Source organism: Emydura macquarii, unplaced genomic scaffold (assembly GCF_026122565.2).
Source record: "Emydura macquarii macquarii isolate MOO-44397 ecotype Brisbane River unplaced genomic scaffold, CSIRO-AGI_Emac_v2 contig_3470, whole genome shotgun sequence".
NCBI classification, from domain to species: Eukaryota; Metazoa; Chordata; order Testudines; family Chelidae; genus Emydura; species Emydura macquarii.
Genome location: NW_027133607.1, coordinates 3,101,261 through 3,352,404, shown reverse-complemented (window position 1 = coordinate 3,352,404; position 251,144 = coordinate 3,101,261). Strand labels below are relative to the sequence as shown.

The 251,144-nt window shown below is 40.6% G+C and overlaps 4 protein-coding genes across 8 annotated transcripts; 3 read left to right on the top strand and 1 right to left on the bottom strand.

Annotated features, from left to right (window-relative positions):
• The first annotated feature begins 9,252 nt into the window (after nucleotides 1-9,252).
• Nucleotides 9,253-44,131, top strand: ITIH2 (inter-alpha-trypsin inhibitor heavy chain 2). Its single transcript, XM_067535028.1, has 21 exons — nucleotides 9,253-9,417; nucleotides 10,910-10,984; nucleotides 15,649-15,684; nucleotides 16,730-16,902; nucleotides 17,163-17,267; nucleotides 18,731-18,893; nucleotides 19,709-19,816; nucleotides 21,806-21,934; nucleotides 22,835-22,951; nucleotides 23,707-23,875; nucleotides 27,688-27,813; nucleotides 28,639-28,820; nucleotides 29,556-29,741; nucleotides 30,736-30,875; nucleotides 31,527-31,699; nucleotides 34,390-34,518; nucleotides 37,242-37,355; nucleotides 38,455-38,653; nucleotides 40,189-40,361; nucleotides 41,878-41,989; nucleotides 43,693-44,131. Exons 1-21 carry the CDS (start codon nucleotides 9,334-9,336, stop codon nucleotides 43,838-43,840), a joined length of 2,841 nt encoding a protein of 946 aa, XP_067391129.1. The 5' UTR covers nucleotides 9,253-9,333; the 3' UTR covers nucleotides 43,841-44,131.
• A 3,073-nt stretch (nucleotides 44,132-47,204) lies between these two features.
• Nucleotides 47,205-72,409, bottom strand: KIN (Kin17 DNA and RNA binding protein). 3 transcript variants are annotated; one of them, XM_067534949.1, is made up of 14 exons: nucleotides 72,263-72,401; nucleotides 71,029-71,115; nucleotides 70,282-70,376; nucleotides 67,814-67,857; nucleotides 67,582-67,704; nucleotides 66,411-66,592; nucleotides 59,674-59,725; nucleotides 59,304-59,361; nucleotides 57,332-57,461; nucleotides 53,783-53,833; nucleotides 52,955-53,023; nucleotides 51,846-51,945; nucleotides 50,532-50,632; nucleotides 47,205-48,006 (listed from the first exon to the last, which is right to left on the bottom strand). In XM_067534949.1, exons 2-14 carry the CDS (start codon nucleotides 71,053-71,055, stop codon nucleotides 47,944-47,946), a joined length of 1,095 nt encoding a protein of 364 aa, XP_067391050.1. In that variant the 5' UTR covers nucleotides 71,056-71,115; nucleotides 72,263-72,401; the 3' UTR covers nucleotides 47,205-47,943. The 3 variants fall into 3 exon arrangements, with proteins under 3 accessions (XP_067391050.1, XP_067391048.1, XP_067391049.1); XM_067534947.1 differs by lacking the exon at nucleotides 71,029-71,115 and having other exon boundaries at nucleotides 72,263-72,409; XM_067534948.1 differs by lacking the exon at nucleotides 71,029-71,115 and having other exon boundaries at nucleotides 59,674-59,722; nucleotides 72,263-72,409.
• A 107-nt stretch (nucleotides 72,410-72,516) lies between these two features.
• On the top strand, nucleotides 72,517-83,389 carry ATP5F1C (ATP synthase F1 subunit gamma). Of its 3 annotated transcripts, XM_067534951.1 has the most exons (10): nucleotides 72,517-72,642; nucleotides 73,789-73,823; nucleotides 77,063-77,194; nucleotides 77,811-78,015; nucleotides 78,455-78,598; nucleotides 79,118-79,182; nucleotides 79,616-79,771; nucleotides 81,405-81,501; nucleotides 82,460-82,497; nucleotides 83,237-83,389. In XM_067534951.1, the coding sequence occupies exons 1-9, from the start codon at nucleotides 72,599-72,601 to the stop codon at nucleotides 82,464-82,466; spliced, it is 885 nt and encodes a 294-aa protein (XP_067391052.1). In that variant the 5' UTR covers nucleotides 72,517-72,598; the 3' UTR covers nucleotides 82,467-82,497; nucleotides 83,237-83,389. The 3 variants fall into 3 exon arrangements, with proteins under 3 accessions (XP_067391052.1, XP_067391053.1, XP_067391054.1); XM_067534952.1 differs by lacking the exon at nucleotides 82,460-82,497; XM_067534953.1 differs by lacking the exons at nucleotides 82,460-82,497; nucleotides 83,237-83,389 and having other exon boundaries at nucleotides 81,405-81,505.
• Nucleotides 83,390-88,684: 5,295 nt separating this feature from the next.
• TAF3 (TATA-box binding protein associated factor 3) lies at nucleotides 88,685-227,698 on the top strand. The gene is made up of 7 exons (XM_067534915.1): nucleotides 88,685-88,879; nucleotides 104,885-105,127; nucleotides 195,793-197,600; nucleotides 203,779-203,861; nucleotides 220,480-220,735; nucleotides 224,887-224,993; nucleotides 225,739-227,698. The coding sequence occupies exons 2-7, from the start codon at nucleotides 104,935-104,937 to the stop codon at nucleotides 225,854-225,856; spliced, it is 2,565 nt and encodes an 854-aa protein (XP_067391016.1). The 5' UTR covers nucleotides 88,685-88,879; nucleotides 104,885-104,934; the 3' UTR covers nucleotides 225,857-227,698.
• Nucleotides 227,699-251,144: the final 23,446 nt, after the last annotated feature.

The window sequence follows — 251,144 nt, the reverse complement described above, 5'->3', positions numbered from 1 at the left end:
GGTCTGGGCACCGGCCAGAATCTACACTTGTCTGTCCGCCTCAGGACAGGCCCTGAGCCCCTGGAGCTGCCGCATTCCCTGTCAGCGCCTGCACTGAGCCGTTCAACGCTTATCTCCCCCAGCCCTTGGCCACGACAACAGCCCGGCTCTTGCCTTCCAGCTAGGCTGAATCGTCCCCCGGGGGATAAGATCCCTGCTCCCCCTCCCATCTTCCAACCCACAGCTCGTCTTCTGAACCAGTGGCAAAGATAGGGTGAGCAGACGTCCCGATATTAGGGGCTTTGTCTTATATACACAACTATATCCTCCTCCCTCTCCTCCCCCCCGGAAAAAAAGTATCCCGATTTTTTCCCATTTGTTATCTGGTCACCCCAGACAAAGAGCCCTTTCCCGTCCCACCCAGCCCCATCTTTCCCCAAATCGTATCATGTCACTTTAAAAACCTAGCTGATCTCAGCCACCGCAGAGCCAGAGCCCTGCGGGAGCGAGTGCTGTGAGCTGACACACCTCACAGCTGTTTGAAACACACCCTGCAAACTCGATTATGCCAGCTGGCTGGGACGGGGCATTACTCCCTTAAACCACATTTTAAACCCTTCAGCCATAGCACTGATTTAGCCCAAGATAGGAGTGATTACCTCGGGGGAAGATTTATTTACATTCCAGTAGCACTTACAGATCCCCGCTGAGCTCTGGGTCCCATTGTGTTACATGCACGCACACATACATATATAGTCAGAGACAGTTCATGCCCCAGAGACCTTACAATCTAAATAGACAAGCGGTGGGAGAAAGGAAGCGTTATTGTCCCCATTTTACAGATGGGGAATTGAGGCACAGAGCGATTAAGTGACTTGCCCACGGTCACACAGGAAGCTTGTGGCAGAGGTGGGAATTAAACCCAGCTATTCAGAGGCCCACTCCTGCGCTTTAATGACAAGGCCATCCTTCCTGTTAAAGGACGGCCCTCCAGCGTTTCTAGTCATCGCATAACTGCAGCTTAATAGCACCCCGTTGCAGCCACAAGGGGAGAGAGATTGATTTACTTACGTTACGTATCAGAGGAAGTGGCCTGGTTTTCTGGGCATGTGGCACAACTGCCATGGACTTCTGTGGGAACTGCAGTCCCTCAACACCTCCAGCAAATCAGGTCCCAACTACTCAAGTGACCTAAAAAAACTCTTCAGGGTGCAGAGCAGGGCTGTGCAGCCATTGGTACGGAAGCCTGTGGAATTGCTATTGCATCTTCAGGAAAAACCTACAAGAAGTCTGCATTTGCACCTCCGTTTCCAGCTACGGACATAGACAGCCCTTGTCACTATAGGACCTGAGCATCTCAGCCATTATAGATTTTATCCTCACCCCTCCCCTGTGACATAGGGCAGCGTTATCCTCATTTTAGAGAGGGGGAATGGAGGCGCAGGGTAAACTACAGGCCATCACTAAATAACCCACAGCTCCGGAGTCCCAGCCCGACGGCCTAGCTACTAGACCTCCCTTCTGACGGGTGCATTGTTCATCTAAAATTGGGGTTGTGCTGTCCATCTCCCTCCATCCCTGCACGTGGATCTGCAGTACCGGCCTAAGCTCAGCCCTAACTGAGTCTACACTGCTGTAGCTGACACACTGGGGAGGCCAAAAGAAGGTGGAAGTTGCTTCTGACAGGGTGGAGTCTATACTCGCTTACATTAGTGTAAATGAGGAGTCATTCCTCAGACGTCCAGTGAGTTCCACTGGTGTAAGACCTGTGTGTGTGAGATTCAAATCAGGCCCTGTTACACCCCCCCCCCCCGCCCCCAACCCCACATATAGTGCCCAGTTATACTGGTTTCACTCATCTGTGTCTTTATTGAGTTCATTGTTATTATTTATGGGTCCCGGACCAGGACCCATTGTGCTAGGCGCTGTACAACACGAAACACAAAGAGCTTGCAATTTAAGTCGAAGACAGGAGACAGCCAGTGGGGGAGTACGAGGAAACAATGGGACACTAGTGGTCGGCATGGCAGGCCGCTGCGGAACCACGGTCGAGTCATTTGTGGGCATCACAGCAAAGGAGAGTTTGAAGGTGGACAACTTCGAGGACGCTTGTGGCGAGCTCCTCGCAAGCATGAGGGGCAGCCTGGGAGAAAGCCCGATGGTGCGTCACTGGAATTATTCTTGATTTACAGCGGGGGTAAAGAAGCAGAGCACCAGGCCCAGATGGTGGATGGCTGTGGGGATAACCGACAGGCTGAAGGCAATAAGCCAGAAAGAATATCTCTAATTCTAATGTAATTAGGCCTCTATTCACATCCTTAGCGAAGGCACTCCAGGCCATCACTAAATAACACCAATACCCGCTCCTCAAGTTCAAAGTGGGCCTGATATTTGAATGTGAGGCATGGTGCATGTCCCTCCCGCACCTCTCTCCTTTAACATGCTGTAATCTCTCACTAGGGGCCCAACGTGCCTGGCATTCATCTCGGGATGTCATTACGGGTGGAGATAAGCAATTATTCAGGCGCGCTTACTCACATTAGACACGTTGGGTGCTGTCTGAAGCTGTGGACCCGTGGCAAAATCAGCAGGTGTTCTCTGGGTGGGGGCTTGCATGGCTGTTTGTGGGCAGGAGGAACAGAAATGTTCTGTAAAGGCATGACCTGGCAATTAAGTCTCGGCTCACTCTGACCCAGGACTGATCACGTTGTTTCGGTGAAACTGTCTCTGTTTACATACAGACACGTATCCTCGGCGATCCTCTGCCTTCTGTTACACGTGCATGCAAACCCACAGGCAGAACTGGGGCCCCCAGTTTTCACTCTGCTGGTTAAATAAATGCGTGTGCAAAGGGGGTGGTCTAGGTTACGTAATGTCTTGGGTTTATACAGCACCTTTCATCCGCAAGAACCACAAAGTGCATTGCAGCCTGTGAATCACAGACAGTCTCTGATGCTGTTAATGGAAGCTGTGTATGCAGATGAAGGACAGCGTGTTACTCCTCTGGCAGATGCACACATACAGAGAGAGAGGAAGAATGGTAGTGGTTAAGTGCTCACCTGGAACTCCGGCAATCTGGGTTCAACCCCTGGTTTGCTACCCACTTCCTCTGTGAGTAAGGGTATGCCTACACTGCAGGTGCAAAGCGTGATTGCAGCTCATGTAGACATGCCACCACCGGCTTTAATCCAGCTAGTTCAGGTACTGGAACAGTGAAGCAACTGCAGCACCAGGGTCGCCCAGGGCTAGCTGCAGGGGTAATTTTCCCAGGTGGGCTTGTATGGCCTGTGCTGCTGCAGGGTCACTGCTCCAGTACCCAAACTGACTAGATCAAAGCTAGCTCAGGTGTATTGACATTGACCTACGTCAATGTGATGGGCAATCACACTCCATGATTGCAGGGCAGACATGCCTGTCGGATGAGTCACTTCATCAACATTTTGCCACAGTTCTCTACTTGTAAACTGGGGACAGTAAAAATATATAACACGTGGGGGTTATAAGTTTAAATTCATTCATGACTATGAAGTGCTCAGATGCTGCAGTGCAGGGGAGCATATTAAGTACCTAGCTGTACAGACAGTGGTCAGAATTAATAGGGGAAATCCGATTAGAGCTGGCTGAAAAATGGAAATCCCTTCATGTGAAAAATGTCACATTTTAGGGAAAAAAATCATTCCAAATTGGGACAAAAGTCAAAACCATCCATTTTTTCATGGGAAGGAATTTCCAGAATTCAAATGCAAAATGGAGAAAAGGAAATATTTTTTTCCACACAACGCATAATTAGACTGTGGAACTCATTGGCACATGAAGTCCTTGAGGCCTGGAAAATAGCAAGGTTCATAGAGGGACTCGACAGTTGTGTGTGTGTATATATATATATAGAACATCCAGAGTTATCATGATTAAATCAGATAAAAAAAATTGGAAGGGCTATTAAACCTCCTGCGTCTGGAATTAAGCCAATCTTCTATGAACCGTTGGGTACGGCCATGGTTGGACACAAGATATTGGAATGTATGGACCTCACATCTGATGCATTCTGGCAATGCTCATGTTCCTAAAACTGATCCTATGAAATGTAACTTGTTGTTTGTTACTATTATTGTAGCTGGGAGGAGAAAGGTAATTCTGTTTTCCGGAGGATTTCAATATTTCAAAATTTGCCTTCATTCCGATTCAGAATGAAAAGGGAAATGGACCCCCTGGCATCATGACAGACTCCCTGGAGGGCTGTCATGGATCTGGGAAGCCCTGGGCTTCCCTGCTCTGAGGTAGTCTGGCAGGTGGGCTGCTAAGGAACCAGGTGGGTTTGTTGGCTGTAAGCCAGTTAGCTTCTGAAACCTGCATGGGAAGCCAGGTCTGTTGGATCTACTTTGAAATTGAGCAGTCTCCACGAAACCCCTCAATTTCAACCAATCAGGAAATTCCAATGAAAAACATTTTATCTGAATTCTTCTGACCAGCTCCTATTATTATTATTATTATTTATAATTAATAATTTCTGATGGAGCTTGATGCCCTGAATTTCTTGCTTTTTGTGCCTTAAAACCCAAAATTGTGGGCCACTTTGCCTACTGTAAACATTCAGTTCTTTGTTTTATTTGGGTTGCAGCCTACACCCTCCTTCATAGAATCATAGAATCATAGAGTTGGAAGGGACCTCAGGAGGTCATCTAGTCCAACCCCCTGCTCAAAGCAGGACCAACCCATACTAGGTCCCAGTGCTGTAAATCAAGCCATGGCAGGCTGAAAACACATCCCATGCTATTCACCCAGCCTCTGCACATCCGATTGCATTTCACTTAATGGTGGCTGTGCAAAAGATGAGAATTTTGAAGCAACTGCAATGCTTGGTATATTTGTTTGCACATCAGGATGCTCTGAAGTTGATCACCATTTTGCAACAGCGGTAATGTCCGTGCTCTAGAAAGCTAATGTGACTGGGTTGTGTGGGCATATGGATGCATTCCATTCTTTCCTGTCTCCTTTCAAATCCTCATGAGATAAATACTCATTACAATGGGAAATCCAAACATTTCATGTCCTGCCTTACCTTGGTAGTGAGCAAAAGAATTCCTAATAATAATTCCTGGTAATAATAATTACCACATGCACCCATTTAAGAAAAGAGATTTTGAACATCTCAAGCCAGCTACAAGCCAAGATAACACAATTGTAGCCAGTTGTGTAATGGAGTGTGTCTTGCAATTTTACCATGGAGCATGAGCATGGTTAATATTTAGCAGTGACACGTACAATCTAATTAACACCACGTATATTGTAAGATTTTTCTCACCCGAGGAAAGTTTCCCTAGCTCTGTTCCCTAGCACCCTGGGCTATCTTTGCTGGAGCATCCATAGTAGTGTCCCTATTCTATTTGTCTGAGCTTCCTTTGAAAGATTTTCATTTTCTAGACTCTTTTGGGAGCTATCTTTGAGCCATTCCTGCCATCTAGTGGTCACACTCATTGCACAGATTCAGTATTGCCGAGTAACAATTCAACCCCGATGGTTTGGGGAGAGAGCCTCAAACGGGCCAAAAAGTAAAACACAGAAAAGTAGGAAGTTAATTTTTAAAGGGAAATCTTTTAGGCCCCAATCCTGCACACTGTCAAATCGTGAGCTATGCAGACTTCCTGAGTTTGCAACGAATCCCACTGAACCAGGACTTTGTCTGCACATAAGTGTTGTATCACTTTAACCACCCCAGTATAGTTCAAGTAGTACAGTGCCCAAGGGGTGGATGCAGTTTTACCAGTGACTATGCTGGTATCGTTTATTTTCATATAGGAAGGGAAATAAGCTACACTTTTGCACCAGTATGACTGTGTCAATTCTAGAGGTTGTGGAGGTATAACTATACTGACAAGAAATCACACCCCTAGCTGAAATAGTTATATTGATACAAATGCTGTGCATAGCCCAGGTGTTAGTTTATAGTTGATTATATTAATCTTTGGGGAAAAAATAAGGGAAAGAGTGTTTTCTAGTTAGTGTTATGTTCATGGCATACAAACAGAGAAAGTAGATAAAAACATCAAATACTCTTGCTGGTAGGTTATAATGTAACACCACTTTATTTCTTAGAATTCAGAATAATACATAAGAATCATAAAACAGAGAGAGACAAAGCAGACTGCTCCCTAAAGCTCTCTTCACTTTGTTCTAGGCTGTCTGGCTGCAGACTGACTGCTGCTGCTGCTGCTTGGCCCAGATCTCATGATAACCTACAGAGCCGCCTAGACAGCAAGCAGGATTGGGAAATCCTTTACAAATTAAAGTGACCATACAATTCCAAACCAATTTTCAAATACGCCGCAGTTAGGGGTTAGAGTTCTGATCTGGCATCTCTAACTGCCTCTCTGTGCAATCTGAAACTGGTCACTTAGGTTCATCATTGACCTGATTTTCTTAGATTCTGAGCGTCTATAACTCCAGTCCAAACTGTGGGTGACATGGTAGTCAAAATGCAGGAAGCCAACAGAGCCTTGTCTACACTAGAGCTGCCTGAATAACAGCTTGTTCTGTTCACTGGCAATTTTGACAAGTGAAAGAAAAAAAACTGTTCCAGGTTGAATGAAACATTTTGACAAAATCAAAATCATTTTAATTTTGACCATTTTTATGCATTTTTTGCCTTTTAAAAAAATAAAATTAAAGAACTATTTGAATCAAAACTTTGTTTCAAACTGAAAAAAAAACCCAGTTTGTTCTGCAACTGTTGAAATGAAACATTTTGATTTTTTCTGCTTTTTTTTTTTCCTAAATGAACAATTAGGTGAAAGTGACATGAATTCACATGAAATTTGTGTTGCCAGATCTGCATTTTTCTCTGGAAGAACATTTAGACCAGAAATTTTCCCCCAACTCTTGCCTACACTACGGCTCCTATTCCCCACTATACAAGAAGCCTGCAACCATGCAGATCCACATCAATTCACCTTACTGTTTTTCACTTCTCTTTGTCTTGCAGGGCCAACTCAACAAAGGCCCTGTTTACAGTAGAGAATTAGGACTACTGCAGCATGGAGAGGTATGATTGCAACTGTGCCTAGTGTGTGTGTAACACACACACACACATAACTGCAGCTTCTGATTTTATTTTATTTTTTTTCAAGTCCAAAGGAAAGGGGAGGAGCACTGGGATGGAGACATGGATTTTAGTCAAATCCTCTGTGTCTCTGCACAATGCAGACAGCAAGGCAGGGCAACTTAGTTAGGAGACCCCTGACATCTAGAGGAGGTATATGGGAGTTATTGGACATGTTCAGAACCGTAGCTGTCTCTGAAGCTGTACAGAAAGTTTCCATTAAGGGCAAAGAGTCTTGTGAGTTTCACACATTCACCATCTGAGACCTGAGCCAATCAGAACTCAGGGAGGAAAGGTTCCAAATATGGGAGCTGAAGTGGCTGTGTACTTAGTGGCTGAACGAAGCAGAAGCAGTAGATGTGTCTTGTGTCCCAATACTTCTACCACTTTGGATACAGGGCCACAAATTCCTAATTTTGCTAGACACCCAGAAGACAGTCGTTTCTTAGCCCAGGGATTGGAAATGCTGCTGTCTGCAGCGATCTTTGGACTGTTGTTTGTGGAAGTGTTTGGAGGGAAGTTGAGAGGCTGCTATGCTCCACAGGCTCTGGAGGATCCAGAGGACACACGTGCTTATTTTGGGGCCACACTACAGAGACTGAGGAATCATCTTCGAGAAGAGCAGAGTGGAATGCGTCTGTATGTGCGTCCTAAAGTATAAAAGTGTTGAAACGCTGCATTCAAATATATGTAACAGCAACAAAGTGGGGAAGTCGGTAAAAAGAACACCAATCGGTTTAATGTCCAAGAGTTTTCTTTAAGGAGTTATATTAAGGAGAAATATTCCGAATGCTGGCTGTAAATGTTTGTGTATGTAGTAAATGTTTGTTCAGTAAGAAACCCAGATGGGATTCTCTTTCTCCAGCTGGCAGATGCTTTTAATACCTTCATTCAGGGATTTGCAGCCCATAGTTCTGAGGTTTAACTGTGCAATAAATACTTTTTTGGGGGGAAAAAGGGTCTGAAAAGGAAAGAACATCTGGCTTGTGCTTCAGCAGAGAGTTGAGCAGAGGTGCAGGTGTGATGGCTATTATTTCTCAAAGCCCAGGGGCTGAACTGGGGAATCTCTAGAGCAGAAAGCATGGGTTGTTAACGCTTGAGCTAAACAGTCAAGTAAAGTTATAATGGCTCATCTCCACTGTGGATTGGCATGAGGGGGGGATCTGCAACAGACCCTCACCATGGGTTGCACAAGGAAAAGGGCTGTGTAGTCGTTATACATAATGTCACCACAACCCCGCCTTTGCTCATTACATCTGCATGGAGCAGTCGCACAGTACGCTATGGCAGCACGGCAGGCTCTGTGGGAGGGCCACACTGATATCCCACAATGCCTAGCACAGGTCCCAATGCCTAGCACAGCATGCGGTGTCCGTAACACATGATGCCCGTGGGCCCTGTTCACAGGTTGGGTTTGTTCCACCTCTGACCCCAGCTGGATGTGTCCTGCACAAGGAGCAGTGGTTGCATTTTGAAGGGCGGGGGCTATCCACCCTGCTACTTCTTCACATTCGTTTCAGAGGCCCTGCTCCTAGGCCAAGTCTGGCCCTGGAAGAAAGGACCTCAGGGACTGATTTTTAAAGGCATTTAGATGCAGATAGAAACCTAAGGAATTTTTTTTTAAAGCACCTAGGTGCCTAACTCCCATCGATTTTAGGTGCTTTTGAAAATCCCACGAGCTGTCTAGCTGCATCTGTAGGTGCCTAAATACCCTTAACAATGTGGCCGTAACCTGGCCCCTTTCCATTGCCATCGTGGAGGAAAGGGGCATTAGTGTAATGCAGAATTGATCCCGGTGATACCTGCCCATTGCCGTAAAGTGGTTTTGGAGAAGCGCTGAGTGTTAAATCTTTGAGAACTGGTTTTTGCCTTGTTTATCGTAAATAAATTTATTCCGAGCGAGCTTTCACTTTAATCGTCCCCATTTTTAATTCTTTAAAGCCTGCACCTAACAGCAAATTAGTTAAACCCTCTGGGATTTACAAAGGCAAGAATGGAGCCTATCTCTTGCTGAGCCGTTATCAGGGCCATGGCAGAGTGATGATACCATATTTGCACAACCCTCGCCCATGCCCCTGCAGCTCTGGCTTGCATGACAGGGCAAATATTTACCTGCGGCCTGAACAAAGTTAGCATTTCAAAATGTTGTTCAAAAGACTGCATAACTTCCAGTCTTTTCCTTGAACTTGGCTCAGAGAGGAAGAGACCCGCCGCCCAGCACCTATGCTGACTGCTCCTGGGAGGCAAGCAAGGAGACAATGAAGCAGCTGATTGGCTTCCTGCTTTTATTCTTTGTTTCTGAAATACGAAGCTTTGATCTCATCATCGATGAAATCACAGATGTAAGTAATTCCACAGAGGGCCTGATCCTGTTATACTCACTAAAGTCAATATCAAGACTCCAACTGATGAGCGCAGGATTGGGTCCATTGCTTCTCTTAATAGTTTTGCCTCTACCTCTAATTTCTTTTTCCTTCTGCTATCATCATATATTAAATTAGGGGTGGCTATTGGCCTGACCCAGCATGCCTTACTCAGGCAGATTTCCCATGCTGTCTGAGCCTTGCCTATCTTGTAGGCCCTGATCCTTGCAATTGACTCTGTGCAGGTGATCCCATGTAGCTGTGTAGATCCCCTCCAAGTTAGGAGACTTTGCATCGGCTAAGTTCTTTGCCTGCACTGGTCTGACTGCAGAGCTGGGGCCTTGGAAGGCATGCTCCTGGGGAGAGGGACTGTGTGTTTTATATACAGCCGCGCACAGAGTCAGTGCGTAATAATTGACATATTAGCGACTTCAGAATCAGGCCTGTTTTCGATCCGCCTCCTTCTAACAGACTCCCATTGATGTTAATGGATCTGCAGCTCCTTAATAAGTTTCTAAATCAAGGCATAATTCTAGACCTAAGCTGAACTAAATCTCTGGACCCAAACGCGCTCAGATTCTGGGGGCGTTCGGATCCAGGTCTGATTGCTGACCCGAACTCTATTATTGATTGGGCATGTTTGAAATATTACAGTGCAGCAGGCAGGGGTGAGCTGAAGCTCTCTGACGTTTAATGTCCTTCTCCAGTGTTAATAATAATGATTAGTTAGACGGAGATATTTTCTCCTTCATGGTACAAAGTCTGTAATAGCACAATGAGATTGTTATCTTGATTGTTCTCTAACTGGTACAATATACTGGGTCTGTTTCTCTCCCACTTGTGCAAATCTGGAGTGACTCCTTCTAATGTCAATGAGCCAAATTCTGCTCTCAGTGACCCTAGTGTAAAACCAGAGTAACTCCACTGAATTCAATGGCGTTACTCTGGACTCTGGTATAAGTGAGAACAGAATCTGTCTCAGTCCACCCTGGAGATCAGGATTGGGCCCAGTGTGTTGTAAATCTGCCTATTGTTCTTTATGGCTATTTCAGGCCCCCAGAGATTTGTCCTTGCTTTAGAAGTAATGGACAAATGCAGAGGCCAGCAGTGATCATATTAAATAGGGGGATAGATGGAGCCTGGCGGTTCGGTCCTGTGCAAGGGGAGTAACTGTGGATCAGCTGCCCTGGGAAGGAATTGTGACTCTTAGAAGCATAATTCCTCTCCAGCTCCCCGTTTTCACTTGGGGGAAGTAAATTCACACTAGCACAAAACTGGAGTGAATCAAGCCTAAATATTACAAACTAAAATCTATCCCCAATGGAGGCTGAAGCTCTGGGCAAATGATACGGCTTTGTTTACTGCATCTGTTCTGCTATCTTCAGCGTGTGGCCACTTCTGAAACAGAAAGCTCTGACAGTGAAATCTGCCATGAGGTGAGCACTTTCCTGTTTCCCCGTGTCTCCTTTAGGATCTGGAAAACTTGTTTGACCTGGAGGTCGATGGATTTCTTTCAAGCCCTATGACTAGAAATGGCAGGTACCAGGTACAGTAACCCTAAAATCTGGAAAGGGGGAGGAGAAAAGGTGAAAAGAGAGAGAGAGAAATGAGGGGGGGGGGAATTGTTTTGCAGCAAATGACTTGTTTTATTCCATTACAAAGGCCATCGTTCTGCAAACAGATGTGCTTAGGTGGATCCATGCATGCATGAGCCCGTTGGGTGCTGTTTGGGGCAAGGACGATTTGTCTAGCACAATGAGGCCATGATCTGTTTGGAGTCCCCAGGGGCTACTGCAGTACAAATAATGAATAAGAAAACTGCAGGCATTTAATTTCATGCATATGAAGAGTCCCATTGACTTCAAAGGGGCTCCAAGCAAAGGAGGGGTCTGCCCATGTGAATCTGATTGCAGGATCAGGGCCAAAATGCCCAGGAGAAGGTAGGGCTCAGGAGACTGGTAATGTGCTATGGTCTCTTCCAGCCTCACTGATTGGCTAATGGTTCCTGGTTAGGTCAATGGGAAACGAATGACAGGTGATCGCTGCTCAGTGCTGTATGTGAAAGGCAGTTGGTAGGTCAGCAGAGCTGATCCAAAAAAAAATTTCTTTTCTCTTCTTTTTTTGTTGGTCAATATATTGCCCATCATTTCATTCTGTCAGTTCAGAATGATAGTGTTGATAGACTGATGTGTTGACATTTTTCTGTGGAATTATTTTTAAATCAAAAGCTTGTTTTGTTTCCAAAAATAGTAATAAAAAGACTTTTTCATATTTAAAAACTTAAAGTTTTCAAAAATTATTTTATTGGGGGAGTGGGAATGGGAAATCTACCCTGGCCCCAGTCCTCCAAACACTTATGAACGTGCTTAACTTCACCACTGTGGGCAATCCCATGCACTTCAGTAAGATTGCTTCTAGGCATAGAATTAAGTCTGTGGATAAGTTTGCAGGATTGGGGCCATGTTTAATGTTACGCACGTGAAAAGTCCCATTGAGATAAACGGGCGTCCTCATGGAGTATAAAGCTGAAGTGCATCTGGATCTGATTCGCATTGACACTAAAGTCTCGTCTCTACGGTGCCGTAGTGCGGACTACAGGGGTGTGATCTGGAGAGCACAGCACCGTGGTGCTCTAACGGCTCCATGCAGACCCTGCTGGTGTGAACTACAAGGTACTTCATGTGCGCTGACAGTCCCGGTTCAATCAGGACTATGTGAGGGTGTACTGGGGAGGGTACTTTTAGTTTGTGCCAGCAGGGTCTACATGGGGCAGTTAGAGCGCTCTGCAATTCACACCTCTGTAGTCCACACATGTAGGCCAGCCCTAGGGCTATTTTACACTGCTCCGGCAGGGTAAAAGGGTCTTGAATTGAGTGTAAACTCCCATCTTAAGACCCCTTTACACTGCCAGAGTGATATAGAGGGGTCAATGAGAATCAGGCCTATGCATCCGTTCAGGATCAGGACCTAAGTGACTTGGGGATGGGTCTGGTCTACACGCAGGTTTTTACTGGTATAACTATGTCAATCAGGTGTGATTTTTTTAACTGATACAGCTATACCTGTACAACCCCGAATATGGATGTTGTTATAACAGTATAAAGGAGTCTGATACCAGTATAGCTTATTCCCCTTCCCATAAAGAGACAAGCTATACCAATCTGAACACCTTTATACTAGCATAACAGCGTCCACACTGTCCACAACCATACCGGTATAGTTAAAGCGGGACATCGCCGACGTGTAGACTAGAGCTAAGATGAGAAGTGGAAATTTGCATTGGAAATAAACCCCTCAAAAGCACAAATAAAATGCTCCTCAAAAAAACACAAGTTGCATTAAAAAAAATTGAGACATGGAAAAATCAAAATGGTTTGTGTGGAAATTTCCATTTGATTAAAAAAAAAAGTCATATTTTGTTTTAAAAAAACCCAACCTTGAATGAAAAATTTCAGCCCATTCTAGGGGCTGGTCCGTTTCCTCATGGATGAATTTCCACCTTCCGCTGCTTGCCCTTGTCACGACAGGCCCCTGACTGGCCGTCTCAGCAGGGAAGGCAAAGACTATGTGAGTCATAGAGTCCCTTTTCTCCATCGGAGATGGCTACCCCAGGTCAGGGCTTGTAACACTGCAGAGAGGCAGGATGAGGAAGTCCATGCTGCACCTCTTCTGTGTTCCAGCTTTTTGGTTCCCCAGCTGCATCTTTCACCAGCAGAAAATTCACTTCAGTAATCAAATTCAATTCCCTTAGACATCACGGTCTGATTTATTTTGAGGAAACAGAATTGTGGACGTCAGACCAAAGATCTCTAGGTCCAAAATAGATGGTCTAATAAAGTATCTGTTTCCTGAGGTCAGCTGGAAGAGGCTTTCATATATTCATATATTCCCATATTCTATTTATTTTAGGTACTTCTCTGGCCCCCATTACAGGGGTATCTGAGCACATCCCTATCTGTAATGTTTTTATCTTCACAAAACCCCTGTGAGATACGGCAGTGCTGTTAACCTTAGTTTTCAGATGGGGACCTGAGACACAAAAGGCAAGGTGGCTTGTATAGGCTCAGACAGGAAGTCTGTGGTACGGGGGGTGGGGAGATGTGAACCCAGGTCTTTAGCTAGTGGCCTACCCATTAATACCCCACTTGAGACATTATAAAGTTGCCTCCTTTTCAGAGAGTAGGAGCTCAGAACTGACTGAAAAATCTAGGTTCTTTACCATGTCTCAAAGGGGGGAACCAAAAATTCCTGCCCTCCCAATCTCTAGTCACTTTGGCAAATCTTGGCTATGAGCTTTTTGCCTGAGCTGGGACTAGGGAGCCTTCTTGCTGGCCAGATCCTTCTAACTACAGAGGGGCTGAGTGCAATGGATTTTGTTTGAGCAAGACTCTGTTAGCCAGATTTTGCTTTGCACAACCAAAACCAGGGGTGGTTTAGATCTAGGGTCCATTTGCTCCCATCTACCAATGCTTGGAGGCTTAGATACAAAGTTCTGGTGTCGACCCATTGCTACGAGAAACTTGAACAAACCAAAAGCTGGATGCAGTGAGCAGCTGAATGCCACGTGGCTCCAGATGCTATGAAACCTTGGAGGTGTTCCAGACACAACCCAGCTCTAAATTTTGCACATGGTCCCTTTCTTTAAATGGGATAAATCTAATACTCCAAATCTCACCAAACTTTGGGAGATTTGAAATCTGGATCTGAATGGTTCAGCGTGGGCCCATCTGGACCTACTCCTAGAATAACAGAAATGTAGGGCTGAAAGATACCCTCAAAAATCATCTAGTTCAGCCTCCCCGCACCGAGGCAAGATTAAGTGTACCTAAACCATCTTCATAGCATTTTCAAATACAAACTTGGGCCATCTTTGTTCACCCAATCTATAACTCTTCACCTGATCTCTTCATGAGATCCAGATTTACCTACATCACACATAATCCTGCACTTACCCATGCATAAATTAACTCACTTCAAATTTACTTACCTAAATTGATACCAAACTTTAGGAGAAGGACCATCCATCATTATAGCCTTCTTCTATGGTTTTTGCTGTCTACCTCAGCTTGGGTCTTTGTCACATTTAAGGAGCCTGTGTCACTCCTATGGATTTAATTTTTTAGAAGGTCAAGAACTATGACCAAACTGGCCAAAAGATGTCGCCACCGCTTGACATAAATTCCAAAGAGGAATGTTCATATGGCGGTAAAAAAGTAGCTCATTAATTACTATTTTTAAACCCTTGTAAGGCTTAAGTAATAGTGCTGGTCAGAACTATTTTTATGCAGAATTCTTTTGATGAAAACAAATCCATGAAAATAGCAACGACATAATTTTGATTTAAATTTTCCAAGGAAAATGTCAGCTTTTCATAGAAAAAAGAAACTGAAAAATATTGGAGGAAAACCTTAAGTTTTCTTCTTTTTTTTTTTTTTTTCCTGGAAAAGTTTTGGTTTGGGGCAAAAGATTTGGTTTTTGGATGGAAAGTTTTGTACAAAAACGCAACATTTTCCACAGAAGGCAGACCCTTTTCACAAAATGAAAAAAAAACAACAAACAAACAAAAACCCCGTTTTGTCAAAAGCCCAAATTTCTGTCAAAAAACAGTTTCAACTGGAATTTTTTCAACCAGTCCTACTTTTGTTTTCAAATGTATCTAGGTTTCAGAGCCAGATTTTCAGTGATGGCAAATGGGACTTATGTTCCTAAATCACTTAAGCCCACAATTCCCAAATGCACCATTGGGAGTTAGGCACCTAATTGCCGTTGATGATCTGAGCCTCAGGGACTTTTGAAAATCCTCCCCTTAAATGCAAGAAATAAAGCAAAGGGAAGGACACAACCCAGTGACTCAAACTGATTCTGATCATCTTGTGAAACAGTACATAACCAGGGATGGCCAACGGTGGCTTGTGAGGTACATGGGGCTAAAATTAAAGTGTAGCTCGCAGAGCCTGCTATGCCCCCCCCCCCCCCTTCTCCACCTACCAGACTGGGGTGGGGAGCATGAAGCTTCTGCCCTGTGGCAGTGTGGTTGGGACTAGAGGATTCTGTCCAGCAGGGAGAAGGGTCTCAGAGGGGGTCAGTAAGTTTGGCCACCCCTCCTATAGACAATGTGCTGATTGATCCCTTAAATAGCTCATTCATGACCGACAGTCTCCGAATTTGCAGGCTTGCTGAAGTCTCCCTCTCTGTTTCTTTCCTTCCCAGAGAAGCACATTAAACGATGAGGACTCTGGAGAGTCGGTGAGTTTTCTTCTGGAAAAAACAATGATGACAAAGTGATTTTCCAGTTAACCGTTATCTGGAAATCAATCCCGCTGTTTGCTCGGTATCTTGTTTGTATCACTGACCGGGTATTAACCTGTTTTCTTCAAACAGCTGACGGCTTGCACAATGCTGTTCGGGGGGATTTGTACAAGATCTCATGGTGGTGTAAACGTACTGATGTAGGAATAAGCACAAAAATGAACAGAAAACATGCTCCCCCTTCCATCCAAAGGCAATCTTTTTTATAAACCTTATGACAAATCATGCTGTTCTCCCGTCTTTCAGCGAACTGCCACGGTGAATCTTACATCTGACCTGGTCTGCCGTGCCTCCTCTCTCTCATATTTAAGTCTTTCTCTGAAACACACTTCTTCCACCAGGCCTATAAATCTTAACCATCCCTACATACAGTAGCGGTGAAATACATACAGGGCTTGTCCTCACACCCAGCTGAATTGTTTTACATTAACCGAGTGATTCTAAATCACTTCAGTTAAATCAGAGCAAAAGGCTGCATGCACACTCTTATTCCTGTTTAAATCAGGCTTATTTTGGTTTGATTAGGAACAGGCTAAAACTAAGGTGAACTGAAGTACGAATCTCCATGCAGGATTTGCACCAATTTAACTAACCAGTGTTGTAGACAAAGCCATGGACGCAACAATCACTAGCTGGGATTGAACGGGGGGCCTTCTGCACCAGAAATTCAGCTGTCTCCCTCTTAAGACAAGAACCTTAGATACTAGACAGTAGCAAACTGTAGGTTACATAGAAACAACCACTGTCATGCAATATGAGCATATGTACTAGGCCAGTGTATTACAGGACTCTTGTTAGATGAGCTTGTCTCAAATGTCTGAGATCTACAAGAGTTGAAGTTCCATCAAGGGTGCCGTTTTGTAATGAACTGCAGCGAAATACACACACTGTGACTATCAGCAGGGTTTGAACCATCCCGCCATGCAAAACGTACTCTGTGTGTCTATATCCCAAATGTTCAAAGTTCTCTTCCTAAATGCAGGTCGAGGGTGCTGACAAGATAAGTATTCAGAACTACAAAGTTCAGTCCACCATAACGTCCCGTTTGGTCAACACCATGATCCAAAGCAAAGTGGTCAATAAAGCTAAGCATGCCCAAAATTTGGTGTTTGATGTGCAGATTCCCAAAGGAGCCTTCATTCACAACTTTACAATGTAAGTAATGGGCAGCCATAGCCACTGTCCTGTGACAATTTCAATAATCAAATAAGAAGGTGGTGGGAGGATAAGCGGGAAAGTGTCCATAGTTTTTATTTTATGTAATATAGTTTTCCAAGATTTAATTTGGCTATCTTTTTTTAATGCAAAAGATTCCACTGGATTAGGAACAGGTTTGATTCAACTTGATTTTTTATTCAAACAAAGAAGCCCCACAATAGTCTCTGTGATGACCTGCCCGTGTTTCTCTCTTTTAGGAACGTAAATGGCATAACGTTTACTAGTTCAATTAGAGAAAAATCTGCAGCCAGACAACAATATGCTCAAGCAAGGGCGAGAGGCAAAGCCGCTGGCATAGTAAGGTACAAAGATTTCTCCTCTTTATTACGCTATTATACTTCTTTTGCCCTTTGTTAGAATCTTTAGCTCCCAGATTTGTGGGACTGTTCTGTGTCCTGACACCAAACTAGGAAATCTGGTGGAAATCCCATGGGCATGAGCACAGTGTCTTTATTTAGCCCCTGATCCAGCAAAACACTTAACTTTAAGCCCAGGAATAGTCTCACTGAAGTCAGAACTTAAGTGCTTTGCCAGATCAGGGCCTACATATCAAATCATTATTTTATGAAGTGCTTGCCACAAGCAGCTAAGACACTGAAAATATAGGGCCAGCATGGTACCTGTGCACCACGTAAATCCCACTTATGCTCTATTTTGAGGAGTTACATGGGACTTAATTGGAACACAGAACTTGTACTGGCTGTCTGCACCAGGGTGAACTTCACCATCATGTGACAAACCCAAGCTGAGTAGCAGAATTAGAAATGGGACCCAGGAATCCTGAGGCAGACTTCTACTCCAACCACTAGACCATGCTACTTTTATTTATTTATTAATCTGCAAATATTAGAGATGGACTCAAAGTGCAAAATTCAAACCTTGCTCCTGGTCCGGATTCAGAACTTCTCAGAATTCCAGATGGGAGTTCAGATCAGGGTTTTGATTTTGACTGTGGTATAGAGAGAAGCCATTTGCAAACTTGGGGTGCAGATATAGGCCCTGGATTCCAAACTTTCCAAAGGGGAGCTCGATGAAAACTTTCGGATGTTTTTCCATCCCCAAAAAAATGCCATTTTGTCAAAATCGATACTTTCTGCGGGAGTGCGTCAAACTTCCGACAGATTTTGTTTTGAAAAAAAAATTGAAACAAAGCTTTCCGATAAAGTCGAAATGCTCCCTCTTGAAATGGAACAATTTGATTTTTTGTTTTGAAACGACTTTTTCATTTTGAAATGTATATTATAATTTACGGTAATATGAAATCAAAAAGTTGAAATCAGAATGAAATATTGTAATTGACTTGAAATTAAATTATTTGGGAAGTTTGGAATTTGCTGCAGAACAGAAATTCTGATTGTTGATCCAGCTCTGTTCCATTGCTTTGGATCTCCAGTTTGATTTATCATAGAAATGTAGGGCTGGAAAGGATTTGGAGTGATCATCTAGTAGTCCATGCTCCCATGGTTAGGCAGGATCATATATACCTAGACCATCCCTGACAGGTGTTTATGTTAATTAATAGCAAGAACAATTGTCCAGGGCTCTACCCTGAAATGGACAAAGCCTCAATGAGTTGATATGTACGTGTGGTTATCTTTTATAGGCGAAATTTAAGTCCAGTGCAGCTATTAGGTTCCCTGTATTTTACTTAGTTGAGCTGTTAATGAAAAGCAGGTATTATTCTTGAAGTGGGTACTGAGCGAGTTTTCATATTCAGGTGCTTGTAGCACAGAGATACATCTTTGTGCTTCGATAATACCTTCAGGAGCAGTGCCCTTGACATGCAAAACTTCAAAGCTGAACTGAACGTGCCCGGCGGAACGAAGGTCCAGTTTGAAATCCATTACCAAGAAGTGATTCAGAGGAAACTGGGAGCTTATGAGCATGTTATCTCTCTGCAGCCTGGAAGAATAGCAAAGCACCTAGAGGTAAAGGAGAGTCAGTGACAAAAGCATTCTGTGTTGCTTCTCACCCAGATCATTGCAAGTAGCAAGTCGTTGCTTGCATTCTCTCAGAAAATACTAGCGTGTGCAGCAGTTTGTGCAACGCGCTGTACTGTACACTTGTATACAACATCAGGGCTAAACCCCGCTCTTCTTACACACCATAGGGGTGACTCCTGTGAGTAAACTAGGCAGTGTTTGCCCCTAATTTGTATAGCACCTTTCAAAATATCCCCATCCCGAATTCCAGAGCGAAGTATTGGGATTTTTGCATAAGAAATCTTTCTGTTGACTTCCCTGGGCTTTGGCTCAGATCCTAAATGATTGGCCAGCCTTTTGTTCTGCTCAGAGGTGTGGGCGGGGTGTGGGGGAGAGGTACAGAAAATATCTACTGCTCTGGCCAGCAAGACAACTGGGGACCAAAGAGTGAAGCTACTCACCCTCCAATCTCCCCTACTGGCAGCTTGGATCCAGAGATTAAAGTGAGGAGTGAATGGGAGCTGCCCCCTCTCTCCTCTGCTAACAGCAAGCAAAGAGCTCCCACTCCATTCCTGGGCAGGGGGGAACAATATTTCCTCCCAGTTCCCCCTGATCCTTTGTGGTGTCAGAGCTCCCTCTGCTGTTTTGATCTCCTCTAACCATTGCTTGGCTCACTGGCAATAGTAAAACTGGCTCCGTTCCTGTGGCCGCACTCTGAGACCTGGTGTTTGCATGCTATGGGGAGCGCAGAAGTGCTCATGAGATACCGGGTCGTCTCTGATGAAGGCTCCATGCTCACTGTCCTCCCCTCTTGCCTGCAGGTGGACGTTCGCATTATTGAGCCTCAGGGACTTCGTTTTGTGCGTGTTCCTAACTCGCTGGGAGATCACTTTGCAGGAATCACCACCATCTCGCAGGGAGAGAAAAAGGTAACGGTGAAAGCAGTAGCTGATACCAAGAAACTGTAGTTGTACAACATTTTCTCTCACTGGGTAGAAGATTCTCCCAGTGCCTGCAGGGATCAAGCAAAGTAATACATGCTCACCATAAGGAAAGCACGAGGAAAGAGGAGATCTGTCATTCAGAATGCAGACAACTGATCACAGCACCCTACACCCAGCCTGAAAAGAGAAAAATGCCAGTTACTCCATGAAGCTCACTCGTAACTTGGCTGTTGCTATTGATTTTATATGAAAGGTGCTCAGATATTATGGTGACGGCAGCCATATAAAACAGATAGTTTATGAACTACATATAACCCCGATCTGATCAGGACATCCCATTAGGAACTCAGAAATAATAATATGCTACATTAGGGCTTGATTATGCATGCTGTTTTTCTGCAATGACTATTCGTGAGTAACTCCATATTCCAGATAAGAGGGCCCTTTTCCAAATTAGTGAATTAAACTAAATCCAGAAAAAGGCACTCTTATTCTGGAATAAGAGTTATTCCAGAGCAGCTGTTTTGCTTTAAATTCACACCATACTTTATTCCAGAATAACCTTCATGTATAGATAAGCCACATTCTTCAGGGCTAGTTGGGACAGTGATTTGATGCCCTTACACTTTCACCTCTTGAGAATCAGTAGACATCTTTGGACATATTTTATGTTCTCATCACCAAACACCAGACAATTTGGTATGAATGGCTTTATCTTCTGAAGGGGGCTCAAATTCTGTGGTGTTCTTGCAGGTCTGTGCCTTGGGTAGGGGGAACCTGATGAGCGGTTCCTCTCACTATGTTTGCAGACCTTCTGCTGATATCTGGTTGGCCTTTAGATACCAAGGTGCTGGGTACCTTCTAAATAACTAAAACAGACAGTACTATTACAGTCCCTCACATTCATGAGGGCCAAATACTCACACAAATACAGTCCATAATTGAGGTTATACCAGGTTAATTGCAGGGCAGCCCCCTGATATCAATGCACAGCTTCAGATCTTGTTTATCCACAAACCCATTTAGTCAAAGGTTTTGGCTGGGGCATACAGGGTTGTAGTTGGAGCAAACTGAATCGCATGAAAATGTATTTGCAAACATGTTGGCGAAATCTAGTCCACAATTCGATATAGCCATGTTCATGCCCTCATCTGTTCTTGTCAACGATTGCTTTCTGTGGATATTTTGAGGTGTTACTTGTGCTATTAATAATAATAATAGATAACACATGGTAATCTCAAGGGGTCCCAGCCATGGACCAGGGCACAGAACAAAGAGATGGTCCCTGCCCCGAAGAGCTTACCATCTAAATATAGTCATGGGCAAACATGGATATTTATGAGTAAACAAGATGTTTACTATTGACTATATGCTGTTCCTTATTTTCCACTTTAAAAAAATTGAATTAATCCAGTCAGGAAAGAGAAACAATACCATGTGACCTAGGCAACAAATCACAGGTAACTAATTACTAATAATCATAGCCCTCAATTTACAGGGAATTTATAGGTTGTCATTTGTTCAGATAAACAATTACAATTAGCAAAGTCATGGAAATCATTATCATAGCCATGGTGAAAATCGTGGATGACATGCAAATATATTTTTCCTTGCAAACAGGAAAAAAGAGCTAAATTCATTCAACGAATTGCTCATTACAAACAGCTAACCCAGCTCTGTTTGTAATACATGGATATGATGCTGTGTGCTTGCACGCAGAGCTGCTATCTATGAAGAAACTCAGCCAAAAAAACCCAAAAGGCAATGTTTGCTTTGAAGCGACAAAAAATCCTCTCCATTTTACTCTGGAAATTACAAAAGTGTTCAATGAAATTTTGTGTCTCCTGGATACCAAAGTCTAGTCCATTGCTTCTTGCAGGACTCATTCCTAATCTCTCTAAATGACGTCACTGTTGACACAGGATGTGTGTTTTACTTTGTAATCGAGTCCCCTTGTTCACGTCTCATGTCTAGGCCCATGTGTCCTTCAAACCAACAGTGGCTCAGCAACGAAAATGCCCCACCTGTTCTGCCACGGCAGTAGATGGGAATTTTGTGGTGACGTACGATGTGCGCAGAGAAGCCAAAGCCGGGGAACTGGAAGTAAGTTTATCTTGTTACCATGTGTTGCTGTTTTACACCGTGCTGGAAGTCTGAGGGGAAAGTAGGTGGGCCCTGTTTGTCAAGTGCTTTAATTTAAACAGGAGTGAGAAGTAAGGGGGCCATAAGACAGAAGTGGGGTAGCCCCTAAAAGCAGGAAGGGGGCCCAGCTCCACCCACAAGCCTCCCTGTAATTCAAGTATTGGTCTTACCTGAAATGGAACATAAGAACACAAGAGTTGCCAGAGCAGAGCACACCACCTCGGGTGCTCTTTTTGCATTCCATTAGGGTGGAACAAAGCACAGCACGTCTGAATAACAGAAGTGATCAAGAATGCTGCATCCAGTTTCAGTAGCAGGGGGATCTGAGGTAGGCAGAATACAGTTACCTAAATAACCAGTGGACAGGACCAGTTCCTCATCTTGTCCAAAAGCCAGCATCTCTCTCACCGCAGCGCTCCCCGAGACCGTAGTGGGGCACTGATTTAAAATTGACTCACAAGGAAGAGGGTCAGATGTGGTATCGACACACCAGAAGAAGGCAAGTGGACACTTCATTAACATCATGTTGGCATGAAGTAGGGTTGCAGGATTGAGTCACGATAGATGAAATAGCTCTTTTAAACCATCCCATCCACCTCCATGCCACTGCAGGGGTGTTCCCAAAACAGCTGAGTCCTTAGAGCCCATTTCTGCTCTCTCTTACAGAGATTAAAGCCCGTAGAACTCAGATACTGCATTGTGAGTGCAATGTCAATGCAGAGTTACCAACTGATGTAGCCTTGTATCCCAGAAGGCAGAACGTGGCCCGTAAAGAGGGATAAAACCTTTCACTCCATTTATTTTTGTGTGCCATATGGACTCTTTACAGGAACTCAGGTTACTGCCATTTGTATTTTGCAGATTTTTAATGGCTATTTTATTCATTACTTTGCTCCTGACAATCTGGATCCGTTGCCCAAAAATATTTTGTTCGTTATTGATGTCAGTGGCTCAATGTGGGGATTGAAAATGAAGCAAGTAAGTTTCTGATCTGTGCAGACATAAGCTGCTGCTCTCATGTTCTCCCATATGTGTAGCTTTTGCTTGTTTGATTGCCTTAATCTTGCCAGGACTGAAAATCACTAGGTCACATCTTTCGGTCCTTAGTCAAATGTACCACTGAAGTTACTGGGTATTTGCCTGAGTAGAAGACTTCAGGATTTGATCCACCATATTTACTGTCCTTAAAACGTTTTAAGAAAGAAACATCATCATTTGAATCATACTAAGTTCTTAAATAGCACTTTCCAACCATAGATCTCAAAGCACTTTGCAAAGAACAGTGAGTATCATCATCCCCATTTTTATAGATATGTAGAGAGGGGATGTGACTTACCCCAGGTCACACAGCAGGTCACGACACAGCTGGAAGTCAGACTCTGCGCTCCTGAGTGTTGTGCAGACCAACACAACACAACTTCCAGAGCAAGGTCCTCTCCGCTCATTGCCCCTCCCTCTCACGATTAGAATTCAGTGAGGATGAGTTTAGGAGGACAAGTCTGAGTTTTGTAAACTCCTTATCTGGATTCTTTAGAGCCAGGTTCCATTTTATTTGGATTTCCAAAGTGCAAAGGACGCAGGCTGAGAGACCGGCTCATAAAAGCTTCCAATTTGGGCCCTTTATTCACATCGTTTTTCATTTAGTTTCTTACTCATTAGCTAGAGTTCGTAGGAGGCTTTGAATGATGGAAATAACTAAACATGCCTATTCTTATGACCCCTTCATTTCACAGACCGTTGAGGCGATGAAGACCATACTGGGTGACCTCCGTCCTGAAGACCTCTTTTCTATTATTGACTTCAACCACAACGTTCGTAGCTGGCGTGATGATTTAGTTACAGCCACTCCATCGCAGACTGAGGATGCTAAGAAGTACATCCAGGGGATCCAGCCCAATGGAGGTATGTGGGTTTGATATCAAGGTAGTCTCAGCACTTAGATACCATGGGGATAAATGCCTCAAACAATAAGACAGGGTAGTGTTCACAAAAGACCAGATTTCCCACTTGCATGGCAAGACTCATGAGGAGAAGGGTCTTAGCGTGGAGAGGCAAAATGAGGATATCCTTGCAGAGTCCCCTGGTCATTCTGTTGGGAACAGCAGGCACCACAGATCCAGGTATCAGTAAGAGACTAGGGCAATGGTGCCACCACATATCTCTCTATGACCCCAGCACCTCTGGATCTGGGCCCAGATCCTTAAATGCACCTATCTCCGATTACCTCTGAGGATCTGGTCCCTGGCGTGGCTCCAGGGCCTCCACTGGCTATAGCTACCTTGGAGGCTATCATACCATTACACAGAGATCATACTTCCTGACCTTTGTGCCTGACTCTCTCTGCATTGACAATGATGTAAATCAAGAGTAACACCACTTAACAGAGTTACACTGGTGTAGACAGCGTCTGAGCGGTGCTTAATATCATATCTTCAGAGCACTGTGTACAGGCTTACTGAGCATAGGATGGATGCTTTTGTGGCTGAAGTTCAAGGGCGGGGATGTGATTTTGCCTATGTAGGTGGCATTGTTGAGACGGAGACTGGAATGCTGCATCCAGTTCTGGTGTCTACATTTTTTAAAGGAGGTTAAAAATTGGAGAGAGTGCAGAAAAGAACCACTAAAATGATCTGAGGGCTGGAGAAAATGCCTTACAATGAGAGACTTAAAGAGCTCAGGCTGTTTGGCTTATCAAAAATAAGTTAGAGAGGTGACTCTATTACAATGTATAAGTACCTTCACAGGGAGAAAATGCCAGACACTACAGGGGTCTCTAATCTAATCCCAAAGAAAGACCTAACAAGAACCAATGGCTGGTAGCTGAAGCCAGACAAATTCAAATGAGAAATAAGGCACAAATTTTTATCAGAGAGAGGGATTGAAACATTGAAACAAACTACCAAGGAAAGTGGTGGATTCTCCATCTCTTGATGTCTTCAGATCAAGACTGGCTGCCTTTCTAGAACATACACTAGAGCCAAACACCAGTTATTGGGCAGAGTACCGGGGTAACTGGGTGAAATTCCATCATTTGTGTTATACACGGGGTCAAACTAGATGATCTCATTGTCTCTTTCTGGCCTCAAAACCAATGACAGAGAGTCAAGAGGACGGGGGTCTCTTCTCAGATTTTGTGACCCTAAGCAAATCATTTTACCTCTCTGTGCCTTCATCCCCCACCTCTTAAATGGGGGATAATAGTACTTCCCAAGCTCACAGGGATGTTGTGGGGTTTCATTCATTCATATTTGAGCTTCTTATAGAGACAGAGCTATAGGAGTGCAAAGCAAACTTTATTTTAACCAGTTCTCACAAGTACCCTGGGAAGTGGGGTTTTTAAAATATATTGGTGTGACAGCCATGTCTCCAGGTCCCAACCCGTTGTGCTAGGTGGTCTGCAAACACAGAATAAGAGACAGTTCTTGCCCTGAGAGCTACTAAATACTCAAGGATACAGGGGCACAGAGAGATAAAATTATGTGGTCAAGGCCACACAGCAGGTCACTGGAAAAGCCAGGAACAGAACATTGGTCTCTAAATTTAGAAACCTGGTCCCAGACCACCAGATCACATTATATCTAGCTAGCCAATTGCACATTATTAGGTAGTGCACCGGTCTACCTAGCCAGTGAGTGACAAAGCCAAGATTAGAACTCAGAACTTAGAATCACAGAAGATTAGGGTTGGAAGGAAGCTCAGGAGGTCATCTAGTCCAACCCCCTGCTCAAAGCAGGGCCAACCTCCACTAAATTATCCCAGCCAGGGCTTTGTCAAGCCGCAGCTTCATAGCTTATGGCCCCAAACCGAAGCCACCAATAGATTCAAAGATTCCAGGGACATTGTGATCATCTAGTGTGACCTCCTGTCTAACAGTCCAGAGAACTGCCCCAAAATACTTCCTAGAGCAGATCCGTTAGAAAAACATCCAAACTTGATTTAACAATCGTCAGCAATAGAGAATCCACCATGACCTTGGGTAAATTGTTCCAAAGGTTAATTACTCTCACCATTAAAAAATTACCTTTTATTTCCAGTCGTAATTTGTCTAGCTTCAACTTCCAGCCATTGGATTGTGTTCTACCTTTCTCTGATAGGCTGAAGAGCCCATTATTAATTATTTATTCCCCATGCAGGTGCTTATAGACTATAATCAAGTCACCCCTTATCCTTCTCTTTGTTAAGCTAAATACCTAGCCCTTAACAGAGGCGGTCAGTATCATTATCCCCATTTTACAGATGGGGAAACTGAGGCACAAGGTGACGGGGGGGAGGGGCTTGCCCAAAGTCACCGGTAGAACCCAGGTCTCCTAAGCCCCAGTCTAGCAGTTGCTCTATTAAGCTACCTGCTTTGCATACAGTTGCTGTTTTCTTTCTCATTATTTCTGAGATTTGTTTCCAAACAAGATCTCTCATCTCCCTATCCAGCTTCCTTTGCCCCTCACCCAATTCCTTCCATGCTATCACAGTCCAGTGCTTGAGATGTGACAATTCACCATTAGTAGCAGTGTAATTGCAAGGTGTCTGGAGGAATCAGGAGGCAGGAACCTTGGTCTGGTTAGAAAGGAGAGCTGCTTTGTAGCCTCCATGACACTCTGCAATTATGGGAAGGCATGGTACCTTTCCTCATACTGAATAGCACCCTGCTCCCTATGGAGTTACAGTGGAATTAATGGGACTGCTTGCATAGTAAGGTGCCATTCAATGTGAGTAAAAGTATCCGAATCTGGCCCTTTAATGGGAATTTGTGCAAAAGTTTGGGGTTTTTTGGTTAAATTCTCCTGAGTATGGTGGGGATTTTTAAATCCTAGGCAAACCCCAGCTTAAAAGCAAAGTAGTACAGTAGTGAATCAGGTCCAATGAATGAACCAGTCTTCTTTCACATACGCTGGTGTAAATCTGGGACAACTCCATTGATTTCAGTGAGTAACTCCACTATAAACAAGCCAAAATCTGATCTAATATACTTAAAGCAATGAACGCCTGCAGGATTTAATTAAAAGGACATGCAAAACACTCCTCAGCATCTATTTTTGGGGCGGCCTTTAGCTTTCCCAGAGGCCTTTATCCATGAGGGATAATACAAGTGCAATCCTGAAAGGTATCAGGTGATGTATTTCCACCAGAGCTATGGATGTATAAATGTGTACAATTCTGGTCACCTGTGTTCGAGAAAGGTTCGTTCAAACTGGAACAGGTGCACAGAAGAGCTACTAGGATCAGGGGAATGGAGGACCTGTCTGACGGTAAGAGATTCACAGAGCTTGGATTGGTTAGCCTAGAAAAATGAAGGAGCGGAGGGGATCAGACTGCTTTAAATAGATGAGGATGATAAACACCAGGGGGGAATCAGAGCTATTTAAGCTAAAAGACAATGTTGACACAAGAACAAATGGGGATAAACTGGCAATGAATAAATTCAGGCTGGACATTAGAAGAGGGTTTCTAATATCAGAGGAGTGAAGTTCAGGAACAACCTCCCAATAGGAGCAGTGGAGGCAAGCGACCCAACTAGTTTGAAGATGGAGCTTGAGAACTTAATTAATGGGATTCTATTGCCATAGGGTTGCTGGCATTAGCACAGGATTAGACTCAGTTATTCAGCAGGTCCCTTCCAGTCCTAGGTTCCTATGTATTATTTTCTCAGCATTGAGCTTTTTTATTTCAAGAAGGAACACTGCGTAGCAAACATGCTCATTTTACCACTTCTTTACCAGGCACGAACATCAACGAAGCTCTTCTTCGAGCAATATTCATTCTGAAGGAAGCCAGCAACTTAGGAATGTTGGACCCTAACTCCATTTCCATGATCATATTGGTGTCAGATGGCGACCCTACGGTAGGTAAGGATCTCGCATTAGGTGAGATGAAAGGGCCAGTTGAATTGGCCTAAGAAACACAATCAGCATATGGACACTCTACAAGTAAGTGAAGCAAATACCATTGTCACTTCTTCCAGTGTGTCCTGCTTCAGATGTAACATTGCCCTTCTCTGCCAAGTGGTAGCAGAATTCTGGGGCTTTTCAGGCTGGCTAACTAGTGGATGAGAAATCAGTGGCATGGAGTCTGGGCATATTCTAAGTGAAATGTGCTTTCTTTACATACAGACACCAGTCCTGGAACACGGGTAGTCACAGTCGTCACACAGGTTGACTACAATCCACTCTTTTAGAGCTCTCAGCCCACACAGTGATGGCTGGTCCTCAGGAAGCTACTCAGCCCCAAATATGGAGAATAGAGCAGAAAGCAAATTAAATTCAGTGGGGTTTGGGCCAGGCCCCAACTGTGAAAATTGCCTCGAAAGCCACTCCTTACTGCTGAATGCTGTTCTACAACTGAGGCTTTCATTTAAAAAAAAATGTACGTTCCTACCCCTTCTGGTTGCAAAGAGCATCTTAAAATCATGAACTGAAGTAGAAATCATTAGTGTTGTCTTCCAGAGTCTGCAGAGAGCCTGAAACAATAGTTCTGTGAGATGAGAACAGCCCCATTCATTTCCATATGTTACAATACCAACCAACATTCCCACTACAGACAATGAGAGTTTGGGATATTCAAGGAATATGGGATTAGATCCTAGTTGAGGATTCTTATGAATAATTTTTAATTGGATTGAAGGGTGTGTTCTCCATCTCGGAGGTAACTGAACATTGCTCTGTCCCCTGAAGGTGAGCTGAAGTTGACTACAATCCAGAGGAATGTGAAGCAGAACATACCGGATGATGTCTCTTTGTTCTCTCTCGGGATTGGATTTGATGTAGACTATGATTTCCTGGAGAGGCTTGCTCATGAAAACCATGGAATGGCACAGAGGATTTTTGGAAATCAAGAGACTTCTTCCCAAATGAAGGTGCTTTTCCTTCCCTCCCGCCTCTTAAACTGCGAGGGTCAGAATCTGCTCCCAGCTGTGAATCTGGAATAACTCAGTCGAAGACAGTGGAGTTACTCCTGCTTCATGTTGGTCCCACTGGGAGCAGAGACAAGCCCTGAGGGTTCAACAAGTAATGATCATTCTGTGAACCCAAGACCTTCTGTAACATAGAGATAAATCCTGAACTGCAAAGTAGGGTTTCTGGAGCTGAGTTCAGGACTGTCCAAGATCCAGAATTTTACATCAGCCCACTGTATAGAGAAAGGGTCTAGTCATGAAGGCTAAATTCTGATCCAAACTTCGTAGAGTTAGAAAGGGATTGAAGCTGCAGGTCTAGGCTCACATCTATAAGCAATTAATAATAATAGGCCAAATCCTCAAATCCTTATTCATTGACTTCAACACCTGTGTTACGATTTGGGCTCATATGTACCAGTGTTCAGGCTTCCTTCTGCCTCTGGGTCCTGGAAGAAACTAGATGTTTGCCGTCATACGCTGTGGGCCTGAATCTTTCCATTGACTTTTCTGGGACCTGTCCCAGAGACATTTCGAGGCCTAATCAAAAGGGGAATTGCATTTCCTGGAAAATAAAACCTGCAGTCTTGCCCCGTGGGGTTCCAGATTCTGGTGCCCATCCATTGTGCAGTTGCGGCAGCCTGTCTGTGAGAGTTGCATCAAATGATAGACTTATCCCTATGCCCTTTCCAACTGCAGCAATTCTACAACAAGGTCTCCACTCCACTCCTCAAGAACGTGGAGTTCAACTATCCTCGGGAATCGGTTTCAGGCGTCACCCAGGGCAGCTTCCACAGCTACTTCGGAGGCGGCGAGATTGTGGTGGCAGGGAAGGTGGACACCGACAACGTGCAGCACCTGCAGAGTGTTATCACAGCCACGGCCGTGAGTCACGCTCTCGGGAGAGCTGCCCGTTCTTGCGGCTCGGACCGGTTCCTTCACTTGCAGGGGTGTGGTCTTTTCCCCACGAGGGGCGGGGGAATGGGTCGTACTATCTGCAGGGTGTTCTGCCTGCTCAGACACCGTGCGGATTCGGGAGCCCCGGGCGCTGCATGGGTTTATGCCACGAGCTGTGGGGATTCACTCTATCTGTATTCCTCCCAGTAGTGGGATCTCCCGATAGTAACACATTGTACCAGGACAATACTTCACTGTCGGCCCCATCCTTGCTTTCAGCCCTTTCACTGTGCCATCCTCCTCTGCACTGTGGAGACTCAGTGGATTCGTTCCATGGCAGCAGCTGCTCCCCCTCTGTCGGAGGCAATGGCTGGCGGATGCATTAGCCCTGCTTTGCAAACGCGCAAAAAGAACCTCCCCGAGGTTCCCACCAGAGATGGGATCCGCCATGGGCAGGGGATGGTCTCACACTTCCCAGGCACCCCAAATCCTGGCCTGCTCGCACAGCAGAACTCCCCTGGCTCCGGTGCAGGCAGGACCTTTGGAGAGCCGGAGGAGAGATCAGGAGAGGTTTACTGCTCAGCATGGGTACAGGAGTGTGGGGGAGCAGAGCACAGCTCCCTCTCCTCTGCTGAGAGCATAGGGAGAGCTCCCTAGCCTCTTCCTAGCCTAGCAGAATAGGACTGCCCCACAGCTCTCCTTCCTCTTCGAGAGCTCCCCCCTGCTTTTTCAATCTGCTTTGGCACTGCCGCTGAGGGTCTGTGCACAAAAGACCCCTTCCCCCAGCCCTACTCACGCTGGCCAACATGGCCATGTCAGCAGAATCAGTTTCTAAATGTGGGGGTGGGGATCAACTTCCTAACGTGGTGGCCCTGGTTTTTAAAAGTCTGTCTGGGTCCTGAGCGGGGGGTGGTGGGCAGACATGACTGCTTCATTTCACTGGCGCACACTGTGAGATTCGTGTCTTCCGTTCGTCGCGTAGGCCAACGCCGACCTAGTCCTGGAAACCCTGGCAGATGTTGAGGGACTGGATGATTTCCTGAAGAAAGAGGAACACGCCGACCCCAAATTCACTGAGAGGCTGTGGGCCTATCTGACCATCAACCAGCTCCTAGCTGAGAGGTGGGGAGAAAAGCCAGTAGATGGGGACTCTTCCTAGGGTCCTCGCTGACCGGGAAAGGACCAATGGAGGTCATTGGGAAATGAGGGTTATCTACACCTCCCAGGATCAGGCCTTTTATTATACAAATGAGGAATACAAATCTAAACAAAAGTACGTGCAACCTTTGCACTCTTGGCCCATTCCCTCCCCCCTCCTTTGTAATTGCAGGCATTGAGACGTAGGGTTGTGGGTCAGCCTGTTCTAGCGACAGGATCGCCTGTGTCTATGGGGTCTGAATGTGGGTTGGGGTTGAATGAATGAAGTTAATGAACAAAGACGGAGTAAAAGGGTTATGGCCCATTGTTCTTACAGGTCTCGATCCATCTCCCATTGCAGTCAACAGGAAAAGCCCCATTAAAATCAGTGGGAATTGGATCAGGCTCTTTGAGTCCAATCCAATGTCTGCTGAAGTCAATAGGAGTCTCGCTGTTGACTTCACTGGGCTTTGGATCAGGACTTCTGTCTTTGCCATTCGCATTCCCTAGGTCCTGGCTGGTTCCTTCCTTTCTGATTCCACTGTTTAGGAACAACAGAGGATGACAGCTTGGATTTAAGCAGCAGCTTGCCCCGCACAGCTGGTAACAAGGGGTTCTATTTATTTTTCAACACAGAAACCTGGCCCCCACTGCTGCTCTGAAAAGGAATATCTCAAAATCGATCTTACAGATGTCGCTCGACCACCACATCGTGACTCCTTTCACAGCCATGTTGATAGAGAATCCTGATGGGGATGAGAGAATGCTGGCAGATTCTCCTAAAGACCCCAAAAGAGGCTGCTGCCCAGGTCGGGATCTCCACTTGTCAAACTCTTTTTGGCATTTAGAAAACCAGCGTGCGATAGAAACAGTCGGCTCGTTGTCCCTTATTCAGATGAACCAGGTGCACTTTTGTGCTCCCGCAGTGATCTGTGTTTTAAAGGAAAGGCCCTGAGCTACAAAACCATCAGCGTTAAACCATGAGAGTTAAATTTTGCACAAGCACTTCTCGTGGGTGTTACCCTGGGTGGGGACCGACGGCACCACCTATGCCATTGTGCGCATTTCCGTAAACCAACAATGACACAGCTTTACGTCTTGTAGGAACAGCTACATCTATTTCCTGGGCTCTCGTGGTACAGAGGAGTTGATTGAGTCATGGCTTGGCCAGGGCTGGATTTACACCTTACACGCCCTTAGGCACAGCATTTTCAGTGCCCCACCTCATGTTTTCTGCGTGGGCAGGGTGGCTACAGGGGGGAGAGGGGATGGCTGGGCCAGCTCCACGTAGGGGTGGTAAGGGGGAGAAGGGCTGAATGGGCCAGCTTCAGGCGGGGGGCATATGCTCACCCCTGGGCGCCAGCTTCCAGCCTGGCCAGGGGGCAGGGCTTCAGGGGGAAGAGGAGGAGCAGGGCAGCGGGGCTGCAAGAAAGAGGAGGAGGATAAGGGGGACGGGGCCAGAGTTCCGGGGCCTGTGAGCCCCTCGTTGGCCCGTGTGGTTATCCACCACTGTTGAGGTGTCCCTAGAACGCCAGAGCCCCTAGGCCTGGTCTTGCCTGTTTGTGATCTCTGAAGGCCCTCTGAGAGGGCTATGGATAAGTCACAAGACCATGTGGAACTAGAGTTCTCTTAAAGCTAGAGTGTCCTCATTCATCAGTCCTCCAGAGTCCTCCCTTTCCCCCGTCATGCTAATGCCCCCCGCCCCCTCCCCATTTTACAGCAGCCTTCCATTGGGCCAAAGCGGGGGGGCTTGTTTGTCCTGAGACACCAAGACAAATTCGAGCCTGACCTAATGCCCACTGATGTCAGTGGGTGCCTTTCCACTGACTTCAGTGGGCGCCGGTCAGGCTCCTAATTAGTCAAAGTCATCACTGCAAAGCTAAATGGTGACAAATCCAGTACTGTCCATAATAGCAACTATCAGCATAAGGCACTGGACTGGGATTCAGGAGTTTAATTCAGGAGTTTAATTCCTGTCTTTGCCAAGGGTTGTTGAGTAACCTTAGGCAAGTCACTTCCTCTCCCTGGGCCTCAGTTTCCCCATCTGTAAAATGGGTATAATGACACTGCCCTCCCCCATTTGTAAAGCACCATGAGATATAAAGAGGAAAAGAGCTAGATATTTTTATTATTATGTTGGGCTCTTGCTGTTCCATGGTTTGTAACAGCAGTATGTTTTTGTTGGAGGAAAATGTCTGAAAACAAAAATTATTCCGGCGGGTTATAGTGAATGGTGATTTATCATTTGTTAATAAACAGGAGCTATTCTGCTAGATTGAGATGAACATTAATACAGGGCAAAATTCTGAAGTCATTGTAGAGTTTTTAACTTATTCTGAATCTCAAGCAAAACTCCCATCAGGCTGTACTAGTTGGAGTTTTGCCTGAATAAACTGATTGGGGTTTCATGGGAGAGTCTGTACAGAAAAACATCAGCACTTATTTCTTGCATGCCTGAAAGCTAAGGAAAACACTTAACCACAGCAAGCGCTGAAGTGCTTTGCTGAACCAGGGCCTATTCATGTGAGTAAGGGTTAAAGGATCAGGCCCTAAATTTCAAAAATAGACTCACAATAGGAACATTAAGGGTTTGTCTTCATGAACATTTAATCCACGGCAAAGCGGGGTGTGAATCTACCCCTCACCAGCCTGCACTTAGGCTACATCTATGCTAGGAACAAGGGGTGTGATTCCCCGGCTCACGTACACATCATTGTGTTCGCACTCATTGAGCTAACACAAGTATAAACAGCAGTGCAGCCGCGGTACCAAGGGTGACCAGCTGTCCTGATTTATTAGGGACAGTCCCGATATTCGGGGCTTTGGCTTATATCGGCGCCTATTACCCCCCCAAACCCTGTCCCGATTTTTCACACTTGCTATCTGGTCACTCTCGCAGTACCAAGGGTAGCGGCAGCGTGGCACGACTATGCCAGGTACGTACGCAGCGGTTCCAGGTGGATTTGTACTTGACACAGCTAAGCCATGCCTCTGCAGCTGCACACTACCATGCCTGTACTGCAATTCATGCTTACGCTAGCTAGCTCGAGGAGCGCTAGAGCATGCGTACACGAGCAGGGGAAATTGCACCCTAGCTCACAGTGTAGATGTACCCTAAGTGTCTTTGCAGACCCCCTAACAGTTCCTTGGAGCACTTTGATCTACCCCGCTTTGAAATGGGACTGCTCGATCAAAGCACATTAAGGAACTATTAATGCGCGTCAGCAGGGTTCACACGGACACCCCATGCGGTAGCCTAATGTGGGATAGATTCACACCCCTGCTTGCCATGGATTAAATGTTCACGTAGCCAAGCCCTTAACTGTAAGTGGGCCAGATTCTGATTTCAGTTACATCAGTGTAAATCTGGGATAATTCTACTGCAGGAAATTGGATCCGAATCCAGACCACTGTATGTTACAGTGAAATTTACTATGGGCTTTTATTAGTGCAGACATTTTTACTAATTACCAACTTCATGTAACCTCTTCACAAACAGGTACTTTAGGGGTAGCCCCCAATAGCCTTGATAATTCCACCCCACCCTGGGTGAAACCCACAGCCAAGACACTGTTCTCAAGTGCTCTGAAGGCTCCAACTTTATCTACTATTCCTTCCTTTACCTCAGGTAAAAGTCTGTTTTACTACCTCTTTCTTTGCTTAGTACAGCTCTTGTATACAAAGGTGTGTGTGTATGGAGAGGGGAAACAGAGCAATGTAAGGAGAATCCAAATGGATGGAGCTAACACTGCTCTCCATTCAAGTAGGGACAGTTGCTGCATTGCATTGGTTTTGAGGGCCTTTTGCCATGCCATTTCCTCTACCCACTTTCAGATGTCACTGGTCTCCATTGCGAGAAGCACGTCACAATTTGAGAGCAGTGCAAAATCTCTCCATATGCTACATTTAAAGTCAAGATGGCTCCTTTCGTGGTCAAGTTTGGGTACAGACTTGGCCTTGAATCTGAACTTGTCCAAAGTAAAGAGCAGTAAAGTTCTATGGTCTGTGTTCTGCAGCTCAGTTTAGATGTTCACAGTGGTCCCTTCCGGCCTTGGAATCTATTAATTTAAAGCTGATGCATGAAGGTGTTTTGCCCTAACTCCATGCATATGCTGGCAGAGAGCTCTCTCAACCGCCCTGAGGTTTTTTGGTTTTTTTTGAATGTGGAGTATTGTGTACATTTTGCACTGGTAAAAGAAATGTCACACGCTCATCTAGTGGCTACTCCACTGGAGAATAATAGTCAGCTATGGCTACCAGCTAATGGAGCTATTCCTGTAGCCAAAGTGGTAGGGGTTAGTGCTCTCAGATTCAAACCCTATTCAAAACTCATCTAGGGGCCATTACACCCCCCCCCCCCCCAAAGTTACCCCTAAAATATCCATGCCAATATTGTATTGCACCCAGGTAAGTATAGTTCTTTAGAAGCATTGTGTGTCACTTAAATGATTTAAAACTTGAATGGACAAAAGCCCTAGAAAGTATACTCTAGGAGACAATGATCTATTAGGTTTGCTTTGCCATCTCCTACTGTGCGTCACAGTCTGTCCAACCGGCTCTCTTTTTTGCTCATCTGTAGTAGCAAAGCTAATGCAACATTATTTCCAGAGTTAATTCCCATTGCACACGACAGCATGAATGTTGTGTGTGGAAGATAAGAATCTCTGGATTCTCTGAAGGCTGCTTGGTCTCGTTAACACTTGAGCCTCTGCCATGATTTAATGTCGAACTTACACACACTATCTGGGCGAGCCATCATCTGTAACAGCTTAATAACAATGCATACCTGTGCAACAATAACCATCAACCTCCCTTTGAAGGCGTGTTTAGCAGCGAGGCCCAGGGTTAACCTTCAACTCTGAAATAGTTAAACCTCTTGCGCTGGAAAGGAAAAAATGAGCAAGAGAGTTCAACCCCCAGCCCAGGGGAATTCTCTGCATTGGCAATTCTTTGCATTAGGCTGTAGTTAGGGGCTTGATCCTGCCCCTGTTGAAGTCATTGGCAAACCTCAAATTGGCTTCAACGGTGGGGTGAGAGGGATCAAGTCATTAGCCAGAATAAGGCCATAGGATTTAGAGATGAGTCCCAGCTCTGAAGTTTTATAGAGCTAGTCCCCGTAGTCAGGGCTTTTTCTTATATAGGTGCCTATTACCCCCTCCACTCCCAACCCAGTTTTTCACACTTGCTATCTGGTCACCCTAGTTCAGCTCTGGGCTTCTGGGTCAGGCCCATCTCTACTATTACCTGCTGGATTTCCACGCTACAAGCTTATTAAAAGAACGTAGCTCAGACTCGCACATTCAAGACGTCACACGAGGTGCTTTCCCCACAGGCACCCTGTGACTCAGTGCCGTCAGTTACATACTGAGGCCAGGAAGGCAGCATCCGTCCCTTAAAAGGATGAGACCTTGTCACAGCTCTTGGGCTTCTGGCAGGCCCCTCCGACTGCACAGACCCTGAAAAATCCCTAAGTAGGATCTCGATGACACCCACTGAGTTAAGCTGTCCACTTGTGTTTGAAGGGGATGGGGCCTTCGGCTCCTTCTCCCGTAGTCCCTTTGGCATGGTCAGAACAGTGGTTCCCAACCTGCGGCCTGGGGACCAAAAGTGGCCCGTGGGGTCTTTCAAAGTGGCCCGCCGCTCCTCTCCCGCTGGCTGCAGAAGGGAGACGCCGCCTAAGCACCCAGGCGGAGCGCGGTGCCACAAGACCGGCGCAGGCTGCTTGCTACAGCCAAGGGGACGGGAGATCAGCACTCCCCTCCCCCTGGCTGTTGCAGGGAGCACAACAAAGCGCTCTGCCTGGGTCCATAGGTGCTGGGGTCCCTGCTGGAGCCAGAGGGAGGGAAGCACTGATTTCCCATCTAGCTGCAGAAGGGAGCCACTGCCTAGGGACTCAGGTGGAGCGCACAGGGCTACAGGACGCATGCAGCTTCCCTGCTGCAGCCCAGGGGGATGAGAGACCAGCAAGGAGGTAGCCCCCAGCTGCTCTTTAACCCCTTCATCACCAGTGCAGAGTTTATACACCCCATCTCAGAACTATGGGGATTTTTGTTTCATTTAAAGAAAAAAAATCTAATTGGCCTGTGTAAGCATTGCTTGGGAATTTCCCCAGCTACCAAAAGGGGATAATACCACTTACTCCTGTCCCAGGGGTGCTGAGGGATAATTGGTTAACACTGTAAAGGTGGAAGCGCTTCGAAATCGGCAAACAGACGCGGCTGTGCCTATCTAGGTGCATAGGTAGTGAACTAAATCTCTGGAGCAGTCAGGAAACACTTTTCATATCTCATACAAATAATCATACCACTCCTTTAGTTTTATTTTTTATTTCCCACTTATTTGTGTATCTAGTTGACAATGACCCCCATTTCATCATCCATCTGCTAAAGCGGCAGGAGAACATCTGCTTCAATATTGACTCAGAGCCAGGAAAGATCCTGAACTTGGTTTCAGATCCGGATTCAGGTAAGAGAACATGAACATCTTACATTTACATAGCACTGTTCATCCCAAAGGGTCTGGAAGGCCTGGCTTTGGGGAAAGGAACATGCACTGGGTTCATTGTGATGGTTCTTGCTTTACTGACTGCTGTCAGTTCTAATCAAGCCAATTTTCCTTTGACCTGAGATAGACTTCCATGCCGCTACCCCTGATTTACACTGACGTAAATGAGATCAGCATTAGAGCACACACAAGTTGCAGAACACGCTTGCTGGGCTTAATCTCAACAAGGAGAACGCTGAGTGAGAGTGTGAGATATCTGTTCCCTGGAAACTGGCATGATGCTTGTAATGTTCTCCACATAACATCGACATTAAGCCATCTACAGAGAATCTTAATTTTTTCATATGTACCTGGCTTCCCAGTATTGTTCTTTCCCTGTCAAAGCTGGTAGTCCTGGCTGCTATCTATGTGGATTGAGATGCTTGTGGTTTTGAACAGGTAACCTCTTAGTAACTTTCCATCAGCAACTCAGGACAGCCCCGAGACTGTCAGCTGGTGTTGGTCTGAGCTGTGTGAGAGTCTGGGCAGTTGGATGAAATGTGCTTAGATGCAAAACAGAAAAAGCGCACACCTTTTTGCAACCCAGGCTGCTCCCTTCTTAGGAGATTCAAAGGAACATCATAACATACCTACAAGCTCATAATCAGCATGTACATTGCCGCAATTACACAAGCACACACTTTGGATCACTGGCAGACAAAATGAATGGTATCAAATGCGTTCCATTAACAGTGATCTGTAGGATACATGATAGACTTCTGCAGATTCACAGAGAGTATCTTATCCATTCCACGTGAACCTACAGCTGTGGAGCTTCAGTTTTTTCATTTGCACTTTCAGTGGAGCACAAAGAAGAACGCAGCAGGAAAGGGAGAAAGAAAAGAAAAGTCTTTATGGGCAAGCAGGAAATTAAATTATTAATTAAGTTAAAAAACTCTGCATTGGAAAGTGGCCTCCTCAAAGCACTTTAGGTCTTATGATTTGTCTGTCTTCTATGACTTGAGCAAGCCTCTTAATTACGTCTAACTCACGTAAACACCACATACTCTACTTTTCATAGGGGTCGTGATCAACGGGCAGCTCACTGGGGCCAAGACACATGTGAATAAAAAAATGAGTACCTATTTTGGCAAAATTGGATTCTATTTCAAAAACAAAGGCTTGAAAGTAGAGATCAGCACAGAGACGATCACCCTGAAGGATGGATCTTATAGCACCATGCTGTCCTGGTCCGACACAGGAAGCATCATTCGGAAAAGGTAAGAGAAGGTGCATTTCCAGTGTACTTTGTGGAAACGATTTGGAATGTGTCGATCCATGTGGATCTGAGGGCAAGAATTACCCCAGGCATCCCCGAGCAAAGGAGCCTTGGGTTGGCTTTCTAATCCTTCCTTAAAATGAAGGGAGCGATGGCCTTCTGGCAAACAAAACTTCACCCATTCAGCAGCCGCGTGTATCTGAGGAGGCATTTCCAACTCAGTCACCAGGGATCCTAGTTTTCAAAGATAAAAAGAAAATCTCTGCTAAATAAAGAATAAAAGTGTGTGTTTTTCCACAATTGAAATGCAATGTTGAACTTTAGTTTCAGTAGCCACAATATACAAAAGTATCAGCTGAACACAATGTTTTATTGATATACAGTGGAACCCCATTTATTCAATCCAGTTGGGACCGGGCCAGATCAGATAATCAAAAATTCAGATAATCAGGAGGGGCTCAGGCTGTCAGCCCCGCCGCCTGGGGCTGAAGAACCAATTTCCCATATTCCGGTGTGCACTGGTCATTCGGTTAATCTGGAGAGCCAGATAATGGAGGCTCGGCTAGATGGGGTTCTACTCTATATGTTTGTATTTTTTCACAAAATGTAAAAACTAGATTCTCTGCAAAAAACACAAATTCTGTGAAAAGTTCCAGAGGGGTAGCCGTGTTAGTCTGTATACAGCAAAAACAACAAGAGTCCTAGAGCACTTTAAAGACTAACAAATGTAATTTCTGCAGGCATAAGCTTTCGTGGGCTGTAACCCACTTCATCAGATGAAAGCTTATGCCTGCAGAAATTACATTTGTTAGTCTTTAAAGTGCTACAGGACTCTCGTTGTTCTCACAAATTCTGTGTTATTCCACATTTTTCCGCGGCAAACAGATTTCTAGGATCCCTGGTCATCACTGTGGATATAGATGCTCATATTTCTTATTTGTTTTGTAGCAGAATTCAGGGATCCAATCAGGGATCAAGCCCCCATTGTGCTAGGTGCTGTACAACCATAAAACAAACAAAAAAACCAGCCCCTCCTCCAAACAACTTACAGTCTGAGTATAACATAGGAGACAGCAGCTGGATACAACAAACTAATGGGGACAGCGCCAAAAAAAATAGCAATCAGCATGATCAGCAGTGGTCTCAGCAATGACACCATTATGAACAGTTTATGATTACGAATAATAAAGGCACCTTGATCTTTTTTGTATTGTTCCTATATTACCATAGTGAATGAGCCTGGCGTTAGGCATTGGGAACTTGTGAGTTCTTCTCTTAACTCTGCCACTGACTTTGCTATGTAGGGCACGTTAGTTAACTTCTCTGCCTCGGTTTACCAATGTTAAAATGGAGATGACTATCATTGCTCACCCTTGCATGGATTTGTTGTCTGGTAACAAAAGCTCTGTAAATTCCCATTAAAGAAATCAGGACTGATTGGGTTGTGCATTCTTCACACGTCATTGTGCACAACAAGTGAAGCGTCTCCGCAAAACCAGGGACACTGCTCTCATTTCTGTTTTATGCTTCTGCTAGGCTGCTTGTGTCTGTGAAGAAAAATAGCAAAGTCACTATCACGGTGGACGCGGAAATGTCCTTCCTGGTTTTGCTTCACCGCGTGTGGAAGAATCACCCAGTCAACGTTGATTTCTTGGGGATCTACATTCCCCCGACAAACCAGTTCTCATCCAGCGCTCATGGGCTGATAGGTAAGGCCCTGCGCTTGAATGACAGGAGGAGGGATATGAGTCTATTGGTTTTGGCTAGAACTCTGTGTAAGTGTGCACGTGTGTGTGCTGGGGAAAAAGGAAATCATCAACATGAGGAGAAAAAAAAAATCCCATTTCGAGAATAGTGTTGTTTAACTTTCCATCGAAATAATGAATTGGCTTTCCTATGGGAAACCTTCCGTTAGGACCTGAATGGCTCTTAAACTAACTACATTCAGACTCTGGGCCAAATCCACCACTGGTGTAAGTCAATGGAGATATGCTTTGATTTACAGAAGCAGAGGATTGGCCCCCTGTATTTTAAGGCCAAAATTTGCCCTCATTTGCCTAGACCGCTAGTGTATTCAGGAAGTGGCCTTTCATATCTACTTCACTTCCAGAGCTTGAAGCCCAGTTTTATTATAGTGCACCAATAGCAGAGTGACCAAATAGCAAGTGTTAAAAATCAGGACGGGGATGGGTAATAGGCACCTATATAGGATAAAGCCCCAAATATCAGGACTGTCCTTATAAAATCAGAACATCTGGTCACCCTAACCACTAGACCCAGAGCATTATAATAAAATAAGGGCCCTTCCCCAAAGGCGTTATGATCTGTAGAGAGAGAGGACAGACAAAAGGAAAGTAATAGAGCATGTATGTATGTTAGTTCCAAGGTGATTTAATTATTTACTTGCTGCCACTGATCTGAGAGATAGAAGGGGTGACCAAGTTGGTGGACAGACTTAGCCATCAAGACAGACCTTTCTTTGTACATCAGTAGAAGGTCACAACCCCAGCTCGGTGCTTCTGTGGTACTATGCAACCCAGCATGAAGCCTGTGAAAACCAGAGGGAAATCATTGCCGGTGCCAGGGATTCAGCTGTGGAATGAATGTCCAGAATAGATCAGGCTGATCTGGAGTCTGACCGCTTGCAAAGGGCATCTGCTCTGTGACCAAGCTTCTCCGCCACACTCAATTTGTTAGGAGAGAGGAGTGGAAGAATTAAACTCCCCCCCCCCCCACACACTCACCTATGTTTTCCCCAGCAGTCCCCTCTCTCTCAGCAAAGGGGGAAGAACGTCTTGCCCTGCAAATCTAATTTACCTGACAACCACTTCCATACCCCAGTAATGGGGGAGACCCCAAGATGGATGGTGCAGGTCACCTTAAAAAAACAAAAACAAAAGCACCCTCCCCCTTTTTAAAATTCAGGAATCCCTAAGAAAGTTCCACAGCAGAACAGAACGAGTCAGCCCGAGCTTGCCTTACTCACTGATCTCCTTAGCCCCCCTCTACTTAAACAGAATCAGTTAGCTGCTCTGAAGAAGAGCGCCTGCTTCCACAACGGGCAAAGTCCCAAAGCATTACTGAGACATGGAGCCCTTTGATCCACGCAAGGTCAATTTGCATGCTTGGGATTGTTGATTTTTAAAACCTGCCACAGGACAGCTTAAAATGTGACGGCTAAAGAGGCCGTGACATGCAAGCCGTTTGAACCTTCTCTTTGACCAGGTCAATTCATGCTTGAACCAGAAGTGCGTATCTACAATGAAAGACCCGGTCAAGATCCAGAGAAACCTGAAGCAACCATGGAAGTGAAAGGACACAAACTTACTGTCACCAGGTAGGAATTCTGAGCAAACTCAACCACGAAATATATCAGGTCCTTAAATGGTTGGTAACCTCCCTTCTGACTCTAGTCAATGGAAATATATGTAATTACCTGGTCATTCTCTAACAATGACTCCAGACTTCTTATCTCTGTGATTCCTCTCCCCCAGATTTCCTCTGTTTACAAGTAAAGCATGTTTTTTTCTAAATGTCAGCACAGCAGACCCAACACAGCACTGAAAGTCAAGCTGGCTTCTTTCCTGTTTGTGGATCGCCGCTAGTAACAAAAAACCCACAGGCTAAATTCTGCCCTTCGTTACAACTATGGAATCCCCATTGACTACATCTCCCAAAGCGTTGGATGGGCAGTCAGCTACAGGGAGTACCCTCTGCATGGAAACCCCTCTGCAATGCTGCAAATATCTGGCTTGGCTGGGTGGCAGCCAAGGAGTAGCTAGTCTATGCAGTGGATTTCACCCCTAAAATTAGTTCAGAAAGTGATGCTGATGTCTGGAGGAGGTTAGCGCAATTGGGGAGCTAAAGGCAGCATGACTCCACAGTGGATTGTGTTGCAAGTTGGGAGGCCAGGGACTTAACATTAAAAATAGAGCAGGATTTCCTTATGAAGCACTGGCCTGCATGCAGAACTAAGGGCCAGATCCTAGGAAACCCAATACCACATGGAAATCCACTGGCGACACCCATACCATTACCATGCTAGGCAGTGGGATGCAGAGATCTCCACTTCATCCAGGCGACAGCAGAATCCCCCTGTGCAGATGACACACAACTCTTGGTCCTAACATTCATTTAGGGCCCAGGGGTGCCAAGCTTATTTGTTGTAATCAGTGGGATGGGGGGGGGGGAGCAATAATGTGCACAAAGGTGGCACAACTGGGCCCTTACTCCAGTGCCAAAGATAAGAACTTCTCCCAGTGGCAGAATACACCTGGCCAGATGGTTTCTTACATTCTGCTCTCTTCCCTCTACAGTTCTGAAGCTTTCTTGTTAGCCGTACCCACATTACACTGGGGTTCAAAGCTTATTTTTCAGAGAGAATGAAGCATAAAAAGACAGCAAGGATTCTCTCCATGTAGTATGTAACAGAGGGGAGACAAACATGTAAATATGGAAATCTTGCTCTGTATGATCCTTCAGGTTGAGCATCCTCCATCAAGCCTAGACAGAAGCTCCTCCGCACAGGTGGTTATTTCATCAGGGCCTGATTCTGACACTTATGTGTAGTTAGTATCATACTCTGTAAATAGCCCCACTGGAGTCAGTGGAGCTACTCATGGAGAGAGGTAGTGGGTGTAACGGTGTCAGACTGGCTCTCTGGGAACAGCATGGCTTACTGCAGCTTCACTTCCAAAAGCCAGTTAATTTGATTCTTCTCACTATTCTTTCAAGGGTGAGGTTGCACGAAACATCTGCTGCCTCCACACTCAGCCCCAGTTGGCATGTGGGATGCATCCCCCAAGGAGGCAGATACAGTCCCCCAGCTTTGATTATTACATCTCACTGTTTAGTTTCTGTTAGCCTTTTATAAAGGTAGGAAACTTTTATCACTCAACTGGAGAGGCCAGATGATCAACCCAAGTGCACACAGGCAACTCCTGCTAAAGTCAGACTATGGATGTTCAGGCCTCATGGTTGCATTACCTTTTCTTCTTCTAACTTCATTGCTCATCATCGATGTTGCTCTCTTTGTTGCAGTGGGTTGCAGAAGGACTACAGGACAGACCAAGTGTTCGGAACCAAAGTGCACTGCTGGTTTGTACACAACAGTGGGAAAGGCTTCATAGATGGCCACTATAAAGATTATTTTGTTCCCAACTTGTACAGCTTTCTGAAAAATCCCTGAAAGGTTTAATGCTAAACCAATTTGTAAAGAAAAAAACATCTTTTTTCCCGTCTACACCCAGACAAATATTTGGACTCCTAGGTATTCTCAGTGTAACAAAGCAAGCCAATGTAATGCAAGGTGGCCAGTAGGTATCTAACTAACGTGATTATTGCTCAATGAAACATCAGCGTATCAAAGTGAAGAAAGAAAGGGTGGTAAAATGAAGCAGGTAGCTTTCCTTTATATAATAAATGTAACATGTTTAAAAGCTATAATAAAGCTACTTATTGGAATATAGTATTGTCTCCTCCTGCAATGCCTGATTCGGATTGATATCACTCAACTGAATATTTCACCTAAAAGATTTTTCAGAAGACTCGTAAAAGCGTCAGATGTATTATCTTTCTCGTACTTTACTGCAAATCAAATACAGAACAATATTTAGCGCTTCCATACCACTTCACGTCATCTTAGCATTGTGCAAACTAACTAATCTAGCCACCATTAAGAATTAAATGTCAACATCAATTTTCATATCACTCACACCAGAATATAAATCAGGTAACTGGGAGGAAGAAGGTTGTGGTCCAAGGATAGAAAATCACCAGGACAGAAAGCTGCACTTCTATCAATGGGACTTCTATCCTTTCCATCTAGCTGAAGCCCAGCAATTTCTAAACATGCTTCCTGACTAAAGAAATAAGCGGTTCGTGGGCAATGGCATTGGGTCACGGGCACATGAAGTGCACTGGCTGTGCTGTGCTTTCCTTTTAACATGGAAACAGATGCATTGTACCAGTCAGCATAGGCAATACTTCCTACTTCGAGCAAGGGATCTGCTTTGAGCAAAGGGGTTGGACTAGATGACCTCCTGAGGTCCCTTCCAACCCTAATTTTCTATGATTCTATACCAATTTTATTTAGTGCATACAAAAATATAAAGACTACAAAAACAAACCTAAAGTCACTCATACTCTGCAACATTAACCAATTAAAATGCATAGTGAAGATAACTGTCAATCACGCTGCACAGAAATATAAACTGGACTTTCTTCTAGAAGGTATCAAGGGGGAATGCCCACCACAAAGGAAAAATGGCACAATTCAGTAAATGAAAATACTGTAACAACATCAAGTATTTCAAAAGCCAGCTTTGAAAATCCTCTTAAACATATATATATATTTTATTACTCAGTAAATGTGCAAGTTCAATATCAAAATGGATGAATGAACCATTTGGGCTCGAGGAATGAGGGTAGGAAACCCAAGATTTTTAAATTGAGTACCTAAAGTTCGGTTCCTGAATCTGTATTTAAGCACCTGAATAGATGACCTGATCTGCAAAAGTGCGGAGTCTCCAACAGCTTCCATTGAGATTAATGGGAAAGCTCAGTGTTTTGAAATCAATTCACATAATTATGTGCCTGAAGCCTAATTTTGGGTACTCTTCTCTTCCTCCTCGTCCCCTCCCCCGCCCAATCTAGGCCAGGGTATCTTGAAATTATGCCTTGCTTTCCTCCATTCTAGCATGTGGTCTTGAGCAAGTCATTCTTCTTTCTCTACTTTAGCTTTCTCCCTCTATAAAACAGAGATACTACCACCTGCCTGGCTCTCAGCCATGCTGTGAGGAATAGAGTTTTGAACAAGTGTGAAGTATCATTTTACATAAAACTTTCTTAAAACAAACTCAGCTGCAACAGGTCTTTTTTAAAGCCACTCTGTTACTGCTCTGCAGGGCATTACATCTATACCACAAAAGGAGCCATTTTATCTTAAATGAAATGCTATTTCAGAAATAATGTATCACAGTGGACATATGAAAAATCCTGCAATCTACGATTTCACCTGCAGGGGTTCCCTTGAGACCACAAATTCACAGTTGCTGTAGGGAAGAGCACCAGAGGCAAGACAAAGAGCCGGCAAGACAGTGAGAGCGCCTCTCTTGCTAACATCATGACATGAACCCTCAGGTCAAGGCATAGCTAATGCACATATCCACCATAGCATCCTGCACTATCCAGCAAGCAGACTACAAAGGAAGGATTTCTGTTAATCACGAACACCAAAGTCACGTCTTTTTAAAGGAATTTGCTTAGCCGAAAACTATGGAGGCAAGAAAGTGCAGAAGATTAAAGATTTTTTTTCTATCAAGACTGGGCATTCCAGCCACCCAATCCCTTCCCCTCACCCCAAACACTGTCCTCTGTGTTCTCCACTAAAAACCAAGACTTTCCCAGAGGGGAACCCTTGCAGCCTCTGACCCTCCTAGAGTATGCTACCAGCAACAGCTCCCGCACAAGCCAAAAAGCATTCAGTACAACAGCCCCGTCCCTCTCCAAACCAGTGAGATATGCTCTGGGGCACCATCCCCCTTCATTTTCCTGTCTGTAACATCATTAGGAAACATATTGCTGCTCTACTTCCATTAACCCCCCACTGCATCCCCATCTTTCGGCCCAGCCACTCTCACACCTGTACCTCTTTCTCCGCCTCCACCCTCTCACCCAATTACACAGCCTCTTACCACCACCCCAAAACTCCCCTCCAGCCAGAGCCAAACTCATGTAAATGCCTCCCTCCCTCCCATCATCAGCCTGCTACCACTTCTCACACCTCTCCCTCCGGTATTCAGAGTCACTTCAGTGATTCACTCCATCGAGTTATGACAACACACAGCCATGTAACTACTACCAGTTATTATCAACCACCCTTCCCATTCACCCATTCATTGCTTGTCTCCCTCCCTTCTTGTCTTCAGTCAATTTCAAGCTCTTCCAGTTAGGGGCTGTGTCTTCCTCTGTCTTTATACAGTGCCTGACACAATGGAGCCTCCGTCTTGATAAGGTGCTACAAAGAAACTACTACTAAGAGAAGACCAGCACTGACCCAAGCGTATCTAAAAACCCAATTGTATCCAATAGCGGGCTTTGTGCTTCATGGTTATTTTAGTTGGATCAAGATAATTCTATATCATGTTCCATAAACACGTGAAATTTAGTCAGAGGCATATCAGCCCATAATGTAATGTTGCATCCTCTACCCATGGTAGGTTATGCAGTTTAGTTATTTGAACAAATAAGGCAAGACATGCAGCTGGACTCTTGGCTTGTTTCCACTATAGCTCACCAGTTAACAGTAATCCTGATTATCCGGAGGCTTTTAAGGGATACATTATGCTGAGAAAGATGCATTTTTATTCCATAAATTGCTTTAAAAGTGTTGTACAAAATGTTACACATTTTAAAAACTATTCAAAGTAAGGTGACTGATTCAGGATCCACAAAAGAGCAGGAAAGCATTGTTAAGGTGAACAAAGGATTAAGCCCTGGGGAATCTATGCCAGCAACCACCAGTTCATCTCTATTAATTGAGCAGACATGCAGACAACTAGGTGTGCCATTTATTTAATGTTTGGATTCACAGACGTGCACTGCTCCATCAGTCATGCCAATTAAGGGTTAAGTCTTGGAGTTGCTACAGAGGCAAGTCAAGCTGTGATCATTAATGGGAACACAGAGGCTGCCAGGATCACGTCCTGACTGGGTGTGTGGTTTAGCAGAGTACTGATTAAGCAGATTCTGATGTAATTTATTGCACTCGCTTTAAAACTTATAAACCGAAACATTCTTATGTACATCATCAAAACCCAGAAAAATAATCCCCTACAGCACTGCTGCCTTCCTGCTTTTCTTTTCATCTCTTTGCTTGTTCTCAACGCCAGAATTCTGTTTTGGCAGCAGATCCAGAAGCGTGTTATGCAATCTATAGACCACATTACATACAGTACCTGTCTCAAGTGGCCCTTTCTAGCTGGTGATATTTTATAAAACGTTTTTCATAGTTCACTAAGTAAAATATTTCAACCTACAGGCATCTGGTAAATCTTACAAAAAGGAAAACAAATTAAAATATTACAACATAATACAACTTTGATACAGAATCAGTTTAGACAAGATTTCCACAAATGTTAACAGATTTATAGTGGTCTTTACATAAATCTAGGTTGCTTTTTCTATATACACAGATTGAAAACCCTGACATAGTAGAGTCTTGTTGTGTCTGCAATGAGGACGCCAATTCGATGTTTCCAGGAGTCAGCTTTGACCCATTGCCTCAAGTCCTCAAAGGAGTTTGGAAATGTCTTCGTACTGAATACTTTCAACTCTCCGTCCTTTTAAAGGCCCCTGAAGATGAATAAATTGCAAGAAACATAGAAAAAAAAAAAACCCAACCCTACTTGTTGAATCTCACAATAAATAGTTAAAAATTACAATATAACTAAACTGAACCAAATCAAACTGGTTCATATTTAGTCCTGTTTAAGAAAATGACAGCTAGTAAGTGAATAGCAAACAGGAAATGAAATAACTGCATGTCAACCAACTTTGGCATTTTTTCATATTGTTGTGTTCATTTGCTAATTGATTTTTAACTAATATACAATTTTACTCCTTCAGAGACTGTGGACAGGTCAGATTCTGAGAAGACTGCACATTATTATAATTATGGAATTATTTACTAATTAGCAAGATTTAAAGAGAGATTGGACATTTATATGGACAGAAATATTTGAGTTTTAGAAGTCAATGGTACATTTTGGAAGGGATATAAAATTTCATGCTTCACCCTCTAACTATTAGGAATTAGAATGAGATCTTCTTGTGGAGAGAAGATTATCCCACATCTGGCTATTGCAAGCATCTTGAACCTTCCTCTGATGCATATGGCGCTGGCCACTGCCGGAGACAGGATAATGGACTAGATGGGTCTGATCTAGTGTGGCCATTCCTGTGTTACAAGTCAAAGTAACCAAATGCATGGGCAATTACTCTGGTTGTCTGTTTAAGAGCAGTAACTGCACACACAAGTTATGTGTGAGTAGATGTCTCAAAAATATGATTCGCAGTGTACTCTTGGAAGTTTGGAAATAGTGTTCTAAGGGGAAAACATGGGCATAAAAATCCTTAAAAATCACCACCACCACTAAAGGTTTGTTCCCAACTGTGTTTTCTCTATTGCTTCTTACCGTTTGTAAGTTTTCTGTGCTATTCGGTTTATTCTATTTCATGACAACTTTAAGCAGTTCTTTTTAATTGTCTGTGGAACAATCACTAGAAACTGTTGAATTCACCACTTGAAATGAGAAGCAATGTAACACCACTAAAACAAAGGCATTTAGAGAAACCACCATCCTCAAACATCAAAACAGAGTCACTGAGGGCTGGTCTACACTACTGTTATAAACGGCCTTATGTTGACCTAATTATGTCCATGTCTACACTACAGCCTTCAATCCCGCCGATGTAAGTGCCCTACTACACCTACATAATAATAACTCCACGTCCACAAAAGGCACAAGGCTTATGTCAGTGTAGTTAGGGCAACACAACATCTGTGTAGACACTGCATCCCTTATATCGGCTGTTGGCTGCCACTCCCCTGGGGAGCTGGGTGGCCGGACCCCGCTCTGGGCTGGGATCCGGGATGAGAAGCCTGAGTAGCTTAGGAAACCCCCTCACAACCCACGCCAGCTGGGAACCGGAACAAGAAGCCTCGGGGGCTTCGGACACCCCCCCAATACCCCTCCAGCTGGGAGTCGGGACTAGAAGCCTGGGCAGCTTCGGAAACCCCGCCACATCCCCCAGCTAGGAACTGGGATGGCTTTAGATCCCACCTCCCCAGCGAGGAGCCGGGACGAGAAGCCCAGTTGGCTTCAGATCCTGCTCCCAGAGAAACCCTGGCACCACTCCCCGCCTGCCTGCTCCCTACTGGGAGGGGAAGCCTGGTCAATTTCACAGCTCAGTGAGCCGTGAAATTGAGAGGGCAGATAGACCCTGCTCCCCCGGGGTGATAAGCTCCAGGCGGCTTCCTCAGCTCCCAGCGGGGAACGGGAAGTGGAGGCAGAGGGCAGCCCACCAAGAGCCTGTGGGGCAGCTCCCAACACTGCCCCGTTAGGTCAGTGGAAGCGCTCCTGGAGAGGACATGCACCATTGACCCAAAGAGGGTAGTGTGGACATGGACCACCACAATAATTGCTGAGGTAGCTGTAAGTCAACCTAATACAGGTCAACTTACATTTCCAGTGTAGACATACCCTGAGAGAAATTCTGGCCCCAATGAAATCAACAGCAACTCTCACTGACTTCAATGGGGTCGGAATTTCACCCTAACACTAAAGATTTATAGGAATCGTATAAAAGAAAAAAGGCCTTTTACACTAAAGCTCAGCCCAAAGAATATTTTCCATTGAGAAACGTGGTTTGTAACAGAAATGCAAATAATCTTAACTATAAACAGCATGAACAAGGATTCAACATCTATTAAGCAGCAAACTACACACCCAGCTTGGTAAAATACAGTAAGAGAATTCTCTTATCTCATACATTTTAAGCGTACTACTTTCCCAGCTGAAAAGTTATTGTATCATTAACAGAGCACCTTTAAATGAAACCTACTAAATATTTTACAAATCTATTTCCCAAATTCAGTTTGTATATGTCTTTTAATGGATGGAGCGGCTGATTGGAACTTGAAAGACTTGTGTTCTATTCCTATTGGCTAGCTGGGTGCCCTGAGCACCAATCTGTGCCCCAGATTCCCCATCTGCAAATGGGCAATAATGATATTCACCCTTTGTAAAGAGCTTTGAGATCCACTGATGAAAAGTACTATGCATGAAAGAGATTAAATATATTTTAAATGTACTTACAGATTCAATTATAATTGTTGCTGAGAAGTTCTTCTCATTTATAGATTCCAAGATGCCTTCGTTTCCTCTGTAACCTCCATTTAAAACCAGAACTTTCTTTCCTGAAACAGTAAACAGGGAGAACTTTATCCAAAGGAATGTTCAGTGTCTTTTGATCAAGCCCCTCTCTACTGAAAACGTAGGACAGAGTCACTTTGGGAAGTCTCTCTCCTACAGCTCTTGGAGATATAGTGTTCCCTTGAAGGCAATGCTCAGCTTTTCTTCAGGACCTGCTTGATCCTAAAATGGATGAGTGTTATAGTCGAAGGTTGTTTTGTTTTTAGGAAGCTGCTGATGCCTGTTTAACTAGGCTGAAGAGCAGAGAAGAGACAGGGGAGGTGTGCAGCAATGGGAGTTCTTATATCCTCTGATACAGCATTCACCCTCCTTCTCCAGCTAAGCCTGCTGCAGGGGCAGGAATCACCTTCCTTCTAGAATCACTCCCCTTTGGGGGCACCTCGCTGTCGGTGACACTTTCCTGGTCCTTGAATATCAGGAGCCCAGGACCAACTGGGGCCAACTGTTTGCACCGGTACACAAGAGGAGGAGAGAGTTTCCTTGTATCAACTCTGCCCTGAAGAGCCTGTGAAGGAATCACCACAATCCAGCACTTTATGTCTATTAGGGACCTACAGGGGCCCGGTCATGAGTCAGTGACCTTAAGATACTCCATTTTCCATCTTTTTTTTTTCAAAATCCTTGTAATTTCTCCCTCATCGAGCACAAAAATATTCCTAAATAAATAAATAAATAAAACCAATGCTAAAAACCCAATATCTAGAGGTAATCTTAGAGTAAAACTCCAGACAATGGAGGAATCTTTAAGGTGAAAAATACCTCAACGATGCTCTTACATTGTATTATATGTATTATATAGAGGGGAAATGCATGTTAATAATGACTAAGGACAATCAGTAAAGCTCTTTGACAAGCTCATACTGATACTTCCTGGCATCTGAAGACAGATGCTTTCATCCAGTCAACTCAAATGATTTCATCCAAAAAAAATGCTTATCCTTCTAAGAAGAAGGATAATTCCTATTGGAAAGAGCTGTGAAATCACCAAAAAGAATAAATGCAATATTTGTACCAATAGCAACCAGAGGATACCTGGTACATTACAGGAATATCTTACTCCATTGTGGAGAAAATCAAAAGTAGCAAAATGACACTGGTCACCATAACCTTCAGGTGACCATTGACGAATTACAGCTCAGAAGAAAGAAAGTCAGCCATCAGATGCAGCTTTGATAGCTGGTTTGCAAATGAATGTACCTGGTGCTGGTATTACTGTCTCTAGATGCGTCTGGTCAAGTTTCAGTTTGTCTCCAGAATCAATCATCTTTACGACTGCTGTGTATTTATCAATTACCTCCTGTCATGGAAAATTAAATATATTTTAAAAAGGGAAAGACACCTATAACTTGATTATTCTCTTATTAAACTATACAGATAAGAGGATTAAAAGCAAATGGCCATGTAAAATTAATTATACAAATACACTGGCATAATTACAAGACACAATCATTCTTTAACTTTCTGCTAATTTGTAAAATAGTCTTAATAGCAAAGAGATTCAGGAACATAGAAAAAATTTCAAAAGTGGCAAGTATTTTCAGGTGCCCAACTTGAGAAGTCTGAAAGGGACCTGGACCTTTAGAAAGTGCGGCGCAATCACCATCTGAAAATAAGATCACTTTTAAATGTCTCAGGTTGGGCATCCAAAATGACTAGTCACTTTTGAAAATTCAGGCCATTGGTTTTTGTCATGCTAGATCACAGATCAATGGTTTATCTAGTGTAGTATCCTGTTTGCAACAGTGTCCAGTACTAGCTATTACAGAAGATCATCTGATGTTTCAGACCATTAGGTCAGGCCCACCAGACTGAAGAACTTGTGAATGCATGGGACCCTTCTTTGGAGATAATCTGGGATTTTTACACATCAGTGCCTGACAGATTACTGATCCAGTCTCAGGAATTGAAATACCATGCACTGCTTTTGGTCACACCCCAGCAACCCAGCTTTAAGATGTATGTATGGTCTAAGAAGACTCATTGACAAAATCAGAGTCTGAAGAAAACAGTAACAAGAATAAATTTAATACAGAAAAATGGTAATCAAGAATGAAGCAGTTAGTGGATGCCCCCAAGCCACTATTCTGATTGGCAATAAATCCTAAATCACTCACTGCCCAGAAGAAACTGAGAATCTGTTAACATAAACCCTAAGAAAGTTAAGGGGAAGCCCTGATAGTTGGGGTTTAGCCACTACCACCATAAGCAACCAAATAAACAGATGTTTTCTAGTCGCTGTAGAAACAGAACTGCGTCAAATCACTTTTATTCACAAACTTTTGCCAGATAAAATTCTGTAGGTTCACCTTAACAACTGCTTTCTTCTTATGATACTTCTCACCAAGCTTTTTTGTTACAATTTTTACAACAATTTCCTGGAGGAGGGAAAAAAGGAAAGAGAAAAATCTAAATAAACAAATAAAAACAACTTACTCTCAACTCAGCGTTTACACCACAAGTAGCTTTTAAAACCAGTTGTCCCCACAAGCAGACACTGATGCTGTGCTCTGTAGTGTCAGTAGACAATGACACTTCTAAGACATGACATTATAGAACTTGCCTTTATGGTGCGGTTCCTGCAACTATGAAATCTCCTGCCCCCACTGACTCAAAACATACTTACATTTGAATTCAGTGTGTTATATGATAGCCCTAAATGGGTCACTCATAGCAGGGACTGACCCAGGAACTTTGGATTTAACAGCATGAGCCTCAACTCCCTAAGCTGGAAGACACAGCTATGTTTGTTCAAAGGCTGCAGCTTACTCTAAATCTCTATATGGTCTGACCACTAGAGTGGGAAAAAGACACCCCGTTAAAAGGGCATGTAGATAAACTCTACAAGCACCTGTCCTTTAACTACAAAGTAAGCCATCACTATACAAAAGAGCTCAAATATTTGAAGTATAATGCTTCAGAACAGTAAATATTGTATAGCAGCCAGGAACACAGAGATATTTGCAAAATCTGTGAGCTATTCACTTACAATAATTAGTCTGTTTGGAAAATAAAAAATGTACTTTCATTCATATTCTGCTTTCGGATCTATACGTGTTGCAAACCAGCAAGAGCTATCTGTGCCTTCCCAAGGGCAAAATTTGGCCTGATAACTATGTAGTTATTTAGATACTTACAGGCTGCAACCAGTAGTCTGTTCGGGCTGTTTTTTTCTTTTCTTCTTCAAACTATAGAAGGAAAAAAAAAGGCAAATTTTTTGTCCTTTCATATCAATGCAAGGTTCCCACCTCTCAAAAAACTTGAACAAGTTCTATGCACTTAGGCATCAAACCAAACAAACCAAAACAGAAGAATGCAGGTGTTTGCTACATTGAAGTCAATGTGAAGAAATCTAGAAATACACATAAGAACGGCCATATTGGCTCAGACCAATGGTCCATCTAGCCCAGTACCCTGTCTTCAGACAGTGGCCAATTCCACGTGCTTCATAGGGAATGAACAGAACAGGCAACCAATGAGTGATCGATTCCTGCTGTCCACTCCCAGCTTCTGACAAACAGAGGCTATGGACACTCAGAGCAGGTAGGTGCATCCCTGACCATCCTGGCCCATACCCTTCGATGGACCTATCCTCCAAGAAGTTATCTAATTCTTTTTTTAATCCTGTTATACTTTGGCCTTCACAACATCCCCTGGTAACAAGTTCCATAGGTTGACTGTGTGTTTTGGGAAGAAATACTTCCTTTTGTTTGTTTTCAATCTGCTACCTTTAATTTCATTGAGTAACGCCTAGTTCTTGTTATGAGGAGTAAATAATACTTACTTATTCACTTTCTCCACACCAGTCAAGATTTTATACGCCTCTAACATATCCCCTTTTAGACATCTCTTTTCCAAGCTGAAAAGTCCCAGTTTTTTTAAGCTCTCTTCATATAGGAACTGTTCCATGCCCCTAATAATTTTTATTGCCCTTCTCTGTACCTTTTTCAATTCCGATATATCTTTTGTGAGATGGGGCAACCAGATCTGCACGCAGTATTCAAGATGTGGGCGTACCATGGTTTATATGCAGGCATTATGATATTTTCTATCTTATTATCTATCCCTTTCCTAACAGCTCCTAACAGTGTTAGCTTTTTTGACTGCCACTTCATACTGAGCAGATGTTTTCAAAGAACTATCCACAATGACTCCAAGATCTCTTTCTTAAGTGGTAACAGCTAATTTAGACCCCATCATTTTGAATGTACAGCTGGGATTCTGTTTCCCAATGTGCATTTGTCAACATTGAATTTCATCTGCCATTTTGTTGCCCAGTCACCCAGTTTTGTGAGACCTCTTTGTAATTCTTCGCAGTCTGATTTGGACTTAACTATCTTGAGTAGTTTTGTGTCATCTGCAAATTTTGCCACCTGACTGTTTACCCTTTTTTCCGTATCATTTCTGAATATGTTGGACAGCTCTGGTTCCTGTACAAACCCATCGGGGACACCACTATATACCTTTCTCCTGTTTGAAAGCTGACCATTTATTCCTATCCTTTGTTTTCTGTCTTTTAACCACTTACGAATCCATGAGAGGACCTTCCCTCTTATCCCGACTGCTTACTTTGTTTAAGAGCGTTTGGGGAGGAACATTGTCAAAAAGACTTTCTGAAAGTCTAAATACACTATATTCACTGGATCAGATCACCCTTGTCCACGTTTGTTGACCGTCCCTCAAGAATTCTAATAGATTGGTGAGGCATGATTTCCCTTTACAAAAGCCATATTGACTCTTCCCCAACAAATCATGTATTTGATAATTCTGTTCTTTACTATAGTTTCAATCAATTTGCCTGGTACTTAAGTTAGGTTTATCTGTCTGTAATTGCCAGGATCGTCTTTGGAGTCTTTTTAAAAAATAGGCGTCACATTAGCTATCCTCCAGTCATCTGATACAGAAGTTGATTTAAGTGATAGGTTACATAATGCAGTAACTAGTTCTGCAATTTCATATTTTAATTCCTTCAGAACTCTTGGGTAAATACTATCTGGTCTTGGTGACTTATTACTGTTTAATTTATCAGTTTGTCCCAAAACATCCTCTAATGACTCCTCAATCTGGGAGAGTTCCTCAGAAAAAAAGAAAGGCTCAAGTGTGGAAATCTTCCACATATCCTTCCTCTGTAGTGACATTGATGCAAATAATTCATTTAGTTTCATCGCAATGGCCTGATCTTCCTTGAGTGCTCCTTTAGCACCTTGAGCATCCAGTGGCCACATTGATTGTTTCGCAGGCTTCCTGCTTCTGATATACTTAATTTGTTTTCTATAAGCTTTGGGTCTTTGGCTAGTTGCTCTTCAAATTCTTTTTTGGCCTGCCTAATTATACCTTTACACTTGACTTGCCAGAGTTTATGGTCCTTTCTATTTTGCTCAGTAAGACTTAACTTGATGTCTTATTGCCTTTAACTACTTCTTTTACTTTGTTGTTTAACCATGGCGGCACTCTTTTGATCCTCTTACTATGTTTTTTAATTTGGGGTATACATTTAATTTGAGTCTATATTATGGTGTAATTTTAAAAGTTACTATGCAACTTGCAGGCATTTCACTTTTGGGCCTGTACTTTTTAATTTCCATTTAACCAGATTCCTCATTTTTGTGTAGTTTCCCTTTCTGAAGTTAAATGCTACTGTGGTGGGCTTCTTTGGCATTTTCCCACCCACAGGGATGTTAAATGTAATTGTATTATGGTCGTTATCACCAAGTGGTTCAGCTACATTCACCTCATGGACCAATCCCTATGCTCCATTTAGGATTAAATCAAGAATTGCCTCTCCTCTTGTGGGCTGCAGGACTAGCTGCTCCAAGCAGCAGTCATTAATGGTGTCTAGAAATTTTATCTCCGTATCCCATCCTGCTAATATAGGGGTAGTTGAAATCCCCCATTATTAACAAGTTTTCTATTTTTATACCCTCTCTAATCTCCCTGAGCATTTCACTGTCACCATCACCATCCTGGTCAGGTGGTCAGTAGTATACCCCTACGGTTATATTCTTATTATTCAAGCATGGCATTTCTATCCATAGGGATTCTATGGTACAGTTTGGTTCATTTAAGATTTGTACTATATTTGACTCTATTCTTCCTTTCATATATAGTACCACGCCCCTACCTAGCACAATCTATGCTGTCATTCCTAAATATTTTGTACCCTTGTATTAACCATGTCCCATTGATCATCCTCATTCCACTAAGTTTCTGAGATCCTTTTATATCAATATTTTCATTTAATTCCAGGCACTCAAGTTCACCCATCTTAGTTTTTAGACTTCTAGCATTTGCAGATAAACACTTATAAAATGTGTTACTTTTTAGGTTTCATTATGTGATGTAATTGAATGGGACTTTTTCATTAAGAAGAAAAGCAGTTCTCTTTAAACTTTTATAAACTTTTGACTAGAATAAAAATACTTTTCTTGTAAAATGTGTAATAAGCAAGGGCACTTGAAAAATCCACACCCCTTGACTTGTATCAAGTCAAACAGGGCATGTGTAGAATATGAAGCACTGGTATTACATGGGGCAAGCCACTATGGTCTTATAACTGATGAGCTGTTGAATTCCACTGAAACATGGAGCTTCAAGTCCTTTTCAAAGGTAGCCCCAAGTAGGATGCCGTAGTGATTTAGCCTTAGGGTTACAAAAGCATGGATCTCTGGGTAACATTCTCACTGTACCTCCATGATCTCATCCAGTGCAGATTTCTTCTTTTTCTCTTTTGATTGACCTGAGCTGTGCGCAGGTTCTTTCCGTTTAACTGATCCTGCTCCTCCCACCATCTTCAGCGCACTTGGTCCAAGGACATTGCTGGAAGAGGGTTCAGATTAATAATACAATATGTTTTCATTCTCAGTCCTAAACTGACACCTTTACAAAGATGCCCCTGGTGAACAGGCTGTGCAGAGGTGCTGCTGATCTTTTACACCTCAATCCTGCCACATAATCCTACATGGATCCTGCACCAAATTTCAATGAGCATCTGTATGGACACAGGAGCAGATCAGTTTGCAGAATCGATGCATGGGATTATAAACTCTTTGGGACAGGAATTGAACCTTCTTTTGTGTTTGGATTGCAGGCACTCCACGAAGCAAATGACAATCTGATGGTCAAACAAACTTACTGGTCCAAGACTTAGATGGATGCTTCAACTATTTTAGTACAAAAATGTTACTTCCAGCACACATTACAGGGAGATTTATCTGTAGATATACAAAAGGTGAACAAAAGCCTGTACATGAACAAAACCTCTCAGATTGAATAGGGCCATATGTTCTTGCTTCTCTGTAGGAAGCTGCTGCTTTTATAGTCAGTGAGCAGAGTGATCAAGATCCTATAACTGGATATGGATTCGCTGGCATTTATTCTGAACCTGGAATTTTTCAATTTATTTCACTGTTTTTAGAAAAGATGATTTCTGATTTTGCAAGAAGTCAGTCCTTTTGTCTGCTTTGGTAACAATGATTACTGTCTCATATTCAAACAATGCTTCATAGATGTAAAGTGCTATATAAGTGCTAAGGATAATTAAAAATAAAATAGTGTAGGTTATCTTGATCTAGATAGTCTCTCTATGAGAGTGTTTTACTTCTGCATTAATGTTACAGAAGTCTTGTGCTTGGGGGCACCTCTGACTCTGCATAAGAAATTTAGGTCACTTGGCCGTTCCACAGAGGTCTAGCCAGACTAATTCCAGTGAATAGATGGCGAATGCTCAGAACAGTACTTCTTACTTTTATGAGTTCTGTTCAGGGAAGTTTATATTTTAAATTCTGTAATCACCATGCACACTACCGAGAGTGGAATGCTTAGATGTAATTTATAATTATGCTCAAAGCTTAAAATCCCTGTCTGTTATTATACCGAACCAGTTTATTGTCTCATTTTCTGCCTAGCACATCTCCCATCAGATATCTTATCTAAAAGCTTCCTCTGTGATGAGAGGAAAGCTTTCATTTTACCTGTAATATGTTTAATTACAATATCGTCCTATGAGAAAGGATTGTTTATTGCTAGCCAAGTGCTTTCACAGACTGCTGTAACTTCTTATCATTGCTTGCATTACTGATCCCTTTGTCTTGCACAGTTTACGGTTACACAATTATGATGAAACTCAATGAAGTTTACAAAGATTTATTTGGATTTACCCACCCGAATGCTGATCAGGAAAATATACTGCAGGATTTGGTCGCAGTAGTCAAACATGGGTTTACAAAATTAAGTTAGCCAACGAGCAGTGGATAAGAAAGGCAGCTGGGATAGCGGATGCTCATTTAAATATTTGTAATTGTATATTTTATCCCTTTGTCCAACTTTTCTTATGTTGCTTGTCTTCTTAGGAACCAATCCAGCAACTGGCTCCCAGTGAATGGATGCATGGACCCCCACTGATTTCTGTGGGGCTCCACACAGGAGTCCACCCAGCAGGCCCATAGATTCAGAGTTTAAAGCCAGAAAGGATCATTAGATAATCTAGTCTAACCTCCTGTATAACACAGCAGGACCACGCAATAGACCACATGTGTTTTAGAGGCAAGAAATGTCCTTCTGTACATGTGGACAACACTTAGCACATTGTGGGTGCTGCCATTATACAAATAATAAGATAGGACACAAATAGAATGGGATGCCTTGGTATCTTTTCCTCACCTTGTTTTAGAAGATGCAGCTACTGAAGTACTTGCTCCTTTGTTTAAATTAAACGCAACTAAAAAAAATAAAGAGATGTTACTCTATTTCTATCCTTTAAATATAATTGCATTTAAGGGTGTTAAAGTGAAGAACTGCAAATTAGATGTATCACAAATGTGGAAAGATTTACTATTCAAATGTTTTGTCTCATCCTTTAAAATACACTGCTTTATGCAGTATAAGAAATTTTGCTTTTCTATAGTGCTTTTCATCCATGATCTCAAAGCACTTTATCTACACTAAGCCGCAGTGCTCAGTCCCCTGCTTTAACACTAGACCATAAATATCCTCAATAAATTCTAAACATACATAATAAAATTCCAGTTACCTTTCTCTTCATCGTTTTCTCTATTTAGTTCTGTATAGACAGGGCTTTCCTGCTAAAGAAAAATAAAATAAATGTCAAGGGTTGTATAAACAACTGACATGTGATATCACTGCTGGGGATCTTTAATTAGCTCAATGTTTACAACTATTGTAAGTTTACCAAACAGGCCTGCTATACCACTCTGGCCTGATCAGTTACGAGGATTAGGGCTATAAGACATCTTGTTATAGACCCCTTTGCAGAATTCTTCAATTAACATTCTTTATATAGATATCAAACAGATGGGCTATTAATAAAAGGCAACTTTTCTTTCCTATTGGAGCCATATTTCTTCCTGAGCCAACACAGCTATACAGATTTAGTGACAGAGTGACAGCCATTCCAAATGATGCAGAAATAATGAGACTCTTCCCTATTTTCAGGCACTGCAGGTTCATAGATTAATAGCAATGTAGGGACGGAAGGGACCTCCAGAAGTCATCTAATCCATCCCCCTGCGCTGAGGCAGAAACATGGAAACCTAGATCATCCCTGACCATGTTCTTTAAAACCTCCAGCGATGGACATTCCACAACCTCCTTTGATTACCTACTTCAGTAGATAACTATTCTTATTAGAAAGATGTTTCTAATATCTAACCTAAATCTACCCAAAACTGGACACAATATTCCAGCCAAGGCCTCACCAGTGCCAAATCAAGTGGAAGATTACTTTCAGTGTCTTACATATAACACTCCTGGTAATACACCCCAGAATTATATTTACCTTTTTCACAAGTGCATCATGTTGTTGGCTCCTATTCAATTTGTGATCCATTATCACCACCAGATCTCTTTTTGCAATACTACCATTTAGCCAGTTTATTCCCCATTTTGTAGTTGTACACTTGATTTTTCCTGCCTATGTGCAGTTCTTTGCACTTGTCTTCATTGCATTTCATCTTGCTGATTTCAGACCAATTCTCTGATTTTTCATGGTCATTTTGAATTCTAATCCTGTCCTACAAAGTGCTTGCAACCCCTCTCATCTTGGTGTCAACTGTACATTTTATAAGAACACTCTACACTCCATTCTCCAAGTCATTAGTGAAAATATTGACTAGTACCAGACTCAAGACTGACCCCTATGGGAGCCCACTAGATACGATTCCCCAGTTTCACAGCAAACTATGCTTTACTATGCTTAACTATGCTTTGAATAGAGTCTTTCAATCAACTGTGCACCCACCTTATAGTAATTTCATCTGGACCATATTTCCCTAGTTTTCTTATGAGAATGTCACATGGGACTGCATCAAAAGCCTCACTAAAAATCACGATATATCATGTCTACTGCTACCTCCTTAACCCCTCCACAGTAGGCTAGTATATTTGAATATTAAACTAGGAAAAATACTTATTTTAATGCTGTTTAAACCATGGATACCTGGAATTAAAACAGCAAGTTTCAATCTCATGCATCAATAGGTTAATGAGTCCTGGAACCACACCAAAGCAAAAGCACTCTAGAATGCAGCACCAGTACTAAATAAAATTACTTTTCACCCCTGGAACTTGGTTTCCCAACCTTCTGATGATCTAAAACATTTGTTATTTTTGGGATTAGAAAGTCATGTAAATATCAGACCCTAAAAGTCATGTCACTTTGATTACTATCTTGCTTTTCCCTCCCATTTAAATTCAAAGAAGATTTTAGTAGCTAATATCTTGAGAATGAGACATTTTTACATAGTTTTCCTTCAGTTAGCAACTTCCCTCCAGTACTCATGGGCTAATGTTTCCCACCAGTGGAATTCAGAGGTTGTTGCTGGAGGCTCCTTCAACTTAGGCTGCCAGAAGTGTTCTTCCACAGCTGTAGGAAAAACTGCAGCAATCAATTATGAGCATTAAAACAACTTGATATAATGTATTTGATTGATCTTAATACAATATATGTCTAAGTGTTCCTTTAGAGAAAATATTCAATTTATAATCTTGTTATTTACAAGACTATCAGGGTGGGTTGAATTCAGGAAGAAGGTGATAACAGAAAAAAAAAAAAGGAGCAGGTCAGAAATTTCTCATTCTGTTGAACAGCTTCTCTTCTCATTCATTATTCATGGGAAGTAGTGAGCACTGAATTCCAGAAGTAGGTAGGGAAAAAGGATACACAGAGTTTAATTATTACAGTAGAAAAAGAGGCAGGAATGGAAAAATCCCTCCAAAAGAAATCAAGCAATTTATAAACTAAGGAGTTACATGGGAACCAACCCAGTGACACCTTCCAATCAAAGGAAGGAATGGAAACTTACTGTGCCAGTCTTCCTCAGATGAGACTTAGACATTCCCCCCCCCCTCCCCCAATGCCTTTAGGGACTTCTATGAATAGTTTCCCTTAAGCCCAGCAGGCTAACTGGTGCAGGATTTTTACATCTTGTCTACAGCAACCTTGAAACCCTAAGGCCTTGGCATTTTGGATAGAAAGAGATGAACAGAGTACAATTGCATATGTTTGAGATGTCTCTTTAGAGCTCTAGTAATGACCATTTATGCCACAACCTTCCAAGGTTAGAACTAAATGAAGGGAAAAAAGATTTTCCAGGAATTGTGGAAAGAGGAACTTACCTTGAATAGAAAGGTTTCTGGAGCTATAAGAATAACCTTTTCCGCATTACAAAGGCAGAGTGTTCCTCATATGGACATGGGAACTAATTCCAAAACTTGCCTTTCAAAGGTAATGGAGACTAGAAAGGCCAGTCATACACTTATTTAATTTGCCAGTGTGATTGAACAAAGCACCTGATACTTAAAATGGAGGATCCAATGTGGCAGGCTACAAAATGCTGTTATGCCTGGTACACACATTTCTACAGTGCTTCGTTGTAGGACTCCAACCGAAACTTCTGAAGAAACTCTAGTGTAGCTGAGATTGTCAGAATTTTGGGATTATTATAATATTTGTATCAGAGCAGCATCTAGAGGTCAGGGGCCCACTATACTGGGCACTGCACAAACAAAGTGGCATTCCCTGCTCCCAAGAGCTCTGTTTCCTTTGGCACCAGAAATGTAAATTTGACCAATGAATAAAATATCCTGGTTGAGTTCTGTCTGGATACCACACTATATCAGAAAACAACAGTAAATCCATGCTGAACTAGACTTCTCTTCTGATGCCCAGGCCGTTAACTGTAGGTGTTCCCAGTCTATATGAATGAGTCCCTGCTCCAAGAGGTTTAGTAGGTATGACGTGGGGTCCTTTGCTATCTAGCAATTCCAAAGTGTCGTCTGGGCTGGTGGAGGCCTAGGGAAAGGATTTCACCTTTTCCTCTTTTCTCTGAGCTATCTTGAAAAGCAGCAGATTCTTCTCTACCCAAGACATTATTTTCATTGCTATGTAGAAGCTTTGACCTCTGGTTAATTCCCTGGTTTCAGAAGTTCTCATGCCTTAATCATAAACCAGCCACTGTCAGGAAGTAGCAGACTTCCTCTGCAAGTACCATAATTGCCCACTACACGGTTTCCTGCACCTCCTACCGATGCACCTCTTGATATTGAAGAATGGGTAACTATAAGCCAGGGCTTGACAAACCCTGGGCTCCAGGTTGCCATGGCGCCTAGGAATTTAATACTGGCGTCTAGTATTTCTCCCAGTGAACGACTGGGTCCTGGGGGGAGCAGCTGCCATGCTCCAGCCAGGGCGCCACAGTGTCCATGTGGCAGGGCCAGGAGGGGGAGGAGCGCTGCAGCTTCTGCACTCCAGCCAGGGCGCCCCGCCACTGGGCCCACATTGTAGGAGACGGGCAGGGGGAAGGGGCGGGGCCGGGAGGGGAGAACAGTGGCCACCGCACTCCAGCCAGGGCGCCACTGCGTCCATGTGACGGGGCCAGGAGGGAAGAGCGGCTGCTGCACTCCGGCCAGGGTGCCAAGCCACTGGGCCCACATTGTCTGGCTCCTTAATTTCTGGGCTGGCTCCTAGCTACAAAGCAAATTTGTTGAGCCCTGCTATAAGCCTTTTCCAATAATCCTGTAATCCCATAATGGTACAGCTTCACAGGGAGTGGACTCCTCATGTGCATCTGTTCTGGTCACAGACTACCTGAAGTACCCCTAAGGCTTTAATGTGGAACCAGCCTGTGGCAAGAGACTCTTTCCTGCCTTTCGGAGTCAGATCCCCTTCCCTGGCAGAACAAGGGTTTAGGATCACAAGGCACAATTCCCATTCCACTGCTTCCTAAAACCTGAGCCCTCTTGTCCAGCAGAGAAAGCCAGATAGGCTCAGCATATTGGAAATTGAGCCAAAGGCAGGACTTGACAGGAGGCACATGCTTTACTGCACGCCCAAACTTGCTGGGGAGGGGGAAGGAACAGTAAACATGATACATAGCACTGCGAGAAAGACTCTGGAGGAGAAGAGCCCAACAAACACTCCCTCACTGAGAGAAGGCAAAGGAGGAGGGGTTTAACCCGATTTTTACCCCACTTGTGCATTAACAATATTAATTGCTGCTTTGCAAAGGATGCACTTGCTTTTGCCTTTTTGGAGTCTCTTGGATTTGCAGGACTAAGCGAGTAACATATGAATTCCTCAATTCAGAGTGGGAGGAAGGGGACCTATGTAGGAGTCCTGATTCTTTCCACAGGGAGCTGAGGACCCACTTCAGTATCTGGGAGGGTGGGGGTGGAATGCTGGATCCTTCCAGGGTTGTTCTCCCCCTCCAGGTGGGATTTATACCCTAAGCTGTCCACATAGTAAGGAAGAGAAGGAAGGTCTTTCCTCAGAAGCTCCTGATCATGATTTTATGTGCTGGAGTCATGGCTCATCAGGGCAGGGAAGGGACTTGACATACCGATCTAACGCTGAGTGCAGGCCCTAGCAGTTCATGGGTTGGCTGGATGGCAACAGGCAGAGCATAATTCTCCTCCTGCACACCCCCTTGTAAGTGCTACCTCATGTAGGAAACACCACTTAGATTTACACCAGGTGTTTGCAGGACAGCTCTGCCATGCCTGAGTGGGGGGTCGAGGAGTCTGGGAGGAAGGTGGCTGCAGTGGCAGATCCAAGTAGTTAAAACCACCACACTAGTATTTATCCAATCCAGGGGAGAAGAAGGAAGATTATAAATCACAATTGCACATCAAAAAGTAAAAGTTTTTTAAAAAAATGCTCAGGAGAAACTGAACCACCACGTTCCACCACCAGACAGAGGCAGAAAATCTGGTAACTGATGGGTGGAGCTTAGCCCTGGAGTTACCAGCAATAGCATGGGATCGCCTCCAAATTGCACAGGCAGGTGGCATTAGCCCACGAGTGATGAATTTGGAGAGTAGCTGTGCAATAGAAACACTAGTTATTTATCTAGCGAAAGACTGATCTAGTGCCAGAGGCATGCATAGCACTTTCCAGGTACAAAGTAATATAAGGTTTCTGTCCTGAAAAGTTATAAACAACACAGTGGCTCGAGGGCCACAAATATCATTTTTACAACCCTGAAAGGCCACCAGTCTATCAACTCAAAAAATATACCATTAAGGACAACAAATCACTACCTAAACATCTTGATGCTACTGTGCTCATTTTTACATTCACTATTTTACACCTACAAATTATTCACAGTATGTCACACACTCACAGTCAAAGCACTAGTGTAGACGAGTGACTGTCACTACACACTGAAGCACATTGCCAGGCAGCTAAGTTCACAAACCGGAAGGCCCTGATTTTTAGAGTCCTGCTCCTCCTCAAGCATGACGAAAGGAGCTCAGTGAGGAGGCTGCCTCCTTGCTGATCCCCCATCCCCCTGGCTGCAGCAGGGAAACCGCATGCCCTGTGCACTCCATTTGGGTCCCTAGGCAGTGGCTCCCTTCTGCAGCCAGGGGCACGGGAGATCAGTGCTCCCCTCCCTCTGGCTCCAGCAGAGACCTCAGCACCTAGGGATCCAGGCAGAGTGCTTTGCTCTCTGCTGGAGCCAAGGGAGAAGAATGCTGACTCTGCCCGGGTCCTTAGGCAGCGGCTCCCTTCTGCAGCCAGCAGGACGGGAGCAGCAGTCCACTCAGAAAGACCTCACGGGCCACTTTTTGCCCCTGGGCCACAGGTTGGGAACCACTGATCGAACATATACATTTAACAGAATATCAACATAAGCAGATTAGTGTTATGACTAAACAAAGGAAAAAGAGGAGCATGGTATAAATCAACTTTCCCTAACTGATCAGGCCAGGTTGGCATAGCATGCACATTTGGTAAAATTTCATTAAGTTTTACCATTTAGATCATCTGAAAGCCACTTGGAATCACAGTTTTCCAACTGTCTGAGGTTGTTCCAGGAAATTTAATGAAGAAAACTGAATTTAGCAGGCAAACAATTTAGTGAATGTTACAATTAAATATAAGTTAGAAATAGCTGGCAGGATTGCCATATCAGAAAAGACCAGTGCTCCAGCTGGTCTGGTATAATGCCTCTGGTAGTAGCCCTAATCCTCATGGTTCAGAGGTGACAAAAAAATATGAAAGCAAAGCAATCCACGATGCATGTTACCAATCCAGCAACAGTTACCTGAGGAAAATTCCGCCCTAACCTCAGCCAGAGACCAACTTGTAACCTGGAGCGTGAAGACTAATCATTTGCACCCTTGCTAAGTAACTGCAAATGGGATTCCATTGGAAAATTCTGACAGAGTAGTCCCTTAGTATTAAATGAAATATTTACTTAATAAGAACACCTTTGAGCCTGAAGATTGGTAAATATAATATCTTCTCACCTGTTCTTTCCCCTCCAAGCCTCTCCTAACTTGCTCTTCAATGAATTTAGCAGTTTTTTCTTCATCATCAAGGTCCTGTTTCTTCTTCTTCTCTTGTTCTTGCTGTCTACGGATAGTTTCCGGGTCCCGATCAATATACTGGATATACCAGCCTTTAGGAGTCTCATCCACCTTGCAGAAGCCTTAAAAAACACCCATCCACCATGTTTCAACGGTTACTCTCAAAACAAAACTAAAGAAAGATAATACTTACATTTAAGAAATTATGTTTATGGAATAAGTAAATGCCAAGACATTTATCATAGATTGCTATTAGTGTGTCAATGTATCAATTAACTGTAGCACAGAATTTCTTCATGCACTGTTCTTGAATAGCTGCTTTTAAACTATCTTAAAGCATAAGCTTTTCCATCAGCTAATCAGATTTATTTTGAAATAGGTCAGTGTAGCTAACAGTGGAATAAGTATATTAGCTTCCTTTGTTTAATGAAGAAAGCACTTCTATTCCCTTATTTTAACAAGGGCAAAAGTAAATACATACATATATAACTACACATACAGAATGGTGTGCTACAACATAAATTTTACTAGAATGAGTTCTAATTACTCTCACTTGTAATTTTATTAGAGTAAGTTTGCCATTGGCCACATCATTCATGAGTGACTCATGCACGTCATTACAATGAGTGCCACTAAAACCTTCATAGCAGACCATCTATTCTCTATGATATGCATTTATCTATTATTGCAGATATAAAGCCTTAAACTTTTCACTAGTTCAGGAATCCATATTGACTACCCAGGGCCTCAAGCCATCTTCATTTGTGGAGCAATTCTATATTTGGAGGCAATATTTCTCTAATGGTTTTTGTTGTTTTAAGTGGCAGTTGTTGAAAATTGATCAGAGTTTAGCAGTAGTTCCAGTGGACATAGATCAGTGGATAGAATGCAGATGAAGCAGGAAAAGGCTCTCAAGTTAGCATAAGGTGTGAAATTTATCATATGCATATCAGCATTTATGTGACACTGATGTGAGTACAGCAAATGTATATGCATACTATTTTTATGGATTTTCACTAATTTATGGATTTGGACTAATCAGCAAATTTTATTGATTAGCTATTGGCAATAGAGTCACTCAATAACCATTTCTTAAAAGAAATAAAAATACCTTCTCTCCCTAACCATTTAGTAAAGTCAGTTAGGGTTTCCCACTGCGTGGCGTTCATGTGGATGTGTTCTCGATGACTGATGTATTCATTGTATACAATATTATTGTGGACTCTTTTCGTTCCTAAAACAAAAATATATTACTGTTAAATACAGTTCCATCACTGGGGAGATGATGATGTGCATGTTACTGAATTATAAAGGGTCATCAAAAAAATACTCAAAATATTTACCAAATCGTCTCCTGAGCAGTTCTAAGAAATCATTTCGGAATTCCCTGATGGCATAAAAAAGGAACTATTTAAATAATGTTTTTATAGTCACGTAGCATTTCCATTTATAAATGACAGTGGAAAAATATTTACAAAATAAACAGTGTTCAGTTCAAAGAAATATCACCAGATTCAGGTAGTCCATTCCCTTTTTCAATGGAACATTTTAAAATACTGTATCATATGCAGAACACTATATACACCTACACGAATCTACATGCACAGTGTATGTGCCTATATTTATACAATTGTGCAAGCACATCAACGTACCCTCACACACACACTTTGGCTATGTCTACTCTGTACACCACTAGTGGTGGTGTGCAAGGTATATGGAGCTACACACTGCAGTGAAAAGAAAGTGCATCCACACTCTGGTGGGTAGCTACATGTGTCAGTGGAAGGCTCCGGCAGAGCAAAAAGGCACCAGCACTGTGGACCTGCCAGATCCTTTCCCAGCTGCCTCCCCCTGCCAGTGACTTTCCCCACTGCTGCAGCCTTTCCCCATGGGACGGAAAGACTCCAGCAGTAGGACACTGCACTACTAAAAATAGCAGTGTAAATGGGAGATGTGCTACTTGGGGGTGTAGAGAGCCATGTAGGGTACATACCCAGAGAGTTCAGGCATGTCTTTACTCACCTAATCAGTGCCTCATTGTCTACTATGCTATTTATATCTGTGCTGGGGGAAGAAGGGGGAGAGGTGGGATGTGCAATGTGTGTATTCTACACGCCTCCAAAAAGCGTGTGCAGTGTAGACATACCCTTTATTGTCCTTGACCTGTCAGCTGCCTTTGACACCATCAACTATGCTCTTCTTTTTGAAATCTTGTCCTTCCTTGGTTTCCGTGACTGTCCTTGCATGGTTCTCCTCCAACCTTACTTATTGCTCCTTCAGAGGATCCTTCTCATCCTTCCTCCAACTTTCTGTGTGGGTTCCACAGTGCTGTGTCGCTGGTCCCCTTCTCTATCTTATGTCGGGGCAATCACATCAGCAAACACAAATTCAGCTACCATCTTTATGCTGACAACTCACAGATCTACTTCTCTGCTTCAGATCTGCCTCCTTCTATCTCAACTAAAATCTCAGCTTCTCTCTCTGACAATTCCTTTGTCTGTCTAGCTGTCAGCTCAATCACAACATGGCTAAAACAGAGTCATTTCTTGATCACTGTGGACAACACCACCATCTTGCCAGTGACTCAGGCCTGGGACCTGAGTGTCATCCTGGATTTGGCACTCACTGTGGGTACTCACATCCAGCCTATGTGCTTATCTGGCTGATTCTTTCGACATACCATCTCTAAGATATGGCTTTTCCTATCCATCCACACAACCAAAATTCATTCAAACTGTCATCATCTCACATCTCATTACTGCTCCATCCTTTTCACCAGTCTTGACAAAGGCACTGTTCCCCCCATTTATATACATTTAGAGTATTGTTGCTAAGATCGTTTTCCTAACCCGTCACTTTGTTCATGACACCCCTCTGTTTGCAACCACCACTAGCTCCCCCTTCTCTATTGCATCAAACATAAGCGACTTGTTTTCACTTTCAAGGCCCTTCAAAGTCAATCCCCATCTTACCTATCGTTTCTCATTCCCTGTCGAGCTGTTGACACTCACCTCCAATCATCCTATGATGCCAGCCTCCATCACACACGTAAGTTTTCAAATAAGTACCTTTGTGCTTTCTCCCATGCTGCTCCTGACATTTGGGAGGCACTCCCCACAAACATCTGCAAAGCTGCCTTATTATCCATCTCCAAATCACTCCTCAAAACTGTCTTTTGCTATGATGTCTAAAAAAACTTGATGACGATTACAAAGCTGGTGTTCTGAGACCACTGCCTATCATGCTAACAAATACTGTCCCCTTGTTTCCTTGCACTTCCCTGTCTGTCTTCACCTGTTGTCTCTTATCTTAGATTATAAGCTCTTCAGGACAGGGACTGTCTTTTTGTTTTGTGTTTCCACAGAACCTAGCACAATGGGGTTCTGATGTATGACTAGGGCTCCCAGGCACTACGATAATACAAATAAACAATAATAGTAACTTCTACCAGTTGACATTTTCTTACTGCACAACTTCAGAGGGATACTAATAATAACAAAGTTCTGCATTCTGACTGGCTAATAAATTAAAATAAGATATTCAGAAACTGGATACATTTTTCAAAAATGATTAAGCCCCATTGAGTTGCAATGAGATTTAGTTCTCTAGTCATTTAGGTGCTTTTGAAACTTTTACCCCTTAATTTTTCATACAGCTGTTTTAAAATATCTATCAAGTAACACTACAGTAAAATTTTAAAATTCATCAAAATTCAGCTTCTTCAATGGGGACTCAAAGAGGGCACATGGACGCAACCACTCAGATTCAACTGCAGGATTAAGGCCTATGTGGGGAAGTTTGAGAAACTAACTCTGAAAAATAATCCATGAATTGCTGAGGATCTTCAGAAGCAAGTAGCAGCTGTCTCTGGTGGGATTCGGACATACAATGACATTTGAAGCCATTCTGTAAAATAAAAGATAAACATTATCTTGACTTACAGTAGTCACGAAACTGAAATTTTAAACATCAACAAAACCTAAATGAGAGTTGAACTGGTAATACCATCACTGCATAGTGCTGTTAATGTGGGAGAACAGAGATTAGGCAGTAGTTGCATGACTCCTGCTTTTGGATTGCTGAAATGTTTGTTATAAACCCTATTACTGTTACAAGGAAAAGAGATTCCCTTCACTTCACCAAAACAGCTCCACACCCCAGCCACTCCCTTTGTACCCTTCACTCACACGTCTTTTCCCTTTTTCCAAATGATCCTTTATGCCCAGAATGCCCTCTCCACCCCAGCATAGCAAGCATCTATGCTCTTCTTTCAAATCCCTCAAAACACACTTCTTCTGTGAAGACCACTTAGCTTTAGCTCTCCTCTTGCATAAGAAATTTTATTTTTAATAATGCTGCACTGCTATATAATTATTTTATTTCTCAGACAGATGGTGCTCAATATCCCAATGTGTTTTTAATAGTCTGGCCCTGAGCGGTATTGAGTGCCTGCATTTCCCCTTGATTTCAATGTAAGTTATGGGCATTCAGCACTTTAGAATCAAGTCTTTAGGTCCCAATCCTACAGACACAATAGCAAAGTAGTTATCTTACTCACCTGATTAATCCTTCTGAGTACATGCATAAGGGTTTGTCATATTGGGACCCAAGGGCTTGATTGTAAGTACCGAGTGTCCATAGCAGCCTGAAAGGACATATGGGCAGAGGATATCATCCTCTGTTCTGTACAGTGCTAAACATATGGTCTATGTTCAATAAATAAAGTGATATGGGACTTGTATTTTCTGGGGCAGAAGAACATGTATCAAGCAGAATATCAGTGTCATGAGTGAAGACAGAACTCATTACAAGTTCTTCATTTTTGCTAGAGATCAGTGCTACACCTGTGAGAGTGGAAAGGCTAATGCTCCAATTTGTCCAAGTATTTGTGATAGTGATGCCCTTCCACCAACGGGGACAGAAAATCTAGTCTATTAGTATATTGTTCATTGTGACAGTCAAAATTATTACTGGAAGAAGTTAATAAAAGCATCTCATCAGAGGACAGAGGTACTTGCAAAAGCTGTAGCGGAACTCAACCTTTCACTCTGTTTATTAATACGCTTACAGTTGTTTTTCAAACAAATGTCAAGCAAAAAAATTAAATCTTATCCAGTATATTTTATTAATGTGTTTTGGATGGATTATTATAATGCAGAGTATCGACTTCAAGCAGGTCATGTTTAATTCACTGAATTGTAACTGAATTTGTAGCCTCCGCTGATATGCATTAGCACTGATTTATGCAAAATTAAAAGATTAGTTATGTAAAAGGCTCCTCCTCTGCTGTTGACACATGTAAGACTTTATCACTAGGCTTCCAACAGGCTTGTGTTTCAACTAGGTTTATGCTGTTGCTGTGAGTGAGGCGCCACTTGCCCTGCTCGATGGCCCTGAGCTCCCCTTAGCGCTTCGCTGAGGACAGTGAAGAGCCGAGTCCTGCCCACCTGGGAGAGCCGAGATACAGGCCGCTCTCGCTTACCAGGTGGGGAAGAGACTCAGAGATAAGGTCCTTGTCCTACTCCAGGCTCCCACCCAAACGGACCTCGTAGCCCCCCTAATGCCGACACAGACCCTACCCCAGCTGGGAGCCGCCCTCCTAGTTAGGGCCCAGGCCTAGCCCCTGTTCTATCCTCCCGACCTCCCCCCGTCCCCAGGCCCCCGTCATGCCCTCGCCCAGTCCTGCTCCAGCTCAGCCCCGTCCTGTCCCCGCAGTCCCGGGCCGGGCCCAGACCAGCCTAGCGCCTGTCCTGTCCTGTCCTGTCCCCCCGCCCCGGCCCGCCTCACCTCACCTCGTCGCGGCACTGCTTCTGGCACATCTGGCAGTACCAGCGCAGCTTCTGCAGCCCCTTGGACTTGATGCGGTTGGCGATGGCCTTGGGGCTCAGGAAATCCGACTTCCCCATGGCGATGGTGGCAGCGGCGTCTTCCTCCCCTCTCAACCGCCGCACCTCAGCGCTCACCGGAAGCGGAAGGACACACACGGCCCCGGCACGTCAACGTCACGACGTCTTCCGCCGGCCGTCCACGAGAACGCCATTCGCCCCGCCTCTTGCGGGCGCGGCGCATGCGCTGTAGGGAAGTTCTGACCTTCAGCCGGGCGGCGGCAGCGGGGAGACGGTGGCGCCATGTTCTCCCGAGGAGCCGCGGTCCTGATCTACCAGCCGCAATGGTAACGTGCGGGAAGGGGGCGCGAGCCGGGTCTACGGGTGCCGAGAGGGGGCCGGGTCTGGGGGGAGGCGCGGCGGCGGCCTAGGAATCCTGGGGCCTGGGGACGAGGCGCAGAGGGCGAGCGGCGGGGGGAGGGGAGAGGCCCGGGTGCGGTGGGGTTATGGGTGTGGGAGCTGGGCTGGGAGCTCGGTGCCGGGGGACCCGAACACCCCAGGACCTGGCTCCTGCTGGGTCAGTGGACAGGGCCGGGGGGCTGCCCTGCGGTTGGCCCGGCCCCTGGCAGCTCCCCCGAGCACCCGGACATCCCGCGGAGCAGCTGGAATACGTGTCAAGGCCATGCACTGAGCCTCTGTCAGGCTCCAGACCCTGATCAATGGTCAGACCCCACGGAGGGGGACAGGAGCTATGTGCAGAGTTAGGGGGGTAGGGGCATCACAGGGCTGTGGAGTAAAGTTTGGGGAGGGGGGCTGCTCAGATCAGGAGGATTTTGCTGTAATGTGGTGGCTTGAATGAAAGAGACCTCCTGGGTAGGTGAAATACAGATTAAGGAAGGCAGGGAGATGGGATGCAAAATCAAATCCAATGTGTCTGATGTTTTTATTTTAAAGTTTTTTTTTTTTTAAGCTGTAATGTCAAATTATCTGAATTAAATTACAGGTCTATCAGGTGAAGCATGTGAGCAGGTGGACAGTTAGTGGTGGGAGGCCAGCTGAAATAAGTGAGTTTATAGGACAGGGGATTGATTATGAGTTTTAAGTTAGATGAGCAATGCAGGGCAACAAAGAAAAGCTAACCTGCCTGGATGGTGACAGAATAGCACCTCAATAACAGTTTCTTCAGGACAGTGAGTCCTGGACATGCTGTATGATAAATGTAATCAACATTACATAGCAATAATGTATAAAACAAATAGAGATGTGCTCTGCATGGGAGGAAAGAAAAAAGAGAAGACATGAATAATATGCAGAATAAGAATCGACATATAATGAAGAGTGTTTTCTGTAGTAGCTTCCTTAAGAAGCAGCAACTCATATTTTCATTGGCAAGTATAATTCTCTAATCTCTGGAAAATAGGAGACTTTGATGACTTGTTGGAGTAGCACTTAACACACATGAGGTGTCTTTAAATGTTTCTGTTAATTTTCAGGAACCAAGTCAGGAATATGGCCACTTTAAAGGACAGTAAGTACTTCTGATTTGTTTAAACTATGGTAGCAGGTGGGAGGAATGGGATGTGTTGCAGAGGAGCAATCTTAATGCAATATCAACTCAAACTATAAATGTCTTGGTTCACTAAATTGATTATGAAAGAACATGTCTGTCTATATTTTAAATTTTAAAATGTGGACTTGAAGTTTTTCAGGAGACCATCTCTGCCAGTTTGGCAAGTTGCTGATAAACTATCTAAAATAACAGTCGTAAAAGGGTCTTCACAGCCCTGTGTTTGCAGAAGTTATTTAAACAGAAAAGGTCTATTAATGGTATCCAGCTGGTGGTGTGGGTAGACCTGAATAAGTCTATGTAACTGAAATTAAAAAAAAGGCAACTGCATGAGTAGTTTTAAACTACAGTAGAACCTCAGAGTTATGAACACCTCAGGAATGGAGGTTGTTTGTAAGTCTGAACAAAACATCATGGCTTTCTTTCAAAGTTTACCACTGAACATTGACTTAAGACAGATTTGAAACGTTACTATGCAGAAGAAAAATGCTGCTTATAACCATCTGAATTTAAATGAAAAGTTCAGAAACAGTTTCTTTACCTTGTCAAAAACAAATTAATTAAACTTCCCCTTTATTTTTAGTAGGTTACGTTTAGCATAGTACAGTACAGTACAGTATTTGCCCCTTTTTTTTTTTTTGGTCTCTGCTGCTGCCTGATTGTGTACTTAAGGTTCCAAATTAGGTGTGTGGTTGACCTGTCAGTTCATAACTCTGGTGTTCGTAACACTGAGGTTCTACTGTAAATATAAGAAACAAGTTATTTTTTATATATATATTTACAAAAGCCACGGACTTTGAGTGGAGGTTGCTGTGACTACCTTAACTTTACTCTATTTTCCAACCTAAATATTATAGTCAGACATTTACTTGCTAAACTTCTTTTTGAAAATGGCAAAAATAGTATCATAATATTGGATCTAAGTGGTACAATGATTAATCAGTTCATACTCCAACCCTCCAAATACATAGGGTTTAAATCTAGACTTGATTAACAAGGGTAAAATGACTTTGGTTTCAGCCACAACCAGATTCTGGAGAATCAGCAGTCCTAATTTGTAATCACAAAATCACTTGCTGGCTGATCTGTGTTTAGGAGAATAACCTGGCAGTTGTAGATTAAATTGTAAAGAGAAGCTGCTTACCCAGTTCTAGTCAATGCTGTGAGCTTTTTATTTTCATGAGCATGAATTTACCCATAGTTAGTCAGTCTTCCTTCAAAAAAGGCATAATTCAATATGTGTTAATACAAAAGGTAAATGTTTTTTAAGGAAACTGATTTGTTTTAAAGACACTGTTTAGTTAAAAGCATAACTTTAAAAATTCTTGCTGACATCTTTGGTTATTAAAACAAATTTAAATATCTAACTTTTCACTGTTTATTTTTGTAGATTTTGTCCAAAGTGAGAGAAATATGCAATAAAAACAAACCTGTCAGTTTTACTTGTGTCTAGTAGGTCAAATCACTCTTTTGGGTTTTCATGCATTAGTATAGAGCTCCAATATCTGTTGCAAATACTGCAGGGGAATTTAGTTAGTCTTTGTATTTTTAAAATCATTTTCCATTTCTTTCCGTTTGTTTTTCAATTCATAGTATCTTTTCTAAAAGTCCTAGCTTGTTTAAAAGCTTGCTTGCTTTGCCAAAATCTAAACTTGAGACCAAACTTGAACTGTGTGTGTTTTTAAAATACTGAGCTGCATTTACTTCAGGGAATAGGCATGGTGACTTGACAGGTGTATTAATGAAAAAGATAGAGAAATAAGGGGAAAAGTAAGGGCTACACGAATATGGAGCTTCAGCTTAAGCCCCAACTGCGTCAGTCTGTTTTTGGGCATATGAAAAATTTCTCATCTGTAGAAAGAGTCTGTAAATGTACTGCAGGGTTAGTGCCTTACACCTGTATTCAGGAACACAAGAATGGCCATACTGGGTCAGATCTATGGTCCATTTAGCTCAGTATCCTGTCTTCCAATGGTCACCAATGCCAGATGCTTCAAAGGGAATGAAAGAAAAGGGTGATCATCAGGTGATCCACACACTGTCATTGAGTCCCAGCTTCTGGCAGTCAGAGGCTTAGGGACACCCGGTGCATGAGATTGCATCCTTTACCATCTTGGCTAATAGCCATTATGGACCTATTCTCCATGAGCTTGTGTAATTCATTTTTGAATCCTGTTATAGTTTTGGCCTTCACAACTTCCTTTGACAATGAATTCCACAGGTTGACTCTGCATTTGTGTGAAGAAGTACTACTTTTTGTTTGTTTTAAATCTGCTGCCTATTAATTTCATTGAGTGACCCCTGGTTCTTGTGTTATGTGATGGGATATATAACACTGCCCTCTTCGTTTTCTCCGCACCATGGATGATTTTATAGACCTTAGAAGCCTCTTTTCCAAGCTTTGTAGTCCCAATCTTTTTAATCTCTTCTCATATAGAAACTGTTCCATACACTTAAACATTTTTGTCGCATTTCTCTGTACCTTTTCCATTTCTAGTGTATCTTTTTTTGAGATGGGGCGATTAGATCTGCACACACCATGGATTTATATAGTGTTATGATATTTTTTGTTTTATAACCTATCTCTTTCTTAATAGTTCCTTACATTCTGTTAGCTTTTTTGACTGCCACTGCACATTGAGTGGATGTTTTCAGAGAACTGTCCACAATGACTCCAAGATCTTTTGAGTGGTAACAGCTAATTTAGACCCCATCGTTTGGTATGTGTAGTTGGGATTACATTTTCCAGTATGCATTTCTTTGCATTTATGAACATTGAATTTCATCTGCTATTTGTTGCCTGGCCACCTATTTTTGAGAAGAGATCTTTTTAACTTTTCATATTCTTCTTAGGACTTAACTATCTTGAGTAATCTTAAATCATCTACAAACTCTGCCATCTCATTGTTTACCCCTTTTTTTTCATTCATTTTTCAGTAGAACAACACTGGACCTAGTACAGATCCCTGAGGGACACCACAATTTAGCTCCCTCCATTCTGAAAACTGACCATGTATTCCATTTATAGTAAAAAGTGGAGCTCACGTTCTGTTTAAATTACTCTTCTTATTATTTTGCTAGTTTAAATGTAATCTGTAATCTCAATTTTTTTTGTATATTGTCATCACTCTCTTATAGAAACTGATTAATTTGTGACTGCTAGAAACTGTAGCCCAATTTTAATCCTGTAATGCTTATAGTTACCAGGCGTTTAAAGTCGATCAAGAACATCCAGAAAATTACTAAGTCCATGAAGATGGTTGCTGCAGCGAAGTATGCCAGAGCCGAAAGGGAGCTGAAGCCTGCTAGAGTGTATGGAATAGGATCCCTGGGTAAGATAAATTAAGTGTCTGTGGTATCTGACATCAGAATTGTGAAGGGGGGTGAGCAGTGAATTTCAATTAGACTTGTTCTCCTAAATTCTCTATGTGCATATTAAACTTTCTGGGGGAGACTTTCAAAAGGAGAATTCCTATCTTAGAGACAATGTGAACTTTTATTTTTTTTAACTGACTAATTTAAAAAAAATCATTTTGTTAATAATTAAGGGAAAATCATATCCTAACTTTTAAAATCTTCTTAGAAAACATAGGAGGGGAGCAGAAATTCCCTTATGTTTATAATAGTCTTTTGGATTAGCTCAGAAACAACACCACCTAATAATTTGGGGTCCATCTCTTCTCTTCTTGTCCTCTTTCTCCCTTCGTGTATGTTTGGTACATCTTCAGTTTGAACTCTGCTGCTGTAACTGGTAAACACGCTATTGCAAAGCTTGGGGAAGAGCTTGCACACAAAAAAACAGACACAACTGTGAATGGGATCCCTTTAGAAATGGTTCTAGTCAGAGACATTTTGACATTAACTAAACAATATCAGCACCAATTCTAAGAGATTGTGAGGTATGAATGCACTTGAATGCAACTTTTCCTGCTCTTTTTTTCCCCCCAGCTCTCTATGAGAAAGCAGAAATTAAGGTCCCCGAAGACAAGAAGAAACACCTCATTATTGGTGTGTCCTCTGATCGTGGTCTCTGTGGTGCTATCCACACCTCTGTTGCTAAAGCCATGAAAACTGAAATTAGCACCCTCTCAGATGCAGGGAAAGATGTCATGATGGTTGGAGTGGGTGAAAAGTTAAGAGGCCTGCTTCAAAGGTAATCTTTGAATAGTAATGCTTTAAATTTTCTATAGTAGAAGCTTCGGTGATATCCTTCAATAAACAGCAAGTTTCTGTAAACTAAATTCATGCAGATTTGCTAAAATTGTTTTTGCTAATTTCAGTGTTCTATATTAATTGTTTCACTGTATTGAAATATGTTGGAATGAGAGTGTGATTGCTGACTTGACTCGCACTATTATAAAAGTGAGAGGTACATCTCATGATGTTCTTCCAGCAAGCAAAATTTTAAATAACTAAAATTCCTTTCACCTAGGTCCCAATCCAGGAAAGCACTCAAGCATGTGCTTAAAGTCAGTGGGTCTACTTATGTGCTTAAAGTTAAGCATTGGCTTATGTGTTTAGATCAAGGCCTACAGTTGGGTTCTACAGTAGCACATTGGCTGAGTTTTTACACCAGCTTGGTTTTATTTTAGGACACACGGTAAGCATTTTCTCGTGACATTCAAAGAAGTGGGAAGAAAACCCCCCAGCTTTGGAGATGCTTCAATAATTGCCTCAGAGCTCCTAAATTCTGGATATGAATTTGATGAAGGATCTGTCATCTACAATCGATTCAGGCAAGATAAACTGAAATGGGTCTTAAAATATGTTGAATTTGTTTTAAAAGTGCACAGAAAGGAGTGGGATAGAAGGTTTTATGTAGACTCATAGAGAATATGGAAGTGGTATTATGTTTGTCCAGTGAAATCATCTGAAAACTGATGGTGATCTGACATGCTTTTTGTTTATTTGTTTTTTGGTTTGTTAGTTTGAAATCTTGACCTTTTTAAACAATCACAATACATTTGTAAGGTTAGATGTGCTTTAACAATTACTGTAAAGCACATACCTGCCAAGAGCTATGATCAGGATTCTGTTCTTTATTCCTGTTATAGTTGAGGGTGTCACTCACACCAAAAGAAGTATAAGAAGTGCACTGGTAGGTGTTTGAAATATCAGCTGTTCACAATGATACCATGGAACTCTGATCTTGGATTTTGGAAGGCAGAAGTGTTTTCCATGAATTTTTAAATTAGAATTACAGTAGAGACTTTTTTTCAGTAGTAAATATCTTTACAAATATTTGTCTCATGTAGGTCTGTCATCTCCTACAAGACAGATGAAAAACCTTTCTATTCTCTTGATACTGTTGCTGGTGCTGGTAAGTTGTAAAATCAACTATGCAGTCCAATTCATTGACACAAACTCTTTTAAAAGACCATATATTTCATGGTCTGTCAGTTTGTTGTCATAACAAAACCAGGCACATGCTAAGCAAAACTGGGTTAAGCACTTAAATGTCTGACAATCCAAGGATGTCATTTGTGAGGGTTGGATAGCGTTCAGGATATGATTTTTAAGTTAAGTTTTTTACTATCACATTAACATTAATTTAGGATTTGGCCTCTGTTGAGGGGGACTTGATTTTGCTTGTTTTATGTCAAACAAGAAGTTATTAAAAGTAAAATAAAATTTGATTTCAGTGTGAACACTGTTATGCTAGGAAGCAAAAGCATGTTAATAACTTAATCCTACAGTATGTTGAGTAGGATGTGACTATTTTTTGTTTGTTTGTTTTATCTCCACTCTTACAGAAAGCATTAGTATTTATGATGATATTGATGCTGATGTGCTGCGAAACTACCAGGAGTTTACATTAGCAAACATCATCTTCTATTCTCTGAAGGAATCCACCACCAGCGAGCAGAGTGCCAGAATGACTGCTATGGACAACGCTAGCAAAAATGCTTGTAAGGATACTCTGTAGAGTTTACAGGATTTAAGCAGTCTAGCATGATTAAGAAAAAGTTCACCATCTCCCTTGTATGTTTCCAAAGTGTTTGCTAACAAAGAAAGATGGTCCAATTTCCACCCCATCTCCATATTCTTCAAGTCCCACAATTGTAGTTGCTCTCTCTTCAACCAATATAGCTAGAACTCCTGGACACATCAGCCTTCCTCAATCCCTAGGAAGAGGGGCTGCTGTTCAATCATGCTATATTCCTGATAACCAATTCTCATGGTATGGAAAGCAAGAGGTGCTTGCTAGAAGTGGAATGCAGGATTCCTGTGTAACTGTGTAAAGCACTGGGCTGACCCTGTAACTTCCACGAGTACTTTACACTTCTTCACTGTCAATCTGATATTTCAGAAAGCTCCATGAACTTTTAATTAAGCCTCTCAAACCCATTGTAATTGCTATTGCATCAGTTTTATAGATGAGTAAACTGAAGCAAATTTTTAAATACCTTACCCAAGATCACGCAGCTGGTTGGTGGACAAGCAAAAAACTTGGTTATTCTTAATCAGTTTTTTCCTATTCTGGCCACAACAACAAAGTTTTTGAGTTAAGGTACTGCAGTATGACAAAGTGGGGGGCGGGGAGGTGATTTACTGCCAGTGGTACTTTTTGAACAACTTAGGTAAATGTTATTTGATCAGATCTAATTTAGATCCAAAATGTAAGGGTTTTTGTGTGTGAGGGAAAACAAAATGGATTTACACAGTCTAAGATCAAGAACTTCTCTGCTTTTTTTTTTTTTTTTTTTTATAATTACTGTTTGGATTTAAACATCTCCCTTTCAGTGTTTGCAGCCCAAACACTTGATCATTATGCTGGTGCATCAATCAGAAATGAGACACGTGTATCTATTTTTATTGTCTAGCCTGAGTGCAAAGCAAAAATTGAGCAATTGCCACTAATGATGGAAAGCAAATTGCTTTCAGTTTTAGTACTTGGAGGCAAGGATGCTTTTAAATATGCAGTCACATTGTGTAGAGAAGAGCACAGCAAACTCTGAAAGCCTCTATTATGTGAATGAGAGGGGAATGGAAGGAGTTGGGGTACATTTCCTTGCTGGCCTCCTTCCCATAACAGGTGAGGGAGGTCCCTCTTCAGCTCCAAGAAGAAATTAATGGGGGACCAGGCAGATTCCCAATTAGACATTTCTGCTGGTCAGAACAATGGTAACTTGCTTATACAACTGCAGCTTTCCTTCTGAGAGGATGTTTTAGTATAGATACTCATGGGAGAGCACATTGTAGCAGGAGATCTATTAGCAGATACTGATTATAAATACTTGATTGCTTTAGCAAATTACACTACATTACATTCACTAGTTTGAGGTATTATAATTAAAGGTGACCTTCAGCTGACAAAATAAATGACCAAAATGCATCTTGGGATGCAGTAACCTTTATTTTTCCCTTCCTTGGTAGTTTATAGTATTTAGTAAATTGCTGTGGGTCGCCCAGTTGTTGGTGTGAATTAACAAGGTTGTACTGTGTTCTGCTCAAATAGATCAGAGAGAAATGTACCTAATTTTTTCCACTTCCAGATTCTGCCATCTATAATTCAACTTTTTTAAACCTTTTTATTTGTAGCTGAAATTATTGACAAACTGACTTTGACATTCAATCGTACCCGTCAAGCTGTCATCACCAAGGAGCTTATTGAGATCATTTCTGGTGCTGCTGCTCTGTAAGTATCTGTGAAAAATGTGCAACAAGGAGTTTTATTCAGATCATTTTAATGTTCAAAGGTCCTGCTGTTTACGTTGTATTAACAGAGAGGGTAGAGGAACAACTGTTCTAAAACTAAAGGGAAAAATGATACATTGATACTTGAAGAGTTCTTTATTATGCTGTAATAAATTCCAGTGATTGGTGTGATGCTTAAATCCTGAATTCAGTTCAGATTTTTCCTCAACTGTTGGCTGATGGAGAAGCTTCTGTAGCCATGAAGCTGCATCTTGTTCTTGGGGAGTGGCTCTTTTCCAAGCCCCTCCCCACCTTTCATTGGACACCCAAGTCTTCTCCATTCTATGGGTGTAATTACCCGGGCTTTTTTTCATCCACCCTTGGCTCAAACAACCCAGATCTCTCTGGTGAAGTGTGGATTCTTGTTTTTGGAGGCCTATGTAGCAGATTGGCCTTTCTTCTGACTAGATCAGCCTGCTGAGTTGAGGGATAACTCCTTTGGCTGGAACTTCAGCTGCTTGAATGTAAATGTGCATTTTAATGAAATATAACCAGTTCAGCTCTTGTGTGTTTCGCTGACAAATAACAAACTTTGCCACTCTGCTACAAACTGCAGAACACTGTGCTATGGGCTATAAGAGATGGCTGTGCTCAAACCCATATAATTGGTTTACTTGCATAGAATTAATTTATATGGCAACTAATCAGCAGATTAGACTTAGCTGTGTTCTAATTAAAAATATAGATCAGTGCTGTCATAACGAATGTGTGTACAGAAAGGGCCGCAAAACATAGTGTCACAACTGCATGTGTGTGCATTGTTAATGAGCTTTTTATTTTGTATTTAATTTGACTGCTCAGTGACACATCCTTGGTTAAATCACAAGAATAACTTTGCCTTAGTTTGCATGAGATGCTTCTTAACCTGCTTGTTTTGTTTCTTTCCATAATATTACCAGGGGATAATCGGAAAGCAAATTTCAGCCAAAGTCAAGAGGTAAAGTGAAACATAAACAGATTCTTCCAAAAAGTGATTAAGCAGTGATGATCCTGAAGCAGTTAAATCAGAAATGTATCTGAATTGCAACATTGAAATCTGGATTTTTAAGCTCCCTCTTCTAAACTTTTGGAGCAATAATTTGGGGAGTGACTGGCATAGGCCCATCTGGAATAGAGTGTAGCTAGCAACTCATCAATAGTAGTACCGTAAAAAGTTGTTTTTCAACATCAGTATTACTTTACACTGCCACATAGGTAACAGGCTTATAATAATTGTGTCTTATGGTGTTAGAGAGCTTTAATGCACATGTGGGGGGGGGGGGGAGGAATTGAAACTGATCCATACTTCGCACAATGTATACAAGTCCACAAATACTCAGACCCTATTTATGGTTTCATTCAATGCCCTTGAGTCACTGAACTTTTAAATAATCATTAGTTGTAAACATTATAGCACCATATGCATACACAACATTTTACAAACACACAGACAAGACATTCTCACACTCCCTGAAGAAATTACAGTAATTACAGGAAAGCAGAGAGATTGATATTAAAAGGATTATGACAGAAGTGGATTTAAAGAGGCATTAGGAGGACAGGGAGGGCATTTGAAGTGAGAAAACTGTTCAAAGCCTATGGGACAGCATGAAATGACAGTGGAGATAATTTAATATAAACACATAAAGATACTTTTGATATTTGTATAAACTTTAAATTTTTTTGTATTTTTATAGGTAAAGAAGAGAGGAGCTATTCTAGAGAGTTGGTTTAACCCGCTTCTATCCATATTGACAAAACTGTTGGTCCACCATTCTGTGAAGAATTTGTGGGGAAAACCCCAAAATGTTTGTAAATTATCTTACAATAAACCACCTACATGAAACAAATGTTTTTGGTGTGTGAATATGTGGATCAAAGAGAATCAGTAAGGTTTTGAAACCAGCTGTTTACTGCTTTTAATCTGTTTATGATGTACATAGTGTTAGGTGGAGAGTAGAAGTTAGGTGGAACTGTAGAAGAGTTCAGGAAATGTTATTCAGCGAACAAATTGTCTATATAATCTGGTATCCTCAGAAAATATCCAATACCTCATGTTTCAAAATAAAGTGTAAAACCTGTGTAATGCATCTGTTCAATAGCCTAGTGCCATAAAGAAACATGCAAAAATTCACTTTGTAGGATAATATAATGCAAAGTTTTGGGTTTTGTTCTTTTTCCAATGTGGTGCAAAAACGATACCATTCCTAGGAATTTATATTCTAAAACAAAAACAGTTACAAGTAGCAGATGAATTCTCAGTGGTGTTTTTTAAAATTACTTTAAAATACTATCAAGATTTGTGTATTTGTACATTTTATTAGTAGTCACTCTAAAAGAAGAATCTTGTAAGGAGGCATTTGAAAGGATTGTAGCTTGATGCACTGAGGAAAAGGAAGTCTGTATGTGGGGTGGCATGGAAGAAGGCACAAAGAAAAGAAAGAGAAGGAAAGAGCATTGATGCAGTGCAAGAAGAGCAGAAAGAAATTACAGCAGAACTGTTGACAGGAGCAGAGGCAGGAGAGGAAGCCAAAGAGACTTGAAGAGAGAGATGCTACTATCAGAAGAAAATCTTAACTGGATAGACAGGAGGGGGACAATGTGGGAAATGGGAAAGCCAGAGATGAACAGGTTTCAGTGATTAATGCAGTTGATTAATTTGGAGCAGATTTCATGTGTGTGATTTTTAAATGACCACTGTAACTTGTTAAAACTGCTTAAGCTGGTAGCCATGTTTAATGTGCTACCAGCAGCAATTTTGACTAATGATGCTAATAATTGACAACTTTTACAAGTATCAGTATGCTGTGTGTGTTTATATAGCAGGCAAAATATGCTAGGGAAGAGGAGTCCCTGACCTGAAGGATTTACAGTTTAAGGCCTTGATCCATTTACACTATGTGTAACTTTACTCATGAGTGGTTATTTTTTACCTCCCCAAAGCCTTTGGCTAATTGCCTGTTCCTGTCCCCAATCATTAGTTAGCTGATGCATAACTGCATTCAAACTGCAATCCTAAAAGTAGAAAGTGTCTAGAAATCATCACATGCTACAATTGCTTTAGTTACCTTGGGAGGAAAAATGTGCAGCTGCTTATATGGTTGGCAAATACATTTCAGGAGTATTTGGATAGTTGGTGCTCTAATTTTATCTTTAACTTCTGTCTCCTGCATTTCCAAATAGTAGGTAAATACAGCGGGACGTAGAGTTGGGTTGGTAGGAAAAGATTTAGGCACCAAAAATCCCAATATGAAAATTCTTCCAGCACACGGTTTGCTGGAGGAACTTGGAAGGAATGAGTTTTTTAAAAACTAAAACATTTCACTTGTTTTTAATGTTTCTGTTGCATTATGTTTATTATAAAAAGATACAAGAATTAAGGTACTGCATATTCAGAATCTTAATTATTCTGCAAGATTGTGGCATTATCAGATAGCTTGTGCTGTTCTGAAGATTTCTTACTCAGAAACCTCGTGGTCAATAATTTCCACTCACTTTTCTCTAGAAAGTGCCTAAAAAATGAAGCTTTAGTGAGATTAAAAGTGGAAGTAGTTGCTGTTCTGGTACTTGCACAGCTAGGACCAACCTCTGACAGCTAATGCCTTCACTTGGATTCCTTTTGGACTATGAAATTGCCCACTAGATTTCCCCTAACCACGCATCCTGCTACATCAAAAGTTTGGTAAGCAAATAGGCCTGGTAGCATGACCGAAAAGTTAATAAACGCAGTCTCTGGTGAACAAATGAGGGAAATGAAGGAGTCCTTGATTAACTATAGATGCTCTGCCTCCACCACCACTACGCATCTAAACTTGATGATTGTACATTTCTGTGCAGGTAGCAGATGAGGTGAGCACAGAAGGATAAAAAGCAGCCCTGTACCCAACCACTGCAGCAGTTCTGTGAAGAACATTATGCACTTAACCAAGAGGAACAGGAATGTCAGGCTTCTAACCAGCCAGAGTCTAACCATTTCAGGCACCTTTTAAGTTGCGTAAGAGTGGGGGGGTTTGTCCCTCACGTCTCCTACTGTGTAAGTTAGATCTGTTGTCATATAGGACATGGTGTGTTGCTTACAGGAACAGTGAACATTTAACGGTAACTTTTCCTATTATAGTGTCACAGCACCCTGAACACACTACTAACTGAACAGTGCAAAGATACTAAAGAGCACTGTAATAAGCATATATCGCACTAGGTTGGTGTATATCTTCCACTCATTCTGAATTTTTCTGTAATTCCCCATGCTGCCTTCTTAGCTGCAGTTATATCTTCACCTGATCTTAAATCACACAAGTGAAAGTCAGTGCTCAAAATAGAAGACTTCCAAGGAAAAACCGAGCATGGTCCAAGAATTGGTGTTACAGAATGGCAGCGGTACTACAGCAATAACAAAGAGCTGGTTAAGGTTGCTGTGTTAGGCTTGGTCTACAGAGTTAGGTTGATATAAAGCAGCTGTGTAAGCATCTACACTAAAATGTGGCTCCCACGGATGTAATTCACTCACTACACTGACTTATCTCCACCTCTGTGAGAGGCACAGCACTTAAGTTAATGTAGTTAGGCCTTGTGTATACTAGAAAAGTTTGTCGATGGTAGTTATATCAATGATCAAAAAGCACTATAATTACAGCGTTCGCACCCATGCACACAGCAGTCGTGCTGCTAAAGCACGTCCACACTTGACGCGCTAGTATTGACTAGTGCACTGTGGGCAGCTATCCCACTGTGCAACTCACCACCACCTGCTGCTAGGAATTGTGGGAAGGGAGAGAGGAGCGCAGAGCAGCATGGGTACTGGCTCAACATCCCATGATGCACTGATTTCCTTCCTGTCATTCATTGTGTTCCCGGCTGTGTTTTTGCCATTTTTCAACAGCCCCCGTTTCCTGCATGTCTGCCGTCTCTGTCTGAAAGGATGGATCCTGCACTGCTATTCACTGTTGCTGTCAGCGTTCTGAACACATCACGGCTGGTTGTGCAGTACATCGTGAGCTCTGAATTGGAACAGGAATCCAAGGCGCCTGACCTGCGGTGTGCCATGCAAATGAACAGCACTGCCTTACTGTTTTCATTCATGGAGCATCTGCACATGGTGAACTGCCACTTTTGGGCATGTGAGACAAGCACTGAGTGGTGAGATCATATCGTTATGCAGGTCTGGGATGACAAGCAGTGGCTGCAGAATTTTCGAATGTACAAAGCCACTTTCATGGAACTCTAAGGAGTTCAGCCCTGCCCTGCAGAATATCTTCTCAATGGAGTAGCATGTGGTGATCGCCGTGTGGAAACTGGCAACTCCAGACTGCTTCCAGTCAGTAGCTGATCAGTTTGGAGTCAGCAAGTCCACCGTTGGAACTGTATTATCACATGTGTGCAGGGCCATTAATTGCATTCTGCTGTGAAGACTGACACTATCAGCAATATGTGTGTCTTCGCAGCAGTGAGATTCCCTAATGTGGCAGGGCAATAGATGGCATGCATATCCCAATTTTGGCCCCTGACCATCTTGTGAAGGAGTACATCAATAGAAAGGGGTACTTCTCTATGGTACTGCAGGTGCTTGTGGATCACCATGGGCATTTCACTGACAACGCAGGTTGGTCAAGAAAGGTACATGATGCTCGTATCTTCAGGAACACTGGCCTATACAGAAAGCTACAAGCAGGGACTTTCTTTCCAAACCAAAAGATTCCAATGGGGGATGCTGAGATGCCCACAGTGATGCTGGGAGACCCAACCTACCCACTAATGCCATGGCTCATGCAGCCTTACATGGGTAACATGATAGCAGCAAGGAGCACTTCAATAACAGGTTGAGCAGGTGTCGAATGACTGTTGAATGTTCGTTTGGCAGATTAAAAGCATGCTGGAGGTGCCTTTAAGGCTGGCTGGACCTAAATGAGGACAATATTCCTGTGGTTATAGCTGCCTGCTATGTGCTCCATAAATTGTGACGCTAAGGGCATAAAGTTTGCCCATGGGTGGACCACAGAAGCGGATTGCCTTGCATCTGCATATGAGCAGCTAGATGCTTGGGGTATTAGAGGGGCACAGTGGGAGGCCATACGGATCAGGGAGGCATGAATGGTGAATAATGGAGAATAACCCCTTCCGAAATTAAATAAACCCTGAAAAAAACAGAAGCCTTAATTATGTTTGTTACTCTTGTCTGAACTCTCTCCAGTTTGTCAATACAATCATGGCGATGTGATGCCTGGAACTGAATGTACTATCTCAGTTGCATCAAAACTGGCAGTCCTTCAGCATCGGCACCTTTCATGATTATCACAAGTCCAGTGATACTTGGGGTTTTTCTTAACCCACCGGCTCCTGATGTCAACTGATTACCTGCGAAGCTGCTTTCATTTCAGAAAAATAAAATTTTCTAGCTCTCACAGTTGCAGAAAAAAGCTGGAAAACCTGAACCAAGTGCATCCTCCAGGCCTCTGATCCGTGAGGCAAATATGAACAAATCCCAAATGCCTTCTTCTTCAAAAGGTCACGATTTGGGGGACCTGGCTGATAATTATTTTTTAACACTTGGGGTTGGTGCCACAGCTCCTCGCACCATGGTCACGTTGCACGGACGTCCTCCAGTTGCACTAGCCCTTTCTGCAGCCTTCCCTCATTGCAAACTCATGCAAAATTTGCTAGCCAATGCTTCCACTAAGGCTTCCACCATGACTGCAGCTCCCCATGTTTCTAGCCCTGCCACCCCACTGTTTGATCATTCCCAAATAAAGGGCATTTGCCCAGTTTAATCTCAGGCTGTTGATTCCCCTTCCCCCATGTTCCTAACCCGTTCACTCGACCCCACTGCTGACCTCCCTAGTCTCCCTCTCTAAAGCTCTGTCTCTTCCCAGTGACCACCTCTAGCCTCCCCTACTCTGCTCCCCCTGAGACTAAGAGCCAGGCCCATTCATCCCCGCGGAGCCCAGAGCAATCGATAGGCCGCCCGCCGCCGCCGCCATCGATGCGCTCGGCGGTGGAGCGGCGCGCTCTGTGCCTGGTCCCGGCCGGCGGCGCGACCCCAAGATGGCGGCGTTGGCGGCTGCGGCGGCGGGCCCTAGGGCCTGTGCGTGAGCCTAGCCTCCCCCTCCCCCACCCCTCCCCCATCCCCCGGGCCATGGCGGGCTCCGGGCCCGGGCCGCGCTGAGCCGAGCCGGCCGGGCTGTGCGAGAGCTATTCGCGGTGTCTGCTGCGGGTGTCGGTGGCTCAGGTCTGCCAGGCGCTGGGCTGGGACTCGGTGCAGATCTCGGCCTGCGACCTCCTCACCGACGTGCTGCAGCGCTACCTGCAGGGGCTGGGCCGGGGCTGCCACCGCTACTGCGAGCTCTGTGAGTGCGGGGGGCCGGGTCGGGGGTCTGGGGGGGGGACGGCCACTGCCCGCTGTGTGAGTGGGGGGAGCCATGGGGGAGGGGATCCACTGCCTGCTGTGAGTGTGGGGGGAGGGGAGGGGAGCCCTGGGGAGCCCTGGGGATGGGGGGGGGGGCCTGGCCGCCACTGCCTGCTGTGAGTGTGGGGGGAGGGGAGTCCTGGGGATGGGGGGCCTGGCCGCCACTGCCTGCTGTGAGTGTGGGGGGAGGGGAGATGTGGGAAGGAGGGGGAGGCTGCTACTGCCTGTTCTGTGAGGACAGGGGAAGAAGGGGTGCTGTGGGGCAGCTACTGCCCACTCTGTGGGGGGAGGGGCGCCCTGGGGTTGCCACTGCCCGCTATGTGCTGGGAGAACTGTGAGGTTGAGGTTTGAGGAGGAGTCATCCCCTGGCGAGTTTGTGAGTCTGGGGCCAGTGGGAGGCTAGGGCCGCCTCTGTCTGCTCTGTGAGTCCAGGAGGCTGGGGAGTCATCAGCTGGGGGAGGGGGGCGGCAGAGGAGAGGTAGGGTTGCCCTTGCTACTGCAAGCCCTGTAAATGCAGGGAGGTTGGGAGCCATGGGAAGTGTGCGGCTGAGGTGTCACCACAGTGTATGCTCAGCGGATATGGGGGGAGTTAGGGCCAGATGCCACTCAGAGCTCTGAGAGCCTGGGAGGCACAGCTGTTGGGGAGTCTGGAGAGGCTGGGTGAAGATCCATGGATACTTGGGGGCTGACATTGATAATGCAAATGGGAGTTCAGGGGAGGGGATACCACTGTTTCTTTGAGTCCAGGATTCACTGGGATCAGGGGGCTGAGGGGCCCGGGATACAAACCTCACTATAAGCTGTAAGTCCAGGAGGATGTTGGGAGTGTGGCTATTGTCACTGCTCTGAGTTTTTTGAATCTGAGGACTTTGGTGGCAGGGGAGCCTGAGATCCATGTGTTTTTTGGCTACTTACTATACTCATGAAAGGAAGTGAGAGTCTAGATTTTTTTGGGGGGGTGGAGAGTGTACTAGTGTAGCCCATATGTACCACCAATGCAGGGACTTTCCCAGTGCAGCTGTCATACCTGTAAGTTCCACATCTAAATGCTAAGATGAATGGTGCTCTATAGATATCTGTGATAGGGTAGAATTTAGGAGATTAGGGAGCACCAGATTGTGGAATAAAAGAGAGGGTTGGGTTATCTGTCCACAGAAATTGGGTCAGAACTGTCATCATTAGTATGATCCATGTAAATTTGGAGTGGGGAGATGTATTATGGGGGGAAATGATATCTTCTCAGCTGGGCCAGACATGCCACTGATTGTACAGCTCTGAGAGTTTGGAAACAGAATTAGCTTCCAGAGTTTAGCCTGTATTTCCACAGCTACTGTGAGATTTGTGAGGCCAAAGGGAGGAATACATATGTATGTGGTTAGGAGTTGAGGGGGATGGTAATATCCTTTCTTATTTAGGATGCTTGAGGAGTGTGAAGCATTTACTGCGATTTGGGAAAGAGGCATATTTTCTTGGTGAATGGGTGGAGGGTAAGGGAGCATAGTCTCTTTGTTATGGAGGTGTATGCTGTTGTTGCATGAGAGGTGATACAAATATATAGGTAGCATAATGTATCTTATATTTTCTACCTCACTGTATTTTCTGTTTCTCAAAAGTGTCTGTAAAAAGCACATCCTATTACTCAACAGATCTCTTCTCTAAGCGTATTTAGACTTGGGTTTGCTTTTTACTGCCTAAAAACTTTTACTGTAGAAAACCAATGCCAGTTTGGAAGAATGAGCTAGATTCTAATGTGGTTCTTGCATAATCAACACAACTGTTAACTAAGTTCCAATTGTAGAGTCTCTATTGTTGATGTTTTAGCCAGAAACTAACCAGTCTGACCCTCGGATCAGTTTGACTTAGCAGGGTGGTAGCCGAGGGGTGTATTTGGTGATGTGTGTGCGCGGGGGAATCTTTTTGCACTTGTAAACTGAACAGATTTGATCTGGAGTAACGGAGACACGATGAACTGTATGCTGTAGTTCTACTCTGAAAAATGGTTGTAAAAACTGCATCATAGGATCCACATGTTTTCTTAGTTAATGGTCAAAATGATGGCTTTTCTAACTTTTCTAGATTGTCGTCCTTGCTTCCATTTGCTATATCACATTAAAAGACATCTATAAATACACTAAATGCTTTCCTAATGTTACTTTTCTGAGTATGCAAAAGCTGTAGTTGTCAGAAATACTATGATTACAAATGGAAGGAGAGATGTATCATGAACCGGGGCATGGGTGGTCATGTCTAGTGGTCAGAGCAGTAGTCAGGGGCTCGGAATAAGACCAAGAGTCAGAGCCAGACTTAGGAACGAGGTAAGGAAGGAGCAGGGCTGGAGCGGACTGGTGCAGGACAGGAACAAGGTGTGATTGCAGCTGTAGGTGTAAGCACTGAGCAGCCACTGGCCTAGTGCTGCTGCTGAGCTTAAGTGAAAACCTTGTGATGCTTCTCAGCAAATCAGGAGTCTGATTGATCAGGATGTTCGGCCACAGGTCAGCTAGCAGGTCCCAGCTCAGCTGCAGGCTTTGCTTTCTGACAAGATGATTCACAAGGCAATCTCTGTGGCAATTTTATTATGATTATGATTGTGTCTTATTGTAGTGCCTAGGCGATCTTGTCATGAATCAGGACCTCATTGTGCTAGGTCCTGTACAAACACAGAACCAAGAGGTGGTCCCTGCCCCAAGGAGCTTACAATCTAAGTATAAGACAAGAGACAACAGATGGATGTAGACAGATGGTGGAATACATGGAAACATTGAGACAATAGTAGTGATAGGCAGTGGTCACAGCACACCAGTAGCCTGTTATCAGGTCTTTTGTAGGTATCACAGCTAAGGAGAGTTTTGAGGAGGGATTTGAAGGTAGCTTTGCAGTTGTTCATGGGGAGTGCCGCGCAAGCATGAGGGACAACATGAGAGAAAGCATGAAGGTACTTGTTTGAAAATTTAGTATATGGATGATGGAGACTGGCATCATGCGCCAATTGGAGGCAAGCTTCAACAGCTTGATAGTGAATCGCATGATAGAGTCGGGATTGACTATGAAAGGTTTTGAAAGCAAAGACAAGCTGCTTATGTTTGATGTGATAATAGAGAGATGATAGAAAAGGGGGAGCCAGTGGAGAGCTGCAAAGAGAGGGGTGATATGGACAGAGCAATGAGTTAGGAAACTGATCTTTGCAGAAGCATTCTGAATGGATACAAATGGGGGAAAGATTGTATTTGTCAAGGCTAGAGAGTGGTGTTGCAATAATTGAGACACAAGATGAGACTTTGTAAGTGTAGGCAAGCCCTTACTAAATAAATACCTTTGTAAGTCCTTATACCTTCCAGATTTTGTCACTTTCAGGGCATCTAATTTCTTTCTGGCTGCCAGCAAGAGAGACCATTCTTTTTTCTATTTGATGCTTATCAGTCACCATGAAATGGAGCAGGCTACTAGTAGCAATGATAATGTAGAGGAGATTGTATGTATGCAAAGCCCCAGTCTGTAGTATTGTGATTGTTTTTTCATTGGTGTAGCTACACTGATATAACCCCCCAGTGTAGATATACTGAATGGGTTTGACTTTCCCCAGTAAATTACTAGTATGAATTGCAGCAGCAAAAGCCCCATTTGCACTGTTGCACTGTCTGCTGTATCAATGTAGTTATACTGTGCAAATTTCTTCACTCTAGACAAGACCTTTGATATTTCTAATACACCTATTTCTGTAGTATGTAGGTGTCAGTGCAGAAGATGTAGTACATGTGAGAATGGAGAAGTAAATTTCCAAGTTCTTTCACCAGTAGGAACAATAATGACCTGTGAGGAAACTGATGCACAGCAACATTAAGTGACTTGCCCAGACACACTCGGTATGGTAGAACGAGGAAAAGAAAAAGCTCTGATTCCTAATTCATGTTTTAACTACAGCACTAGAAAAGTTTACCTCCACGATTGGAATATTTATCATAACAGATCTGTGTAGAAGTAGAAAAGGATAGCAACCTGGGCAGCAGTGACCATGGCCTGGTCTACACTGGCAATGTAGGTTGACGTAATGTGGCTTATGTTGACCACATAAAGTATGCGTCTCCACTGGCATGTCAGTTCTGCCAACCTAAATCACGGTAAAATTCGACTTAATAAAACCACCTCCGCAAGTGGCATAGCACTGAAGTTGAATTCTATGGGTTGAATGAACGTCAGTGTAGGCAGAGCGCAATGTAAATCGACGTCATTGGCCTCCGGGAGTATCCCACAATACTCTGTTGTGACCGCTCTGGACATTCGCACTCTGCTGCACCACGGCCAAGTGCACAGGAAACAGCCCCTCCCCTGAAGCCCTGGGAAATTTTGAATTCCCACTTCCTGTTTGGTCAGCGCAGAGAGAGCTTTGTAGCTGAACTGCTCATGGCGACTGCACGCCCCAAATGCGCTTCAGCATGGAGTCGAACTGAGGTCTTGATTCTCATCAGCTTGTGGGGTGAAGAGTCTGTTCTGGATTTGCTCTGAGCCAGCAAAAGAAATTTAGATATCTACAAGAAGATAATGCGTGGTATGGTGGAGAAGGGCCACAACAGGGATGTACAGCAGTGCCACATTAAAATCAAAGAGCTGAGGCAGGCATATCAGAAAACTAGGGAGGCGAACAGTCATTCTGGCATGTCACCGAAGACATGCTGCTTTTATGAGGAGCTGCCTGTGATTCTTGGTCGTGACCCACCACTGTGCCACCATGCGGTATTAATACCTCTGTAGAATCTCAGTCCAGGATGAATGAGGAGGACTCTGTAGATGAGGAGGAGGAGGATAAGGAGAACAGGGGGCAGGAGAGCGAGGTATCCATTCTCCCTGAGAGCTGGGACCTGTTCGTTACCCCAGTGCAACCCAGCCAGACACAGGACAGCGTTACTGACTGAGATGCCGGGGAAGGCACATCTGGTGAGTGTGTATAGCAAATTGCATTTCTGTGGGTATATCCCCAGTCCAATTTCTTATTTGTGGGGAAAAAAGGGGTTTGTGTTTTTGTGGGGATGGGCTTCCTGGGTGTGGGTACACTTCAGCAGAGGGTTACCCCTGGAACAGACTATGTGCACAGGGATGCTCCGAGAATCCTCCGTGTATATCTCCAGGAAACTTTCATGTAGGTACTCTGCAATCCTTTGCAGAAGGTTTCTGGGTAGGGCAGCCTTATTTCTTCTGCCATGGTAGGACACTTTTCCCTGCCAGTCTGCTATTAAATGATCAGGCATCATTGCGGAACACAGCATAGCAGGATAAGGACCAGGCCTGTACCCCGATGCTTGCAGCAAATCCTCCCTTTCTGCCTGCATTACCTTCAGTAGACTGATATCATACAGGGATAGATGGCACAAGTTTACAGTACCCGACCAATATAGTCACTGCTTGTTATTCCCCTGCCATGGACGGTGTCCTGGGTCCCAACACAGACAATCCTTAGCCATAATATTGTTGGCATGGATATTAGGGGTCTGGGAACGGTGCCCCTATGTTTTCTCCAGCAGCACTTCACCACACCCTCCTCCAATCCCTTTTGACCACTCCTTCCAAACTGGTCTTTGGGATGGTAAAGTGGAGTCCAATGATCCTTTTCCTTGGTTTAAATGTGGATTGGGGAATTTAGTGCTACAGAGATTCCCTATAGTGGATGGAAGGGCCCCTTATTTACCATGGCTGGAACGCCACTCCGACCTGTGCAATAGGTACTGATTGGAATGCGGGTCTGGCTTTGGCTTGTGAATATGAAAGGGAGTTCTTTTTACATTGTAACATTTCTTTTTGTCCCCGGGGCCAGTTAACAATGGCAACTTTGTGCTTTGCTTTACAGTGGACATCTTGGTCTTCATCCCAGCTTCTACTCCTGCAAAGAGCATTTCCCAGATTAGAAAACAGAAAAAAAAACCTTGGGATGACATGTTCAACGAACAAATGAACACTTCCATGGCTGCTGACACAGAGCTCGGGGCCTGGAGGATGTCATTGTCAGAGAAACTAAACACGGACATGAAAAACCGAAAATCAGCACAGCAATGGCCCCTCTAAGAACTGGGAATGTGTGTGCTTTGCGGTTTGCACAGTCACACTTTGCTCTGGATGGCCAAGCAGCCTTATGAGAATGTTAAATTATCTTCCTTTCCCCCCCACTGTAATGACTCACCAATAAAACTGTAATGCTTCAAAAAACATTACTCTTTATTCATTGAGAGTTCAGGGATTGTTGGTGGGGAAAGAAGGGGAGGGCGCTGATGTGCGAGGGTGTGGGATTGGAAGGGAAGGCACAGCACTGACAGAGATGTACATAACTACTGTTCATTGTAAAAACGGTTTTTCAATGCTTCCCTGAGGCGCAGCACTCCATGGTTGGCTCTCAGCGTAGCACTGGTATCTGGCTGCTCAAAATTAGCGGCCAGCCTATCAGTCTCCATGACCCAACCCTGCAGGAACTTTTCCCCCTTTGTTTCACACACATTATGGAGCACCCAGCAGGCAGAGTTAACAGTGATGATGTTGCATTCACTGAGGTCTAACCTAGTGAGCAAACTGTGCCATCTTGCCTTTAAGCGGCCAAATGCACATTCCACCACCATTCTGCACTTGCTGAGTCTATTATTGAAACACTCCTTCTTGCTGTCCAGATGCCTAGTGTAGGGCTTCATTAACCAGGGGAACAAGGAGTAGGCAGGATCCCCCAGGATCACTATTGGCATTTCAACATTGCCAATATTTATTTTTTGGTCAGGGAAGAAAGTGCCCGCCTGCATCTTATTGAACAAACCCGAGTTCCTAAAGATGCACATGTCATGCACCTTTCCAGACCATCCCAGACTGATGTTGGTGAAACGTCTTTTGTGATCCACAAGAGCCTGCAACACCATTGAGAAGGATCCCTTTTGTTTTATGTACTCTGTGGCACGTGGTCAGGTGCTAGGCTAGGGATATGCGTGCCATCTATCGCCCCTCCACAGTTTGGGAACCCCATTGTGGCAAACGTGTCCAAATCTCCAGCCCATTTCCCAAAGTCACTACCCTTCTTAGCAGAAGTCTATTAATGGCTCAGCACACTTGCATCACAGCAGCTCCCACGGTGGATTTACCATCTCCGAATTGATTCCCAACTGACCGGTAGCAGTCTGGGGTTGCTAGTTTTCACGGAGTAATGGCCACTCGCTTCTCCACTGTCAGAGCAGGTCTTAGGTGAGTATTCACGTGCTTCAGGGCTGAGGACAGCTCTGCGCAAAGTTCAGTGAAAGTGGCCTTTCACATACGAAAGTTCTGTAGCCACTGATCATCATCCTACACCTTCATAATGATGCTATCCTACCAGTCTGTGCTTGTTTCCTGGGACCAGAACTGGTGCTCCACCGACTGAAGATGCTACATGACAGCCTGCAGCAAATGGGAATTGTTTCACTCTGTGGCTTATAGCAGGGCGGCTTCAGTAATCTCATAATTTTCTGTGCTGTGGCTCCTGTCTTGGCCATGAAAATGCAGGATAAGTCGTGAGGTATTTGCGATGCTCACAATTATAGTCCACAGCTGAGCAGGATCCATGCCTCTCCGGCAATGGCATGTGCGCGGCGGAGACGGGTTTGGAAAAATGGTGCAAAAAATGGTGTTAGTCTGTTTGTTCTGGACAAGGGGGGGGGAGGAAGGGAGCACATTGCATCATGGGAGGATGACAACCTTCTCAAAAGGCACTGTGGGCAGTTGCACTGTGAGATAGAGACCCACGGTGCACTGCTTTGATTATCAGTGCAAGCACGGCTGGTAGGGACGCAAACCACTAAAGCAGTCTGTGTGTTGTGATCACGTTCCTCCGATTTCTGCAGCTCAGTGGATGAAGGTCTATTTAAAATAAATCAACTTCACTCTGCAGTGTAGACATACGCCATGAGATGGTCGAGTTCAGGATCCTGTCAAAAGGAAGAACAGAGAGCAGCAGAATACAGACCTTGGGCTTCAGAAAAGCAGACTTTTACTCCCAAAGGGAACTGATGGGCAGGATTGCCTGAGAGGCTAATATGACAGGGGAAAGGAGTCCAGGAGTGTTGGCTGTATTTAAAGAAAACTTACTGAGGGCGCAGGAACAAACCATCCCGACGTGCAGAAAGAATAGCAAATATAGCAGGCGATCAGCTTGGCTTAACAGAGAAATCTTCAGTGATCTTAAACACAAAAAGGAAGCTTACAAGAAGTGGAAGCTTGGACAGATAACTAGGGAGGAGTATGAAAATATTGTTCAAGCATGCAGGAGAGAAATCAGGAAGGCCAAAGCACAACTGGAATTGCAGCTAGCAAGGAACATGAAGGGTAACAAGAAGGGTTTCTTCAGGTATGTTAGCAACAAGAAGAAGGTCAGGGAAAATGTGGGCCTGTTACTGAATGGGGGAGGCAACCTAATGACAGATGAAGTGGAAAAAGCTGAAGTACTCAGTGGTTTTTTTTTTGCTTATGTCTCCATGGACAAGTCTTCAGCTCCTAGACTACTGCACTGGGCAGCACAGTATGTGAAACAGGTGAGCAGCCCTCAGTGGTGAAAGAATAGGTTCAGGACTATTTAGAAAAACTGGACATGCACAAGTCCATGGAGCCGGATGCAATGCATCTGAGGGTGCTGAAGGAGTTGGCCTATGTGATTGCAGAGCAGTTGGCCATTATCTTTGAAAACTCGTGGCAATCAAGGGAGGTCCTGGACGATTGGAAAAAGGCAAATATGGGGCCCCTCTTTGAAAAGGGAAGGAGGAGGATCTGGGGAACTACAGACCAGTCAGTCTCACCTCAGTCCCTGGAAAAATGATTGAGCAGGTCCTTAAGGAATCCATTCTGAATCACTTGGAGGAGAGAAAGATGATCAGGAACAGTCAACATGGATTCAGCAAGTGCCAGTCATGCCTGACCAGCCTGATTGCCTTCTATGATGAGATGACCGGATTTGGGGAAAGCGGTGGGCATACCTTTACTTTAGCAAAGCTTTTGATACGGTCTCCCAGAGTATTCTTGCCAGCAAGTTAAAGAGGCATGGGTTGGATGAATGGACTATAACAGCGGTTCTCAACTTTTTTTTCCCGAGTACCACTCAGGTCAGGTACAGTCAGGTCAAGTATCACTTGACCTGACTGTACCTGACCCGAGTACCACTCGGGGAAAAAAAGGGAGGGGGACTTGCAGCGGGGTTTTGCGGTGGGGGGGGACTTTCAGCGGCGGCGGGTTACATGGGGGGAACAATGCCCTCCACCGAAACCCTTCCACTGTTTGCCCGTTTTCGGCGGCAAGGAATGGGTACCTAGGGAGGTGGTGAAATCTCCATTCTTCGAGGTTTTTAGGCCTAGTTTGACAAATCCCTGGCTGGGATGTTTTAGTTGGGGTTGGTCCTGCTTTGAGCAGGGGGTTGGACTAGATGACCTCCTGAGGTCCATTCCAACCCTAATTTTCTATTATTCTATGCATACTGTACATCAACAGGATAGCGCATCACCAGAAAGCTGCAGTCTACCTTGCAGAATTTATGTAGGCATATTACACGAAGTAGCTCCAGCTGGATGGAGAGCTGTAAGCGAATCATGTATATTGTGTGTTATTGATATATGGTATGTATCATGTATTATTTATTGTGATTTGCCCAGTAGCATATGTAGCCACTCATTAATTTTCCTGTATGTCTTTTTTGCTACAAATTATTGAATAGGTACTGCTGATTGCAATAAATCTTGATTAAATCTAAAAACTTTCTCCCACTAACAGTTATTTAAAACTTTGCTAAACTTTAACTGTTTCAGGTTAACATTTTCTATACTTGATCACTGCCCCGACTGAATTTTTGGGGATGTTTCAGCAGAAACAGTACACAATACTGAGAATGAGGTTAGGGAAATACAGGTCATTTTTCCAGTGTTGCAATTTTTTCCTATCTGTTTTTTGGAGATCTCTAAAACTTCCAAGGTTTCAAGCAAGAACTTAAAATTTGGCAGAGAATTTGGTCCTGGCATCAGAGAAATTCTTTTTGCTGGTCCCAAAGAAATCAGCTGAGTTTTATAAGCCTCTGAAAATTGCCTTTCTTCTTCTCAGGCAAAGAACCTGTTGGTTGCTTTGAAGGGAGGATAGCATCTATTACTTCACGTCTCTTCCCCTCCCTCTCCAAACTCTGTTTGGATTCTCCTTCCTTGTGAATTTAGGGCTTGTCTGCATTGGGGAAATTGACCATCAGAACTACAGTTTGATAATTAGACCACTATAGGTAGGCCGGTATAATTCTCTGTGGGGACACACTGTTCTGGAATAAAAGTGACTTTTTTCTGGTATAGTTACTCCACTTCCATATAATTATGCCACTATAGTTCTCCTGGTCAATTTCCCCACATAGACAAGCCCTTAAATGCTTTCCACCTCTACTTCCCAAACACCAACAGACTGAAACGGATATAATTCTTGTAGTTTTGCTGTTCCTCCACAGGTCAGCCAAGGTACTTAAGCATATGCCTAAGTTTAAGCATGTGATAGTCTCATTGACTACAAAGGTACCTTACTAAATCAGGGGTAGAGTGCTGGGAAGAAGCACCCTCTCTGACCTATGTGAGAGCTGTCTTTTTACATTTTTGATATAACTGATGCTGGTCGAGAATGACAACAAGAAGCATAGTTTGTACTAATGGGTCTTTGTGTGACTCTCTAGACCAATTTGGGAAGAACATTTCCCACAGTGGCCACAGAGCCATTTGTGTGCTTGTTTTGATTGCATGTTGTTTCCATGCTTGGTGCTGTGCTTTCAGCTGCTCCACACGATGCTTCTCAAAGTTGTGGTCACCCAGCCATAGATGCAATATGGTCAATCGTCAGTTGCTTAAAGATTCAGTCAGAAATGTTCATTTTGCTCAGATTTTCTTTCAGAGTGTCTTTGAAGCGTTTAATCTGCCCTCCACACTTACAATTGCTGAAGCTTAATTCAGAACATAAACCTTGTTTTGATAGACGCATCTCAGGCATTCAAATTACATGGCCTGCCCATCTCAGTTGGGTGCAGATCAAATGAACATCGATGCTGACTGAACCAGCTTTCATCAGGACTTCAGGGTTGGAAACCCAGTCCTGCTGTTTGATGCCCAGCAATTTATGTAGGTGGTGCAAATGGAAGCTGTGAAGTTTTGTAATGTATCTTTGAGAACAGGTCCATGTTTTGCAGTTGTTAAGCAATGCTGTGAGGAAAACATCATTATAGATTTTGATTTTTGTCTCTTGACAGGTTCCCTGTTGCTTCCAGAATTGGTGATAGAGGTGACCATATGTGGTGCTTGCTTTCTTAGTTTGCCCATCCATTTTCTAGGTGATTTTTGCTTTATTGTTCAACATGCTGCTGAGATAAGTAAACTATTTGACAGCTTGGAGTGTGATACCTCCCAGGCTTATTGACGGGTCTTAGTAAGGTTGTTGAGGAGCTGGCTGGTCTTGCCATCAGCCAATTGAAAACTGATGGTATAAACCAAAGTTAGGAGCTGCTGCAGCAAAGTGATTTGTAAGATCTCGTAGTGCTGTTTCAGTGTGTGTCATCAAGGCACAATCATCAGCATATAGCAGTTCCTGAATCAATGCTTCTACAATCTTGATGTTGTAAACGGGAAAGAAAGAAGAGCTTACCACTGCAGAAGTGTATAACAATACCATTTGAAGCACCATGAAGAGCTTCCTCTAGCACCACAGCAAAGAATAGACTAAATAGTCTAGGAGTAAGGACACATGTCTGCTTCATCCCATTTGTGGTTGGAAATGGATCTGTTAGATCACTATCAGCGCTAACTTTTCCAGCCATGCCTTCATGGAATTGCCGAATGATGCTAATAAATTTGTTGGGAGCTCCAAATTTAGTGAGCAATTTCTAGAGGGCAGTGTGGTTGAATGTATTGAATACCTTAGTTAGACCAAGAAACGATGTATAAAGTAGGGATGTAAAACTACTAAAAGGTTAAACGGTAAATTGATAAGTATTAGTCTTACTGTTCAGACTAATATTTATTGGTTAACTGGTGGCTTGGGGGTTAACCGGTGGTGCGGGCTCTTTGTCTCCATAGTGACTGTGTGACGGGCCATGGTGGAGGTGGCTGCCCTGCTGCTGTTGCCCAGAAAGGCTCAGGCCTTGGTGCAGGCACTTCGGAATGCACTGCTGCGGAACACTGGGGACCACAGGTCCTAGAAAGGGGATCTCCTGCGGAGCTGGGCTGGGAGCGCTACCTGGGGACTGAGGGAAGGAGCTGGGTATGGGGGGGACAACACAAAATTATACTGGTTAAACGGTTAACCGATATAATTTTAATAGTTTAAATGGTTACCTTTTGTAACCAATATTTACATCCCTAGTACAAAAGTTGATGCTGTGTGCGACATTTTTCCTGTAATTGTTTAATGATGAAGATTACGTCAACAATGCTCCGCTGAGCACAAAAACTGCACTGTGACTCAGATAGAACATTCGCAATGATTTGGGCCAGGAGTTGGTTCAAGAGGTTCCATGCACAAATCCTGCCGGCCGCAGATAGCAAAGAGATACCGCTGTAGTTACTACAGTCGTACTTTGAGACTTTACGCTTATAAATGGTGACTTTGTTGGCATCTTTCAGTTGTTGTGGTATAATTTCTTGGAGCCACACATGTAAAAATTATTCGAAGAGCTTGTCAATGAGAAGATTTCCTCCTTGTTTGAAAGCGTCAGCTGGAATGGCATCAGGACCAGGGGATTAATTTTTTTTCATTACATGAATGGTCTTCAACACCTCAGCAGTGTTGATATTATCTAGCAATTCATCAGGAACAGCAGGTGAATTATTAAGTTGTTCACATATTTTGCACTTGGTGGAGTTTTATGTTGGTGTGTACTGCAACCTACCCTATATCTGACCTTTTTTTGACCCAGAGAGTGGATCAGCTAACAGTGTGGCATGTGTTTATTGATTCACATTGAGGAGAGTCAATATTTCAGGATCATTATTGTCACACTAGTCTGCATGACAGCATTTTATATACCCAGCACCCATTTGGCAGAGAAGTCATCACTGATTGTTGGAAAAGTTTCTAAAACAGTATATAGTTGTGTTGATCATTCACCTGGGCAATATTAACTGGTGGGTATTTACTCATTTTCAGCCAAATGGAGAGGCAAAGCTTTGCTCGAACAAGATGGTGGTCAGTCCAACAATCAGCTCCGGTAATATCTGAGTTATGTGCACATCTCGTAGGTCCCACTGTCAGACCAACACATAATCAATTAGATGCCAGTGACATGAGTGAAGGTGGTATCTAGGTCATTTTATATTTGTTGGGAAGTGTAAGTGTTTGTAATAACTAGATGGTGCATGGCACATGCCATCAGCAGAAGTAGACCATTGCTGTTCATCTTGTCGATGCCATGTTTGCCAAGTATGCCACACCACATAGAATCATCATGGCCAATATGAGCATTAAAGTAATCTAAAATAATTAACTTGTCTTCATGGGCAGTCTGTCAGATCAGGTCATTTAATTCAGAATAAAATTCCTCCTTATCCTCATCAGAGTTAGTCATTGTCCGTGCATAAGCAATGATTGGTGAAGCGTAACATCCACCTCTCAGGGATAGTTGGAGCTTCATCAATCTGTCATTTATATCAAGGGGTAGGCTGTCCAAATGAGAAATGAGATTCTGATAGCAAAGCCGACTCCTGTGTCATGGGCTTGTTTTGTGGGTGTCCTTTCCAGAAGAAGGTGTACTCAACACTCTGCTCAGTCAGTTGACCCTCTTCAGTAAGTTGCATCCCGCTCAGTGCCATAATGTCAATAAGATATCTTTCAAGCTCTTGAGCTACCAGAACCATCCACCTGATGGGACAATCAATTTGGTTTGGATGGTCAAAGAGTATATGGACATTCCATGTTGCAACATGGAGACAAAAAACATCTTTTTTGAGATTTGTTTGAATTTTGATCCCATGATGTGATACCCTCCAGCTGTGGTAACTGGTCAGGGCTGTTTGGGATAAGTAATTTTTAGGGCACCTTGTCTAGCCCCCTTCTTGGGTTGAGTTTGGCTGGTGCTGTTCCTGAATAGAGCAGCGGAGTCTATCAAGATGTTGCTCGACTACGGTGTCACTCTAGGTCAATGCAGAATGCCCAGAGTTCTGACCCGCCCACGAGCAGGTTCATGACTGAGTCTCAGCAATGTCCATCATCTGTCACTTTAGCCGTGACAACCTTTCTTCCACTTTATCCATTAGATTTTGACACTTTGAGCTCAGTAAAACATTTGGTAAAGTTACATCTATCTTTCCCTACTTGACATTAACATGTTTCTTGTCTGAAGAGTGAATAAAAAATGGCATTGCAAGATTTCATGTTTATTATTCAATAATTTGCTAGGTCAGATTTGCTCAGGAAACAAGTAAAAAGGTGTTTTTTCTTACTATCAGGCTCAGTAAACTGTGCCTGGGAACTTAAGCTGAGCAAATGGAGGGTGTAGTTGATGTCTACTTGTATTATAGTGGCACTTAAAGGCTCCAGCAGAGATTAGCATCCTATTGTGCTAGACATTGTGCAAACACATAATAAGGGACAGCCCTTGTCCTAAAGAGCTTTCATTCTGAATAAACAAGACAAAAGATGAGAGGAAAAAACCCTGGTACATCCCTTTTCGAGATGGGGAGAGTTGGAATACCGAGATTGTTGTTTGAAACAGGAGTAAAAAGTTATTAAAAAACAACAAAAAAGAACAAACAAACCAAAAAAACCCATACCAATATTTACATTACTACCAGTAGCCGCTATGATTCTGAATATACCTGATAAACATATTTCTTCAGTGGTAGAGTGCCAATTTTATGTAATAACGCTGAAGAGAATTGCACTTTAAGATCGTTTATGAACATTTATGTAGATAGCATTATTATAATTATGGATATGCTTGTTAACAAAGTTTTTGAAAGGGTTATTAAACCTCATGCTTTAATGTTTGACAGTTAACTGTTAGAGATTAGCATGAGACCTAAAGAGAGAGACAGACTATCCCACATCTGCCTACTGTGAAGTTCTTACTCATTTTTTTTGAAGCATCTGGTGCTGGCCACTGTTGGATACCAGATACTGGATGAGATGGACCTTGGGTCTGATCCAGTATAGCAATTCCTATGTTCCTATCAGTATGTGGAGCAGTCAGTGTTACTGAGATGTTAATGAAAGAGATTAGTGTATGTTCCTGCATTTTGAAGGATACTGTCCTTTGTGTTTTAATCACATGAGTGAAGTGGGGGCACTCCAGGCTAATACTTGTGGGAGAACTGTAGAGGAAAAACACAATAGATGGTGGAAGTGGTGTTGGGGAGTCAATAGGTAGTAGGTCCTGGCATAGTGATAGGAAACACTGTGTTGCTTGTCTTTGGATGTGGTATTATTAAACCAAGGTCCTGACCACGTGGCCAGTAAAACTCTCAGAATGCTTTTCACAAGAAAGAAGTTTTAGCCATGGTGTCCTACAGAAATTGCAACTTAGGGAATTACATTCTCCTAACCGAAATTCCACCCCGCAGTCTGAGTGGGATACAGTATCCTTCTTTTCTGACCTAAACTGTTGTGTAGCATTGTATGCTTTGAGCTGTGTTTTCCCCCCCAAAGGTGCTTTAGCCTAGTGAATGAAGTGAATACTATAGATCTAATTTATAAAACATTATAGGTTCCATTTGAAGAAAAGGCACCACATAAAAGTAAGATCTTTACTGTGAATAAGTAATATATTTGGTTTTAGCCAAATACGTTGCATTTAGCCATTTTTTAGCTGCTGTTAGGTTAATAAAAGTTTAAATGATCAATTTTTTACTTCTGACAAAGGGAAATTTCCTGTGTACTGAACATAGTTATATTGTTCATTACAAAACGAAGTCAAAGTACTTTAGAATAGATTTTTACTAAAATTCCTTTTTGTTTACAGATGGCCGCACAGATCCAATTTTGGATGATGTAGGTGAAGCCTTCAAACTTATGGGGGTTAACCTGCATGAGCTGGAAGATTACATACACAATATTGAACCTGTCACTTTCCCACATCAAATCCCTTCATTTCCTGTCAGCAAGAACAATGTCCTACAATTTCCCCAGCCTGGAAGCAAAGATGCCGAAGAGAGGAAGGAGTACATTCCTGATTACATGCCACCTATTGTCTCATCTCAAGAAGGTGCGAAATTAACAATTTTTTTCCTTTTTGGTCTTTATTTGTTTTTCAGTATTTACATATTTGTTTACGTTTCCTTTAAGCTGCCCAAATTGCACCACCAATAACAGTGGTTTTATAAAGCACCCATTCGGGAACTGCACAAATAGTGAAGTACAATCAGGATGATATTAAATCATCATGCAAAAATAAAAAGAGCAGTAATGTGGTTAAAGTTATATTTCTATTTTCCACTTTTACTGCACTTTGCATCAGAGGAAATCAGTGTTAAAATACTTTGCATTTCTGTAATACTCTTTATCTAAGGATCTCAGGTCATTATATAAGTTAATGAATTAAACCTCACAACACCTCTCTCAGGTGACAGAACCATTCTTTCTCTCTTCAACCTACTGTTTAAAAATCTGTTGCCAACATGAAATGAAGTTAATTTAAGAAACTGAAGTAAAAGTTGTTTCAGGTACTACACTTGCCTCTGAGTCCCTCTGCCAGTTTTTATGGTTTTACAGTCACACTTTTCTATTTTCAAATCATCTCCTCTCTCCTGTTGTATGAAAGAGACATACAAATGGGGAAAGAAAGTGAAAATCCCTATACAGAAAATGCTGAGAAATAGAGAAACATTTTTTCTCTGTCAGCTGCAGTAATCTTGTGTTAATTATAACAGTAATTGAAAGGGGAAAAAGGGAAGGAAATGTTTTTGTAATCTTCTGTACAAGAATCTTGGGTCTTAACCAACAATAGAAGGTAAAAAAAAAATCATAGGTGTCACATAAATTGACTGTTCTTTAATGACAATTACAAATAATAATATTTTCTAAGTGTGTATAAACTGTGGGTTAGGAAGAAATATACCAAATAGAACAAAATGCTTGCTGTGAATACAGTTAGACAGAATTCTAATGAGACATTTACTCCTTCTGAAGTAAATAATGTGGAATAGAATGTGTATCATACATAAGGCCTCACTGAAGAACTTAGTCCATAAGCCCTGAGACACTAAATGTTGAAATGTAGGCAGAAAACCCCAGTAACATAAGAAAATTATTTCCCTTTATTGACAACGTGACGTAAATCCTGTTGTTGTTCTGCCACAAAAGATGTGCACCGTTGTTGTTGTTCTGTTTCTGATATTTATACTGCCTAGCACAACAGAGTCCTGGTCCATATACTGGGGCTCCTAAGTGCTACAAAAATACAAATAATAAATACAATAATTTTATTATTTGGGTAGAAGGTTAGGAACAGTTTTCTGAAATCAGAAGAATGCCCTAATAAATATTTTTCAGGTCTGCAGCCTTCAGATTTACTTTCATTGCCTAAAAGGCAAAGGTTTTTAGCAATTATTGACACGAGAAATATTTTGATATTTATTGACTTAACATAACCAAAAGTAAAATTTTAGTGGTGAAAATATTGCTCAAAGCTGAAAGGGATTAAATTCTCTTCATTGGGAGGCTTGATAAAAGGTTTGCTTTTTAAAACTTTTTTTTTAAATGAACTCTTCAAAGAAAGCAGAAAAATATAAAGCAAGATGTAACCATAGCATAGCTGAAAAATAATTGTAAGGAAACCCTATAGAATTATGTCAAGATCTTCAACAGCAAGTAGTGATTTTGTGTATCTCAATTTGTGATTTAACTTGAGACACCTTAAAGAGGCCTGATTTTTCAGATGGTTCTGCAGATCTACCCTGTTAAAATTAGGCTACTTTAAAGTGACTTAAATCAGGCATCCAGAATCCTAGCCACTTTTATAAATGTTGGCTTTGAAGTGTAGTAGAGAGATCAAGTCCAAGAAGGACTCAATGTAGCTGTAGCAGAATATCAATATATAGGAGAGACATAATGAATATTACAAACTCAATATGGCATTACAGCTGAATACAAAATGAGACCAAATATGATGGCAAATTGTGCTTTTCTTTGTAAGTAATTTCTACATTTTTTCTCTTGCAAGTTAGATCCAGGAGTTAGATTAGAGCAGTCCTTATAAATATTGTAGGAATCCTTTTAACACCTGAAGCAAGAAGATATTATTTCCCAAGTTGGACGGGAACCAGGAAAACTTCTAATGCCCAAGGCTAGTGTACCAGAGGGACTACGAGCACAGTTTTTTAAATGAATAAAGGACTTGATATACATTTAAACAAGTTTTACATTGAACATAACTGTTATAGTTGCTGTACCATACTTAAGTATGGTTTAGGGCATTTTCCTAATATGGAACATTTGGAATTTAGTGGAATTATATGTTTTTTTAAAAAGAGTTCATAACTATTTTCAGCCCATTATTTTTGGGGTATGTGAAATGGATCAGGAGGAGAGGTCCTCTACATCCGGCACTACTTTATTAGCAAATAAAGTTTGGACGTAATTTCTTTTCTGAAATGATATGGAACTATCCCTCGAAAACACTGTCTTAAGAATCACATGATGCAGAAATCGACTGCATTGTCAGCTGATTTTATAGAAGTAGAAAACTTCTGTATGTGTCTACAGTTAAATTTAATAGTTTAATGTGTTGAATGACTTCATGTGGGCGACAGAGATATAGCTACACAGAATGATGAAGTGAGGCGAGGTGAATATTGTGGGTCATATGAAACTTGAATTTTACTCATTTTAAGGCAGTATTTGAAAACTGTAAGGTTACATTCAATTTGATATTAAGGACTAGGGCTGAGCTCATTCAGGTTTTGATTAAATTATTTTTTATGGATATTCAGATATCAGTACCAATAAGTATTATGTAATTGTAATTAGTCACTTCTGTAATAATACAAAAGTTTAGATTTTTCACATTCATTTTTTAGAGAATATTTGCATCAAAAACTGTTTAATATGTAGCATGACCAGTAGGTGTTGCTAGCCCACTTCTTAAAACTGAAGTTGTTTCCTGTGCCTGCAAATAACATATTGCCACTTCAGAATCAGTGGTGTAGCATATAAGGTATACAGTCTGTTCAGTTACTTTGCCTGCTTACTTAATTATTTTGTCAATCTTATTACCAAAAGTCATTAAAACAAAATTTTATTCTGCTCTGTTCACGTATGCTCACCCGTTAGAAATGCTGGAATTGGAACACTCACTCTTATAGCTGTACTTGATAGTAATGTGCTATGCAGTGAAAAGGCAGCTAGATTTTCATGACCTGTCTCTGCCATTTAGCATTAGATGTGAGGTTAGTACTTCGGGCCAAATTCTCCTCTAAGTATTGTAACTGAAAGCAGAATGTGGCTCCTTGTATTAAACCTAGAGTACCATATTTCATTAGCTTTAGCTAGAAGACTTGGCATATATGTCAAGTGTATAAATTATATGGATGTGTGTGTAAATACACATTTCTATAATACAATCTTATTCATCATTACCATGTTTGATGTTGGGGTTTTAGTAGTGTTTTTACAACTAAAACTTCGGGTAAAATTTTATGCCAGTGTATCATGATCTTCACTGTCTGCCTATTTTTAGTTATTCCCTCTTTTGTTTTTACTGAGATGTTTTAGTGCTGTTGTCACTGTAATGTTCATGGTGAACTTGTAAAATAGATTAATTTTTTTTGAGAAAAAATAAATTGGTTGCAAAACATGATGGTCATGCTTTATTTATCATGCTTTAATGCAGAAGAACATAAACTTTTCCAATAATATCAACCAATTTCTATGACGCTGGTGTTTCAGTTGAAGTAATAGAGTATGAAGAAAAATTAGGCCACTTAAAAATGTCTAGATACTCATCTCCAGAGAATAATAATAATAAATTAGTATTTGTATTGTTGTAGCACCTACAGGCCAGACCCCCACTGTACTAGATACTGTACAGCATAGTTCCTCCAAATTTAAAAAAAAATTCACCTGTCTCAAAGTCTGATTCTACATATGCCGTAGTAACCCTGACTCATAGACTTTAAGGGCAGAAAGGACCATCTTGATCATCTTGTCTGACCTCTTGCACATTGCAGGCCACAGAACCTGTCTCTTAGCAATGTAGAACCCAATTCTAAATTGATATGATTGTATTTTTTTTTAAACTATGACTGTACAATGTGTTGTGTCCCCACAGCCCTCTCCTCATTTTGGTTTGTTTTTTGGGTTTTTTTTTAAAGGTACATTTTGTCTAGTTCTTGCACTGGGATGAGGGGGAGGAAAATATGTATCTAATATACTCTTGAGTGTGCAGCATTTTTTAATGTTTTTCTGTATTTGCATCAGTCCAAGTTTTTCAGGGCATCTCGTTAGTTCTTTAATGACCACTTAGCCTTAATGGTGCCTAGTGCATTTGTTGCTTTCTGGAGCTGATTGTGCATGGTTGCTCCAGAGGGGCATGAAGGGAAAATGCAAGAAGTTCTGCCTACTGAGTACAATTGTAGTCTCTGTTCTTCTTCCTAGTTCCCCGGGAGCAAAAGACAGCTTTAGCTCTTGTTTTGGAATGTTTCTGAATCCTCTGCCTCTTGTTCCTTAGCCCCTGCCATTGGAGGTTATTTTAAAACAAATGTAATTTGTAGTGGGGGTTAAGTTTTGGGGCCTTTAATCCTTGATAGTACATATTCAAGAGCTAGCTTCATGTTTCAAATAACTGATTCGGGACCAGTTCTGGGCATAATTTACTTATCCTGATTTATTTGTAATTTTGTCTGGCATGTCTTCCCAAGGCAGGCCAGAGCTTAAAAATGTCACTCTGATTATAGTCTAGCTTGTCTCCTGCTTTAGTGCTGATGTGATATTAGACCCTAATAACCACCAGAAACTAGTGCTCATTGCACCTGAAAGCATGGAAACCCAGCTGTCAAATTATATAACTTATTAAACTATCTTTAGTTGTTTGTAAGATATTAGCTGCTAAAAATCACATTGGAATTGAAGAGAGGTATGGAAAAGCAAGATGGTAATCAAAATAACATGATTTTCAGGTCTGATGATATCATGGGCCTACTAGTGCTAGAAATGTAATTGTATAAAGCATTAAGCCTCACAGTGGTATAAAGCATTAGTGTGTAGCTCCAGTGGTTTGATATATCAGATTTTGAAACTGTCACTGGCCTCTCAGTCTAGCAGTGCTTTTTTTGGCTCTGGTCCAGAACTGGATATAGCAAGTCTTGGATCTCAAACCAATGTAATTTCAATCCCTGGTTTCCTCAAGGGTTAAACAAAGCCAGTAACTTTTTAAACAGCATGTGGTGAAATTTCTAGATGCCTAAAAAGGAATATCTGGGTATTGACTTTGCCATTTGATAAACTAGGTTTCTCTGTCATTGTTCTTTCTTTGTTTGCAGCTTTCTACTCTCTTCCTTTCCCTCCCATTTAATCCTGTGGCATATAACTTCATTAAACTGCAGTGATGGTTTAAAAGCAGCAATGCTATTTTCAGCAGAGCTATTCCAGTATACTAGGTTATGCAAAACACCACCACATATCAACAGACAGGTACTGACTGTGTAGTCAACCAATTTGAAGTGTGCACCCCTGGTAGAGGATCAACTTGGAACACTTTGCTCCTGGCTGTTAGCCATGCCTGGTTGCTGAGTATTGCAAGCTCTGTGTCAAGTTCCTTTAGCAGTCCATGCACTCTGCTAAGTGTCAGACACTGATTGCTTTTGTGCGAATGAGTCTCCATGTGTGCATGAATCTAGCAAGGAAGGAGCAACAGGAGAAACAGACAAAATGAGAAAGGCAGCCAAGCTTGAGAAGCAGACAGAGGAAAGCCATTGGGAAAGAGCCAATAGGAGAGGCAGGTTTCAAAGAAAAGGAGAATATGAGATGGCAACAAAAAAAGTACAGAAAATGTGTGGTTTAATTCTTACCATTAGACAACCATAAAAATAACTCCTCTCATGAATAATAAAGTTGTTTTCATAATTACAACTATATATCTTTATTTTTCCTCAAGAAACAGTGTCATAATCCAAAACATGGTTCCAGTAGAAATACTGCAGGGAAAAACAGGAAGATTTAAAAGAACAGAAATGTAAAGTAAGAGGCCAAATAGATTTTCATCTAAGGATCTTCATTTTGTATGCATCATACACAAAAATTCAGCTCAGTGGGCACTGTATAAAGTTTTTACCCATAGCACAAACCCAACCACATAGTTGGGCTGTGTAGACTTGGGAATTGGGGGATTTTCAAAGGCACAACTAGAATTTAGGTAAGCAATACCCACTGAAAGTCAATGGGAGTGAGGTGCCTAACTGCATTTTGTGCCTTTGAAAATCTCCCTCTGCCTCTGAAGGGAGGTTTGTAATGAGGATTATGGGAGTCAAACTTGAAGTACATTTGGAAGGGCCAGTAGCTCTTTGGGTGGCATAGATAGATTCCAAAAAGTCTTCATCTGTACCTGTGATTTTTCAGAAATTTTGCTCATGTTCTTTTCCTCAACAAAAAAATCTAGATAAAACTGAAGTACAATATCAGAAAATACTTAGGATGATAGACACACCAACTTCAAATCAGTTTTAAAAACTGAATTAAAACTAATTTCAGGTTCTTTACTGCCTCTGACTTTTTCTATCGACTTGTGTGTTATAAAAATGGGTTTAATAATTTAAAAAATATTTTGTCTCTGTTGTGAAAGACCCATGCAAACAGAAGTGAACACTAGTTCTACAGAATAAATCATGAAACAGTATATAAAAATTGCTGTCGTATCCAAAGTGAAATGAAAAATAGAAAAAATACTTTTAATTTTTTAATTTTTAGTAGTCTTACGTGTTACTTGTAATAATAGTAAGTAAACAGTTCTCAGACAAATGTTTTTTAAGTTGACTATGCCCCTTTAAAGCTTCCGTGTGTAGATGAAAATTTTTTCCAGACCTATTTAAATAACTTAAAACTTGTTAACGTTTCTTGAGGATTCAAAATTAAAATTATGTACTGTAAAAGTAATGATTCACATGTCATGCCACATTCTTACAGTGAATTAATTGACATTGAATTGGAATGGAAGTCTAAATTGTTTCAATACATTGTAATGTGCAAATCGCAATTTTGGCTATAATGAAATTATTCTTTGGGGAGAAAACAAGGCTTTACGATGAAAGGCTTCCATTGTCTTGGATACTTTAAACATAGAACACTGTCATTTTAATTTCCTAGTGGTTCTTTTTCAGTAAAACTTTTGTCACTTTCCTTGACTTGTCATGTTGTATCAGTTTTTCTTTTTGCTGACAATGTATGACTTTTTTAGAGCCCCCATTGCGTTCTACACCGTGTACTGCTGCTATACTTGAGGATTTTATTTCATCTGGAGCATCCGACACCTTTGTGGCTTAGAAAGCATGTTTCAAATTAGGTTATTGTCTGGTATTTGTATGTTCCTATTCTCAAGCTTCTCTGGCTTTTTTTCCCCTACTGCACTGAATATTTTTGGTGACCCGGAGGGGGAATGGAAAATCTAGCCGCAGTTTAAAACAGGATAAATGAAAGGTGCAGTTGACCTATTTTAAGGGCTGACCTTGTAACTTCATTATATTTGAGTTGTTGCAGCATGTTGGACCTTTTCCTTTTTCTTTTCACTCCTAATGCTCTCAATTTTCTCTCCCCTTTTCTCCCTGGGGACCTCCCAAAATATTTAATTCTCTGAAAATATAGTTGGTGCTTCAGCCAGTGGGTAAAAGGTCAGGAATTGCTGCTAAACTACAGATTTATATCCACTGTGAGAAAAATATCCCTGCTTTATTAAATAATTACTCCATGCACCTATGTGGAGCCTGGTTGTTTCTGAACAGAAAACGGCAGATTTTACTCTTTTTCAGAACTTGTGTGCTAATGTAATGCTAACAGACTTCAGCATTATCATGGAGATCTTTTAAAAAACTGCCTACATGAACACAATTCTGGATCTACCAATGAGAGAATTGTTTTCCATACTTTCGCCTATCCACAAATGTAATCTCTTTTACATGCTGAAGGATTACCCTCTTTTTGTGGGGTGGAGATTGGTACCACATAAATGTACCTACTTTTGAGAAGTGGGGCTAGGATTCCCTTTTTACATGAAGCATCCTCATGTTGCCACAGCAATGGCTGTGCTATTTGCATGGGAACACTAAGAAATAGCTAGAGTGTGGACAGACTTCTGGTAGGCTTGATCTATATTTAAACCACAGCTTCCACTGTTACTAGTATCAGTGGTGAATTATAGGCCCAATTTTTTTCCAGTGTAGACAAGGCTAAAACTGTTAAATGACTTGTCACGTGCCTCTACAAGCAAATCAGTGGCAGAGTTAGGAATACAGCCCAGTAATCCTGACTCCCAATATTTTAAGTTTGACCTAAAGATGACATTTGAGCTATTTGCCTATTACCACACACAGATAAAATGTGTATAATAGCGTTTTAATTTGCTAATTTGGCTATAACTTCAGTGTCCTCTGCATGTCTTCACTTTGAGTAACCTCAACCTTCCAGTTTTCATCTTTGTGCAAATAAAGAGAATCTTAGTGTTTTGGATATATCAAAATGGATTAAACTACATTTAATGCATAGACAGTTCCTCCTTAATTATCTCAATGCAGTATAAGGAAGGTGTTGTCAAATAAATTTGGTTAATAGGGAATTTTCAGATTAATAGGCAGTGGGAGACATGACCCTGATTCAGATAACAGGAGGTTTTGGATAACTGAAGTTCATGTCAAAGTTTATAATTCAGTATTCTTTCTGAATGGTTCATTTTTGCAGTTTCTGCTATTAGGCATGCTTATATGTTTCTGTTATCTGAGACTATAATATCTGGATTGCTTGATTTCTTCTGAATGAGATTAGATGTTTTATAACTGAGACTGTTGAATGATTTAAAAGGTGTACACATTTATATCTATTTTGATTAAAGGCTCAGATAATTTGAACTTTCCATAACTATAGCATATCTGCAGACATACCACTTTGCGGTGTGATATCAGACCTGAATGGGTTGAGCATGATTGGGACTTAGAGCAAGACTGAGAAACACAGGACCTACAGTTGGTGAGGCAGTAAGTTACATACCTTTCTCTTAGAATCAAACTAGTATCTTACGTGGTTTTAGGTGAAGACACCATGAACATTTTGTATGAGAAGGTAAGCCAAGGTTTGACCACTTTGTTTTTAATGGTCCTATGGCAGCTAATGGGAGAGTCATTGTAGCTCCACTGTCCTGGACAAATTTCAACTTGCTACATACCTCCATTTTCCTTGGCAAACTTTTTTGCTCTTTCCTTCTTAAATACACTGGTAGTAAATGGCTGCTGCTTTTCCATTCCAGAGGGGACTGCATTTCAATAGTGGATGGAGCAATATCTATATATTCATAACACCGGGATGAAAGGTGCTGTTCTTCATATATTATAAAAGTATTTGTACTGGGATGGCACTGCTTTTTTGGTGACTGAGAAGTGTTATTTAATGGAAGTGCCACATAATCCATTTATACTGTTCAGAATAATGAATAATTGTAGTTCCTCTTATCAGCTTTTATGGGTTTTGTGGACATTCACAGTGGCAAATGAACCCTTTTGCAATTTTAAATATATAAAGCATTGCACATCAGTATAGTAGCTATTTTATCCTAAAATGTGTACCCTTTTTCCAACTTTTTTTTACATATTAATATGCTCCTGGCATATTTAAACATTAACACTTTACTTATGTGTGTGCAACACTGATTATGTCTGACAGACACAATTGGGAATAGCATAGAGGAAATAATAGTTCTTGACCAATCAGCAAAACTCAGGAAGTCCCGGTGCCGTAGGAAGGGAGAGAAACTTACTTTTCATTTCCTCTTGAGTCCAGTGTGTTCAGATTAACTTTAAAGGAGAGTGAGATGCTGCTCTGAGGATTTGGTCTCCAGTAGAATGTTACCTATGTATGGAGCCCATCTCAGCAGGCGTCTAGTCACTAGCCAAAAAAGCTCTCATAGCTAAGTTGCTGGAGTATCCTATTGCAAATTAAATATGAAACAAGGATACACTTGGTTTTGCATGAGAAACTTTAAAGCATTCATTAAAGAGGCTTTATTTCTGTTTCAAATATTTTAAAGCCACAGACCTATTGAAGGTGATTTTGACTAGAGCAATCTAGTTTTGATTTGTTTCTTGTATTTTGAGAGAATTTACAGATTTGAGAACCAGTAAAAATCCATGGGCAGTAATTTTAATACTACTACTTAGTGCTTAACATGTTCAAAGCAGTATAGTACACAATCACAATGCTTTTTAAAATTGCTTTGCTTGCCTTTTTCTCTCTTGTGTGTGTGTGTGTGTGTGTATATATGTATTTATAGTAGTATATAACAGGTTAAAAGTGCACATAGTTTTATAAGAAGATTTAAATATGAATCTATATGGGAGCACCTGCTATCATTTTGTTTAATACACTTGTACTGAGAATTTCAAAGGAACCTAAGGGAGTAAGTAAGGCACCTAACTCCCACTGAAATTCAGTAGGATTAGGGCATCTGACTCCTGCAGGCTTCTTTGAAAATTGCAGCCTTAATATTTTTAAGAGCCTTCCACAGTTCTGTTAAATTTCATTGAGGCTATGGCTAGCTGACAGGTGAAGGCATTTCAAATTTAAAGTAGAAATTCTGTTGCTGTCTTGCTACCGTGTAATTCTTAACTTGCTTAGCTGTACCTAGAAATTGCTGCCTGTGTGTAGATATAGTAGATAACATGGCTCATGCTGACCCTAAACATAGGCAGTACCTAAGCACAATGGATTGAGCCTCTTGCCCATTGATTGAAACGTAGATGATTCTGGGAAAAACTAAACTACAAGTGAGTGTGAACTAAAGATTTGAAGAGACACGCTTAATGTTTTACCTTGCAGTTCAGAACCTTCTCCTTAGTAGGAGCGAAGAAATCTTATCAAATTACATTATTTTATTGATTAACATCTGCAAAATATTTAAGACTTACTATGATTCAGGATGAATCCTTGTATTTCTCTAAAAACTCAGAGGACTCCTACTTTTTCTCCTATTTAAAGAGAGAACCCTCCACACACATCCAAATCAAACCCCCCTAAAAAGCATTAGATGAGCCCTAAGCAAGTAACTTCTCTGAAAGGGACATTAAAATCACAGATAGATGAACTAATGCCCTCCCTGGCTATGTGCATTAATCACTATTTTTATTTATTGTCGGGATGGGGAGAGGGAAGGAAATGACCAAGAATTCCTGACATAGAACAGTCTTTACTTAATAAAACTTGAGTTTGTCTGAGGAAGAGCTAAGGGATTTGACTATATGGTAACTGAGCAAGGAATACTTTGCTATCTAACAAATCTGTCACCTAAAAACTGGCACCACTCTGTTAAGAAAACAAAACAAAACAATTAAAATACCTCCTGGATTGTGTAGTGTAAAAAGAATGTAAATAAAAATTTGGCATAAACTTTCCTACTCTACTAAATTTAAACTGAACTTCTGATCAGTGCAAATAAACTTTAACTTTGCAGTGTTTTATCAATTTAGCCTTTATTTTGCAGGCCTTATCTATCTGCTGCTATGCTCTGTAGCTGTGTCATGCTGGGCCAAGATCTTGTCAGGTCATGAGCTAAGCAGGATCAGACAGGGCATGCAAGGAAGACATGCAAGGAAGAATTCCAGTGCTGCAGGAAGTAGTGTTGATTAGTGGTTAGTACTCTTCTCTGTGAGAAGCAAGGTATGCTCTTGACTGACATCTTTTGAATGAAATTAGAACCCAGAGTTCTTACCTATTGTGGTAACTAAAGGCTCCATGGTGCATTTTTCAGGAGTATTGTGTTAACCTTCCTGGCTAAATTTCAGTTTAGGTAAAGAAGTTCTACCTGCCAAAATATCCTTATCAGTTTCAAATTCATAAATGTATTTTTTTTTAAACTATCCAGTATTATTGTGTGCTGTTAAAGAGCTGCTGCAACCTCCCAGTGAGGAGGTTGCATTTCAGTAGTGACTGAAGTAATTATTAGGAAGGCCATGTTCTGCCCGTCGAATGTGTGCAACAGGCCCTTTTGACTTCAAAGCAAATAGTACATGTGCCTCTCAGGATAACATTTGCCCCATATTTATAAAGCATTTGGGATAAAAAGTGCTATATAAATGTAAGATTCTATTGTATATTCTCCTGAGTGGGGAAACAGGTCAGGCAGAGGAATCCAACCTAGAAGCAAGTCACATATTTGAGAACAAGAGAACTCTACCTGATATACAGATGCTGCTAATGCACTGAAAAGAGAGCTGCAAATAAATAACATAAATGTTGATTATTACCTAAACACTCCTTTCACTAATATACATCCAAAAGTGGTTTTCTGGCATTGTGCAGATACCAGTTCCCATACAGTATTTTTATCAATGTATTCATATAAGGTGCTCAAATATCCCAATGATAAGTGCTGTACAAATTCCAAGGTAGATGCATACATATTTATAAAGTCGTCTAGCATGTGAGAAGGAGGCGTGGTGTGGGAAGACCTGGAAGGTGATGCCAGGAGAGGATTATGTGTGATCAAAGGGATACACATTGAGGTTGAATAATTTACAGTATCAACTTGTAAAATTGAATAATTTACATCTATAGTCCCCAGTAAAATGGTTAGCATTTGAACTACTTTTGCAATGCAATGATACCCATGTGCTTTTATACTGAAAAGTCATAGTATGTGGTAGCTACTGGGCTTATCTAAATGGAAAACCCCTTCCAGCTTGATGACAATTTAGCAACTTTATTATATCAAAAAAAGCACATTATACATGACACGTGTACAAAAACTCAAAGTACTATGTATGCTGCCTAAAACTTTTGGAGTTTCCCAGCATGTACACTAATCTCCTGAGTGTTCATTGCTCCAAGCTTTCATTCTAAACAAAGGAAGTCAAGACTGGAAGACTTCTGTATTCTGCCATCCCACCTGAAATAACTGGTTTCTTTTTCCTGCTTTTAAAGCAATCTGCCTAAAAGAACTTGTGCATCATTCTAATCTATGCATTTTATTTGGCCTCCCAGAATCTCTGGTTTCCTGACTACATGGAAAATAAATAGATGCTTTTTCATTTCTCATTGTTAAAGAACTGAACAGGTTTCTGCTGTAAGCTAATTTATTATCAGACTTGTTTCTGAATGTGATGCATCTTTGCACCAAGCTACCTTTAAGCTTGTTTAAAGAAGTAAAATACATTGGACACATTAAAATGATGAGGACACGTTAACCATCAGAAATACTTATAGTATAGTAATGCTGTGATGCCCTAAATGACTTTCTCCTTCCTCTTCTATGTTTGACATTCCGGTATCTAGCAAAGGAAATTTGGATTAGTTTTGATCACCAAACATTGTGGCTCACATAACAGTGACATTTATACAGTTTGCTGCTCATACCTTTCAGACATTAGATCCCAAATGTAATATATTTACATCCTAATGGATGGAAAGTTATAAATGCACTATTATTCATAGAGATTTAATCTAGATTTTTTTTCAGTGTTCTCCTATTCCAGAGCATGTTAGGATAATTTCATGGTTATCCTTTACTTGTCAAGGATTTAAATTTCTTTAATCTTCCAGATCTACTTTGACTCAAACTGCTATACAGCCCAGTACCTTTGCTGTGTTTATACCTCATCAAGGTTGACATTTTAATTCCATAAAACTTAAGAAATTTTAGGGTTGTTTCTCATAAATTTTTACTCTGTTTCTTGTGGGTGTGCATTATTTATAGTAGGGTCTCTTTTCTTGTGTTGTAAGATTATACAACTAAGTAATGTGATACTATTTGGTAAACAGTATATTAGAAAAGAACTGCACTTTCTCTGTAATCTTAGATGCGTGTAGCATTTTGCATTGCTTCATGTCAGGTGACTATGAAATGCATATGCAAGAATGGGAAGAATTAAGATTAAAGTGAGAATCTTACCTAAATGTTTTAATTTTTTGCTACTCAGTCTCAATGCTGCATTCATATGGTGGTTTACTTTTTAAAATAAAAATGTGTTTATTAAAATGTACTTATTTATTTCAATGTTTGTGTTATATAGCTGAACAGGTTTTCTTCATTCCACAAAACTTCACCTTTGGTTTGAAGACAACCATATTGTTTTGTCAAAGGTAATGTCTTATTATTTCTCTTGGAGGTATTAGTAGTTGACAAAGGCTGGCAGCAATTTCTGATAAGAAGTAGGAAACTTCTGTTTTCCTTTTATGAGGAATGAGAACAGAGTTTGAAGATGTGTGTGAAACTGCTGTCACAAATACGACCATGGACACCAGCCATTTTTCTCACTGTGGTCCATGTCATGAGACATTAAAGAAAGGATGCTCTGTTACTAGTTGCTGTTTCTATTTAGGGGAGTAAAAAAACCCAATCAAGGCAAATATTATCCTTGTTAGTGATGAATCTATTCTGTAATTAAATTGAAATAGAACATCTCTTGCCAAAAGCAGCAGGACTGCCTGTGTTAAAGGCAGTTTCTGTTAGTATTGAGGCCTGTGAACGACAATTTTTCCCACAGAAAATAGGTGTTCCACAGGTTCCTTTTTTGTGTCCTATAGATGCTCCAACTAAGTAGGCATCTGGCTCTGCCAAACTTAGCTTTTGAGATCAGATGAGATTGAGTATATTCATACTAACACAGCCATGGTCTTCAAGCATTGAGATATTTCTTCAGTTGCAACTTTTTGAGAATCAAATAACAATCATTTCAAGTTGCACATTTACACCTCCTATATCACTGGTTTTGCACTGTTGATTTTTTACCTAGTTTACAAACCACTGCAATAAAGGACAAGATGAAAAACAGGATGGTCATTGCTGAGCAGTGAGAGAGAGAGATTCAAGCTCTTGAAAGTGTGTAAAGTGTTCTATATATTAGCTTAGAAAAAAAAAAAAAAACCCAGTCTGAAAGATTCAGGTCCAAACCATTTCGCTTTCCTCAAATACCGCATATGTAAAGATTCACAGCATCACACTTCAATGCAAGCCTTAAGTTAAGCAAAGTTATGCTTATGAATGTTGAGCATGCAGTTTCAAGCAGCTACAACTTTCTTTGTTTTTAAAAAGGATTCTTTCAAACACCACAAAGGCACCAGTTCACATTCACAACTATATGCAAAACAGTTCTGATGTTTTAAACAGCTTTGGTTTAGCAAAATGCAATTAAAAGCATCAGAGAAATGTGGGAGAAAATATTATGCCCATTTAATTTGAATGACTGGATTTTTATACCAGTTCTTTCATGCACAAATTGCACATCTGGACAGAGGCAAATCAGAAGAAATTTTAGCTCCAAAAGGTAAGCCTTATTTTTTTTCCCTGAGAAAGTTATAAACATCTAAATATGGAGGTCTAAAATAGAAATAGCATCTCAGCCTTAACTGTAGTGTCAGTACCATATTGCTAACAGTTTGGAGAGACAAAGCAGATTAAATAGTAGGTGATCAAATGGTATCGTCTCCATCTTTTCTTAAAACATTGCTTCACTTTTAATGCAAAAGCAAATATATATATATGTTTACCTTCCTAATAGAGAAACACTGAACCAAGTTAATCTTGACAGTTTCTATGATGGAAAATTCCATTTACCTTTAAATTATAAAATCTCAGAGATTGGATACAATAGAACAATTGGGTCATCTAGTCTTTTGCCCTGTCTGTGTAGAATTGTTTCTTACAGTATATTTGTGATAGCTGTGCCAATCTAGTTTTAAATAGCCTACGCAATGGGGTTTCTACTGCTACCCTTGGGGAAACTTTTTAACAATCTAGTACAGCTTTGTTGGGAAGCTCTTTGTAAAAACCCAGATTTTTCATCCCGTTATCCCTAGTTACATTCCTTTGAACCACACTAAATAATTTAAATCTCTGCTTGGTGTTTACACTGTTCAGATTTTGTAAATTTATAGGAAATTTTTCAAAAATGTGTAAGTGATATAGTAATTTAAGCGCCACTTTCAAAAGTGACTTGTAGGCCTTGTCTGTACTAGAAATGTTTTCCTGTCATAGCTATACTGGCAAACCCTCATAATGTAAACACAGCTTATACCAGCATAAAAGTTCTTCTGCCGGTATAGCTTACATCAGTTCCTCAAGAGACTAAGTTATAGTGACAAGAGCACTTCTATGCAGGTATAAGTGTGTCTACACTACTGCTTATACCAGCATAGCTATGTCAGTAAAACAAAAAACCCCCTTCATCCCTAACCAATACAGCTGTGCTGGTATATGTCTTAAGTGTAGACCAGGCTTTAGGAACCTAAATCCAGTTGTCTTTCAGGAAGATGGTCTACACTACAAAGTTTTGCCATCATAGCTACATTGGCCAGGAATGTGAAAAAACACCCCCTAGTCAACGTAGCCATGCCGGCAAAGTCCTGGTCTAGGTGCAACATTGCCAGTGGAAGAGTGCTTCTGTCATCTTGGCTAATGTTGCTTGGGGACATGGTGTAGTTAATTCACTGGGGATTAGTTTGCATTTTTCTAAATTTAATCTTTTTTTTTTTTTTCTTAACCATATTTATAATATCTGTAGGTCCTCTGTTCTCACTAGAATTTACACCATCACTCAGGTTGATGTCCTCACCAGGTTTTTTTTAATGTGATCAACTTTCCTTCCAGGACATTAATCATGTTAAGAACAGGCCTAACACCAACCCCTGTGGCGCCTTACTAGACACCTTCTCTCCCCTTGTTCACTGATGTTTCTTGTTACCTTTTTCACCATGTTATTCTTCACCAAGTTCATTATCTTTTATCCAAAGAAATTTGAATTACATTTGCAAATAAGATTTTGTGAAACTATCAAATGCTGATCTATCTGTTGATGTTTTTTCCCTATTCCTATTTGGGAATCTATGAGGATTACAGGAATACCCTTAGAGCTTGTCTACACTTAAAATGCTGCGTCACTGTAGCGTGTCAGTGAAGACTCTACCTATGCCGAAGAAAGGGCTTCTCTTGTCGACATAGGTAATCCAGCTCCCAGAGAGGTGGTAGCTAGGTTAATGTGAGAATTTTCTGGTAATGGTAAACTATGATTTTCTTTTGTAGCAGTTAAAGATCCCTCAAGGAATGGGAGCTAGTGATTGTCCCCTATTGGACAATGAGATCAGTGCTTACACATCTCTGACCAGAGTTTTCACAGTGGTCATAGTCAATTTCCCACAAAAGAGCAGAGCAGGAGTGAGAGCTTGGGTGTGCCTGGAACAGGAGTGATAGAGGAGAATGTCTTAAAAATATTTAAGATCACATTTATTTAACAACAAAACAAACAAAAACTTGATATTTTTTCAGTAAGTGTTGAAGAAAGGAGATTGAGTCACAATCATTTAAGGAATCAAATAGACTGGGTTTTTTATATCAACTGACTTGGTTTACCCTTCTCAGGACACACTTTAGTCCAGATATCTAAAAGATAACCTAATGGTAAAAGCAGTTTTACAGTGGAACTGTCTGCTGCAGAGAGATCATCGAGGCACCATCAACAGAAATGTTCAAAAAGGAGATTAGATAACCCTGGGGAAATGGTGCGGGAGATTGTATATGACCTTCTGAGGTCTCTTTTATTTCTAATGTGTATGCTTCTATGAACATCCTGCAGAAACTTCCCAGGCTTAGAGAAACTTCTTATCGTTCCTGTTTATGCACTTTTCTGGAGTAGCAGCATTATGAATAGATCTGTGTAATGGGTAAATTTGTGTTCACATGTTTAGCTTGTCTTTGTGGAAATAATTCAGATCTTTTGTATTGTCTGCAATTGTATGGATAATCTTCACTACGTACCATGCTAACACTCCAGAAACATAAATCCACCTCCTTAGTTGTATACATAAAGTTAGGTATATCTACGAAACAAAGCTAACAAACTGGAACAACTTTTTCCTCCCAGTCTGAAATAGCCTTGTTGACCTTCAAGGCATTCTATAAATCACATTTATTTATCTGACGTGGAGGGGAATTTTGTGTTCTGTTGCTGTTTAATTTTATTTCTGTTTTTTAATTCATAGCAGGAATCTGTATAGTATTGGATAGGCAGCCCTTTTTATTTTTGTATACAAATCTGAAGGAAGGAAAGAATGAATAAATAAATAAAAGGATAAACAAGAGAAATCAAAAAGCAGGATTATTCACCATGGAGAAACCTGTCTGTAATCAAGTCTGGTGTGAACACATCCTATTTTTCCCCTTAAAATACTTTGATCACCACGTTTCTGATTCTATCTTGTTTTCTCTGCTCGCAAAAATCAAGCTGAAAAGGGACTGTGCCCTTGATATAGTCATGCCAACTTGAGTGTGGTGCCCTAACAACCTATGCTGAGGAAGTTGAGTTCTGAAATGGGAACTTTTCTGGGGTGTAGGAGAGTCCAATTCACTTGGGAGGAGTGGAAGTGTACAGTCTCTCCTAGTTTAAGGAATACTCAGGTGGCATATTAAGATGCAAAAATCTAAGTTCCTCTTATAGCTGAAGAGTTTGTTCCTTTTCATTGTTCATCTCTTGGGTTTTGTGATCTGTGAGGTTCAATATAATCCAATAAGTTTAAATGTCTCAATTAATGCATCTTTGTGGACTAATATGTATCTTTAAAGAATGGATTGTTGTTCTCTCTCCCCTCAGTTGAAATGCATTCCTTCCATTAACTTTTATAGGAGTGACCCAGGCTAAATAAATGTTAAGTTTTCCTTAATTAGTGCTCTGTTGACAATGCCTTTAAAATAATATCGATATTTTGAAAATACTTTTACAGTCAGCAAACAAATCTATCAGATCTAGCATCCTATATACTGATTTTTCATTGATATGTATGTATACACAGCTAAACAACAGACAAATGAACTGTACAAAAATATCTGTGTTAATTACTTTAGTTTAAATTCACTGCTGAAATGAACACAAAAATCTTTTAAACAAAATTCTGCATCTGGGGCATTGCCAGCCCCAGTCATTCATAAACTGAGGTGGGCCCCCCAAAATCATGATATTTAAAAAAATAATTTGGGGTTTTTCTTTGCTCTCTCTTTTTTGAACCTTTAAGTTACTCTCAGGTCATGTGTTCCAGCTTTTATCCACAGTGAGTGCTAGAAACTTTACATAAAAAGATAAGTTGAAATTCTCATGACTCAGGAGGTGGGGGCTTTAAGAAATATTGCAAGACTTGCAGTGAAATCATGAGTTGGCAACACTGAATAGTACTGCTGTGCATGAAGAAGACTGTCACAGACTTGTCCTGTACATCTTTGTTGTTTGAGCAATATTGGTAAAGTTATTATGTATTTGATCCTTTGTTACCCTTCAAATAAATTGGGGTGGACTGCTTGAGAGTGAATTAGTGCCTTCAGCTAAGTTTTTCCTTTGCTTCTTATGTAATCTTGAAAATTTAGGTCCAGACTTTTTTTAAATAGCGTCAAATAACATCCACAACTTTTTGTAAATATGCCAATCTAAATTTCTGCCCTATATGATGATAAATTTTCCCAGTTTGCACAGGTGGTGTGTGGTAGCAGTTGCTTGTGAAAAATGGCAGGTTACTTCCTCCATTTCACTACCGTGTTTCTTTAGTTTTCTCTTTTCTCCTGGTTCTCTAGTTCCACTCCTCCTTCCTCCTGGCTATTTTGAGTGGCAGAAGGACCCGGGACTGGGAGAGGAGAGCAGCAGTGGTGTGTAAAGGGAGACCACTCATCTGCAGAAGTGGAGGAAACACTGCAGTCTCTGGGTTCAATACAGAGCTTCCTCCTTTCCCAAAAACAGTGCTGATGCAATTATGATTGTCACGACCAGGACCTGGGTGGTCAGACTTAGTGGTCAGAGTTGGCACAGGTTGGGTACCAGAAGGCCAGAGTTCAAGACATGCCAGAGAGAGAACCAAGAATCAGGAGAGGGGAAGAGTTGGAAGTCAGAGTCTGGAGTCTCTTACACATGGAGCCTGAATCAGAGGCAGGCAGGCAGTCTGCGTTGTTGCTCAGACAGCTCTCCCTATTGGGGCTTCTTGGCATACGTATTGGTGCCAGCCAATCAGTGGGCTGTGAGGAGCTGCCACTCAGGTCCTGCTGGGTGGCACTTCTTGCTGAGCTCAGCCTCACCGGGTACTCCTGCAGGAGCCCAATCTAAGCCTCCTATGGTGATGTGGAGGCAGCAGCAGCCCAGAACCCCTATGGTCGCAGATTCAGACAGTGGTACAGTCAGCAGGACCAAAGCTAAGTGGTAAATAGTCTGGTGGCTGATATGCCTTTCATAGGAGATACGACTTTCTAGGTCAGTTGAACGGAGAAGCAGCCAGCATCACCATCTTGCCCTGGTTGGAGTATCCTCCATAAACACTTCAAAATGTGTGGATAAAACTCTTCTGGGATTGGTGAGACAGTAAATTTCCACAACGGTAGATAAGCGATAGGCCTGTAGTAAGTTAAGAACATATGTAACATTCTCTATATTCTTTATTCAAGATTGCTGTGTGCATTTTAACACCTACTTTCTTTCAGTTTTTGGTGGAGAAAAAATAATTTGGCTGAAACTTAATTAATATCTCTCTGAAGTCTGAGTGAAATTGATTCAGCAGTTTTTGAGTGGGGAGGAAAATGTTTTTCAGACGTGGGGGGGGGGGGGGGAAGCTTAAAAGCATCTGACCTTCAGAACTTCCCAGTCTTCCCTGGTGGCTAGTCCTCAATGAAGGATAGTCCCTGTGGCCCCTACTCAGGAAACCAGGAAGCATAGGCTTAAGTTCCATTCAAGTCAAGTTAAACACATGCTAAAGTGCTCTTCTGAATCAGGGATGGAATAAATTATGAAGTTATAAATGGCTTTAAACAGTTGCTTTCAGAAGTAAAGTTGCCTACCTAAGCAGTACAATAACCTGTGGTATTACAGAGTTGTGCAAAACACAGTTGGGCAACTGCAGCTAGGGTAATATATGTGTGGATAGTGGTGTCACTTATAAAAATAGAGTTGCACAACACCATAGTATAGAGATAATGTGTCTCTTCTCTCTCTCTCTTTCTCTCTCTCTCAAAGAGCCAAAAAGGTAATATATATCTCCCTACATTAGGTTAAGTCTTCAGATTTAAACAGTCAGGAAATAGAAAACGTATGAGTCAATAGCAACATTAACTTGTCCACTGTTCATGTGGACTATTTTCAATTGCCAATTTGTTAAATGTATGCCATATGTGCAAGCTAATGTTACACATCCTTGACATTTATTGGTGGTGAGGTTTTTGCTATGCCACCATGGCTGCTTAAATGAAGTTTAACACCTGGACACAACAATGATTGGGTGCTTTTTTTAAATACCTGGTTAGGTGAAAGTTACACAGCAACTCATTTGGACAGCCTCACTGTATGAGAGAAATTACATTGCAGTTAAAAAAAAAAAAAAAAAAAATTGTTGGAATCCCTAACGTACAACCTACAACATGGGATATCTGTCAAAATAGATAGGGCTGGCCTTTGTCAGACCTGCTAAATATTATGCCCCTTCAAAAGATTTACTTTTGTCCACCATAATCCCACCCCTCCTTTTGATAACATCTTTGTTTTCAGGGCACATAAGGCTGAAGTTTTATCCTAAGGATATAGATAAGGAAAGTGTGGCACAACGAAGTTAAGGCTAAAATTTTGAAACATGAGTGCATAGTCAGGTGCTGATAACCATATTTAGACACCTAAATAAGATGGCCTCATGTTTAGCATAGTCATTTAGACCAGTGTCTCTGAAAAGGGGTGGCTCACCACACCCTGGGGAGTCGCGAGACCATGACTATTTACTTACAATCTAAGGCAAAGAAAATGTTGCTCCCCCACTCTCTGCACATCCTTACCCTTCAGTGTCAAGGGACATTTTCTGTCATCCTCTCAAAAGACCACAAAAGTAAATTATTTTACTCCTTTATAGAAAACATAAGAAGGGATCATGAAAACGCTTGACTTTGAATAAGTGGTCTCTAATCTGAAAAGGCTGAGAAACTCTCAGTAGTAGCTTTCACGTTGCTGCTGCCTACAGCTGTGTAAGAATCTGAGGTATTCTCAAAATCTGGGGGACTATGGCTATAGATTTTCTGGATCCTAAAGCCCAGCCTTAGGACTGTTGAATAACTTGTGACTTTTAGGAGCAATCCGTGCTAAGCATTTAATCCCAGTGGCCAGTTTGCATCAGTTTGTTTTCAAGCCTCTTCTCAAAGTAAAAAATATGAAAGCTGAGATTCCTCTTTACTTCTCTTGGTCCCCCAAATTAAAGGGGCAGAGTTGGCACATACTTTGTCCACAAAGATCAGCTCTAAAAAGAGGATCAGCTTTTTCCTACAAAATAATGTTCCCTATAAGAGAACTCTTTTCAGTATTAGTTCTATAATTTGTAAACATGAACTTTACATATACTATCTTGGGCAAGGTTTACTTGAATTTGATCTTGGGGGCGGGGGGGCAGAGGGAAATAAACTCGTAATATAAACTCTCAAAAAACTGGTAAAAATGTATAGGGAAGTTGTCAAAGAAGTTTTAAAAATTTCTATACCTAATTTTTCTTAAAGTTTTTGATGTTGAATAATTTGTCAAAAATTTAGAAAATTTCAACCAGCAGTATTCTGATTATTAAAAGTGCATCTTGTAGGCAATTTTACTATTTGGAATAATTTACTAGATGGCAATTTGTATTTGGATGCATACAGCATGAATTAGGGATTACATTTGTTTAGTTCATTTAATAGCCTGTAGATTCTGAAAGCTTTATTTTTGACACGATCGCATCTAGTTGTTTCTATAATAATGCAGTTAGTCTTAGTTAGATCTTAACTAAAGCATTGATTTATATAAGTACAGAAGAACAGCCATACTGGTTCAGACCAATGGTCCATCTAGCCCAGTATCCTGTCTTCTGACAGTGACCAATGTCAGGTGCTTCAGAGGGAATGAACAGAACAGGTAATCATCAAGTGATCCATCCCTTGTCGTCCATTCCCAGCTTCTGGCAAACAGAGGCTAGGGACACTTCAGAGCATGGTTTTGCATGCCTGCCCTTCCTGGCTAATAGCCAGTGATGGACCTATCCTTCATGAACATGTCTAGTTCTTTTTTTTTAACCATCTTACAGTCTTGGTCTTCACAACATCCTCTGTCAGAGTTTCACAGGTTGACTGTACTTTGTCTGAAGAAATATATCCTTGGTTCATTTTAAACCTGCTGCCTATTAACTTCATTTGGTGACCCCTAGTTTGTGCGTTATGAGAAAGTGTAAATAACACTTCCTTATTTACTTTCTCCACACCAGTCATGATTTTATAGCCCTCTCTCATATCCCCCTTTAGTTGTCTCTTTTCCAAACTGAAAAGTCCCAGTCTTACTTATTTCTCCTCGTATGGAAACTGTTCCATACCCCTAATCATTTTAGTTGCCCTTTTCCGTACCTTTTCCAATTCCAATATATCTTTTTTGAGATGGGGCGACCAGATCTGCACGCAGTATTCAAGGTGTAGGGCAGAAGAGGCAATATGGTATTTTCTGTCTGTCTATCCCTTTCCTAATGATTCCCAACATTCTGTTAGGTTTTTTGACTGCCGCTGCACACTGAGTGGATGTTTTCAGAGAACTATCCACAATGACTCCAAGATCTCTTTCTTGAGTGATAACAGCTAATTTAGACTCCACCATTTTATATGTATAGTTGGGATTATGTTTTCCAGTGTGCATTGCTTTGCATTTATAAACAAGTATCCTAAAAGATTGTTTTTTAGGAGTATCCTAACTGATGGATTCTGTGGGAGCAAACTAAAAATAAATGTCTGAAGTTCTGAGTTGTTTACATTTCTTTGAACTGCAAAAATATTTTCAAAACTTTTAACTAATTTCTTGCAAAAATACGTGCATTTAATAATAGAGTGCTTGCCTGTTCATCCTTGGGAAAGTCATCTTAATTAGGGATTGTGAAGGTGCCCAATTTTAAGCAGCAAGGATCCCAAAATATAGACGGTTGGTTTTATGTCCCATTTGCTTTTTCTGTAGAAGCTCGGCATGTTTTAGTGCATCAGTAGAGGGCACTGTTGTAGCACTAAAGATGCTTGAAGGCCTTTTCTCCAGTTTTCTTCATCTTTATTTTGGAAAGTGTTTAATGTTCTCCATGTAATTGAATTCAGTTCCCTGCATAATTAGCAATGGAGCCTTATTCTTTGTGCCATTTCTGTGGATAGTATTATTTTTGTCTCTATTTGCCTTCAGTCAATCCAAAATATTGTTGCCTGTCAAAATGTAGAACGTTTTATTGCTATCTATCAAAGGTAAACAATATTTAAAGGTGTAGTGGGTTTCATTCTGAGCAAATAGGAAACCTTTAAAATTCCTGCTCGTAGTTCAAGAAATAGCAGTGTTAATGCGCCATAGTAATTTTATCTTTGTATTCTAATGCATGGGATAATATTGGTGGATGATCAGTACTTGCAGGTAGTTAAAAATACACATGTAAACCCATAATATTTAATTGTGTGAGAAACCTATTGATTTTACTTGGCTGATTTTTTTTCTCTAATTTGTTTCTGCTGCATTTTTGAGAGAGAAGTTATACAACGTTGGTGCTGTTTAGCATATTGAAATATTAATTACACAACAATCAAGCATAAATATAAAGTAATTATGACCTAGAAATAGTTCATATGTAACATCCAAGAACCTGTAAACTTTTCTGATATATTAGGGCCACACACAAAACACCATCAGTGTAAGAAAATGTTTTCCCAAGGTAACAGTGGTCTCAAATTTTAAAAATACTTTTATTACCTTCATGAGGTTCTTACTGGTTGCAAAGTAAAGATCTTTGGAAGTCTGAGATCTGTTAATTGTGTTTCTGCTACAGCTAACTTTAACTGGTAACTGCATATAGGATTAATCATGAGAGTGGACTTTAATTTTGCTTCAAGTATCTCTTAGTTTTTTGCCTATAAAATAGTTGAATTCTATGAATGCCCAGAGAAGTTCACATTAGCAATTGATCCTACACAGCCTTCAGCTAGCAGGGTTATCCTTCATACAAATACCAAGATTTTAAAAAACAAAGGCTTGGAAGAAGCTGTCGAATGGTCTCAGCGTGTAGTTAGAAAAAGGTGGTTTCAATATTTTTAATAGTTAAAAATGTTAAATTTGTTGTCATGGACTAAATGGAATGGGGGGAGAGGGGGCAGGCTTTCAAGGAAAGGAATGACATAGGGGGGTTGAAAACAAAAGCGTGTAGTGTGGCTGTCACCTTTCAGAGCTTCTAGGGAAAATCCTGAAATAGGGCCTGATCCTGCAAGTTCCTGAGTGCCCTCAACTATAGGCACTGTGGGAGTTGAGGACACTCAGAAGTTTTGCAGGATCTGCCCATAGATTGCCTGTCTGCGTACAGCAGCATCAGTGTCCTTAATACCAATACGATCTGTTAGAAGTTTTCATCAGCGCTGCAGATGAAAACTAAAAAATTTAAATAGAGAAAAAAGTTGAAGAGAAGCTTCGTTTTTGAGTTATCTTGTACCAGTACAGTTCAATGTAATTTGGTTTTCCCTGTATGGAAAGGGAAAACTGCCTCCAAAATAAACTTACACACTCAGCATAACTGTGCAGCAGGTTACAAAGATCTGGTCTTGTAGGTTTTCTATAGGGGACTAAGTAAATTCTCATTTCATCGGAGACATTAGTACTGATGTACTGTTCCTGTATCATCTCTGTAGCTATTATCTCTGTGCATTTTTCCCCAGTAGAGGCTATCACAGGTTTTTAGTCCAGACTGTTTGTATTTGACAAGGTCGAGATAAGTTTTATCTCTATAGATAATAAAGTGCATTAGGATTGATACAGTTACAGTAAAATATATTGACTATTTATTACAAGAACCTAATGAATTTTTAAAGCTTGTGAGATTCTGTCATATTAAAGTGCATGTGTACTCTAAATATTTGTTTATAATGGTACCTCTGGTGTTATAATTACAGACCTATCATTTTTATTTTTAAACATTATATACATTTATTTTTTAAATTGGATTAGATCCTTCTTATATTAAACAAAACATAAAATCCCAACAAATTCCTAAGACAGACTTTCAGATATAAGCATTATTTTTTGATAGTTTATGTAGTTTTCATAGGTACTCATAGTATGATTGTCCCATACGTCTGCAAAAGTACTTAGTTTTTTTTACATGCTGACAATTTTTAGAATTTTAACTTTATTTTCCTTGACAGGTTTGCTTTTGCTTTTGTAGAGTTGTTAATGCCAGTTTCATTTTTGTTATGAATTCCCCTAGATACATATTTATGCAATCAAATCAATAAGTGTTTCATAATCCATCTAATACTTATGAAATTTACTAGTTCCATGTGTTAGGACGTTTCTATTTAAATATGTTTGTTACATATGGGCATTTTAAAATGCAATTTATAGGGGTTATTTTCCTGCAGGCTTTGTATTCTTTTATTGTGACAGATAAAGAGCAATGAAATTAACCCATACAAAACTATTAAAGCAATTTTGAATATCTGTTTTATATCAAGTAAAGATAATTTATAGATAAGACTGCAGAGCCCTATGTAACTCATCCTGCTTTCTCTCTTTTAAAAAGTTGATTTTTCAAACCATATAGCATGTGCCAAAGTGCTCTGTTTAGAGACTAAATTAAGGACAAAGTTTCAGCCTTTACACAGAGCTTGCTTGCTTGTGCATCTGTAAGTCAGACCCTATGGTTTTTATCTATAGATGTGTCTTCTCCCCTGTGATTTTTATTAATGCACAAAGATGTATGTTTTTTTAATTATTAGAAACTCAAAATCAGGATTGTTAATACTATGTTAGGAGGCTTCTGTTCATCCACTGAGGTTTGATACCTGACATTTTTAATTTAATTTAATTAGGGACAGAACCCCATCTTGGTGGTTCATTAAGGGGATTATTCATCAAAGTTATTGCTTCCTTGATGGAGAATAACAATATCACTCGCAATAACGGATGTTGCTCTCATAATTATATTACTTTCTACTATTTTTCTCTCCAGGGCTTTGTACTTAGTCTCTTTAGTTAAAATTTTAAATTGATGGAAACTTAAACTTCTAATACAGCAGATTCGTGATGACCATGTTCATTTTAGTCTAGTAGCTTTCTACCATGTAAATGTTTCATTTAAAAAAATCGCCTATTTTAATAGGTTCTCTATTTTTAAGTATTTGTATTTATTTCCAGTTTAGTTGCACCTCAACTTGGGGCCCTCCCTGGGTTGCTGGCTGCCTATTTGCTGATGTAGCTGAACTCTGCTGTGACAAAACCCTGCAGAGATTGCTACAGTAAGGAAGCCTCTGTAGGGCAAGGAGTCATGATGGGGCTTGCTAATGTGAAATTAAAAAGGAAAAAAACCCACACCAGACTGTATGCAAAAGTTATCTTTCGTAAGGCAGCCATAATCCAATATTTAGAAAACGAGACCATTAAAAATAGTCGTCCTTTTAAAATGTTACTAGTTTGGTTAATTTACCCCAAAGTATCTGGTGTCTGTGACTCAGAAAAACCCTTATCTACTAAGGGAAAAAAAGAGCATTGCAGAAAAGGTGACAAGTTTTCACCTCTTTCCTTGGAGAACATTTTAATTCCGCTTTAATCAGCCTGCCAATAAAAGAGTACTTGGCTTTCAAGGGGAAACAAATCAAAATATGCATTTATCAGTCATAAGACAGAATTCAATCGCTCACAACTGATGAACTCCAAAAGGAATGAAACTAGTACTATCATACTGCCTTGGTTGTTTGCTTTGTACTATCAAAGAACCTGTACTATCTTTTTCTGCCACATCCACTGTTTGTCTATCATCCCTAATTATGGCCTTTCAAAGGAGATGACTCATAATAGCTACTAATAGTTAAAATTAATTTTTTTTTTTGCATCTAGATAACTAGCCTAATGTTCTGGTGTTTGTAGATTTCTGTGTTCTACTGCTGCCTGAATGACTGTGGACAAATACTAGCCAAGATGAGGCAGAGAAAGGAAGAAGGGGTTGCTAAGTAACACTGTCATTGTTAAGTACTGATCTCCTAAAAGGGCATGTCATGGGCCTATCTTATTAAAATAAACTTTATTTTCCACCAGAAAGAGAGACTTTAGGTTCATGTTGCACTGTGCAGGTGGGGCTGTCATTTCAGACGTCTCTCTGCTGCCTTTGGCTCAGAAAGAGAGTCTCAGGCGGACAAAAGTTTTGGGTTTTTTTTGTTTGTTTGTTTGTTTTTGATTCAAGTTGGATACTACTTTTTAATACATGGCTGTTTCTAAATTATAGGAAGGTGTGGGACCGTGTTTTATGCATATTTGGCAGGAGCCAAATACATTGCCCACTTGATTTTTATGCAGTGTTGTCCTGATGTTTATAGTAGTTAAACTGCATTATTGTACACAAAGCTAAATATATTTGCTGATGGCAACTACATTCTTTGGGTTTATCTTGCTCACTGCATTTGCATTTACATGCATAACTGCCAGTGCATCAATATGAGATTACTCCTTTCTGCAGTTTGCATCTTAATGAGGATACAAATTTACTTAGACTGTTCAGACTTCATTCTTTGTATGCCAGAACCTGGTCAAAATTCACCCTGTCCTTATTTGTTCAGTACTCCCTTCCTATGTCTGCTCTTGCAATGATGACTTTGGGGGTTCAGAATGAAATGGTCAGGCTGTTCTTCTGTTTCACCTTCCCATCCTCTGTCACCTTCACTGGCTTCTTTTCATATCATAATCTAATTTAAAATTGCCATCTTTCTCTTCCACTCTACCTGTCTAACCTTATAGCCACTTACTCTCTGATCCTGCAGCTGTTAGTTGCACGCGCACACAAACCCCACTGACTTCAGTGTAAGTTTCATGTGCAGAAGGACTCGAGGATCGGACCTCTAGCCTCCTGTCTTTCCCCTTCCTGTGATTCCACAATATGCCACTTATGCTGCCTCAGCTAGCTGGAACCCTCTCTCCATCCCACTGAGCTTCATCCTCTCTCTGAATCTCACCTTTCAACCTCCTTTTCCCCTTGAGCTTATGATTATACAGTGGAAGCATTTTCTGATGCTCTGCATGAAAGAGTATATAAAAAAATAAATTGCATTGTATTCTTTTCCTTTATGGTTGATTTTATCTTGTGATGCTAAAGTGTGCTAGTGTTCTTACAGGTTTCAGTAAAAGAGATATAAAATGGGTTTATTAAAGTGCCTGTATCCTGACTGGTCAGAAGTTGTTCCAAGTAATATAATGAATGAGTTGCTGCCACTCAAATGGCTAGAACAACTCATGATAATTTAACCTTGTAAAATTTAAAACAACAACTCCAAAATCCATAAACCAGCCATGAGGAAAATTTCCTGTACTCTTACATTTGAAAGACCTTTTCACATTCATACAGGAGTTCATATGTTAAACCTGACAATTCCAAGACAACTTTTGTCCAAGTGACATCAGAGTAGATGTGTTTTGACTTAAAAAGTGCACAGTATGGCAAAATACAGTGGCCCACCAACCTGAACTGTTTCAACTCTTAATGGATTTTAAAATACTCTGGTTGTTCCAGAAAATTGATTTAAAATTGCTGTTTCTTAAATAATCAATTGCCTGAACAAATAAAAGGTATTGCTAAATCAAGACGTTTACAAATGCATATTAGTTAAAAGTATTTTCTCCCAAAAGAAGGATCATTCAAGCTTAATGAAACCGTCCCATGAAACTTATGTATATTTAATATGTGTATGTATGTTAATGCTCTTCTGTCAGGCAGATCCTCTTGAACATCTACTTCCGATGCATGTTGCTTGAAGCCTTACTATCTCTCTGTCACCCAATTTCCAATGAAAATATTTCTCAAGTACAGAATGAGGCCACTGTCACCTCTAAAAATGACTTTATTGCTTTGAGATTTTGCTCTAAAAGTAATCTCTGGGGAAAATATGAACCATCCACCTTTTAAATAATTTTAGAATGCTGTGAGAATATGGTTGTTTATCCTGTATGTAGTACTCTGTACAAACACAGATGGTCCCTGGCCCAAAGAGCTTACAATTTAGACAAGTACAATACATAGAAATGCAAGAGAAGTAGGCATGGTAAATCAATTTTGGAGGGCTGCAAAAAGGTTTTAAGAATGGATTTGAGGGGAGAAGGATGTTGCTTCACAAATGGTGGATCATAAGATCACAGATAGCTCTTTAGAATTCATTCTCTTACAATCATATTTACAGCAAAAGTGAGTTACAAAGTTGGCAGGATGCCAGATTAAAAAGATATCTAACTTCTTTTAAGAACACAGGAATACAGACATTGACATACCAGCTCAGTATCCTGTTAAAGGCTCTAGTACAGTATCCTGTGTCGGACAATAGTCAGTTCCAGGTGCTTTGAAGGAAGGTGAAAGAGTTCCCTCCACGAACAACTATGGAGTAGTCTGCCCACACGGAAAGTTTCTTCCTAGTCCCACCTGTTAGGTTTATGCCCTGAAGCATGAAGATTTATGTCCCTCTCTAAAAAAAAAAAAAAAAAAAAAAAAAAAAAAAAAAAAATCATAACTAATATAATTAAGGATGGTCTCATTAGCCATGAAAATATCAAATTCTTTTTTGAATTCTACTAAGCACTTTACCTTAATGATATCTTGTGGCAGTGAGTTTCACAGATGAATTATGCATTGTGGAAGAACGTTTCTTTATCAATTTTAAAATGGGTACAGTAGAATTTCATTGACTACCCCTTTGTATTCGGGAACTCCTGTTTACTCTCTCCTATGTATCCTTTCTGTACCATTCATTATCCGGGTACCTCCATCAAATCCCTACTTATTTCTCTCCTCTCAAAATTAAACATTAATATGGCCAGATATTGTGACAGCTTCCAGTGAGTTGTGCTCTGGCAGCTAAATATCTACTGTTTTAGGTTGTTCAGTGTGTAACTGTGATGTTTTCTCAAATGCAAAAGTTAATTTTCTAGAGTGTTTTAAATAGAAAACCATAGGGATTACTGGACAGCCTTTGTTGGGCTTTTTCATTGGATACTTATTTTGGTTGGGTTTCTCCACTGTTCTTAAATAATTCCTGAGGGTTTTCTAATGGTCAAATCTCGGACGCATTTAGATTAGTGGCAAAACTACCATTGATTTCTTTGGGACCAGAATTTGCCTTTCAGTGCACTAACTACTTCAAAGCCCATATTAAATAGTCCGTCACTGCCACAAAAATGATATGTACTTTAATACAAGGTCAGAAAAAAGTTTCATTAGTTAACATCAAGAAATGTGTCTTTTGTTGAGTATAAGAATCAATTTTAAAATTACTGCTTTAGTTAAAAAATTATAAGGGATAATTCATGGAGCTATTTAAAAATATAATATGTTCCCTTTGGGAATGAATAGTAAAACTAAAAAGGTATTTCTTTTTGAAGTCCTGGCTCTTCATTGCATGGAGTCTAAAGGAGAAATTAATTCAAGCCATTGTCTTGGTAGTATTTGGTCTATTGCAGTTATTGTATATCCACAGCCCTATAAATAAATGAAGCTGGAACTAGAGGTATCCTGTTTTATCTTTGATTCATTGGGTTTAAAAAAAAAAAAACACCACAGCAGCAGCCTGCAGTGTGGTAGTAACCTAAGGGTCAAATGAATGTGAACTATAGCGTTAGGTCTGTCACTATGTCTATCAAGATTTTCCTGTGAACTGGATCTGTCTGTGCTACTGACTGTGGCTTGCACACTGCTTGTTTTAAGTGAAACTTTACGTTCCAACTGGGCCGCCATGCTTTCATAACAGCTGCTTCCTAGTATATTCCATTTGAAATAGTTATTCTTGTACATAGACTTGAGTTTTCAAGTCCTACCGTCAGAAGGGGCTGTACTTGTTTCACTATAATGTTAAGAGCCTTGCCTGAACTATTGTAATGAGAAGTAATGTGATTTAAAAGAAAATGTATTTTAGGCATGACATGTTTGCCTTATGATGCCAGTTAAATATATTTGTATATTTACTTTTATGGTAGCTGTATTACTGTTAATTAATGAAACTTACAAGCTTTCAGTGTTTGCTTGTTTAACTGATCAAGATGACATTGAAATATTTTGCTTGTCTTGACACTTGCATTTATGGTGATAGCCATTGTTTCAAAGAAATAAAGGCTAAGGTCTATATTTCCAAAATTGACTAGTCACTTTGGGTGCCCACCTTGTGATAACTTAAAGGAACCTGATTTTTTAGATAGCAGTGCTCAGTGCTTTTTGAAAACAAGGTCCCAAGAAGTTGTCTGATATTGGGCATCCAGAATAGTTGTTCACTCTTGGTAAATTTAGGCAGAACTATACATGTATAGAACTTAGATATAGATCTGTCTATAACAATACACACACACATATATGAAGCGACACAGCTTATTTTTAAGAAACTGCCACCCTCATGTCAATGTTTGAGTCACAATACAAAATCTTGTATCATTGCATTATTATCTTAGTAGATATAGATTGCCGGTCATTAAGGACCAAATAAAGAGCATCCTTTTTGTCTGTAAGGGAGGTCACCGTATTTTTAAAGTGTAGTGTTTTGAAAGGGAGTCCTCTAATTTAATGTAAAAGAAGCTGAAATAAGACATTGTTCTTTTTTTTTGTAAGACTCTGTGCCACTGACATTGCTTTTAGGTGTGCTCAAAAGGTAGTGTAAATACATATACAATACTTATTTAATCAAAGACAAGTCCATGGCCCTTATTGACAAGAAAGTTAATGGCTTTTGAATTCTAAGGCTTGGGAAACTCCCAGCAATTCCATGCTGATAGTGTGGCCCCAGTAGAGAATATCTGTTATCTGAAGCCTGGTCTACACGGCCTGGGATTTCGGCGGCATTCCACAGGAGATACGCAAGCTACGTACAGTAACTTGTGTATCTCCTGTTGACTTCCTAACGTCTACTACTGCGGTGTCTCCACTGCGCTGCTACGACGGGAAATGCCCTCCCGTCGACACAGCACTACCCTTCTTGCCAGAGTGGATTTACAGAGTCAACTTCCAGGTTCAATTGAGCGAATCTTCACTGCCGCACAGTCGAACCCACAAAATCTATCCTGCACTGCCGGCGGTGCCGCCAGAAGTGTAGACATAGCCTGAGAGTGGGAATTAGGGATACCTTTTAGTTAGTGAGGAAAAGTTAATGAGTATTGTATTTGAACTGAGAAGGAAGAGGGCACAATAACCTATCTAAAAACCAGCCAAACAAATAAGTTTTCCTCTTCCTCTTCCCCCCCCCAAAAAGCTGTAGATTGCATATTTAAACTTGCTTGGTACTTCATAGATTACAAAAGTGAATGAAACAAATGGGCAGGAATAAAAGCATCACAAAAACAGAGGAACTTTAATTCTTGCACAATATTCGTTCTCTACCAGTCAGCTATTTAAAATGGATTTTATGGCTACTGTGTACAAAATTTTAAGCTAGACTGAACCCTAAAATGATTTAATATTCATAGATACATAGTGTTTAAGACCAAAAGGGACCAAGAGATCATCTAATCTGACCTCTCGTAAAACACAGGCCAGAGAATTTCATCCAGTTATTCCTGTATTGAACCTAGCAACTGGAGCCCAATTTATTTGTAATTTTAAAGGCCTTTGTGACACTTTTTGTGCAGTTCCTCATTGTATGTAGCAGTTACAAGCTTGCTTTGACTTCTGTTGTGGAGATCTGCAGGGGCCAACAGACTGAAAGAACATCCACTGGCTAGTTAAAATGATAGTCAACTTAAAAAGAAACAAAAATACAAAAGAGGACTTTTTTTTCTGCTTTTCAGTTTTCCTATTTTGCCTTTGATACAGTTCTTCAGTTTGTATACAGCACAGCTGCCAAGGGATGCTTGGTTGCATGTGTGACATTTGTCACAAATGAGATTGCCAACCCTGAGCGTTCAAAAATCATGTCAGGTCTGCAAAAATCATGATTGGATTAAATCATGAAATTTAAAAAATAATAATGCCCCCCACCACCATACACACTTTTTTTTTTTTTGCCTTTTGAGCCATTTGTACACACTCACATAGTCAAACTATTTTCCACAACCACAAGGGCTAGAAACTTTTAAAAATTAAAGTGGAGATTCTCATGCAGTCTCTTGAACCAGCAACTGTGCTTTAGGAAAACGACCAAATACCACGAGACAAGTAATAAAATTGCAAGAGTTGGCAGCACTGTGACGCAGTTTCTGATTCCTCCTCAGCTTCTTGACCAATGGGAGTAAGTTTGGTATTTTGTGTCCCCTTCTATAATACTCCCCAGAAGCAGATGGAGAGCCCCTCCACACAAATGTCAAGGGATCTCTAGGGAGGGATGGGAGAGGTAGCTGGTGCTTAGCCTGGGGCAGCTGGATGAGCAGTTGGGTTGGGTAGAGTGTCTGGAATTATTGGAGAATGTGTTTTCCCCACGTTGTCTAGCTCCTGTGGGCTCCTCACTCTTGCTGGCTGTTCATCTGGCTGAAATTCAGCAGAGGGTTGCCACCTGGCAGTCTGCAAGGCAGGTACCACAACTCCCTATGGCAGAGTTTGGTGGAAGTGATTTTGTATAAGAATCCTATCTAAGATGCAAAAATAGTATTTGAAGTTACATTTTTCTACACTTAAAAAAAAAAGTTGCTAGATTTTAAATTGACAGTGTCCCCTTAAATCTTTATCAGATAAAGAGCTTAATGAAATGCAAGATGTTTATGTTTGTAGGCGTGTATATATTCTCTGTATTGTTTGTTGGGTGTTTCTCTACCTAATAGTATGTTAGCTGCCATAGAGTGTTGAAAGAAGTATGAAAAGCATTCTGTCTAAAAATATCAAGAAGCTTCCCCATCCCCCCTGTATTGTTTGTTGGAAACTTTTTTCCCCCTCTTCAGATATTTGCTTATGGTGTAATGCAGCTAATTTAAGCATCTGTTTATCACTGCCTGGCTAGACTGAATGTGAAATTTCAATTGAATTACCTCCCAAGAGAGCTTTGAGTTCTGAGGGTAAAACAAATCATTTTCTCTCCATTCCCCTGGGATTGTCAATAAAAAGAATTCATCTAAATAGTTTATATGCATTTTGAAAATGTTGCATCTACTGGACTTGACTTTGTTGTTAGTGGAAAATTGCCTGTATAAATGGAGTATTAGCTTTAATTCGACTACAGCAGTGTTACATGGTAGTACAGTATATGTATAGAATACAGCTACGAAAACCTCTTGTGGCTACATAAATTCATATTTGATCAATAAATGTGTGTTTTATTTTAGAAAAGAAGGTAACATTCAGTGTTGAACTGAAGGCAACATCAGGACATTAGCTTTTGCCTGGTCAGTTGCTCCTCCTTCTCACCCAGTTGACAGGCACTAGAGCATGTCATGATGGAGCACTTCGGTACAATATCCTTAGCCCCTATCACAGATACTCTCCACTACTTGCTCTCTTTCCCCCTCCCCTCCCCCCCAAACATGCACACTATCTTTCTGCCTGTACAAGAGACAGTTGCAGTTTCCTCTTTATTGTTCTTAATCTTACTGTCAATAAAGACAAATTCAGGAAAGGGCAAAGGACGAGGGTTCCTATTGCTGGGCTGGGCTGCATGCATTGTGAAGAAGAAACAAGATTCTCAGGCAAGAGTCAGGATTGCCATCGTGGGCTAGCTTGCTGCCTCCTGCTTCTTCCCCTCCCTACAACTCTTGTTGAGGGTGAGGACTGCAGAGTTAACCCGGCCTCTGACTCAAGCATTACCCCTAGCCACTTTCCAGTTCCCCCTGCTCCTCCCCAATCCTCTAACCTGAGTTTAGTGGTACTTGTAGTCCAGGTTGGCTGGTTTGTCAAGGACTGTAGGCTAAAGCATGAGCAAGGCTTTTATTTGGTCTTGTAACCCATTCACTTTGCAGTGAGGATGCAGGCTAAACCACTATAGTTCTGACAGTCCTCATTGGGCCATCCCACAATTCCTCCTCAGTGCTCAGAAGGACAGATAAGTTCTCTCACAATTAATTGGGAAAGAATCATACTGGCTCAACTTACTGCTGCACAAAGAACCGGGGGATGTGCTCCCAGAAATCTTAGCGACAAACACGGTGAATGCAGCACCCAGTGAGAACAGTAATTCTGGTAGGGCTTTGCAATTTGGCTGCTCACACTTGAGCTAAGCTAACCTGAATGGTCAGACCCAAGTGCCTGTCACCCAAGTGAACTCTGCAGTGAAAACATACTCCTAGGCAGAAAGCATCCAGTCAGAGATGGATGACAGCATACATTTTTCTAGCAGCTCACCTCACCATTACCACCACTCAGACGTAGACCCAGATGGTGAATTAGAAGAGGGGTCTGATAGTGGTTCCTGAGATGAGCCAAACCTAAGAGGTAAAAAAATAAATTTGTGGCCACCAAAGATTTCCCTCTTGACACTGTGCTGCACACTATGGCCATTGGCAACCATACAGTAAAAATATTAAATGAATTAAACTGTACTATAGAATCACTATGAACAGAAATTACATGCTTGAATAATAAGAGCATAGCAGTAAGAATAGACAACCAGCCACCTGACTAGAGATTGTGAAATGCTCAGAAATTAGAGACACTACAAAAAACAGAAAACCCAATACTGGGAATTTCAGCTATCCCCATATTGACTGGGTACATATCACCTCAGGACAGGATGCAGGGATAAAGTTTCTAGACACCATTAGTGACTGCTTTTTGGATCAGCTAGTGCTGGAACCCACAAGAGGAGGGACAATTTTTGATTTAGTCGTAAGTGGAGCACAGGATGTGGTCCAAAAGTTGAATATAGCTGAACCAGTAATAGCAACCATAATGTAATTAAAAGTAACATCCTTGTAGGAAGGAAAATACCAAAGAAACCCACCACAGTAGCATTTAACTTCAAAAAGTGGAACTACACAAAATGAGGAAGCTAGTTAAACTGGAGTTAAAAGGAATGGTCACAAGAGTGAAATGCCTGCAAGCTGCATGGAAACTACTTAGCAACATGATAATAGAGGCTCAAACTAAATGCATACCCCAAATTTTAAAAAACCCAACAAAACAGTAAGAGGACCAAAACAGTGTCACCATGGCTAACAGCAGAGTAAAAGAGGTGGTTAGAGGCAAAAAGGCATCCTTAAAAAATTGGAAGTCAGTTCCTGTTAAGGAAAATAGAAAGGAGCATAAACTCTGGCAAGTCAAGGGTAAAAGTATAATTAGGCAAACCAAAAAAAGAGTTTGAAGAGCAACTAGCAAAATGCACAAAAATTAACAGCAACAATTATTTTTAGTACATCAGAAGCAGGAAGGCTGCCAAAAAACAGTGGGGCCACTGAATGATCCAGCTGCTTTCAAGGAAGAAAAGACTGTTAAAGAGAAGCTAAATGAATTATTTGCATCAGTCTTCACTGCACAGGATGTGAGGGAGATTCCCACACCTGAGCCATTCTTTTTAGGTGACAAATCTGAGGAACTGTCCCAGATTGAGGTGTTGGTAGAGGAGCTTTTGGAACTAATTGATAAATTAAACATCAGTAAGTCACCAGGACCAGATTGTATTCATCCAAGAGTTCTGAAGGAACTCAGATATGAAATTGCAGAACTACTAACCGGGGTATGTGACCTATCATTTAAATAAAACTCTGTACCAGATGGTTGGAAGATAGTTAATGTAATGCTGATTTTTAAAAAAAGGCTCCAGAGGCAATCCTGGCAATTATAGGCCCGTAAACCTAAATTCAGTACCAGGCACATTGGTTGAAAGTACAGGAAAGAACAGAATTATCAGACACACAGAAGAACGCATTATGTTGGGGAAGAGTAAACATGACTTTTGTAAAAGGAAACCATGCCTCACCCCTCTATTAGAGATCTTTGAGTGAGCCAACAAGCATGCAGACATGGATGATCCAGTCATCATAATATACTTGGATTTTCGGGAAGCCTTTGATAAGGTCCCATACCAAAGGTTGTTAAGCAAAGTAAGGAGTCATGGGAAAAGAGAGACGGTCCTCTCATGGATCAGAAACTTGTTAAAAGAAAGGAAACAAGGGATAGGAATAAATGGTCAGTTTTCACAATGGAGAGAGGTAAATACCTGGATCCCCCAAAGTGCTGTACTGGGACCAATGCTGTTGAACATATACATGAATTATTTGGAAAAAGGGGTAAACAGTGAAGTGGCAAAGTTTGCAAATGATAGAAAATTATTCAAGATAATTAAATCCAAAGAGACTGCGAAGAGTTACAAAGGGATTTCACAAAACTGGGCGAGTGGGCAACAAAATGGCAGATTAAATTCAGGGTTAATAAATGGGAAGTAATGCAATTTGGAAAACATAATCTCAGCTATACATACAAAATGATGGGGTCTAAATTAGCTGTTACTACTCAAGAAAGAGATCTTAGAGTCATTGCAGATAGTTCTCTGAAAACATCTGCTCAATGTGATGGCAGTCAAAAAACCAACCGATTGTTAGGAACTGTTAGGAAAAGGATAGATAAGAAGACTGAAAATACCGTGATGCCTCTATATAAATCCATGGTATGCCCACACCTTGAATACTGTGTACAGTTCTGGTTGCCTCATCTCAAAAAAGATATGTTAGAATTGGGAAAGGTGCAGAGAACGGCAACAAAAATGATTAGGGGTATGGAACAGCTTCTATATGAGAAGAAATTAAAAAGACTGGAACTGTTCATCTTAGGAAAGAGACAAGGGCGGATATGGTAGAGGTCTATAAAATCATGAATGGTATGGAGAAAGTGAATACAGAAGTGTTAATTACCCCTTCACATAACACAAGAACCAGGGATCACCCAATTAAATTAATGGGCAACAGGTTTAAAACAAACATAAAAAAATACTTCTTCACACAATGCACAGTCAACCTGTGGAACTCATTGCCATGGGATGTTGTGAAGGCCAAAAATATAGGTCCCACCACTTGAACTAAGCAGAATATCCTGTCAGCTATTAGTATATGGGGTCAGTGGAGCAAGCAATTCTAATGCTATTCAGTAGAGGGTCATGGTGCACATCTATGTTAATGTGTTCATTACAGTATTTTAAAGAAATGTTTACATTAAATATTTTGTTGTATTGTGGTTGAGGTTTGTTTACACAGTATGTAAGTGCTTTATATAGCAAGACATATTTTTTCACTGAGAGCTGGTTTCAAAATCAAGGAGTTAGTACCAATCTAAAGATTAGTGTGATGGCAGTTGCCATATCTTTGGACATATAACCAGGAATATGGTTTGCGTACTTCGTTTGACTGTCCCAGGCAATAGCACATTTTCCCCCTCAGTACTGAATGCTTGACTTTATAATGGTCAGATTAAGGTACTGTAGATGGCTTTTGCTCTTCCTTTCAACCTCTTTAAACATTATATAACTTTGTTGTTGTAGCTGTTCACAGATATTTAGACTGCCTTTGTGTTTCATTGTGTCCAGATGTGTGATGCATCTTGAATAATTTTGCATATTGTGATTTGATTAGTATTTTGTATGTTGTGATTTTAAAAGTAGTCCACCGCTGTAGGTATACAGGCAGTTAAGAAATGCTTCTTTAAAAATGTTCATGCATCCGACGAAGTGGGTGTCTGCCCACAAAAGCTTATGCCCAGATAAATGTGTTAGTCTTTAAAGTGCCACAGAACTCCTGCTCTTTTGCTAAAAACAGACTAACACAGCTACCCCTCTGGAACTCATTCTTTAAAAATGTTCTAGTCATAGTGCAGTGGCCACAAGAACTTCCTTTGGGCCTGCTCATGCACTAGTGGCGCTGTGTTAGGTTTGCAGGAACCAGTGTTAAAGGAGGCTATGGGTAAAACAAGATTTGTGCTCTTGCCTTAACCCTTGTATTCCCCAGATTTGGCATTTACTAGTTCTTATTGGTAAAGTAAGCTTTCTTTTTAAGGTTTCAAGACCCTTTACGTATGCTGATTAGAGTCATTTTATATTCTCAGTTTGTACAGCAGATTTGATAGTTCTAATTTTAAAAATGTTTAAATCTTAATCTGTTTTACTTAAGAGCTCAGGTGTAAGGATTCAGCATTCCATTGGTGGATGCTAGTGTTGTTTAATGGCTAAGATTATGGAGTCTATAACTGATATATTTTTGTCTGTTTTAAAAAGAAAAGTTCTCTTTATTGTTTATAACATTATCTAAGGGAGTGTTTGAAGAAAGTGATTTTTTTTTTGTACCAGAAAGGCTCAGTGTTGATGATTTACTATAAATGTTTTCTCTTGCGTGTTAGACATTTATTGCAGTTTAATAAAATATCTTTTGAAACAATAAAAATTGTTCAAAGACCTTACTGATCTGCAGATATTTACATATTAATAAGTTAATTTTTTTAATTACTACTGAGTTTAGTATTCTGTTTAGTACAATTAGCAACAAAAACATAATGATAGTACATATTTCAAGATTTTTGTTTTGAAATAGTAGAATTGCAAGCCATAAAACAGAAGTGTACACATACTTTAGTTCCTTGGCAGCTGTTCTGAGATGCTAATAGTTCATATCTCTTTTCAGATTCAGAGCATGGAGTTGGTGTTTTTGACAGTTTAAGTATATTTCAAACTGTTAATCTTGACAGGGGTTGATAGCAACCTGAGAAAATGTAAAAAGAAAAAAAGGTAGTGCAGTTTATCTTAATGAGTGGCTGATGTTGTCAACAGCAAGCTGCATTATTATAGGTAATTGGATTTGAAGACTATCACAATGGGGAAGGACAGGTCTTGAGATTTAAGTACTGAACTGGAAGTGAGGAGACAGGACTACTTGGTCTGACACAGACTTCCTGTGTGACCCTGTCCAAGTCACTTAATCTCATTGTGCAAAACAGAGGTATTTACCTGTACGACAGGTGTGGAGGTGGAATTCATTCTTAAACATGTTGTGATCCTTAGGCTGAAAGATCTATTTATTCCTACATAAGTGCAAAGGATTATTATTAAGGTATTAGTGATATAAGTTGAAGCGAGGTAAAATAGATATAGCAATAAATAAAATGCTGAAAACATGTACCTGTGTGAATATATTCTTGGAGTATTTCCAAATAGGAGCAAGGCCTGTGTCACAAGAAGTCAGGAGTCTCCCTTGAATGAAGCTAATTACCCTCAGGGTGCATGTTGGTCACTCTTTAAAATTCTTATAAAAACAAAGAAATTAATTATCCAGTATAAAAATGGATCGTACGTCTCCTGGCAAACATTCAATTAACTTTTTAGTGCTTGCTATTTAATGTTGTGTTTGACCAGCCATCCATTGAGAACGACTTTCCTTTGAAACGGGTCTTGAGTGGAACACAGTATTGCATTGCGACTTTGTTTAGATGGTCAGTTATTGCTGGTCATCAACATTTTTCCCATGATCTTTGAGTGTGGAACTAGTTATATTTTACTCATGTATGAGAGATGTAGTTTGCTTTGGGAAGGCTCTTTATCGGCTGATTGCAAAACTAGCTAAATTATAGTCTAAATAAAACGGTCAGACTGGATTGGTTTTGATAGTTCCTGCTAAAACACTGAAAGAATATAATACTTTTAATTAATTCCCATGTCAATTGGGCTGAAAATATGAAGAGCAGTTTGAGCTGATTTGAATCCAATTTGAAGATAAACTTATGTCTTCACTACTTAATTTGTTGTGTTGAATATATACAGGTGACATTTTTCCCAATCTCTCATATTATTTTATGGAATAAAGGGGTAAACTCCAGACTTTACTTTTAGAAATAATGACCACATGTGGCCACCAACCTCACAAAATGATTTGGTAGTAATATGTTGCTGTCTATAAAAGAATTATGTGGCACAGACTTTCTTAAAAGCATGCTCTTTGTAGAATTCAGTAGGTTTCATTATAGAAATGTAGTTTAGTTACAGAAACACAGTTTATAATCTCCTTAGCCATGAATCCAATGGTTCTTTGTTAGCAAGTGATCATCCATTACAAAACAATTGAAAGAGGAAAAACTTGATTGTGTGGTTTACTTTTTTGTTGACTAATGTGTCATTCAAGATGATGCTCTAACATTGCACCACAACAAAATATGCTGGTTCTTCATTGCATGTAGTATTTATTCTTAGATTGATCTCCACGTGATTGTTTTGTTCAAATGACAGTATATGTTTTTTTTCTCTTAAGGTTCTATAAAATTAATTGTTTGAGTATAAAGTTAGTATCTAGTTACCCGAGTATCTAGAATTCTGACTGATTCTGTAACAAAAAGAAAACTGTTACTGCACATCAAGGATCTTTCAGGCTCAAATTTAAGACTGGCTTGACTCAGTTATAAAAAATCTCTATAAATATGCAAGTGATCCAAGCTTATGTGAAGGAAAGTGCTCTGTTCAGTTGAGGGGGTGATTACGTTGCAAGGCAAAAGGAGTTCTCTTGGAAACAGGGAAAATTATCAGAGTAACAGTACAGAATGCAAAGGTTGATCTGCTGAATACAAATAAAGTATTGAGCTCAATGTTCTGCCTCATGGAGCTGGCGCTTTTGGAAATGCTGTGATAAATGCACTGATAAATTCAAGGGAATGAGTGCTATTGCAATAGCTTGATGAAGGCTAGAAAGTGTCCAGTTAGTAAGAATTGCATTGCTTCATCAGGCACAATGAAATTAAATAGAATTTCCTTTAGTGAAATTGCATCAAGGATGATTAAAAGTGCTCCTGGAAAAAAGTGGTGATCACTTTTCTCTGATGCCACTTCAGTAAGTGCATCACCCATTCAGTATGCCTGTTTTTGTTTTTCTCCTTCACTCATTTCCTCTAACTTCTTGTTCTGCCCCCATCCCTGTTCCCTTTTCTCATTGTGTTATGCTCCTGATCCCAGTCTCTTAGATAACTTTTTCTAGAGTTAATTCCAGTGCTGCTTCAAATAAAGAGAGCTCAGCAGAACTCTGGTGTCAACACCCTACCTTAAAAAAGTCAGAATGAGTTGGTCCAAGTACAGTGGGCGGTACTGCTTTCCCACTTAACTGATAGAGTGCTAGTAGTTTTGAAGTTCTTCAGTAATTTGATTTTTGCATTTAGGACTGAAGGTGTACTGCAGTCATAAGCTTTCTAGCCTTGCAATATGATAAACAATTTGAAAAGGCTGAACTTTGTAACCCCAGTTCTGTTTCCTTTTAAATAGATGGACCTGTGCCAAAAAGTTTGGGATTGGATCTAAAGTCTCCCCAAAGCTTACGTGTTTGGATCCATGGTTTTGGTCTTTAGTCTTAAAATAAAACTACTGACTAATCCTTATACCTTAATTGCTAAGGATCTTTAAAGATGCACTAGTGGTAACCTACTGGTATGGCTGGAGTGCTATCTTAATGATTTCTCTATGCAGAGTTACACTTTAAAGGTTAGGCAAAACATATTCACAAATGTGCTTTTCTAGTAGGGGAAAAACTGGGCCCCTGCATGTGCGCACAGCACTTACACACAAACCATGTGTGCTTAGAGCTTCCCTAGGGAGACTTTTTATGCCTTTGTTAATTAAAACAAACACTTTATCTGCAACAAATTATTTTTCTAGCCTGTTGGAGTAAATTACAGTAAAATAGAAGTGATAACAAGTAGCTCAAGAGACATCACCCTTTCGGTCCAAATCGAAATATTGTTGGTATTGACTTAATGTTCCTAGCATTAGGTTAGGGGCCTTTGGCCTCATGAGTGTTGAACAAACTGGAAGATAATTGAATTATTTCCAGTTATTTTACTTCCCTTTCTGAAGATTATTTTATTATAGTAGTACCTAAAGTCTGCTGTCAGGATCAGGGCCTCACTCTGCTAGCCAATGAACATGTAGACTTGGATTCTACCCCCCAAAAGTTTACAATCTAATAAATCTATTTAAAAAAAAAAACTATCAAGACAATCTGTAGCCTATGAATTTCTGGCTCTAGTTGTTTTGCTTCAGTTTGCTTATGTGACAGATATTTAAATGACCTGTGATGAAAGGGTTTTTTTTAATCTAACAAAAATAAGTTGGTCATGGAAGAACATGACAACATAAATAGTTGCATGGAACTTATTTCCTCCTTACACTTAAAAACGTTCCCAGCAGGCACATAATTTTGCCTTTTCTGCTACTGAAATGATGCTAGATTAAGGACTATAAATAGTGCATTTTCCCTGATTAAATTTATTTGAGCAGCATGTACTGCATAGATATATTTGGCGAGTTATTGGCTCATGATTCTGTGTAACAGTCCTAGCACGAACTAATTACTTTCACAGCTTGCAACGTATTAGAGCTGTGTTTGATAACTGTTTATTTTGTGGACGCTCTTTGAAGTGGTGACCTAAACTTAGATTCAGGCTTCTCTGCTCCCTCCACTCAGGGGCAAAGAGGGGAACAAATAAAAGTAAAATGGGGTTGAAAAGCAGCAGAAAGTGGAGGGAAGCAGAGCCAAACAGCATCTTTCCCAAGCTCCCACAGTCTTCTTCATGGCAACTCCATGCTGTAGGGGGCGGTTTTTGTTTCTAGGGGAAGAAAGGATTGGGCCGGGAGCAGTCATTCTTCTTAATATGTCACTTTCTTACAAGTGTGAATATCCAGTGGAAGTTAAAACTTCTCTCAACAGGATTATCTTCCTCTCTGTGCCTGCACATCCCTTGTGTTGCTCAGACACAGTGGGAACAGCCAAATGGAGTCATGCAGCAGGGTGAAGGGGAGCCCAGGTGGTAGGAGCCAGCACTCTGCTGGAAAGGGGCTGCTTGTCCCAGGAATCTGTGGGCCATAGATACATCCATTGAAATGCTGCCTTCCTTGCAAAGCTTGGGCCACTAGCTCCTGCCCGTAGGTTTTACTACTGAATGGTCTAATGTGGCCCTACATATATTTGTGAAACTGAATCTTCAGTATCAATCTGAAGATTTCAGCAAGATGATGACAAATAAGTTCCTTAAGAGTTCTGGTTTCCTAGACTTTTTAAATTGGCCAAGAAAACCTGGCAAAAAAGAGTTTGGGCTCTGAGATGTTCTTGAACGTGAGTTCATGAGTTCGTGAATGTGATCACAAATTACATCCTGTGAGACTTTTCATGGTGGGGCAGTAAAACAAAAGTAAATTAACTGTGTTTGTTTGTAGATAGTAAAAGAAAGGCATTTCTTCATAGAATATTAAATATTCAAAGAGAATTAAGTGTCACTGGTGTAAAAATGTTACTGTTTCATACATTTCCGCACTCAGGTAGATCCCCTCTTTTTTACTGTAGACAAATATAAATAGGATTAAGTATTTTTGTTTGTATATAATATACAATTCTAATGTAATTTGTGTGAATGATGGAAAAGTCAAATGGCAATTTTTAGAATACAGAATCCCAATATTTTCTCAGCCTTCATAATTATTATTTGTCTTATGGTAATAACTAAAGACCCAACAGAAATCTGAGTCCCATTGGGCTAGGCATTGTACAAGCACATAGTAAGAGACAGTCAGGCTCTGACCTGAAGAAATTCATCTAAAACACAAGATTGAGTATGGGATAATATCATAATTGTAGGTAATGATCAGGGTGGGGTATGTGTATATGTATTTATGTACGTTAGGGCTGGTTGAAAATTTTTAATTGAAACTGTTTTTCAACAGAAAATGGAGTTTTCAAAAAATGAATATTTTCATGAAAGTGTCTGGTTTCATTGAAAAACTTCAATATTTTCTTTAAAAAAAAATCGCAAAACTTTTCAGTTTTTCAAGGAAAAGTTGAAATTTTCTATAGGAAAAAAATCCATTTTCTGCTCTAATAAATATATATATATCATTATAATTTTCTAGTTGTTTTCAAGGCAATTCAAACCTAAATTTTTGTCATTTAGTGAGATTTACTTTAAATCAGAAGGATGCTTCTTTTTACCCTCTCCCTATTTTTCCCATACAGGGAAGAGGAGAATTTCATTTTGCCAAACACACAGTTTTCTGTCATTGGTAATGAGATTGAGACAGTTTAGTTTGGTGGCAGAGCCATATAAATCTTTGATTTGTGTTCATTTGTGAGCATCAGGAACGTACTTCTTAAAAATTTAAACTATAGTAATCACGTCCCAGACTCAAGGCCTCTAGTCAAAAGTCTTATGTTCTCAATAATATTTAATGTGTAACTTTCATTTGCTAGATTGTGCACTAATCCATTAGACTTCCCCAGTATACTGCGTGGTGTTAAATGTACTTGGGGTAATGCAAAGCATTGTCAAGCAGATAATACTTCACTTACATAGTGCTTTACTGCTTAGTCAGGATATTTTAATGTGTATAAATATTTACTGGCAATTTTCAAAACCACCTATGGCATTATAGTCATAAAGGTAGATGATGGAAATTTTGGTGAAGAATATATTTTGTTATTGCCCTATTACCATAATGAATGGTGCAATAAAAATACCTACATAGGTATGTCACATCATCGTCAAAATTAAGTCCTTATTTGGCTATGGAGCTTTTCATGATATCTGGACAACAGAAAAGCTGTACTGATGCCAGTTTTATTTCCTGTAATGATATCAAACATATGACATGAAGTTAAAAAACCCCAAAATCTTTGCAACAAGATTGATTTATTAGTGAGGGGATTCTTTTAGTGATGCCACTGCATCCTTGCTCCCAGTCCCATTATTCCTAAGCAATGCAGCCTTAGAGTTATATTTGAGAAAACCCTTTCATTGTTAGCTGATTTCAGGAGCTTATAACTTCCTGAATAGCCCAAAATAAAGTGTTTTGGGTTTCATTTCCTTATTCTCAACTCAGAAGTAACTCCCTCTTGGAAAGCTTGATAAATTAATTGGTCATTTGTTGTTGTCTGGCCCTGAAAAGTTGCATTTTTTCACATTGAGAAGTTTCTCAAGAACTCCAGATGATGTGTTTACAAAGCACATACTACACATATTTCCTTTTGCCCCAAGCAATAGTTGTTCGTGTATCAAGGTGTGGAACTCCAGATCTTTGCCCATAGGCATGGTGGCGCGTATATATAGAGAGTTCAACAAACTGAAATTAAACCCAGCTGTGTTTGTTTCAGTGTGGGATCTTGTATACATGTGAGAACATTCAGACACATTCAGTGCCTTTATTTGAATCTCACATTGCACATTCAAATAAACGGTGTGTGTTTTGAATGGATCATCAGTTTTAGTTCGTTGCCTTTCTTAAACCCAAAGAAATCCAATGCACAAATCGATATTAATATAATGTTTTTGGTTGAAAATTTAAACACAAAAGACTATTGTAAATTGGCTACTGAGCACATGAAGTGCCTCACAAGAAAATTCTGTGCTGTAATCAGAGGTTGGATCCTGATTCTGTTCTCTTTATTTGTACAGAAGGTCCATCAATGTCAGTACATATGGTGAAAGCAGCATATTGGAATAGATCAGATAGGGAAATGTTGCCCATATAACAAGTTACATACAGTGACATACTACAGATGAACAATGGGACGTAAGCGCTCTTTTTTTCTCTGAAAACCATATATTTTCTGACTTTTTTGTGTAATTGCTTGACCATAGTGTTTTATCACTTTCACTTTTTAGATTGAATATTTGAGATGAACTCAAACCCCCAAATTTGGATCTAGATTTCAAACACCTCAAAGTTCAAAAGTTTTCCAATCTGGGGGCTTGATTCAGACTCATGTTTAAATATATATTTCGTTTCTCCTTCCCTATCTTCCAACCATGGTTTATATTAATAAAACCACTAGCAAAATTCAATTGATTTTATTATGGCTTTGGGCAGTAATGTTATCTACAAAACAAAATTATTTAATGTTTTCTGTTTAGTGTGTTATATTTACCATCTGTAAATAAAGGACCTATGTCTAAAGAAGGCCGTGATATGAATTAAATTGTGATAGTAGACAGTGAATGTTTGCATTACAGCAATAGCATTGCAGGTTCATTTCCTTTGTATATCTTACATGAGTTATGCAAACTTGTATAGGGTTCTCTAGGTTTTTGTGTATACTTTTCCAAAGGCTTTTGTTTCTAAAGATGTGAATTGAAAGGGATGACATTTCCACACAAAGGGAAGAAATGTTTATTTTAAGAACACACAAGTACCCAGTTACAATATAGCTTGTTGATTCCAAATTGCCAGAACTTCTTCACTTGGAAGATGAATGTGAATTTTAAAAGGATACTGTCAAGATAATCAGGCCTAAAAATGGACCTACCTTAAAAGTTGTTACTTATATCTAGATCTTTGCTTCAGGTTCCTCCATGGTTTCATCTTTAATTTGCACTAACAGGACATTTTATTTAAAAAAATCCAGTTTTCTGTGCCCATGTGCATATTGCATGTGATAAATTACCTTAATTATTTATGCACATTTTTCCAAAGGCCAGGCGTTCTTCCCCAAACTCAATATACATGGAGAACAAAATAAGCAGAAGCACAAATGGGTTTTGATGTGTAAGTGTTAGGCTCCATTCTGTCCCCTTCATTTCTGGGATGAGTTATGGGCAGGAGATATGGTAGGGCTGTCAATTAATCGCAGTTAGCTCAAACAATTAACTCAAAAATTAACTTGATTAAAAAAAATTAATCTTGGTTAATCACAGTTTTAATTGCACTGTTAAACAATAATAGAATACCCATTTAAATGTATTATAAATACTTTTGGAATATTTTTCTACATTTTCAAATATATTGATTTGAATTACAACACAGAATACATAGTGTACCTGCTCACTTTTCAATTTGCTTCATACAACTACTGTACTGTAAAGTGCAATCTCTCTATCATGAAAAGGCAACTTACAAATGTAGAATCTTTATGCTACATAACTGCACTCAAAAACAAAACAATGTAAAACTTCAGAGCCTACAAGTCTACTCAATCCTACTTCTTGTTCAGCCAACTGCTAAGACAAACAAGTTTGTTTACATTTACAGGAGATAAAGCTGCCCACTTCTTATTTACAATGTCATCTCAAAGTGAGAACAGGCATTCTCATGGCACTTTTATATCTAGCATTGCAAGTTATTTACATGCCAGATATCCTAAATATTCGTATGTCCCTTCATGCTTTGACCACCATTCCAGAGGACATGCTTCAATGCTGATGATGCTTGATTAAAAAATGTGTTAATTAAATTTGTGACTGAGCTCCTTGGGGGAGAATTGTCTGTCTCCTGCTCCATGGTTTTACCTGCATTCTGCCATGTATTTAATTTTATGGCAGTCTCAGATGATGATCCAGCATAGGTGGTTCAATTTAAGAATACTTTCACTGTAGATTTGACAAACCCAAAGAAGGTACCAATATCAGAATAGCTACAGCACTTGACCAAAGATTTAAGAATCTGAATTGCCTTCCAAAATCTGAGGGGAACAAGGTGTGGAACATGCTGTCAGAAATCTCAAAAGATCAACACTCCGACGTGGAAACTACAGAACCCGAACCACCAAAAAAGAAAATAAAACTTTTGTTGGTGGCATCTGACTCAGATTATGAAAACGAACATGTGTCAGTCTGCACTGCTTTGGATCGTCATCGAGTAGAACCCATCATTAGCATGGAAGCATATTTGAAAATGTAGAAAATATCCAAAATTATTTAAATAAATGGTATTCTATTATTGTTTAACAGTGTGGTTAAAACTGCAATTAATCGCAACTATTTTTTTAATTTCATGATTAATCGCGATTAATTTTTTAAAAAATTTGACAGCCCTATATACAATAAACCCTGCAACGTCATAGGCAGATGGGCAAAGGTTCCTTCCAGGTCCCCTATTCAGCAATGTTAGCACAACAGGTCTATGATTATGCTGTTACAGTATGAACACCTCAGGAATGGAGATTGTTAGTAACACTGAAATGTTCATAACTCTGAACAAAATGTTATGGTTATTCTTTCAAAAGTTTACAATTGAACATTAACTTAATACAGCTTTGAAACACTACTATACAGAAGTAAAATGCTGCTTTCCCTTTATTTTTTTAGTAGTTTACGTTTAACACAGTACTGTACTGTATTTGCTTTTTATTTCTCTCTCTCTGTGGTTGCCTGATTGTGTACTTCTGGTTCCAAATGAGGTGTGTGGTTGACTGGTCAGTTCGTAACACTGGTGTTCGTAACTCTGAGGTTCTACTGTACTGGTTTTGGACCTACACTTGCACTCTGAGTCCCCAGAGGGCAAAGGTCTTTGACTTGATAATTATTTTAGTTTGCATAGAAGAGAACATGCTGCTTTTAAAATAGCTATTCCTTGGCTTCTTCATTCCAGGCATGTACCCTTTCTCCATGCAGCTAGAAGTGGTTTTATGGGACTAGTGAGAGAAAACATCCCATTGATGTGATGTATTTCCAGTGCTGTATTTTTGCACTTGCACTTCATTGTAAATCTGAGTAGCAGGTAAATGGAACACAGGAAAAAAGGAAGTGAGGAATTGGCTGAAACATTTAGTGTTTTAGTGTCATCAGTATGGTGACACAAATCTGCAAAACTTAGTCCATGCTGATGTTTTGCCCTGAGACATCCTACTTTGTCTAATTATTGCAGAAGTCTCTGATGCTGCAGATAAATGTGCTTCAGTGTAATATTAGGAAAAATTAACACTGTGTTAAACAGAAGTTTTTGCTACATAGCCCCAGCATTATTGGCTTAGTTGATGACTAAGAGTTTTTTCATTGACCTTTACCGAGATGTCCTTTTGTTCACTGCATAGATAAGTAAAAATTTTCAGTCTTATTTCAGATTCTCTCCGCTCCAGAATGCAGATCATTCTGCTAGTACACTGTGGTATAAAAGTAAGTTTATTTCCTCCATTCTTTTTATGCAAGGTTTCCACATTTTGGAAAGTAAAAAACATATTCCCTTTCATAGTTTCAATTTTACAGTAGATGCACTGTATTCTTCCCTGTTTATCACTGGCACCATTAATATAGACAGAAATAGAAACTTTTTCAACTAAATTCAGACTGGAAATCATTGGTCAAGAGACATTGTAACCCATAGAATATGTCATAGATGGTAATTGTAGCTGATATACAAGTAAAATGATACTCTTTTAGCTGTTTTTAAGGATATTTCCTAGGGGCTGTTTGCCCAGTGTTTTCCCCTACAAATATAAGCGTCTCAAAACTAAAGATGAAGAGGATATTTGGGCTGCTTAAACAGGGGTTACAAAGGAAATAATTTTATTTATTTATTTTTTCAGAGCATATGTAAAAGTATCAGAGCTTTCTGTAAGGGGAAATCTGGCTCTGAGGAATTTTCAGATCAGTAGTATCTTTTTGCTTTATGTGTTAAACTTAACATTGTTAGTTTTTTATCTTTTTTAAGGGAATCGGACTTCATAGTTCAAAATAAAATCATTGCCATCCCAAAACACTGGATTTACATTTTACAAAGAAAACACATTGCCAAGTCCCTGCCATTAACAATACAAAAATAAGTATTTGATGATGAGTTTCAAAGGAAATGCATTAAGTGGTTACCAAGTACTGTGGCATTTGGCACACAGAAGATTCAAACAATGTCAGAAATACCCAAATAAAATACATTGTCAGATAATTGGCTTTGTTGTACCTGTTTTGATGGCAAAGATCTAATTTTGAATTGTTCTGTCAAATTAAATATGCGGTGTGCATCCAGAAGCTTTGTTCTTTTTTGCATGCCAGGCGGACAGAACTAATTACCTGAGTGTCTTTTTAAAATATATATTACTGTATATCAGTTGTTCCAAAATTGTGGTCTGTGGTTTGCTTTCTGCTGCAAAATTCATTTTTTTTAAGGAAAAATGTGTTAAATACTTCTATCTTATCAATCACTGTAGTTGCCACAAGGCTGCTCAATTGCTAATGAGAGGGGAGATGGTCTGTGCAATCACAAATCAGACAGTAGGTGGTCCTCTAGACACTCCCTCTTATAATGGTTTTGCTGTGAAAATGTTTTGAGGACCCTGCTATATATAACTCTGCTGATGAATTCCAAGAATGAAATACTTTTTACAAATCAAGAAAACTTATTAGAGCTTTAAATCTGTGATCATTCATGGCCATGCCCCCCTCCACAGTAGAGTGGATTGCCATTATTGGATCTGACCAAAGGTCAACCTAAATGTAGCTCTGAAAATCTTACACCATTTTATATTTGAATCATAATTGCTCCCACTCAGATTGCCTTGCACCCCAAATACTTCTTCCCAGTATATGACCATGGTCACTGTACTCATGTGGTTAACAACTCTGATATCAATATGAATAACAATAGATAAGTGTGTGTGTGTTGGGGGGAGGTATTCACAACATATATGTGTTGGTATATCCATATAAGTTATGTTTATCAGGCACATTGGACCATTTTGTCTGCTTCCTAATTCATCTCCACCAGCACTTTTCTAACACTCCAAACCACTGAACAGCTTCAAACAGATGCTTTTTTAAAAAATCTACCAGTCAGATAAATGTTTGCTTCTTTCCCACATGCTCTATTTGTGTAATTCCTTCTCCCATCCTCCCTCCCTCCCTCCCCCGCCCCCCGGAAAAAGACTTTGACTTGGGGCCCAAGATGGGCAATAATGTCTTTACTAGTGATGAGTTAAAGGTCCAATATCTCATGACCCTTCAGCACTGGAAAAAAGAGTCTTTATATCATTAGTTAGGGGAGATTCCAGGCTTCTAATAGGATACATTGCATGATCTTTGAGCTCTTGTAGTTACTAAAATATCAGACTTAAATTTTGATGTGCAAACAACTATTTTGGGTAACTTCTAGAGGCTTTAAAAATTTATTAGAGTTTTCCTCTCCCTCAGAGGCTAGGCATGTGGGAATTTATATATGACTTCCATAATACACTCCTCGCTTCACCACGCAAAGGATGTGGTTGTCCCAAACTCATGCCAGGAAAGCCTTATACCACACCATCATGTATGTGTGCTCTCTGTCTCATGTATAAAACATGTACACAATTTCCTGTGCCTTTGTTCCTGACGGAATCCCAGATCACAAGCTTTGTACGCATGTACCACTTAAGCGTAAAGTGCAGTCACCTCTGTGGTGGAATGGAACAGGTGGACGGTGCATAACACTCTAAATGTTCTCTCCCCACAACTTTAGCAAATGCCGTAACTTTGTGAAAATCACGATAGGATCTCTGATAGCCAGGCAGAACAAGGAAGACCATATTTTTTATGTTTTGTCAAATTCCCCCTTCCTCTGCCACAGTAAACCACATGGAACTCAATATATCTATCTTAAAAGGAAAAAGAGCTGTGTCATCCCTGGTGGAATTTGAACCTATTAGTCCAAGATGTATGAGTATTCCATACCTGAAGCTTAGACCTTCCAAGCCTTCCTCTGTGGTTTTGGAGGTCAATAACACTCCTTGCAGAAAAAAGGTGCTTGTGCAGTGAGTAGCTGTCATTCCCTCCCATCCTGGTTTCAGAATAATAGACTCTTTGGCCACAGTATACACAGAGCTACCAGGCCGGATAACGTGTATTTTTTAAATATCAGCAGGATCATGTGAAATTGTATTCTGTTTCCTTGTCATGCAGGAAAGTTGTTTATTTAAACAAATTTCTTGACTATGGCAGTTAGAGTAAACACACTAGTGTTTCAAAAAGCATAATAAGTTCTTGTATTTGAGGAAATGAAGCTTCCAAGGAAATGGTGGTTTAGTTACATGCATATTTTGTGTAATAAACATTTTCAGCTTTCCCTTTTTTTGAGCACTTTATATTTGTTGCTTGGTTTAATGCAGCATAACCTCTAAATTTAGAGGGAAATGTAAATGTACATAATGCTTTTTCTGTGGTTAGAAAATACATGTAGCATTAAGTTATTAAAGCTAGACTTTAACTATATCTTGAGCTAATGATTTTACAGTATAATTGCTTGAGCTCATTTGAAGGCAGGTATACATACAGCTTATTCCATTTTGGCACTATAAAGTTTGCCATTGGTATTATACCTCATTTTTATATGATTTACATAATTTGTGAAACAGATTTAATATTTTGTATGTGAGCTAATTACTTTCTGGTTTAGAGCCTTCATTGTATGTTCAATGGTTTTTGAACACCTTTTAAAGTAACACAGAAAGGTTCATTGTTGGATCTAAATTCTTTGTAGAGCAATCAATTCAGTTTTAATAAAATAAGTTACATCATTTTTAATGTAATTAAATTGGGTTACATGGAATTGTTTTCAGCTGTAAATTTGCTGAATTGGAAAAATATAGTAGTGATGTGTTAATTACTATGCCATGCTCTTTCCCTTATAATGGTCATGGTATAGATCACAGGATTTTAGATTACTGCCATTTTGTATGCATCTATAAGGGGCAATTTGGAGGTGTCCTACTTTTCCTGTTAAAATGGAAAAATATATAAAATTACTGATAGAATTAAAGCTCAACTCCTATCTCAATTCCAAATTTAAAAAATCTTTTTATGTAACTTTTTCAGGATAAAAGTGGGCATTAAAATGGCAGGTGGCAGTCAGTTTGGGCTGCTGAAATAAATGTCAGTCTTGGAGTTACAAACGAATCACAGAAGCATAGATAAACTCAGCTTTTTAATGCACAATAAGCATCTTACAGTCACCTCACACACAACTCAAAAAAAGTTCTTTTCCTCTGGTATGCGATTCCTACATGAGGGCACATGCTGGTTATTTTCCTCTCAAAGGAATTGTTTTCTTGACTGCCGCCATCCACAGTTTAATAGTGCTGCGTAGCTTTAAAGGCTCCTGTCTTATTAGGAGTCTAAACAGTCTCCTGTATCCTTTGTGTCAAAATGAGTGAAAGCTTTGGAAATCATTTCATTGCAGTACATTCACTTAACAGGAAAACACAGTTCTTAAAAGATTATTTAGACCATTTGTAATTGGTACTTTTCATGTTAAAATTTGCACACCTTCAGCATTAAATGCACCTGGTAAGCTTGATGCCATTTGTTGTTGTTTGTTGGGAATGAGATCTTAACTTTTTCTCACTAATGCAGTACACAGGTTAATTCTAAATTTACTGAGCTGGAGTTTAATCCTAATTTTACATGTGGAGTTTAAACATATATACACACACACACACTTTTTCTGGTAAAGTACAGATATGTCCAGTAAAAGTATAAATTTAAGAAAAAAATCTACAAGAACATGATGCAGATATTACTCTACCCTCATAACAATGTCTTACTAGTAAGTCTATTTTAAACTAATTTACGTTAAAGTTGATCCAATTTTTTTAACTTCTCTTGAGCAGATGTTTTAAGGTACATTGTCATTACAGTTTTTATACAGTGGGCTCTATGCATAATGTACTTCTTAGTTGCTAAAAATATTTTATTTATAGAAGAAATATGGCAGATGTTGTATTTGATCTTCCCTATTCAGTTGCCTTACTTGTTGCTCTCTAGCAGTGTCCATTTAACCTAATTTAAAAGCGAATGGGAGTTATTCTCCTATTCGTTGCAAACATGCAAAGCTATTTTAAAGGTATTTTTAAAGAATAGAGCAATAGTAGCTGTTTTTTAAATAAGGTCTTTGGTTTTTTATGGTTTTTTTAATGTTGTTTTTTTTTTAACCATAAATGTAGTGTTGTTATCAATTTTAGTTGCCTCTGGTATATTTCAGATATATCACAGTCATCTGAAAAAGCAACTTGATTTTGTTTGATACCCCTTTTTGCTGAACTTAATTTTTTTGCATCTTTTCCATGCAGTTATATTAGCTAAATCCTTTAAAATATTTATTTCAGACTGGAAAATATTGTTTCTTCCCCAGATGACTTTAGCTACTTTAAACAATTAGATGTGCTGCACTCTCACTTTCTTCCTGTAGAATACCACACTTTTATTGCAGTCATTTATCAGTTGCAAGATGTAAATGATAAGATGTAGTCTTAGCAGTCTGACCCAAATAAAACCAGATTGTATTGATTCTTGTGTGATACATAATGAAATAGAAAATAATCTCCTGCCATCTACTTGGTGTTCACTGAAGCAATTTTTGAAGAATAAAGTCTGGATATGTACAATATAAATTCCTTATCTTGTTTACTTCATATACATGTGCAGTTTCAAAGCCAGAAATCTGATAAAAATCGCAGCTAATTGTGTGAGATAGTACTTATTATTTTTCATTATAGATTTAAAACTTGAGATGATGATGTGGCTGAGCCTGAAAGGAGCTTTTGAAATACAGATGAAAATTTTGGGATGTAAAGCTGATGATTTTACTGAAGGGGGTTAAAAAATAAACCCCACCTTTGGTAACAATTGAAACAGTGAAATTAGGTTTCACTGATGTAGCAAGTTAATGATTTTCTTCTTTAATTTTTCCTCCATCCCCCACCCCCTTTGGGGAGACGAGACTGCTGCTGATTTCTAAAGCCTTAAAGTTAGCTGACCTTCTAGCTGAACCTAACTTTAATGTAAACATTTTCTCGAGATGGTTCGAAGCCGGGCCAGCAAATCTGGAGAATATTAGTGGCGCTGTGTTTGAGGGAAGTTGGAATCCCTGGATAATTCTCAGGAGCTCTTTTCCAGGCCAGAGTGGCCTTAGACATAGCTTTGTTTTCAGTTTTGTAGGGTTCGTTGGTAATGCCTTGTGTATCTTTTTAAATGTAATTAGTAAAATACATAATTAGTTTTACTTTGAAGCAGGGATTTTTTTTTACTTGGTATAGCTCCATTATAAATTCTTTATCCTCCCCCATCATAGATAAGCAATATGGTAGTGTAATATTCATGTTGCTTTCCTTGAGGTTTTCTCAGCATAGGTGTAAGAACATAAACAGAACAGAAAATATAAATAATGCTTCCTTTAGAACACCTCTCTTTTCAAGAATATGTAACTTTCCCTTAATGATCCAAGCTGAAATAAACTAAGTTGCCAATTTGGGACTAGTATTTTAAAGTGGATTTTTTTAATCTTTTAGGTGCTTAGAATAAATAGTATGTCCATTCAAGATGCTCTGCTGTGCATATTCTGTGTTACATTATTTGCTCTTAAAAGCTGAAATTTGTCGAACAGTTCATTTATGTTGCATGATCCTTTCAGGTATTCTGGGGCTAAAATCTCCACAGATGTTTGAATGTTGTTTGCCTACACAATGTCGGAGGTTTTTTAAAAGGAAAAAAAGAAGCAGGTTTCATGTGTGTTTGTCACATACTCAGTACACATGAGCAGCAGTTGAAATGATGAGATAAAACAGGACATAATACTTAGCACTTGCTTAGCACTTTTCAGCTTCAAAGCACTTTAATTGATCCTTGCAACACCCTTGCATGTAAAGCATTTGTTACAATACAATAACATGCTTACAGTAGGTGCACTGTTAGGCAGGAGGTCCTGAAGTCAGATGGACATCAATCACTCAGGCATATGTTTATTACATGGTAACACATGCGCTGGGTTGTATTACAGTGACTATAAATGTTAATTTTGTTCACACAAAAAGGTATGTTTATAAGTGAAAAGCCCTTGCCAGTTTCCAACTGTAACAGGCTCTATTGTAACAGTTTTGCAGGAACTAATGTAGGTTATTTGCTACTCACACATTTTGCATATTAACATGTGTACCAAAAATTTGTTTATATTAGATCAGTTAATCTGTTGGGTAAATAAATGCCAGAGAATACGTATAATTTATATTCCTAGATGTGTATTTAGCCAATTTAAAAAAGTGTGAAAATCTGATAACATAAACTATTCGGTCAACAAGACATCTTAAAAAAAAATTACATAAAAGACTTTCTATTCTTTACTTCTCAGAACAACACCTCATATATGGAAAAACTCCATCTAGACCTCCATGACATTTATGACACAAACTCACAAAAACAGACATTTTGTTTGAAAACTGACACTTGCTATCCTTGAACTATTAATTTGTATTTCATTAGCACCTATAGGCCTCAGTCAGTATTGACTCCCTGTGTTGCTTTGTGTTGTACATACACATAGCAAGAGACAGCCCCTGCTCTGAGGAAAAATCACATTGCTGTGAACAAAAATAAAAGACCAACAAGATTAGAACAGAACATTACCAGTGACTGTGAATTGATTGGCTTCATTTTGCTGAGACTCCTAATTTATGTAATTTATCATATTTTCCATAGTTTGTCTCACCCCCAATTGGCAGTTTATCATCTGTTGCATTTTTATCATAATCCTAGATTGTAAATTCTCTGAGATAGGGGACTCTTTTTGATTTAGTTTGTATAGTCCTGGAACAATGGGACCCTAGTTAGGGCACCTGTGTGGTACTGCAATATAAATAATTTTGTGGGTTTGTTTCAAAATTTAGTAATGTAACTGTAGTTTCTCAGTGCACGTATACTCTTTCCCTTTGCTGGTATTTTTAAAATGGTGTTAAAATTGGCTGATATGTACTTTCTTTGTAACGGCTCATTTAATATCTTGTGTTGACATTGTCCCAGTTTTACCAGCTTGAAAGATGGTTTCTATTTAGTTCCCTTAGTATTTGCCGCAGTTTGTTTAAAACCCACAAATTTAGCTGAAGTGTTTGTTTTCTTACTTAAGAATGTTAACTTTAGAAATAAAATATTTCCTGTTTATCAGCAAAGTGTACACCCCTTTCCCCCATGGCATGATTTTGAGGGTGGATTTTTTTTCTTCTGTTGTGCTGTTCTTTCTTGTGCTAAACATAATAGACTATGAGTGATGGTAAAACTATTATTTAACCCAAATATACCTGACTTCACCTCAAATACACATGAAATAACTTGGGCAAAAGAAAAAAGATAATATTTTTGAATCAATATACAAACATTGCTGTCTGTAAGATATTCATTGTATTGGAATAAATGGGGAAAATATTGAATTTATGCACACATGATTGACTTTTCATACAGTGAACCCAGGTTAAACATCTTGAATATGGAATATGAATAGAGCTAACATTTTCATATGAATCAATAATGAAAATGAACAGAATTCCATTTCGCCTGATAGTGAAGAACATTTGATACTCCACGGCATAAAATGTGTTTAGTACTTGGTTTTGTTAGAATTGACAGAAGCCAGGAGGTGGGACAGCACAACCACTCCATAAAGGCTTCTTCTATAGCTGATGATGGACTTGAGGATGTAACTTGGTAAAAACAATAATGCCACTCGACCACTCTTCATTCTGTACAGTAAAAGGAGACGGCATTCATAGCTGCATGTCATCAATGGGTACGTGTCTCAAAATATCGGTCGTTAGGACATGTGTTTTGTTTACGGTTCTGAGCCTGGCGCCAGGCTGAAGTGAGGGGTGGGAGCAGGAGAAAAGAGAAGATAAAAATATTGGGGCAGAGGGGAGACAGGTTGGAGGATGTACGAATCGTGTGATTTTTGTAATAGCCCTGGTCAAAAGGACTTTTAGTGCAAATGACATTGGAAGGGCAGCATGGTATTTCCATATTTTAGATGCATATTTTTGCAAACAGTTTGCAGTGAAGTGTAAGCTTTGCATGCTCTTTGAGTCCTGGCCACCACAGCCCTTTTTTCCTACTGCATAGCAGTGTCTTCTAGTGGAGCCTCTCTGACCCAGAGTAACTGGGCATGTATTTCATGAGGTTTTTCAGCAGTTATTTGAATCCCTCTGAGCTTTGCTTGTTGAGTCTGATTTTCTGCCTATCAAACAATAACAAACACAAGTGTCAAGTATGCAGGTCATTTAGAAGTTTGATATGAAAACTGTCCGCAACTTTCTCACTGTTCCCCTCATCACCTCACTCCCTTTCGTTATTGATGGTGGAAGTTCAAGTCGTTATCTTTGTTGTGACCCCTATAAATGGCCAAATGCTCTTGATGAACATGGCATCTGTTTCTAAAGAACTGACTTCTTAATTGTTTTTAATATGCTAAATTAAAAGTTGAAAGGTACGTGGAAACCATCTTAAATAAAATCTTGGCTCGGCAATTAAGGTATGATGCGTGAGTCTATCCAGATCCTGTGTATATACACTGAAACTTTCCTAGATAAACACCCACTAAAAGAATTCATCTGATCAGTGAATACACATCCCATATAGCTCTGAAGGAAAGCTTTATTTTAATTGAATTGAGGCCCATTCTTAGCAATAATCTTGTGCCAGCCCAAATTGGTAGCTTCACGTTTCCCTTTCTGTAAAGGGAGATGAGAAAAAAACAACAGGGATGAGATCACTGACCCAAATCTTGAAGTTTGTTGGCTGCTAGGCTCCATCTGCTAGAAGGAAGGTATAAACTTTCTGACAGAGGAATAGTCCAAATAACCAAATTAAACTGTGAGCATTTACTCTCTAGTAGCTTCCACAGTGTGGAAGACACTGATGTGCCATGTCAGTTGGCTCGGCATTTGTCCCTCACAACTAGCCAGAAATACCTTGCTGGTCCATGGAAGGGCAGTATTTAAAATGTAAATACTTTATCAGTACCAAGCTTCAGAGAGTTGAAACAGTCCATTGGGATGTGGTGACTTCGGTGGTGGTCCATAAATGATCCATTTCACTGAATTCATAATCTCGTTTGAGTCTGCCCATTGCATTATATCAACCTAAGCCAGTGTAACCACAGACTGGAGAAAGGACTCAGCTCACACACATCTTTCCAGTGTTGATATTTTCTTCATGGTGAGTCTTTACTGAAAAATGTGGTAAGGTTCCTGAGGGCATTCTCTCTGGGTCCCCTGGTCTTGTTGTTGTAATAGGAAATTAAGTCAACACTCCTTGGAGCTCTTGCCAGGTCTGCAGTTGATCCACTGAATGAGTTTGGAGAAGTCATTTAACCTCTGTACTTCAGTTTAAAATGAGTATAATATCTAACACATAGGTCTATTGGGTTTAACTGATGCAGGATGGTAAAATGCTTTGAGATCCTTGTAAAACATGTTAAGGACAAAGAATCTTTATTTCTCTGTGCTAGGGAGAACTGTATATACTGGAATTTTGGTTTCCAGGCACTCAGAAGTAGGGGAGATATAGTATAGTCATGTGTCTTGCATGTCTGATTTTTTTCTGGTTGTTCAGGGACAAAATTCTCAGTCCACCATGGAAGTGCCCATACCACAATGGGAATCCCTTTGAGAGCCACCCAGTTTCCCTATGGAATAAGAGGAGTTGGGGCCACAGTTGTCAGATGTAGACCACATAGTATGGCAGTGGAAAGGAGAGGGTAAAGTGAGCCTTTTTCCCCAAGAGTCTGGACAATCATAATTAATGTCTATAGCCATAAATATGGATATATTTATTACTTTAATGTTAACCATGAATGATCAACAGAACTGTTAATGTAGCATTAGAATTGCTCTGTCAATTTCTGCTTTGTATGCAAGATGCAGAATAGTTTTGTGACAAAAGAACTGAATGGATTCAGAAGGTCTGGGTCAAACTTCCTCAGGCAGGTCACTTACTCTGTGTCTCAATTCTCCATCTGTAATGAGGATAATAATCCTTCCCTTCTCCTACCCTTTGTATGTCTTGTCTACTTGGATTGTAAGCGCTTCTGGGTAGGGACTGTCTCTTACTAAATTTATGTGCACGATGAAGCACCCATTTCATTTGGGGCCTCTAGACGATACCCAATACAAATTATGATAAATTCCGTCTTCTAAATAAATATGACATTACAATATTAAAAATTCTATGTTAAGATATCGTTGAGGATGTACCTTTTAAGTACTCAAAAGTCAGGAAATTTCACAGTTAAAGTTGGACATAAAATCTTATGCTGATGCTTCTTGTCCATGTGTTTTATGATGCCTTTTAATTACATGATCACAGTTTGCTTCTCAAATACAATATATTCCTAAGACTATGTCTACACTACAGTCTAGGTCAGCAAAACTTATGTTGCTCAAGGCAGTAAATATTCCAACCCCCCCCCCCCCCCCCCCCCCCCCCCCCCCCAGCGACATAAGTTACACCAACATAAGCGCTTGTGTGCATAGCTTCTGCTGCTCACGGAGGTGATTTTTTTATGTCAGTGGCTGAGCTCTCGCCCATTGGCATACAGCATCTTCACCAGATGCACTGCAGTGGTGCAGCTGTACCGATACAGCTGCGCCTCTGCGGTGCTGTACATATAGACAAAGGCCAGTATTTGGTTTTCAGTGCTCTACAAAGGCAGGGAAAAATGGCACAGCGTACAAATAAAGTAGTCAGAGTAGTGATTAGCTGCATCTCGATAATAGTATTTCAGTTTTGCTAGATATCTGGTCTGTCCTTGCCATTTTTGGTCAGCTAGTTTTGTCTATATCACAGCAGAAGTAGGCGTACAGGATGGATTTGAATGGGTAGGAAGCTATGACATCGGATATATCAGACTTCTTATTCCTTAACCTAAATTCACTTGTAACATCCTGTACTACAGTTGTGTGTGCCAGACAGAATTCATGGAAGTAATATAGATACAAGGTGCACAGTAAATTAGGCAAGAGTGCTCTTTCTTCATTCACTGCACACCTTTCAAGGTTGTAGACAAAAACTGTATATTATGTGTGAAAGATACCATGAGATTATGTAAATAAGACTGTAACATATACAAGGGGAAGACACATGCCACCTTAACTCTGGCATTTCCTAGCTCTCAAGTGTTTAACCATGCACTTCTAACATTCTCTTAATGTAATTTTTGATGGAATGTCCTAGGTTATTTTAAAAGAGAAAGTCATTCCATAATCTGGCTACACACCGGCAGAGTGCTCTCTCTTTTACCTTACTGAGCATGTACTTTGCATCCCTGAAAGCTCTATCCACTAATCAGAAGTTTTCAGAAACTTTGTCTGGCAACACAGTTTAGCTGTATAAACTAATGTGCCCTGAATGAACACTTCGGTGGAGTTCTGCTTCATTCATTGTGTGCTTTTCTGGACAATGAATGAGGTAAGGACCTGTGGAACTACTTGTTTGTACATCTGGGTATGCACTTAAATTAGTTACGCATACACTCAATGCAACATAGCTTCTTTATGGATGTTATTTCCCTATCCAATCCTTTCTTTGGCTATCAGTAAGATACCCCTTTAATTTTTTAAAAAAATATTACAACACCTACACAAATTCAGCTAAACCAATACCCAATTTTTGCCAGACCATTCAAAGATGCTTCTCAGGACTATTGCTCAGATTTCATCTTTCTACTTCCACCCATTGGGGCAATATAGTTGTAATATGTTCAAAAATAGCATGGGTTATGTTTTACTTTCCCCTCATTTGAAAAAGGACTAAACTATGATGCACAAACTTAAAAAAAAAAATCATCCTCTGACAGACCAGACTTGATAAATTTCAGCCTTATAGAGGAAAGCTATAAGCTACTGAAAATGGGGGTTATGATTAAAATACATAGGCAACCTAAATTATAGCTGTCGTAAGTGCTCCTGCTGTAGTAATAATTGAAGACTTTTTAATATTTGTATATGTTCTTTTCCAACTTCGCCTTGAGCTTAGGCAGGACTTTCAGTTTCAAGATAATTTTCTTGTCCTCAAAAGTTAAATTGCTTTCTTTAATATAAAGCATAAAATAAAATAAGGAGTGCAATTGAAAAGCTGCATGCCGACTGAGCCTGCTCTTTCAGCATGAAACTTCACTTGTTAGAAGCAGCTCCAGAGGAACAAACACTCTTTTATTATTAGATGATAAATCCCTGATGCTATATCACTTGTTTTGGCTTTCAACCTTATTGAACTTTCAAGAGAAATGCCTTTGTTTATAACACACACTTCCCAGCAGCATCCAGATATCTGTCATTGAACTACAGGCTTGAAGTTTTTTTACTTGGTAAACTGTACAGTCTACTAGGTTGATAATAACATATACAGTATATACACAGGGTGCCTTTTATATTCCAATTAAAAGCAACAAAAATAACATTGTTTTTGACCATTTTGATTATATAATTTGCATCACAGTTAAGACTTCTAATAGTTTTAAATTTAAGAGGTTGATCAGGGTAGGGTGGGGTTTTCACAAGCATTTGAGTGATTTGGCAATAGTTTTCCTTTGAAAGTTAATGGGATATTTGCTCCGAAATTACCTAAATACTTCTGAAAATCTCACCCTTAATTCAATTAACCTGTACATGAGTATATAACCATTTAGATAAAGGCCTAATCTAAAACAATACTTTGAATAACAAATGTTAATTCTAAATTGTTTGAAATTAAACATGACAAATTTTCTCATAATTAATATTTAAATTAGAATAAATATATATCGATAACACAATATGGCCATGTAATTATAAAATAATCTGTACTTCCATCAGAGGATTTCAAAGCACTTACCAAATTAATGTGACTAGACGTGTCTGTAAACCCCTATGAGGAAAGTGTTAGCCCAGTTGTACAGTTAGGGAAACTGAGGCAGAACTGTAAACTAACTTGTCCAAGGTCAAAAGGCATTTGTGACAGAGGAGAGATTAAAATACAGGAATACTGGCTGTCAGACCTGTGTCCACAAGACCACTCAGAGAAGTTAGTTCCATAATATTTTTTCTGGGGTCCTTGCATTAAAACAGTTGTAGCAAGATTCATGTTTTGGCATTTTATTAGGTGTGTGAAATGGCTTTCCTGGCCACAGTGCTCACAAATGGTTTTACAACATTACATTATTAGACACTAGCCCATAGGAGGGGCGTTTTGTAAAATGTTTTATAACATCCCTGTATACACAGATCAGAGAAATCAAGTTATTAGCCAGTTAGCAGGAGTTCTGTTTAGACAGGAGCTTTTTAACTGGCTTTTGGTACAATGCAGACAGGACCTTATAGTCTATAACTAACACACACACACGTTAATGCGAAAAAAAAGTAATTAAAAAGCTCTGTAAGCTATCTAGTTGTATTTACATAGTGTTTTCTGGAGGAGAGTAACAAATTGGTAGACTACCATAATTTGGTTTTTAAGTTTGTCTGTTGAATGAGTACCAATTTGTATAGATAATATATCGTGTGTTAAACTGAATGCTCAGCTTTTGTACATTCCATTCCATTAAGAAGATGAGACTTCGGATAACTACCTAGTTTCAGATAATGTGGAATCAAATACTTTAGCAAGTCGTACTGTAACAAATGAGCACAATGACTATTTTATGTTTTAAGTGGAGATCATGTTTTGAGTGCCTGTAAATGCCTTGTTAGAAAAATCAATTCCGAGCATCCTCTTTCTCCCACTTTTTATTCATTTTGTTTCACATGTATTTTGACGCTTAGAGTCGAAATCTGCTCTCACAGGTTTTACTTCCACTGACTTTAAAGAAGCTACTCCATACTTACATCAGTGAGAACAGAATCAGGGCCTAGTAGCTTTTGATGAAAGAAAATGTTAACAACCAATGTTCAATGATCATTTTTAAACCTAGAAAGTAGTATAACCAAACCAAAAATACAGGAAATCTGAACAAGAAATTAAGTTGAAACAAGTGGTTGTCATTTTGAATTGTTTCCCCAGTGCATCCTCTTAGACCTCTGCCCTTCAGAATATATTGACATCGCTGCTGATCTTTTCAGAAATTTGTGGCATATGGTACAGTAAAGTTATAATATCCTAGACAAGAGTATTAATTAATAATGCACACTTCATTTTGCATAGCTTCTTTTGGACATGGGATTAAGTGCAATAATTAATAATGCCCAGTGCTTTTCACGCTGAATTCTCAAGGCACTTAAAAAGAATGGTATGAATCATTATCCCCATTTGACATGGGGAAATTGAAGTTAAGTGACTTGTCAGAGGCCACAGAGCAGGTCAGTGGCAGAGCTAGGCATTAGTATCTAGTTCAGAGCTGAAATAAGATCACAGAGGGAGATAGGAGGACTATTCCAAACTGCAGAATCTGAGAAAGAGAAGGCTGTATAGGTGTAATGTGTTCTCAGCTTTTTTTCCTCCAGCTAAGGAGATTGCTATAATCTGGATTAGCAGTTATTTCTGTATTGCCCCAGGTACAATAAACTGCATGGGTAGGAGCATATTAGGGATGTTGTGAAAACATAACTGTGTGTCTTTTTTAAACTGGTTAACGGGGGTGCAAATCTCTGCACTAGGAAAAAGTATCACTTTTCAGTGGGACAGAAAATCACGCTTCTTCTGTAACAGAACACAGGAGTTCATTGAACACCAAAGTGGACTGGCTAAGCTGTTAGTCATTACACCAGAGGGAATGCAGTATCCATTTAAATATTCAATCAGATAGCAGAAATCCTGGAAGTCTTAAGAAAAGAATTCTTTGCCTCACCACATGACCAAAAAGTTCTTCTCTTTTTCCAGAGAGATGGCAGCAGTAGATTCTTCCTTCAGGAACTGCAAGTCATTTTTGTTATATATTCCTTCTGTTAGTTGCCAAGGTAACTCTGAAAATGAAAAGGAAGGTGTTATTCATACAAATAACCCCACAATGGCAAGAAGATGCTTTTCAGAGGTTGATACACATTTCAATGAGTCTGTCATATAAACAAGACCTTATAAACCACCGACTGTGTTCCACCCCAGATGGATGGTTTGAGCTTAACATTTGGCTGTTGAAAAGAGCTACTCTGAATAAGTAGTAGTAACCAGTGGGCTGCCTTCAAGAAATCCTTCACATGCTGGATTTTTTTCACGATTTGGATAAGTTTAAACAATTAATGTTTTAACAAAAATGTTAACATCTAAGATTGTACATGCTTCAGGTGTTTTGCAAGATGGCATTTCATCGGGTTTGTGCGAGTACATTGATGTATAAATGGCATTGATTAAATTCCATAATGAAGCATAGGAATAATTGGTCTTATCTTTATGGTAATTTGTCACAGCAACAAACCTGTTGAATCCACCTGTGTAGGATAATCATATGACCCGTTTTTAACAGGACAGTCCTGTATTTAAACCCTCTTGCATGTGTCTTGACTTTTTCTTTAAAATTGGCAGATCGCCCTTATTTTCTGCCTCCTAATCAGTACCAGGTTTATAATGGCGCCAAAGTGTGTGGCCCACACTCAGAAGAGGTCCATAAGGGGATGGCCCCGGCGCTGTGGCAGGTTCTGCTGGGTGAATCCCTGCTCACCACCCACTCACTCTCCAGCAGTGAGCAGGGGGTCCAGTGGCTGATAGGGGTGGGTGTACATAAGAATGGCCATACTGGGTCAGACCAATAGTCCATCTAGCCCAGTGTCCTGTCTATAAAGTGGCCAAAGCCACTTCAGAAGGAATAAATAAAACAGGTAATCATCAAGTGATCCATCCCGTCAGCCAGTCCCAGCCTCTGGGAAACATCAATCCCTGCCTATCCTGGCTAATAGCCATTGATGGACCTGTCCTTCATGAACTTATCTAGTTCTTTTTTGAACCCCGTTATAGTCTTGGCCTTCACCACATCCTCTGGCAAGGAGTTCCACAGGTTGACTGTGTGTTGTATGAAGAAATACTTCCTTTTGTTTGTTTTAAACCTGCAGCCTATTAATTTCATTTGGTGACTCCTAGTTTTTGTGTTATGAGAAGGACTAAATAACACTTCCTTTTTTATTTTCTCCACAACAGTCATGATTTTATAGACCTCTATGACATCCCCCCATAGTTGTCTCTTTTCCAAGTTGAAAAGTCCCAGTCTCATTAATCTCTCCTCATATGGAAGCTTTTCCACACCGCTAATCATTTTAGTTGCCTTTTTCTCTACCTTTTCCAATTTCAATATATCTTTTTTGAGATGGATCGATCAGATCTACACACAGTATTCAAGATGTGGGTGTACCATGGCTTTATAAAGAGGCAATACAATATTTTCTGTCTTATTATCTATCCCTTTCCTAATGATTCCCTAAACATTCCGTTAGCTTTTTTGACTGCTGCTGCACATTGAGTGGATGTTTTGAGAGAACTGTCCACAATGACTCCAAGATCTCTTGAATGGTAACAGCTAATTTAGACCCCATCATTTTATATATATAGTTGGGATTATGTTTTCCAATGTGCATTATTTTGCAGTTAACAATATTGAAATTCATCGTTGCCTAGTCACCCATTTTTGTAAGATCCCTTTGTAACTCTTCGCAGTCTGCTTTGGACTTAAATATCTTGAGTAGTTTAGTATCATCTGCAAATTTTGCCACCTCACTGTTTATGCCTTTTTTCAGATCATTTATGAATATGTTAAACAGTCCTGATCCCAGTACAGACCCCTATTTATCCCTATTTACCTCTCTCCATTCTGAAAACTGACCATTTCTTCCTAGCCTTTGTTTCCTATCTTTTAACCAGTTACTGATGCAGGAGAGGGCCTTTCCTCTTATCACATGACCGCTTACTTTGCTTAAGAGTCTTTGGTGAGGAACCTTGTCAAAAGCTTTCTGAAAATCTAAGTATACTATATCCACTGGATCACCCTTATTCATATGTTTGTTGACCCCCCTCAAAGAATTCTAAAATATTGGTGAGGCATGATTTCGCTGTACAAAAAAATCACATTAGCTATTCTCTAATCATCTGGTACAGAAGCTGATTTAAATGATAGGTTACATAATGCAGTTAGTAATTCTGCAATTTCACATTTGAGTTCCTTCAGAACTCTTGGGTGGATACCGTCTGGTCCTGGTGACTTATTACTTTTTAATTTATCAATTTGTTCCAAAACCTCCTCTAATGACACCTCAGTCTCAGACATTTCCTCAGATTTGTTATCTCAAAAGAATGGCTCAGGTTTAGGAATCTCCCTCACATCCTCAGCTGATGCAAAGAATTCATTTATTTTCTCCGCAATATCCTTATCTCCTTGAGTGATCCTTTAGATTCTCAATCATCCAGTGGCCCCCAGTGGTTGTTGAACAGGCTTCCTGCTTCTGATGTACTTAAACATTTTTTGGTGTTACTTTTTGAGTCTTTGGCTAGCTATTCTTCAAATTCTTTCTTGGCCTTCCTACTTATATTTTTTCACTTGCCAGTGTTTATGCTCCTTTCTATTTTCCTCATAAGAATTTAACTTCCGCTTTTTAAAGAATGCCCTTTTGCCCCTAACTGCTTCTTTTACTTTGTTGTTTAGCCATGGTGGCACTTTTTTGGTCCTCTTACTATGTTTTTTTAATTTGGGGTATACATTTAAATTGAGCCTCTATTATAGTGTCTTTAAGTTTCCATGCTTTCACTTTTGGCACTGTACCTTTTAATTTCTTTTTAACTTTCTTTCTTATTTTTGCGTAGTTCCCCTTTCTAAAATTAAATGCTAACTGTGGTGGGCTGCTTTGGTGTCCTCCTGCCCCCCCTCCACAGGGATGTTAAATTGTATTAGGTTATTGTCACTATTACCAAGCAGTTCAGCTATATTAACCTCTTGGACCAGATCCTGTGTTCTACTTAGGACTAAATGAAGAATTGCATCCCCTCTTGTGGGTTTCAGGACTAGCTGCTCCAATAAGCAGTCATTTAAGGTGTCAAAAAACTTTATCTCTGCATCCCGTCCTGAGGTGATATGTACCCAGTCAATATGGGAATTAAATTTACCATTGTTATTAGCTTCTCTAATCTCCCTGAGCATTTTACAGTCACTATCACCATCCTGATCAGGTGATCAGTAGTATATCCCTACTGCTATATTCTTATTATTCAAGCACTGAATTACTAACCATTGAGATTTTATGACAAAGTTTGTTTCATTTAAGATTTTTATTTCATTTGTCTCTATGCATTCTTTCATTATAATGCCACTCCCCCTCTAGTACAACCTATTCTATCCTTCTGATATATTTTGTACCCTGGTATTACTGTATCCCATTGATTATCCTCATTCCACCAAGTTTCTGTGATGCCTATTATATCAGTATACTCATTTAATATGAGACACTCAGATTCACCCATCTTAGTATTTAGACTTCTAGCATTTGTATATAAACACTTAAAATAAATGTGCAACGTTGGCGGTGGGGTGAGGCCACAGCGCACGGGGCCAGGCCGCTCCCTCTGCCAGTCCGTCAGCACAGCCCCCACCCATCCGCTGCGTGCCAGCTCCGGGGCCAATTCCAGCTTGGCCAGGAGGGCCCCGCACCCAGGCCCATCTTCAGCCAGTGTTGGCTGCACTTTGCAAGCTGTGGTGGCCAGTGAGTGCAGGCAGGCAGCGGCATCAGGCCACGTAAGGAGGCTGAGAAGATGCGGTGCCAAGTACTGGGAGAATTAGGCCCATCCCCAGGGCCCAGCCACGCATGGAGGGTCAATCAGTTGGTCACCCTCCATGTGTGAGAGAGGGATAGGGGTATGTGTGTGTGTATATGTCATCTCTCCTTGTGTGTCCTCCGCCAGCTCTGCACATACCCTCCCCCTCTCGTGCACACAGATGAGTAATTTTACCAGGTGTCCCGTATTCAACATAGGGAAATATGGTCACCCTACACCTATGTTATGGAAATACCCAGTGTGGAACCTAAACTCTATGTTACAAGGTTTTGACACAACTCCATTTAAACCAATGAGGAACATATATTATTTTCCATCCCTCAAAGCTACTTTTCTGGTAGAGATAACATTGGTGAGGATAGTTTCTGAGATAGGCTTTCACTCAGTGGAGGAACAGTTCTGTACCATTCACAAAGATAAGGTGGTATTAAGAACTTCCACAGAGTTCTTACCAAAAATCAATTCTATCTTTTATAGTTCTCCAGGGATAATTCTTCCCTCTCTACTTCCTAATCCTCAGCAGGAAAAAAAAATGATATGGCACAAAAATTGGATGTTACAGCTATTAAAATTTACAGCAAAAGAATTGAAAAATTCAGGAAAACACCTTTCTAAGTGGTACTTCACCCAAATTGTACTAGTAAGAGTGCTGGTCATTTCCAAATCACTCATAATCCAGTGGCTAAGAAATTGTTCAAGAAGCTTATAAATCAAAAGGACTTAAAGTGCACTCTCCACAAACAAACAAAAACCACCCTACTCTTCCTTGTGGGCAGGAAAAACATATACATATAATTAAGAGAGATGCAAAACAACAATGTGGGTAAGCATTCATACACTCAAAGCTAGATTTTTTTCAGACCTCCCTACAAAACACAGATGGGAAAGACTTGTTATATCTACTTTTCTCCCTGCCGGTGCAAGATGTAGTCCCTATATATAGTATATTTGCTTGTAAACTAACTACGCCTTATTTTAGCCAAAAGGTGAATAGATGAGTGTGTAATCCAATGGGTAGGGTATAGAGCTGGGAGTCAGGAAATCTGGATTTTATTTCTAGCTCTGCTACTGAATTGCTGTGTGTCCCTGGGCAAATCATTTACCTTTTCTGAGCCTAACTTTTACCGCCTATAAACTGGGGATAATATTTATCCACCTTTGCAAATTACTTTGAAATCTCTGGATTAAAGGACTATACAAATGCATTGTGATGGTGAGAGTTTTGTCAGGAAGATTCTCTATGCTGTGCTGATACATCTGCTTCTGGTACTTGTTGGTAATGGAACTTAGGCAAAATGATGGCTTGGTGAGGATATTATTTCAGGGCAAGAATGAATTTCCATTTTTAGCCTAATGAAGGTATCTTGATCCTCTTCATTTGCAAAATGTGTGTAATTCTTCTACATACGTACTGCATTTTAATGACCATCTTACCCATAGTAATTGAGGAAGTTGAAGAACATTAGTGATTTATATTTTTTGCTACTCTGATGTGAACTAGCATGAGAGATACAGGTCAAGAGTTTTGAAATTCTCTGAATAGTATGGAATTTTACTGCTACGTATTAAAAATGGCAGTACTTTGTTTGCATAGTTTCTCAAATACTCTACTAAAATATATTTCCCCCGTCTTCCCTCTTTCCAGTTCCCTTTTGCATTTCTCCATAACTAAAACTGTATAAAAATTGCAGCAGTCGCAGATGACATGTCCTGACAGCACTTTTCATACTTTTTGTTTCTATATCCCAGAAACCAGTAGTGGGTGAACCAGTTCAGAAAAAGGAGGGGAATCTGTTGCCTCCTGAAAACTTATCAGGCACTTAAACGCAACTTAAACCTGCGTGGATCTGAACTTATTGGTTAAGGAACCTTTATCACTTCCTTTGAGAAAGGTGGTGGAGGTCTCTTTCACACATCTTAGTGGCATCTTAGTAGTCCTCTTTGAGGGGAGCTGGGACATTGTACTAAGTAAGTTCTGCTCCATGCTGTTATCTTTCTTCCCCTGAGCTTCCAACTCAGGAAACTCCCTCTCTTCCCACCTTCTGGTTATGGAGCAATATGGTGGAAGATGGAAGGAAGCTGAGGAGTTAGAAGATAAATTGAAGAGTGAGCTCTATTGGATCAGGTTCAGGGTACAGAGATGATCAGCTGGTGCCATTGAGGGAAAAAGACAGCTCCAATCAGAGCTATTTGTTGTAAGAACCAACATGGGGGGAGCTCTTCTCTCTCCTGTAGAGTAGGGGACTGATGGCCTTCTTCACCAGAAAGAGGATTGCATCAGTGCGTACACAGACATGTGTAAATGAGAACAGGAGGGAAGTCTACCATGCAGTGGAAAGGGAGAGTAAGCATATACATTTAAGATAAAGCTTTCTAGATTTACAAAAGGAATAGAAAACAAAGTTCTGTGTGGAGCTCTTAGTGGCTGGCAGTGGAACTTATTCCTCCAGATTGTGATATACTCACTCGCATTTAATAGCACCCTTCCATGATAAGCAGGCCTATTGAAGTTGAGGTCTACTTGTGCAATAAGGTGCTACTCAGTGTAAGCAATTCCCAACTCAAGCATTACGTTAGAAGGCAAAGAAATACAGAAGTTGAGTCAATTGACATGCTTTGCAGTAACACGTAAGCCAGTGGATATCCAGAAAGAAATAATATAAGAAATTGCAGGCAACAGCTGCTTTCACCAGCTTAAGCAAAATTTGGTCATCAAATATCTACAACATAAAAACCAAACTACAGATCTCCAAGTAAGATGTTATTTCCACCTTAACATATGGATGTGAAAGCTAGAAATCCACAGATGGATGACTAAATGCCTTCCAAAGCAAATGACTCGGGAAGATACCAGGTACAAAATGGAATGAATTTATAACAAATGCCAAGATTTGTCAGAGATTTCAACAACTCCTTATCTCCAAAGTTATTCAGAAAAGATGGAAATATCTGGGACATGTGTTAAGAATGAAGGCATAGTGTCCACTGTGGCAGGTGTGCCATTGGACAGCTGAAGGATGATGTAAAAGGGCTGACTGAACCAATCCCTCCGTCACACAGTACTAGAAAGGGAAAACATAGCACTTAACGTAGAGGACATACAAAGAGCAGCTCGTCATATATAGGGATGGCAGAGTGTAGTTCATGCCCTAAGCAGTATTTGACAGCCTAGGAATGATTCAGATTCAATATAAGCAGGAGTATCCCATTCTGACCCACTGTCTGACTCTAGATGCTACCTCAGAGGTAAGGGCTCCTGCCTCATTGAGCTCACCCTTTGTGCACTGAATGTGGCAGAGCTCTGATCTGTCTCTTTTGCTTTCCATGTTTTTTCTTTTTTCCTCTGATCTGTCTCTCCCAGCTTCTGTACACCCTTTTAATGTTTACTTACCATTCCTCCTCTGTGTTTCCTCTTCTTTCCCTTATTCTTTTTTTACCATCCAGTGCATCATGACCTTCTTGTTTGATATATCCCATCCCTTACTCTACATTCTGTTATCTTCTCTGCCTGTCCACTCTTCTCCTCATTCAGTAGCTCATAAAATATCCTTAGAAGCAGCCTGAATAAGAAAAATTGTTCTTGTCTCTTAAATGTTTTAATTTCCTGCTAAATGCTAACAGGGGAGAAACCTAAGAAGGAAGTACAGGGAAAGGGACGAGAACCTGGCACCAGTTTGTAAACCTTTTAGAAGAGACGCACAAAGAGGGGAATAAACAAAAGAAATAAGTAAATATAAAGTAAATATAAAAATGTCAGGAACAAGAGGAAGAAACAAAGAAATGTAAATGTCTATGATTTTCTTTTCCATTTGTGGTTTATTAATCACATGGCTCTCTCTGGGCAGCAGACAGCTCTTTAACAAACACCACTCACGTCCTGCCCCAGGAATTTACAATCTGAATTGTGGAAGAGATTTTGAATACATTTTACCTCCTGCATTGTAATTTATTTCTCTGTGAAACATCCCAGAATATGGTTCATTTTGGGGTAGAAGAGGTTATGGCAGATTGTTGTTGCTAATAGGATTTTGGTCAAACTGCTGTATAATGTTTGGCATGTAACTAGATAAATAAGGTGGGTGTTCTTAAAAATTACGTGCCACAGCAGGAGGATAATCCCCTCCCCAATGAATTTCAAGTCCTGTTCATCAATAAATTGTAAGGCAGCAAAGGAGTTTGGCTGAGCATTCTCTGTGACAGTTGATCCATTAAAACACAAGCTTCCCTACCAATGGCTTTAATCCCAACTTGGAAGGCTCTCCCCTTGCTACGCCTGAGAAGATTCACTCTTCATCCTAACCGAATCCTGAGAATACCAATAGTTCATGCGCACTCCCATAGATAAATCCCCCATTCATGCAGTATACAAACAAACAAAAACTGGGTTTCTAGAAGCCGGAGTGAAATCTGCATTAGCAAAAATTCCAGTTAGTTTAGAAAACAGTTTAACGTGGTTTAAATTGCAAAATTATGTTAACTTGTTCTCAGAACTGTTGGAATATCCATGCCACCCATTGGGGTACCAGAAAAGCCCTTGGTTGTTTCTATCTACAACAACGGCACTGATTATTATGAGAAAACAATGCCTTAAACGGCTGATTCAAGGCATCATATGCATTATAGTGAAGCAGTCAGAGTTATGGGGAGGTTGAAAATATAGTACTGTTATTTATGTGCACAACACACCTATGAGTTAAGAAAATTCTTAATTCCATCAAGATGGAAATAAACTCAGGCTACAAACAAGAACCAGTACTCCTTCCATTCACGTCTTTGGCCCAAAGCTCCCATTGACTTCAATCAGGGCAGAATTTTTCTCACACACATTCTGTATGCAGTCAGTAGGTGGTACTCAGCACCAAGACAATGGAAGATTATGTAAAGATCTGAAATCTCCCGACGGTGGAGGAGGATTTAAAAAAAAGGTTGGACCATAAATCAGATTTATTTAAAATTACTCAGTAAAGGTAAATTATTTATTAACCAACTTATTGTTTTCCTATTTTTCTGGATTTTCCCCTGTGTTCAAGAAAAGAAAGCTTTTTAACTAGACGATAATGTAGCATTAATTTGGGGCATTCAACAGTCTAACTTCTGTGTTTTATAAATGTGTACATGTTTCTTGTTTAGGTAAACTGCTGGTTGTTAGTATTTTTTTGCTTGTTTGTTTGTTCTCCTCTCCCTGCCCCTCCTTCCACTGCATACTGGATGTGTATCCTGGTTTGCTGCCAAAAATCCTGGTGGCTGAATACCAATTTTATATAATTTAGATGGCAAAGGCCACATTCTGCCAATTTTCTGTCTAAATTATGCATACAATCTGATTGGTTTTGGTAGAAACCTGGTCAAACAGAATTCAATGCAAACAGCTTCTCATCTTTCTTTTGCAACCTGAGCATTGTTTTGTTGTTAAAGGACATAACTAACTTCACTTAGTTTGAGATACAGCTTGAGCGAGCCTTAGAAAACAATTAGTGCATCTTTCACATGGACTAAACTGATTGAATAATTACTCAAATAATGGTCAGTAATGGAATACATAGGGTTATCTCTTGGCTAATCCTCAAGTAATGGAATTGGTGTATCTCTGATTTTTCTCTTAGCAGTTCGCAATGTACAGAAGAATGAGACAAAAGTGATTATGGGAAGTAGGGGGAGCCACTGGAGGCCAGCAAGGGAAAGGAGACCTTATCTGAAGCAATTAATCAAGAAACTCATATTGTGGGACAATTATTCAAAGCTAATTCTAAAATAGCTTTAGAGCCCCAGGTCCTGAGATTTTTTTCAGAATTTTGTCAAGGTCATTCAGCACACTGGGGGCAGACACTGCATCAAAATGAAGACTGCTGGCTAAAAGTGAATACGGAGTGCTACATGTGTAAGAGTGAGTTGAGTAGAAAGTGCAACCTCACACATTGTTTGAGAGGCTTGTAGCAGTTGCAATTATTCATCTGTGCAGATTTTCATGGTTCTGGAATGAGAGGATAGGTGGAAACTTGTGCATATGAGACTTTCACAGAGATAATTAATTTCTGTGGATCCATGTTCCCAGGTGCATGACCATAAGACTGTATATTAAAAGTTAGTTTTTACTTCATTACCCAACTTTTATGCAGTAGCCTTATGTTGTGTGTGCTCATGCCACCCTGCTTCGGGACAGCTGTCATCCCTTCTCTCTCATGGCATTGGTAGGATTCCCACATCTTTGAATCTGTTTTCTCCAGTTACTCCACTGTTTGATGATTAGCTTAATTGTGATGTAAAAATGTTTTACAGTAGCTGCAGCAGTATAAGAATTTTTTATTTGCATAGTTTTGTGAATATAGCTATTAAAACAGTGGGTTTGCAAAGGCCGTTCACCTTTTTGCACTTGGTAACAGCTCTACAGCTCCAAGTGTGTCTAACAGACTGCAGTGATTACTCCATTTTCAGCCTTTGAGCTCACTTGGAAGTGAGATTTATTTGAGGGTGTTGCTGTGATCCATGAGGTACTGGAAATAGAAGCAGTAGATTCTAGTAGACATCTCTGAAAAATTGTAAGGTCAACATAAGAAGCAGAGGTTTTAAATTGGATGTGGTTTAAATTTTCCCAGGCCCTCCTGTATTTTTCTACTCACTCAAACGAGAAACTGCCCGCAGAATTATTACTCAGCATGATCACCCCATGCTCTTGTAGCACTTTGCCAGTGGTGCTGACAGCAGCATTTTGAAACTGATTTAGAGTAGGGCTATCCTATCCAGTTTCAAATGACTGTTGAGTGCTGCCTGGGAAGTGCTACTGTGTATATGTATAGGTGATTGCTGCCTGATTGTTTTCCTACAGACACTTTGCAGGGAAAGATTAGAGAGAGACACATGGTGGAGGGAAGAAGGCAAAGGGCAGACTGAAAGACGGGGAGAGAAGTGCTAATAGGATTTGTAGTTTTAAAAACCCCTTCTCAAATATACCCTTTTCTTTATTGAAGTCTTTCTCCTGCTTAGTCAGCCAAGACCCATTTGAAAGTGCTGGGAGAGGGACTCTCACCTTAAAATAGACACTTTTAATTTAAAGGCCTGTCAAGCTTTATTAAAGCCTTATCACCAGTTATTTCCTTCTATGCCAGATCAAGATTGCTTTTGTTCATGGGCACATATTGCAGCTTAGGATACATCCCAATGAATGAAAGAGTTTTCATATTCATAGCAGGAACACATCACTTCCGGTGCAGAATACTGACTTCTATGGTGTGTATCATCTACATATATACACAAAGGGTCTGGTAGTTATTGAATCAGAGTCACAAACTGGAGTTGCATGTATAGTTCTATGTTGACAATTGGCTGATTAAGGATAGTGCTTTGGATGGCACATAAAAAGTTCCTAATTGGTGTTGATGGGCTGCTGATGTCTTTAAAGAAATTATTCAGTGTAACCATTGCCAACAACTAGAGTACACAATAAACCCTGCTGGATATGGTTTAGATAAAAGGCTGTTCTCCCTCTGGGGAAAATAGTGACTTGTTTGCTTGCTTTATAAGGGAGAATGAAATGAGAATTTCTGATCAATGGCAACAGTTTTTTGAAATTTCCATGACTTATCTCTGTCTGTGGCAATCTGAAAACGCACTGAAGCTTCACTTGTCTCAGTCCATACAGTCAATGGAGCTTTGCCAGTTTACGCTAGGTGAGGATCAGGTCCTTGATTTTTGTCTCTTTCAATTTTATATTAAAAATAGGCTCCCCTTTCTGATGTTCTAGGCTTTATGAAATGTACTTGAGAGCTGTTTGGACAATACTGTACCACCTTATTCATTGTTTCATTTGCTTGCCTGGTGGAGACTAGCAGGTTTATGGGATTGTCTCTAGGCTTCTGGACTTGCTTGTTTTTTCCACTGCCCAAAAGTGAGCTAAGTGCTTTAAAGAACAAATAAAGGCATTGTCCTTGCCCCAAACAACTTCCTTCTAGTTTTAAATGTGACACAGCAAGTGAGGGTAACAGACAATAGGGAGAAGGACATATAAATGATTAACTTTAGATTGAGAGTTGTTGAACCCATATTAAAATTCTTTGAAGGTGATGAGGAAACTTCTTTCCATCTCACTTAGGAGTTGATATGCTCTATTTTTTACATTACATCGTCTGTGTCGAAAAGAAACTGTTCAGTGCATTGCAATGTTGTATTTATAATCCCTCAAGGTAAGTGCTGGCAGGTCTAACTGTTGCATTAAGCCAAAGTTTTATTTAACTGAGGTTTTAATACCTTCTGCTGATTCAGTGTGCAGAAGCTGCACTATCTAAGCATATGTTTCGATAGATTAATATTAAAGTACCGTCAGTTTACTCTAGTGAAAGGAAGCCTTCAGCAAGTGTAAATAGCTTGTTCTTCATTACCAGTTTCCAAGAGCATCTGGTAGAGGTGTGCTTCCTTATTTCTAGATCTAGGTTCTCATGTCACACCGATCACTGTGGTTTCTAAGCATGGTTGAAGTTCGCTATTAATAACAGTTTAGAAATAGGTCAGTGGTTTCAGATTCTGATGTCTTCCATGCTCCCCCTTAAAATGTGGAACACCTTTCTTGAACTGAGCAGTGCAGTTCATAAAAGATCTGGGAAAAAGAGTGAACTGTGGGGTGACAAAATTTGCAGACAATACAAAATTAATCAAGATAGTTAAGTCCAAAGCTGACTACGAAGAGTCACAAAGGGATCTCATTAAACTGGGTGACTGGTGACAAAATGGCAGATGAAATTCAATGTTGATCAGTGCAAAATAATGCACATTGAAAAACATCACAACTATATGTGCATCTAAATGAGCTGTTACTACTCATGGAAGAAATCTTGGAGTCATCATGGATAGTTCTCTGAAAACATCCACTCAGTGTGCAGGGGCAATCAAAAAAGCTAACAGTTAGGAACCATTAAGAAAGGGATAGATAATGAAACAGAAAATATCATAATTCCACTATATAAATCCATGGTTTGCCCACACCTTGAATACTGTGTTCAGTTTTGGTTGCCTTGTCTAAAAAAAAAAAAGTATTAGAATTGGAAAAGGTGTAGAGATGGGCAACAAAAATGATTAGGGATATGGAACAACTTCCATCTGAGGACAGATTAGAAATAATGGGACTGTTCATCTTAGATAAGAGATGACTACAGGTCTAAATCATGAATGGTATAGAGAACTTGAATAAGGAAGTATTACTTACCCCTTCACATAACACAAGAACTGAAATTAATAGGCATCAGATTTAAAACAAACAAAAGGAAATACTTCTTCACACAACACACAGTCAACCTGTGGAACTCATTGCCATGGGATGTTGTGAAGGCCCAAAAGCATAATTGGTTGAAAAAACAATTAGATGAATACATGGATGAATAGGTTCATCAATGGCTATTAGCCATGCTCTGGGTGTCCGTAAACCTCCAACTGCCAGAATCTGGGACTGGACAACAGGGGATGGATTACTCAGTAAATTACCCTGTTTTGTTCATTTCTTCTGAAGCATCTGGCACTGGTAACTGTTAGAGACAGGATACTGGGCTAGATGGCCCACTGGTCTGACCCAGTATGGCTGTTCTTATGATCGATAATGCTGCTACCATCTCCTCCTTCAGATCTGTCCTTAAGACCCACCTGTGCCACAGCACCTATAGGACATCAGTTAATTAATGATGGCTAGGTTGAAGGACAGATTGGGCATAACTGACTCTTACTTCAAATGTTTGTAATAGCAAAATAAAGAAAACACACACAGATATGTTCATTAATATAATAAATGCATGCCTCAGATTGTATCTTCTTTCCTACCTTCTGTTTGTCTTATCAGATTGTAAACTCTTCAGGATAGACTTTGCATTCATTTGTATAGTGTCTAACACAATCGAGCCCTGATCCTGATTGGGGCTTCTATTGTAATATACAATGATAGCTTGTCTCTTCAATATTCAGAGTACCTGAATGCCTACAGGTAGCTTAGGAACTCATTTGTGAATGAAACCTAGGAAATTCAGCAATGACAGATAAGAATTTTTGGCTGGCTTAGCTCCTGCTAGATTACTGTAGTAAATAGCCAGTTGTTTGATTCTGGGCTAGCAAGAATAAGTAGTTTGTATATCAAATATTATAAATCTACATGTATCCTTAATACTAGATAGTAATAAGAGTCTGACACAAAATATTGCATTTTCAGCTATAATGGCATGGATCTATGTAAGGTAATCTATGTATAAAGCTCTTTAAAAATAGATATCTGAATTCAGTATATTTGTTTTTAGTAAGATCTCTGATACTTGTTCCTCATTTTAAAAGTTTAGCCAATAAGATTAGAAATGTAGGTGAAAAGGTTGACCATCTGCTTCACTTTGTCAAAAAAAATACATGTAAAACCCTGGTATTACTTTTGAGAATTGTAAGATATAAATACTGTTCGGTGGGTTTCAAGTCCTTAGATCATAAATTTGATCGTTACAAGAGGAATAGTACAGAATCTTAGATGTAATAGAATTCTTTTCCAGAGGTACTTACAGGAAAATGATTAAAATACTCCAGATATTGACATTGTCTAAAGAGATCTACTTGTGCATATTTCTTTAAAGAAAAAAAAAAACACCTTAACACACAGTATTACCATAGCTAGGCCCTATTATACTATTGTAATCATAGCTTAACCAAGAGTGGTGATTAACGATGGCAATTTATTGTATCTGACGAGGGGAGAAAATAGGAGATGTTGTCGTTATCATAAATCATATCATAAATAACCAAAGAGAAGCACTCAGAAAGCTTGTGTGGTGTCAGCAGCAAGGCCTTTCAGGCACGTTAGCCCAGGATGTAGCCATAGAAACCCCAAAGTCATATTGTTATCTTAGTCTTGCTGCAGTTATGTGATACAACAGTATTAACATATAGATTAGGCCATTTATAATACTAGGTGTCATTTCAGGTTGGCTTGCTTATATAGCATTTTAGTTTTTTATTGTGCAGAATGTTAAGGAAACACTGCATTTCTACAGGTCAGTATATAGCCATTTATAACCCATCAGCTTCACACCTCTGTCAGTCCTGCTAATGTACTCTGTTATTGATTGGTTGTACTGTCTGAATTGTCATTGCCTAATTACCTTGTCTTTGCTAATAATATCATTTTTAAAAAGTCAAGTATGTTCTTTTAAAGAAAAAAATGTACACCTATGTACATACACTATACTGAGTTGTGTACAGAGTGTCTTTCTGTTGGAGTATAGGTAGGACGATGTAATGGGGGAATTAAGCCATTATAAAAAGCATGCAAAAATCTGTTCTTATTTGTAATTTGTCACTGAGGCCTTTGGCTCCAGTGCTGTATATTTTAGTAATTCCCTCCAAACAAGGAGACTTTCAGAGTACACTGTAGCTTGGATATTGCAGGGAAGAAACGTTATCGAAAATGATTTGGAATGACACCAAACAGACAAAAAATAAAGAACCTAGTACAATATAGTTTTGTCTGTGGAGAGACAGTTCTCAAGCTTTTTCATTCTGTGGATCACTTCTTAAGATACACATCTTTTTATGGCTCGTTCCCCTTCCAATCCATAGCCACTATGGGCCTGTTAGTATGATATATATGATATGTGTATATAAGGCCTATATTAAGGGGGCAAAATAAAAGTAAATTCTTTCCTCTTTGGGAGCTTTTTATTTTTTAGTACAGAATCTCATATTTTGGCCTGCAAGTATATTGCACAAATGTAGGATGTTTATTTTGTAAGGTTAGATAGAGATTGTGAACTTCACTGATAACAATCTGCCATACTTTGTTTTTCACTCCTTAGCAGGAAATTGGGTGTGTCATTTAAGAAGTCTGGGTAATGTAGTCTGACATACATTTCCTGTTGTGTGAAATATTATAATTAGAACCACCACTACTGGGCATTCAAAAAAAACTACGTGTGCATATTATACTTACAGCTGATAACTCCCAGTGCTCTAAGCTCTTAGTTATTACAGTTTATGTCTGGCTTACTATGTATTTGCTGCAACTCCTGCTTTGTTGTCCACAAATTTGATTGTGGTTGACTTTATACTTAGGCCTGGCAGAATTCGATTTTTTAAAATCATTTTGACAGATATCAATGTTTGTTTTAAGCATTTGTTTTCAATTTTTGTTAATTTAAATTTTCACAGTAATGAGAAATTATGGGGGTGATCAGTTAATAATTATTTAATGACAGTAAATGTTGACATTCAAAAAGTTAAAGCTTTTTAACTGTTAAAACACAAATTGTCAACTTCACACATCAAAATATATAAACTAAATATCCTTAAATGGAATTCCAGTAAGTTCTCAAGCAGCATTTTTCTTACTTTGTCTATCTGTAAATTTCAGATATTATTGATGGAAATATTTTTTCGTTGGTTTATGTCTGTACGGTGAAATTGATGTTTAAACCAACATTTACCGACAAAAATCTAATCTTTCCATTTATACCAAAGAAACTTAGAGAACTGACAGAGAACACAAAGCACCCATGCAAGGTGATAAGTGATGCTGTTTTTTAGCTTGATTGGTCTGGAAATTCATAAGTCATGGAGTGGGCTACAGTTAGCATCAATATTTGAAGACTGATGGATGTTTCACCATTGTAATAGAGGAGGCTCCTTAGACCACCTGGAAGAGCTTTGACAGCTTGAGAACTACTGGTAGAGGATTGACAAAGGAATGTGAAGCCTGTCACCTCTATTGAACAGCTTCCAATCCAGCCCAGATTAATACTAGTGACAAAATGTTAGCATCTAAACATTTGGGGCAAAATTTTCAAATGTGACTATTGATTTTTGGATGCCACCATTTTTGGTTACTTAATTGAGACACCTTAAAAAAGGGCTGATTTACAGAAAGTGCTGAGCACCTGCTCTCTGAAAATCAGGTCCCTTTATGGTGTTTGTTAGGTGCCCAGAATCTCTAGCCACTCTTGAAAATCTCAATTTCTGTATATACATGTGTGATTTCAGTCCAGTGGACATATGTCTACATTATAATAACTGTTATCACAGATGGAATTAACTTATTGGCAGGCTCAGCACAAAGCTCAAAGTCTCAGGGAAAACAGACTTCCCTTCCCTCCCTGCCCCCTCCCCCCCGCTGCCCCGCCAACGGTGGTCCTGGGAGTGAGAAATTGAGGAACACTATTGGTGTGGTGAGAGAGAAATCTGTCAATATTCTATCTGTTTTGTAAATAAATTGATGGCTTCAATCTCTAGTTCTGGTCACTTAGTACTTTGAAAAGTACTGAAATGTACAAAATTCACAGGAGAAAATCTGGCATCATTTTAAGTTCATCTTGCATAGTAAGAATCTTGGTTGAGGGAGGTTTAGATGTCATATGCCTTTAGGATGTCCGGGTTGTATTTTGCTAGTCTTCTATCAATTTCCCTTAGCAAGTACAAGCACATTTTCTAGTTACTTTGGGAAAGTGCCATAGTTACTAGAAGTTAGAGAGAGAAAAGCTATTGTGCCATAAGAAAACAACTTTCCACTTTCAACAAAAATCCAGTGCTTTGATTTAGATAATCTAGTGGTTGGGATGTCACAGCTATGATTCATTCTAAATCCTTATCTTCAATGGCTTCAAACTTTTCCCCAAAATTATCTTTTGGCTTACTCTCATGCTTTATCTTGGGCAATAGGTGAGGGTGTGTGTTTGTTTTTATTTGTGCGCGTGTGTTTGTTTTTGAGTTTGAAGAAAATTGTTCAGCCATTGTTGAGTCAAGGCATGAAAAAACATTTTTTATATGTTAGGGAAAATTGCCAGTTTCTTTCTTGCTCTTGGCTAGCTTGAAATTGGTTCAGATATAAAACTTAAATCTTGACATGTATCTGGTCCTCATTGAGGAATGTATGCTCTGTCAGGTTAGAGGAAAATGATTAGGAAATAGAAAGAGTGAGTATTTCTGTTTCAGGGCTGCTAAATTATCTTCTTTCATGAATACTAAATTCACTTAAAAATTAAGAAATTTGCAAGTGAAAATAGCATACCAGACATGTATGATCTGCTGTCTACCTTACTAATAAAAGTGCAGCTCGAGATAGAGCTGCATGCTTCTTCAACCTTGGCACTCTCCCTGCACACAACCAGCTGATCCTCCTATGCAGCCCCTTGAAGGAAGCAACAAAAAAAGCTCAACAAGTCTTTCAAGCCCTATTGCCAAACCCCGACATTTGTAATCTCAACACGTAGGTGCTCCACTGAGTGCACTACACAGTGGGAAATACCCCCAGTGAACAATCCTGTATGTAAAATAAATTTGCCTTTATTTAGCACCTTTGCACTCCCTTAGAAAAGAAAAGAGTACAAACTCTGCTAAAGCACTGTGGGTAAGTTTTTAAATATAAAAAAGAAAAGCGGTTTCAGATCTCATAGAAACTAACAGCTTCCTTTTACATATTTTAATACTTTATCTTACTGGGTCTGGTTGATATGGTATATCTGGGAGCTTAAAGCGAACACCAAATACAATAAGACAAAATATTACATTCATGCAAATAAGCAGTGTTAGTTTATGTGGGAACTAACTGCCTGACCTTTTTTCATTTCATATCGTAACAGCAACATTGCATTAGTGTGGTTTTTTTTGCTCTTAATAGTAAAAGCATTTTTGGTATGTTCTCTCCAGTGTGTATTGTCTGTCCACTTCTGTGCCAAGTTTAGAGGATATGACTCTGCTACAGCTCTCAGATGGGGGACTTGTGTGTTCTAGATAGGCACTTATTTGGCTTTTGTCAGCACAGCATATGAGCATCTCACAATCATTTAATGATGTTTTATTCTCGTAACCACCAACCATAAATGGGGAAGTATTAATCCCATTTTATAAAAGGGAACTGAGACACAGGATAGGTTAAGGTTACAGTCCCACAGTATGTGGATGAGCCAGGAGCTGAATAGAGTCTGGTTCCAGTGATATGTCCACTAGACATAGTCCACTTAGGGTCTCAGTCCACTGGTATGTCCACTAGATTATCTTTCCTTCAGATTGAGGCGGCTTGTGCTCTTAGCTCTGGAGATCTTAAGTACAAGAGCTGGTTATGTCCAACATGATGGTAATTGCATTATTTTCCCTACTTGAAGTATGAATGTAGGCTGATGCAAACCTCTTAATTCCAGAGCTCAGTGCATTCTCCCCTCAGTCTTCTGCCTCCCCCTTTGATAGCCACCTACCATCCTTTTGTCCTACCTTCACCTGGAAGAATAAAACTCAGCCTTCTCTGTATTAGGCAGCCAAGGTTGTTGAAAGAGGAGTGCAACTAGCCCTACCTCTGAAATCAAGTCAGAGTTTCTGTGCTAACGTGCCTTTGTGTCAATTTTAAGGACAAATAGTCCCGACATCACCATGAACTTGGAAACTCATCACAGAAGTACTGATAGCTGTTGTCCTACTACTGAACAACAGCCAAATTAACAAGTTATGTTCAGTAACCATTTGACCTTTAAAAGTATGTCTACACAGCACTGGGAAGGAGACACACACATGTAGTTCTGCTCAAACAAGTGTGCTAAAAATAACAGTGTGGCCGTGGCAGCACAAGTGGCGGTGCAGGTGAGCTGCCAGGAGAGTTTGTATGCATGGCAGCTGCACTAACACAGGCCTGTCTACCCATGCCGGGAAGCACTCCCCCAGCTGCTCTGTAGACCTACCCTGACAACCCTGTACAGCAACATGATGTACAAAGGGAAATACTTTGTGCCTCTGTAACTGCTTGTGTTAAATAAGGTTCAGCAGCTTGAATCTTCTGTGGATTTAAAACTGTTCAGCTTAAACAGAAATTTCCAACATTCAGCAAATGAGATCATCATTTAAAAATGTTGACAAACTCTTACAGCTCGTATTTGAAGGTTCTGTAGTGCCTTCTATCCAAGGATCTCAAACACTTTACATTTAAGCTAAGCCTTACAACATCACTGGGAGTCAGGTGAAATTATCCCCATCTTACAGATGGGGAAACTGAGGTACATAGAGATGGTGACTTGCCCGAGGTCACAGAGCAGCAGAGCCAAAATAGAGCTCAGATCTCCTGCCTCCCATGCCTGTGCCTTAACCTCTAGATCATCCTTTCTTTCATGAATATGAGAGACTGACCACTTTAGGTAAGGTCAGGCAATGTACAAGCTTCCCACATCTCTTCTAATACACTACGTTCAAAATTGCTGTCCTAATAGCGGACTTCTCCAGATTAATAAGCTGACTGCTGTCTGCTTGTTTGAGTTGGGAGGTGGAGAAATTCACATTCCCAGAGTACTAAACTCATCCCACTTGTGACGTAAGCCACATTGCAACGCAGGTACTATAGAGGCGAAAAGCTAGTGTAATAAACAATTTCTCAATAGAACCTTAGTAATGTGTGCTTAGTAAAGGATTTAGCACTGTCTTCACTTACAAAAATCTCTCTCATCTTGAAAACCTCCCAAATCGCTCTAGTCTCCTTTCAGTGCAGGAGAGAGTTATTAGGGCAGATGGCTGAGTTGATATCCATGTGACCAGTAGATGCTGACTCAGGAATAGAACTGTTCAGAAGGTGTCCGGAGGTAGGGAGAAATCACAGTGAAGAGAGTTAAAAGCAGGCCAGTTTACAAAGGATTGCACACTGAATGGTGTCTGGTAGCGGCTGATACAGCTAAGGGTGAAAAACACTTGCATTATAATCCGTTTCCCCACATTTTCAAATATTCATAATATTGTCAAGCAAATTACCTTTTGAGAGATGACATTTTTCCATATTTGGTCTTTGCCCCAATGTGAATTTTTTTTGATGGAAAATGGTCCAGTAGTTTTTGAGTGAGAGGATTGATAGTTGAGAGATCAGGCTTTCTCTGGTAAAAAATTGCCTTTTTTCCCAACAAGGCCACCGCTAAAATGGCTCAGGTTTGAAAGCTGCCAACTGGCAGGAAAATAACCCTCACTGAGGATCTTGGCCTTGTTCCAAGTGAAATTTGGGTTTCATTTGACTAAGAGATAGGTGTTTCCAAATTGCCACCTGAGCATGTCCAAAGGTCACTGTGTGTGTATCAGCAGTAGGGCTGGCTAACCTGCAGTTCCATTTTTACACACTCTCTCTCTCTCTCTCTCTCTCTCTCTCAACAGTTTTTATTCTGTTGTGGAACAAAAATGAGACTTTTTGAAAATTTTCACAAAAATATAGAGAGACTGACCTGTCCCAGAATAGCCAAAACTCAGTAGTTAGAGCACTCATCTGGGATGTGGGAGACCCAGGTTCAAATGTGTACTCCAAATCAGTTAGAACAGGGACTTGAACCTGGATCTCTCACATCCCAGGGGAAGGTCTTGACTATTGGCTGTTTGGCTGGCTGGCACTCCCTCCTCCTCCCCACCCCTGTTCTACCAGAAATTCCACACTGGACCTGAGAAACCTTCCTGACAAAAGTTTTGTTGAAACTGGTCAATTTCACAAAAAGTTTATTTCAACAAACCAGTATTTTCCAATGAAAAACATTTTGTCAGAAAAATTCCCAATCAGCTCTAGTCATTAGTTAAATGTTTATGTAAAATGCTTATGAATCGCCATAGTCCCCTGAATTGTTCTGCATTGCCCCCATACGATTTTCCAGGGGATTACAGTTCTTATAAATGAGATTCTGATGCTATTACACTCTTCCCAAGTTGCCTTCATGGTTTACAGGAATGTTCATGAGGCTGGGAGCCAAGAGACTCTCAGTTCTTGTCTTGCTTCTACAAACTGAGCTTTAATATTCTCTGCTCTTCCCAAACCTCCTTTATTGAGACCACACACAAACCCCAGTGAAGATAAGATATCATCACCCTATTTTACAGATAAGGCAATTAAAGTGCCAAGTGGCTAAGTAATTCACCTAAGGTCACCTAGAAAGTATGTGGCGGAGCTGGAACTAGACTCCCGATATCTGATGTGGTGGACTAACGCCTGGTCTACATTTACCTTCAAATTCAGCAGCAGTCAATGGGAGTTACACAAGCTACATAGAGTAGCTTGCGTAACTCCTGTCGACTTCGTAACTCCTCTTCTACGCGGCATCTTCACTGCGCTTTGCCACTTGGGGGGGTGGTTTGAATGCGTCGACTTCCAGATCGATTAAGCGGGTCTTCATAGACCACTCAATCAATCCAGATAGATCGATCTGATGGCAGCAAATTTGCCGCTGTCAATGAAGACATACTCTAGAGGACTCAGATTCAAATATAGGCAGGTTGGAAATGTTTAGGTACTACTCTGATGGGTGATAAAGAAGATCCTAAGATAGGTTGTTGAAGACCTTCATCTCCAACTGAGTTCCATTTATTAGCTTTTCAGACAGGACTTCAGAAATGGAAACTTCTTTGGCTGTATGTAGATGTAATGTGTCTTATAAGGGTAGGGGTTTGCTCTTTGTCATTCATTGTACAAAATTCCTGCCTCCTTTCCCTAAACTGTTATGTAAAGCTCTGTGCAGCGCTGGCTATTCCCATTAACTCCAGAAGCTGCTGAAGTTCCATGGTGCTGTATGGATGTAATGTGAGAAGTGCATGGGATGAAAGAAGTTCTGTAAATGTAAAATATTACACTATTCTCTATTCGGGCATACTATATCAGCTGTTTCATTGGGACACCGAGTGGAAATCTTTGGCAAGGCAATGTTTGATTTTCCTAGTAAATATCTTTCAGAATTCTTTTCAATCTATCAGCAATGTTGATTGCTGCAGCTTTTTTCTTGTTTTTAATTAATGCAAAATTTACCTCCACATACCTGTATGTTATCCATATAAAACATTTTTTATTAACCCTAGAAGCAGAATGATAACATTCTTTGCCTCTCATATCATTTTGGATTTCACTCTGTTGTTTTCACTTTTGTAACCTTGATAAGTAGATAGTTCTGACTTTAAAATGCAATGTTGCTATTGAACTTCATTTTGTTTTCTTTTTATTTAGGGTATTTAAATAAAAAATAAACTGATGGGGACCCATGCCAAATGGGGTTAGGAGTAAATAGACGTAGTACCCCACATTGCTTGGTTGCCATCAATGCTGTATAACTATCTAATAATATTTATTCCTCCTTCATCTCATGCTATTTCGGAGCATAAGGGCAGAGTTTATTTATACAGCCGGGCAGACAGAGATTGAGACTGATTTGATGATCCTGAAACATAAACCATCAGTTAGATCTATTTCTAGCTGGTGCAGACTCAGTCAACAGTGATTTGTCAGTTTTCCCCTCTAATATTTAAAAAATAGGAAGTGAATGCCCAGCCAAGCAAACCTAACTCCGTAACACTCTGTTTTTCATGGAAGGCTTTATCCTCAGGCAAAGTTTCCATTCTGGGCTGGCTGCTGTAAATCCTCTGGGCCCTGGCAAAAGCCAGAATTGCTAGCTTATTTTACTTAATTTGTGATGCTGGCAAGATTCAGGCTTCAGCCCAGGACTCTTGACTCAACTCTCCTAAAGCAGTGTATTGACACATTACAGTAAAGAAACATCAGCTCGGAAGACCTGAAAATAAACTCTTCCAAAAGAGTTTTTTTTAAAGCATCTTATTAAATGGTTTTAAACAGTTTCAGCATTTTATTTCAGTTTTTAAATATTTATTAAAAAGATAACCTGCTACTTAAAAAGGCATAATAAAACATTTATTCACCATAATAAGACATTTGTACAGTATCCTTCATCCAAGAGTCTTAAAACTCTTTGCACATATAATGTAAGCTTCACAATACCCCTGTGAGAAAAAGTAAATGTTGTACCATTTTGCAGGTGGGTAAACTGATGCATGGAAGTTAAGTGACTTAGTGACTATACAGTCATGATTCTACTGCTACAATTATACCAGTATAACTCGCCATGTGGACACTCTTGAGTGTAATTGTATAATTGGTATAATTGTAGCAGTAATTATACCAGTATAGTCTGCTGGTAAATTTTCCCCTCGTACACAAGCCATCATTGGCAGAACTACAAATAGCATGGGGAGAACTGAGTCCTTTGTTTTAACCATTAGGCTATGCTGTTGCAAGAAAAATATGGAGAAAGTATATTTAAGTGGACAAAAGGTCTCACGTTGGAAGCTGTTTTCATGATGAACAAGAAGTGTACAAATAGTTTACCTAAAAGTATGAAAGAAAATCCTATATTAGTCTTATAAATTAACTGACAATCAAAAATCTGTGGGCATACAAATAAGGCATACATTTAAAATGTACTATATTTTATTTTTGATTTGTTTTATTATAATAGAAAACCATGTTACTATTTCCCTTTTTTAAAATGAATCAGCGGTGTGCGTGTGTCTGTCCTCAATGTGCCTCAAACCTATTCTGGAGGGTTTTTCTCTATGGGTGAGACATACCTTCAAGCCCATTTGTTCCTTGGTTTGAGACTTCCAACAAGGATTCCAGTTAGTGTCAGTTGTGAAGATGGATTGTATATTACAGACAGATGTCTACCAGTCACTAAACTGGTAAAGGTCACTAAAGGTCAGTGAACAGCTAGCAGATGATGATGATAACGTTGGCTTTACTTGGCCAAATTCAGTTTGAATGCTATCTTGATGCTTATTCATTTTCAATAATTTATTTGTTCCTGTATAACATACATAAAAAATATCCCAATAACGTATTTTTTTATTTCTTCTTTATTTCTTATACAGAAGAAGAAGAGGAACAAGTACCCACTGATGGAGGTACGTCAGCAGAAGCTATGCAGGTTCCTTTGGAAGAGGAAGGAGAGATGGAAGAGGATGAGGCAGTCAATGATGAAAACTTCTTGAGCAAGAGACCGTTAGAAAGTCCTGAAGCTGAGGAAATGCCTGCTATGAAACGACCAAAACTAGCTATCAATAAGGGGGACACCCTTGATGGAGCATTGGAACCACGTGAACCTCTCAGTTCAATAAACACTCAAAAGGTGCCACCAATGCTTTCTCCGGTTCATGTTCAAGATAGTACAGACTTAGTCCCTCCTTCACCAGAACCACCGATGTTGGCTCCCATTGCAAAATCACAAATGCCAGCTCCCAAAACATTAGAATCAAAACCATTTGCACCTAAAACAAAGGCCAAAACTGGTTCTCCAGGACAGAAGACTAAATTGCCTAAAGCTACTCTATCACCAGTAGTTATTGGAAGTCCCATACGCTCACCAAAAACTGGATCCAAAGAGAAAAAATCACCGGGTCGTGCCAAGAGTCCAAAAAGTCCTAAAAGTCCAAAGGTTCCCGCTCACATAGCCCAAGTGGCAGTCAAGCCTGAAACACCAAGTAGAACTCCTTTGGCTGCATTAAGTGAAAAGATGGGAAAAGAGAACATCCAAGTAAAACAAGGGCAAACTCCACCTGAGCCTGGGAAACCAAATAGTGAAAATCCGTCTAAGAAAGTGGCAGTGATGGACAAGACCATTGATGATTCAATTGATGCTGTGATCGCCCGGGCATGTGCAGAACGAGAACCTGATCCATTTGAGTTTTCCTCTGGTTCAGAATCAGAAGGGGAAATTTTTACCAGTCCTAAAAGACTTTCTGTTTCAGAGACCCCAACCCCTAAAGCTTCTGTTTCTGCTAACAGTTTAAATAAGGTAGGACCCACCCCAATGCCTCCCTCAGGTGGGACTTCAAGCTCAGACATTTCATGGACAATGGATGACTCAATTGATGAGGTCATTCGAAAAGCAAAGATGGGTACACCTTCTAATCCCCCTACCAACTTTCCTTATTTCTCCTCTCCTTCTGCTTCACCGCCAACACCAGAACCTCTTCTCAAAGTCTATGAGGAGAAAACCAAGCTGACTTCATCAGTAGAAGTGAAAAAGAAGCTGAAAAAAGAGCTGAAGACAAAAATGAAAAAGAAGGAAAAGCAAAAAGACAGAGAGAAAAATAAAGAGAAAAGCAAGGACAAGGATAAAAACAAGGAGAAGGATAAAGACAAGGAAGGAACCAAGGAAGCAAAGTTTCAATGGAAGGACTTACTCATAGATGATGACCTTGATCCTTATAAATTCAAAATGAAGGACTTTGATGATGTTGACACAAAAATGAAGTTGAAAGATGGCAATACCAAAAAAGAGAAAGAGAAACATAAAGAGAAGAAGAAAGATAAAGAAAAAGGCAAGAAAGACAAAGATAAGAAAGACAAAGAGAAACTTAAAGATAAAGGTAAGGAAGATAAGATAAAGGGTCCCTCAGCACCTCTTGTGTTGCCTCCCAAAGAAATGCCTTTACCTTTGTTTAGCACCCCTACAACCATGAGACTTCCTACTATGTTGACTTCCTTGTCCTCAATGCTTCCTGAAAAACTGTTTGAGGAAAAAGAGAAGCCGAAGGAGAAGAAGAAAGACAAAAAAGAGAAGAAGAAAAAGAAAGAAAGGGAGAAGGACAAAGAAAGGGAAAAGAAGGAGAAGGAAAAGGAGAGAAAGGAGAAAGAAAAGAAAGACCGAGAAAAAGAGAAACACAAACATGAAAAAGTAAGCTGTTTAGATGTCATTAAGATGTTAAAATTAAGATGTATGATGTTACAAGTTAGAAAAATTATTTGCATTCATTCCTACCGTTTCTCATTGCAAAATTTTGTTTTCTAGGAAAATTCAATGGAAAATTGCTAATAGATAACCTGTCTCTATTTTATGACAAGCCACCAAAGTTAAAAGAGGGTATGATGGAAGTTTCTGAGTTTGTCCCACAACTGTAATGGACAGAGCACTGTAGTTTTAGATTTGCCAAATGTTTGTTGAATTCAGTTTTGCAAATCTGAAATTTGGGATTGTCTGAGGTCAGTTTACATCTGACCTGAGCTACCAGGGTTCCAACATTGACCAACTGGCCTTTCACTGAGAAAGGTGAATCCTTTAGGTCAGAATTTAGACACATTTATGGCACCATATAAAGAGACTTGTATAGTCCTTGCTGCACACTTTTTCTGTAGATTAATAGACTTCTGATTGTAGAGCCATCAATCCAACAGCTTTCTCATGAACTCTAAGTTCAATTTTTAAAATTTAACTTTTTTTTTTAATTGGTAGGATTCCACAACCTACTGGAAAAATTGGTAGATAATGAACTATAATGATACGCCGAGTTAGCTTGAATTATGGGTTTAGTCATTACTTACCTATGCAAACTCTAGTTGTTTCTCTGAAGGCAAAAATATTTCTAAATAAGCCTCAGGTTCCTTCCTACTGATCATCCCTATTGTGCAGTATGGCCACAAGTTTCTCTATTAGCAAGACATCAAACTTGTTTCCCTCATTGATCAAGCACAGTAAAAAAATTTTCAAAACACAGTCATTATGGCCTAGATGTTCAAAAGTGGCCTCATTTTGAGTGTTTTACTTTAGACACTCAGGCCTGATTTTCACAATGGCTCAGCACACACTCAGCCATGTTGATTTAGGAAAGGATATACAGTAGAATCATAGAAATGTTGGGCTGGAAGGGACCTTGAGAGGTCATACATTCCTCCATTAAAGCCACTTTCTACCTACTACAGCTTTGCTATCTGGTATAGATCAGATTATAGCCTAATCTTGAGAATATATATATGTATTTTAAATACTGAAAAAATTGTGCTCTTCTCCTTTTCTACACTGACTAGTGCCAAGCTTTGAGTCAAGTATACACGGTTAGTATAAATGCCTGATTTTGGGACTCCACCCCTGCCATTGCAAGCGATTACACTCTGTTGTCTTCTTGCTAGTGTTTGAGTAATAAATCTTGCAAAAGTTGGCAAACATAGCTTCCCAGTTTAGAGTGCACGCATTCTTGAGAATTAACTTCCCTCAAGTGTCATGAATGAATTGATGTTGGTCAAAGTTTTGTTCTATCTGTCCATATTTATTTCTCTGACTATTGGGCCATTGCAACACACACAGAATATGTTTCATGGATTCTTCATTCTGTTTACACCTCTTCTGTAAATCTAGGACATTTTGGCACTGTTGCCCAAAGGATTTTAACAAAGATGACATTTTTTTTAAATTATATAAAATGCAGACGACCATTCTTCACACATTACATGGCCTAATACATAACTACTTTTATGTTTTCTGTTTATTTCTGTTCCTAATTTACTTTAGAGCAACATAATGTATATACAAAGGAGTCTGAACTATTATAGATTATTATAGTCTCACAATATAATATATATTTTAAGGAAAGGAGTTCAACAGTCATAAAAACTTGGTCAGATTAAATTGACAAAGCTGCCCATTACCTTGGCAAAAAGTCCCTGTCAAAAGATAAACTTTAAAGCTAGAATGCATGAAAGACTCCCCAGATAGAATTAAAATTTAAACTGATTCTTGATAGATAAGCTTTTTTTAAATCCACCTCTTTGCTGCAAGTCAGGATTTTAAAAATAAATTTCCCCTTTAAATCTCTTGAGTGATTTTCATTTTTTGCAAGGCCGCACTGCTGGTGTCCTGGAAAAATGGAGAGTTAGAGCTTTATCAGTTGGTGCCCTGAGGTATGTGGCAAAGAAGCTAAATCCTTGAAGATTAGCAAAAAAAATGCAGCACATGGCAATAAGGGGCTTATATGACTACTAGTATTAGTTCAGGTGAAAGAAGTATTGCTTATACATAAAACTGGACAAATCCACTGACAATGTATTTTTAGTTAGCTACAAAGGAGTCTTATATTGCTGGACTTTACCTCTTTGGTGATTTGGGAAGCTTAGTAATCCACTGTAAATGCTCTTCTGCTGGCCCCAATTCCCTGTATTACTCCAGAATGCTGCTCTTTCATTTTAACCCCTAAAAGTACATGTTTCCTTAATTTAGCTTTTAGATCACACAAGGGCTTATTTAACCAGAAGTTGTGCTGTAAGTGAAAATGATCAGGTTACTGCCTGGACACTTAACATTCCATGACGCATCAATTTAAGAGAAATAAGAGTGACCTGAAAGATGAGTGGTGTTCATAGGAAGTCTCTCCACATTTTAAACTCGATTATTTTTTAAAATATCAAATTTTTTAAATAATGTAGTGCATGTTTGCGTGTTTAGAAAAATAGCGTTAGCACTAGACAATATATGATAGTAAGTAACGTATCTAATTTAGATTATTATGTTTTGTGGTAACTACTTTTTGTTAAATAAGTGTAGATTTCATACCTCAGTTTTCATTTATTTTTTAAATATCTTTTGTTAGTGTATTTCTTGCCAATTGTTGGCAGATAAATGCAGGACAGTACAGAATATTGCATCAAGGACAAAAAAAAAAAAGTAACATAAAGACTTTGCATGCTTAATGAATTAAGACGTTCATTCACAAGTCCTCAAGGGGGTGGCAGGGAGGGCGGAATGATGATTATTTAGGGCTAGATTGTGACCATATGATCTGCCTTGAACATTGTTATGCTGCCCCTGGAGCAACCCAGAAGGGAGATTGTGATTTAGTTTCTTCACTGCTCCACAGGGAGTAACTGCATTGGGTATAGATCCTGGGTATAGAGCTATGTGGTGTGGAGACCGAGATCAGTGGAGCCTGCTTCCCCTCCCCCACAGCTACCTGTGATGCTGGTAGCTGGCACAAAGAAATAAGGTGGCCCTGTATACCCCATCGTACTGCCACACAAGCCAGGGCATGATTTGGCCTTCATTTCTTTGTTACAGTAGCACCCAGAGACCTCAATCAAGATTGGGACCCTCTTGTGCTGGGTGCTGTACACACACAGAGACAGCCCCTGCCCCTAAAGAGAGACAGTCTAAATGGTCAAGAAAGACAAATGATAGGATGGAAAACAGTCACGGGGAAATGAAATGATTTACGCAAGATCACACAGCAGATCTGTGGCTGATCCAGGAACAGTATCCAGTCTCCTGAGTCCAGTCCAGTTCCCTGTCCACTGGACCAAATTGTATTTAACGGAGACAGATAGAGAGCAATTAAGAGAGAGAAGTGAGAGAGAGAGCAAGCAAGGTCGTTCCACACAGCTGGAACTGCAGAGAAGAAAATGCCTTGCACCAACTTGTGCGGAATGGCAGAAAGGAGACTTACGGTATATAAACAAAGGAGTGGAGAGAAGTCTGAGGTAGGGACTAGAGAAGCTAGTCCCTGTAGAGCTGTATTGTACAGCCTGGCTACCAGTGTAAAAAAAAGAAAATAATGTTTATAGTCAGATTTTAGTTTTTCTTTTTATGGAAGTTTCAGCTTTTTATATACAGTCCAACTTTCTCAGTCATCATCTCTGCATGGGGCTATATAATTATTACACTTAATTGCCCTTCCAAGTCCTCCCACTGGGGCCTTTTTCCATTCTACCATCTCATCATGTTAACTGTCCACTCTTTCCTCCTTAAAACACCTCCTTTATAACATGCTTCTTCCATCAAGAATTTGTTGCTTTTTCTTGAAATCAGCCCATCTGGCTGTGTAGTCAATTGAGGTGTTTAAGTACTTTGTTGAACAGGAATGGATATAAGCATGCGTTTAAAGTGAGAACTCTTCAAGAAAAGTCACAAGAATATTTTATTATGGGAAGTGTTGGGCAACCTAAATATAGGGGTTGCTACAACTCCCCCTCTAAAATCTGAGTTGAAAAGCTGATCCTCTGGGGTGCTGAGTACCATCAGCTGCTATTGTTTTGGAGTTTAGGATGCACAATAGACACTAGTCCTTGGTAACTCAGCCCCATTCTTCACAATATTGTAGAGCATCCTGACTGTGGTCCCAAGGCTGTGAACACTTTTATGCATGTGCTTAACTTTCCGCCTGTCAATAGTCATGTTCAAACCATATAATTAGCACTTGAATAAGTGTTTGGAGGTTAGGGGCTTAGGTTTTTTTCCTTCTTTGTGTTTGAAGTTTTGATTCTGCAAGTGGTCACAGTAAATTTGCTTGCTGTTTTGGGGAAATACTTGCTTTAATCTAAACAATGTGATGTGCACCCAGATACAGAGATTATTCCTCTCTATTCAGCACTGGTGAGGCCACATTTGGAGTATTGTGTCCAGTTTTGGGCCCCCCACTATAGGAAAGATGTGGACAAATTGGAGAGAATCCAGCGGAGGGCAACAAAAATGATTAGGGGGCTGGAACACATGATTTATGAGGAAAAGCTGAGGGAGCTAGGCTTGTTTAGTCTGCAGAAGAGAAGAACGAGGGGCGATTTGATAGCAGCCTTTAACTACCTGAAAGGGGGTCCCATGGAGGATAGAGCTAGGCTGTTCTCAGTGGTAGCAGATGACAGAACTAGGAGCAATGGTCTCAAGTTGCAGTGGGGAAGTCTAGGTTGGATATTAGGAAAAAGTTTTTCACTAGGAGGGTGGTGAAGCACTGGAATGGGTTACCTAGGGAGGTGGTGGAATCTCCATCCTTAGTGATTTTTAAGGCCTGGCTTGACAAAATCCTCAGCTGGGATGATTTAGTTGGGGTTGGCCCTGCTTTGAGCAGAGGGTTGGCTAGGTGACCTCCTGAGTTCCCTTCCAACCCTAATTGTCTATGATTCTATGAATTCTTGATAAATGGGTGTGGTGATGCTTCTCTTGAGTGCGCTTTGAGAATAATGAGAAGATTTGTACAACTGAGATGTTAGTCTCAGGGCTTGTCTACAGTGTGTCGCAGTGCAGACTATGGGGTATGAATTGCAGTACTCATCAAAGTGTTGCAGTAACTACTGGTGCAAACTGAAAGGTACCCAGTTGGTATTAACATAGTACCAGGGGCATGCTCAGGGATTTAAATGTGACTACTTTTGGAGGGGTACTTTAAACACTTGCTGTCCAGCACCCCTGGGCCTCTTTGCCCCACCTCCCCTTCCCTCTCCTTGTCCCGAGCTCCCTTCTACACACCTCACGCAGGCTCCAAACACTCACTGGAGGCTGCAGGTGACGAAGGAATGGGACTCAGCAGGCTTCCCCACAACCCCCTAGGGCAGAGCTGTGCTGCCAGCCTGGCTTCCCTGCTCTGGGCATCATCTAGAGGGGCTCAGTAGGAGCGCTAGCTGCAGTGCCTTTCCCAGGCACGTCCCTTCAGCCGTGCTCAGCCCTATTCCCACCCTGGGAGAAAGAGGGGAGGATGGGCTCGGGAGAGGGAATCCTGGGGCTGGGGGCCAGAGCAGAAGCTGGGGGCAATGGCAGAGATGATCCTTGGGGGGCCGGTGCCTCTGCTTATCCCCCCTTGTGCACGACCCTGCATAGTACAGTTTGAAAGCATTAATGCAAACAAAGTACCTTTCGCTTCACACCAGCAACATCCACACGGGGTCAGTTAGATTGCAACACTTGGTTGTACATACCCCTGTAGTCCGTACTGCAGCACAGTGCAGACATGACCTCATTGTGTTGAGGCCAGCTTAACCTTTTCATAACTCTAAAAGTATATTAAAGCAGTAATTAACATACTGCACCTACATTTACAAACACAATGAACTTCAAAGTTGACTTTTCAGTCCATAACTGATTTGTGATGAGACATTGCAGAGATTTCTCAACAAACAGTGTCCTTACATGCTGCAGCATGTAGTATCGTATGGGGGAGAGTGATAATCTAAGCTTCCTTTTGTCAATTTAACTCACCTCTATCTTATTAAATGAACACACTCTTTGGCTAATGTTATATATGTTCACGTAGCTAATAAAGAAGTGTTAAATCTCTATTTAGAGAAGCAGTGTATTTAATTGTTGAATGTGTTCCCTTGAACAGATAAAAGTGGAACCAGTTGTTCCAGCTCCATCACCAGTTATTCCCAGGCTAACGCTGAGAGTGGGTGCTGGCCAAGACAAGATGTAAGTACAAAATATCCAGTTGAAAGGGGTGCATGCTTATCAGAGATTCATTGCTTACTACTTTTGATAAATCGTATTTTCAAAAAGAAAACTTTTAAAAAAATTATTGGTTGATAAAAGTGTGCATCTGTGAAACCTTCTCACGATATTACAGAATATAAATCAAAACATTTGCCATTAAAGAAATCTTACACAACTTATTTCTTAACGTTTGCATGGGACACCTCAACAGTTCCAAGTAAAACCATCTGAATTTCTCCATTATCTGTCATGCTGCATTCCCCACTAATGTTCTTCTAGGAACATAGTCTTAAATCACTGGTCAATTTAGAGTAGTGTCCAATCTCCAACAGTAGCCAGTGAAAACCTCCATAATCCATACCATACCGCAGGGAGAAGTTTCAGAGCCCCAGGGAGTTAGCTGCTTTGTGCATTGAAACATGATGGTTGACATCCCTTTATACATTTTTATCTTAGCTAGTATAGCTGTTGTTAGTGGTTATTCATGTAGGTGCCTAATCCTTTTTAAATCCTGGTTTTGTTCATTAGCTCACTAATTATTATTACTTGGATAGTAATACAAAAGGACCCAATAGTCTTTTTGTGCTGGGTGTTGTACAAACATAAATAAATCAGACAATCCTTGCCCCAAAAAGCATATGATCTAAATGAGGACAAGATACAACAGGTGAATGCAGAAGACAACCAGAGGCGGGAGGGGCGGAGAAGACAAGTGACATCAAGTTCCATAGATTGGCTATGCATTGGGAGAAAGTATTTCCTTTAATTAGTTTTCAGAATGTGTTGCCTTTTAGAAGAGTTCCAGAGGAGTAACCGTGTTAGTCTGTATACAGCAAAAACGACGAGAGTTCTGTAGCACTTTAAAGACTAACACATTTAATTTCAGCAGGCATAAGCTTTCGTGAGCTTCAGCTCACTTCCTCAGATGCAGTTGATAGAAATGATACAGCAAATAGGAAACATATATTGCTGTATCATTTCTACCAACTGCATCTGAGGAAGTGAGCTGAAGCTCACGAAAGCTTATGCCTGCTGAAATTAAATGTGTTAGTCTTTAAAGTGCTACAGAACTCTTGTTGTTTTTGTTGCCTTTTAATTACACAGGTTTCTTACATTAAGATACGGTAAATATTGGCACCCAACAGATCATCTTCCTACCATTCATTATTTTATGTACCTCTGACATGTTGCTTCTTCTTTGTATCGTTGCTAAACTAAATAAGCTAAATCTTTTTTCTCTCTTTTGATGTATGAGCTAAGTTGTATTATTGTCAATTATTATTATTACTATTGTATGGCACTCTTTCCATGCCTCTTGTCATTTTCTTTGTCCTGTACTTGACCTTTGCTGACGAGTCCCATTTGGGATGGGGTATCTAAAGCTGAACACAGTATTCAAGGTGTCATCTTACCTGCAATCCATTTATAAAATGGCATTGTGATGGAGTGGTCTGTCACTGAAATGATTGCTGACTCTGTGGGGTGGGGAAAAGGAGTTAGAAAGATTTGCCCTAGTTAGAAAGAATCACTTTATCCTGGAAGCTTGGATTAGTCAGAGACCTGCTCTGGCTTTGGAAGATATAGGCAGCCGTGACAGAGATAGTCTGGATGCCTTGTTTAAGTAGGGGTCTACCCAACTTGAAAGATTTGTCCAGTCCTGAAAGACTCATTTTAACTTGGGAGCTTACCTGTTGCTGCCTTGAAAGACTGAGGCCTTGTCTACACTGGCACTTACGTTGGCAAAACATTTGTCACTCGGGTACAAAAAAACCACACCCCGAGCGACATAAGTTTTGCCGGCATAAGTGCTCATGTAGCTGCATTATGCTAATGGAAGAGAGTTATCCTGTTGACATAATAAAACCAGCGCAATAAGCGGCAGTAGCTATGTCAGTAGGAGAGCGTCTCCTGTCAACATAGCGCTTTTCACATGAGCGCTTATGCCAGCAAAACACATGTCGTTTGGGGTTTGTTTTTTTCACACTCCTGAGCAACAAAAGTTTTGCAGACGTAAGTGCTAGTGTAGACAAGGCCTGAGTTAAGTCTGACAGTGTTGCCTCAACCAGAAAAGATTGTTGTTCAGCATAGAAAAAACTTGTTCTCATTCTAGAACGGGAAGGTGTTAGTTGGGAGCTGTATTGTTATTAAGTTGCTATGGGAATTTTTATTAATTAAATAATTTCAGTTCCTATAAGACCTAAAAATTAAAGATGATATATTTTCCACTATTCTTTTAATGCTCCTGAATTTTTTCTGCCTTTTTGCCCTTCATAATGTTAGAGTCTGACCCACAGATCGCGTGTCATATCATTTTATGACAGGTATTATATTTTCTATATTATTCTCTGTCCCCTTAAGTATGACTTGACTGTGGACAGCTGGACAGAATGTCCCTTTTAAGTCAACCAATGCACTTTCCTTATAGATGCAAGGAGGATATTTTTAAACAACACTTTTTGTGGCATTTTAAGCGTTTTATAAGCAAAACATACCAGCCGTGATTTGAGTCAGAACCTAAAATTAAGCATTTAAATCCATATTTAGGCACCTAAATAATTGACACTACCCTCCCATCTCTGTCTAGCTTCAACCTCTGATATCCACCCCACCCCACCCCACATACATTTTGAATATGTACTTCAAACTTTCACAAACCATTATCCATTATGAGTCAGACACCCCAACATCTCGCTGTTTGGTCTCCATATGCAAACCAAAGACTCAACTCCCTTCCATCCCATGTTCCTATGATAGTTAAGACACCAAAGTACAAGGCATCTTATTCTCCATATACAGCCCAGAAACAATATGGTTCTTTCAGTCCTCTTTAAGTCAACCCAAACTAACCCATTCACTCACTAACTATACCTTCTCTGTTCATCATCTAATGAAGATTACATAGGCCCTGTGCCTGCCACAGCCTCCTCTCCATCAGTGTCCCCATTTTCATGCCATGATGTATGATAGTGAATGGGATATGTGAGGGGAAAATGTGTTGTGAAGCAGTTGGAACCTCCGAGAGAAGTATGAAACAATTGCAGGTTAGGGGAAACAGGTCTCAATGGGAAGGAATATAGGTCTGTGGAGGGCTCTAGGGAAACAGACTGTGAGAAGATCCTAATACATTGGGGCTGTACGGAGTGCAGCATATTAGCATTGATAGCTAACTTTGTGAGTAACTATCATTGCTGATGCACATATATTTAAAAACCTGGGAAATTTCCACATACGTGAACTAAGTTTAATCAGTCAAGGTTGCTATAGACTGCATGTCCCACCAATGTAAACCACACTAGAGTTTAAGTTAAAAATATTAACGTTCCATCTACATTCCACTCACCAATACCCTTTTCAATGGGAACAATCTCCTTTCCACAGCACAGATGTAAACACTTTAGGGCACAGCACTGTCTTTTGTTATCTATTCATCCACATCTTAACACAGTCCATGACTGGGGTTTCTAGGAGCTTCCCCAGTACAAATAAAATTGCTACCCTCCTCCTGAACAACCAACATTCAGCCTTAACTCAGACAATGTTTATTAGTTATATGTTCAATCCTCTAGTAGCAGGGATTGAACATGGGACCTCTGGATCCAAAACCTGCCTGAGCTAAAACACCCAGCTCAGTTAGCTCAAGGCTGTAGCAGGCATATCAATCTCTATGTAGTCCAGCCCCTGGAAGGGGACACTGTGGAAGTGTGGGGTACATTTAGGAAAAGTTGTGTGAATGAGTCACCTTTCTTGTTAAACTTGTTAAACTTGGTAGTAATGTGTAATATAGTAATGACAGAATTAAGATCTGCTTTTATTTGTGCATTGGTGTATTTACTCACTCATTCGTAGTTAAGACTTACGTGACTTCCCAAGAATCCCATGCACAGCTATAGACTGGGGACCGACGAGCTGGGCAGCAGTTCTGCAGAAAAGGACCTGGGGGTAACAGTGGATAAAAAGCTGGATATGAGTCAGCAGTGTGCCCTGGTTGTCAAGAAGGCTAATGGCATATTGGGCTGCATTAGGAGGGGCATTGCCAGCAGGTCACGGGAAGTGATTATTCCCCTCTATTCGGCATTGGTGAGGCCGCATTTAGAATATTGTGTCCAGTTTTGGGCCCCCCACTACAAAAAGGATGTGGACAAGTTAGAGAGAGTGCAGCGGAGGGCAACCAAAATGATTAGGGGGCTGGAGCACAGGACTTATGAGGAGAGGCTGAGGGAACTGGGCTTGTTCAGTCTGCAAAAGAGAAGAGTGAGGGGGGATTTGATAGCGGCCTTTAACTACCTGAAAGGGGGTTCCAGGGAGGATGGGGCTAGGCTGTTCTCGGTGGTGGCAGATGACAGAACAAGGAGCAACGGTCTCAAGTTGCAGGGCGGGAGGTCTAGGTTGGACATTAGGAAAAAGTTTTTTACTAGGAGGGTGGTGAAGCACTGGAATGGGTTACCTGGGGAGGTGGTGGAATCTCCATCCTTAGAGGTTTTTAAGCTGAGGCTTGACAAAGCCCTGGTTGGGATGATATAGCTGAGGTTAGTCCTGCTTTGAGCAGGGGATTGGACTAGATGACCTCCTGAGGTCCCTTCCAACTCTAATATTCTATGATTCTATGACTTGCTTGAAGCTGAAGCCAAGAGAGCTGTGGGTGATGGAAGGGAGTTATTTCAGGTTGAGAAGGGGAACTAGTGAGTGAGATCTTGAATTATTTTAACAGCTCACTGTTTTGGTTTTTACTGTCTATATTGCTGAGATATATATGCAGATTAGCACTGTAAATTAAAGTTAACAGTTGGTGTGTGTTTGAGGGAGTTTCATTATAAAATACTGTGATGATGAATGGGTGTAATTTTCAGAAAGATGTAGGGCCATAAAGAAATAAGGCTTATGAAAGATGCCACTGGACATTTTATTTTTTGTATTTAGATATTTTAAAAATAATGATGCCTATTCAAGGGTCTATGCACCTTAACATAGTTAATCATACAGTAAATATAACTAATTGAAACCTTAGCAGCATTGAAATACATTTCATAAGTACTTGGCTGGCTAACCAACTATCCCTTTGATCATCTTAGCAGCATACTCTCTACTTTCTCCAAAGATCCCACCCATCAAGTAGTCTCTTTTGCAGCATGCCTGGAAAGTCTCCAAATCTGGGCTATTGTGGAACAAGGGGTAACATGTTCAGTGGTCTTGGAGCCCTCACAGAGAACACCCTGCCAGCCATCCCCTCTCTTTTGTAAGGGGGGGTGTCGCTTGAGCACCCCTGCTGACCGCAACTTTAGCAGTATGGCACAGGGAGAGATCTTCCCTCAGGTGAGCAGTCCTACGCCTTAACCAACACCTTAAACTCCACCCAGAGACCAGTGGGCAGCCAGTGCGGGTCCTGGAGCACTGGTATTGTTTGTTCCCAGCAAGAAGCAGTGAGGAGCTGTGTTCGTTTGGAGACTGAAGGTGAGGAAGCTGTACTCCCATGGAGAGCGGTACACTCAGACCAGTCCCATCTTAATCCCATCCCGGGGCTCACATACTGAGAGCATGGCTACCTGAACACTTACTGCAAAACAAGCTGGGGTGTAAATCTACAGCATTCCAGCGAGCTGCTAGCTAACTGGCCCTGTGGACCCTGCTGATGCACACGTGCACTAGGGAACACATCCTGCACACCAGCAGGGTGCACACAAGTAGTTAGCACGCAGCATGCTGCAGCACTGTAGATTTACACCCCAGCTTGCCACACAGTAAGTTTTCATGCAGACTGCCCTGAGTAGAGGCACCCCAAGAGCAGAGAGCTGAGGGAGTGAGGCCAGGCTGTGCTGTAGAGACAGCTTCAGATTCGGCTGCTGACTCAACTGCTGAAATCTGGAAACTGTGTACAGAACAAGTACAGCAAGATAGTAGCAGTGCAAGCGTCCTTTAATGTGCCTCAGTCCTGACTTAGAGACACCACCTATATGGGTGAGATGGTAGCTCATTCTCTCTGCCTAATCAGTCCTTGGTCTATGCTGAGACTGACAGCCAAGGTGCAAATCAGAGTTAATTGTGACAATGAATTTTAATTCTTTATATTTCTGTGAATGCTAGCATTGGCTGGTCCTAGACATAAAAGCGATCTCTGCGTTTCATGTTTGCCCTACGTAAGCATATGTTGTCAATCCCAAGAATATGGGTCTTCCTAGTGTCCTGAATACGTACTGGGTACAATGTCAGGGTAGTAGAAATTAAAATGTAGCAGTTGCTGAAGGATAACTAGAACAATGTAGAAAAGACTGTTGTTACACTTTAGGTTTTTGCAAGTGCTTTAACTGCCTAGTAAAACAAGTGGAAAGTAGATTGTAATCAAAACACTTCCATCTTAGTAGTAAACAATTACAGCAATACTTGCATAGATGCCACATTAGAAGAAATTTATTGGATTCCATTCTAATGCAATTAGAGCTAATTTTGTTCTTTAAATGAATAAAAGGTCAGCTTGTAAATCTAGTTTATCTTGAGTACAGGCTTCAATAAATTGTTTTATTTAATTTGCTGTAAAAGATCTTATCCTTAATGGGCCTAGGTCTTATTAGTTTGCTTAGGTTTTAAAATATTTATGACCTCCTTTTTAGAGATGATTTGAATGATAAGTTAGAAAGTTGTTGTTGTTGTTGTTTTCCTGCAGTGTTATCAAGGCACAAGATCGCTAATTGAGTCAGTATAGGAAGGCACTTAAGATCTGTCATGTAGAGAGAGCTGGTGTGGACCCTTCCTGAATTTAAATCTCATGTAATTAGCTGTTTTGTTGAATCATCATGTGTTGGCTTGTTTGTCTGTTGTCCAGTTATTTTTTCCCAAACATAATCATATTTCACACCTATGGTGTTTAAGAATGCTAATCTACTGATAATGCATTGGCATGCCATTTATGCAGCTGACATGAACTTCAAATTAACTATGTGCTGTAATTCCTGATATTTGTGATAAATTCATTTTATATTTACAGCCAAGTAAAAAACAAAAACACCAACAGCTTCAGTTCAGGGCCATAGAAACAATGTACAATTGATTTTTTTCAGTGCTTCTGTGGCTTAGAAGGAAGGCATATATTTTTGTGAAATCAGGTCTTTAATCTGTATCTTAAAATGTCAGGCTTCTTACTCCAGGCTAAGGTTAGCTGTTTTAGCACTGATTTGACTTGTAATTTGATGTGCCAATCTAATTAAATTGCCATTTCTCTTGAATTTTTTGAAATGGGTAGATGTGACTTTTTTTTAAGAATATAAATATGTATCTATATCATCTAAGGGTATTATTTATTAAACTAAAATCTTAAAAGAATTGATAGATGGGAAGAGGAAATATTTGCTCCTGGTATTTCATTGACTTTACTGAAGTTTTGTGCCAAATAGTGTGAGAGTTGTTCAGTGACCAAACTGAAATGTGTCGGTCGGCTCATTCCATTGCTTGGTGTAGTGGATAAATGTCCATATCACTAAAACCACCAATTACTGCAGTGACTGTTGTCCATACTACCCTCCTTCCGTCAATGGCACGCATCCTCACCAGTAGCGCTTCCACCAGCTGAAGAGGGGCAGAGTGGGGGGTCGATAGCCCTCTGTGCAGCCCAACTGCTCCTCCCCCTGGGAGCGGGGACCAGCCACCCATGCTTCTCGGAGCAACCGTCTGGGCTTCTTGGCTCCCTGAGCATGGAGCCTTCAGGCTGCAGCCTGGGTAGGAGTGGCTCTAGCTGCCCCGCTTTCTTGTCAGTTTCATGGCTCCAGAGACAGCCAACAGCAGATGTAAGTAACACAGTGTCTACACAGACATGGTGTTGCCCTAACTACACTGATATACATGGAGGTGGAATTATGATGTCAGTGTGCTAGGGCGCCTACATCGGTGGGACAAGGCTGCAGTGCGTACACTGAAATAATTAGGTTGAAGTAAGCTGCCTTATGTCGACCTAATGCTATAGTGTAGACCAGGCTCCACTCACCCCTAGATGTAATCTCTCTATGTAGCATTGGTGACCTGAAAGCACACTGGTGGAACAAAGATGTACTGCTGTTTTCTAGTCCGTTACTGTTCAGTTTCTGTGGCTGTCAGTCCTATCTGTGGCTGTCAGTCCAACTCCTTCCACAATAAACTCATATAACACAAGCACATTTATAAAAACTGGCACAACTGGCATCTGTCTGAAATGGCATAGGAATGAGATAGCATGGATGGAAAGACGTTTTGGTGGGGATATACAAGGATCAACAAGTGGAAATCTACCCTGGCTACCCGCAGCATATCTAGATTATCGCAGAAAATCATTTTTAAGTAAAGGCGGGAAGAGTTGCTAACGATATGTATACCTATTCACTTGTAAATTTATTTTAATTACATATGTAATAGCATATTAATAGCCCGCTAGAATGCCTTTGTATTATATATTTATGGTAGCTTTTGTATTTTCGTATGGCTTCCTTTTCCTCTTTTATCATGCAGCATACGGACAAGTACCAAAAGTAACATAGGCCACCATTTCCAAAAATGGTATATAATTAGACTTCTAAATGTAAGCCTGATTTACAAAAGAACTGAGCTCAAGGAACTCCAGGTGAAGCCAAAATCTCTAGAAAAAGTTGCACAAAAAGTAGCAGAATTGAGAGAAATCAGAGAACCAAAAGAGAAACATAGAAATAAGGCTACAGATTTTTTCCTTTCCTGTCTGCATTGGAAGCTCTTGAGAACAGGGGACTGTCTCAATGTTGGTATAATGCCTAGCTCATTGGGGCCCTGATCTCGGTTGGGGCCTCTAGTTGACTGTAAAATAAACTTTTTTTTTTAAATGTCAGGTGCTCGAACACTCTGGCAATGGGAGTCGGAAAAGTACCTTTATATATAGAACAGGAGTTTGCCACGGACTTCAGTGAGACTATCATTTTAAACAATACTTACAATATTTACATGGTATCTTCTTTAATGGAAATTTGTAGGCTTTTTAAGAATGATTGTTTTCCTTTTAATGATAAATAAGTAAGCCATTGTGGAGGAACTTTTGAACTTTGTGTGCCATTTAGTGGCAAGTTATTCAGACTTTGATAATTTAGATTACTGGCTTCATAGTGTTTGCCTACAATAGCTGAATAATGGGGATCATTAAACTCTCTGTGTAGGTATATCCAAATTGTGTTTGCCTTTAACCTTGGCTCTCTGTGCGGCTGGGGAGGGAAGGATTGGCTCTTTATAGACTTGTCAAGCCATAGGTTTGCATTACAGGCCAAGCAGCTCATGACCCATTCCATTTATTTCACTGTTTTGTGGTGGGGAAACAGGTAAAGGAATACTGCTGAAAGCCCCTCCTTCTGCACGTTTTTATGAATAAGACCAGTGTTTGTAGCAGTTAAGGCACCGTGACCAAATCCTCCAAAAGATGTAATGCAAGCAGCATGGGGCTATTGTGGGACACAGCTGTGGGCGGTGTTGGTTACCCTGCGAGACATTGCTTATTCAACAGAAAGCTTTGGAGGAGAACTTACTGTGGAATTAAATAGGAGGGAAAAAGTGATACTTCAGGGAGAAAAACGTAAAAGGGTAAACCACTGTTTGGAAAATTTAACAAAAGAGTCCTGGCAGTGAATGTCTATGTTTATTACAGTACTAATGGGTATCCCAATTATTTTACAGTGTAGCACTTAGCAGTGAAAGGCTAAATGTTAACCGTGTGATACTAAAATTAACACTTTGTGTTCCTCCATCAACTTTTTCTGTAAAGCCAAAAAGAACATATACCATTAAATCAACTCCTGATAAAATGACTGGACCACTTGAGAGAAGTGAAAAATTATCTAATTTCTAGCCAAGTATATGGTAATAAGTGTAATGCAGGATTTAGGAACTGCAGTGAACTTTGCAGGTTTGCTAAGGGTATGTCTACACTATGGAGAGTATACCCACATAGCTATGTCCTCATAGTGTAGACCAGCCTACATTAACCGAAGGGGGTTTTCCAACAGTGTAGGAATGCCACTTCCCTGAATGACAGTAACTACATTGACAGAAACTTTCTTCACACCCCTGACTGACCTCACTTCTAAGTGTAGACCAAGACTCTTTATATGTTCTCTTCCCTGGAATCGCTACATTTAAATTATAATAAAGAGCTGGAGGACTTCTCCAGTTAGTTAATGCCTTTTTAAATGCAGAATGAGTGTGCTCTTTACTGAAGACATTGTCTAGGGTGTGGTTCATATACTCAAAATCACATTTGGCAAAGGGATAATATATTTGGCCCTAGTCCTGCACTCAAACCCACATGGGCATACCCTTACATACATACAGAGAGTCCTGTTGATTATATTCGGGCTCCACCAGGCTCTACCCAGTTGTAGGACTGGGGCCTTTGTGTGCAAATATCTCTGCGTATGAAGGTAATTATACTCTATTGCCAGAATGGATAAAATGTTTTTCCAGTGTGCTTTTAAAGCTGACCCAGAATTTTTTACCCTTGAGCGTGAGAATTAGTTCAAACGTCAGGTTTAGTCCTAGTCTCTCCTTTAATTACAGAAGCCATCCCACCAGTTATTCACCGTGGTTTTGGTAGGTGGAAGGTTGAGGCAAAATTATTTTCATTTTGCATTTGGATCATGCTCAATGATGACGCCAAATGTGAATCCAGAAAAAGGTTTGAGTAATTAGAAAACAAAACAACTTACTGAATGTGGGATTCTTTGACTTTGCTGTTTGTTGCACAAGAGTAAAGATATGTGTATTGTGTACCTCAATTAAAAAGGGGAAAAAAAACTTCAGGCAGGTTTAAACACATATCTGGTTTGGTAGGAAATATCTGATTGCATGTGGAAGTGGGCGTGAGCATTCTCCCTTTATGGCAAAACAGAACTGAAGGCAGATGATTATTCATTGTTTAAAATAAAAGGCTTCAAAATTTGCTACAAAATTGGTGTGAAAGAAAAAAGCACTGACTTCTCAATTTTTCTAAAACTTTTTGTTACCAAAGTCTCACTTGCTTCAAAATGAAATTAAAACAAAAATAAGTAGCTTGCATAGAGCCAAAGATATGGGGTGGTATTATTATTATTATTTATTTAGTGACTAGAAGTCCAGACATGGTCCAGGGCCCCATTGTGTTGGGTACTGTACAAACACAGAACAAAAAGCCACAAAATGCTTGTAGTCTAAATAAAGGTCTTAGCCAAGTGGTTCATCTGGTAGCTCACCATATCATCGTGCAAAAGATCAGATCACTCAGTTTTTGCATGGGTGGGAACCAGTGACAAAGTGGAAATAATATTCATTATTCAAGAGAAGGCCTTTCTGCACCCCGGTCTACACTGCAAACTAATGTCAGTATAACTTTTGTCATTCAGGGGTGCAGAAATCCACACACTGAGCAACACAGTTATACTGACCTAACCCCCAGTGGTTCTCCCGTCGACACAGCTACCGCCTCTCGGGAAGGTGGACAACCTAGGCCAATGGGAGAAGCTCTCCCGTCGACATAGGTAGCATCTTCACTGAGCACTGTAGAAGCACAGCTGCACTGCGCTACAATAGGATCACTTTCTGATAGCTATAGGTTACTCAAGGCCCTATCCTGATTCCCCTTATATATGATGGAGCAGAACTGTTCCCGTCCACAAACTTATAAGATGTTCATCAGCATAGTATCTGAGCATAGTTGCTGGAACAAGGGGGAACGCACTAGGGATTGGAGTCAGCTGGCACAGGCTCACAGGACTCAGGCTTCGGGGCTGTTTAATTGCAGTGTAGAGGATCAGGCCGGAGCCCGGGCTCTGGGACTCTCCTGCCTTGCGGGGACCCGGAGCCTGGACTCCAGCCCGAGCCCAGACATCTGCATCGCAATGAGACAGCCCTGTAGTCTGAGCCCCGCGAGCCTGAGTCAGCTGGCACTGGCCAGCCACAAGTGTTGAATTGCAGTGTAGACATACCCAGAGAGAACAGACGTGGAAATATTGGTTTGTCAGAAAACAATTTTATTCTACAGTGTTTTGTGTCCAAGATCTCAGAATATATTTAGAAGTGCATTTCTCTAAGGGACTCTATTAGATGTATCCTATATATAGGATATCATACCAGTGTTGTTAAAGTGGCACAACTTTCCCATAGAGACAAGACCTTGTTTTCCTAAATCACTTTTTAAAATGGGACTTAAGTTCCTAAGTCACTTAGGCTTTTTGAAAATGGTGACCAAAGTTTAGCTAGGGCTTCTGAGGAGACTGCATGTTTGGAACCTGACCCTCTAGAAAAACAAAGATCATCAGACTGTGATTACTGACTAGACTATTATAACTATCAGTTCAGTGACATTTTTTGTGATCGAAACTTGGAGCAATCATTCAGGTTCTATGGTTCAAATCATACCTTTAAAAGCCATTTCCTTTCGGTTTTCCCTGTGTTTATACTAATCAGTCAATGGGGCTTTTAGATGTAAGAAACAGATTGAAATCAAATCAATTACTTCCTGAGATAGGAAATTATTTCACACCTTTGAGTCTCACACTGCTCTAGATGCAGCATGTTACAGCTTGTGCCAGTTACAGCCAATTATAACCTGACCAACCTGCCTTGGCATTAAAAAGCCTGGTAGAACTTGCTCTGTGCTTGCAAGATCAACACTTTGCGTCTGTGCACGTGCCTGGTTTGGGAAGTTTAGTTTTGTTGATCTGAATATAGTGATCAGTCCAAAGCAATGATCAAAGTGGGGATTGACCAAATCTACCTTTATAAAAGGATTCTACTGTATATTTTAAGCACATTATAGTATTAGAGTTATAAATACATGTATTCCAGTCCATTATAAATACATTATTACATTTTGTAAGAAATATACTTCCTGTTAGCATAAAAGAGAGTTCAAAGGATATTTAAACGGGATAAAACCAGCTGTAGTACAAACTCTCTACTGTAATTCTACTTTCTTTGGGGGAAGGGAGTGGTAGTAGTTTATACTTTGTTTATGTGGTTGATGTAAACTCCCCATTACCACATCTAGTCAAAGGGTTTTCTCACACTTCTTAATTCTGGGGCAGCCATTTTCATAAGATCTTTAACAATTTATTTTTATCTTTTAGTATAGAAAATAATTGTGATGACATCTTGCCAGGAGAGCAGCCCCCAGAGAAAAATAACTCTGATTTCAAGGCTCTGGGTGTTTTTTGTTCACTTGGCTGATGTTAGTTTTTGTCTGAGTCCTGCTAAGAATCTTTTAAATGTAAATAATTGAATCTAGCCCCAGTTTTCTGGAAGTAAGTGAAACGAAGGATACATTCTAGTTGACTATGTTCAGCTTTATTTGGAAATGTGTGGTAAACATGTTGAAGTGAAATATTACCTTCTTCCAAATTATGATAGCCTAATGTGTGATCTAGTGTCTCAGAGGAAAAACTGACTACCAGGAAGACTGGCTTCGATTCTGGCCTGTACCACTAACTTGCTGTGTGACCCTAAGCAAGCCTCTTCCTCCTCTTTAAAATGGAGCTGATAATTCTTGCCCTCATTTGTAAAGTGTTTTGAGATCCTTGTGTTTAAGGTTCCATATAAGTCTGAAGTAATATTAATTATTAGGTTGTGGGACTGCCATTTTACCGTGGGTTCTCTCTACGGACATATTGCCATTTGTGCAGCCCATCTTCATATAGAAGGACAAGGATCACCACCTTCTCTGAAATTACCTCATGATCTCTCAATTGGCATAAGCCCACGATTCATTTCTCTGCTGCCTCTGAACTTTATTACCCCAAGGGAATGTGCTCCAGAATGCAGATCTCCTGTGTAATACCTGGGCACTTGTGCCAAGACAAATAGGCCAGCCTTGTACTGTGTACATGTTCTAATGACACACTTCTAATAAATAAGTAAATTGATTAATATTTGGCGCTCATCAGTGAGTTGTTTGTTTTGTAGGTTTATTCCTGACATACCCATAGACTGAGTTTCTGCAGTATTATTACTTAGTTTTATTATAGTAGCTCCTAAGACCCCATTCAGGGTCATGGCCTGGCTTTGTGTACTTGAGGGAAATAGATTGTTTGAAAACATGTGAGCTAACACAATTTTAAGTAAGGCTGACTATGGCCACCTAATACATTTCTTAAAAGTTGTTAAATTCTGTCTGTGCTGTGTGCAAAGTTGTTTAAAATCATGTTAGCTCACATATTTTCAAATGCAACCTATTTTCCTGTCTAGACAAGGCAATAGACTAAGGCCAAAGACAGAACTTTCTCCAGGGATGGTATGAGACTGGATGAACTCCCCCAAGACCTCAGGACCATCACAACACCCTCACTACTTTCCACTCCCAAGTGTAAGGTGCTTTTCTTTGACCTTGCCTTCTCTAATATAAACACATAGCAATAGATCTATTCATAATAATAATAATAAAAACCTTACCAAAACAAGACACTCCACTGCATGTGCTTCTCCCACTGGGGAGAGAGGAGAGAACAAACAACACAGGACAGATGTGTAGTCACGCTGTCTAATGCACTACTGGAAGAGTGTTAGATACTAGGGTGATGAGCCTCTTATAAAAACTCTATAGAACAGATTAGAGCAAAGGTGATGCCCTCAGGAGCTTGTAATATGACTGTTAAAAAAGACATAGAAAAGGAGGGATAAAGTTGTTCCTTTGGACTACCCACAGGACTTTTGCTGTGCCAAATAATTTGTCCTCTGCGTTGATTTGCCCTCTGTCTCTCATCTCATTTTTATTATTGTCAGGTTTTTTCCATCAGAAATGCAGTCATGAGGCTGAAACTGTAAACAGTGTTACTGATGCAGGAGAAATTAATCCCACATCATTTTAATCTTACCCCATTGCTAGTTTTCTAAAGTTTCTCCTCCTTGGTTGTCCTCTCTTTATTGCCTCTCAGGTTGAAGCCTTGGCAGGCAGAAATGGTAGTATAGTTGGCATGGTGACTGACTATATCAAAACTAGTTTTGTGAGGTATATATTTTTTACTTGATTCTTGTCATGGTTCTAATTTAGTAGTGCAAATAGGCTATCTCAAAAGAAGAACAATACATCTTTTTTATTTTCATACCTCAGCATAGCATTAAATATTTTTCAGTTTCAAATTTTTCTTGCAATTTAACTTAGATTATGCACTGAATGCAGACCTGGTCCCTGTTCTAGCCACACTGCCTTTTGGATATCGCAGAAGAATAGCTGCAGTGTACTCTTAGGGCATTCTTGTCAACAGAAATCAGTTGTGACATTAAAGAATGCTTTATCCCCTTTTAATTAAAATGTTTAAGTGTCTGATGGTAAGAATTGTTAACAACTTCCTTAGTAGAAAGAGATTTTTTCATTGTCGTTACTTTTGTCTCTGTTTGTGCTGGTGATCACCTGGTGATCTATCATAATTTCCTATCACTAGTATCATGGAAATTAGTGTTTCTTCCCCGGTAAATTGAAAGTTCTATTCAGCTCTCACCTTGTCTACATTTTTGTTGACATTGTAGGCCCATTGAAGTCAATGGCAAAGCTCCCCTGGACTTTAATGGGGCCAGAATTTCCCGTTCGTCTCTTGTCTCCAGCCAATGCCCTGTTCTGATTCCACTTCCCTTTATGTGACCCTCTTGTATTCTCTCACAGGCATCTCTATTCCATTTTTCCTTTGCTTCCCCCTATACCTGGAATGCTTACCTTGATCCTATATGCCATGTGACCTCCTTTATTCAAAACCTGCTTCTTTGCACAGTCTCTCCAGCAGGGACTCACATTCCCATACTAACCTTAATTAAAGAAATGATCTAACAAGATGTGCCCTTGTGAAAACAAGCAGCCTTGTAAGCTTATTTTGTGTGAACCATTCCCTCTCCTTTTCTGTTTCAACTTTACTTTGTTTCTAACCTAGGTTGGAAGATTCTTACAACAGCAATCATATCTTTATTCTTTCTGTAAAATGCCGTGCACTTCTATAGCATTATAAGCAAGTATTACTCAATAATAATCGTATTATCTAGTCCATCCCCCTGCCTCTGCCTGATTGTTCCTTAGTGTATATTTATTGGAGTCACAGCCTGTCTACTACTTCAACTACTAAAGAAGGTAGCAGTTAATGCTAACTGCTAAGGATATCATGTGTGTGTGTGTCACTTATTTCTCTGGATTAAAACCACCACTCATTCCATAAACATTTGAAGAAGGAAGTACCAAATTATCAAATATTAGTAGAACCTCTAGTGTAGACTCCTGGAGAGTGGGATTGCCCCCCAGCCTGAAGGTTAAAATCAGTGAGTCCCACAGCTGATTAACTTACCTTTCTAATATGTCCCACTGATTGGGAAACTCAGTTTCTGTAACGACCTCAGTTTCAGTAAAGCCTTATAGAACATTTATATGCAGTGAGCTATCGAGCAGTTGTGGCTGTGTTATGCACTGGAGTTCAGTTTGTAATGGCTGTCTGTTTCAACCTGTTGAGATGGAGGGATGTGCAATGATGACTGTCCTAAGGCTGTGCTGAAACAACTGGTTGGTTTTTTGAAAGGCAAAGTGAATTGGCTGTTTTGTATGTTCTTATTTAGTCAATAATATTTTACTGTTTTACATCAACGCTTCTGTGTCTGTCTTTTTTTTTTTTTTGCCTGGCAGAGTCATCAGCAAAGTGGTGCCGGTCCCAGAGGCTAAACCATCTACTCCTGTGAATCGGCCCAAAACACCACCACCTGTGCCATCCCCAGTAGCAGCTCCTGTCCATGTGACCCCTCCTCCTGCTCCAGCCCCTCCTCCTCCACAAGCTACCATTTCACCTGCTCTAATTCCACCACCTTCTCCTGCGGTCTCTGCGGCAGGAGGCTCCAAAGCGCCGGTCAGAAGTGTGGTGACGGAGACTGTCAGTACTTATGTGGTATGTAACATATACTTTGGTGTGTGTCTTAATGCTAATGAGATAAATCTTTTGAGAATTCTTCTTCATGGTGACTTTTCATTTTCAAAGTAAAGGTGCCTCATACTTATGTCACGTATTAGCAACCCTATATAAAGTCCCTTCTTTATATGCATCTATTTTCAGGGGTTGGTAACCTATTCAAAAAATTGCTTCAAAAAGCATTTCTTATGCTTGTTCTCAGCCCAAAGGTTACGTTTCTTCTAGAAAGTCTAGTACAGTTCCATTCGAGCATTTTCTAGTTGTCAGAGCATGAACATTTTTCTCGCTGAGATCTTTTAGATCCTTTTTTAAATGCTTGCCATAGAACTAGCCTTCAATGAGAAAAAGAACCCCTCACTAAGAAGAATTTAGGGTTAGCAGTAATTTCCAGTTTGCACAGTACGTTATTATATACTACATTTTTTATTAATGTACCAAGGTTGCAGATACTTGTGCATCTCTGAAGCTCTGCTCACTGCCAGCATATAGCGTGTAGCCATTCCACCATGTGCTGTGATCTTGCCATATCTCAGATGCGGTTGAAATTTGGATGTTCCTTGGAACGCTCCCATTATAATCAGAAAAATTTGAATTATAATTGGGAACTGCTTAAGAACATTTTACTAGATGCTCAAAAGCCACAATCAAGAAAGAATGTTAAAAAACCCACCTGGCTTAGAGGGAAGTGAAATCAGATATAAAAATTTTAAAATATATATATAACAAATGGAAGAAATGAGAAGTTGATAGTAATGAATATAAATCAGAAGTTAGGAATTGTAGAAAAAATATAAGGGAAGCAAAAGGACACAAGGAAAAAGCTATGGCCAGCATTGTTAAAGACACTAAGAAGCTGTTCAAGTATACTAGGAACAAAAGAAGTCCTAACAACGTTATTGGTCCACTATAAGATGGAAGTGGTAGAATTGTAAATAATAATGCAGAAAAGGTAGAAGTGTTCAGCAAATATTTCTATTCTCTGTTTGAGAAAACTAGATAATACTTTCCATTTCCAACAGTGACTAAGGAGGATGTTAAACAGAGCTACTGATGCTGGATATTTTTAAATCGGCAGGTTCAGATAATTTGTATTCAAGAATTTTAAAAGAGCTGGCAAAGGAACTCTCTAAACTGTTGATTTTCAGTAAGTCTTGGAACACTGGGGAAATTCCAGAAGACTGGAAGAAAGCTAATATTGCATTAGTATTAAGCAGGATGACCCAGGATGTTGTAGGCCAGTCAGCCTGACACTGATCCTAGGCAAAATAATGGAATAGCTGATACGTGACTCCGTTTAATAAAGAAGTAAAGGAGGGTAATATGATTAATGCCAGTTAGCATAGACTTGTGGGAAATAGATCTTGTCAAACTAATTTGTTATCTTTTTTTTTTTATGAGATTACAAACTTGTTTGATAAAGGTAACAGTTCTGATGTAACATACTTAGACTTCTGTATGGCATTTCACTTGGTACTGCATGACATTTTGATTAAGAAACTAAATGGATGCAAAATCAATATGACACACATTAAATGGATTTTAAAAACTGGCTAACTGATAGATCTCAAAATGTAACTGTAAACAGAGAATTATTGAATGGGCATGGTTCTAGTGGGGTCCTGCAGGGAATAGTTCTTAACTATACACTACTGAACATTTTTATCAATGACCTGGAAGAAAACATAAAATCATTCCTAACAAAGTTTGCAGATGAAATAGAATGGGGAAGTGATAAATAATGAAGAGGACTGCTTACTGATACTGAGTGATCAGGATCACTTGGTAAAAAGGGCACAAGCAAGCAATATGTGTTTTAAAACATGTCTAGGAACAAAGCATGTAGGTCACACTTACAGGATGGAGGAAGCAGTGACTCTGAAAAGGACGTGGGGTCATGGTGAATAATCAGCTGAACATGAACACTCAGTTCAATCCTGTGGCCAAAAGAGCTAAAGTGATCCTGGGATGTATAAACAGGGGAATATCAGATAGGAGTGGGGAGATGATATTATCTCTGTGTTAGGCTACTGGAATACTGTGTCCAGTTCTGGTGTCCATAATTCAAGAAAGATGTCAATAATTAGAGAGGGTTCAGAGAAGAGCCACAAGAATGATTAAAGGACTAGAAAATATGTTTTATAATGAAAGACTCAGAGAGGTCAATCTGTTTAGTTTAACAAAGAGGAGGTGAGGGCTGACTTGATCACAGTCTATAAGTGCCTGCATAGGCATGATAATAGAGGACTCTTCAATGTAGCAAACAAAAGTATAACAAGACCCAGTGGATGGAAGTTGACAATAGACAAATTCAGACTAGAAATAGGGTACAAATTATTAACAGTGGAGTATTTAACCATTGGATTATTTTATAAAAGGTTGTGGTGCTTACTCCCTCACTGGCAAATTTTAAATCAAGTTTGGATGTTTTCCTAAAAGATGTTCCCTAGTTCAACCAGAAATTAATTTAGGGAAATCCTATGGCCTATGTTATACAGAAGGTCAGATTAGGTGATCACAATGGTGATTCATATATAAAACCAGTGAACTTCCCAGATTAGACACCTACAGAAAATTAGTGCCTATCTTGGAAGGGCAGTGCTCATTTTGCTAGGCATTTTATTGCCAAAGCCGGTCAAACTAGATTATAATTGGTTGTAATCTGCACTCCTGTAGGCTGTAGCATTGTTTGTTTGCAGCCGAGTGACAGTGTGCCATTCTTTCTTAGCTTTGATTACTTCAGAGAAATTTTGTGACCCTAGCCTCCAAAAGTCCAAACAGTCAGTTTACAAGAGGCGAACATTTTTGCACCAGCAGGAAATGATTTTGCAAAGTAAGATTTGATACACAGGTACAATCAAAGATCATTAAAACCAAATTCCATTGTGTTACATTGCCTAGTCAATCTACCTGTCAGTGTAGAATAGTGCCCTGTATCATATTTTCCTGTGCTTTCTGCAGTCTAGTTTTGAATGACAAAAACTGACCGAGCTTTATAAAGAAGCTAAGAGATGTCAGTCATGAATTATAAACTGATTGCAGCCCTTGTGCATTTTCACTGATTTCCTTGGAAGATGATCTAAGATTTACAGACCAAAATGTACTTAGTTTTTCTTTTTAGTACCATTTGTTGTCTTTCACTTACTCACTGTTAATGTCATTCTTATAAGCCTCTCACAGGTAATAATAAGAAAGTTATTCTCTGTACTGCACAGGATATATGACCATGTGTTCTAAAAAATACTGAAAGCGAAATACATGCAATCCTGTTCTAAATACTTTCAAGTCATAGAAGCGATTAAATCAGTGTAGCTCCTTTAAGACAGTTATATATGTACTTATTATTATAAAATTGCATTTAATTAAATTGATTTTGTGAATGTTTAGATTTTACCAAGCAATGCAAAAGGCCCATTAAATGAAACAATCGTGAAATTTAAAAATTGTAATGTGGTTCAAACTGGAAATAATACAAAAAAATCCATTGAATATGCTTAATTTAGTAAACAATTGCTTAATATTGTAAATGATCTGCCTCTCTCATTGCATTTACCCTTTAGTAAATTGTACTGTGACATCAATGTCATAAAGCGAATGGAAAGTTACTCAGTAACAACTTTTTTATATCCTTGATCTTATCAGCTAGTTGAGTTTGGCTAATAAGTAATAAGGCAATACATGCACATTGCACTGTATCTATTACATGCATGTAAGACTATTATCGTATGCAAGGGGCTACCATTGTTCTATCCATAAGCAGTGCAGAATTAAAAAAGAAATCAGTCTTCAGATCACTGGGAGGGTATCAGCAGCTATGGATCTGTACTGTTAAGCCATGGTGATTGCTAGAAGTGAATGAATATTCTCTTGGGTCAAGTGGTTTAACTGGCTTTGCTGGTTTACAGAGTATAACAGTGTTTGTTTTTACCATCTGAATCCAGTATAACAAAATCAATTAGAATGATAATGTCAAGCACTTGTGGTTAGAGTATTCTTAGGTATACTTTCCAGGAGTAGAGGGAACATTAGATACCTTTGACTGATAAACAGAAAATGTAACTTTAAGAAAATCTGCTATGTTTGCTTACTTGACATTAAAACAAATCAACTTTTTTCCTCCCTTTTTATTCCAGATCCGGGATGAATGGGGTAACCAGATCTGGATCTGTCCTGGCTGCAACAAACCAGATGATGGCAGTCCAATGATAGGCTGTGATGACTGTGATGACTGGTATCACTGGTAAGTTGTTGTAACCTCTCCTTTTGTGCCATTCTTCCACGTGTTGCTGCTGTCTTAGAAACCTCCTTGTTATTCACAAAAAGCTAGAGTAGTATTTGAATCGTTCCTTTTAATTTAAATTAGTAATTTGGAAGATTATTCTCCGTTACTTTGGAAGTTTGCAAAATTAAATTTTAAGTTGTAAGTGTGCATGAGTTTCTTCTTTTTCCCATTCATAGGAAAATGTTCTGCTAAAACCAATAATAAAAGTTTTTAAACGGTTATTATAATAATCAGATACTGGTAGGTACTCTAAGGAGAACAGGACGGCTAACATCATGAACATAGCTACAGTATTTCAGGTTATGGGCTCATTATGTGAAAAACAACACGTTGAAGTACATTCTCTTGAAAAAAAAGGAATCACTTTGTAGGTGTTTTTTTCAGACAGCTAAATAAAATCAAAAGGCTTTTCCACAAATTATTTAAATGATGATGTGGCATTATTTTAAATCTAGCCTGTTACTCCCAAAAACTGTAGACTTCTCATATTATTTTACTAAAATAACGCTTCTTATCTAAGTAGCATTCTAAGAAAATCACTGTTTCAAAACAAGAAGGTTTAAATTTCCAAGCTATTGGGTTTGGGCCTAAAAAAATGTAGTCAGATTCTGTTTCCCATCTGAAAAAATCATCCTGTTTGGATAAGAAACAAAAGTAACATTTGGTTTACTGAGACCTTGTGGTTTTTTTGTCAAATTCATAGGCCTTGTGTTGGAATTACAACTGCACCCCCTGAAGAAATGCAATGGTTCTGTTCTAAGTGTGCCAGCAAAAAGAAAGATAATAAAAAACACAAGAAGCGGAAGCACAGAGCACACTGAAGTCTTCACGGTGAATTTAAGTCGTACTGTCACTTCAGCACTTCTGCCCTGACTCCTTGGTAGACGGATTCATTGTGCTTCTGCATCATCATCCGTCATCAGGTTTTATAGATTATGACTCTTGAATGAATCAGGAACAAAAATACACAGTCTGTTCTGGACTGTTGTTTTTTTTCAAACTGTATGGGCCCCAGAGGGTTAGATTTTAGTATGTTCTGTCACTGGTTTTCACTTACTGAAGGAAACTCACGTAGAGTGATACGAGGGTTAAATAGTTAACAATACAGCTACTGCTCTGTCAGATCGGCAACAACAATGAAAAATGTTGTAAATACAGATATCTCCTCTGTCCTTTTTGATTTGTTTTTATTCTCTTCTGAGCCTTTGCATTAAGGCATTAAAAGAGAGGACAAACATGTAAATTGCAGTAACTATAATCTAAGGAGACCTACTAGAATGATTTCTGTAGTCTGAATACAGTTTTCAACTTCTATCCCTGCATAGCCAGATAATCATAACATGAAAATTAAAAAGTGGCTGGTAAATATTTTTGTGATAAGAATATATGAAGCTTTTTTCCTTGATTTTTAGTACTAACATAAAATAAACATGTTCAAGCTTTTGTGAAATATCTTCTATTTTTTAAAATAAAGTTTCTATTGTGTCATTTTTTTTCCATGTGAATTGTTTTCAGTGGACCTGTAATATATTTTATACTTTTTGGTTTTAGTCATTGTCAGTGTACCTTTTCATTGCTTGTACATTTCATCAGCGTGTAAAAACACTCATCATTAAAAGACTTTCTCTTATGTAAATATCTGCTATTTATAAAGTTATTTTTGATTTGATTTGATTTTTTTAGGTTTATGGATTTGGTTTTTTTGTTTGAGTGTCTAATCCTAGCAGTTATGAAAATTCTGTGTGATTTATGTCCGTTCCTGTGACTTTAAAGGATTGTGATAGATCCATCAGATGAAGCCACCAAGTGGTCCACAAATGAAACCAACAACCAGCGTTCCATCTAAGGCCCTAATTCAATAAGGTACTTAAGAATGCGTGTAACTCTGAAAAGTGAGTAATCCTATAGTGTGGAATTGGGACTATTCCTATGCATAGTTAGACACGTGCTTAAGTGCCTTTCTGAATCGTGGCTGAAGGCAATGAGCTCTAGCAGTTTTAATGGTAGCAATTGAGTTTTAATTTGTAGCTGTAGATGCTCCTTTTATTTGCAAGTGGTTGTGTGTTTGTCAAAATGATTGCACTTGCATTTAGAAAAAGGAAGTGTCGTATTCCATAAAGACTAAAAAACATGCTATGCCATTTTGTGTTTGTTGTGATGTTTTCTTTTAGTGTATCTTATAACCAATATTACCTTGCAAAGTCAAATAAAGTATGTTATGGAAATGTATGTTTTCTTCCCCATTTTAAACAAAGGAAAAATTCTCTAGAATGCCACAAAACTGTGACAGTATTAGATATTTTAGTGCAATGTGTCTGAGAGGTAAATCAAGTATAATATAGCATTAAATTTAAAGTATCATGTCTTATGTTTCAAAACTTATAGGATAAATTTAGCCTTCATTATTTAATTTTGGGATGTTCCTACTTTGGACTGTACAGTGATAAGCATCTTGAGTTTTAGAATGCAAACGTTTAACCTGTTGCACAGATATTAAGAATTACTTTTTTTAAATGCCATCTAAATTGATATTAATGAGAATGTCATGTTTTTTAAAACATCTTGTCTAGTTAAAGAAATTGGGTTTTCCTGATATGACTGTTAAATTGCAAATCAGTGGAGATATGGATGAAATTGGTTTATTAAAAGTGCACTGTTACCTTCTTTGTTCAATGCCACCTCATTTATATTCTAGCCCTACTAATTACCAGTCCACACATTAGCTGAGAATGCTCTTGGATTTTATTCCTAATTTTGGATCATCCAATGGTTTAAAGCTTATTCTTGTTTTTCCTGTGTAATAGGCACACACAAAATATACAGGCTTTGATCTTCTTTGCTTTGGTTGCACAATAAAGACCTTGCTTTTGGTAACTTGTTTATCAGTTCCCCCCTATGTTCAGTGAATCAGAACTTCCCACGTTTAAACGATTAAATTATGCAACTGAGATACAAATGGAAATGTCTAACTTTTGCCATTTCTACTTTATTTCAGGAATTTGTGGGTTTGTCCACTGCTGTTTCAGAATTGTTTTCCTAAACGCAGTTCATTATTTTATAAATTATCTTTACAATAACAACACCAAAGAATTATTATCAGAAGGGTTGAATGGCTCATGCAGTTAGGAATGGGAGATGAAGATTTCACCTTGAGATCACCAGTTTGAGTCCAGCCCTGGACAGTAGACGTGATAGCCTGGTTCTCCTTTCACTTGCTCTGATATAAATCAGAAGTTAAGGGCATTAGTACTGGTTGTAAGAGAAGAATCAGGGCCCAAAAATGACTGACTGCTGTTGAATGGCCATTTTAAAATTACCTATATTAGCATTTTGTAGTGCCACCCATCACTGGATTATTTAAGTAGTGGTACTGGCAATAGCAAGGTGTCAAGTGGACATCATAGAATTTCTGGCTATTATCCCTTTTCAGGGGATAGAAACTTTGATGGGGTGGTTATTTATTTATTTTAGTTGAGTGGATGATCTGTATGTTTGTTCAGAGTCTTTTTTTGTAGTGTTATGAGGTTTGGTTGGATTTTTTTTTTCTTAGAGGATGGGAGCTACGATTTTATTTCTTTTGATGGAGCAGTGTTTGTGTGGTGAATGTCATTCCAGTTATGTTGGAAAGCCTTTATCGAAGAGGAAAATTTGCTGGTCTTTGTCTCTAGAAGACAAGTTTCTGTCTTGTGAATTAGACTGTTCAGAGTACAATAATAGAAATAGATAAAGGTTTGGAAAGTGAAGACTTATGAGGAAAGAAATAGAAGACAGAGACAGCTCTAATACATGTGTGTGTGTGTATGTATGTATGTTTATATATAAAAAAGGGGTATTATTTTTTCCATTAACTAGTTAAATTGAACAAGTAATGGATTTAAGCCACTGCAGAGAATATTAAGAGTAAAATTAAGGAAAACGTTATAAAAGGTAGATAGTGAGAAAAACCTATTAAATTCTCACTGTCAGTACTGGGTCAGACCCCAGTGTGGTGTAAATCTGTGTCTCTATTGAAGTCAAGGAGCCTATTTCATTTTATATCAGCCGAGAACCTGCCCTTTTGTGCTTCTCAAAACCCACATTTTGGTTCTCTAACTGAATGAAGTCACACACAAATGTTTCAGGTGTGTAGTTTGTTCGTCAGTAATGTACGATGTGCCTGAAAGCTAGTGGAGAATCCTGGAAAACGAGCTTCTAGTCACCCAGTATGTTAGTAATTAACCAAAATCATTAGCTGTTTAATCACATTTTCCACCCAGAAAAATCTGTGAGCTAGTAGCAAGATCTTATGGAGAAGCCTGTATGAAGAAAATGTCTTGCCTAGCAATTTTATTGAGGAGGATTTATGGAGATGTTCTTTTACCCTGATAATCTAACTTCAGAAGTGTATGTAGCACGCGAAGCATAATTTCTGTGGTTGACAAGGTGTTTCTCTTCTGAAGGCGTCTGCAGTTAAGTACAGTGAGGATCTTTATGCTCCTCAGCTGATCTGCAATTCCAAATGTCCTGGAAGAAAAAAAAATCAGAGGGTATCAGCGCTTGTGACTTTGTCCTGGGCTTTCCAGAGATAAAATATAGTGCATTACTTCAATGTATCACCTAAACCTTCTTTGTTCTCCTTTCAATAGGACGATTAAACAAAGACCTACTAACCAAATTAAAGTATAAAATGAACACTGAGATATGGAAACCTTGCCAGAAAGAATGTTAATGAATGAGTTCACTAAAGGCATGCTGGCTAAGTTTTCAATACAAATAGTTTTATGGCCAATCTCTTTAGATCATAGCAGTTTTCTTTAGAAGTTTGTCTCAAAGTAGATGAGTTTCCTTGACTGTAGAATGAATTAGATAATGTCCTGAATGAAGTCTCTCTTCACAGTCGTGTCAGTCACTCTCTTTCTTCTTTGGGAATCTTGGATCAGCTGTAACCTAAAAAGTATAAAGCAACTATTAATCCATGTGGGCAGTCCAGCAGAGGATGCTGTAATGGGAGATTTGAGACAGCCAAACAGCTTGTACCTGGTTGATATAAGCAGAGGCATTTCATTTCAATATGAAATATACAAATGGCTATTTAGCTCTTTCGCTTGGGACAAGCCAAGTTGCAGCTGTGATTCTTCACAGAACTGTCCTTGTGATGCAGCCGTTTGCAACTGGTGTAAATTGACGTTGCTCCATTGGAGTGCATGGAGCTACATTTGTTTTCACCGGGGCGGGCTGGGCTTTTTGTACATGAAGGTGATTACTTTTACAATTACTTTAAATCCCCCAGGATTCATTTTACTTTTCCTGGAAGGTTGATTTTTAAGCCTGGTAAGATGGAGTTCTGATATGTTCCTGGAAATGTGTGTCAAATATTATTTCATTTTTGTCAGTGGCTGATGAATAAACACTCACAGCTGATGCACAAACACAAGACTACAGAGATATTGTGGACTTGTGCCTGTGTTTGTACCGTATACAAATAATGATTGTGTTCAAGGATGTTAGCAGTGAACTATTGCTTTAGATTTAATGGGATGCCATCAGTTCAAATGTTGCCCAACATACAGGCTTTATCAAAATAAACTATTGGCAAAATATAAGCAGAACATTTTCCAGTTTACTTTTAAAAATTCAAATTGAACGTTGTTTCTAACGAGAAGATTTTTCTCTCCTGTGCTTTCAGCTGAAGCATTTTTCAGCATTGTGCTATTACGTGGAAACCTGAAAGCAAAATCAGCAGAAATGAACTAGAAAAAATAAAATAAAATTAACAAGCCAATTTTACTGCCTAAACTAAGGGGGGTGGGGGATGGCAAAAAATAACCAGTGTGAAGAGGGAAAAAGTGAATTTGATTTTTAAACTTAGGTTTTAATAATCTGAAACGTGTAGGGTTTTGTTTTATAAAATAATAATTCTAGCCTGACAATGCCCCTTTAAAAAATGTCGTTTTGACAACATTAGATCACAAGAGCAGTTAAGCCTCAGTCGTTTGTTTGCTGTTCTTGTAATGAAATGTGTGATGGCATGTCATTGGACCCCCATACTGTTGTAATCTGAGCGCTCCCGCAATGCTGGTAGTGGATTGTGTGCAAGAGGTCCTTGATATATAACTGCTGTAGCTTGCTAATAAGAAAATTAAACTTTATTCCTGTGAGCGGGTGTGTTGCCAGGATTATCCCTCCGCATGTACAGGGCCCATCACTATTTGTATTATTAAACTTTTAGATTTTTCAAGTTCCAGATCTGCATTATCTGTGGCAGCCAAATAATGCAACGTCACGGCCACAGCATTTCCTGACATGAGAGCTGGTAAGAAATTAGGAGTGGGTAGGGGATTGCATAAAATGATTTCCATTTTTTAATCCACGTTTATTTTTCAGTAACTTACCGACAAGCCCTATCTTAATACTAAATGTGGTAACCGCTGGTAAGTGTTCTCTTTTAGTAGTGGCTACTGTACGGGTACGGAGGAGGAAGGATAGCACTGAGCAAATCTGAGTTCAATCCTTGCTTCTGCTACAGATTTACAGGTGACCAGGGCACTTAATCTCTTTGTGCCCCAGTTTCCTCGGAGCCCACTCAGCGCTAGGGTGCCCCCTCCTAGCACTCTGGAGATCAGCTCCTTCCAGGTGCTGGGCCCTCTTCTGGCAGTCTCTCCACCTGTCTTTGCAATTCCAGGAGCTCCTTCTTTGCAACTTGGCCCTCCAGCCAGGTCACTATGAGTCCTCGTCTGGGGTAGCAAAGTTTTTGGGGCAAACTGTCCCAGGCAGGCCACTCTCCTCTGCCTGGTCTGTGCCACTTCCCCAGTGGGCTGGTAGGGGAACCAGGGCCCCGCACTGTTTTTCAGGTTCCAGCTCAGGGGCCCTCCCATTAGCAGCCAAGGTCTGCCCTTTTCTACCCCTTGCTTCTTTTCCCCTGAGCCTTTCCTACCTTTCTGGCTTTACCTTCTCTCTGGGTTTGCCAGCCTGGACTCCCTCTTCCTAGGGTGTAATTGTAAACTACCCTCTCTAGTCCCAAACACACCTGCCTTCTCCGAGGGAATGACTGCAGAATCCCCTGTGGTCCCTAGCTGCTCTCAGCTTCTGGGCTATGTCCTGGCCCCTCCTGTTCCCATCCAGTCGAACCTTGTCTAAATAATCGCTGCTCCCTGGGCTCTTCCTCCAGGTACAACCTGGGCACTTAATTGGCCCCGTGGCTGCCTTAACCCCTTCTTCAGCCTTGTGTGGGGTGGATACCCTGTCACAAAGGATAATACTTCCTTTTCCCCACTCTTTGATTTGTCTGTTAAGATTGTCAACTCTTCAGGCTTTGGGTAGGCGCTTACTGTGTGTTTGTACAGTGCCTAGCACATTTGAGCCCCAATCTAAGTTGTGATGGATGTTCAAAACCTCCTGTGGGTATAATATTCAGTTACCCATGCCCATTCCTCATGGCCTCTGTATTGTGTGACTGTTGGGAACCCTCTTAGCTTTAGATCTCTGTCTCTGAATTGGCTCATCAATCGTTGTGCCTACCTTTATTTGATCCATTTTCACTGATGATGGTAGTGGAAACCATTTACACTGCTGGTGAGCCACAGTGAATCCTTTGGCTTTTCAGATTCCATCTTGACATCTTTCAACCTGTTTCCTCAGGATTTGTATCCATCAGTCTTACTGCTTCAAATCTGTTTATTCAGTTTGAAATAAGGGAGGTTGGGCTAAGCTCCACCTGGAGACCTTATTTTTGTTGGTAATTCTTTTATCTTCCACTGCAGTTTTTTTGCGGCATGTCTGAGAAGCAGCTCATTGCCTTCATTTGTTTCTGTGAGGTCAGTCAAAATATATCCCTCACAGATGGGCCGCTGCCTTCTGTGGCTCTGTTGGCTGTGGAATCTACAAGATAGCACTTTGAGCTGCTGGGAACTTAGGTGAGAGCATTGTAAAATAACACTATGCTCCCCTGAAGCTTCTACTAAGCCCAATGCCAAGTCAACCCAGAAGATCTCAAAAGACAAGTCTTTGCTTCAGCATCCAGCCACCCAGCTGGGCATTGACTATATAGCATCTCCTGCTCCGTTGCAGGCCTGCGCCTGCTGCGTTTGAATTGTGGCATGTCAAGGCTTGGACACACGTACACTGCTTGCATCCATCCTCTTAGGTACTGTTGTCTCAAATCCAGCTTTCCTTCTTTCCAGGATGATCATGGGCTTACTAAAAAGAATTTGCCAGAGTCCACATGTTTCATTCGTCACTAAATGTTGGGCTCTTTATAGTTCAGTATCCATAACACTCCTCCTTCTGAGGCCTGGTCTAAACTGCCACGGCAGTCGACAGGAGATATGCAAACTACATAATGTAGCTTGTGGATCTTCCATTGACTTACTTATGTTGCCATACCACAGCGTCTCCACTGTGCTGTGTTGACAGGAGATGCCCTCTGGTTGATGCAGCCTTACTCTTTTCAGGAAAGTGGATTTATGGCATTGACCGGAGAGCATTTCTGGGATTGATTGAGCCCAAAGCCTGCTCAGTCGATCCCGTTGCATTGATCTGTGCAGACCCGGCAGTGTAGACATACCGAGACAATGTTTGAGGAGCCCGACCACAGTCCACTCAGACTCATGAGTTATAATCTGTTGATGGACTCCCATAGAGATGCTCTGGCTCAGTGGACAATTTACGATGCAGAAAGGTCTTCCAAGTTAATCTGAACTACATTCTAGTTACCAGAGCCGCCTCCTGCCTAGGATGGGGAAGCCCCGCAGGACTCTCACTTTCAGTGTGACCATGGTATGAACTAATAATTGTAGTCTCCGCTGTCCATTTGTCCTTCTCAGGTACTTCCACGCTGCTTGATTTGCCAGGAAGCACCCTCCTCATATCCATTTGCAAAGTCATGGCTGTCCTTTAAATCATTTCTGATGACTCAAGTCCGCCATGATGCCCACGGTGAACTACCCAATGATGACTATGCACCAGGCCTGTTACAGATACATCAAAAACTCTTCATTGGTTGGTTGTGGGGGAGGGCGGGAGAGGGAGGGATTGTTCACCTGTGTTTCTACACCCTCCTCTTGAGTCTTGTCCTTATCTTATACTGAAAACTCTTTGGCGCATGTGCTATTTTTTATATATTTAACTTCAAAATGGAGCTCAGCCTTAACAATGTGTGTAGACGGCCCAGCACAAAGGGGCCCTGATTTGAGGGCTTTAGGCACTTCTGTAATCGGAAACATTAATGTAGTCAGAGTACTTGTTTCCATGAAAGAACCTACAACATGACAAATATTCTCGAGAGGAACATACACATTCAGGGATGACATATTATACATTCAGGGACTGTGGATCCCAAATGGTGGCTCCAATTCAGATGGGCCTCAGATCATTGTTATTCAACAACAAGCAGTGGGGAGCTGGTATTTCTCTTCATTTCAAGCAGTGGTCAGCAAAGATTTTCCTGGTCACTATTTACTTGGCAAGGGAAGAGTGAATATGATCTCAGAGGGACCAACTGCTAACAGACCCTGAGGATCAGAGGTGGTGGAAGCAAATAATTCTCAAGTGGAGTTCACCTTAGACGGATGCGTTAGCTCCTACACAGAACACGAAACTACCATTTCTGCACAAGTAACTGTGCTCAGATGCTGTAGGACCTTTTCTTCCCATTCACTGTGGCAGCAAGAGGCCTGATCTCTAAACTCGATCCTGAAGAACACAACTAACATTATCTTATTAGCCCCATTCTGACAGAGGCAACCGTTACCACTCATTTTTCCTGGACGTGGTAGTGGTCAGTTCCAGCAGCCTGAGTGTTTGTTCCATCTCCCATCACACACAGCTGCACCTCTGTGCAATAGACCTTGGATCTACTTTTTCCCCCAGTATACTACTCCTGAGAACATAGAAACTGATGCTCGTTGCCGCTAAGCCTGGCAACTTGTGACTTCCTCACTTAGAAGGTGTCTGTCCAGAGGCTGGGGGAGGTAAAGGGTTGTGGTCTACTGGGACAGGGTACAACTGGATTTTCTTACTTGTTCCCCACAAAAACTACTTCATTGTCACCTTCACCTATCTTAGTCTAGGTTGCAGACAAAGGACCTGATTCTCTTCAGAAGGGCTGAGTACCCACAACTCCAGCTGAAGTGGATGGGAGCTGCCGGTGCCCAGCACCTCTGAAAATGTGGCTCTTAATTCATCAGAATTAGTATGGGTACTATTTTTTATTTTTATTTTTTTTTGGTGAACATGTTCCGGGGCAGATCAGGTTCTTAACACAGTGGTCAGGTTCTTGAAGGGCATTTTGTGTTTCAAATCCCCCTTTCAAGTTCAGAAGTTCCTTGTGCTATAGAGTATCATTGTGGTCTGCCTATGCTACTGAAGCCTTTTTCAGAGCCATTTGATTCCTGTCAGCTCCGGTTTCTTGCATGGAAAGTTTTTCTTTCCAGTGGCAGTGGCTTCTGTTTGTAGAGCAAGGGAACTTAAGGGTCTAGTGACTGATCCATCCTACACTAAATTTTGCAAGGATAACATGATGCTAGGGACCCAGCCAAGATTCCTTCCCAAGGTGGTGACAGAGCTCCACCTTAATGACGACTTCATCCTGCCAACATTTTTCCCATACCCAAATGCAAACCAAGGTCTTGCAAGGTCCCCAGGTGCCCTTTTATCCGCAGCTGACTGCAGATCTTGATGTCCATCCAGCTTCTCATTTCATTTGACATTGGTACAACAGGTCTGTCTTTACCAGAGCCGTGGTTAAATGGCCGGCTGGTTGCATTATTTCTCTTTGCTCTTTCCACAGCTTTTAGATTGCGTATATTGGTCATGAGTTCACACATACAAAACACTGTTGCTTGGACTTCTGGCATGAATCCAGGTTTGGCTTCATGTGTTGCACAAGCTGTTTATGAGTTGAGTGTGCTCATAACTTTTCCTCCTCCTAGCTATTTTAATTTTCTGGGATGGCTGTATAATTTAGCTGTTTATCTCTGCTATGAGCTGTCAAAACTTTATTTCTTTGCTGCTGCCGTGAAAGATTATCAGTAACACACATTTACTAGTCCGAGACCTGCAGACTTCCTTTGTGTGACACGCAACTGGCTACTACTAGTCAGTCATCTTCTGGAGAGATGCCTTTGAAGCTTTTGGTGGCCTGAAGAGGGCTCTATTACTACGATTCAAACCTTTTTGAAGAAAATAACATTATCTGCTGTCGTAATACAGTCCACACCCAGTTATCACCACAGAACTGGGATACATTGATTAATTCTTTATGCTTGCTACCAACTTACTCCGACTAAGTAACTGATGATTAGGGGTAGTTGGAGCTGTTATATCCTCCCCAGCAAGGGCAAGGAACTGTTACCACCCATTGTGTTAGTTTAATGGCTTAAGAACGGTAAAGCTATGGTAGTTCCCATCAGTCATACCTGCAGAGCGCATGGGAATCTGTCAGACTTGCTTCCTTTGTATGACCAAGGATTGATTTGTTTAATGCTTGAATTACAGACGGAGAAAATGAGGCAGACATGCTAAAGTGATTTGTCCCAGGTCATAGGGAGAGTCAGTAGCAAAGCTGAGACTACAATTCAGAGCTTCTGACTCCCAGACTCTTCTCTAAACCAACCAGATTGTTCTACTCCTGGAAAAGCCTTAAGTCAAAATAATGGCCTTGTGTTTGCAGTTCAACCACATCCAAAACCAGAATAAATCTCTGAAATGTTAATGATCAAAAAAGTTGGTTCTGCTTTTTTTTCCCCCCTTCATATCGCTATTTGCAGCTAACCACTGCTTTAATTGTGATGTTGGTTATTGATTTCACATATACTTTCATGCTTGATAAATCTTTGTTACCTCTGTAGGGATCTTAATATTAACTATATTAATATGAACATCAAGGATTCCTTCTTGCACATATAGTGTGCTGAGCTCAAATGTGCAGTCGTAGCTTTACCATGCAACCCTCAGCAGTCCCTTCATGGATCCAGCCAAACCGCTGTGACACAGAGAGATGTCATCACTACAACTTCCCCAGATTCTGTTCAGGACTTGCCTACATACAGAGTTGTACTGGCTTACTTTAAGGTGTGATTCAAACTGATTCAGTGTTATCAGTGCAAAAGGCTGTGCGGACATACTTACTTTGGTTTAAAAGAATGCTTATTTCAGTTTAGTTTAAGTTGATTGGAACAGATTTAAAATAAGATGAAATAAACCACTCAAACCAAAATAAGAGTCCGCACAGGGGTTTGCGTCAGTTTAAACCATTGCAAGTTTGTGGGTAGGCAAAGCCTCAATCTAATGATTTCACATGAAGGGGTAAGCTTCCTGATTAGCTGCTACCAACCTCTGCTGGAAGTGATGCCACTCAGCAACCATACAATTAAGAAGGCATTTTAGTGTTTATGGTCCCAGATCACACTATGCAGATTTTTAAAAGCATATTTGATTTTTCCTCAATTTTTTTCCACCAGGGGCGACATTTCCACTCTTCATGTCCGTACCTTACATGTTTGGATTTCTTTTTTAGGTCTCACCTTATCTCTAAATTTTCTTAGGTTTAAAATACTTGTTTATGGGAAAATTGCAACAATCTTGATTTTTTTTTTTTTTTACCCTTAAATTACTTATATCTACACTCCACCTTAATTCCAGTTTAACATATGCCCGGACCAAAAATATGTGAAATTAATATAATTATATTTAATAGCTTTTGGAGGTAAAAGTATAGTTTTAATTTGAGTTCTGGCCACCGTTATGGTACACTGACACACAAACAGCCGTTTTTAGATTTGCTGTTTAATCTCTGAGTTTTTAAGCAGCATCAAAATTCCTTTAATAGTTTTTGCATCACAACCTTGGGGGAAAAAAATTTCCCTGCAGTCAGAATCATTGTGCTTGTGTGAACAATAGCTGAATTGATTGCGAGACATGATTTGTCTTGTTGACCTCAATGAGATCTAATGAACAAGCCCAGTTAGAACAGGACCAAGTTACTTGTTTTGGTATATGTGTAAAGTTTTCTCCTACAGGCCCCATGGTTATGGTTACATTTACATTTCACTGTCAGCCTTAGTCTGACTCTGACTTTGGGGCTGATTGTTCAACAGTAAAATGGTCAGGCTTTGGAGCATTGAAGGTCAACCCACTAGCAGAAACTGCCAAGACAGCCAAAACTTATATTGAGTGATAAGACCATCGTCCTGTTTGGGGGGGCTGCAGCTTCCTGTTCCCTCTTTCACAATGGTCCCATGCCCAAGCTCTGGTCCCATGCTCTTTCCCAAGGTAAGAGTTTTTAAAAATATAACGTAACCATGATGTCTGAGAATGACTAAGCAGCCTCCCCATCTCCCCCAGGGTTGACCATGGCCAACCAACATGTTTTAGTGGTGTTAATTCTATTAGGTGCTAGTGGATCATCTGGGGTTATAGTGGATCACAAACTGAATATGGGTCTGCGATCTGATGCAGTTGTGAAAAAGGCTAATGCCATTCAGGGATGCATTAACAGGAGTGTTGTATGCAACTGTCCCGCTTGGCTCAGCACTGGTGAGACCTCAGCTGGAGTACCATGTCCCGTTCTTGGCACCACACGGGCAAATTGGAGAGAGTCCAGAGGAGAGGAACAAGAATGATAAAAGATTAGAAACCTGACCTATGAGGAAAGGTTAAAAAAAACTAGGCATGCTTTAATATTGAGAAAAGATGACTGAGGGGGGAACATAAGTCTTCAAATATGTTAAGGCCTCTTATAAAGAGGACACTGATCAATTGCTCTCCATGTCCACTGAAGACAGGGCAAGAAATACTGGGCTTAATCTGCAGCAAGGGAGATTGAGGTTAGATATTAAGCAAAATGGTCTAACTATAAGGGTAGTTAAACTCTGGACTAGGCTTCTAAGGGAGATTGTGGAATCCCCATCATTGGAGGTTTTTAAGAACAGGTTAGACACCTGTCAGGGATGGTCTAAGTTTACTGGGTCTGCCTCAGTGCACTGAAGGACCTCGCAAGGTCCCTTCCAGCCCTACATTTCTATGATTCGATGTTAAATTGCATTAAATAACTAATGAGGTTTTTTTTTAAAAATCAACACGGCTCCTTAGTCTAGACAAGGCCAGGTAGAAGTAATGGGAGGAGGAAGCCTTTGTTGAATGACAATAGCAGCAAAGACAAGGCTCTTGAACCTGCCTAGACCTTTCAGAAGTGGGGTGAGATCTTCTGCTGACCTTTGAGAGGTTGGGCCAGAATGAGAGTAGGCACGGAACAGCTCCTAAACTGTTCCCCTCCAACAGGTCTTAGAGGAGTGGGGAGGGGGTCAGTCAGTGGCCAAAAAGCAGCAGTACCAGTGGGTCAGGAACTGCTTGCAGCAGTCAGTGAATGACTTGCAGATATTCTAAGCCCCCACTGGGTGAAAATACCATCAAGCCAAGTAGTTCCAGGTCACAGAACTTAGAATTTTCATGACTCACCCCCCATTTCCTGATTTTATTTTGAAAGTAAATTCCACGAGAGATGGTGAGGGAGGAGGGAGGAAGAATCAAGCACTCAGAAATCAGGAAATGCAGAGTTGAAAGGTCAACCATAACTTTTTCCTTGTGCTTTAGCATATGAAATCTTTTTCCTTATTTTGTTTTGTCAGATAGAATATAAATTGGATGTTCTAGGCCTTAAAATATAGTAGGGCACATATAGTTCTCAAGTTTGGTTTGGTTTCTAAGTCTCCAGGAGATCTATAAAACAAGCCAAGATTTGAAAGGCGGGAGGGGACACACCAGTTCAGTGGTTTTCAAATTTTGAGTTTAAATTTCCCAGAGTCCTGATTAGCGTTGATCTCCTCTCTTAATCTCTCCAGTGTGAGAGAGCCCAGAGATTGAAATGAGCCTAAATTTAAGACCGTGTCTACAGTATGGAGATTGTGGTGGCATAGCTATGATGTTTAAACTCTACTGGCATAACCCCATAGTCTTTCCATCATTGCAGGAACTCCACCTCCCCAAGTGATGGTAGCGAGGTCAATGGAAGCATTCTTCTATCCACCTAGCTGTGTCCAAACTGGGGGTTAGTTCATCATCGCTCAGCACCCACGGGGTGTGGATTTTTCACATCCTGAGAGCCATAGCAACAGCCCTCGGACAGCCCATAGACTTAAGGCATAAATACAAAGGGCAGGTTCGTTCTCAGCCCTACCCTACCGTTGCACATCCTGACTTCTAAGCAGAGCTGGTCAGAAGATGAGAGATTCTTCCACCATTATGTTCTGAGCAGCTGCTCAGCAAACATTCCATTTAAAAAAAAAAAAAGGGGGGGGGGGGGCAACATTTGCCATTCGAAATTTCCTCGCTTCCTTTGCCCCAAATTTTCCAACCAACCCCACTTTTGAGAACTTGATTTCTCAACTCCAGCATTCGCATTAATCCTATTTTACTGCATGGAAGCATGTGTATAAAAAATATACACACACACTCAGTGTGTAAAATGTTCCGATACAGCACTTTTCATCCAGATGGATCGCAGTGTGAGATCTTTATCGTTATTACACATTGGATGAGCTTTGCCCAACTGGCTGGAGGCGTTGGCAGGGGGCTTTCTGTTAAATGCTACAGCAATATATGAAGAGGAATGCGTCAATAGTGAGGTGAGAACTGACAGGGTGCATCTTCCCTTCAGCATCTCCTTGGGGAGAGTGGTGAGGGGAGCAGTGATAACCCATGTGCTTAAAACAAATAATTCCAAACATGGGGGCTTGGATGTTTTCGCTGTCATCTTCTGCTCTTTTCGCTCACACTGAGAGACCTGGCTCTTCACTCCTCCATAAGAAGAAAAAAAAATAGACGAACAACAGGAATAAAAACCCAAAGGACCCAGCTCATCTTAGGATGAAGCCTCGTTGACATGAAATGTGGAAATCCTAACTGCACCTGCTCTCAGTAATTCAACAGCTGGAATTAAAATCAGCTCAGCTGCCAGTTCTCTTGCAAACAGAGCAATGGGACACATTTGATGTAGCCACTTACTTTTGTCATCCAAAAAAAAAAAAAGAAACCAAAACCAGAGTCCCACAATTAAAGTGGATTTCCTAATAATAGAGCCTGTTGGTGGGTCAAACACGGGCCAGGCCAACCAGGTGGTACTTAAGTGGTTCCTCTCCAACTTTCTCATGGTGCAACCCGGGTACCCGAATAGGGGAGGGCTGGCAGTGTAAGGTATTTACTTAAGCCAAGAAACTGACAAAATGAAGCTACTCCTAACCTCCAACCTCGGTGCTGGCAAAGGAAGATGATGATGATGATGATGAAAGCACCTTGGAACCTGTAATATTTGTCACTACGTAGCTATTTCCCCCCTTTTTAGGGTGTATTCCATTTGCTGCTGGGTAAATCTCCTGTCATTCTCTGCCTGGGCATTTGCCAGCCCCTGGCTCACTATGGCCTGTAACATCCTGCCTGAGGGCAGCTGGTGTGGAGGGTAAGTGTGAGTGCCCCAGCTGGAGCCAGCTTTCCCCTTCAGCAGATCAGTAATAAATAAATAACAGCAGTCTCAGAAGGTTTGTCTCAGAAGGTTACGTTATCTTGAATGCCATAACTACGCTCCCCTGCAACAAATGAAGAGTTTCCTTACTTCATAGCCTGACTTCAGAAGCTTTGTTTGCAATCTCTGGGGCTCAGGGCAGGTCTTTTCTGGGCATGACTCCCCCTGCTGGTCGTTGGAATCAGTGATTCCCCGCCTCCGTTTAGTCCCATCAGGGGAGCTGACCATTTACCCTGTGGAAAGATGGTGAAAGTGTTTGAAGGTAAAACAGACAGAGCCAAAACTCAGACGAACCCTGCAACTCCCCCACGTTGCACTGGATATGAGTCAGGGAACAGTCTGACCCTTTCAATAATACTACTCATTTTGTAACAGGTCTGAGACAACAGACCTGGCAATTAGCAAATTATGGTTTGAGAAATAATAAGCACCCTAGCTAAAGAAAATCAGAGAAGGGAGTTTCAGCTATTCATTGACTCAGCTTTCTCCCTTTAGGGAGAAACATTACTGTTTAGACTTGTTTGCCTTCAAGGAGGTAAACTCTCTCTTTCCTTGCTTCTGTGCGTTTGGTGTGACGCTTTCTCTGGTTTAAAGCTGTACGTTGCTTCTCCTGGTGTATTCGTAGAGAATCATTTAGAAAAGGCAGACACATATGTGTGACTTTTTTTTTTCTGATCTGATCCTAGCAAATAAGATCAACAGATCCTCCCCTCCCTCCCACCCACACACACACACCAGTAACAAATGGATTTTAAATTCTTAGGCTATCAGTGGATAAATGTACCATCTGCATACTATATATTTGACATGCAGTGTGTATATTATATATAAAATATGTATGTATGTAAAATCTTTGTAAGATCAGTATGGCTGTAGAAGCCTTGGGTTATATAAAATCATTAGCCTTCAATACAAGGAATCAAAAACTCACACATACACACACCCCACACACCCCCAATCCCAGGCACTAAAAGGTCAGTTTTCTGACTCCACACCGTTATTTATTATTTGTATTACAGTCGCACCCAATCAGGATCTGGGGTATTATTTATCGCATTTAGTGCTTGCCATCACTCATGAAAACTTAACAAAGACGCTATTGGGTTTATCTATAGGCAGCTAAACAAACGTATCTTGCTCCTCTGTTATCTTCTTGTTAACAAAACACTATCAGGATGTTCTAAACATCAGCATTTACTGCACAAGGGCCCTTTATCTAGGATGATATATAGAGAGCCCATCAATTAGTGGAAGGGGTTTGTAGATACCTGCCATATATTCTTTCCAAACCCCCCGGTAGCCTCCCTGGCTTATTTCACGAATGAGACCATTGCATTTTGTGGGCCTCAGCCCCTTGTGTTTGGCGCTATCAGATCCTGTTTTAATCATCATAAATAATATAAGGAATGATGAATACCTGTTAATAAAATCCCAAGCTCAGAAAATGCTCTCAGCTTTGAACTAGTAGGCCTGGTAAGCGTGTGCTGGGTGGCAGGCTTGTTTTAGGTACTGGGACGAAGGAGCACCTGGATGTTACAATGTGAGGGCCAAATTCGCACATCAGACCATTTACTAAGGAGTAGCGGGGACCCTCACCCCTAGAAATCTCAAGCCATCAGCATGCACCAGTGGAACAGCAGAGTGGACACCCACAGTGAAATGCCAGCCCCAGTGAGGTTTCATAGGGCCTGGATTTTACCTCTCCCTCCGTCTTCCCTCTGGTGGGCCCTATAGCTACTAGATACCTGCTGCCTTGGTTTCCTCCCGATGCTCAGTCGCCTCCCCTAGATTTCGAAGGGGTAATTTTAATTCTTTGTTCTTCCCCCTCCTCCCCACCTTCCTGCTCATACTATCTTTATTCCCAGCTCTCTCCGGGTCTCCAGGGCGACCTTGCTCTAGGCTATCCAATGACAGTGCACCACAGCCAGGAAACTTTCTCTTTTGAATGACGCAAGATCTTAGTAGGAACTCCTCCTCCTCCTCCTCCATGCCCCTTGGAGCTTAGGTCACTGCGAGCCTGACGTGAACCTACTGGGCAATCGAGACAGAGGGAGTCGGGCACGGGATTTTGTTTTCAAGCCCTGAGACGTTGCTTTGGGGCTACAGTTAGAATCTCCAGTGAACAGCTGCATTTTTCCTGCTGTTACGTGTGCTGCAGACTGTTTTGACTAGTCAGGGAAGACAGCACAATTTCCCCAGGATTGCCCCCACAGTTTGAAAATAACAGCCTTTCCCCCCTTCCCCAGTGGATGCACGTTATCAGCAGCGATTCTTACTCTTTCATTGGTTGCAGGGCTGGATTTAGTTGGGGTTGGTCCTGCTTTGAGCAGGGGATTGGACTAGATGACCTCCTGAGGTCCCTTCCAACCCTCATCTTCTATGATTCTAAGGCCTACCATGCTAAGCCTTCAAGATTGGCATCTAAATTCCTGGGAAGTTGCTTTTTCAGACAACTGGATAAATCAAAGTGCAGGAACCATTCAATCCCAAGCAGTAAACTGGGATGCAAGGTCCCATATATAAAATGGGTCAACCCCCTTCCCCTCTCCAGCGTAAATTAGCTTTAGTGGGATAGTAATTCTTCAGGTACGTGGCAAATCTTAAGGTTTAACCCAAGCTCCTGTTTGTCTCAGGTGATTTATTTACCCCCCGGGGAAAAGGGATAGATCCGGATCTTGCAAAACATACTTTATTTTGCAAATAAGTATTCTGCCTGCTTTAAAACTCTTTCACTTCACTCTTTAAGTGGCTTTCCTCTGAAAGGGCCGGGAAAGTACTTTAAGCACATACTTAACTTGAAGTGAATGGGGCATAAGCACATGCTTAAAGTTAAGCACTTTGTTTTAGTGCTTTGCTGAGCCAGTGGCAGCAGAAAAGGCAGAAGTTGCTGTTACCAGGCTGTAGATTTTCTGGAATAAAAATTCAAAAGGGAAATAAAAGCAAAGAGAGGAAAAATAAATGGGGTTGTGTTTCATGGTCAGAAAGTAAGTGAAATGCACAAGGAATAGAATTTTTTTATTATTATTTCATTGTATTTACAAACCAAAACTGTTGAAAGCAGACCATCCCAGATGATCATGTTCCTGAAGTCATTTGGGTGTAGGAGTTGGATTCAAGGTAGGTGCTGGGTAAGTTAGAAACTGCTTCCAAACCACACGGGTGTCTTCCTGGTAGATGCTCCCAGCAACATGTAATGTTACAGGCCAGATACGGCTCTCACTGAAGACTCCGAAAGCCTCTCTGATCGTACGCAGGCCCTGAATCAACAAGCTATAATACCTATACTTCACGTTAAGCATGTAAGTGGTCCCACATGCTTAAGTATCAGTGTCTAAGAGACCTAGTGATATATGACGAGTGAGGGGAGATGGATACAACCAAATATATACACGTCTAAAAATGTACCTACACATCTTGGCTTTTTCATAGAATCAGACAATATTAGGGTTGGAAGGGATCTCAGGAGGTCATCTAGTCGAATGGTTCCCAACCTGGGGGGCAGGACCTCCTTGGGGGGGCACCAAAGATTATAGGGGGGTCCATGAGGCTTCAGTAATATTGAGGTTATTTAGCCCCTTGAGCTCTGTGTTGGCCAGAACAGAGGAGCAGCTCCCCAGTCCCGCACTGGCCAAGCGCCTGGCTGGAGAGGAGCAGCCCCAGCCGGTGGGGGCCTGTAGCCAGGGCCTGCCTCCATTACCCTCAGTCCATGCGGTGGCGGTGGTGGCTGCACCAGGGAAGGCTTCGCTTCTTACTCAGGTAATTTATTATGATTATTTATGTAATTTAGTGTTGTTGTTATTATCATTATATGTGTTTATAGAGGTTATATGTGTTTATGGCCAGGGAGGGGGTGGGGTGGTGGGGGGCACATATTTTACCCAGTGTTAACCAGTTTTCACTCAAAAAGGTTGGAAACCACTGCCAGTCCGACCCTCTGCTCAAAGCAGGACCAACCCCAACTAAACCATCCCAGCCAGGGCTTTGTCAGGCTGGGCCTTAAAAACCTCTAAGGATGGAGATTCCACCACCGCCCTAGGTAACCCATTCCAGTGCTTCACCAGCCTCAATTTGTAATCATTATAAATAGGCAAAGCCGACCCCTCAAGCGACCATTAATTGGCTGCTTTCTCAAGGAAGCCTAGGGGCAGTGGGTGCTGAGGAGAGATTGGGGGAGAGGGTTGTGACCATTCACATCGGTCCCTGGGGAAAGCGGTCTGTCCACACGGCACCGTAGAAGAACGCACAGGGGAGTTTGTATGAGAAGTTGCCGAACAGGCCCATGGAGAGCGTCCTCGTTGCTGGACAGTAGGTGGGACAAGGAGGGTGGGGCCAAAACATGCAGAGCTTTGAAGGGGAGGGGAGGGGACAAAAATCTTGCTCTGGATGTGGTGAAACCTTGTGACCTGGGCGGGGGTGGGGGGTTCGCCTTCCTCTGTAGCATGGGGTGCAGGCCGCTTGTTGGAATCATCTGGGTATATCTTAGGTAACCAATTCCCTGCCATTCTGGTGGCCTCAGGCCATGGGCGCCGGGTAGGCTAGGCCGGGGAAGGCTTAGCCTCCCCAAACAGCCAGGCGTGGCCTCGCCCCCCTCCTGCTATGTCGCCAGCGCTGCAGCAGCTTCCCGCCCTCAGACTCTCCCGAACGCAGTGGGGCTGGAGGGGGGCGAGCCAGCCATTGGTCTGGGCCACCCCCTTGGACCGCCCAGCTGGTGCTCCAGGGTAGCTGGGGCCGCCCGGTGGGGAATCAGGACAGCTGGAGTCGCCGGATGCTGGGGCCACCCGGCAAGGACTCTGCCCGGCAGTGCTCTGGGGAAGCTGGGGCTGCCGGCAGGCACGGCCGGGGCTGTCCGGATTGTGCTCCGGGGAAGCCGGGGCCACGTGCGGCTGGGGCTGCTGGCCAGGATTTGGGGCAGCTGGGGCCATCTGGCACTGGGACCGCCCTGTCGGGACTTGGGATAGCCCGGGCCCGGTTCTGGAGTGGGGCAGGGCTCCTCCAGCTGCAGCAAGGGGCTGCTCCGGGCAGCGGCGAGGGAGAGGGCAAGAGGGGCGTGGCCTCAGGTGGAAGAGGAGGAGCCATAGGCTAGTCTCCCCTAACGGGCAGGTCATCCGACGCCCATGCCTCAGGCACTGATGCACCTTGGTCCTGCCTATTCTCTGCCTGTGGCAGACAATAGCTGAGTCTGTAATTCTTTGGTCTCGTTTCAGTGACTGGGTTTAGTGTGCGGGTGTGTGTGTGGGGGGGGGGGGGGGGGATGTGTGGCCTGTGCTCTCCTTAGGCCAGATTAGATTATCTGATTATTCCTTCAGGCCTTAATGAGTCTGTGAAAGAAGGGCAGTCAGTGGGGGGGATTCAGATGAAGCATGGTGTGGTCAGAATGATGGGCCAGGCAGATGACCTTTGCAGCTGTATTGTGCATGAAGCTGAATGGGTGTGGGGCCAGAGAGGTGCAGTAATCAAAATGAGAGAGGAGAAGGTCCTGGGACTCCTGGACCAGTATTGTGGCCACCTGGACAGAAAGAAGAAGTTATCTTAGGAATTCAGTGAGAGTCCATATAGGGTGCGTGTTCTTCCTATTCAATGCCATCAGTGGGTGATGTGTAAAGACTGTCTACATTTGTACATCCTCACACTTACTTGCTGCCTTTGAACTGGTGACCCATTTCAAGTTAGCCATGCTGTTTTACTAAAGCCAGGAAACGTTGTAGTGGATTATTTCAAGGATGGCACTATATAGAAAACTACTGAAGCCAGTAAAGAGCTCTTTGTTCTGGGAGGAAAAAAAAGTCTTGAGATTGATAAAATCTTTGCAGGTTTAAGTTTATAATAATCTTAAAACAGAACCAGAAAGAGGTGGTGTGTGCCTGCAGCCGGAGGACTTATGATCACTGAGATGTAACAGAGCATTGGTTATAGAATTCAGCCTGACATTTTTCGATGTCGGTCTCTGTTGATAAACTCTGATGAAAGTTTTTCGATAGCATCCATTAACGTTGGCAGCAAGGCAAGTGGCTAGGATGGCTCGCTTGAGACTGAGAAGTTGTAGGGTCTTTTCCTGGCCCTATCATTTGCCTTTGGTAACTCTTCCTCCCTCTGTTTCCCCATCGGGCTAGTAATGCTAAAACTTGCCTTTTTAAAGTGCTGTGAGGTCTACGGAGCGAAAGATATAAGAACTATCTATGTAAGAACTAAGTAGTGTCTCTCTCTAAGTTGAATTGAAAAGATGCAATGAAAGGGTGCAACGACCTAGCCAGCAATAGAAGCGAATAGTTTGACATCGTATGTAAAATGGAATTACCTGAATGCATTGCTGGACAAAAGTGAAGTGCATCAGCTCCCAGTGGACCTCTTTCTGGTACTGTATTAATACACTCTTCTGTTATAACCAGGGCTGACTTTAAACGCTGTTATGCAATCGTAATAGGAGAGAAGAATCATCCCTGGCTATTTATATCCAGATCTAGGGAGCACAGGTATGGATCCAAGGTGGAATGTGTATTTAATTAAAAGAAATATATATATTTTATAACAAACAAATCAACAGAGGTTTGAATCTCCATGTGGTTTTTACATTAAACATTCATATCCTAGTGCTTCCAGGTGTGTGTGTGTTTGTTTTCTTCAACAGCTATAAAAGTTGCTATTTGATAGGAGAACAAAAGGCAAATAGAAATCATTGATGCAAAACCTACCCATCTCAACATGATCTTTCTGGAGAAGGAACTCTAAGCCCCTGATTTGTATGATACTGCAGTGCCCGTAGAATAATATCTGCTCCAGTTATTATTAGCTATATTACAATGATTTCCTCCCCCCCTCCCAAAAATGTACACGTGCCGACCAGTTTCTCTGTTAGGGGGAGGGGGGGAAAAAAGAATAAAAGTTTAATAAACGTGTGCTGGGTTGTGGATGACTTTGTGGCGACCTTTGTTGCAAATGGCCCATGCATGCGGAATAATGGTCTCCTTGCAGAGAGGGAAATGGCTTAGTGCTATCATCGTTGCCTCGGTAACCATCAGAGTCTCCATCTAGCAGAGAGAAATGAGTTATGAAAAGGCTTGAGTGAAGAAGGGATTAACACATGATCCCAGGGACAGCATGTCAATCAAAAGCAGTGGAGAAATTACACTGCTCTATTTGAGAATTTCTCCGGAAACACAACCTTAGTAGCTATATATATATACACACGCACAAATAGACCCATGTAATATACATAGATATGAACTGATACATGTAAATGCACATACACACCTGTATGTTCACACACACATATATCCATATAGAGAGATCTCTCTACGTAGATAGCTGTACACCCATATCAATGTATTCATTCACACACACCCGACACACCTACCTCACAACTTCACCCTATGCCCACACATCTCCTACACACAAACCTCACACCTTACTCTCACCCCATATATATAAATGCACACCCACATATGCACAGGTATATAAACACACAATACACATACTAGAGAGAGAAAGAGAAACGTTGTGATCATTGTTTATTGTTATTGTGCAAATGAAAAGAATCAGAAACGATTCAAAGCGTGTTTATTCCTTAAATCCCCTAACCAACGCATACTCCCACACACCCCTTTTCCTCTCTGTGCACTTTCTCACTTTCTGGTGCATCTAATGTGCAAACTTGCCTGATTGTGATTTAGTTGGGGAGTCACGTTCCCATTGCTGCACAAACATTAATTCCCTTTTGTAAGTAAAGTAGCATGTGTGACATGAAGTAATTTATGTGTAGCACCCATAGAAGGCCAATATAAGGAATTTATCCCCTATAGCAACTGGTACATGCAGAATCAGGGGCAATTTCAATGGCATGGCATCTCTTTGGTAAACTTGGTGACTTCTGAAAAATCTTGGCTCACTTTTCAAATCCTAACTCATGAAACACAAAAGTTTGGGGCATGGAGATTAAAATCCTTCTAACACCATTTGGATTTAGATATTGGAAAATTAACCAGAAATTACTTAAAAGCGTCCTTTCTTGTGTACCTACTGCACAGCTTTCTTGTGGTGATTCCTTTCCTAAGGTTTCCATTACCTGGGATCTGTGTCAGGATTTTTCTCCTAATGTTGGAAGAAGAAGGTGAGTGGTATAAAGTATTTCTTTGAAATGAGGGGTGAGGAATCTGAGCAGATAAGTGCTTTGAGTTTTCTTCGTTGACCAACTCAATAGTAGGAAACTTTCTCTTAAAGTAAATACATTTTAAAATCCAGTGATCCTTGTGATAAAAATAAAAAGCAGCCTGGCCTCTCCATATGGAGAGTGTGGTACAAGCCTGCTTCCAGTTTGGGGGATTAGATACTCGGCACGTGGGGGAACAGAAAGTTCATATCTCCAAAGTACCAATTCAAAACATAAACACAGAGAGCTCACAGCCTACACTCAACCCCTATACACACATTCCCACCACACAACTCACACTGTGTACATACATCTCCTATACACACACAGCTTCCAGGCGACAGGCATCCCTTCCACACACCATCTCGCTCCCCACAACCTACATGCACACCCATCTACCAGCACCCCAAGAGTTTCCATATGCTCACACCATCACTTGAGCCCCTCACACCCATCTCTGTACACATGCACACCTCTCTCTCACACATCCATGTAGGCAGCAGACACACCTCTCTGACACACCTAGCCCCTACATTTACCCATACACCTCTCGCTCACACACACATTCACAATATAGCCCTTGACAGCTCTTCCTATCCCTTTTACCCATGTGAAAGCCACACAACACACCCTCCCTACACATTCACACACTATAAAGCTGTATAAACCCCTCTGCCACATACACACAAACATCCTACTGCCACACATTACACCTATACAAACATAGCTCTCCCACAAACATGCTCCCGACAGACGCTCACACATCCTCAGTTGATACGTATACCTCTTTCACACACATTATCCATATTCCTTTATACCACACACCCTTATATAACACATACAAATACTCCTGTATAGCACACCCACCCACCTATATAATGCACAGTCTTTATAGCACACACACGACATATGCACACTTATATAACACACAGACACATGCACATTTATAACACACACCACATATACACACACCTAAATAACACATTTCACATACTACACACATATACACCCCTATATAACACATACAACCACACATATGCACGCCTATATAACACATAAACCACCTCATATCACACACCCCATGCATATGCACACCGATATAACACACATGAACCTTTATAACACATACATACACTACACACATACACAAAGCTATACAACACACCACACAAACCATTATGCACATCCCTATGTAACACACACAGACCACACATATGCACACGCTATATAACATACCATGCACGCACACCCTACATACCACATGCACAACTATATAACACATACACTACACACACCACCCCATATAACACACACTACACACATATGCACACCTCTATAATACACATGCCCCTTTATAACACACTATATAACACACACACCACACCTACACACACCTACATTAACTCACACACACAATCTACACCCATCCCTACACAAGACTCACACACACACCCTGCTACCTAACCCACTCACA

Excerpts from the sequence above, each read along its gene's own strand:
- ATP5F1C (XM_067534951.1), top strand. The coding sequence starts at position 72,599 with ATGTTCTCCCGAGGAGCCGCGGTCCTGATCTACCAGCCGCAATG. Across the intron at positions 72,643-73,788 it reads CTGATCTACCAGCCGCAATG|GAACCAAGTCAGGAATATGG; the intron begins GTAACGTGCGGG and ends GTTAATTTTCAG. Across the intron at positions 73,824-77,062 it reads TATGGCCACTTTAAAGGACA|TTACCAGGCGTTTAAAGTCG; the intron begins GTAAGTACTTCT and ends TAATGCTTATAG.
- KIN (XM_067534947.1), bottom strand. The coding sequence starts at position 72,376 with ATGGGGAAGTCGGATTTCCTGAGCCCCAAGGCCATCGCCAACCGCATC. Across the intron at positions 67,858-70,281 it reads TTCATGGATTATTTTTCAGA|GGAATTCCGAAATGATTTCT; the intron begins GTTAGTTTCTCA and ends TTATGCCATCAG. Across the intron at positions 50,633-51,845 it reads GACAGTAATACCAGCACCAG|GAAAGAAAGTTCTGGTTTTA; the intron begins GTACATTCATTT and ends TTACTGTTTCAG.
- TAF3 (XM_067534915.1), top strand. The coding sequence starts at position 104,935 with ATGGGGGTTAACCTGCATGAGCTGGAAGATTACATACACAATATTGAA. Across the intron at positions 203,862-220,479 it reads GGTGCTGGCCAAGACAAGAT|AGTCATCAGCAAAGTGGTGC; the intron begins GTAAGTACAAAA and ends TTTGCCTGGCAG. Across the intron at positions 224,994-225,738 it reads TGTGATGACTGGTATCACTG|GCCTTGTGTTGGAATTACAA; the intron begins GTAAGTTGTTGT and ends TCAAATTCATAG.
- ITIH2 (XM_067535028.1), top strand. The coding sequence starts at position 9,334 with ATGAAGCAGCTGATTGGCTTCCTGCTTTTATTCTTTGTTTCTGAAATA. Across the intron at positions 15,685-16,729 it reads ATGAGGACTCTGGAGAGTCG|GTCGAGGGTGCTGACAAGAT; the intron begins GTGAGTTTTCTT and ends TCCTAAATGCAG. Across the intron at positions 27,814-28,638 it reads AGATGGCGACCCTACGGTAG|GTGAGCTGAAGTTGACTACA; the intron begins GTAAGGATCTCG and ends TGTCCCCTGAAG.